General features: G+C 43.7%; 3 protein-coding genes and 1 pseudogene across 18 annotated transcripts; 2 read left to right on the top strand and 2 right to left on the bottom strand.

The window, feature by feature from the left end:
- The first annotated feature begins 4,303 nt into the window (after window positions 1-4,303).
- Window positions 4,304-120,562, top strand: ABL2 (ABL proto-oncogene 2, non-receptor tyrosine kinase). Of its 8 annotated transcripts, none has more exons than XM_058700788.1 (13): window positions 4,305-4,755; window positions 90,195-90,257; window positions 91,477-91,647; window positions 96,237-96,532; window positions 99,438-99,710; window positions 100,805-100,889; window positions 103,005-103,182; window positions 103,802-103,986; window positions 105,289-105,441; window positions 107,219-107,308; window positions 110,093-110,266; window positions 110,818-111,051; window positions 111,361-120,562. In XM_058700788.1, the coding sequence occupies exons 1-13, from the start codon at window positions 4,599-4,601 to the stop codon at window positions 112,539-112,541; spliced, it is 3,240 nt and encodes a 1,079-aa protein (XP_058556771.1). In that variant the 5' UTR covers window positions 4,305-4,598; the 3' UTR covers window positions 112,542-120,562. The 8 variants fall into 8 exon arrangements, with proteins under 8 accessions (XP_058556767.1, XP_058556769.1, XP_058556771.1 ...); XM_058700789.1 differs by lacking the exon at window positions 4,305-4,755 and adding an exon at window positions 85,037-85,221; XM_058700784.1 differs by having other exon boundaries at window positions 4,304-4,755; window positions 110,818-120,562.
- Window positions 47,194-53,037, top strand: LOC131495710 (small ribosomal subunit protein uS5-like; annotated as a pseudogene).
- Window positions 120,563-122,588: 2,026 nt separating the features above from the next.
- Window positions 122,589-137,789, bottom strand: TOR3A (torsin family 3 member A). Of its 2 annotated transcripts, XM_058700792.1 has the most exons (7): window positions 137,592-137,789; window positions 135,193-136,327; window positions 134,109-134,222; window positions 132,756-133,021; window positions 131,051-131,229; window positions 123,823-123,947; window positions 122,589-123,387 (listed from the first exon to the last, which is right to left on the bottom strand). In XM_058700792.1, exons 2-7 carry the CDS (start codon window positions 135,890-135,892, stop codon window positions 123,137-123,139), a joined length of 1,635 nt encoding a protein of 544 aa, XP_058556775.1. In that variant the 5' UTR covers window positions 135,893-136,327; window positions 137,592-137,789; the 3' UTR covers window positions 122,589-123,136. The 2 variants fall into 2 exon arrangements, with proteins under 2 accessions (XP_058556775.1, XP_058556777.1); XM_058700794.1 differs by lacking the exon at window positions 137,592-137,789 and having other exon boundaries at window positions 135,193-137,010.
- Window positions 137,790-138,660: 871 nt separating this feature from the next.
- FAM20B (FAM20B glycosaminoglycan xylosylkinase) lies at window positions 138,661-182,153 on the bottom strand. 8 transcript variants are annotated; one of them, XM_058700797.1, is made up of 9 exons: window positions 181,990-182,153; window positions 178,288-178,412; window positions 168,554-169,055; window positions 162,661-162,747; window positions 158,448-158,557; window positions 145,144-145,315; window positions 144,730-144,921; window positions 143,843-143,902; window positions 138,661-142,535 (listed from the first exon to the last, which is right to left on the bottom strand). In XM_058700797.1, exons 3-9 carry the CDS (start codon window positions 168,928-168,930, stop codon window positions 142,304-142,306), a joined length of 1,230 nt encoding a protein of 409 aa, XP_058556780.1. In that variant the 5' UTR covers window positions 168,931-169,055; window positions 178,288-178,412; window positions 181,990-182,153; the 3' UTR covers window positions 138,661-142,303. The 8 variants fall into 8 exon arrangements, with proteins under 8 accessions (XP_058556780.1, XP_058556781.1, XP_058556778.1 ...); XM_058700798.1 differs by lacking the exon at window positions 181,990-182,153 and adding an exon at window positions 181,376-181,392; XM_058700795.1 differs by lacking the exon at window positions 178,288-178,412.
- Between the last annotated feature and the right edge of the window lie 64,884 nt (window positions 182,154-247,037).

Genomic DNA, 247,037 nt, shown 5'->3' with positions numbered 1-247,037 from the left:
AGTCTAGAATGGTGGTTAGCAGGGGTGGGGGTGGGGAAAATGGGGAGATGTTTGACCAAGGGTACATATCTAGTTTGGGGATAAGCTCTGGGGATCTAATACATAGCATGGTGATTATACCTAATAATACTGTACTATATACTTCAAAGTTGCTGAAAGAGTAGATCTTAAATGTTCTAACACAAAAAAGAAATGGTTATCATGTGACTTGATGGAAGTGTTAACTAAATCTATGTTGGTAATCATTCTGCAATATATGTGTCTCAAATCAACATCTTGTACAACTTAAAGTATGTTGTATGTCAATTACATCTCAATAAAGCTGGGGAAAAAAGGAAAAAATGCTACATATAAAATGACATTTTTTTTCTTCCACTTTATCTACATAAACATTTTCTGCCCAGGTAGATAAAACCAATAGAGATAAACATAACTATACAAGCATATACATGTATACAAGTGGTAAAAGAAAAATTGGGGGAAACGTGACAGCCCTCAAATATTTGAAGGGCGGTTATGTAGAAGAAGAAAGATTTATTTTGTTCAGCTACTGCGTAGAATTAGGACCAGGATGAAGCAGGTAGAAGTTCAAGGATGCATGTGTCAGTTAACTTTTGGATGAAATTTTCAACAATTAGAACTCAAAATAAATGAGTTCCCTCACTGGAGTTATTGTAGAGGGAATTCCAGATTAGCCTAGGTGACTTCTAAGGGTCTTTCCCAAACCCTGTGATGCTGAGCCACATGTCAAAAGTAAACACATTTATCAGCCTGGAAATGCACACTGGTAAACACAGGGATCAGTGGAGCATTGCAACACCCACCCCCACCCCGTCACCCCCACCCTCTCCCCTACCCCCTTCTGATTACCTTAGAGGAAGGCAATTGAATGTTATAGGCAAAGAATTGTTACCAGCTGTGGTTGTTTTAGGTAGGGACTGCGAAGGGTCCAGGGAAACTGCTAAGTCTGTGGATGAGTGAGATTCTCTTATGAAGGAGGCAGGATCTGAGTAGTCCTGAGTACTGTAAGAGGCGTCACTTGGGAGCCATATTGGGGAGAATATGATTATTGGCAAAGTCATAGCTAAGAAAGAATACACCGTGAATTAGGCTAATTGGATAAAACATACATGCCTACAATAGGAGGAACAAGAGATGATGCCCATTAAGCAATTATAATCCAGGGTGTCCTGGAAAAATAATTTTGAAACATTAGGTGAAAAATGTTAACATTGTACACAATGAAGGGGAGCGGGAAGCACAGTCAGCAAAGTGATGAGAGGAAGAAACGTTTTTGTTTTAGTGAGTTGCTTGGTGCTGAAGGTCAGGAAGCTAGGCAAGAAAGGCTAATAGGAGAATCCAGCAGACATGACCTGAGTCGAAAGGAACACCGCGTTCATACAGATGTAGAGAAAGAAGTAGATATGAAAGACAATGTGAGAATGTGGCAATGGCCTGGAAATGCAGACTGGTAAAGACCGGGATCAGTGAAGCGTTGCTCCTGAGTCCCTTGCTTCTGGAAATAGTGGTATTGCTCCTATTACAGGGAAGGTAAAGATAATAAGCATCTGTCTTTGGTGTGCCTTGGTGATATGTCTGTCTGATCTTTCGTGCCAGCCCCTGGCTATTGGCTGGTTGAGGCTGGCCCTGTGCTACTATGTACCAGCCCTGCTGCTTTTTTTCACCTGGTTATTGCCCCCACCTGGAGCTCCCAGCTGCCCTCAGTTCGGTTTGAGACGGTACTACAGTACTACTTGGGATTGTTTTTAATGTTTAAAAAAATGTTTTTTAGTGTTTATTTATTTTTGAGAGAGACAGAGAGTGAGCGGGAGAGGCGTAGAGACAGAGGGACAGCCAGACTCCAAAGCAGGCTCCAGGCTCTGAGCGGTCAGCACAGAGCCCGACGCAGGGCTCAAACCCACAAACAGTGAGATCATGACCCGAGCGGAGGTCATGGCTCAATCGACTGAGCTACCCAGGCAGTCCACAAATGTTTTAAATGTTTAAATGTAATTGTCAGTCAAGTCACTTGGCTTTTGTTATATTGAGATGAAATAATTTCCCACACCTGATGAACTAGGGTTCTCCCTAGTCTTATCACCATCCCGCATTCTTAAAATTCCCATTTCACTTTGAAAATTAAAGAAAGGCAAATATCCACAAAATAAATGCACATATCCTAAGTCTCCACTTACAGGATACTTTAGTTTAGATAGGATCTTAAGAATCAATGGTAGAGGAATCTTCATATGCAAAACAAAGGTATTACATAACAGTGCCCATGTGCAAAACCACGTAGGAATGACTAATACAGTGATATATGATTCTACATGCTTTTTGGGGAGGGGTTTGTGTGTGTTTTTGTGGCTGGTGGCAAGTGGGGGTGTGGGGGGGCTCATCTGAACAAATACTGTAGAATTTGTTTCATAACCTAAGTTATACAACTTGAAAAAATTAGGTTTGGGAAAATCTTACAGACTTTGAAAACATTCATTTTTTTTTGTACAAATAGTAAACGCTTATATGACACTTAATAAATGTCAAATACTGTTTTAAGTGTTTTATGTCGACCAATTTAATTCTAACCACATCCCTGTAAGATAGGTATTATTGTTATCATCACTTCACCGATGAGGAACTGGTGCACAAAAGGTGAAGTATTTGCCCAAGATTAAATAATTAATAAGTATCAGAGTCCAGTTTTGAACTCAGTCTGGCTTCAGAGTTCCTGCCCTTAACCACTGTACTATACTGTACTCATCTATTATGGAACATGCATGAATTAGCGGAGAGGCCATACCATTATCCTCAAATTAAAATTCTCTCAGATAGCAAAATCCAAACAAACCAAATTCTACTCTATGATAACCTTTATCCTGTGTCAATGATTTTCCCCCCTGTAGTTCAAACACTTTGGGAATTAAAAGAAAAAAAAAGTATTTTAAACACAGGAAAACTTTGATACAAATGGAAAATTCACATTCTATCCAGTGCTAAAGCATAGTGCTTCTGTTCCCATTTGGGGGAGCAATTTCAGTCATTTCTGGTTACACCCTGGATGGCAATGGGATAATTCCATAGTGTTCTTATAGTGGTATCAGTGTCAGGGGATGGTTCATCTAAGGTCATCCTGGTTCTCCAGAAGATGCAATAAGGAAAGCTGCATCCACCTTTCCCTCCAAACCTATCTTCCCAGTGGTTGTTCTGTTGCTTCTTTGCAATGCTTCCCATCCTGTTTTAATTTTAAGCAAAATTTCAGGGTGGTACCTGCAATAACTGATACTTTTTATCAAGGAAATACGGAAGTGAAGGGAATGGTAAGAGGGTAGTTATCAAGTTCTTTGAGAATTTAAAAAAACTGGATCAATATTAAGATGCAAGAATGTGCAGAGGCAGAATGATTAGTGGATATTTATACATACGTTATGTGTGTGCATGGATAAAAAACACTGCTGTTTTGCGTCACCCTCTTTAGACAATATAAGCTAATGATGAGTAAGTTCTGACTCAGAAACAGGGTCAAAGAGAAACATTTTTTTCCCCCTTTGTCATCAAAAGGAGACCTGACCACGTGCACGGTATATAAAGCATACCGGTGGGAAGATTAGCTTTACTGTCAAGCATTGTAAGGGTAACAGGAACACACATGTGGTTAGACGGTAAAGGAGCTCAAAAGGAATTCATGGTAATATGAGGAGTGGGGCCACAACCGCTTCTCCAGTGAGACTTCAAAGTGCAGACAACCGAGGCGAGTGCAACTTAACATCATGAAATAATTTCAAAACACTACCATAAAATAATAATGTACCTTTTTTAGTATCTTCACGTAAATTTTGTATAATCTTAGACTCTAGGCCTGCTGCTGACAATGGTGTTGAAAGGGAATCTCCTGGGCGTTTTAGGGAGCCTCACCTGGATGGCAAGCAGCAAAAGCCTCGTGCGTTTCTGTCCCGACTGTGCCTGCTAAAGAGCCATGCACCTGGGGCGCTCACCGCAACTGATTGATTTGACAGGTGGAGGTGGGACAGGGATGGCTTTAGACCGTCCATCCCCCAAGGGAGGTAGCATGTAGAGCCGAACTTGGGAGGGATCGCTAAGGCGGATTCAGACCTGGGAGGCCCAGGTGGCGCGGAGGCCCACCAAAAGACCCGAAGGAGCTGTGGACGTGCCAACGAGGTGGGCTCTGGGGGGACCCACCCCGCGAGGAGGCGGGGGCGGGGCAGGCGGGACGGGCGGGGCGGGGCCGCCGGGAAGCCCTCCCTCCGAGTAGCGGAGGTGACTGGTCGGGCTGGGGGCGGGAGACGCTCTGTCCCACGCTCGCCCAGTGCTCGGTGGTTTAAAGATGGCGGCGGCGGCGACGGCGGCGTTGGGGGCGCGGAGCCGCGGGAGGAGGAGGGAGGAGAATCTGTGAGTCGCCCAGAGGCAGCGCAGCGGCTGCTGTGAGGAGTCCGCGTGCGGAGCCGCCGGCGGCCCGACCGCTCGGGGCCGGGGCCTGGTCTGGGAAGGAGAGGCCGGAGCAGCGCCGGGAGCCTGAGGCCGGAGCCGAGGAGGAATGTGACCTGGGGTTGGCGGGGGCGCGGGAGTACGCGAGCGCAGGGATGGGGCAGCAGGTGGGCCGCGTCGGGGAGGCTCCGGGGCTTCAGCAGCCGCAGCCTCGCGGGATCCGGGGCAGCAGTGCAGCCAGGCCCTCCGGCCGCAGGCGGGACCTGGCGGGGCGCACCACAGAGGCCGGCTTCAATATCTTCACCCAGCATGGTGAGTGTCCGGGAGCCGGCGTGAGGGCGTGGGGGAGGCTGGGGGTGGGGTTGGGGCGGGGTGGGAGGCAGACAGGCAGCTCTAGGGGGTCGAGGGGTGGCGGGGTGCCTGAGACTGGGGGCGGTATCCGCTGCCATCTGGGCCAGTCACGGGAGGCGAGTCACACCCCTCCCCCCTCCCGTCTCCAGCCTGGCTGGCAGCTCCTGGGGGCGGAGAAGGAAAGAGAAGTGGTCTTAGGGACCGTGGATGGACTGTGCTGTATCTTGGGACACTGTGTGGCTCGGTGAAGACGGTGGATAGTATCCCCAGGGGAGGGAAGGATGCTGGGAGGTGTGGGCTCGATCCAGTAGGTGTTAGTGTAAATCGGTCGTTAGCGAAGGGAACGGGTTGTGCCTCAAGGGATTTGGAAATAGGAACTGAATCTCAGGAGATAGTGGCGTATAAAGTGTATATGTACGTATAAGTCAGACTAAGAGCAGTGTCAGAATAGTGAGCTGTGACCTGAAATACTATTCCGTGGCAAAGATAAGGGTAGTGTCTCAGTACTTTTGACGTCCCCACCCTCCCCACCCCCGCCCCAAACTGCACATGAAGGGCTTTGCTAGACCATCCTATGTTCTGCTTTTTTTTTGAGTAGGATACACTTCTGAGAAGCTGGTAGGGGTTAGAGGTTGGTGGTCATGGTTAGGACTTTGGATGTGAAGAAGAGTTTTCTTCCTTGTTCATATGCCCATGTGTAACATGTATCCTGCGCTAGTCTGGAACCTATTGCTTTGGCTTCATTATCCAGGTATTTTTAGAATGGTTGTCTCCCAACTCTTTTGATCATACCCTCTTATCAGTAAAAGAGCATATACTCCAGGAACTTATGTATCTGTTAATTATATATGTACTTGTTCTGCTGTACCGATATGTTATGTAACTTGTAAATGCACACAGAAATAGAATTTAAGAAAGGATGAGATGAAAAAACAAGTATAATGAGAATTCTGATATTTTTCTACCCTGCAGCCCACTGGATCCATTTGCACTTCCTCTGAGCTGCACCCACACCACTTTTGAGACCACTTTTCTAGAGGAAGGAAGAGTGGCGAAGGGGGAAAAACAATTGAGCTTCATGGGTTATCATGAGATATCACAAGACCTTAGGCTGAAGAGATAGATGTCACATGGATAGATGTGACAAGGACTGCATAGTTGAGGTTGGATGAGAGGTTGGAATTTCATTAAGGAGGCATATAGAAAATAATAAAGGATAAAAGATACAGGGTGTCTAAATTGAACAATATAGGGAGGAGAAGGAAGGAAAGGAAGTGTGACTGTTAGAAATGGAGTTTTGGAGGAAATAATGATTGTATGCATAGCATTATGCAAAGAAAAGAGATGAACCTGGGGAGCTGTGGCTGCTAGCTGAGTTGTATCACAGAGCTCTGGGTTTGGACTTTGTGAGCATGCTGAGTTGTTTCTCAGTGGAGGAGATACAAATTATTTTGGGCCATTCAAGTGTTACATGTCTACTATTAAAGATGTGAGTCAGCTTCTCTTCCAGGTATATGAACATTTTTATGAAAGTGCTATATATGAGTTAGCTTTTATTGAAATCACTTTCTAAAACACAGGAGGAAAGAATGGATGAATAGTTTTCAAGGAAGATCATTCAAGTAGCCTCACTTTGTGGGAAGTGTTAGTAGGCATTAAACTTGGCCCAGTAGGGCAGCAGTGATTCTCTTCCTTTAGCATCTTACTGAGGACAGAAACTTTTCAGAGAAGGAGGAATGTCATGAAGAATGGAATGGGAAGAGATTTTGAAGGATGGCTAGGACTTGGATCTATGGATCAAGAAAAAGAGGACAGGCTGGGCAGGAGAAAAGACTTGAGCATGAACAATGGGAATTAACATAATTTGCTGATGGGATAGTGAGGAGACACCTGTTTGGAGTGAAGCAAGTCCTCCAGGAGTAAATCTTAGAGCAAAAATGGCAAGAATCAAATTCTGGCCCTGGCTCCACCTGGCTGTGTGATTTAGTCACTTATCATCTTTGGGGTTCTCTATCTGCAAGATGTTGGATTGGATGAATGCTGAGGTACCTTCTGACTCTAAGATTTTATGATTCTAATTGAAGCAGTGGGAAGAAAGCTTTGAATATATTTGATTGGGCCTGGGTAATGGAAAATGTGGCAGAGGAGTTGATATCAGTTTACCTGATTGGCTAATTCATAGAATATATCATCAAGCCCAAGTGTGAAATGCTGAACAGTTGGCCTTAAGTGGACGCAATGGAAATGGGTGGGCGTGGGGGGGTGAGGGTGGGTAAGTTTGAGGGATATTTCATTCATTGAATAAACAAAAATTTTTTTGAGTACCTATTATGTAACTGGGCTCTGGGGATCTTGCTGTGAGCATAACAAGAGTCTCTGCCCTTGTAAAACTTAGAGGACTTCATGATTCAATATGGAGGATGAACAAGAGATCACTTTGGAATATTTATAGAGGGCATTAACTCTGGGGCCATTCTGCCTGGATTTGAAACCTGGCTCAGATGCTTATTATATGTGTGACCCCTGGGCAAGTTATTTAACGTTTTTGTGCCTTGGATTCTCCTTTTGTAAAATGAGGATAAGAGCACCTAATAATAATAGTATGTAGATTAAATTAGTTAATATACGTAGTGCATGATAAGAGCTAAATTTGTGTCAGCTGCTGCCATTACTACTATTATAAAAATAGGGGTGAGTCGAAGACTGTAAGGTTTTGAAATTGGCTGAGATGATGATTATTGACAAGTTTGGAAGTGAGAAGCTAATTGAAAGGATGGGAATAGGGTAAGTTTGTTGCCAAAGTCTAGTATGAAAAGAATGTCATTAGCAAATAATACAGGAAACAAAGGTGAAGTGAGTACTGTTTCTAGACAGATCAGTGTTTATAAACGTTTCTGTAGATCAGAGTTTCTCAGCCTTGGCAGTGTCGACATTTTGGGGTGGATGGTTCTTTGTTGTAGGGGGTTGTCATGTGCTTTGTAAGACATTTGGCAGCACACTGGCCTCTACTCACTAGATGCCAGTAGCAACCCTGGCCTCCAGTTGGGACAACCAGAAAGGTTTACAGACATTACTAAATGGCCCCTGGGGCAGGGGGTAAAATTGCTCCTAGTTAAGAACTGCTTAGAAATACATGACACGTTCTGAATTGAATGAATGAATGAATCAGATTCAAAAGCTCCTCAATCTATCATTTGACATTTACACAAAAAATTTGGATCCTGGAACGAGTATACAAATAGTGAGTTTCACGAGATATTAGCACATCATTTCATATATGGAGTTGAAGTCTGGCAGGCTATTGAGTTTACATGTAGGTTTAAAGGTAGATCAAATGTTGTTTTGTAGTTAATCAGTAAAAATGTACAGACGTTATAGAAATGGCTTAATCGGAGTCCATGATTTTTCTTCTGTAGGAAGAAATATTTTCTCATTTAAAATGAGAATGGTATTTTTATTGTTTTTTCTTTTTTTATTGTTAATGTATGGGTAAGTTGTTATAACTTGTCAAAAGTGATTTTTATGAAAATAATTTAGAAGGAATAAAAATAATAGGGCTGTTTTTGGTGTGAAAGGGGTGAGTGATATATGACTTTCCTGAACTCTGCTATTGGACCTTTTTGGTGAGCTGATGTTTTGTGACTAGCGATATGGGGTTGGATACTTACTTGTCTTTTTTTTTTTTTTTTTTTTTGGTATATTCTCCATTTATTTTTTAAATTTACATCCAAGTTAGCATATAGTGCAACGATCATTTCAGGAGTAGATTCCTTAATGCCCCTTACCCATTTAGCCCACAACCCCTCCAGTAATCCTCTGTTTGTTCTCCATTTTTTTTTTTTTTTTTTAATTTTTTTTTTCAACGTTTTTTATTTATTTTTGGGACAGAGAGAGACAGAGCATGAACGGGGGAGGGGCAGAGAGAGAGGGAGGCACAGAAGCGGAAACAGGCTCCAGGCTCTGAGCCATCAGCCCAGAGCCTGACGCGGGGCTCGAACTCACGGACCGCGAGATCGTGACCTGGCTGAAGTCGGACGCTTAACCGACTGCGCCACCCAGGCGCCCCATTTTTTTTTTTTTTTAAATTTATTTTTGGGACAGAGAGAGACAGAGCATGAACGGGGGAGGGGCAGAGAGAGAGGGAGACACAGAATCGGAAACAGGCTCCAGGCTCTGAGCCATCAGCCCAGAGCCTGACGCGGGGCTTGAACTCACGGACCGCGAGATCGTGACCTGGCTGAAGTCGGACGCTTAACCGACTGCGCCACCCAGGCGCCCCTGTTCTCCATATTTAAGAGTCTCTTATGTTTTGTCCCCCTCCCTGTTTTTATATTATTTTTGTTTCCCTTCCCTTATGCATCTGTTTTGTCTCCTAAAGTCCTCATATGAGTGAAGTCATATTTGTCTTTCTTTGACTAATTTCGCTTAGCATAATTCCACCCATGTAGTTGAAAATGGCAAGATCTCATTGTTTTTGATTGCCGAGTAATACTCCATTGTATATATACATATATACCACATCTTCTTTATCCATTCATCTGTCGATGGACATTTGGGCTCTTTCCACACTTCGGTTATTGTTGATAGTGCTGCTATAAACATTGGGTGCATGTGTCCCCTCGAAACAGCATCCCTGTACCCTTGGATAAATACCTAGTAGTGCAATTGCTGGGTTGTAGGGTAGTTCTGTTTTTAATTTTTTGAGGAACCTCCATACTGTTTTCCAGAGTGGCTGCACCAGCTTGCATTCCCACCAACAGTGCAAAAGAGATCCTCTTTTTCTGCATCCTCACCAACATCTGTTGTTGCCTGAGTTGTTAGTGTTAGCCATTCTGACAGGAGTGAGGTGGTAGCTCACTGTGGTTTTGATTTGTATTTCCCTGATGATGAGTGATGTGGAGCATTTTTTCATATGTCGGTTGGCCATCTGGATGTCTTCTTTGAAGAAGTGTCTATTCATGTCTTTTGCCCATTTCTTCGCTGGATTATTTGTTTTTTGGATGTTGAGTTTGAAAAGTTCTTTATAGATTTTGGATACTAACCCTTTATCTGATAGGTCGTTTGCAAATATCTTCTCCCATTCTGTCGGTTGCCTTGTAGTGTTGCTGATTGTTTCCTTTGCTGTGCAGAAGCTTTTTATTTTGATGAGGTCCCAATAGTTCATTTTTGCTTTGGTTTCCCTTGCCTCCGGACACATGTTGAGTAAGAAGTTGCCGTGGCCAAGGTCAAAGGTTTTTGCCTGCTTTTCTCCTTGAGGATTTTGATGGCTTCCTATCTTATTACATTTAGGTCTTTCATCTATTTGAGTTTATTTTTGTGTATGGTGTAAGAAAGTGGTCCAGGTTCATTTTTCTGCATGTCGCTGTCCAGTTTTCCCAGCACCACTTGCTGAAGAGACTGTCTTTTCTCCATTGGATATTCTTTCTTTCCTGCTTTGTCAAAGATTAGTTGGCCGTATGTTTGTGGGTCCGTTTCTGGGTTCTCTATTCTGTTCCATTGATCTGAGTGTTTTTGTGCCACTTATTGTCTTTTTAATATCTGACAGACCTTGGAATAGTTGAGGATTTCACTTCAGCTTTACTTTTCTCATTTGCTGAAAATACTATTAAAAATTAACCTTAAATTGTGACATTTTGAATAATAAAAATTTTCCCTTAAACTCATCAGTTTAAGTGAGCTGATTTGCTTATTTATTTTGGATCTGTACTTCATGTTTTAATGTTTGCAGAATGAAAGATTAGGCACCCCAGGTTGAAAATGATACTGTAGAAAGAATAGGAAGGCTGTTAAAAGGGAATTTTAATTATAGTGGCCTAGTCACTGATTGCTTGTGTGTGTGTGGGGGGGGGGTCACTGATTTTTTTTTTAAGTAATCTCTACTCTTCCTGGGGCTCAAAGTCATGACCCTCAGATAAAGAGTTGCATGCTCCAGGTGCCTGGGTGGCTCAGTTGGTTAAGCAAGCATCTGACTCTTGATTTTGGCTCTGGTCATGATCTCATAGTTCCTGAGGTTGAGCCTAGCCTTGGGCTCTGTACTTTGGGATTCTTTTTCTGCCTCACCCTGACTTGCCCTCTCTCTCTCAAAATAAATAAACATTTTGAAAAAAGAGTTGCATGCTCTTCTGACTGAGCCAGCCATGTGCTCACTGTTGTGGCCACTGATTCTTAAGGGAACTAAACTTTTCAAAAGAAATAAACTGTTACATTTTTGTTAATCTCCAAATCTGCAGAAGTTACAGATGCATAACTGTGACTCTGCTTATAGCAAAATGACAAAATAAGTTGTGGTACAGATTCTCTTCTCACAGCCCAATTGACAGTAAGGTCCCAGGTAAATTGTGAAGTCTGAAGTTCCTTATTTTATTTATTTAGTTTTTAAGTTTATTTTTGAAAGAAAAAGGATACAAGCAGGGCTGGTAGAGAGAGAGAGAGAGAGAGAGAGAGAGAGAGAGAGAGAGACAGAACCTGAAGCAGGCTCCAGGCTCTGAGTTGTCAGTACAGAGCCCGACCTGGGGCTCAAACTCACAAACTGCGGGATCATGACCTGAGCTGAAGTCAGACGCTTAACCGAGTGAGCCACCAGGCTCCCCAGTCTGAGGTTCCTTCTTAAACGTCTTCAGCATGCTTAAAAAGAAGGCAAAAGCCAAACAACAGAAAAACCAGCGTCTTGCCCCCTCTAACCTCCTTTCAGTGTTTTTTTTTTTTTTTTCTTCATGTTCATTCTTTAATCGGGAATGATGATAATTATATTTGCATAGTTTTAGAGTTTATGAAGACATTTTATGTCCTTTATCTCATTTGAACTTTACAGCTACTCTGAAATAGGTGGGAGCAGGTATTGATCTTCCCATTTTACAGATGATGAAGAGTTAAAAGAAATGACTTCCTAAGGTCAAGTAGCAGTGAAGTTATGGGATTGAAACTCAAGCTTTTGCCTCCAAATCTTTGTTCTAGTGTAGAGATTTAGAGAACATGTGTTTTAGAATTAGAATTGGATTAGTTTTATGTTTGACATTAGTAAAGTGTTTACAGCTCCCAATCTATAAAATTATATACTAAGTACTCAATAAGTAGCAGTGGGGTTATTTACCTCGAGATGGTTGTAGAGATTATATGAGTTGTGTGTGAAAATGTTTGTTTTGTAACCCATGTAAAACACTGCTCTTGTCTTTTTTTTTTTTTTTTTTTTGCTCTTGTCATCTTGAGGGTATGCTAAAATATAGAATTGTCTTACCATTTATATTTTAAGTCTCTGTGTTCTCTCTGTAAGTTCCTTCCCCCCCCCCCCCCCCAATGTTTTTTGATTATTAAAGAACTTTGAGAAAACATCAAAAAGGTAGGGAAATTTTGGGGACCTGAAGTCACATTAGGCCTTCCTTTTTCTGAAAGTAAATGTTGTCCTCTTCCCCTCCACACCGCCCCCCCCCCCCCCATTTGAATGTAGTTCACACACAACTATGAATTAGTTTCAGGTGTACAACATACTGATTCAACAATTTTAAACATTATGCTCTGTTCACCACAAGTGTAGCTACCATCTGTCACCATGCAGTACTATTGTGATACCAGTGAATATATTCCCTGTGCTGTGTTTTTTATTCCTGTGACTTATTCACTGCAAACTGGAAGTCTGGCTCTCCCACTGTCCTTCACTCATTTTGCTCATCCCTCCTCCTACTTCCCTCTGTTCTGGCAATATCAGTTCTCTGTTTATAGGTGTGATTCTACTTTTTGTTCATTTTTTTGTTTTTTAGATTCCACATATAAGTGAAATCATATGGTATGTGACTTCTTTCACTTAGCATAATAGTGGCTAGGTCTGTCCTTGTTGCAAATGACAAGATCTTCTCTTTTTTTTTATGGCCAAATAATATTCTGTTGTTTGTGTATGTGTGTGTAATGTATATATGTGTACATCTGTATACACACCCCCACATATTTATCCATTAATTTATTGATGGACACTTATATTGCTTCTATTTCTTGGCTATTGTAAATAATGCTGCAGTAAACATAGGGGTGCATATATATTTTTGAATTAGTGTTTTATTTTTTAAAAAATTTTTTTTTTTCAACGTTTATTTTATTTTTTTTTGGGACAGAGAGAGACAGAGCATGAACGGGGGAGGGACAGAGAGAGAGGGAGACACAGAATTGGAAACAGGCTCCAGGCTCTGAGCCATCAGCCCAGAGCCTGACGCGGGGCTCGAACTCACGGACCGTGAGATCGTGACCTGGCTGAAGTCGGACGCTTAACCGACTGCGCCACCCAGGCGCCCCTGAATTAGTGTTTTAAATGTTACCCTCTTAGAATGATTTGTCTTAGAGGCTGGTTCTCAGAGGACCCACAGTCCATGGTTCTTTTTCACTCACTCTTTTCATAGGGTTGACGTTTTTTCTTCAGAGAAATTGAACCAGAAACACAGGCCAATGCAAATGTAACGTTTAGGTAGACATCTCCTAAGCTGGCACAGTTGTTTGCTGGTTAATATTTAATGACTTATCATAATGCAGCCTCCTTCATCTGATATCCTTTGAGACTTTTTTGTGCCTCTCTGTATTATTTTTACCTCTGGTTATAAAGTTTCTTATTAAAAGCATGTGTTAGTAGGACTTTTATATTGATTTTGTGAGTCATATGGGCTTTTTGTCATATACGTGAAATTTCAAAATACTTAAGAATGTTAACCTCATTAATATTAATAGGTTTCTTCTGGAATAGGTAAATTTGGAGTTTCACTGTAGATTCTTCACCAAATTATATAGAACAGATGTTCACAAACTTTAGTTTGCAGAGTTTGTTAAAACACAGGTTGCTGGGTCCCATCCCCACTGGTTCTGATTCAGGTCTGAGGTGGGGTTTAAGAATTTGCATTTCTGACAAATTTCCAGTTGTTGCTGACGCTGCTGGTTGAGGGGCACACTTTAAGAACTGTGAGAACACTTTGGGTAATGTGAGATTAAGAAGAGTAATGGATCAGCGTTATTCAAAGATTGTCAGTTGAGTCAGAAAACAATGTATTGACTCTGTTTTACTTAAAACTGGTTCAAAAGACCATTTGTTCCAAGTCGAGTGTCCACATGCAGGTGTCCACTGTCTTTTACCATCTTTTGGTGGCAGGAAGAGAGGTCTTTTTGCTTTGGCCTTAACTTTTTTTAATCTCTGAGAGTTCATAGTTTAGAGGTCTGTTAAGAGATGCACTTTTGAAAGAACCTAGTGTGTGAGGGAAAAGAGAGGTAGGGCTAGGGTTTTGCTGACAGATTTAGGGCAGGCCTCAGTTACTGGAAGAAGTGGTGAAGAAATAGTTGCCATCTATTGAGTGAGGTGTGCCAGGCATGTTCTAGGCACTTAATATCTGTTTTTTCATTTAAACCCATAAAACCCTACTTGCCCAATTGAAAAATATTAGAGACCAAAGAAATTGTGTGTGTGTGTGTGTGTGTGTGTGCGCGCGCGCGCGCGCATACAGAGATTTTTAGGCTTTTAAATCTCTTGAGACCAGTGATGCGGTTTTCAGAATGGTAGGCAAGAGTTGATCTGTATACTCTGTGGCTGTGGATTGAGACTTGGATATTGTCTAACAAAGGGAGCAGTAGGCACTCATGCTATTTGGAATCTCATGGCAATGTTGAACTACTGTCCTAACTTCTAGACTTAGTGTTATTAATATTTCATCCTTAAAATTTACATTTTATATAATTTAACATATAAGTATATTAATAAATACATGTCTTATATATTTGTATAATTTTATACTTTCACCCTCTGATAGATTACAGCTCTCTTCTCTTGGCTTTTTAGACATGAAGAAGATTTAACAGGTATCAGTGATTGCCTATTAAAGGATGAATGCATTAAGCCCTGTTTCTCTATGAATGTGGAAGAGTATAAAATATTAGTCACATATACTCTCTGATATTTATAGTGGATTTAATTAAACCATACTGGTAGAAGTTCTTTAAAAAAACTACCAACTGACAATATTGTATACCAATTGCATAAATATTTGTGTAGATGACTTTTAGGTTCTAAGATACTAGGTTGTAAGAATTAATTCTTCTGCCACATAGTAGATGTCCTTGAGTAATTGTGGAATAATTTTTCTTATTCTACATTCTTTTATATATTTTTATAACAGTCATTGTCAATGAAAAACATTTTAAATGACAGTATGTCTAATTAGTAATAATTTTACTGATAAAACTATGTAGGTAACTATTTTTTTCTCTGTATCCAGATATACCCCTAGATATATAGAATATCCATATGTAAGAGCTAATACGCTAGGGTGTTTGAGTGTAAACAAATAATTTTAGGGGTGTATTATCTTACAAAATGTTAATGTTAAAAATGAAGTACTCCAGTGTTGTGGTATTGGAATATATATAGCCACTTAAAGTCATATATTTAAAATTTTTTTTTAATGTTTATTATTTGTTTTTGAGAGAGATACAGAGTGTGAGCAGGGAATGGGCAGAGAGAGAGAGGGACACACAGAATCCGAAGCAACTCCAGGCTCCGAGTTTGTTAGCGCAGAGCCCAATGCAGGGCTTGAAGTCACGTACTGTGAGATCATGACCTGAGCCAAAGTCGGATGCTCAACAGACTGAGCCACCTAGGTGCCCCTAAAGTCATATATTTCATTTATAGTTGGAATATGCAATTTATAAGGAGACTTTTTTTTTTCCTTTGTAGGTAATATGGCAGAATTAAGAAAAAAATTTAATCCTCCAGAGTACTTTCTGTTTCTTTACTCAGTTATTCTATGGTAATTACCTATGTTAATGACTCAATTGTTAGGTATTATTTAGAACTGCTGCCCAAAAGAATGATGTTGCTTAAATAGATGTTGATGAACATCCTAATGAAAAAAAACTATAAAACTAGTTTTGTGTGTCCGCATGTATGGAAGTGTGATAGTTTGCACAATAACTCTTGGCTACTAATCGCTGCCTTTTGGGATTGGGTGCATGATTTCAGTATATAAATTTATGGTTATAACACTAATTAGAACAGTTTCTCTGTATTGTTTGTGCTTGAACTTCCACTCAAATTCATAGGTTGATACACATTAAATATAATACTATGCCAACTTTAATATTGGTTGCTAAAAACCTAGGAACCTATATTAAGCTCTCCCCCGCCCCTTTGCTTCATGTTGTGAATGTGCTGAGTCTCTGGTGGTGGGACTGCTGGCTTCTCCACAGTGAACTCTGCCAGTATTGGTTTTTGATCCAGCAGAACACAAAGCTCAGCAGGCCCAGGCGATTTATATTTCCTGGTTTGCTTTCCAAGGAGAGGGAGGGTTTAGAAACCTTTCACTTGATGTGGTCAAGGTCAAAGAAAATGATCTGTGGCTTAATATATTATGCAGTATGTACACATACAATTTGTTAACATGTTCCTCTCTCTACGCTAATTCCAGCAAATTAAAATAACAATATTGAGCCAGGACTAAAGCTACTTAGCATTTTGTGGTTCTAGATAATTACTAAGACAACGTTTTCCTAAAACTAGCAGTACTAACAGGCACAGTTAGTATCACCCATCTGTTTCTTATAGGAAAGAAAGGATACATGAAGGCTTTTGTATGTGTATAACAAAACACACAAGCTTTCTTTTATTTTGAAATTTTTATTTTTTAATTGTATAAAAATGTATGAAGAGATATCTCAATGTAAAAAAAAAAAAAAAAAGTCCCCTTTGATATTCCTGCCCATGATCCTATATTCCCTTGTTGGAGGTAACTAATGTTTATGGTTTGATGTGTATTTTCCCAGAACTTTCTATATATTTACATATATATGAGTATATGTATTAATAGTTCTCTTGTTATTATAAATAGCATTGTACTATGTGAATTTTTTTTCTCCCAAATTTGTTTTTTGTACTTAGTGTATCTGGAAGACCCTTCTATACCAAATGTATAGATTTCTCATTCTTTTCTGTTTTTTTTAAATGCTTTTTAAAATTTTTTTAAGTTTGTTTGTTTGTTTATTTATTTATTTATTTATTTTGAGACAGAGAGAGAGAGAGAGAGAGAGAGAGAGAGAGTGAGCAGAGGGGGGGCAGACAGAGAAGAGGGATAGAGAGTCCCACGCAGACTCTGTGTTTGCTGTCGGTGCAGAACCCAGTGGTGAGGCTCGAACTCCCGAACTGTGAGATTGTGGCCTGAGCTGAAATCAAGAGTCGGGCACTTAATCGACTGAACCACCCAGGCACCCCTTTCTCATTCTTTTCAACAGCTCTATTGTGTTTCATGCTTCAGATATATCTATTAAGCATTTCATTTGGATATTAACCATTTTTTTTATTGAGGAATATTTGTTTACAAGATTATCAAAGATTTCCTTTTTTCTTTTGGTATTTTTTCCCTTTCTATTACCAAATTGAACCTATGTGAAATATTCATTCATTCATTCACTGATGGTTGGAACCAATTTAATTTTCCATTGTGGAGCCCAAGGTGAGGCTTGTTCTCACGACCCTGGGATTATGACCTGAGCCAAAATCAAGAGTCAGACGCTCAACTGACTTAGCCACTCAGGCGCCCCAGTAATTTTTCTTTTAATTCTCTTCTAGGTAGGCAGTTATAATTTTTACATTAGTATCTTTCTACCAACATTTTTATTTTCTTAAAAAATTTTAAGTTTATTTAAACATTTTTTTAAGTTTATTTTGAGAGAGAGACAGCGTGAGCAGGGGAAGGGTAGAGGTGGGGGGGGAGGGAGACAGGGAGAGAGAGAGAGAGAGAGAGAGAGAGAGAGCGAGCGCGCGAGAGAGGGAAAGAAAGAGAAAGAATCCCAAGCAGCCTCTGCACCGTCAGCACAGAGCCAGAAGCAGGGCTCAATCTCCCAAAATTGTGAAATCATGACCTCAGCCGAAACCGAGGGTCGGACACTTAACCAACTGAGCCACCCAGGCGCCCCGTAAAGTTTTTTTAAATTTTGATGGGGGGGCACAGAGAGAGGGAGAGACAGAATCCCAAGCAGGCTTTGTGTTGTCAGAGCAGAGCCCAACGTGGGGCTCAAACTCCCTAACCACGAGATCATGACCCAAGCTGAAATCAGGAGTTGGATGCTTAACCATCCCAGCCACACACGTGCTCCCTGCCCATTTTTTAATAGAATTTTTTGTACTATTGGTTTGTATAAAATTCTTCTTCTTAAAGCTAAAGAACTTGATAGGTCTTTAAGAAGTCTGTCTTAAAGGATTATTTCTGAATTTTTTCATAATGTACCACTTATATCCTTGGATTTTGGTTTTCTTGCTAGTTTAGGAAGTTTTGACTATTTTTCTGGCTTTCACATTGTTTGTCTTCTCTATTTCCTCTGATGTCCTTATATTTACATATTAGCATTCATTGATCTTTTTTCTATACCTCACCATTTTTATTATAAAATTTCACTGAATTTCTGATTTATTTACTAATTTATTTCAGATTTAATAGTGTTGAACTATTACATTACTGTAGTTGAATCTTTTACATTAGCAGTTTTCTGTGAGTGATATGTATGAGTAGGACTCTTGGTTAAAAGTAATTAGAGACTCCAGATTATGTAATCTATAGAAAATATTTATGGGGATAGTGGAGGCTCAAGGACAGGAATGCAGCTAGGCTGGCCTAGACAAAAGACAGGGAAGGTTGCTAGAAACTCAGGAAATATTTAATTTTTGTCTTTTGTTTTGGCTGTTTGCTCACGTGATTCTTCTCTCTTAGACATTCAATTCATATCATACTTCCCATTTTTAAATGTCTTTTCTGATCAAGAGAATGGTTTATAGTAAACTTTCATTTCTTAGTTCCAAATTCTCAGGACAGTCATTGTGATTGATGCTCAGATCACCTATAACAGGGTTTCTCAGGCTCCATAATATTGCCATTTTAGGCTGGATGTTTTTTTGTTGTGGGGCTGGTATGTGCCTTGTAGGATGTTTAGGGGCATTTCTTGCTCCTACTAACTAAATGGTGACAACCAAAAAACTAACTAGTTGTGACAACCAAAAAATGTCTGTAGATAGTGCCAGTTTCTTCTTGGGGGTAGAATTACCCTTGGTTGAGAACCAGTGACCTAGAATGTGTTTGGCTGTTTGGGGCATACCATTGTGTGAGAAGGACTTTTTAGGAGAGGCATTGTGAGCTAAATAGGTACTCAAGACTCCTGATAAATATTTTTATGGTTTTTTTGGTAGTAATTTTAAATTAAGTGCTGTTTTCCATTATTGTTAGGCATTCCTTTTAAAAATATTTTTAAAGTATTTGGCATGAACATGTTTCTTGTTAAAATCTTCAATTGGGGGACACCTGGGTGGCTCAGTTGGTTAAGTGTCTCTGTGATTCCTGGCTTCGGCTCAGGTCATGATCCTGTGAGTTTGTGAGTTCGAGCCTTGAGGCAGTCTCTGTGCTGACAATGCAGAGCCTGTTTGGGATTCTCTCTCTCCCCCTCTCTTTCTGCCCTACCCCGCTCATGATCTCTCTCTCGCTCTCTTTCCCTCTCTCTCTCTCGCAAAATAATAAAAAAGTCAATCTTCAACTGGAGTTGTAGAACTTGCCATTTTTGGCCATTTCTCTGAATCTCAATTTCTCAATCTCCTGCTGATATGTTTTTCTTTTCTGTGAGAGTGTGTGTATATGTATGAGGGTGTTGGTTGTTACAAGATAAAATTTATGATTTTGGTAGCCAGACAGACATAGGTATGAAAATTTAGAACTGGGAAAGACCTGGGCGCCTGGGTGGCTCAGTAGGTTGAGCATCTGGCTTCGGCTCAGGTCATGATGTCATGGTCTGTGAGTTCGGGCCCTGCGTCAGGCTCTGTGCTGACAGCTCAGAGCCTGGAGCCTGCTTCGGATTCTGTGTCTCCCTCTCTCTCTGCCCCTCCCCCACTCAAGCTCTGTCTGTCTCTCTCTCTCTCTCTCTCTCTCTGTCAAAAAATAAATAAACTTAAAAAAAAAATTAGAACTGGGAGAGACCTTAGAAATCCTGTATTCTAATACACTTGGTTTACAGGTGGGTAAACTATGCTTTGAGAGATGAAACAAGTTAATTGTGGACACATAGCTTAGCAGTAGAGCACAGAAAGATTCAGGTCTAACTTATTTTTCTAGGTTTAATTTCTAGTTCTCTTTTGTTGGCACTTAGTTTTTGCTTTTGGTATTATTATTTATATAATATTTAGCATTTGTATGCCAAACTCTGCTGTAAGAATCTCATTTAATCTTAATCCAGTAAATGATGAAAACGGGTCTCAAAATAAGGCATGTCTAACCCGAAAAGTTATGCTCTTAACCATTTTGCCTTAATACTAGCATAGCAGCATTGGGAGAGAATCAGGTGCTTGTGTGCCAGACACTGTATTCTGCTGTCTCACTTAATCCTCAAACAACCCTGAGAAAAAAATAAATAATCCAATTAAAAATGGGCAGAAGACACGAACAGATATTTCTCCAGAGACATCCAGATGGCCAACAGACACGTGAAAAGATGCTCAACATCACTCATCAGGGAGATACAAATCAAGACCACAATTAGATATCACCTCACACTGTCAGAGTGGCTAAAATCAAAAACACAAGAAACAAGTGTTGGTGAAGATGTGGAGGAAAAAAAAAATTCTCATGCACTAATTGTGGGAATACAAACTGGTGCAGCTACTGTGGAAAACTGCACGGAAGTTCCTCAAAAAGGTAAAACTAGAACTACCCAATGATTCAGTAATTGCATTACCAGGTATTTACCCAAAGAATACAAAAGCACTAATTCAAAGGCATATACACACCCCTGTGCTTATTGAAGCATTATTTACAATAGCCAAATTATGGAAGCAGCCCAAGTGTCCATCAATAGATGAATGGATAAAAAAGGTGTGGGTTGTGTTTGCACACACACACAGAATGGAATATTATTCAGCCATAAAAAAGAAATGAAGTCTTGCCATTTGCAACCACAGAGATGGAGCTAGAGAGTATTATGCTAAGTGAAATAAGTCAGACAAAGACAAATAGCATATGATGTCACACATAAGTGGACTTTAAGATTAACAAATGAACAGAGGGGGAAAAAAAAAGACAAATCAAGAAACAGACTCTTAACTATAGAGAACAAACTGATGGTTACCAGAGGGGCATTGGTAGGGGGGATGGTGAATTGAGTGATGGGGATTAATGAGTACACTTATCATGATGGGCCCTGAGTAATGTGTAGAGTTGTGGAATCACTATATTGTACATCTGAAAGTAATATAACTAACACTGTATGTTAGCTGGAATTATGTATACTGGAATTGAAAAACAATAAAAAATAAGTATGCAATGCATGGAAAAAAAACCCTGAGAGCTATACATGCTTAATAGTTTTAGCTATGATGAAGATGATATTTAGTTGAGTTAGAGAGGTTAAGTCTCCTTTAAGACCACAGAGCTAGTAGGAAGCAGAGCTTGGGTTAAAGGTTTATGGTTTTCCCGATTCTCTGTTGCACCTAGCAGGAGATATCCTGTACTCATGCTCTACTGTCTTCCTAAAGCCCTCATGATAATGTAATAAAAAGAAAAAATATAGTAAGTATAATTCACTTTAATAAATATTAATAAATATTACTATTTTGCTCATTTTGTGACTAACCTTTATCTACTGTTTTTATTTCTCAGGTATTTTTTGGAATTGATTTTGAAAGAAATAATAACGAAAGAAAGCTAGATAATTACTATTAGCAGGAAAATATTTCTTTAAAAAGTTTATATTTAAGAAGGGTACCTGGCTGGCTCAGTTGGAAGAGCATGTGACTCTTGGTCTCAGAGTTATGAGTTTGAGCCCCACATTGAGTGTAAAGATTACTTAAAATAAATATGTTAAAGTTATATGAGATATTGATCTACCAAGAATGAGATTGTGTTTGCTCTCTCATCTTGACGTAAACAGTTTTTTTATACTTGGAATTCTTGAAGCATTTGGGTTTTCTAGTTGAGTGTTTTCAATTTTAAACATCTGTCAGAGCTGCAACCATTTATAAGTATGCAGTTAATAGCATAGGATTCTGGTGTTAAACTATGTGGGTTTAGAGCCTAGATTAAATTTGTGATTTTAGTATCTTGACATAGGTATGAAAAATTTAGAACTGTAAGAGACCTTAGAAATTAAGTATTTCTGGGCAAGTTACTTCTTTTCTGTGTGTTTCTTCATCTGTGAGATAGTCATGCTAACGGTACATACCTTAAAGAGTTGTGAAAATTAATTATTACACGTAAAATTCCCAGAGAGTGTATAGTGGATGATAAAAGTGTTCAAAAAGTGATTGATAAGTAACAGAGCGATAGAAAAAAGTGATAGAAAAAAAGCAACTTAAAAAAAAGAGAACATTTTTATTGGTTAATATATTTAAGTTTCAAAAGTTCTAAATATATTTAGTATTCAAATATATTGTATTTACGCTTGTTCTGTGCCTAGCTTCAATTACCAGATTTCATTGCTTCTGGATATATAGATAAGCATAATGTGTAGTTTCATTCTGTTTTGATACAATTATTACTTACATTCTGACTGGGCTTTTTTTCTTCTGATTGGATATTTCTAGCACTTAGGTAAATCATAATCTTTCCTCTTTCACAAAGGCACTTGGAAATCAAACTAAAGTACTTTCCTGTTGATCTACTATGTAGATAGAAAAGCTAGCCGAAGGTGCTGTAAGAAAAAAAGAAATGGCGAACCGATGGAGCTAACTCCATAAGGTGGTGGAAAGGAGCGTTGTATGTGTGTATGCTGGTGATCATGACACTCCATAGATAGGAATCATCGTACAGCTGGGCCTTAGGGAAACTGGAGCTGGTAAGCAATTAGAAATCAAGACTGCATGCTCCGTCTTTCTCTTTCAGAGGCTGCAAGGTTTTGGCATCTTTTTTTGCTGTGTACATCTGTTCGGTTTTCCTTTCTTCCAGCTGGCTTTCTCAGTTTTAGCTTGTATATGGAACATAATGGCTGTTCAGCTTCTCTTTATCATGAAAAGTCAGTATATTCTTTTGGTATATATCCCTGTTGCTAAATGGCTCAGTCTTTCTCTCTTAAAATTTAAATCATTTGTCTATTTATTGAATGGTCAGTAACTTTACATAGTTTAAAATTCATATGGTACAGAAGTGTTTCTGCCACTTCCTTTCCCCTGGCCACTCAGATTTTGGCAATCCATTCACCAGTTTCTTGTGTCTACTTAAGAGATACATGGAGAGTGTGTGTGCGCGCATGCGCTATATATCTCCCCAGTCCTGTTTTTTTTTTTTTTTTTTTTTTTTTTTAAGACCCATCGAAGCATATTATATGCACTGTTTTTTCACCTTGCCCTTTTCACTTAATTTAGCTTGGAAATTCCTCATGTTAGTAAATAAAGAACTTGCCTTTTTAAAAATTTTATTTATTTATTTTTTATTTTATTTATTTTATTTTTTTTGAGACAGAGAGGGACAGAGCATGAGCAGGGCAGAAGCAGAGAGAGAGAGAGGGAGATACAGAATCCGAAGCAGGCTCCAGGCTCTGATCTGTCAGCACAGAGCCCGACGCAGGGCTTAAACTCTCAGACCCTGAGATCATGACCTGAGCGGAAGTCAGATGCTTAACTGACTGAGTGACCCAGGCGCCCCATTTTTTTTTTTTTTTTAAATGCATAGCATTTCTTTTTAAAAAAAAAAATTTTTTTTTAAAATTTTTTTTAACGTTTATTTATTTTTGGGACAGAGAGAGACAGAGCATGAACGGGGGAGGGGCAGAGAGAGAGGGAGACACAGAATCGGAAGCAGGCTCCAGGCTCTGAGCCGTCAGCCCAGAGGCCGACGCGGGGCTTGAACGTTCCACCCAACGCGAGATCGTGACCTGAGCTGAAGTCGGACGCTCAACCGACTGAGCCACCCAGGCGCCCCCAAAAAAAATTTTTTTTAACGTTTATTTTTGAGACAGAGAGAGACAGAGCATGAACGGGGGAGGGTCAGAGAGAGGGAGACACAGAATCTGAAACAGGCTCCAGGCTCTGAGCTGTCAGCACAGAGCCCGCTTTTTTTTTTTTTTTTTTAATTTTTTTTTTAACGTTTATTTATTTTTGAGACAGAGCATAAAGTGCATAGCATTTCATTGTAGGGATGAATTCTATAATTAGGTTGTTTTCAAACAGTGAAAAACCTTATGTTTCATTTCAAACGTTTCATTCGTATTCAAACATATATGTAGTATAGGATAAATGCCCTAAATTGGACTTGATGACAAGAAAGGATATAGGGATTTCAAATAACTATTTGTTGAATAAATCTCTTTTATTCACCTTTTTGTATACTAAAATCTTGTGTATTTTTAATTCTATTTGAGTTTTTTGTTCTGCTGATTTGCCTAAGTATGCGCTGGTATCATGCTGTTTTAATTTTGGTACTTTTTATAATGTGCAGGATAGCATGGTGGTTAAGAATATGGACTTGTGCTAAACTGCCTTGCTTTGAAATCTTTTCTGTACCACTTTCTCAGCCGTATGACCTTTGCCAAGTTGCTTAAAATGTCTGTAATTTAGTGACCTCATTTGTAAATTGGAGATGATGATAACACCTATCAAATAAAGTTGTTAGGAAGATTAAGTGAGTTTATTTATATAAAGTGTTTAGAACAGTGTTTAATGTTTAATGTTATAGTTGTTGTATTAGTTTATTGTTGCTGCTACCCAGTAGGGCTAGTTCTTCATTATTCTTTATTTTCAGAATATTCCTGGCTATTCTTGCTTGCCTATTTTTTTACATTAACTTTACGGTCAGTTGGTCTGTCTGGTTAGGGTAGAGTAGGTTATGGGTTGGTAACAATAGCCCCCTCCCCATCTCAGTGGAATAACACATTAAAGGTTTGTCACTCACACTACATGTTCAGAGTGGATCATTTGTGTGTATGTTGGAGGGGCTTGGGAGGAGGTGCGAGAGGGGCTGTGTCCATCTTTTGTCATCAGGAACCCAAAACTGATAGTCTTCGACTATATAATGTTGGCAGATACCATTGCAGGGGGAAAGGGAGTGAGAAATCAAGTACTAGTGGAAACTTTAAAAGTTGGAAGAGACATACATCACTTCTGCTTATTTTTTATTGGCCAAAGCAAGTTGTATGGCCTCAAATCATGACAAGGGGATGGGAAAGGTGCAGTTTTGCCATGTGCCTAGAAAGGCAGCTAGAAATATTTGATGGAGAGCAGTAATGACTACCATGGTTGGCTCTACTGTTTTGCTATATATTAATTCTGTGTTCTGTGTAACACACTAATCCCCCCCCCCCCATCCCCTGTGCCCACCCTTAGCCCAAATTTCTTTCTAGTAACTGTGTTGAGTTCAAATTCTAGAATCTCTGAGTGATGTTCAGAGTCTGTTCAATTCAGAGGAGATTCATCTTGGTCCAGACAGCTGTGAGTGAAACAGGTCAATTAGCTGGCCTATTAAAAGCATCCTATTAATATTTTCTCAGGCTCCTTGGTGGATGGTATGAGTGAAAATGTAAAGGGAACTTGTGCTTTTAACACTACACACTGTCTATATTATTTGAATTTCTTTTTTACAGTGAGCATGTATTTTGTAGAGAGATGTTAACACAACCTACCGTAAAAGGATCCTCTTATTTCAAATTGATAATAATTAAATCATATATAATAAGTGGTATGGCCCGACCTGGAATGTAACTTAAGACTAACCCACTATGCTTTCTAGTATACCAAGATGCTTCTTTTAATGCATGGGCTTCTGTGTATAGCTTTCTAAAAACAGTGTAAGTGTAGTTTTTTGTTATTTGCAATGAACATTAAAAAAAACCAAACTTTACTTTGAAGAGGATGATCTTTGGGAAAATAACAGAAATAAAGAATGATCTAAAAGTTACCTTAAGGACCTCAGTGAGAAGCTGCGTGATCTCTACTAATAGGATAATAGTGTGACAAAACTGGTTTCTCACTTGAAGATCTTTCCTGGAATATTTAGCTTTATTAATTTTCGACTGACTTTTAAGGGACAGCTTACAAAGCCACAGGAGACTGACCAAGTGTAATATGTTTGTATTTTATATTATTATTTGTCCAAGTATAGCATGTTTATTAAAAACAAATCCCTTCCTTCATCTTTTAAACTAGAAAAAAGGAAAAAAAGCTGCATATTTAGTACTCCTTCCTTTATTTCTTCAAAGGGAAAGGAAAAATAATTTTTTGTTATTACAAAGCATATATTTCATTACAGGTAAAAAAAAAACATTAAAAAAATAAAAAAAAACAAACCCCAAAAGCCACCTTCCTCTTTGGAGAATCATTAAAGTTTTGGTGTATATCCTTTTAAACCCTCTTTTATGCATATAGTTTATATTCTTAACCAAAACGTATACAAAGCTTACATGCAATTTTTTGTTACTTTCTTCACTTTACGTTTGACCCTTGAACAATGTGGGGGTTAGGGTTACCAATCGCCCTACAGTTGAAAAATCCATGTATAACTTTTGACTTCCCCAAAACTTAACTTCTAATAGCCTACTGTTGACTGGCCTTACTGATTTGAGATAACACTGGTAGACCTAGAGGGTGTTGTGCTAAGTGAAATAAGTCAGACTGAGAAAGATAAATATCATATTATTTGACTCACTGTGGAGTCTAAAAACCAAAAGAAATGAACAGACAAGAAGCAGAATCAGACCTATAAATACAGAGAACAATCTCATGGTTGCCAGAGCGGAGGGGAGATGGGAGGATTGTCAGAATGGGTGAGGGGGAGTGGGAGGTACTGCTCTCAGCTATGGAATGAATAATTGCTGGAATAGAAGGCACAGCATAGAGAATATAGTCAGTGATATTGTAATAGCATTACATGGTGACAAGTGGTAGCTGCACTTGTGAGCGCAGCATAATGTGTAGACTTGTAAAATCAGTGTGTTGTGCACCTGAGACTAACATTGTGCTCCAACTATACTCAAAAAATTAAGGAAAATATATTTATAGTACTGTTCTGTATTCATTGGAAAGAATCCACATATAAGTGCATCTATGCAGTTCAATCCCATGTGGTTCAAGGGTCAACTGTATATATTTTGAACCTTATAAATCTTAAAGGAGAAAGGGTTTTTTGGGCCCTCTTTTTAGGACTTTTGTATTTACTTCTCTAACATCCACACTTTTGTCGTACAATTTTTATTGTTTTTTTCCTGTTTCCTCAGTTAAGTTCCTTGGAGGCTTCTGTATTCTTCATTCTGCTGAGCACATATTTTTATTTAAGGACAGGACGTACATTAATAGAAGAGATTGTAGGGAAACAAGTAGAAGACATTTCAGCAATTATTGCAGGGTAAAGATCAATCACTAATTCACTTAGAGTCCAGCATTGTTCCATTTGCTGACATAACCAAATAAGTACAAATTTGTCTACATATATTTAAAATCCTTTCCTTTTTTTTTTTTAAGCCGGAGTAGAATATTCCTGTGATCACAGTTTTTTACATGACCCTTTGAACAGAACATACTTAGTCTGAAGCATTAACTCTTTTGAAAATGAAATGTGGAGGAGGACAGCAAGGTTATATTCTGTTCCTTTTAAATGTCATGAGTTGTTTAATTTCTTTTAAGAAGAAGGAAGAGTGGGTTTACTGCTAGTTTCTAGGTGGTGATTTAAAAAAGACTATCGTTCCCACAGTGTTAACAGCTAATTTGTAAATGTGCGTATTAACTGGTAATACGTAGAAATCTTAGGGGACTGAGGCCTACTTAAAACTTTTTTAAAAGATGTTAACAGTTATTGATTCTGTTACAGTATAGATGATCAATAATATGTATTAAATTGCATCAAATGATGTATATGCCATTGTGCTAAGATTATTTTTTGTTGTCTTTAAATCTTAAAAGGATTTTTCCCCCCACAGGTATTCTCCCAAAGGATAGAATTTAAGCATACCATAGCGTGTGGCTTTTCAAACTTGGGCATAAGTAGCTGATAAGTTAGAAAAATCTCAGAAAAGGAAATCTTGATTAAAATGATGAGAAATGGGGACCCATTTTGTATAGCAAATACAGATTGCTTAAAACAAAATGTTATTTCTAAAGGGAGCATCTCAGTTGTGCAGAAAAGAGTTACCTAGTGGGCTTGAGACTGTTACCTTAGAATGGCCTGCTTAATGGGGTTGGCTCTTGGCTGATATTTGGGAACTTGGGTTTTAGGAGGGTTCCTACCATTCCCACAACAGTGGCTCACTGTGCCTAAACTGTTTGTACAATGTGGTTTATGTGAAACACCTGCTTTCTATCTAGCAATCTGGAATTTTGGTACATGGTAGGCAGAGGGTACCTGCCTAACCAGCTCCAGAGAAAAACCTTGCCAAATCTCTAATGAGCTTACTTGTACACAACATTTTACGCATGTTGTTTTAATTCGTTGCTAGAGGAATTAAGTGTGTCCTGTGTGACTACCCTGGGAAAAGACTTTTTGGAAGGGTATGTCTGATTTCCTCTAGACTTTGCCCCATCTGCCTTTTCTTTTTGCTGCTTTTGCTTTGTATCCTTTTGCTTTAATAATGAGTATGACAATGCAGAGAGTCCTCCGAATCTGCCTACTGAATCATCGAAGCTGGGGGTGGAATGGGACCACCCCTCCTCAACACAACAGTGGATTGGATAAATTTATAACTGGAGTCACCATGCTCATATAAAGCCAGTAGACGCAGAAGTACCCAATAGGTAGATGACATTTTTTAGTTTAAGTTGTGTGTAAATTGGATAGTAGATTGAACAAGTGAAACTAAAAGTGAGTTTGGGGTCTGTAGGAAAGGGAAAAAAACTCTGAATTTGTGACTGAGAAACTTCTCTCTAAGGTTCTGTTTTTGTGAAACTGGATCTTGGTGTCGGGCAGTGTGCTAAGGTTCTGTACTATATGGAACTACGTTATGCTGAGTGGAGAACTGAAATGGTACAGATGGGACTCCAGAATGCACTGTGATGGAGAAGGACACGGTTTTGGAACTTAGGCAGATTTGGGTTAGAATTCCGGTTTCGGGGCACCTGGGTGGCTTAGTCGGTTAAGTGTCCAACTTCGGCTCAGGTCATGATCTCACAGTATGTGAATTCAAGCCCTGAGTCAGGCTCTGTGCTTACAGCTCAGAGCCTGGAGCCTGCTTCAGATTCTGTGTCTCCCTCTCTCTCTCTGCTCCTCCCCCACTTGCACTCTTGTCTCTCTCTCTGTCTCTCTCAAAAATAAATAATAAACATTAAGAAAAAAAGAATTCCGGTTTAACTGTGATTGAGCTTATTTTATTTCCTCATTATAAAATGAGGGTAATACCTGCTGTATAGGGTAATTTGAGAATTAGATAATATATATAAAGTTTCTGCCATTATGTCTTACGCTTGATGACTAAAAAATTATTAGTATTTCTTTTTCTGCTCTTCAAGATATAAAGAGATTGGAGAAGTTTAAAGGGGAAAAAGAGAAGGTGAAGTTTGTGTTTCTCTTTTTATTGGTTTGATGTGAGATTGTGTAGGAAGGTTAGGAAAGAAGAGGAAGTTTTAGACGTTTAGAAGTTTAAAGGTTAGAGCATTAAGTTTTGGAAAATGGAATTTTAAATTTATCCCTAAAATTGCCCAGTGGAACTTTTCCTGATTTATTTTAAGAGCTATGAATATTTTAACTAAGAATACTGGGTGATGAGCACCAGGTAATGTATTAAACTATGAAGTTGCCGTATTATACACATGAAACTAATATAATACTGTATGTTAACTAAGTGAAATTAAAATAAAAACTTTTAAAAAAGCCCTAAAAATATTGAAAGAACAAAATCAAGAAGGAGGTGCAGGGCATAGAACCTTTATGAATGTTTTCCATACCTTCTGGTGAGGTTGTCATGAATTAGCTGACAGTTTTGTGTTTTAGTAACTGACCACATCTAACATCTATTCTTTTATCATGAATACTTCCAGGTAATGGACAACTTGAATTAATTTATGGGCATTTTATCTAATTAGAATTTTTAGAATCAGTGTTTAGAAAGATAGTGGGTTTTATTTTTATTTTTAATGTTTACTTATTTTGAGAGAGCGTGTCTCTCTCTGTCACACACGCACGCACACACACACACATGTAAGAGCAGAGGAGGGACAGAGAGAAAGAGGGAAAGAGAGATTCCTAAGCAGGCTCTGTACTGTCAGTGCAGAACCCAACACAGGGCTCGATCCCATGAACTTTGAGATCATGATCTGAGTCGAAATCAGGAGTTGGGCACCTGACTGAGCCACCCACGCATCCCCAGTATAATGGCATTTTAAAACAGAATTGTGTAATGCTGGTGTGTGTGTGTGTTTAAAAATAATTTTTAGAGGTGCCTTGCTGGCTCGGTAGAGCATGTGACTCTTGATATCAGGGTTGTGAGCTCAAGCCCCATGTTAGTGGGTGTAGAGTTTACTTTAAAAATAATTTAAAAGTGGCACCTGCGTGGCTCAGTCGGTTAAGCGTCTGACTCTTGGTTTTGGCTCAGGTCTTTCTCATGATTTCGTGAGTTCTAACCCTGCATCGGGCTCTGTGCTGACAGGACAGAGCCAGCTTGGGATTCTCTCTCTCTCCCTCTCTGCCCCTCCCCTACTCACACTGTCTCTGTCTCTCTCAAAATAAACTCTAAAAAAAATAATTAAAAATAAAATATCTTTTATTTTGAAAGTTTCAAGATTATAGAACAGTTGCAAGAAAAACATTAAGAATCTCATTTGCTCTTTGCCCAGATTCCCCCATTGTTAATATTTTGCCTCATTTGTTTTATCATATTTCCTTCCTCTCCTTCTCTCCCTCCACCTCTCCTTCTCTCCTTAACCAGTGTGCATCAAAATCATCTCTAGAACATTTAAAAAAAAAAATGTTGCTACTGAACCAAATAGGTATATTCTGAAGAAAAAAACACCCTCCCTTGGGATTTGGATATGCACATCAGGTGAAGAATTACAGATGGTCTCTGACTTATGATGGTTTGACTTAAAATTTTTCAACTTCACCATGGTGCAAAAGCGATACCATTCAATGGAAACCATACTGTGAATTTTGAATTCGGTATGCAATATGATACTCTTGTGATGCTGGGCAGTGGCAGTGAGCCACAGGGTTCTATCAGCGATATGGCACAAGGGTAAGCAGTTGATACACACACAGCCATCTGTACCCATACAACCAGTCTGTTTTTCACTTTCAGTATGTTATTCAATGAATTACATGAGTTATTCAGTACTTTATTATAAAATAGGCTTTGTGTTTGATGATTTTTTCTAACTGTAGCTAAAGTAGTGCTCTGAGCACCTTTAAGGTAGGCTAGGCTAAGCTACGATGTTCAGTAGGTTAAGTGTACTAAGTGCATTTTCATTTTACAATATTTCTACTTAACAGTGGGTTTATTGGGACGTAACCCCATTGCAGTTGAGAAGAGGTGTAGTTCATTATAACATGATGAGAGTTTATTCTCTTTTCGTGAGCGCATGGGGCCCTTAGAGTCATAGTAGGCTAAATTGCACAGCTGTGAGGTCTATCCGATTTAGTGTTCAGCCTTTTCAGTACATTATTTTATTATCCTCTGGGTTTCATTATTGCTATTGAGAAGTTAGTTGTCAGTGTAATTATCCTTCTTGGACACGGTCTGTCATTTCTATGTACCGGTTTTACCAATCTTTTTGTCTTTAGTACTCTGCATTTTCACTACAAAGTATCTAGGTGTAGATTTCTTCCTGTTTATCCAGTAGTGATTATTTGTGCTTCCTGAAACTTCAGTTCTGGAAAAGTCTCAACAATTACATCTTCAAATATTGCCTCTTTCCCATTTTCTCTGCTCTTTTCTTGAACATTGTTTAGACATATGTTGGACCTTTTGTTCTGTCCTCATGTTGCTTAACTGCTGTTCCGTGTTTTCATTTGCTGTATGACTGTGCTACATTTTGTGTGTTTCTTTAGTGTGGTCTTTAGCTGGTCTAATCTGTTGAATCTATCAATTTAACTTCTAATTTCAGTTGCTATATTTTTCATTTCTGCATGTTCCATTTGATTCTCTTTAATATGTCTGGTCTTTTTAAAAAAAATTGTGAAATACACAGAAAATAAAATTTACCATTTTAACCATTTAAAAATATACGGTTGAGGGGTGCCTGGGTGACTCAGTTAAGTGTCCGACTTTGGCTCAGGTCATGATCTCTTGGTTTGTGAGTTCGAGCCCTGCATCAGGCTCTGTGATGACAGCTTGGAGAATGGAGCCTGCTTTGGATTCTGTGTGTTTCTCTTTCTCTCTACCCCTACCCTGCTTCTATGCTTTCTCTCTCTCTCTCTCTCTCTCTCTCTCTCTCTCTCTCTCTTTCTCTCTCTCTCTCTCAAAAATAAACATTAAAAATAAATAAAAATATATACTTGAGTGGCATTAGTGTATTCACATTGTATATCCATCACCACCATCCATCCCCACCATCCATCCCAGAACTCTTTTCGTCTTGTAAAACTGAAACCCTGTACCTATTAAACAAACTAGTTCCCCATTTCCCCTTCCCCTGGCAACCATCATTCTACTTTCTGTCTCTATGGACGACACTAAGTACCTCATATAAGTGGAATTCTAGAGTATTTGTCTATTTATGATTGGCTTATTCCATTTAACATGATGACCTCAAGGTTCATCTATGTTGTAGCTTATGACAGAATTTCCTTCCTTTTTAAGGCTGAATGATATTTCATTATATGTGTGTACCACATTTTATTTACTCATCTGTCAATGGACCATTTGGGTTACTTCCACATTTTGACTATTGTGAATAATGTTGCTATGAACTTACGTTACACAGATATCTCTTTGAGCCCTGCTTTAATTTCTTTGGGGTATATATCCAGAAGTGGAATTATTGGGTCAAATGGCAATTCTCTTTTAATCTTTTGAGGAACTGCCATACTTTTTTCTATAGTGGCTGCACCATTTTACATTCCTACCATTAGTGCACAAGGATTCCAATTTTACCACATCCTCATTAACACTTATTTTTTGTTTTTTTGATGGTAGCTTGGTGGGTGGGAGGTGGTATCTGATTGTGGGATTGATTTCCATTTCCCTGATGACTAGCAATGTTGAGCATCTCTGCATGTGCTTGTTGGACATTGGTACATCCAGTTTGGAGAAATGTCTATTCAAATCCCTTGCCCATTTTTGAATTGGATTTATTTCGTTGTTGTTGGTCTTTTTTAGTAGTATCTGTTTCATTTACTATCATTATTCCCTTTTTTTCTTTTTTTTAGAGTTTATTTTGAGAGAGAGAATGAGCATGAGGGGGAGGGGCAGAGAGAGGGAATCCCAGACAGGGTGTGTACTGTGAGAGGGGCTCCATGCCACAGACTGTAAGACCACGACCTGAGCCAAAATCAAGAGTCAGGTGCTAACCCACTGAGCCACCCAGGTGCCCCTCTCTTTTTTCTTTAAACATATTAAATACAATATATTTATTGGTGAGTTACTAGTTACCCTGAAGTTTAACAGCTTAAAATAACCGGTATTCATAATCTCACATGATTTCTCAGTGTAAGAAATCTGGAAGTTTCAGGGTGCCTGGGTGGGTCAGTCACTTAAGCCTTTGACTGATTTCAGCTAGGTCATGATCTCATGGTCCATGAGTTTGAGCTCCATCTTGGGCTCTGCACTGGCAGTACGGAGTCTGCTTGAGATTCTCTCCCTCTTTCTCTCTCTGCCCTTCCTCCATGTGTGTGCGCGCGCATGCGCGCTCTCTCTCTCTCTCTCAAAAATAAATAAACATGAAAAAGAAATCCGGAAGTTTCTTATCTCAGTGATTGTGGCTCAGGGTGTCTTGGGAGGTTCCACTGAACCTGCCAACTGGAGCTGCAGTCATCTGAAGGCTTGTCTGGGGATGGAAGATCTGTTTTCAGGATGGTTGCCAGTGGGAGGTCTCAGTTCCTTGTCCCATGGATCCCTCTGATAGCACTGTTTGAGTACCCTCACAATATGGCAGCTGGCTTCCCCCAGAGCAAATAATTCTAGAGAGAGAGTGAACAGAATGCCACAGTACCTTTTAGGACCTAATCCCTAAGTCACACAAGTTTTCTTCCGCCTTATTCTTTTTGTGAGAAGCAAGTCGCTAATTCTACTCACAGGGTAGGGAATTAAGCTCTACCGCTTGAAGGGAGGGATATCAAAGAATTTGACAATAAAGTAGAACTACTCTAGTACTGTGTTAATGCTGATAAGGGGTTTTTAACAACGAAACAAAACTGGAGAATAATCTTAGATGGCAGAAGTACTATCTCGGACCAGTTTAATGGGGCCACTAATAGCATTTACATGGTGGCTGGTATTATTAAAAGGTGGTTTATACAGGTATCACTTATTTGTCACAACAACCCGGTAAGATCATAGAACTCTGTAAATAACCCGGTGATAAAATGAGCAGATGTTTCTTTTTTTTTAATTTTTTTTTCAACGTTTTTTTTTTTTATTTGAGCAGACATTTCTTAAATAAATCAGTAAAAATTGAGGTACATAATGCCATTAGAAGCAGAATAGTAGAATTGTACCTAGTTGGGGAAGTTAGTGTTGATTTAGTTGAGATTTGAAGGATGGGTAGGAATTAAATGGGTCAATGGATAGGAGTGCGAAGAGTGTTTGAGATAGGGGGAACAGAAGGTGTTCTGTTCAGATGGTGTGGATGGAAGAAACAGGGTAGCATTATTTTCAATGTGTTCAAGTATGATTGAGAAGATTTTGTATACTTTGTATTCTTCAGTAGATTTTGCTTGATTGCAAAACATGAAATAGTCATTATTTTGTTTTCATTTGTGTATAGGGTGTTGATGCCTTAAAAATGGTTTTTTAGTCATTCTTCATATTCCACATGTTGTCAGAAATTATATGGTATGTTGGGGCATCTGGGTGGCTCAGTTAAGTGTTCAACTCCTGGTTTCGGCTCAGGTCATGATCGCACAGTTCGTGGGTTCGGGCTGCGCTGACATTGTGGGACCTGCTTGGGATTCTCCCTCCCTCTCTGTCTGCCTCTCTTCTGCTTGTGTGTGCATGTGCTCTCTTTCAAAATAAATAAAAAAAAGAAAAGAAAAGAAATTACATGATATGTAAAAGAATCATTTTCAGGCCCTTTTCATAGTTTCTCAAATTCATTTTTGGCAGCTCCTGGCTCTTTAGGAAGCACTCTCCTTAATATTAATAATTTCATTGTTGACATTTAGATCAGTGAGGTAGTTTGAGTAATTTCCGTAATGACTTCCCTTATTTTAAATTATATCATCAGGATATTATTAAAGAAGATTGGAAAATACATACTTTTTGGGTTAGTATTGTTAGTGAATCTGTTAAGATCTGAGACTTAACAAAGTTGAACTTAATAAGCACAAAAACCTGTTCCTTACCAGTCCACTAGGGGATACTCCAGTGCTTACAAAATCCACTTGCCACTATATGTAGTTTTAAAATTATCTCCCACTTAAATAAAATTATTACTCCCACTTGCTTACATGAAAAAAAGACTTTTAGGTCTGGTTTGATCTATTAATTTGTCAATAATAGTCACGTGTGGAAGAACTTGCAGCATTTTTTTCAGCTTTTTAAAGGTATAGTTGACAAATTGGAATTGTATACAGTTGATTAGAACATCAGGTTGTATGTTTATATGTTGATGTATGCTGACAGATACCTGATGTTTTGGTATACATATGCAACATAATGTTTTGATATATGTATATGTTGTGAAGTGAATACAATCAAGCTAATCAACATTTTCTTTTTTTGGTATGGGAAAAACTCTTAAGATCTACTCTCAGCAGATTTCAGGTACACAACACTATTATTAACTGTAGTCATCATGCTGTTCATTAGGTCTCCAGAATTCATCTTGCCTGAGTGAAACTTTGTACTGTTTGACCAGCATCTCTTCATTTCCTCTCCCTCCCCAGCACAACCATCATTCTACACTCTCTCTGAGTTTGACTATTTTAGACTCCACAAATAAAGGAGGTCATGGGATTTGCTGCATTTTTAAAGTGTGGAAATTCACAGTGTGATTTTTTTTGGCCAGTTTTTCTGACGGTAATGCCTTAAGCTTATTTATGTGAGCCTGTTAGAAAAACTGGTTATTTTTGTTTCTTAGTATGGGAAAGTAAGGATTCCCATTTATTTTCTCAGTTGTGTTTTTCCTTGGAAAGTCAGAGAGGCTGATATATGGTTTGAGTTTGTGAAAATTTTCTCCATTGTATCATGTGTGTTCTTTTAGACCTTTAACTTAGAAATATGAACTATGATCTTAGGTACACATAACAAGATCATTCATGCTGCTTCTAAAGGTAGTCAAGAGTTTAATATTATCTTGATTTCTTCCTGGTAATTTAAGTAGACAAACTGCCATTAAATAATGCTTTAAAGAAAAATATATTAAAAAATTGACTTCTGTTTTTTAATTTTTTTTTAATGTTTATTTATTTTTGAGAGAGAGACACACTGCGAGCAGGGGAGGGGCAGAGAGGAAGACACAGAATGTGAAGTAGCTCCAGGCTCTGAGCTGTCAGCACAGAGCCCAACGCGGGGCTCGAACTCACCGTGAGATCAAGACCTGAACCAAAGTCGGACATTCAACCAACTGAGCCACCCAGGCACCCCGAGTTCTCTTTTTAAAATAGCCAAGTTTCGGGGCGCCTGGGTGGCGCAGTCGGTTAAGCGTCCGACTTCAGCCAGGTCACGATCTCGCGGTCCGTGAGTTCGAGCCCCGCGTCAGGCTCTGGGCTGATGGCTCGGAGCCTGGAGCCTGTTTCCGATTCTGTGTCTCCCTCTCTCTCTGTCCCTCCCCCGTTCATGCTCTGTCTCTCTCTGTCCCAAAAATAAATAAATAAACGTTGAAAAAAAAATTAAAAAAAAAAAATAGCCAAGTTTCAAGAAATTTAGTCTTAGGAAAAAATTTAGTCTTTTGTATTAGGAAAAGGTTATCAGACTTAATGTTTCAGAAAATACTTCGGTTGACCAAAAATTTATTCTTTATTCTAGATAAATTCCTCATTAAAAAGTTTTTGTCTACTATATGAATGTACGAATTTTCTGCATAGCATATATTTAATATCTCTCTGGCACATTACTTACAGATTGGTTTATCAGATTTAACTCCTCAATTCACCTGATTTCTGCTGTTTATACATACAACAAATGGCTGAAATCTTGTGCCATTGCGACAACATAATTTAGAAAATGGAGAGTCAGGCAGTCTGGGATAAGAATAAGTATTTTATTGTTCATTGAAAATAAAGGTGGCATAAGAGTTACTCAGAATTTGTTTTAATTAGCGTTTAGGTGATAACTTTACAGGATATTATAGAGATAACCGTGTTGGGTGGAAAGATTCCATTTGACATTCTAATAATACATTTTTTTATCTCTGTCTCCCTAGCGAAATGGGGAAAGAGTAGAGAGTGTGTTGTGGTAATTAGCTTTTTGGTTGTGCATTTGGATTGGTGGACTGGCATGACTAGGATGCTAGCTGTACATACCTGTGGTGTAGTGAGAGCCAGAATAGTCCTCTCTGCCATTTTTCATAACTAGTTCTATGACTACTGAGTCTGGTTAAGTTCCCTTCTGTATGCAATACAATGACTAAGTCAATAAATGAACGATGACTGGTTTGTGTTTTGTTATATTTTGACTGTAGAGGAAAGGCAGAATTTCTGGTCCATAGAGTTATCACAGTTGCTGTTTTGTTTTTATACCTTTTTTGTTTGTGATAAATTATTTTTTTCTTTTAAAGAAAAGAAACAAAACAGAAGACCATTTATGGTGCTTTTGTGTAGGTCCAAACTGAATTTTATTTACTTACTTAAAGTATAGTTGAGCTCGGGGCGCCTGGGTGGCGCAGTCGGTTAAGCGTCCGACTTCAGCCAGGTCACGATCTCGCGGTCCGTGAGTTCGAGCCCCGCGTCAGGCTCTGGGCTGATGGCTCGGAGCCTGGAGCCTGTTTCCGATTCTGTGTCTCCCTCTCTCTCTGCCCCTCCCCCGTTCATGCTCTGTCTCTCTCTGTCCCAAAAATAAATAAAAAATGTTGAAAAAAAAAAAAAAAAAAAAAAAAGTATAGTTGAGCTTAATTTTTATATGATGGATTCCAATTGACTGTCAGTTTTTTTTCTAATTTCAGTTTAAGGAGTAATTAATTGTAATTTCAGGGGAGAAGTCGTGTGTGTGTGTGTGTGTGTGTGTTCGTGTGTGTTCGTTCGTGTGTTTGTTCGTGTGTGTTCGTTCGTGTGTGTTCGTTCGTGTGTGCGTGTTCGTGTGTGCGTGTTCGTGTGTGCGTGTTCGTGTGTGCGTGTTCGTGTGTGCGTGTTCGTGTGTGTGTGTTCGTGTGTTCGTTCAGTAGGCTCCACGCCCAGTGTGGGGCTCGAACTCATGACCCTGAGATCAAGAGTTGCATGCTCTACTGACTGAGCCAGCCGGGCACCCCTGTGTTTTGTTTTGTTTTTTTTTTTTATCTTCATACTAGCAGAGATGATTTAAATGATGGGGGAATATGTGTATATGGTTAAAATGATTTCATACAGAAGATTCAGCTTGTCTCATTTTTAATATATAGGAGTTGGAAAAGTATGCAGCATTATCTGAACTTGAAAATTAAGAAGTACAGTAGTCTCTTACCTTACAGCTGGCAGAAATCAGTGCTTAGTTTTTCAAGTTGGTTTTATAATTCTCATCCTTTGTGATACAAGTATAAAATAGGAAGGGGTTTAATTTTTTTTTTTTTTTTCACTGCAGTAAGATTATAATTTATTATGTGCTTTCACAAACCATAGTTGATTTAAGCCTTACGTCAACCTTATGGAAATGGTAGGGGAGATATCATCTCTGGCCTTTGAAAAATTGAAAACTCAAAGAAGATAAGTGAATTTTCCCAGGTAACAAACTTTGAAAACTAAAACCCAAAGCTAGAGCCCAGCTCTTCTTTTCCTAGGTAGAAGTAGTAATTCTTGGGCTAAAAGGCATTTAATCATTGATGCTGAGTACAGCTTTTGTTAATTGGGTGTATTTTGTCAGGAAGGGCTTTAAGTCTAGTATTGGTTCATGAAGGAGTTCATTACTATCATGCTGGCTCCCCCCTCCCTGCTTTTTTTAAGTAAGCTCTATGTCCAACGTAGGGCATGAACTCATGACCCTGACATCTATAGGAGTCACATGCTATATGGACTGAGCCAGCCAGGCGCCCCTGGGTTTCCACTTTTGAAAGTGACCTTCTTCATGTGTCCTTCATGCCCTGTTGAGAGGAGCACTGTTTTCCAGAGAACTGGGAGTGACTTCCTGGCTAAATAGGGGATTGGCTATGATGATAAGGGATAATGGAAAGTGACTGAAAAGCTACTTCCACTTTTCCTTTTCCAGTGCTCTTCCCACCCATTCCCATTACCAGAGCTGGGACCTTAAGTTCTGGATGTACTAGAGCCTCTCCTGGAATATTTGTTAGTAACAAAGTTTCTGATAACCTTGTGCTTGGCACACAACTCTGTAATTAGTTAAAGGCATTATCATTCTTACTGTTTGGCTCTTTTATCTTATGTGAATGAACTAGTGAATGTAGTTAACAACTTCCTAGTGACAAGGTGATTGCTATTTAATAGAAGACTATGGGAACATTAAAGAAGGAACATATAACTTCTTCTGCCCTGAGAAATTCCTGAAGAATCTTATTAAAACATCCCAGAACAACATAAAGAAAATCATATTTTTGCTACTAGTGTTCTATATCTTGAAAATGCAGGATTGGACTGGAACATTTTTGTAAATCCAGCAGTGATATTACTATTAAATTTTAAAATTTTATTAAAATTAAGAAAAAGCACATTAGTACAGTTCAGGATTTAAGTTAGCACGTTAATACAGTTAATGAAGTTATTAGCACATTAATATAGTGTTAACGCATTAATATAGCTCAAGATTTAAGAGGTATCTATTAAATTGCCCTACACCTCTCTCCCTTCAGCCACCCACTTCTCTTCCTTAGAGTCAAACGATATTCCCGGTTTAAATGACACTTTTAACATATATTATTTAAAGGATTTCTTTAGTAGTTATGAATAATTAAAGTTGACAGCATGGCTTCTAGAGTCCTACATTTCGAATTTTCATTTACTTAGCAGTTAATGAGCACCAACCAGACACTTTGTTGGCACTGGGAATATGTTAGTGAACAAATGAAACTCCCTGCCTTCGTGGAGATTACATTGTAGTGGTGGAGACAGGCACTCAGTGTTTATTTACTACATCATGTGGAGAGGACTTATTTTTTTAATTAATAAGTTTATTTTTAAATTTACATCCAAGTTAGCATATAGCGCAACAACGATTTCAGGAGTAGATTCCAGTGATTGATCCCCTATATACCCAATCCTCATCCCAACAACTGTCTTCTTTAATGCCCCTCACCCATTTAGCCCATCCCCCCTCCTACAACCCCTCCAACAACTCTCTGCTCTCTGTGTTTAAGAGTCTCTTATGTTTTGTCTCCCACCCTGGTTTTATGTTATTTTTGCTTCCCTTCCCTTATGTTCATCTGCTTTGTATCTTAAATTCCTCATATGAGTGAAGTCATATGGTATTTGTTTTTCTCCGACTAATTTCACTTAGCATAATATCCTCTAGTTCCATCCATGTAGTTGTAAATGGTGATGACTTCTAGGACAGACCAATAGGGGAGGTGCTGTTTTAGATAGAATGGTCAGAGAAATCCTCTGGTAGGGTAACATTTCAGCAGAGAATTGAATGATCTGAAGAAATGAGACTTAAGGCTTTCAGAACAGCATTCTAGGAACAGGATCATCAAGGACAAAGTTTTGGAGAATATTTTCAAGGCAGAAGTATTCTTCTGGAGTGGCAGAGGTTAGACTGGCTAGAGAGGACTGACCTGGTGGGAGAATGTTGGGAGATAATATATAGAAGGTAAAAGAAGGTAAAAGTTGCAGGGGGGATGAGGGAGACTGCTGAGGGCCAGTTTATGGAAGGTTTGCATACCATCATAAGGAATTAGGACTTTATTCTGAGCAGGATGGGAATCTTGGACTGTGGGGGTTATATTTAAAAGGTTCAGTCTGACTTCTTTGTGGAGAATAAACTCTTGGGGACAAAGATGAAAGCAGAGAGACAAGTTATGAGTCTAAAATAGCCATAGACTATGTAGCACTGTACTAGATACAGTGAGTTTTTATCAAATCTAGTTAGGAATCATTTCTCTCTGGGATTTGACTTCTACCACTGAAGAAAGGAGTAAAAAAGTGAATTGATAGTATTTATATTTACAATTTTTTAAGATTTTATTTTTTTAATCTCTGTACCCAACCTGGGGCTCAAACTCATGACCCCGATATTGAGTCACATGTTCTTCCTACTTCGCCAATCACTTCAAGTATTTATATTTTTAAATGATAACTTTAGGGGGACACTTGGGTGGCTCATTTGGTTAATTGTCCCACTCTTGCGTTCAGGTCATGATCTCATGGTTTGTGGGTTCAAGCCCTGCATCAGGCTCTGTGCTGGCAGCACAGAAGCCTGCTTGAGATTAATATTTATTTTCTCTCTCTCCCTCCCTCCCTCTCTCCCCCTCTCTCCCTCCTCCCCTCCCTCCCCCATCTGCCCCTCCCTGAGTGCACCCTCGCTCTCTCAAAATAAATAAACTAAAAAAAAGAAAAGAAAAAAATGGTAACTTGAGGACTTAGAGTTAAATTCTGTAATCATTTAAATTTGTTTGTATAGATCCCCTAAGTATCACTTGCATCTTAAAGAAATGTGGTAAGATCCCAAAAGAAACTTCAATACCTTTAATAGTTATAGTATGCAATGAATTTTTTTCTTAGGCCTACCAAAAAAGACTGAGTGGCAGAGTTTTGACAAATTAAATATTGGGTGCTATTTTTGCCTCTCCACTTTTACTAGGTGACATTTTGAATTTGAAACTGGTTTGGTTTCTCCAGCATGTATCAGTATTCTAAAAAGTATTTAAAAGTCAAAATTCTTAGACTTTAAGCAAGCAGGTTGCTAGTGGTGAAAACACATGGAATATAAAAAATGTCAACATGTAAAATTTAAGTTTTGAATGACTGAATAATATGTGTGAATTTGCTAGCAAACGTCCTGTGTCTCTATAGTGTGGAAATGAGTTGCATCATAGGAAATAAATCTGAAATTTGAGGATCTCAGAACTCTTAATATCTAATTAGGCGAATAGAGGCACTTTTTTTTTTTTTTTTTTTTTTTTTGGATTAGAGGCACTTCGAATCAAAAATGAAATCATGGATGGGGAAGACATAAAAACCAGATGTAGTAAAGGTGTAGGAAATAGGCAAAATGATCACTGTGAAAGCATACTAAAATATAAATAGTGTTGGAAGGAGAAGAGGAATAGAAAAAGATAAAAGGAAAGCCTAGCACACTGAGAGTTTAGGAAAACTTTTAAATAAGGAATTGCTGGATCCAGTCAAGTTTAGGGAGTGCATTAAAATGACTAACGTACCCCGAATAGCCAAAGTAATTTTGAAGAAGAAGACCAAAGCAGGAGGCATCACAATCCCAGACTTTAGCCTCTACTACAAAGCTGTCATCATCAAGACAGCATGGTATTGGCATAAAAACAGACACATAGACCAATGGAATCGAATAGAAACCCCAGAACTAGACCCACAAACGTATGGCCAACTCATCTTTGACAAAGCAGGAAAGAACATCCAATGGAAAAAAGACAGTCTCTTTAACAAATGGTGCTGGGAGAACTGGACAGCAACATGCAGAAGAGTGAAACTAGACCACTTTCTCACACCATTCACAAAAATAAACTCAAAATGGATAAAGGACCTGAATGTGAGACAGGAAACCATCAAAACCTTAGAGGAGAAAGCAGGAAAAGACCTCTCTGACCTCAGCCGTAGCAATCTCTTACTCGGCACATCCCCAAAGGCAAGGGAATTAAAAGCAAAAGTGAATTACTGGGACCTTATGAAGATAAAAAGCTTCTGCACAGCAAAGGAAACAACCAACAAAACTAAAAGGCAACCAACGGAATGGGAAAAGATATTTGCAAATGACACATCGGACAAAGGGCTAGTATCCAAAATCTATAAAGAGCTCATCAAACTCCACACCCGAAAAACAAATAACCCAGTGAAGAAATGGGCAGAAAACATGAATAGACACTTCTCTAAAGAAGACATCCGGATGGCCAACAGGCACATGAAAAGATGTTCAACGTCGCTCCTCATCAGGGAAATACAAATCAAAACCACACTCAGATACCACCTCACGCCAGTCAGAGTGGCCAAAATGAAGAAATCAGGAGACTATAGATGCTGGAGAGGATGTGGAGAGACGGGAACCCTCTTGCACTGTTGGTGGGAATGCAAATTGGTGCAGCCACTCTGGAAAGCAGTGTGGAGGTTCCTCAGAAAATTAAAAATAGACCTACCCTATGACCCAGCAATAGCACTGCTAGGAATTTATCCAAGGGATACAGGAGTACTGATGCATAGGGGCACTTGTACCCCAATGTTTATAGCAGCACTCTCAACAATAGCCAAATTATGGAAAGAGCCTAAATGTCCATCAACTGATGAATGGATAAAGAAATTGTGGTTTATATACACAATGGAATACTACGTGGCAATGAGAAAAAATGAAATATGGCCTTTTGTAGCAACGAGGATGGAACTGGAGAGTGTGATGCTAAGTGAAATAAGCCATACAGAGAAAGACAGATACCATATGGTTTCACTCTTATGTGGATCCTGAGAAACGTAACAGAAACCCATGGGGGAGGGGAAGGGGAAAAAAAAAAAAAAAAAGAGGTTAGAGTGGGAGAGAGCCAAAGCATAAGAGACTGTTAAAAACTGAGAACAAACTGAGGGTTGATGGGGGGTGGGAGGGAGGGCAGGGTGGGTGATGGGTATTGAGGAGGGCACCTTTTGGGATGAGCACTGGGTGTTGTATGGAAACCAATTTGACAGTAAATTTCATATATTAAAAAATAAAAAAAATAAAATAAAATAAAATGACTAACGTACTCGAAAAGAACTCTGAAAATTAGTTCTAAAGCAATTTTACACATTGTGTAGTTGTATACTAGAAGGGCATCAATAATTTACTCTTAATTTCTGTTAATTTGATCTGCTTGTCTAGAGTTCCTAAAATATGAAAACAAAATATGATATGCCTCAGTTATGATTCATGGAATCATAAGACTTTTGAGCTGAAAATAACTTTAGAGTGATCTCTTCCTCGGCCCCTTAATTTTACAGGTTGGAGAAATGGGAGCACAGTAGTAAATTCTCCTATCCAGTTATGATGGAGGAAAGATTAGAACTTAGGTCTTCTGACTTCAGTACTCTTCCACAGTGTTTTTGCCTTAGGTTTGTTTTTTGTTGTAGTTTTTTGATTATTTAAGTTATATATTAACAAAGACAGCAGCTTTTTGTTGTTGAATTCCTGTTTTGTGATTAATCAACTTGAGTGAGTACTTTACACATTCATATAAAGATGCTCTTCTCCTTATATTGAGAAGGTAACAGCCTTGTGATTATCTGCTTCTAAGTGAAAGTCGACCTGTTATCTAAACTTTTTTTTTTCTTTAAGGTAAAATAATATGTTTATTCGTTCCTGTTGATTATTTTAGTTCAAATTCAGGTCCACAGAGTTTGTGTGTGTGTGTGTGTGTGTGTGTGTGTGTGTGTGTGTGTGTTTTGTTTTTTTGTTTTTTTTTTAGAAATTTATTGTCAAATTGGTTTCCATACAGTACCCAGTGCTCATCCCAACAGGTGCCCTCCTCAATACCCATCACCCACCCACCCCTCCCTCCTACCCCCCATAAACCCTCAGTTTGTTCTCAGTTTTTAGGAGTCTCTTATGTTTTGGCTCCCTCCCTCTCTAACCATTTTTTTTTCTTCCCCTCCCCCATGGTCTTCTGTTAAGTTTCTCAGGATCCACATAGGAGTGAAAACATATGGAATCTGTCCTTCTCTGTATGGCTTATTTCACTTAGCATCACACTCTCCAGTTCCACCCATGTTGCTACAAAGGGCCATATTTCATTTTTTCTCATTGCCACGTAGTACTCCATTGTGTATTTAAACCACAATTTCTTGGGGCGCCTGGGTGGCTCAGTCGGTTGGGCATCCGACTTCGGCTCAGGTCACGATCTCGCGGTCTGTGAGTTCGAGCCCCGCGTCGGGCTCTGGGCTGATGGCTCAGAGCCTGGAGCCTGCTTCCGATTCTGTGTCTCCCTCTCTCTCTGCCCCTCCCCTGTTCATGCTCTGTCTCTCTCTGTCTCAAAAATAAATAAAAAACGTTAAAAAAAAAATTTAAACCACAATTTCTTTATCCATTCATCAGTTGATGGACATTTAGGCTCTTTCCATACTTTGGCTGTTGTTGAGAGTGCTGCTATAAACATTGGGGTACAAGTGCCCCTATGCATCAGTACTCCTGTATCCCTTGGATAAATTCCTAGCAGTGCTACTGCTGGGTCATAGGGTAGGTCTATTTTTAATTTTTTGAGGAACCTCCACACTGTTTTCCAGAGTGGCCGCACCAGTTTGCATTCCCACCAACAGTGCAAGAGGGTTCCCGTTTCTCCACCTCCTCTCCAGCATCTATAGTCTCCTGTTTTGTTCATTTTAGCCACTCTGATTGGCTTGAGGTAATAGCTGAGTGTGGTTTTGATTTGTATTTCCCTGTTATCTAAACTTTTCAAACTTAATTGCCAGCCTTATGGTTGTGTTTATTGCTTCCTTATTTATTTTGTTTTGAATTCATATTTTGCATAAATTTATTTAGAAGTGAAGTATGCAAAGTGTAAGTGGAAATTTATCTGTTAAAAGCTTATAGAACCCGGGCGCCTGGGTGGCACAGTTAAGCTTCCAGGCTCTTGATTTCACCTTAGGTCATGATCTCAAGGTAGGTAAGACCGATATTGGGCTGTACGCTGACAGCAAGGAGTTTGCTTGGGATTCTCTCCCTTTCTCTCTGCCCCAACCCTGCATGCATGTGTTTTCTCTCTCTCTCTCTTTCTCTCTCTCTCAAAATAAGTAAAAACAAACATTAAAAAAATAATAAAGCTTATTTTTGTAAGAAGTTCCAGTTTGGTTATATAGGCTATCTGATATATAGGCTATCTGGAATATTTTACGACTTCCATTGATATTTTTTTGAGGTACAAATAACTGGAAGTAGATGATCATGGTTTTGCTGATAAAAATCTTTGGGACACTTGGTTTTAACATATAGCTAAGGATGTTTTTAGTACCATTTTAATTTGCTTAAGAGTTTAAATTAAATAGAGAAAATGGCTTTATAACTAACTTTTAAATTTTATATAACTTTATCCCTAAAATCTTGTTGACATTATTATTTAGCAAGTGAAATTTTTACAGATGTGTAGACACAAATTTTATTAATTCATAACAAGCTACTTAGTTTCCAAAGCTTTGAGGTTATGAGGCTGTTAAAAATGGCTAAATTTTGATGCAGTAAATTTTCTTGTAAAAGCATACTTAAGAAAAAGATGACTGTAGTGGCCCCTGGGTGGCTCAGCTGGTTGAGCGCGGGACTCTTGATTTCAGCCAGGTCATGATCTGAGGGTCGTGAAATCGAGCCCCAAGTGGGGCTCCATGCTGCTCATAGAGCCTGCTTAAGATTCTCTCTGCCCTTTTCCCCCCGCTGGTGTGTGTGCGCTCTCTCTCAAAAACAAACCCCCAAAAACTATAAATGTAATATATATCCTGTGTATCTTTTTGTAAGTTTTACCTCAATTCTGAACTTAGTGTAGTTGTTTAAAAATACATTTTGGGGGGCACCTGACAGGCTCAATTGGTTAAGTGTCCCACTCTTGATTTTGACTCCGGTCATGATCTCACAGTTTGTGAGATCGAGCTCTGAGTTGGGCTCTGTGCTGACAATGAGGAGCCTGCTTGGGATACTCTCCCTCTGCTGCCCCCTCTCTCAAAAGAAAGAAAAAAACATTTTTTGTGTGTGTGGATGTGTTTTAAATCACTGAATCTATCAGTTTCCCCTTTTGTAAACTGGGAATAATACTAACACTTAAGTCACAGCATTGTAAAGATTAAACAAGATACCATGTGTAAAGTGCTTGGCACATGGTAGATACTGGTTAAGAATGTAGATTTTCGGGGCGCCTGGGTGGCTCAGTCGGTTGAGCGCCGACTTCGGCTCAGGTCACGATCTCGCGGTCCATGAGTTCGAGCCCCGCATCGGGCCCCTGTGCTGACAGCTCAGAGCCCGGAGCCTGTTTCAGATTCTGTGTCTCCCTCTCTCTCACCCTCCCCCATTCATGCTCTGTCTCTCTCTGTCTCAAAAATGAATAAAAACGTTAAAAAAAAAAATTAAAAAAAAAAAAGAATGTAGATTTTCTCTTCAAGAAAACACCAAATGGTGGATGACACTCGTGCTGCAGGAGGGCCCTAAGGCCCAGGTCTCTGCATTGGGAGGTCGGGACAGGGTATCTGGGGTAGAGGCGGGCACGTGGGGCTCCTGCAGTCAAGGCCAATGACAAGGAGTCAAGGACATGAAGATAAAGTCCCTGGAGGAGATCTCTTCTCCCTGCCCATCAGGGAATCTGAGATCATTGACTTTTTCCTGGGGACATCCTCAGGATGAGGTTTTGAAGATTATGCCTGTGCAAAAGCAGATCCCTGCTGGCCAGTGGGCCAGCTTCAAGGCATTTGTTGTTATCGGAGATTACGATGAATGTGTTGGCCCAGATGTTAACGTGCTCCAAGGGGGTAGCCACTGCCATCCATGGGGCCCTGATCCTGGCTAAGCATTCCATCATACCAGTGCAGCGAGGCTCCCAGGAGAGCAAGATCGGCAAGGCCCACACTGTCCCATGTGGGGTGACGAGCTGCGGTAGCTCTGTGCTTGTGTACCTCGTTCCTGCCCCTAGAGGCAAGGGCGTTGTCTTAGCCTCTTTGCCCAAGAAGCTGCTGCTGATGGCCGGTGTGGATGACTGCTGCACCTCGGACAGGGGTTGCACTGCCACCCTAGGCAACTTTGCCAAGGCCCGCTTTTTTCTTTTTTTTCTTTTCTTTTTTGGCCAAGGCCACTTGTGATGCCATTTCCAAGACCTGCAGCTATCTCACCCCAGACCTCTGGAAAGAAACTGTGTTCACCAAGTCTCCCTATCAGGGATTTATTGTCTTGTAAAGACCCATACCAGCATCTCCGTGCAGATGACCCAGGCTCCAGCTGTGGCCACCACATAGTTTTATATAGGAAAAATCAGTGAATTAAAGCCTGGAAAGAAACGAAACAAAACAAGAATGTAGACTTTCTGAGTTAATATCCCAATTTTGCCACTTACTTAATTGTATGACCTTGTAAAAGTTATGTAGCCCTTCTTAGCTTCCTTTGTGCCATCTTCTTGAGTCTTCCATACAGGAAGCTTATGTTTGCAGCAGAATCATTTTTTTTTTTTTTTTAAGCCCATTTCCTGTTCAGAGATGTGGGGATGCAAAGGGCAGTTTTCATTTTGCATTGTATCTGTCTTTTTAGTTCAACCTGGCAGTATTTCTGCTAGTACAGTTTTTGTGATAGGAGTTCTAGTATTTTCATATGTATTTCATATGCTCAGGAAGTGATGTAGTAGAGACGGGGAGAAGGGAAGGAAAGGAAAGAAGCTGATGATACAGTAGAGAAGAGGAGAATTTCTGGAGCTCATATCATTGAGTTGGTGGTAGGGATTGGAGCTCGTGCACAAGGGAAGGGATTGGATGGTGAAAAGAACAGATAGTTCATTTATTATAACAGGAAGGAAGGCAGAGCACATAGGTGCAGATAGATTCTGATACTGTTGGTGGATGTGATAATTCCTGGAAATCCTCTTCTGATGGCTTTAATTTTCTAGCAAGTCGTCAGCTGAGAGTGAGAAGGGGCATGGAAGAAGGCGTTAGAAGTTTGAGAAGAGAGGAGAGAACGTGTCATTGTTAAGAGAAGTGGGAGAGTGAATGGGCTTGGGAAATAGAATACCAGGCCGAATTCGGGACTCATTTGAGGTTAAAGGTCATGAGTTAAAAGTGGGGGCAGTCAGCTTGGTTGTGTGCCCTCTCCTTTAGTAGTAGGGGAATGGACAGAGAATTGAATTTAAGCAGGATTGTGGTTTTGCAAAGTGAGTATCTACGAGTGAGAGAGGAGCGAGTGATCATAATGATGGATCATGGAAATTAAACTGGGTAAGGAGAGAAGAGAGGACTTCCAGGGGTGAGGGAGAGTGAAAAGATTGTTAGGTTAGTAGATTTAAGGTTCTGGTGGGATCAATGGTGATGGCAGAAGTTCATGTATGAAAAGGAAGGAGCTGCTAGTAGGATAGAACATATATTCAAAAGTGGTTGCATAAAATTGAGATTATTGAGAAAGGGGCATTGTAGTGTGTGGCTGGGGTAGGGTTACATTTATTTCTTTGATCTTCACAAAGTTCATTTAGTTCTTTGATCATACAGCAACTGTGTGATGTAAATAGTGTAAGCATCATTATTCATGTTTTATGGATGAAAAAAACTGAAACTCAGAGAGGTTGGACAGTTGCCCCAAGATCACAAAGCTAGGACTCAGACTCTATTACTCTAATTCTCAATATTCACTCCTATACCATACTCTAAAAATTTTCTGAAAGTTAGTGACCTGTTACCCTCTCTTTAAAACTAAAGAGCAACCTCAAATCAAGACTTTTAAGAAATGTACAAGAACAAAACTGTTTGCTCTTCAGAAATCTTTGGAGACTTTGGGATAGGGGTGATGTTGAGGAGTTCATTGCTTCTGTTATTATCTAACTGACCTTATTAAACACACATACAAACACACACACTAGAGGCTTAAATATGACAGTTTTGTTTAAAATCCCGTATATAAGGAGACTGAAGGTGGGTGGGGGACAGGACAAATAGGAATGTACTATTCTTTCAGCAGCATGCCTGGACAGACAGCTGTACTGTCAAATGTGTCTGCTCAAATCCATGTACATTCTTTATGGTGGCAATTTGCACCATTGCAAGTCTCTAGGAAAACATAGTTGGCTATTGGATAATGTCTATTTGGGATAGGATTGTCTCCTCTCCCCCAGCAAGATAGTAATTACGCTTTTTCTTTGTGTCCTTATACATTTGGCTTTATGTTTGTGGTAGACTTTGAAGAGTTCTTCAAATGTGAAGGAAGAATGAAGGAATTATAATTAAATATAATATGAACTTATATTTACCATTTTGAATGTTTGCCAGAGTACAAAAATAGGATGTCTAAATTTCAGATTATTTATTTATTTATTTTTTAATTTACATCCAAGTTAGCATATAGTGCAACAATGATTTCAGGAGTAGATTCCAGTGATTCATCCCCTATGTATAACGCCCAGTGCTCATCCCAAGTGTCTTCCTTAATACCCCTTCCCCATTTAGCCCATCCCCCCACCCACAACCCTTCCATCAACTCTGTTCTCTATATTTAAGAGTCTCTTATGTTTTCTCCTCCTCCCTGTTTTTATATTATTTTTGCTTCGCTTCCATTATGTTATCTGTTTTGTGTCTTAAATTTCTCATATGAATAAAGTCATATGATACTTGTCTTTTTCTGACTAATTTCACTTAGCATAATACCCTCTAGTTCCATCCATGTAGTTGCAAATGGCAAGATATCTTTTTTTTTTTTTTAATTGCCGAGTAACATTCCATTGTATATATATATACCACATCATTGGGGCGCATGTGCCCCTTCAAAACAGCACACCTGTATCCCTTGGGTAAATACCTAGTAGTGCAATTGCTGGGTTGTAGGGTAGTTCTATTTTTAATTTTTGAGGAACCTCCATACTGTTTTCCAGAGTGGCTACACCAGTTTGCATTCCCAGATTAATGTTGTTTTCATGCTTTCTGTTCTTAATTTTTCTTTCTTTTTTTTTTTTTTTAAAGTTGTTTTCAATTGTGGCAAAATATACACAACATCAAACTCCTCGTCTTCTCAGATAATGCTTTAATATACTCAGGTATATTTTGTTCATATAATATTCTGTTTAAAGTAGGACTAGTTTTTTGCAACTACGTGGATGGAACTGGAGGGTATTATGCTAACTGAAATTAGAGACAAAAATCCTATGACTTCACTCATATGAGGACTTTAAGAGACAAAACAGATGAACATAAGGGAAGGGAAACAAAAATAATATAAAAACGGAGGGGGACAAAACAAAAGAGACTCATAAATATGGAGAACAAACTGAGGGTTGCTGGAGGGGTTGTGGAAGGGGGGGATAGGCTAAGTGGGTAAGGGGGAATAAGGAATCTACTCCTGAAATCATTGCTTCACCGTATACTAATTAATTTGGATGTAAATTTAAAAAAAAGTTAAATTATAAAAAAAAAAAAATAAAGAAACCTGATTTAGTAACTCAAAAAAAAAATTAAAATAAATTAAAAAAATAAAGTAGGAGTAGTTTCCTGCGGATGACCCTTATACCCTTCGGCCAGCAGAACTTCCCTTTCCTATCTGTTACCAATCTTCTATCTCCTACATGCTACTCTACTGAAACCTTTTACCCCAGTAGAATGGAGTCTCATGACAGAACAGGAGGTGGAGAAGTGGTAGACCTTCGCAGCTGATGCTCCCTCCTACAGTATCTGTGAAATGTGGGTCGTATCTGTTCCTTTCTTCCTTTCGCTCTAGAGCGTTCATGCCAGCTCCTCAGGGAGAATGTGTAGGAAAGCCTTTGGCTTGAGTGATACAGCTCTGATCTTGTGACTTCCTTAAGAGATTTCATTCATTTCTTACCATCTTCAGGGTGAGGTCTAAAGTCATTAGCAGAGCATCATTCAAGGCTTTCATGGTCTGGTGCCTGCCTAATCTCATACATGTTCTCTAGGTTCCAGACATACTAAATAAAACACATGCAGTTCCCTAAATACGGTTTGTGCCTGGCACATAGTAGATAGTCCAGAAATATTTCTGGAGAGAGAGAGCGTGCATGAGTGAGCGCGCGTGTGTGTGTGTGTGTGTGTGTGTGTCGGTGTATATAAGTTGTACTCTTTTACATGCTAACTTTTATTCCACAGCTACCTCTTTAAGACTCAGGCCAAGAATCCTCTATCAGTAGGCCTCTGCTTTTGCCTATACTAGTAAGCACTCTTGCTCTGTGATGTCAAAACATTCAGGCCACATCACTGTATATGTTAGCTGATTGACTTCTTGGTTTCTCTCATTAGCATGTGAGATGCTTAAGGGCCAGGGACCATGTGTTATTTACCTTAGTACCCTGTAACTCTTCTATTCTTCATAGAGTTTCATATTCATATTCTTCATTTTTTGTTACTAAAAGCCTTTAAGTTAGCTGTTGCTCTTGTTTTCTGATGTTTACATTATATAATGTTATGTATTCAATATTCCTGACCTTTTAATTTCATTTCTTAGCCTTCCCCAGTGAAAATTACATGGACGCTTAACTTGTGAAATAATCAGTATTTTATTTATTTTTTTAATCAGTGTTTTAACAAGCGTATATCATACATCATAATTGCCATAATGCTTATTATAGGATTGGGATGTTGGGTAGGAAAATTAGAATTGCACACTTCATTTCCTGCAGAGGAATTATCTGAGCGCTTTAAATAGTTAAGATTATATAAGCCTTATCCTTCTAGATCAGTACATTTGAGTTTGCATGTTTTAAATTGGTGACTTATTAAATTGTTGTTACTTAAGATGTAACTATTGTTAGTGCATTTGTGTTTCCTAATTTCCACTCTTTTATCAGTGTTGCTTTTCTTTCTCAATCTTAATGTCAACAGTTGTGTCATTCCTTAGAATTAATGACTTAGTGGGTGACACATTATTTGTTTATAGGAGAAGGCTTTATTTTAGATGTTCTTCCTTTTTAGAGTCCAGAATCTTAATCATTTTACCAGAAGGTTTACTCTCTCTCATTTGGGTGAAACAGTAGATAAAGAGACTGTAAGCATACTAAATAAACATGGGTTGAATTTTTTTGGGGCATGAACCTAAGTACAATAAAGATTTATCATATAGGGGCAACTGGGTGGCTCAGTCAGTTAAGCATCCAAGTCTTGATTTTGGTTCAGGTCATGTTCTCTCACAGTTTGTGAGATCGAGTCCCATGTTGGGTTCTGTGCTGACAGCATGGAGCCTGCTTGGGATTCTCTTTCTCTCTCTGTCTCTCTCTCTCTCTGTCTCTCTGTCTCTCTCTCTCTCTCTCACAAATTAATAAATAAACTTAAAAAATATTATATAAACACTGTGAAACCCCAAATTAATTAATTAAAAAAAATTTTTTTTTTTAAGTAGGCCCCACACCCAGTGTGGAGCCCAGCGTGGGGCTTGAACTCACAACCCTGAAATCAAGACCTGAGCTGAGATCAAGAGTTGGACACTTAACCAACTGAGTCACCCATTTTATTTAGTTGTATTAAATTAAAACCAACTGAGTCACCCATTTTATTTGGTTGTATTAAATTAAAAAAAAATTTTTTAACATTTATTTGAGAGAGAGAACGAGCGAGCAGGGGAGGGGCAGAGAGAGATGGAGACACAGAATCCAAAGCAGGCTCCAGGCTCTGAGCTGTCAGTACAGAGCCCGACATGGGGCTTGAACTTACAAACTGTGAGATCATGACCTGAGCTGAAGTGAGACGCTTAACCAGCTTAGCCACCCAGGTACCCTAAGGCCTTTCTAACAATAATTTTTTTTCCTGTTGTAGGCCGACTTTTCCATGGCAGACCTACCTGCCTGCAGCAGATAAGTTTTTATGGGATCACTCTTTTAAAACATTTTTGTATTGTTGGAACATTTATGTAACATAAAATCTGTCATTTTAATCATTTTTAAGTGTACAATTCAGTGGCATCAAGTACATTTACAGTGTAATGCAGCTATCACCACTATCTACTTGCGAACCTTTTTAAACAACTCAAACAGAAAATGTGTCCCCATTCCTCTCTCCTCAGTCTCTGGTTACCTCTAATCTACTTTCCTTCTGTAAGAATTTGCCTATTCTAGATATTTCACATAAGTGTATTTAGTTTATTCCACTAGCACAGTGTTTTCAAGGTTCACTGTGTTATAGCATGTATCAGACCTTTGTTCCTTTTTTTTTTTTTAATTTAAAGTTTTATTTAAGTAATCTCTGCACTCAACAAGGGGTTTGAACTCACGACCCCAAGATGAAGTCAGCATGCTCTTCTGACTGAGCCAGCCAGGCGCCCCAGAACTTCATTCTCCCTGAGGTTAACTGTAGTTGGAAGGGGATGGTATGTCATGACTATTCTTGGAACTTGATTTGGCTGTTAACTGTGCTTCTCTGGCAGAAGCCAGAAGGGTTGGGTTGGATCTCAGGGCATCTTTGGAATAATCAAGATGCTTAGGGTGGCAGCTCGGCTTGCAACCAGAGTTCATTCCTCTTAGTGTTTTTGTTTGTTTGTTTGTATGATTGATTGATTGATTTTTAATCTCTTACAGTGTTTTTAATCCTTTTCTTCTTGTCAGGAACAGAAATCTCCTTACTAGTCTCTCTCTTCCCCTGGCCTAGGCTATGGTGTGAAATTAAAGCTTATTTTTTCTATTGGCATGCTGACTCCTAAGCTTGGCTTATCAAAATCAGAGTTTTACTTCTAAAAAATGCTCACCTGCTTGTATTTTTCTTAGGACAGGAACATGTAACAACAGTAAAAATTAAAATTGGCTGCTGTTAATAACAGCCTTATTACTTCTGTTTTTTTGAATAGCGCTTCACTCTACCACATACTTGCCCTCATCTCCCAAGTGGAATACTCTCAGGATTTTAAAAAACTCTTATGCATATAATTAAAAAGGAGTGATTATTGATCTTGATTAATTTGTTATAACTTCTTTTGATTGTAGAGACTGTGGTAGGGGTTTGTGTAGCCTGGGATCTCCTTTATTAATTTACTTCATCATTCCCTTTCGTCAGCGTGTATTTGTTACTGCCTGGGGCATGAGCTCACATTCCCACTTACTGGACTTACAAGACCGTGGCATGCCAGACAGTAGTAAAACTTCCTAGCATATCTGTCTGCTAGGAGACTAAAATTAAGAGCTAGTTGTTTATTCCTTTAGGACATCCATTTAAGGAGAATGGTTCCTGCCATTCTAGCCCACTCCTCAAATAGCTAATTCATTTCTTTTAGGTAGCTTCACACTTGTCTGTGTTAATATTCTAAATGCGCCACCAAATATTTATTAAGTTTCTGCTATTGTGAAACAGTCTTAGCAGTGGAAGTCTGGTTTCTACCAGCTTCAAGTGACTGCTGATGGCTTTTCTTCTTCTGAGTTGGACAGGGCACAGGAGGCCAATTCAGCGGGGTCCAGGGAATAGGGTCAAGAAGCTAGGTGAACACCTTGCAGCCTGGACTCACATCCTGTCCCTCTTTATTTTCTCTCTCTGGCTTTGACATCCTTCATTTTCTTGCTGCTGTGGCCACGTAGGCTTTCAACTTTGCCAGTCTGTGCCCAAAACAAACCAATACAAATCCATCTCCTATCTTTTTTCATCTTCCTGAGATAAAAAATGCTCTAGAAATTTCACAGGGAGTAACAAAAGTTTCAGGCACTAACATGACAGGGATAATCTAAGAAGGTTCTAAGCCTCCTTTCTCCTTTTTGCTTAGAACTGGTAGACAAGTTGAAGGGTATGAAGTTAGAGAAGGTTTTAAGACTGCACTGTGGACTGAATGAAATGATATTCATGTATGAAAGTATTTCAGACCAGTTTTCAAGTGTACATACGGATGTGGAAATTTCCGGGGACAATATAAAAGAGGAACTATAGTATTGGAAAGGCTTTGCATCTCCTCTGTCTGTAAGTATAGTGATAGGGTAAACTTTTTCCTGATCCAAGGTGAGGAGGTAGGAGAAGGGGAGGGAATCCTATGTTGCCAGGGCATGCAGGGAGGGAGAGGGAAAGTCAGAGGGAAACAAAGGAAGAGAAACCGTTAGGGGTGAAGGGAGGCTCTGCGACTGTTTTTACGGCATATACATAGGTCAGTCTGTACAGAATGTGAATTTTTTTTTCCTTCACATAAAATTTGAGATGCACATACATACACACAATAAGGGGAAACTGTAATAAAAATGCTTGTTTGCCAGTACGTTTTCTCACAGGTAACAGTATGCTTCAGGGTTTTTTTTGAGAGCGTCATTGTAGTTTATACTTTAAAAAAAAAACATTTATTTGTTTGGCTTTTATGTAGTCACATTCACTTAGTGTTCAAATGTCATTCTTTGTCAGTTAATTTGGATTGATATCCAGGTAAGACCTATTTGTTACAATGATATATTTAATAATCGATATAATTATTTAATGATAAACTGTCTAATAGAACTAATACGTATCTCATATCTCTGATCTATAGGTTCTTTACCTTCATTCTTTGTTTTGCACAAAGGAAAGGGTTATTATTTCTAAAAAGTCATTAAAGCCTTTTGTAGCTTTAAAATTTGTTACTCTAATTATATCAGCTGTTTCCTAGAACATGCTTTCAAAGTATTTCCTAATGGTTTTGGAAGGATGCACATGGAAATTTTTCTTAAACTTTTCTTTATAATTTATGATTTTTAATAGTTTCTAAATGTCCAAATGGGGCTTGCTATATGCATATTTTACACTACAAATTTCCTCATAATATTCTGGGTAGACATTTGTCTACCCTGTTAATTTAGTATCTTCAATGGAGATTTGTTTGCTATATGGCTAGAGTTAAAACAGAGTTAGCAGGGCACCTGGGTGGCTCAATCGGTTAAGCGTCCGACTTCAACCCAGGTCATGATCTCAGTTGTTTGTGAGTTTGAGCCCTCTTTCAGACTCTGTCCTGATAGCTCAGAACTGGGAGCCTCCTTCGAATTTTGTGTCTCCCTCTCTCTCTCTGCCACTCCCCCACTTGTGCTCTCTCTCTTTCTCAAAAATAAAGAAACATAAAAAGAAAATAAAACAGCTAGCCTGTATGTCTGTCTAATCGGAAAAGAATATGCTTTATGACATGATTGGAAGAAAACCAGCAGTGTTTTTCTGCCTCCTTGTTAACGCTTAAAATTCTTTGGGGAAATTTCTTTTATTTTTAACTGTGTAACCTGTTAAAACATAAATATTACTATGTAACTTTTGGGCAGGGTGGGATTCAGTGCCATTATTCTTTGTAAATGTTATTTATCAGGTTATCTTTAAATTTCATAGATTATCTTTAAATTCTAAGGCTCTAGAGCACAGTTGTTTGGCAGACCTTGCTTAGAGGAGTAAACACCTTTAGCTCTTTATTAAAATAAGTGGAATCTAGTCTCTTCCTCCTATTACTACCTTCCAATCAGAGATAAAATAACTTCAGCTCTTTAAATAGAAAAAGACTGATTTGGGACAGTCTGTATGTGCATTCATGTATATGTGCACACAGAGTAGTTACGTCGTGAGGAGTTAAAGTCCTTGGCAGCTGGGAAGACAGGTCGGGAAAGGAGGGTACCTGCCTGTCAAGGCCTGCTTCACCATCTTCTCTAGGATAAGACCTGGTTAAGGAGTTAACCGGGTCTTGAAGTGTAGCATATACCAGCTTTTAATTCTCATCTATTTGAAAATGCAGATTACCTATTATTATTTTTAAGTTGAATTTGTTTTTCACTTTGCCATGAAATCTTTTGAGTTTTAACTCTGTGATCAGTTTTAGTGAGGAGAAAAGTGTTTGTGGTCTCTGTTGGGATTTTTTTCTTGGGGAAATAACAGCAATCAATAAGGGGCATTTGTGACCAGTGGTACTTAGGCTGATGATTTTATTGTTCCTTTTTTAGAAATGAGAGAATAAATTATGCAGGACTTGTCTGGGCACATGAAAACATGAACATGAAAACTCATTCTTTGAAGTTTCACAGAGTTCCTTCCTGAATTTTATTTCTCTTTCATTGTAGGTAAGGTGTAGCATAATTAAGTACGTGTTGTACTTCCTAACTGTGAAATGAACTTAGTCTGTATCATCCTCTATGAGTGTTGTGGAGAAACTTAAGTCTTGATTGCAGTAAACTATGAGTCAAGGAGTTTATTAACCAGCTCAAGATTGATCGACTTGAATATATTATTTGGCCCACAGAGTAGATTTTACTATTGTTTATTGGATATTTTGGGCATTATTAGTATTACTAAATGAACTTGAATTTGGCTAAAAATCTGAAGCCTCCATAACTGGGGTAGCAAGTCATGCTAGTTAGTGTCATAGTGGTTTTCTTCAAACTTTGGTGTTCACATATTTCCTCAAAGGCTTATGAAAGATCTAGGTGAGAAGAGGATGTGGCCATGAAGGGATAGCATGAGGGGGATGATTGTTCTGTATCTTGTGTGTGTGTTCTGTATCTTATAGAAACAGGTGTTGATTACATGAATTTGTACATGTATTAAGATTCATAGAACTATACACCAAGAGAAAGAAAGTAGCTGCTCTCTTGCACGTGTTTTGGGTCATATCAGAAACCAGTTTCATCATAAGTTGAAATAATTGCAAATTATATAATTTTTTGTATTTTATAAATAGCGACATTTTAAAATAAAACATCATTATTTATTACTTATTACTTATGTTTCAGAGAGAGAGAGAGAGAGAGAGAGAGAGAGAGAGAGAGCATGTGAGTGAGCACGTGCATGGGAGAGGGGTAAAGGGAGGGAGTGAGAGAATCCCAAACAGGCTCCATGCTCAATGCTGAGTCTGATGGGGGGCTCGATCCCACAACCCTGGGATCACGATCTGAGCCAAAATCAAGAGTCAGATTATCAACCAACTGAGCCACCTAGGTGCCCCTAAAGCAAAACATCATTTTAAAAAATGTATCTAGGAATCTAAATACTGTAGTGATTCATCATTACCATTATCCATTATTAGCATTATTTTATGAAGTATATAAACAGGCTCTTTTTTAACAGCTGAAAGTTGGAAATTATTCCTGTTTTTCTTTGAATTTGTGTTTCTATTCCACTTTCCTCATGGAAGTTTATCCTAATGTATTTTGACCACCTAAATACCATGTCCTAGTTCTCTTCACCTACGACAGATACATAAATTGAAATTATTTTCTTTTTAGTTTCTCTGTTTAAAACTTTTTATGATTGATTTAGGATTTTAACCTACTGGCACATAACCACAAAACAATGTAAGTATATATTTTGATAATTAAAAGTAAAATTTGGTTGGAAATATTATATCAGTCATTGCTGCAAAAATGCTATGTAATAAATAATCTGGATCTCAGTATCTTAAAAACGGCATTTCCTTTTTTTCCTTCTCATCAGTGTCTGGGTCAGCTGGGATTTTGTTGATCCCAGCTGAGCTTGCCTAGGTTCAGTGAGATTTGGCTCTGTGCCCACAGGTCTGCTCTGCATGTCCCACAGTCATCTAGTGCAGACAGCAGGAACACAAGAAGGGTGAGAAACAAACACACATGAAGGCTATTAAAGTCCCAGCTCCAAATTGGCATACTGCCCACACTGTTGGGCAGAGAAGGTTACATGACCAAGCCCAGCATCAGTGGGGAAGGGAGATCTACTTTGCCTATTCCAGTGGTAGGTAACCGCAAAGTCTTTAGCCAAGGATATGCATTATAATTCTATAATAGTGAGGAACTGAAAAATTTGGAACAATAATCAACTTCTTTTGTGCATTTTTTAATGAGATGTTTTTCTTGTGTCTGTGGATGTTATTTACTGGAACGAGACACTGGATTGAGATCTGAAGCAGTTGGAGTTAGCCAGGCAAAGTGGGAGTGGGGACAACGGGCAGAAAATATTTGGGGTCAAGGGAATAGTATTTGCCAAAATAAGAGACAATCTGTGAAACTAGAGTTGAGCATGTCCAAAGCATAGTGTGAGAGGCCAGGTGTTTATCAAAAAAGAGAATGGGCAGGAGAGGTAAGGCCTCAGTCACTGTGAAAGAGCCTTTTATGCCATGTGAGGGAAATTAGGCTTTAACTTGAATGCAATGGAGAAATCATTGGAATCTTTTAAACAGAGTATGTTGTGATCAGATTTTCTTGTGCTCAAGAAAAAAAAATCATCTTGGTTGTTTATGCATATTATAATGATGTTAGAGAAGTCCAGAGGTGGAGAGACCAGTGAGGAAACCATTGCAAGGACCTACGTGAAAAATGAAGATGGCCTAAACAAAAGGAGTGGAGTTAGGGCTGGAAAGAGATGGTAAGCCATAGAAGAACTAATTTGAAGTATTTTCAGCCAGTGAGTACATTGGTCACATTCTCTCATCTATATATAATTTTGATGTTAGAACAAGGGCAATGTTTCAGTTAACATATGTCATCATTTTTTAGTTTATGAAACAGTGAATGTTAGCAATTTTTGTTTAAAATAATGTGTAGGGGCACCTGGTGGCTCAGTCAGTTAAGCGTCCGATTCGTGATTTCTGCTCAGGTAATGATCTCATCACGGTTGTGAGATCGAGTCCCATATTGGTCTTCCTGTTGGACACAGGGTTCCACGTTGGGTGTTGGGCTTAGCCTGGGCATGGAGCCTGCTTAAGATTCTCTCTCTCTTTTTTCCTCTGCCCCTCCCATGCTCTCTCAAAAAAATAATAAAATTTAAAATGATTTGTAAATAGTAAAGTTACAAATCCCAATTATTAATATTATGCAGGATGTTCTTTGAATAAGAACAGTATTTTGGGTTTTTTAAAGGGGGGGGGAAGGGTAGAGGGATAGAGAAAGAGAATATCCCAAGCAGGCTCTGCATGGACAGCGTGGAGTGCCACATGGGGCTTGAACCCACGAACCATGAGATCATGACCTGAGCCGAAACCAAGAGTTGGACCCTTAACTGACTTGAGCCCTTAGGTGCTCTGATAATATTGTTTTATTGAGGCTAGAGAAGCACTATTTATTATCTCTGACCTAGTGTGTGTAGTGTTTTTTTTAATTTCTTTGGTTTAACTATTTTCCCCCTCCCCCATAATCTGGAAAACTCAAAACACCTATTTGTCTGAAAGAAAAACTCTGGAAATTGTTACTCTTCAATGGTTTCTAATTGCCAGCAAGATAAATCTGAATTTTTTGTCATGGCATTCAAACTTCTCTAAGATCTGGTCCTTGCTTACCGCTCCTACTTTAATTTTCTTAGCACTTCATTTTATGCACATGTCCCCTCCATTCAAAAAAAACAAACCTTGGGCCATAATCCTTTTTTTTCAGTTTGTAGAATGTACTATGCATCTTATTACCATTAATCACACTTTACTTGGAATGTCTTCATCTCATTCACTTCACCTGCTTCAGATGGTTGATATAAAAATGACTTGTCTTTAAACTGGAGGTGATCGTGAGCACCACATTTCTGAGGTGTATAAATCTGAGCCAGATTTCATCTTTCCACTTTACTGATCTATTCCTGGTGCTTGTTACTAGTACTTGGTACAAAGTGGATGTTCAGTAAAGATTTCAATAGTAATTCATCAATGTATTAGTTACTCGGAGTTAGGCATTTCAGAATTTCTTGTGGATTGCGTTATTTTGTTCCTTTATGGGTACACAGACACATTCATAAACATTCCGTGCACAGAAAAGTGTGTGTGTGTTTGTGTGCATGCGTGCGTGAGCAGTTGTTGCATACTTCTAGTCTCGAACAGCTGACTGCTTGGATTACAGAGGATTGTATTGTAGATCTTTAGGAATGATGTAGGTTTATTTGTGAGTCCCTTCCTAGGAATGTCAGCTCTGAGCTTGCACTGAAGTCACTGTACCAGGTGCCAGCTACATGGACTTTGAGAATTCCACGAGGGAAAGAGGATTGGCACATTCCTTTCATCCCTGAGATATTTCATTATCTTTTGCCTTAACAACATAGGCAATGATGTGTTTCTGCTAAGATGCAAAGATCTTGGAATTCTAAATTCCACAAATCTTATGTGTTTAGGAAGGCCCTTTCCTCTCAACTTGTGTCACGATTATGAACAAAAGGATATTTTTATCTAAAAATAAGTGGAAATTTTAAGTTCTTAAGCTGCAAATTCTTATCTGTAGGTATTGCTAAATTTTAGTGTTCTGTACATGTGGGAATGAATATATGGCATGGTTATGATTGTTTTCATTTAACTGGTGTGAAATGTGTATCAACCTATGTTTTGCCTTTTTTCTCTTTATTTTTAAAATTACCATACAGTAAAATTGGTTTTTTTTGTTTGTACAGTTGTATGCATTTTAACTTCTGTAGTTTTGTGTAAGCTCACAATCAGCAGAGCAATTACATTATCCCAACAAACTTTATTGTGCGTTCCCTCTGTATTCTCATCTTCTCCCCACCTTTTTAAAAATTATTTTGAGGGGCGCCTGGGTGGCGCAGTCGGTTAAGCGTCCGACTTCAGCCAGGTCACGATCTCACGGTCCGTGAGTTCGAGCCCCGCGTCAGGCTCTGGGCTGATGGCTCAGAGCCTGGAGCCTGTTTCAGATTCTGTGTCTCCCTCTCTCTCTGTCCCTCCCCCGTTCATGCTCTGTCTCTCTCTGTCCCAAAAATAAATAAACGTTGAAAAAAATAAAAAATTAAAAAAAAATTAAAAAAAAAAATTAAAAAAAAAATTATTTTGAGAGAGAGAAAGCGTGTGCATGCACACATGCGTGTGCAAGCAGGAGAGGGGCAGAGAGAGGAAGAGAGAGAATCCCAGGCAGGCTCCACTCTCAGCACAGAGCCCGACACGGGGCTCGATCCCATGACCCTGGGATCATGACCTGAGCTGAAATCGGCTCATTCAACCAACTGAACCACCCAGGTGCCCCTGCAGCATGTAACTTCTTGAGACTGGCTTCTCTTGGAAACTAAGAATATAATATCTTTGAGACTTATGCAAGTTGTTGTGTATATTAATAGTTCATTCTTTTTTTATTGCTACTTGTATTCCATTGTGTGGATGTACCATAGTTTGTTTATCCGCTCGTCTATTGAAGGACATTTAGGTTGTTTGCAGTTTGGGACAGTTAGAAATAGACCTGCCGTAAACATTTCTGTACAGGTCTTTGTGACTATAAGTTTTCATTTCTCCAGGGTAGATACCCACTAGTGGGATTGCTGGGTCATATGGTAATTGTGTGTTTTATTTTATAAGAAACTGCCGAACTGTTGACCAGAGTGACTGTATCACTTTGTGTTCTGCCTAGCAAAGTATGGGAGTTCCAGTTGGTCAACATCCGTGTCAGTGTTTTTTTATATTAGCCATTCTCATAAGCATGTAGTGGTATCTCGTGGTTGTAATTTGTATTTCCTTAATGTTTGTTGTCGTTGAGCATCTTTTCACGTACCTGTTTGCCATTCATATAACCTCTTTGGTGAAGTATTCAAGTTTTACCTTTTTTTTCCTTTTTTTTTTTTGTTTTAAGTGTGTTGTTTTCTTCGCGTCTCCTCCCATTTTTGTTGGGCCTTTTTATAACCTCATAAGTAATGTTTCTTGTTTTCCCGTCATTTTTCTTATTTTCTCATTAAAAGACTGTGTCACAGGACTTTGGAGACAGACCAGCACCTGGGTTTTAAATGTGGGTTACTCTGCAGGTCTCCTTGTGATCTTGGACACATTATTTACCTGACAGGATTATTATGAAAATTAGAAAATTCAGTTGATGTGCATGAAGTGCTCAACATGTAGCTATATCCATGCCTTTCTTTCCCCCCTCAATTCACATCTCTGCGTGCATTCCCTGGAATACTAGTCTTTGAGATGCTCAGCGAAAAATCTGAGATCTGCTATGTGATGTCGCTGCTTTTTGGAGGGCTACTATGAACATGAGTATATTACTTGCTCTAATAAGTTAGACATTTCTTGTAGAACTAGTTTTATTTAGTATTTTCCAATCTTATTTAACTATAGAAATACTTGTCCTATGACATCTACGTAACCTACTCTGATGGAGCATGGTTCAGGAAATACTGACTTAGCATGTTATCCCAGAGTGTGGCACATATTAAATATTCATTATTTATCAACTACACACACACATACACACACACACACACACACACACACACACACACACATACCTACACATGATTCATTTAGTTTTAAGTCTTGAAATAAGTATTTAAAAATATATTAATCTTAGGTTGGGTTATGTAGATTATCATATCCTCTTTTAAAAATATTCTGTTTATGACTCCTTATACCCATTTCTTTTTTTTAATTCCAGCATAATTAATACACAGTGTTAAATTAGTTTCAGGTGTACAACAGTGATTCAACAATTCTGTACATTCAGTGCTCACCATGAAGGTGTACTCTTAATTGCCTTCACCAGTTTCACCTATCTCCTTATCCCCGTTTGTTTGTTTTTTTTTTTAATGTTTTTATTTATTTTAGAGAGAGAGAGAGAGCACAAGCAGGGGAGGGGCAGACAGAGAGAGAGAGAGACATACACACACAAAATCTGAAGTAGGCTTCAGGCTCTGAGCTGTCAGCACGGAGCCCAATGTGGGCTCAAACCTGTGAATTGCGAGATCATGACCTGAGCTGAAGTTGGACGCTCAACTGACTGAGCCATCCGGGTGCCTCTCCTTATCCCGGTTCTGAGAAAGTTCTGGGAAATGGTTTGAAAGTTTGATTCATAGACCATTAGTATCAATATTACTTCTGGGTGATATCAGAAATGCATATTCTCAGGTACCCACCCTTGGCCAGCTGAATCAGAAACTCAAGAGTTATGCCCTATAATCTGTGTTTTCCAGCTTGTCCTTCAGGTGATTTTCGTGTATGCTTACGTTGTAGAACCCACTCTAGGGAATCATTCAGTTTGGGTTTTTGTTGCAGAGCAACAAAATCTGAGAAAAGATTCAGATAGATCATCTAGATGGGACTTGGATTAACTAGAGCACCTTATTGTACTATCTCTTAATGTTGAAAAACTTTATAAAACACAGTAGAACACTAATACAACAGATTGGCTCATTTTATTGCCTTGGATAGTAGTTTTCCGATTGTAGGTTGTGAAATCAATTCACTGGGAAGCCACCAGCAGTTGAGAAGGTGGACAGGGAAGGGAGACCAAACATAAAAATGCATCACCTGTAGTAAAAATGTTTTATGACTCTGTCACTTGTACATGTTTGTATGCAGGGTCACACTATCACATATTTTCTTTACTGTTGGTTATGGGTGGGTGGATTTTCTTTACTGTGGAAGGGGAAGCAGATGTGGTATAGAGAAGGGTACATTGGCTTCAGAGTCTGAAAACTTGGGTTTGTATACGACTCAGTTACTACTTTTGTCAAAGGTTTGTGTATCATACAAAGTTTTGTGTAAAGGTAAAATCAGTGGTTCTCAACTTGCCCTCCATGAGACTTTTGATAACCTTTGGAAACATTTTTGGTTGTCACAACTGAGGATAGAGTAGAACTGATATTCAGTGAGTAGAGGCCAGGGATGCTGCTAAACATTCTACAATGCACAGGACAGCTTTCCAAAACAAAGAATTAGCTGACCCAGATGTCAGTAGTGTCATGGTTGAGAAACGCTGGATTAAGTGATTACATTTAAAAAATTGTGAATTGTCATATAAGGTACCTAGTACTTTTTTTTTTTTTTTAATTTTATTGTTTGTTTATTTTTGAGAGAGACAGAGACAGAATGCGAGTGGGGTGGGGTGGGGCAGAGAGAGAGGGAGACACAGAATCTGAAGCAGGCTCCAGGGTCTGAGCTGTCAGCACAGAGCCTGATGCAGGGCTCGAACTCAGGAGCTGTGAGATCATGACCTGAGCCGAAGTTGGATGCTCAACCTACTGAGCCACCCAGGCGCCCCCCTAGTACTTTTTATTAAGAATACATTTAAGTATTTTAAAAAAAAAAATTTTTTTTTAATGTTTTATTTATTTTTGAGACAGAGACAGACAGAACATGAACGGGGGAGGGTCAGAGAGAGGGAGACACAGAATCTGAAGCAGGCTCTAGGCTCTGAGCTGTCAGCACAGAGCCCGACGCGGGGCTTGAACTCACGGACCGCGAGATCATGACCTAAGCCGAAGTCGGCCACTCAACCGACTGAGCCACCCAGGCACCCCAAGAATACATTTAAGTATTTTTAAAGACCTGTATCTCAGTATTATCTTTCAAAGATGAATTTTTATAATGAAATATAGCATGTAGGGAAGATGGAGGAAATTGGAGCAAATCTGTGTAATCTTGGCTCTTTACCTGATAAGATTATTATGAGAATTTGACAATTAGATATATATCAATTAGATACACATTAATATGATAATTAGATATATACTGGTACATGTTTCAAAGCCTCGTAATTGATTTTTAAATTTAATTAAATTTAATTTATTTTCATATTTGATTTAAGTAATGTTTATATAGGAGTGGTGCAGAAGGTAGAGTACTTGTATAAGAAGTGATTTTTGTATCAATACAAGCAACTTCAGAGAAGCCTGCATTTAAACATATTACATCAATTCAATTTAGATAATTTGAGAGATTAATATAATTCTGTGTTACTCTATGTTAGCCAAGTATTAAAAAGTGTAACTACCTGTGGCTTTTAATCAGATTTCCAGGAAGGCCGCAAGGTAATGATACAGAAACAACCAATAACAGCAAATTTTGAAGGGATAGACATAGTTCCTGCTGTATTTTCTAGCACTTTCTAAAACAAATTAGTCTCTTGGGGTGCCTGGGTGGCTCAGTTGGTTAAGCGTCTGACTTCAGCTCAGATCATGATCTCGCGGTCCGTGAGTTCGAGCCCCTCGTCGGGCTCTGGGCTGATGGCTCAGAGCCTGGAGCCTGCTTCTGATTCTGTGTCTCCCTCTCTCTCTGCCCCTCCCCTGTTCATGCTCTGTCGCTCTCTGTCTCAAAAATAAATAAACATTAAAAAAAATTTTTAAAACAGATTAGTCTCTTAAATTCATGGTCAGAAAATCAAGATAATCACCTGAACCAGAAATTCTATTATAAACAGTTGTTGCTAATAATTTATGAAACATCTGTCAGTATATTTGAGCCACTGTCTTTCTAGGACTACTTAGCACTCCTTCACCAGCAAGATGTGATAATCTTCATGTGCTCTGTGACTATTTTACCATTCAGGAAAGGATTAGTATAGACCCTCTCTGTGAATTGAAAAATCAATTGATCTTGGACATCAGGTTGTTAAGAGTGTGCATATTATCTGCATTAAATTGGAACAAGGTTTCATCCAAGCATCCCACGCAATATGGAAGTTAGAAAAGGCAGAAACTTCATTGTTAAGGTTTGAAAGTAGGGCTTGGTGTACATTCCTTCTGTTCAGCCTTTTTGTCTTCATCAGCTAAATAACCAATATTTTATATAGCTCTTTATATCAGGCACTGTTTTAAGGTCTTTACATACAATCAACATTCAATTCTTACATCATTTCTAGAGGTAAGAATCTAGGTACTATTCTACTCTTTTTGGATTAAGAAATTAAAGTGCAGATAGGTTAAGTTGATCAAGGTCACACAGTTAGTAAGTGGTAGAACTAGGATTCAAACCCAGGGAATCTGGCTCCAGAGTCTGTGCTGTTAACTACTGTGTCCTTCCAGTTTATACTCCTGTAACAGCTACCTGGCAGGGTGGTTATAACTAAATCAGATTTCATGTACTGAACACTTCACATGTGTTAGGTACTCAATAATTAAGAGATGATATTAATATATTCTTCTGTTAAACACAACTAGGAAGAGTATTGCAAAGCATCACTTTTAAACATCTCTTTTAAAAAATTACATATCTAAACCAGAAATGCATGCTTAAAAATTTTTTTCCACATAATGAGTTATATTGAGAGGATCATAGCTTTTTTCCCCTTCATTTTATTAACTTGGTATATTACATTGATTTTCGTGTGTTGAACCAACCTTGCATTCCTGGGATATATCATACATGGTATGGTGAATAGTCTTTTTATTTATTTTTTTTTATTTTTGAGAGAGAGAGAGAGCGAGCGAGTGTCAGTTGGGGAGGAGTAGAGAGAGAAGGAGACACAGAAACCGAGAAGCAAGCTCCAGGCTCCAAGCAGTTCAGCACAGAGTCCGACACAGGGCTCAAACTCACAAACCTTGAGATCATGACCTGAGCTGAAGTCAGGGGCTTAATAACCCAACTGAGCCACCCAGGTGCCCTGAAGAGTCCTTTGAATATACTCCTGGATTTGGTTTGCTAATAATTTATTGGGGATTTTTGCATCAATGTTTATAAGAGATACTGGTCTGTATTTTTCTTTTCTTGTGATATCTTTGTCTGGCTTTATTTCTTAAAGTCATTCTCCACCCTCTGTGCCCTCATCATAGAAGAGGCCTTACTTTACTCACCCGTTTCTAGCCTTAGGTCAGAGGTCAATTTCACGACATAAGTGCAGAAAGCCAAATAATCAGGCAGTTATGGGGGCCCTTAAAACCTTGTGGCTGTGATGGTTTAAGGCAAGTGATCCCTAGCATAGGAGGGTATTTAATAAGGTACATATGCTTTTGCAAGACTATTACGGTTCCGTTGTCCCTTGCTGGTAATAGGATGCCTTTGTTTTTAGGGTTATTAATTACCCACAATTTCAAGGCTTAAAGGTACCAGAGACAGAATTTCAAATCTTACTCCAAAATTGTTTGTCTGCATTATATAGCACATGCCTATTCATGTGAGAAATGGGGTAATAGTTATTTACATTTGAGAGAGAGACAGAGACAGCATGAGTGGGGAAAGGGCAGAGAGAGGGGGAGACACAAAATCTGAAGCAGCCTCCAGGCTCTGAGCTGTCAGCACAGAGCCCAACGTGGGGCTTGAATCCATGAACCAGGAGATCATGACCTGAGCGAAAGTTGGACGCTTAACTGACTGAGCCACCCAACACCCCAAAAATAGTTTCTTTCTATCAGTGTTAAGATGAGAATTAGTGATAATTTATGTAAATTCCCTGGCATATAGAGAAGCAAGTATTCAACAATTGTTAGATGTTAATTTTCTATCTCTGACTTCTATTCTCTACTAGATGGTATGGTGCTCAATCAAAAATCCAGACTTTAGTCTTGCTCCTATGGGGTTAGTATAACATTCCCCACCTGCCTCTTATTGATTCATTTCTGTCCTTTACTCCTTTACCTCACAATCTCGTTCACCATTCATGAAGAGTTTTGATGTCTGATTTATGTTCTTTCTTAGTCTGTCCTCTAAATGTTGTTACTGGACACATTTTGCCCTTCTGCCATAACGATAGAATAAGTGAAAATCTAGCAAAACTGAAAACAAAATTGAAATTAGTCGTACTTTTGGGATAGTTTAAATACACAAAGCCACTCGTTTCTTGACCTGGGCCCAGCTATCTTGATAAAGAAACTTTGCTGGCTCCTGTTCTTAAGGATTTTGTATTTTGGGAGGCACCTGGGTGGCTCAGTCAGTTAAGCATCCAGCTCTTGATTTTGGCTCAGGTCATGATCTCACGGTTTGTGAGGTTGATCCCCACCCCACATCTGTCAGCGCAGAGCCTGCTTGGGATTCTCTCTTCCTCTCTCTGCCCCTCCCCAACTCATGATCGATCTCTCTCTCTCTCTCTCTCAAAATAAATAAACTTAAAAAGGATTCTGTATTTTTATGTTTAGATACCTCTGAAGTATTCATTTTCTTTCTTTTTAAAAATCCTCTATAGCTCTCACCTGATACTTGGACTAGTGGTCTAGAAAAACATTATTGGTAGTTGTGGTCATGTTAATGGTTTTTATCCCACATCATAAATTAAGCCAGTGATAATAGTGAACTTTACTATGAATCATAGTACACAGTCATGTAAATATATAATATACATAATAATGTGAATAGCATGTGTTCATATAGTACTAGGGATTCACAGTTTGATACTGACAGATGTCCAAAAAAAAAAAAACACATTAAAGTGTTTTTAATGTGTTTTAAAGTGTTAAGAGAGCTTTATCAACAAAGATATTTGGTTAAATTTTTTCAGTACTTTTGTAATTTTGGTGATAGTCTTGCTTTAAGCTGGGGATATAGAGTTTTGCAATGAAATCACAGAAGTTAAATCCTTAGCATGTATTTTATAGATTATTTGAACAAAAAATATATATTAATATGAGCACTAAGCCAAAATAATTTTGTAATTTGAACTATGACTTTATCTTTTTACCTCTTAACACTCATCCCGTAGGGAGGATTCTATTGCTTTGGACAGCTAATAGCTGCCAAAATAAGAATAATGAGTAAAGTTTTATTTCCCTCATTTAAGGCAATTAGAAATGCCTGAGTTCAGGAGGAAATAGCTTACAGCCAGGACCCAAGAATAGGGAGTGTATGTGGTGTCTGCACATAGAAATGCCTCCTCATAGATATTAGAAAACTAACTCCATGGATGTGAAACAGGAAAAACAGCTCTTTTGATTTTTTTTTTTTTTTTTAATCATTACATGAAAGGATTGTCACTGAATTATCTACAGCGCAGTGACAGGTGTTCTAAATGGTCAGGTTAGAGAACTTTAAGATCTGTAAGAATCATTTCCTAATGAATACCCATATGTACATTACTTTTTGTGTGTGATGTTTGTGAGATGAGCCATATATTAAGGGAAGACTTTTTGTTCAGCTCTTCCTTTCTTTGAGGACCTATCAAAAGAAAAGACACCATCCATTCCATTTTGGTCTAAATAAAATTGTTCAAAGAAGAGATGAAAATTGCCCAGTCAGAGCAGAGGTTGTATTTTTGCATGCCTTCTAGATTCTGGCATGATCTATACAAATATTTAGAACTCCTCCCTGAGTTATTGTGCATTAATTCTGGAAAAATCTGTGATTATTCTGCTGGGAATAAATGGCAGAAATTTCGAGTTTTCTGTGATGGAATGGACTAGGTTGGTAAGCACATGTATATTGCATTCTAATTAGTCTCTCAGGTTTGACCCTTAAATGTCATTTTATATATGGACAGAAGAATCAAAGTCATTTCACTTGGGGCATCTGTTTTGAAATTCTCTTCCAGAAGGTTAGAAGGACCAGTTTTTGTATCACTTTCTATGGAATGAGTGAGGCATCCTGAAATTGTGAAAGGAGCATGGGCTTTGAAGTTAGATGAGAGCTAGAGGTTTGTATAACTGGCTTCACCAGCTCTGGAACTTGGGTAAGTTACCTGACATTTCTGAGCATTTGTTGGTGACGGTAATGCCTGTCTTCCAGAGCTGTAGGAAATCATATTACAAATTATAATACATCAAAGTCTGTAAAGTGCCTAGTACATATGTGCTCCATAAATGGTAACTTCATTATAGTCCTGTAGAGAGGGCTAGAATTGTTTTTGAGTCTTATTTATTTATTTATTTACAAAAAATTTTTTTTAATGTTTTATTTATTTTTGAGAGAGAGAGAGAAAGAGAGAGCAAGCAGGGGAGGGGCAGAGAGAGAGGGAGACACAGAATCCAAAGCAGGCTCCAGGCTCCGAGCTGTCAGCACAGAGTCTGATGCGGGGCTTGAACTCACTAGCCGTGAGATCATGACCTAAGCTGAAATCAGACCCTTAACTGACTGAGCCACCCAGGCACCCCAACTTTGAGTCATTTTTAGTTTGCCTGGAAACTGCATGTTGGTAGAGATTTGTGCACATTAATTTAAAAATAATTGAGTGCCTACTATGTACAAGATACAGGGATTAATACAGACAAAATTAGTGATCATATTGTTGAATGCAAACAGCTATCTGTTTAAAGAGTCTGATCTGACAATGGCCAGGTGACTCTTTCCCAAATGCATGTATCTTAATGTTCTCTCAAGACAGCTATACATTCAGGGATGCCTGGGTGGCTTTGTCAGTTAAGCGTCGGACTCCTGGTTTCATCTTGGGTCATGATCTCACAGTATATAGGATTGAGCCCCACACTGGGCTCTGTACTGACAGCGTGGAGCCTTCTTGGGATTCTCTCTCTACCCCTCCCTAGCTTGTGCTCTCTTTTTTTCTCTCTCAAAGTAAATAAATAAATTTTAAAGAAAGGACAACTTATACCTTCAAAAAGAGGGTTATTATTATTATCATGTAATAAATAATGAGAAGTGGGTGCTTAAAAAAAATTTTTTTTTTAATGTTTTTATTTATTTTTGAGACAGCATGAGACAGAGGGGCAGAGAGGGAGACACAGAATCTGAAGCAGGCTCCAGCTGTCAGCACAGAGCCCGATGCGGGGCTCGAACTCACAGACTGTGAGATCATGACCTGAGCTGAAGTCGGACGCCCAACCGACTGAGCCACCCAGGCGCCCTGAGAAGAGGGTGCTTTTAGAGAGATGATATTAATGAGGTGCTCTTAGAACACAAGAATTCCTGAGTCCCCCCGTTCATCTCACTCCCTTCATACAAGATCCTCTTTCAAGAATGACACCTGCACATGGAACTAAGCAAGGCAGGATAACACTTTCTGTTAGCAAGAGTTTGGGCTTCAGACCCCATTGAAGAAATACAATTATCTAGGACCAAATTATAGATCTTACCTCTAGCTGCGTGAAAAGACCATACCTTCTAATAAGAAACAGGAGGAAAATGCAAAAGACATGGGAAAAATGTGTCTCACTCATGTCTCTGAATATAATAAATTATAACATGCCTTCCATTTCCTTGAGGGTGGAGTTGAAAGCCAAACTTCTGATTGAACTTTGTGAGGAAATGAAGCTCTGAGAGGGAGTGGGGAGATTTCAATTTCTGTTTTATAAAGACCAGCACATGATTTAGCATGCCATTTAAAAATAAAATTATAAGCTCATTAGAATAAATTTCTGAAACACTTAGAAAACTCTGCAATTTAATTTTGGCAACCTGTGGGGACAGTTTATATTTTTGGGCACTTGGGTATTTTGGCCATAAAATGGGTAAAATACTTGAGGAATGGATCACAATGTGTGTTTTAAATTTTGTTCATCCTTGAAAATTAAAATTGTTTTATAAATGTATAAAAACTAATTACCTAGGGATGAAGTTTGCTTTGAAATTTCTTAAAAACGTATCACTTCTGCTGATCTTGGATCTTAGAGATCTGAGTATCTAGAACAGAAATCTAAATGAAATAAATCAAATTTGCACATTTCCCAAACAAATCCAAGGACTAAATTCCTTCTGTTGCCAAATTCCAAATCTTAAATTATAGGAATTGGTAGGTTATATTTTAATATTGGCCTCAAGGCTAAAAATTGCTGTAAAAGTATGTATGAGAGAATATCTTTTTTTTTTTTTTTTTTTTTTTTTAGATTTTTAAAAAAAGTTAATTTTATTTATTTTGAGGGAGATAGAGCACATGTGAAGGAGGAGCAGATCAGGGGCAGTGAGCAGGGTGTGTTGCTGGTAGAATCCCATGCTGTCAGTGAGGAGCCTGATGTGGGGCTCCAACTCACAAATTGTGAGATCATGACCTGAGCCAAAATCAAGAGCCAGATGCTTAACCAACTGAGCCACTCAGGCACTCCAGTATTAGAGAACATCTTTAAGAACAAGATGAAAAGACTGGATAAAAATGTTTGAAAAATAGGTCAGTAATTATTTCTGGATGATGGGATCATAACTGCTTTTAATTGTCTTCAGTACTGTGTCTTTTAGTCTAGAAAATGAGCAAGTATTGTTTCTATAATTAAGAAAAAATAATGTGTGGGGCGCCTGGGTGGCGCAGTCGGTTGAGTGTCCGACTTCAGCCAGGTCACGATCTCGCGGTCTGTGAGTTCGAGCCCCGCATCAGGCTCTGGGCTGATGGCTCGGAGCCTGGAGCCTGTTTCCGATTCTGTGTCTCCCTCTCTCTCTGCCCCTCCCCCGTTCATGCTCTGTCTGTCTCTGTCCCAAAAATAAATAAAAAACGTTGAAAAAAAAAATTAAAAAAAAAAAAGATGTGTCAACAAATATTTATTGAATACATGTTCTAGGCAAATAGATATGAATAAGACATAATCCCTGCCCTTAAGTGGGGTGAGGCTGGAGTCACACATTATAAATAATAGTACTTTGTATGTTTCTGTATTATGCAGTATTTCTCCCTCACAAATAACTACTAATAACAAAAATCTGTGTGATTATGACTTAGTGTAGAGTTATAAACTTTATTTTAGGTGAGAGAAAGTACTTTTGAGAACATTGAACAGAAGAAGTATGAATTGTGTTAAATGAGTTCACTAGGTACCTCGAAGGGAAGAATATTGTAGGAGAGAGTTAGCATGTACAAAGATTGAACAAAGTGAAATGTTCAGAGAACTACTGGGAGAGGTATAGATGAAGCATAAGATACAGGGAAGATGGGAGAAGAGAGGCTAGAGAGGCTGACAAATGCCATACCATGGCAGATCTTTCTCATACCATGCTGAGGAATTTGGAATTTAACTGTGCAGCAGAGAGCCCAGACCCTTAGAAGTTTTAAGTAGGAACATAACTTGAGGTGGTCTTGCCCCTTCAAAATACCAATTTAGAGGCAGTGTGGGAATTAGACTGGAGCAGAGAGAAACTCAAGTCGGGAAGATCAGATAGATGAATATTGTAGCAGCTTAGGAAAGGAGATAAAGAGGGTGTAAAGTAAGACAGTGATAATGGAGTGGAATACATGGATTTGAGGGAGATTTGGGAGGTGGAATCTGTAGAATAATAGTGATAGAGGGAATCAGGGAAGGAAGAGGTTTCTAGAGTGCTGATGAGGTTTCTGGGTTGGATGCCTGGGTGAATGGGTATGCCATAAACAGCTATAAGAGTACACATATGCATGCATGTGAACACTAAACTGAAAAATAAATGAAAGCAGAAGTAGAAACAGCGGGTTTTCAGTGCTCTCAGGGTGTCGAAGTGTATATACGATAGGCTATAGGCTGTCTCATGTATTTATCATAGGCTATAGGCTATATATCAACTGATCAGGAGAGTGGTTAGGGGTTGGTGGGATTTGGGAGCTTGTGGTAGGCTGAAAAGTGCCCCTTCAAAAGATACGGATGCCCTAATCCCTGGAAAGTGTAAATGTTTCATGGCAGAAAAGCAGGCAAGGGAGATATCTTTATAGATGGATGGGGAGATTATTTTGGAGTATCTCAGTGAGCCCTAAGTAGAATCACATGTTTCCTTATAAAAGGGAAATGGGGAGGTTTCACACACACAGGAGAAGATGATGTGAAGAGAGAGCTGAAAATGCTGGTCTCGAAGACTGCAGTGATGTGTCCACAAGCCCAGAGCGCTGGTAGCAACCAGAGACTAGAAGAGGCGAGGGATGGGTCCTCCCTTAGAGCTCTGAAGGGAGCCGAGGCCTTGTCACCACCTTGATTTTGTCCCGGTGATACCAATTTCTGACTTCTGGCCTCCAGAGTGCATATCTGGTGTTTTAAGTCATCCAATTTGTCACAGTTTGTTAATAGCAACCACAGGAAACTAATACAGGCGCCAGTAGCCTAGAGTTTATAATTAAAAGTGGTAGATGTGAATGATTTCACCTAGGGAGGATGCATGGAAGAAGGAAAGAGGAATGAGGATAGAAGTTTCTGTTATCTGGTACCATCCAGAAAGAAGTGATTTTGGATTAGAGAGTATTTAGGAAACTGAATACAAAACCCTGTAATTATTGCTACTTTTTTCAGTTGATAAAAAAATGTCTTGATGGAGTACTCAGAACTTTGTTCTTTGTATAAAAGATTGAACCAGTTTGATAACTCCTAAAGTAATGTCTTTAGTGAGTATACCTCATTGATATTCCAGTCTTATAACTCTGTCTTTGAAATCTGGATGTTACTACTTTATATTCATTTTACCCCAAACTAAAGAGAGACTTACTAGTTTCCTTTCCTATTATCTACTTGGTTCCTAGATAATTATCAACTTTTTTCTTTAAAAGATTTCTTGGGGTGCCTGGGTGGCTCAGTCGGTTAAGTGTCTGACTCTTGATTTTGGCTCAGGTCATCATCTCATGGTTTGTGAGCTCAAACCCTGTGTTGGGCTGTGCTGAATGTGCAGAGCCTGCTTGGGATTCTCTCTTTCTCCCTATCTCTGCCCCTCCCCTGTGCTCACTCGCTCGCTCTCTGTCTCTCTCTCTCTCTCTCTCTCTCTCAAAATAAACATTAAAAAAAATTAAAAAAGATTTCTTGGGCAACCTGGCTGGCTCCAGTTGGTAGAGCATGCAACTTATGATCTCAGGGGTTATGAGTTCAAGCCCCATGTCGGGTGTACAGGTTACTTAAAAATAAAATCTTTAAAAAAAGGATCTCTTGAATCGTCATTGTCCATTCCATGACCATGCCCTTATCATCCCTGCTTATCAGACTTTTAGTTATTCTCTTTAACTGCAGGGAGGTCCATCAGGAGCATTGGAGACCAGTCTTCTTTAAATACCACAATCAATGTGTTACTACTTCTCACAAATGTAGAATGATTACCTATTGTATCCCAATACAGTCTGAATTCTTTTGTCTGGATGTCCAGGTTGTCTGTCGTTGGGCCCACAAATATCTCATGTTACCCGACTAAGACACACATACATTTCCAGGCTTCTATTCTCTTGTAATCAGGCCAAGTTTCTCATGCAGCAAAATCACTGAACTGGATTAAGGAATGGGCCAGCCAGGCTCCTCTCCAGTGTCACTTTCTAAAGGTTCACTGGAAATGTAACAGGGTGAAGAAATTGTTTTCTAAAAAGCCTCTTATAAAGAGTATTATCTGTGGTGTTGGGGAATATTTTTATAAGATGTCTGGGCTAGAGCCTGAGACCACCAAAGGGCATGGGAAAGTGCCTGCTGGGGTGGGTAATTCTGATTCGCTGCAGGGCCTTTTGCGGAGTCAGGACTTGAATTATTCAGGACCACTTCTTCCTTTCTGCTTTCCCTTCTCCCTCAGGGCTAACTTCAGGCCTCTTGCTGAATAAATGTTGAACACATATTTAAGGAGTGTTTTTTTGAAGATGTATTAGTTATTAGCCTACCCAGGTTGCCCCATGTCTTAATTGGTCTTGTAAAACACAGTATTCAATCCTTTTTCTTCTCTTTGTTTAGAGTGTGTGTGTGTGTGTCCCGCTGCTTAGAAAATGTGCTCTTCCTTTCTCTGTAGTAGAAAATTTTGAATCCAAGTCTGTTGACATCTATGATTTTGTAATTAGAACAAGCCCCTACTCTAACAGGAACAAATGAATCTTCTTGGGACCTTCCAAGTGTTTGGAAGATTTGTCTAGGTGTAGAGCATGCGTTCTCAGCAGGGGTGATAATAACTTAGGTATTTACATTGGTTTGTAATCCTCCAAAGCTCAATGCTACCCTACAAAATCTTATCCTTTCAGTTTTTAATTTCTCTTGTTAGGGAGAAATTGAATTAAATTAAATTAAACTAGTTAATTTAAGTTAAATTTAATTTTAATCCTTGGAGTGGTGATAATGAAAAAAAATTTGAGGAACACTGGTGTAGAGAAAGGGAAAAGATGCTGTTATAATAGGTTTTATTTTTGTGACAAGTCTCACACTGAGTTTTGAGTTATTAAGCCTTGTTATTAGTCACCCTGTTACTAACCCTTTCCCCTCAGCCTCCCAACATAGCAGCTGACTAGAAATCTAAGACAGCAGAACTCCACTTCCACGTTGTACTACTCGACTCTTGGTATTCACCCCTTTACCTTTCCTTTTGTGAACGCAAGGCTTTAGCGTTAATCCTTTTTACCAATCCTTATTTATTTGCTGGGTTTCATTGGAGAGAGAAACATAATGGTTCTGTACCTGTGAAAACTTAATCTTATTGGAGGAAAAAAGACACACAAAAAAGGAATGAATAAATTATAGTAACTACACTATAGAAGATGTCCCATTATAGTATGACAGTTGCTGTTTTAGGCAAAGGAAGAGATTACTTAATTAGAAATGGTCAGAGGTTGGGTCCAGGGAGAATCTAGGAACTTGAACTACATTTTGAAAGACAATACAGGATTTGAATAGACAAAGGAAGAGCTTGAGCATAGTCCTGATTAAAACACCATTTTGATTTTTGTGACTTTTTGTGATGTATTCAAATGTGAGCTATATGGGAGCCAAGAAGATAATCTATACCTACTATTACTAACTGACCTAAAGAGAGTTACTCTTGGAAAAGTTTAGAGACCCTTCAGTTGCTTACTTTTATTTCTGTACCTTTTACATCTTGTTAGCCCTACAGATCTTTTAACTCGAGCCCAACAAATTTTTCTTACCTTTTAATAGATTTATTTTCCAAGCAGGAAGGTGCCCCTTTTAGACTACAGAAAGAACTAGTGTTCAGTTATGGTGTCAGATTCTCCCCCAAGCACTCTACGTGAATTTAATCTCGTGTAAGAACTCCATAAAAGTACTTACCATTTTCCCCCTGTTGTACAAATGGAAACTGTGCTCTCAAATATTTAAATAACCAGTGACACCTCACTTTTTGAATGGCAGAGCCCAGCGCTACTTAATATAGAGCCTGAGCTCTTGGATTAAAAAAAACACTAAAAAACCCTCAATATTAGGGATTGATTTTTGTAATGAGAGGCCACCTTTTTGTTTCTAAAGCCTTGAGTTCACAAAAGGAAAGGTCAAGAGGTGAATGTAGGAGTAAAGTAGCACAGTGTGGGAGTGGTGTTCTCCTGTCTTAGAATTCTAGTCTGCTGCTGTGTTGGGAGGTTGAGGGGCAAGGGTTAATAATAACAGGCAGGGCTGGGGCAGCTGCCATCCTAGAGATCATCTGGTTCTGACACTAGCTTTGTTTCTTCAGCTCAATAATAATGGAATTGAACATGTTTAAAGGTCTACCGTTAGATCCCGAAATAGTCGTTGAAAGACCCCTTTCAAATACTTCTGTGTGTAGGACTCTGTGATGCTGTTTCATGCTGATAGGAAAAAGGGATAGTGGTCTGTTTGGGGATAGGTATGGCTCTCCACTCCGAGAAATACATGCCGTTATAAAAACGACAGCTCCGGGAGTGCGTCAGTGGCTCAGTTGGTGAAGTTCCCAGCCCTTGATTTCAGCTCAGGTCATGATCTCATGGTTGTGAGATTGAGCCCTGCATCTCGTCAGGCTCTGCACTGGGCGTGGTGTCTGCTTGAGACGCTTCCTCTCCCTTTGCAGTAGTTCATTCCTTTTTTATTTGCTGAGTAGTATTCCCTTGTATGGATGTGCTGGAGTTTGTTTACCCACCCATCCACTGAAGGATGTTTAGATTAATTTCCAGTTTGGGGAAGTTAGGAATAGAGCTGCCATAAACATTCACATAACAGGTGTTGATATGAATATAAGTTTTCGTTTCTCCAGGACAAATCCTTAGGAGTGGTATTGCTGGATCATATGATAAGTGATGTTTTACAAGATTTTGCCAAATTGCTTTCTAGAATGGCTGTACCATTTTGCATTCTACTCAGCAATTTATGAGAGTTCCAGCTGGTTTGCATCCATAGTTAGTATTTGATATTCTTAGTATTTTTAGGTTACTCACTCCTAGTACATGTTTAGTGGTATCTTATTGGGGTTTTAATTTGCATTTCTTTAATGGTTGCTGATGTTGAACATCTTATTTGTTATTCCTGTATTATCTTTGGTGAAGAGAATTTTTATCCATTTTTTTAATTGAGTGATTTGTTTTCGTACTTGTAAGTTTGAAAGTTCTTGATGTATTCTGGCTGTGTATCCTTTGTTAGAAATACAATTTGCAGGGGCACCTCGGTGGCTCAGTCGGTTAAGTGTCTGACTCTTGATTGTGGTTCAGGTCATGATCTCAGTTTGTGAGTTCAACCCCCACATTAGGCTCTGCCCCAACAGCGTGGTGCCTGCTTGGGGTTCTCTTTCTCCCTCTCTCTCTCCACCTCTCCCCTACTTGTACACATGTAGGTGCATGCGTGTACTTTCTCTCAAAATAAATAAACTTAAAAAAAATGTAATTTGTAGATGTTTTCTCCTGTTTATGACTTATCTTTTGATTCTCTTAACAGTATCTTTCAGACAAAAGTCTGATTTTGCTTTTTGTTTATTAACCTTTGTGCTTTAAGAAAAACAGCTTTATTGAGCTTTTGAGTTTTAAAAGATGTACAATTCAGTGATTTTTAAAAATGTACATCGTTGTGTAGCATTCACCACAATCCAGTTTTAGAGCATTTTCATCACCCAAAAGGTTCCTTGTACTGTTTTATAGTCAGTCAGCATTCCTACGCGAGTCCCAGGTAACCACTAAATTGCTTTCTGTCTCTGTGTATGTGCTCTTTTGGGTATTTCATATGAATGGAATCATGCAATATGTAGACTTTAAATCTGGCCTTTTTCACATAGCGTAATGTTTTTAATGCTTTTATAGAGATATAAATCCACATATAAAATTCACCCATTTGAAGTATATGATTCAGTGGTTTGAGTATATTCAGAGTTTTTCAATCATCAGTACAACCTAATCTTAGAATATTTTCATCACCTCAAAAAGAAACCCCATAGCCAGTAGCAGTCATTCCATATTCCTCCCCACATCCTGACCCTAGGCTACCACTAATCTGCTTTCTTTCTCTATGGATTTACCAATTCTAGATGTTTCATCTAAATGGAATCACACAACATGTATTCATTTTGACTGACTTCCTTCTCTTGGCATGTTTTTAAGGTTCATTTGTGTATTAGTGCTTCTTTCTTATTGCTGAACAATTTTTATTTATACATTAATTAATTGATGGACATTTCAGTTAAAGTTTTCACTTTTGGCTATTATGAATATTGCTATAAATGGTCATTTACAGGTTTTTGTGTAAACATATGTTTTCATCCTTTCATTTTTAACCTACTTCTGTGGTTACAGTTGAAGTGGGTTTCTTTTAGATAGCCTGTAGTTGGATCAGACATTATCTATTTTGACAAACTACCTTCTAATTGTATTTAGACCATTTTTATTTAATGCTAATCACTGATTTGTTTGGATTTATTTAGGTCTACCATTTAATTTTTTTCTGTTCTTCTATTTCCCCTTTCCTGCTTTCTCTTGGATTATTAACATGTTTCGCTTATCTGTTGTTTTTGGTTGTATCTCTTTGTATAGGTTTTCCAGTGGTTGCTCTATGGATTTCAATATACATACCAAACTTTTCACATTCTCCTTAGATTCAGTATTTGGCCACCTCACGTGAAATATGAAACCTTACCATCATAAGAGTTTTCTTTTCCCTGTGTTGTAGTTGTCATATATCCACGTGCATTGACAAGTCCCTACAGATTGCATTACACTGTTTGCTTCCAACTGTCAAATATTAAGAATTCAAGAGCAGAAGAGTGTTCTATTTACCATTTTTATTTCTCTTTTTTTATTCCTAATATTCGAAAATTTCCTTTTGGTATTATTTCCATTATGTCTGAATGGAATTTTTTGAGAGCGTATCTACTGACAACAAGTTATTCCCTTTAGCTGAGGATGTCTTTATTTCACTTTCATTTCTGAAGGATGTTTTCTGTGGACAGAGAATTTTGGGTTGACAGTTTTTTCTCTAAGCACTTAAGATCATGTTTTTTCCCTTCTTTGTAGCCTCCATGTTTCAAATGAGAAATCTGCAGTATTGAAGTCATCGTTCCCCCTCTAAGCATGATCCTGTACTTTCACCTAACTCTTGATTCCCTAAGTGATCTCATCCAGATTCATGGTTTTAGACACCATCTATATGCTGATGTCTGACACCCAAGATCTTCTCTGAGCCTCGGATTTGTAGATCAAGGTGCTTAGTTATATCCCTCACATTTACTTGTCTACAGTGGAACTTTTGATTTACAGCCCTCTTGGTTTCGAGTAAATTACATAGCCATCTGCCCACTTATTCAAGCCTGCAACTTGGCAGCTTTTCTTTATTTTCACCCTCATCTTACCTCGTATCTAAGTGATCTGTGAGCCCTGTCAGTTCCATCTGTAAACTGGATCTTTAAATTCTTCCACTTTTGTCTTCATGACACCGTTCTTTTCCAAGCCAGTGTGAGTCCATTCTCGAACTGTTGCATATTTACCTATTTCTGATGTTATTTCTTATCTAATCCATTTTTTTCCCTGCCCGGTAGCCAGAGTGTTTGTCTTTTACAAAATGGAAGTCAGAACATATGACCTCCTGGCATAAAACTATTCAGTGAATTACCATTGTATTTGGAAAAGAATCCTAAACCCTTATGGGCTTGATCTGGTCATCCAGCCAGTCTACCTTACTAACTTCTTTTCATGCTTCTTTTCTGACTTTCTCAGTTACAGGCCACACTTTTCATTTCCTATAGGTTCTTTCCTACTTTTAGGTTTTTGCACTTGCTATATTCTCTCTGCTTAGATTCTTCTTTTGCTTTTGGCATTTACTTAAATGTCACCTTCTTTAAAGTAGTGAAATTCCTCCCCTCCCAGCCTGTTATCTTCATCTCTCATGGACTTTATTTCTTGCTTAGCATCTAATAGATATTTCCTGTCTAGTAAAGTGCTTTGCACTTAGTAGGCACTCAGTAAATATTGGCTGAATGAATGAAACACTATGCAGATTAAAAGAGCCAAATGCAAAGGTATCAATGTTACTTTAATAATTCAACAAATGAGGATGTAGAAGTGGGTGATATGCTGTTGCCTTTCTATTTATATATAGTTCTCAAATCTCCTATAATGAGCATGTATCACTGTTATAAACTGAAAAAGAATTTTTAAAATGAGAACATGTCTTGGGGTGCCTGGGTGACTCAGTTGGTTAAGCATCCGACTTTGGCTCAGGTCATGATCTCACAGTTTGTGAGTTTGAGCCCCATATCGGACTCTGTGCTGATAGCTCAGAGCCAGGAGCCTGCTTCAGATTTTGGGTCCCCCTCTCTCTCTACCCCTCCCCTGCTCATGTGTGTTCTCTCTCTCTCTCTCTCTCTCTCTCTCTCTCTCTCTCTCTCTCTCTCTCTCTCTCTCTCTCTTTCTCTGCCCTTCCCTCCCTCCCTCTCTCCCTCAAAAATAAAAACACATTAAAATTAAAAAAAAAAAAAAAACGTGTCTTACTAATACTTTTGTTGAGTTTAATTTTCTTAGGCTTTCATGTATCATTTTTTGGTGATTAGTTTTGTATGCAGTCTTCATTTTATTCTTTAAAACGTTTAAAAGCTATTACATGGGTTAGATGGAAGCAGCATAGCAGCACAAAAATATTCGTTTTCTTTACATTATGCTTTTGTAGTTTCTTAATTTTTCTAGTTTCCTAAGTTGTAACTATTAATTATTGGTAAATTGAAGAGCAGATTTACTAACTGAATAGTAAATTACGTGGTATGGAATATAGATATGTTTAGAATATGGATTATGGAGCTCCTTTCTCTTATATTTTTTATAATCTAGGGAAGGAGAAATTCAACCTGGTGTTTGAACACTGAGTCATTAATTGAGGTAACCATTAGTCATTTAACTCTTGCTTTTTCTGTGATGTTAACAATACTGGTTTTATAAAGGGTCATTTTATTGAAAGTATAAGCTTTGTTTTTTTAAGCTATTAATAATTACCTATGTCAGAGACATTCTTTCTCTGAGGTGACATTATAATTTGTTTCAACTTCATGGAAGGCTATTTCAGTCCTGGTATCTTACAGTTTTACCCTGTTTCTTTTGTTGACCTGAAACCTAGCACAGTGGCTGGTACATAGTAGGTACTTAGTAAATGTTGATCAATGAGTGTTCTTAACTGTATAGTTACAAAAATTCTTGTGTTATTTTTGTAGATGACACCACTAAATAATTTAGTGTATTATTTGCAGATTTTCCTAGCTTAATTCTCAACAAGTTACTCTTATTTTCAGATTTTTACATTTTACTTAACTTTGTTCCTTATATTAATAAAGACTAGCTTTTTACTTTTACAACTTTTAAAAGTTTGGGGGGGCCTGGGTGGCTCAGTTGGTTGAGCGTCTGACCTCAGCTCAAGTCGTTTGTGAGTTCGAGCCCTGCATCAGGCTCTGTGCTGACAGCTTGGAGCCTGCTTCATATTCTGTGTCTCCCTCTCTCTCTGACCCTCCCCTGCTCACTCTCAAAAGTAAACATTTAAAACAATTAAGGAAAAAAAAAACTTATAAGTGTTAACACTCAGAAGTTTTCAACATTATCGTGTCAGTTTTTTATTTTCTTAATGTTATTTTTATTTTTTTATTTTCAACGTTTTTTATTTTTTGAGAGACAGAGCACTAGTTGGGGAGGGGCAGAGAGAGAGGGACACACAGAATCTGAAGCAGGCTCCAGGCTCTGAGCTGTCAGCACAGAGCCCAGTATGGGGCTCGAACTCACAAACAGTGAGATCATGACCTGAGCCGAAGTCAGACGCTTAAACTGAGCCCCCCAGGTACCCTAAAATGTTATTTTTAAATTGAAGTATACTTAGCACAATGTTGTATTAGTTTCAGGTGTACAGACATAGTGATTTGACTGTGCTCACCATTAAATGTAGTCACCAGCTGACACAGTGCTGTCACAATACCATTGAGTGTTCTCTCCTTATGCTGTGTCTTCCACCCCCATGACTTATTTCTTCCACCACTGGAAGCCTGTGTCTCCTACTCCCCTTCATCCAAATGCCCATCTGCCCACCCCCTTCTCCCTGACAACCATTGGTTCTCTGTATTTATGGGTCTGTTTCTGCTTTTTGTGTACTCATTTGTTTTTTAGATTCCACATATAAATAAAATCATGGTATTTGTCTTTCTCAGTCTATTTTCACTTACCACAATACCCTCTAGGTCCATCCATGTTGCAATCATGCCATATATTTTTTTCATGCTGTATTTTTAACCGTATTAAGCTGTAGAGCCGAAATGTTAGTGAAGGCAGTCATTTCCTGGTTTCTTTGTTCATGAATCAGATTGTAACTATTTCTTTCACTTTGGATTTGTGGTTACTTGAGCTAATTTAAGTGATGCAAAAGATGAGTCTCCTTAGGGCGTTTCCTCTTTTAAAAGTGTATGTGGTGTTTTATTGTAAACAGGTTTCTTCCGAGGAAACTTTTCTCTACAGGCTTACTTCATCATCCATTTAGGAAAGAAATCCCATCCATATATACTAATCCCTACATATTTTTGTATTTGTTACTCATGTGTATGTTGGTTTTTACTTATTTTTCAAAACATTTCCAAAGGTTCTTCTGAAGTAACTTCGATCTGACTCAGTCTTTGCTGATTACTAGACACTTTCCTTTGGGTTACTCTCCGCCCACTTTGGGACTTGTAAATGCTTACCCTTCTATTGGTTTCCTCTGGCCACTGAGTATATGAGTAAATGTCACATGCATGTGGTATTGCTTGTCAGGGAGTGGAATTCTAAGACTTCCTCTACATAGAACAGTTTAACTTCTGTGCTTCTGGGCAGAGGAATGGTCCTTGGAACATTCCTGCTTCCACCCAATAGTTATGGCAGAGATCAGGACACATCGCTTTGCTGCCTGTGCAGTAGTGAGGCCTCAGAAACTGCTCTACCCAACGTGACAGGTATGGTTCAAAGGTGATAGTTTGGGGGAGGGTTGATACTCAAAATAATCAAACATGAATGGAGATTTCAAAAAATTTTCTCTACTCCTGTTACTGTCGTCAGTTTCGACCAGTGAAGTTAATTTAAGTGATGCAAAAGATGAGTCTCCTTAGGGCGTTTCCCTCTTTTAAAAGCGTATGTGGTGGTTTATTGTAAACAGGTTTTCTCCAAGGAAACTTTTCTCTGCAGGTTTATACTTCATCATCCATTTAGGAACGATTTGCTTTTTTTCTGGTATTTCATAGTAGGATCTCAGTAAGTACTTACTGAAGGAAAGAATAAATGAGTGATATGTAGTATTTTGTGGTGTTAAGATACATATGGCTTGAGATGAAGTACTTAAGTTACCTTGAGAACTGTTGAATGATTTTTCCAACCACCTTACATAAACAGTATTAAAAAGTATTAGCTTTGGGGGCACCTGGGTGGCTCAGTTTGTTGATCATCTAACTCTTGATTTCGGCTCAGGATCCCTTAAGATTCTCATTCTCTCTCTCTGTCTGTCTGTCTCTCTCCCTCTCCCGCTCTGTCCCTCTCCCCCACTCACATGCTCTTTCCAAAAAAAAAAAAAAAAAAAAGTAAAAAAAAGTATTAGCTTCTCAGAGAATATGCAGCCAGGTAAAGTAGAATTCTGGCAAGATAAGGGTTTGTAAAATGCTTAGAAATGCCTCAACTGAAAATTTTGTATATTTATTTCTCCAGTTACTATCTGACAAGTTTCTTAAAATTTTTTTTTACCGTTTTATTTATTTTTGAGTGAGAGAGAGAGACAGAGTGTGAGCAGGGGAGGGGCAGAGAGAGAGGGAAACACAGAATCCAAAGCAGGCTCCAAGCTCCCAGCTGTCAGCACAGAGCCAGACATGGGGCTTGAACGCATGAACCGTGAGATCATGACCTGAGCCGAAGTTGGACGCTTAACCAGCTGAGCCACCCAGGTGCCCCACTATCTGACAATTTCTAATTAAACTGATAAAAGTTATTGAACGACTGATTGGTGAAAAGTGTTTTTTAATAAAATTAAACATTAAATTTAGGAATTTTCTCTGAATTTGAGTCTGAGTTTTATTCTAGATTTTAACTAGTTTAATCCTGATAATTTACTTTTTAAAAACTGCCGTTTCTATGTTTTGCCTTATTTTTATTGTCTTCTGCAAGCCTGTCAGTAGAAAAAAGTAATAAAATCAACCTTTACTTAACAACCCTATTTCTGCTCCCTGGGTCCTATATCATTGTCTCATCTTAGCTCCATAATCTACCTCAAAAACCGTGATTAACGAAAAATTAACCCATTATGTAATATAATGCATACCTAATATATAGCAGTGATTTCACATTTTTCAAAACTATTTCCAGCCTTCACACTTGCATTTATATAGGCTCAGTACATCTGAATCATCCAGATGTGTCTTTTTTAAGCTGACGAGGAAAGTGACATAGACTACGACCCGCTGGATACCACTGTTATTTACTTGCTCTTCCTATAGGCTTCCCCCTCCCCCCCCCCCCATTCCTTAGCTTGTCCTCCTGCATTTAGTTCTTTATGATTTAATACGTGTTCATTCTTGGCCTCAGGAAAATGTTAGGATGTTTTCTGTCTTTGGAACATTTTTCCTTTTGTTTGATGCTTAGCGGATAGGATGGCGTTTAAATGGATATCCTGTGCAGACGGATTGTACAGGAAATTGACCCTTATTAGTTCTATGAGAACAAGAGTGAGGGGGAAGAAAGAAGAAAGGAAGGAAATAAGATCTTTGACTTGACCAAAAAAATCATAAAAGTAGAGATGGGAAGAACCGGGGTGGGGAGTGAAAAGGATTGTTTTCCAAGTCATGGTTCTTTTAGTACTTTGGCCTCAAAAATAACTTTTATCCTGTGTTTGTTATTTTGTATATTTGAGAAAGGTACAGTATTGTTTGGCCTCTATACATCTTATTAAGTTTGCATCAAATTGTGCTCTTTGCCATTTTTCAAATAGTGTGGTTTTGAAGAAACTGAACTTCATGCCTTTAACAAACATTTCAAGCTTGATGGAGCTTCTCTTCAGTTCAGATGAATCACATGTCATAGACCTGTCCTTGCACACTGACAGCCTGTGCACTGTGAGTGCACAGTTCCTGTTCACCTAATTTAAGTGCTTTCTCTTCTCTGAAACCTTTTCTGATCCAGAGTTTGGTTTTCTGTTCTGTCCTCTCATAGTGGTACAGTATGTGAGCATAACAGTACCCGTGATTCATTTATTCAACAAATGTTTTTTGAGAGACTCTTACATACATGCACTGTTCTGGGTGCTTGGAATTTATCAGTGGACAAAACATACAAAAATCCTTGTCCTCATAAAATTGATACTCTAGTTGGGGGCAGTTAAATAATATATATGAATGTAATAAGTATATAGTTTGTAGTAAGAGGAGCTCTGGAGAGAAATAGGGAAGGAGACATGGGGAGGGGGGTATGTGGGAGTGCTGTCAGGAATAGCTGCATTTTAAAATAGAATAGTCAGAGAATGCTGTACCAGGAGGGTCACATTTGAGTTAAGTGTCATGTGAATGTCTGGGGAGGAATGTTTTAGACAGAAGAAACAGCCAGGACAAACGTCCGGAGGCAGGAGTGTGCCTGCCTTGTTCGAGTAATAGCAGGGAGGCCAGTATGCAAAACGAGGTAAACTAGGGAGGAGTGTAGGCAGATGAATTGGGCAAGACAAGTTGCAAGGGACCTTGCAGGCTCTTGTAAGGACTTTCACATTTCACTCGAAGGTAGGGAGCTATCACAGAGTTTGGAGCAGAGGAGTCACATAATCTGACTTACGCTTTAAACACTGGCTGGTGTATTGAGAATAGACAGGAGAGAATAAGGATAGAGGCATGGAAATCAGGAGTGTGGGGAAATCTAGCTGAGAGATGATGGTGGTAACAAGGAAATAGTGGAGGGGGTGAGAAGTGGATAGATTCTGGGTATATTTTTGAAGGCAGCGCCAATAGGATTTCCTTATGGTTTGGTTGTAGTATGTGAGAGCAAAAAGGAGTCCATGGGGATTCCAAGGTTCTCTTCCCCCAGCTTTATTGATATAATTGACATTTAACATTGTGTAAGCTTAAGGTGTACAGTGTGTTGATTTGATACACTTACATATGGCATAGTGATTACCGCCATAGCATTAGCTGTACCTGCATCACATGTAATTATCATTTCTTATGTTGTGGTGAGAACATTTACTGTCTGCTGGCTTAGCAACTTTCAAGTATATAATACAGTATTATTAACTATAATCATATGTTAGATGCCCAGAACTTATTCATGTTATAGCTGGAAGTTTGTACTCAAACTTGAAGGCTTTTGGCCTGAGCAGCTGAAAAGAAGGAATTACTGTTGACTGAGACAGGGAATTCTTTGGGAGAGGCAGATTTGGGGGAAAGAACAGAGAGTAGTCTTTTATAGTAAGTCCAAATGGTGTTATTAGTGATTTATAATCTTGATATTCTGAAGCTCAGCATGGTGTATGGTAGATGTTCACTAAAATTATTAATTTTGTAAACCTTAAGTGTTCATATATTGGGTTTTACAAAGTAAGGTATAATTGTATGGTTTTTGCTGGTTTTGGCTCGCTAGGATTTAAGAGTTGGCTTCAATATCTGCTTAATTATTATTTCTAAGTTGGTCATGGAGAGTACACAAGTTCTTGTTAACCTTGATTTTGTTCCTCTACCCTTTATCTCAAGCAAGGGGACTTCTATACAACAAGAAGAAAATGAACTTGAACTGTTTGATAATAATTAAACAGAATAATAGAGTAATAATCACAAAGCATTCTAATCTTGTTACCACCATTACTGGCAAGAAACGTTTGTCAGTGTGGATCATGTGGTACTCGCTATAGAACCTGATAAATATTACAAATATTCTCTATACTTTTCGGCAGTTCTTTTCATTTTAATAAAGGATTGGCATTTTGTAGCCCAATGGAAATTCCGCTAGAGTGGATGATTTCTTATTAGAATAAAGGAAACCCTAGTACATGTGATCAGTTTGAAGGATGTTTCATAGAATATGGTGTTTTATTTGTTTGGTAATCCTAATTGGTTACTTTAGTACAGCTGTTTCCATTCCTTGTAACTGCATGTAAACAAGGAGCAATAATACATCCGATTCACGTTAACTTTTCAGGACATCTGGACATAACTTCAGATTTGTCATAATCTTAATGTGGGACAAAATTTAATTAGCTCTGAAATTTTAAGGATACATTCCTCTTAGGAGGAAGGAATGTGAAGAAGTGAAGTAAACTCTAAAGCTATCAGGAAAATTACAGATCCAACCTACTACAGGAATTTCTGTAGACAGTTATGAAGCCATTTTTAAAACATTGGTTAATGCTATTCTAAGATTAAAATACATCTCACTATTTCCCGTCACTTATAGTTTGTATAATTTGGTCATTCATTCAGTTAAAAGTTATTGAACACATCCTATGTAACTCTTGCTAGAAAAAGAGTTTTAATATCAAGGAATACATTGTAAAGTTTGGGATATAAAAATCAATTGAGGATTTTATAAAGATAAAGGGTACAAATATAGCAAGTGTAATGCTTTTGAGAGTACGGGGAGGGGGAGCACGTGAGGCTTCCTAGGGGAGGTTATACACTGGAACTGAATGTTATAAAATGAGTAGAAGGCAGGCAGTCAAAGGAAGGGTGGGAGGAGATCACAGTCCAGGTAACCAGGACTCTGTGAATAAAGGCACAAAGAAGCAGGACGCATCTGTGTGTGTGTTCATGTTTAGAATTTGAGGTATGGAGTGGGGAGAGGTAAAGCTGGAGAAGTAGGTAGAGACCTAATCATAAAAGACCTCGGAGGCCATTGAGAAGATTTTAGCTTGATGGTGAACTGTTAAAGAATCTTAAGAAGAGTGACATGGTCAAATTTTTGTTTTAAATAGATCACTTTGCCAGCTGTGTGGAGGATGGCTTTGAGGGAGACAAGACTGGAGGCAGTAGTCCAGGTGAGAGATGATGGGGATCTGATCTGAGGCATTGGCAGTAGAGATGGAGAGGAGGGAATGTATTTGAAAAGAAATAAAACCACAGACTCCAGGATTTTTCTTCTTCAAATATAAGAAAGTCAACTTTGCATGAAAAATGAGTAGAAGGAGAGAGAGACATAATAGAAAAGTGTTGTTATGTCACAATAGGTAGTTGGATAGTGGCAGACAGCCACTAAAAATAGTTTCTGTGATCGAGAAAATCACCTTTGAAGGCATAGTGTATTTTTTGTGTAAATGACCTGGGTTGTGAGAAGCAGGTGATCTTTGTAGGGATCACCTGTTTGTGTAGTGTGACTAAATTTAGGAACCATAAAGCCTGAGGAAGAAACCAGGTCTTACAAGGCTTCAACCATTACACGTGGTAGAAACTCAAATGTCCTTTGTTGGTGATATTTTCTAGAGCCTTCAATTAAGTTCTCGATTAAGATACTTACAGAAATGTACCATCTAAGAAAAGCAAATAAGATAAAACCTTTTTCATTAAAACAACGAACAATTGTTTGCTATTATATTATAGACAGTGCATAGTGATACAAAGGTATTTTGGAATGCCAAGAGTATTTTGTATTAAACCAAAATATTTTTCTATTGTTTAACAGATATTGTTAGTATTTTTTCTTTCTGGAAGCACTGTTTCTATAATTTTTCTATATGTAAATGGAGATCTGGGTTTATGCAATATGTACATATTTCTTAAAGTCTGTTATCTTTTCCAGAATTTGTTTTATGTGTAAAGAGCAAGGGAAGAAGAAGGGTAGTTTGGGAAGACTTAGAAAACATAACTGTACTTTCTTAAAACCACCACCACCACCACAAAATATCTGATATGTTTTATGAAATGAATTGCCATTTCTTTTTGAGATTTCCTTTTTTCATTTTGAGAAAACCACTTTTTCTTTCTATTTCTGATTTTGGTGAATATGGATAAATTACAGCTAAATGCTCATTTTGGGATCTTTTGTCTTGTTATATTTTCAACAAATAGACTTTTCTCATACTTAGGAGACCATGCCATTTGCTCATTCTTCATGACTCCATATTATACAGTTCTTTTCCACCTTGGAACTTTCACTATACATATATGCCAGCAGCTAAAATACTATGTATGTACTGAATTCAAATGAATTTTTAATGGTTGAACTTAGTGTCAATTCCTTTCTCTTTTTATGTCTTTCAGAAGCCTTGCACCGCCCCTATGGTTGTGACGTTGAACCCCAGGCACTGAATGAAGCCATCAGGTGGAGCTCCAAGGAGAATTTACTTGGAGCTACTGAGAGTGACCCTAATCTCTTTGTTGCACTTTATGATTTTGTGGCGAGTGGTGATAATACACTCAGCATCACTAAAGGTGAGCTTCTGTGTAACATCTCCTCACTCTTCAGTTTTCATTAGTGCTTAAGAAATAAAGGGGTCTGTTCTAGATTCTGCCTCTGACTAAAATTAGGTGATTTAGGCCCAGATATTTTTGGTTCACTGGCGTGTTTGTTTATTTGTTTAAGCCTGTACATGGGATAATGTCACTTTGTCTACTTTATAGGGTTTATTAAGGAGAAGCGGAGATAAGGTACTTTAGAAAAAGCACCATGTAGGGGCGCCTGGGTGGCTCAGTCGGTTAAGCATCCGACTTCGGCCCAGGTCATGATCTCACGGTTTGTGGGTTCGAGCCCCGCGTCGGGCTCTGTGCTGACGGGTCAGAGCCTGCAGCCTGCTTCAGATTTTGTCTCTGGCTCTCTCTGCCCCTCCTCCACTTGTGCTCTGTCTCTCTGTCTCTAAAATAAATAAACATTAAAAAAGAAAGAAAAAGCACCATGTGATATATACATAAACTTTTCTCATTCTCAGAATTCAGTTCTATATGTAATATGCAGCATTCGTGTTAGGTGGCACTAGGTTTACTATCCATCTCTTCTGTTTGAACTGTGGCTAAGATGAGTCATGTTGCCAGAGCCTGGTGCTACTCAAAGTGTTGTCCGTGGGCTGACTGCTTACCTGAGAATAGTTCATTACCAGTCCACATTGTTAAGATTAAGAACTTGGTCCTGATATGTAAGCCAACTATGTCACTAAGTATACTACATATTACTTAGTTCAGCTGACATTTTCTGGTTTTGGAGCAAGACTTTCCTTCTTTTCCCCTTCCCCTTCCCCTTCCCTCTTCCCCTTTCCTTTCCATGTTTATTTTATTTTTGAAAGAGAGACAGAGTGCAAGCAAGGGAGGGGCATAGAGAGAGGAAGACACAGAATCTGAAGCAGGCTCCAGGCTCCGAGCTGTCAGCACAGAGCCCAACCTGAGATCAAACCCACGAACTGTGAGATCATGACCTGAGCCGAATTCGGACGCTTAACCTACTGAGCCACCTTGGTGCAAAGCAAGACTTTGAACAAGAAGGAAGTAGTCCAGTGATTCGCATTCCAGCACAAAGTGTCATATCTTATTGTGGACCTGCTTTGAGTAGCACTGGCCTAGACAAATCTCTCATTTGTGTTTATATGGGCTAGTGAAAGGAATAGTAGGAAGGATTTCTATTACAGTAATACTCTCAAGAGAATAGTCATTTATTTTAGTAGAAAGTTTATAAAAGGGAGCACTAAGAACATGACTAAGTAAAATCATTCATTATTAGTTTTTTGAATAAGGACAGAAAATATGGACCTTCTATGAGAAAGAGAGGTGCCTGGGACTCAGTGGGTAGAGCATGTGACTTTTAATCCTGGAGTTGTGAGTGAGCCCCACGTTGGGTGTAGAGATTACTTTAAAAAATAAAAAATAATAAAAAAACAAAAAAAATACAAAAAAGTAAAAAAAAGAAAGAAGCATGGGACATTCTTATTGTGTACATGAATTAGATTACTAATCTACCTAAGCTTGTTCTTCTGAATTTATGAAAGCCTCCTACTGCGAAAAATATATTTCAGGATAATTTTTTTGTTAATGTTTATTTATTATTGAGAAAGAGAGAGCATGAGCAAGGGAGGGGCAGAGAGAGAGGGAAACACAGAATCTGAAGCAGGCTCCAGGCTCTGAACTGTCAGCACAGGCTCAAACCCATGAACCACGAGATCATGACCAGAGCCAAAGTCAGACACTTAATTGACTGAGCTACCCAGATGCCCCAAGGATAATTTTTAACTTAAATGAAACTAATTTAAACGATAATTTGCCAGACATACAGTTTTTATTTGTAAGGTTGATAATAAAACTTTAAATGGAAGTGAATAAACCAGATTAAGGCAGACCTCCACTCAGGGAATGTTATCCTTTTATAAAACTTTTACATGCATCAGTTTTTTAAATCCAGCCAGATTAACCAAAAGCAAAAGAAACCCTTAACTCAAACCTGGGGTATAGATGTGTCCCTGAGTGGGTGTAAGGGCACATTTATCTGTGCCAGGAGGCTTTAGAGGCATAGAAAAAGTAAAGCGGGTGATCTAGTGTCAAGTTACTTGAAGACTTTAGGTAGTTTTTGGGGAAGGGATGGTGATAATATTTCTGTGTGTATGAGGTTTATGCATGGGGGGAAACTTTTACATGAACTTTTAGGATAAAACAAAGGATTTCAAAGAATTTTATACTGTGCAGTAGTCTCTTCGGGCTACAACACACTTTTTTTTTTACCTTTATGGATACTTCAGTGGAGAAGTTGGTGAAGCAGTGACTCAGAACATTCTTTCTAGATAGACTTTTCATGTGAGGTTTTTCTAAGATAGTTCAGTCACCAAGGAAACATCGATAAAGAAAGTCTGTTGACTCCTCAGTTACCAGTTATGGCAATCGCTAGAGTGCAGCTCAGGGGGTGGGATTCTTGTTATCTCATGGCAAACAGGGATTTCTCATGAAACCCATGAGAAGCCAGATTTTTCTGTCAGGTTCTTATTAATATAAAATGATGTCATGCTAAAGCTATTTTATATTTTAAAGGAGAAGAAAATATATTTTAAAAATAAAATGACAACTTATTATAGTTCCTCCTTTGAATATTGTTTTTTGCTTGAAATAAAAAAACAGTTCTCCCAGCATTCCTCTGTCAGTAGAGCTCATGTTTACATCCCCACTAGTCCTATCGTCAATTTCCCTGGTGCTCAAAACTTCCAGAGTAGAAAATTCCCCTCCTAACTTCTAAAAGAGAGGAAAATAGACAAAAACAGGGTTTTTGACTGTATCCTGCTAATGATGACCCACCGTTAGCAGTTATTTGTAAGGAAGCAACAGTAATATACTAATTCTTTACGTTTCTAGTTCTTGTGGTACAATAGAGAACAGCTATAGAGGAACAAGTTCTATTTAGCTTTTCTAGGAGCACTGAGGTTTTTTACCTGCAGATATGGTTGGTGAGTATTTATCTGTGCATTCCCACCACCACACCACATGCTCCTATCTACTCATGTGTACATATGTATATTTTATGAGTACACACTCCTGTTTTTGTCATTGAATGTCACTTCCAGGTCAAAGATGAGATCGTAGGAGCTAATAAAGTTATCCTATGGTAGACGTTTCTGTGGGCTGCTGAAAATGTTCAGTGACTGCCAGAATAATGATTTTGAGTGTTTCCTCAGTGGCCTTTGCCCGATAACTAGTGGGCCATGTGCATGATCTCTCTTTCACCTTTCCTGTTTTGTCTGAGCTGTAAGTTTAGGGGCAAAATGTATATTAGGGAGTTTAAAGCTGAGGTTCACAACTTTAGTAGAGAAATTAAGGACATTGACGTTGACAGCAAAGACATTCTGAATAACTTGTCTTGGGTTCTGGCTTCAGTGGCGGCTTCCCTTCCCACACGCTAATTTTAGAGGAATGAGTAGGACTGACTCATCTTCATAAGGAATGGGAGGGAAGTTGGGAAACTGTAACTGGTAAAACTTGAGTCCCAGACAAGATTGTGCTTTGGGAGTCCTAACCGCCCGCCTGCCCCCCAAGCAGTTTTTTTTTTCTGAAAACAGAAAGCTCTGTGGTTTGTGCTTCTATTTTGTTTTGTTGTTTTTTGTTTCTTACGTAGATGGTCTTGCTGCTTTGGTGCCAACTGAAATTTCAGAGTGACTTTGTATTTCACATTTCTCATCCCTAATCCTTGATTGTTGTTAACATTGAACCGTATATAAGATACATTCCTTGACAAACTGTTTTGAGAAAAATGAACTTTTCTTTGAAGGGTGAGACTGTGTCATTTTCCAGAATAACCTGTCTTTTTTTAATTCAAGTATAGTTGACACACGATACTGCATTACTTCCAGGTGTACAACACTGTGATTTGCTCTATTTGTTGTGCTGTGCTCACCACAAGTGTAGCTACCGTCTGTCACCACACAACTCTATTACGATGCCACTGACTGTATTCTCTGTGCTGTACCATCTATCCCTGTGACTTGTTTATTCTCTGTAGGGAAGCCTGTATCTCCCACTCCCCTTCACCCATTTTGCACAATGCCACACCCTCTCCCCTCTGGCAATCAGCGGTGTATTCTCTGTGTTTATGGATTGGGAACCTTTCTGTGTTTGTATGCCACCATACTATACCACACGTGGAGTTTCCTAATGGCATTTTTTTAGTTGGTGTAAAAACCTTTAGTAAATACCAGAAGGTTATTTCTAACTGTGCTGCTTGTCTTTAAGCCACGAGCTAAAGAGATCAATCACGATATGATGAGCAGCCAAGTTTGTTTTCATTATTTTTTTTAAATGTTGGCGTAAAATTTCCTGATTGATTTTTTCAGAGTTCAGAGTTTGATAATAGACTGCTGATATTTGAAGTTAAGTTCTCTTCTCTTCTCTTCTCTTCTCTTCTCTTCTCTTCTCTTCTCTTCTCTTCTCTTCTCCTGTCTTGTCTTGTCTTGTCTTGTCTTGTCTTGTTTTCTCCTCTTCTCTTCTCTTCTCTTCTCTTCTCTTCTCTTCTCTTCTCTTCTCTTCTCTTCTCTTCTCTTCTCTGATGATGTCATGGCCAGGTGAAAAGCTTCGAGTCCTTGGTTACAACCAGAATGGTGAGTGGAGTGAAGTTCGCTCTAAGAATGGCCAAGGTTGGGTGCCAAGCAACTACATCACCCCAGTGAACAGCTTGGAAAAACACTCCTGGTACCATGGGCCCGTGTCGCGCAGCGCTGCGGAGTACCTGCTCAGCAGTCTGATCAACGGCAGCTTCCTGGTGCGGGAGAGTGAGAGCAGCCCTGGGCAGCTGTCCATCTCGCTCAGGTACGAGGGCCGTGTGTATCACTACAGGATCAACACCACCACAGACGGCAAGGTAAGACTGGCCGGTACCACCTTGGGCGTGGATGGGCTGTTCTTTAGAAAAAACACTCAGAATGACTAAAAAATAAGTTTTTATGACTCATATGAAATAAAATAATCACTGATGTGAATTTGGGCTGTTTAGCACATTAGAGCTTACACATAAGAATATGGTAATGGAAATGAAAAACACTATTATATCAATAATTTAATGAGAGATTTGAAGGTGAATGGAAGAAACTGCTATTTAAGTTAGCTGTTCTAATCACCACCAGCGTACGGATATATACATATACATCCAGTGTGTTGTACAGAATTGCTAGATTAAGCCTTCTGTCTTTGAAAATTGTAATAATCTCTGCCACAAAGTTCACAAAGTAAGAATCTGGGCTTCTGAGACGGAGACTGAGTATGAATATGTGTTGATAGAAATAGGTCAGTCATTGAGCAGAGTGCACGTTGGGAAGACCAGTCGTTTCAGGGTGGCTGTCTTAGGAGTGGAACTGTTTTACTTCATAAACTGTGAGGCCTGCCTTTGTGTCAGTTCTGCTGAACAGTAAATTTATATGGAATCATTTGTTTTGCTCTTTCCCTCTGTGTGATATGCAGAGTAGGGGAAAGCCCAGGCTTTGGAGCAGGCAGACCTGGTTTGGTGCATAACTCCAACATGTCTATTTACTAACTTTGTGACCTTACATAAGCCTGTTTCTCATTGCACTTTATTGGGTCATCGTGAGGATTAAATGAAATAATTTCCTTAAAACATAATGGCTGTTACAAAGTAGGAAATAATTATGAATTCTCTCTTTTATATCACCGCACAGACCTACTGTCTCTTGATGAAACCAAATAGAACCAGATGAGTGGTAATGTGGGAGAGACGTAGCAGCTTTGCTTCTGGTTTACAGAAATGAGTGCATGTGTTGTAGACATAGGAGACATAGGAGACATAGAAGACATAGACATGTACAAGAATGTTCACAGTTGCATTATTTATAATAGCCCCAAGCTAGAAACACTTCATTGTCTAACAACAGAATGAATTAGTAAATTGTGGCATATTCATAAAATAGAATTTCATACAACAAAAAATGTACTTCTGTGCACACTCTCAAGAAAATCTGTGGGCCCACCAGTTGCCTATTTTTGTAAATAAAATTGTATTGAAATACAGACACACCCATTTGTTTATATGTTGTCTATGGCTGCTTTCTCCTTGTTATGGCAGCTTTTAATAGTTGTGACAGAGGCATTATGGCCATAAGCCTGAAATATTTACTCTCTGGCCCTCTGCAGAAAAGTTTGTTGACCTGTGTCGTAGGTGAGTGCCACACATGGAAAACTGAGTGAAAGGCATTAGTGACTGTCAGGGATGGGCGTGAGGGGGTGGCAGTGTTATGGAGTCAGATAGTGGTGATGGTTGGACAACTTTGGGAATATATTAAAACCACTGAATTGTATCCTTGAAAACGGTGGATTTTATGGTATGCAAATTATATCACAATAAAGAAAAGTTGAGTGAAAGAAAGCAGACACAATAATACCTGTTGTATGACTCCATTTGTGTAAGTTCAGAAGCAGACAGAGCTAATCTAAGGTGTTCTAGAAGTCAGCAGAATGGTTATCTTCAAAGGGGTGAATAGCTTATTTGGGAGGGTGCTGGTAGTGTTACAATTCTTGGTGTGGGAGAGGTTTACATGGGTGAGATCACCTTGTAAAAATCATCAATTCTGTATATATTGTGTATTATTCTATATACACCAAAAGTTTCATTAAAAAAAACACTATAAACAAGCTCCTTTGGAAGATAGGGCTTGAAGACTACTCATCTTTTATACTTTTATTATTACAAATTAACTACTGTTTTGTTAACCACTCTGAAATAAAATTGTGGCCCTTTTTTTTAACTTATTTTTTTAAATGTTTTTTTTTTTTTTTTTTTTTTTTTTTTGAGGAGAGACAGACAGACAGACACGGAGTGCAAGTGGGGGAGGGGCAGACAGAGAGGGAGACACAGAATCCGAAGCAGGCTCCAGGCTCTGAGCTGTCAGCACAGAGCCCAACACGGGGCTCGAACTCAGGAACTGTGAGATCATGACCTGAGCTGAAGTGGGTCACTTAACCAACCGAGCCACCCAGTTGCCCCTATTGTGGCCCTTTTTTAGTGGCCTGGATACTCAAAAACATATCCTGATTAAGTAAAAATTATAAGATACTTAAATACTCTCTCCCTACCAAAAAAACTGAACTCTGTGGTTCTCAGGTTTGGTGCTGTGCAAGATTCTGATGTGGTATTTCATAACCTTTTACAGGAGGCCAAGTTTCCTCTTGCCTCCTTTAATCAGAGCATCTCTGCTGCTAACATATTTGGGTTTCACAGTCTTGTTGCTTAAAACTACTTGAAGACCAATGATCTTGATGATTCAAAAAGATACGTTGGAAGCTTTTCCCCCAAAACTAGAGCTTATTTAGGAAGCCTAGGAAGAATGGTTTAAGGAGGATTAAATTGAAGTTCTGTTTCTCCTTACCATCATCATTTAATTTACCTCAATAAGATAGCCTCCTGTCTTGGGGCGCCTGGGTGGCGCAGTCGGTTAAGCGTCCGACTTCAGCCAGGTCACGATCTCGCGGTCCGTGAGTTCGAGCCCCGCGTCAGGCTCTGGGCTGATGGCTCGGAGCCTGGAGCCTGTTTCCGATTCTGTGTCTCCCTCTCTCTCTGACCCTCCCCCGTTCATGCTCTGTCTCTCTCTGTCCCAAAAATAAAATAAAAAACGTTGAAAAAAAAAAATTAAAAAAAAAAAAAAAAAAAGATTGCCTCCTGTCTTTATATCTTCAGACCAGTGAAATAATGGGCTTTGAAAACAATTTTTCTGACCCTTTTCAAGTTGATGGAGCTTTTCTCCTGCCTTTCTCCTCAGGTGTATGTAACTGCCGAGAGCCGCTTTAGCACCCTGGCAGAGCTGGTTCATCATCACTCCACAGTGGCGGATGGGCTGGTGACAACATTACATTACCCAGCGCCCAAGTGCAATAAGCCAACAGTCTATGGCGTGTCCCCCATCCATGACAAATGGGAAATGGAACGAACAGATATTACCATGAAGCACAAACTTGGGGGTGGGCAGTATGGAGAAGTTTATGTCGGCGTCTGGAAGAAATATAGCCTTACGGTTGCTGTGAAAACATTGAAGGTGGGTTGCTAAGAATTACAGTTTCCAGGCATTTTTACATTTGTGCTGAATCACTTGGAAATATGAGCATGCCCTTCTTCAGCTTTGGAGCACTTTCCACCCACTGATGCCAAGCACATCAGCAAATTGATGATTAACTTTAGTGTCATTGCTGACAGCGCACGGGCAGATTATTCACTGCAACACAGCGAAACCCACATGTGGGGAAGGTTTGTCTCTGGAGGCTGTTGATGTAAGTCTTAGTGAAAGGTTAGGAGCAAATTATAAGTTATAAAGGCAAGACAAGTTGTTTTGCTTCCTGAGAAGGACCCCTGCTGGATGGAATTGTTGGTGCAGTGTGCAAGAATCATGGGCTGTCTCGTCTGTCCTTCAGCTTTCTGCCTCATGCTCCCCCCATCTCTATGAGATTAAATCCTTTTTTCTTGTTCCTAATAGTCCCAGAAATCTTCCTCATGCTGCTGTCTTCTTTAAGCATCCTAGTAACCAGTTGCACAGTCGTCACTCATTCCGTTCTCTGACAGTTCTCCTGTTTGCTTCCATAGCTCTGGCATATCACTTATAAGGGCTGCTCTGGCTATGAGTAGTAATCCATTCTGGTTAGCAAGCACTTATTAAGCCTACTGTGAGTGTGAGACAATATGCATGGCTTTGCACATGTGCATTGCTCCTTAAGGAATGTGTCAGGAAGACAAATGTGTAAACAGCTAACCCTTCTGTCTCCTGTTTCAAAGGCTGAGATGTGTAAGGAAGTAAACTGAGAACTGAGTTACCATCCAGGTCTGCCATGTTTCCCTTGTGATGGGATATGGGATAGGATATTCCGTTGCTTGCCCTGCTAATTTTCACTTTTGTTTCAAATACTGGATACATTTTAGGGACATTTTTGTTTCTTAATTGGATGTGTCTTAGGTTCTGATAAAATTTCTTTAATATGCTAAAATATTCAAAAATATTTTTGAAAGAAGTTTTTTTAAAGCTGTAGGTTTAGGATTGTGAGTTGACTCAAATGATTAAAATGGGGGTTTGTCCCTCTTCCGTTTTTTTGTTTTGTTTTCTTCTCTCCCCCCCCCCCCCCCCCCCCCCCGCCTTTCCAGGAAGATACCATGGAGGTGGAAGAGTTCCTGAAAGAAGCTGCAGTGATGAAGGAGATCAAGCACCCTAATCTGGTACAGCTATTAGGTGAGGGAGCTTCTGAGCCATGGGTTTCCTTAGTGATGCTTGTCTCCCAACCCCATTGTCTCCACATACTCCTTTTGAATCACCATGGCAGAAGCTCCAAGTACAAAACTACTTCAGTAAATAGTTGTCATTTTGGGGCGCCTGGGTGGCTCAGTCGGTTGAGCGTCCGACTTCGGCTCAGGTCATGATCTCACGGTCTGTGAGTTCGAGCCCCGCGTCGGGCTCTGTGCTGCCAGCTCAGAGCCTGGAGCCTGCTTCCGATTCTGTGTCTCCCTCTCTCTCTGCCCCTCCCCCACTCATGCTCTGTCTCTCTCTGCCTCAGAAATAAGTAAACATTAAAAAAAATTAAAAAAAAAAATAGTTGTCATTTTACTCAACAGACTCTTTAAAAATTGCCCAGCGGGGCGCCTGGGTGGCTCAGTTGGTTAAGCATACAACTTTGGCTTGGGTCATGATCCCGCAAACATGGGTTTGAGCCCCATGTCGGGCTCTGTGCTGACAGCTCAGAGCCTGGAGCAGCCTGCTTTGGATTCAGTATCTCCCTCTCTCACTGACCCTTGCCCACTCACACTCTGTCCTTCTGTCTCTCAAAAATAAACATTAAAAAACAAAAATTTGCCCTGGAACGGGGTGCTGGCCGACTCAGTAGAGCATCTGACTCTTGATCTTGGGGTTGTGAGTTTGAGGTCCATGTTTGGTGTAGAGATTACATACATACATACATACATACATACATACATACATACATTAATTAAAAATTTTTTTTAATTGCCCAGGAGAGAGTGGCCTAGATTGATTACAATATATAAAACTGCCCAGCTTGTGGTAATTGCCCCAGATTCAAGTTCAGAACCACTCAAAATGATGCCAAACCAAACATTGTCACAAAATATTTTTACAAGGTAGAGACATTAAATGAAAAGCTGTTGAAAAGAAGCAAATTAAAAATTGTGACCATACTCATCAGTTTACCTTGCTAAGCAGAATGTGCTATGCTGTGATAGAATGGCTATTCAGGTCACAAAGAAATTGTTGGCTGAACTCTTTGCCCATTTTGAAGGAGGGCCAGTTTCTTTGGGTGTTCACGTTAAGATAAACCGTCCCAAAGGAAATAGCTTCTTGTTGATTCTTTTTTTTTTTCTTATATATATATGGGGGCGCCTGGGTGGCTCAGTCGGTCGGGCGTCCGACTTCAGCTCAGGTCATGATCTCGCGGTCTGTGAGTTCGAGCCCCACGTCGGGCTCTGGGCTGATGGCTCAGAGCCTGGAGCCTGCTTCCGATTCTGTGTCTCCCGCTCTCTCTGCCCCTCCCCCGTTCATGCTCTGTCTCTCTCTGTCTCAAAAATAAATAAACGTTAAAAAAAATTTTTTTTAAATAAAAAAAGTGTATATATGTATTTTATTTATTTTACTTTATATTTATTTATATTATATTTATTAATATATTTTATTGTTTATTTATTTATTTATTTAGAGGGAGAGGGGGGAGAGAGAGAGAATCCCAGGCAGGCTCCGTGCTGTCAGCACAGAGCCTGATGTGACGCTCGAACTCACGAAACTGTGGGATCATGACCTGAGCCAAAACCGACAGTCAGACGCTTAACCAACTGAGCCGTGCAGGTGCCTCAGCTTCTTGTTGATTCTTTGTAAGGAATCTACCCTGGGTCAGTGACATCCTTGACTATGGAAGCAGTCTTTTTACCAAGCTTTATACAGGCTGAACTCACACAGTTTTCAACATATACACAATTGCTGTTACTTTCAGATAAACATTGTTAGTGTGCAGGTGAGGCTCAGAATCTGGGGCACATACAGAACTCCAGAAATTTTGGTCTTCTAGACCCCTTATGGAATTAATGTAAGTAACTCTGCTTTTGCCCAAACAGGCAAATGCTCAAATGCATGTGGATTTCCAGAGAATGATGTAATGGAAGCTGAGACTCCCTTATCAACCAGCAACTTACCTTTGCTGTGTTACTTTCAGAGAATGTGATGGCAAGAAGGGAAAAGATTACTGCTGAACTAGACTTTAAAATTTGTCAACTATTCTTGACGAAGTGGTTTGGAATTTTTGAATCTATACTAATAAAACAAGCTCTATTCTTGAACTACCAGGTGTGTGTACTTTGGAGCCACCATTTTACATCGTGACTGAGTACATGCCCTACGGCAACTTGCTTGATTATCTCCGAGAGTGCAACCGAGACGAAGTGACTGCAGTCGTACTGCTCTATATGGCCACTCAGATCTCTTCTGCAATGGAGTATTTAGAGAAGAAGAATTTCATCCATAGGTGTGTAAAGCCCAATCATTGCTATTTCTAACCGTGAAGCTACCTTGCTTGATGTGCAAATGAAGAGAAGAATGTGAGGACCTTCCTGGAAATTTCCAGATGACCCAAGAAAGCAATTTTCTCTTTCACAGGACCCACCCACTATAATATCATTTCCATCTTGTAAACCTGTATTCTGGCTAAAGTATTAATGAGGAGCCTTTGCCGTTCTTAAAACAGAATGCTCTTTATTTTGCCCAGGATTATATCCAAGAGCCTTTTGCTCCATCTAATGGCTTAATTTTAAAAAAAGCTTTCCGTCTCAGTTAAGAACTTAGAGCCTTGTAGAAAAGCATCTTTGCTCACCTCTGAAACCTAGCCCAGTGTACTTACAAATAGGAACCCATTTTCTGAAGTCTGCTTTCTTCTAGTATCACGTAACTGCCTCTTGATGACTACTCTCCAAGTGGTGGATAATTAGTGGCTTTCTACCATGTTAGCAGCTATCATAAAATACTACCATATCTGTCAGCACAGACTTATCAACTCTGCTTGTAGCACAAAGAACTAAGAATAGAGCATTTGTTCGTGACCATTTTCCTCACTGAGTGGAATCACATTAGGGTTCTCTTTCCCACAGAGATCTTGCAGCCCGTAACTGCCTAGTGGGAGAAAACCATGTGGTAAAAGTGGCTGACTTTGGCTTGAGTAGACTGATGACTGGAGACACCTATACTGCTCATGCGGGAGCCAAATTTCCTATTAAATGGACAGCACCAGAGAGTCTTGCCTACAATACCTTCTCAATTAAATCTGACGTTTGGGGTAAGGTTTGGAAGGGACTTTTTCTGTGTCTTCTTTTTTTTTTTTTTTTTTTTTTTTTAGGTTTATTTTGAGAGAGAGAGAGACAGTGCATGCAGGGGTGGGGCGGAAAGAGAGGGAGAGACAGAATACTAAGCAGACTCCACACTGACAGCACAGAGGCTGACACAGGACTTGAACTCCCAAACCGGGAGATCATGCATGACCTCAGCCGAAATCAAGAGCCGGAAGCTTAAACGACTGAGCCTACCAGGCTCCCCTGTCATTTTATTTTTTTATAAATGTTCTTTAATTCTTCGCAATTTCTCTTTTATGTGACCAGTAAACTCTGCCTTACCCCCATCCTTTATCAGTCATTCAGCAAGCATTTATTAAATCTCTACTGTCTGCCAGGCATTGTGCTAGGTACTTAGCATAGAAAGAAGTGTAGAGAAAGGGGTTAGAGCCCCACATTGGGTGTGGAGCCTACTTAAATTAAATAAATTTTTAAAAAGTGTAAAGAAGAAAGTGAAAAAAAAAGTCCTTTCAGAGAGCTCACAGTCTAGATCTTGGACTGCATTGGATTTTACTGATCCTTTCTCTGTAAAGTTTCCTGTTTTCCTTATTAGATTTTATTGCTTATTTCCAGAGTATCATGACGCAGAGTCACCTTCTCTTTTCAAGGAAGCGTGATGGAATTGCGTCTAGAATTTGCTCTTGTAACTCATCTTGTTTCTGTTGCACTGAAAAGAATTCTGATTTAGTGGATGCTCAGTGGACTGAACAAGTCTAGAAATTTGGGTTGTAGGCCAGCAGAAATAGTTGTCACTTTTTATCTGCAACCGAGACGAAGTGACTTTTTATCAGGAATCTCAAACTCAGAAATAACCTGTGACCAAGTCCAGCAGTTGTTTTTTTTTTTCTAGTGTAATTTCTTTTCTGATTTTAAATGAATCCATTTTTATTTTACTCCCCTAATATTAGCTGATCTAAAAACTGAAACTCATTAAATAGATCATAGATTGTTCTAAGAGTAGTTCAGTTATGTCCTAGGCTTTTTATGATCATAATTTATTCTCCCTCACTGCAGTAAAGGAGATCTAAATAAAAGTCCTGAGGTTATACCTGAAGCATTCTTGTGGCAAATATCTTAGAAGGACAAATTCAGCTGTAAGAATCAGAATGCTAGAAGAATTAGAAGAGTATACTAATGTAACATTGTGAATGTTATGCAGAATTTGAAAGAGAAGTTACCTGATGGTACATAATAAATAACAAATCAGAGAAGAAACATTCAGCTTTTTATTTCTGTTATCCCTTATGCAGCTTTTGGGGTACTGCTGTGGGAAATTGCCACGTATGGAATGTCACCATATCCAGGTATTGACCTGTCTCAGGTCTATGATCTACTGGAAAAAGGATATCGAATGGAACAACCTGAAGGATGCCCCCCTAAGGTTTATGAACTTATGAGAGCATGTGAGTGGTTTTCTTTTTTTTTTTTTTATTTTAATTTTTAAAGGTTAAGGCAGTGATTTTAAAGGTTAAGGCAGTGATTCTTAGTGATACTAAGAAATAGTTTTCCTCTCAGTATTGTTAGAGTGACCAACCTCATGGCATATAAAGAGTTGGTCATTTATCAGCTAGTTGGCATATATGACAAACCATTGAGGTTTTTTTTTTTTTTTTAAGAGAATCTATCTATCTATCTATCTATCTATCTATCTATCTATCTATCTATCTTAGAGAGAGAGAGGGAGGGAGGGAGGGAGTGTGGGAGGAGGGGCAGAGAAGAGAGATAGAATACCAAGCAGGCTCTGTGCTCAGTGCAGAGCCCAATCAATGTGGGGCTCGATATCACAACCCTGAGATTGTGACCTGATCCGAAATCAAGAGTCAGATGCTTAACCAACTCAGCCACCCAGAAGGCCCAACCATTGTGTCTTTTTCTTTTTAATTTTTATTTAATTTATTTTTTAAATTAACATCCAGGTTAGTTAGCATATAGTGCAACAATGATTTCAGGAATAGATTCCTTAATGCCCCTTCCCCATTTAGCCCATCCCCCCTCCCACAACCCCTCCAGTAACCCTGTTTGTTCTCCCTATTTGAGAGTCTCTTACGTTTTTGTCCCCTCCCTGTTTTTACGTTATTTTTGTTTCCTTTCCCTTATGTTCATCTGTTTTGTCTCTTAAAGTCCTCATATGAGTGAAGTCCTATGATTTTTGTCTTTCTCTAATTTCACTTAGCATACTACCCTCCAGTTCCATCCACATAGTTGCAAATGGCAAGATTCCATTCTTTTTGATTGCTGAGTAATACTCCATTGTGTGTGTGTGTATATATATATATGTATATATATATATATACATATATATATATACACACCTTATCCATTCATCCGTCATTGGACTTTTGGGCTCTTTCCATACTTTGGCTATTGTCGATAGTGCTGCTATAAACATTGGGGTGCATGTGCCCCTTCAAAACAGCACACCTGTATCCCTTGGATAAACACCTAGTAGTGCAATTGCTGAGTCGTAGGGTAGTTCTATTTTTAATTTTTTGAGGAGCTCCATACTGTTTTCCCAGAGTGGCTGCACCAGTTTGCATTTCCACCAATCATTGTGTCTGTATTGGAATCCTAAGAATAGTTTTCCATGGCCCACTTGCATATTTAATAGGATAATAAGCACTTGGGTTTGGAGATTAGATAGGGGAAGGCTGCTTTCAACTAGATAAAAACAATTCCTAAAGACTCTGGAGAATACCTGAAAGTAACCTCTGATGAGTAAACAGAAGCCTCTGACTTCTTACAGATGAGAGAGCTGGAAGGTGAGTAATGAATTAAATTGCATTTGTGTTTAAGCATAAGTCTTGTTATTTTCCGTACTGCCCTGTTTTTGTCAAAGTGGACTCTAAGTTCCTCCTGTCTGATGGCCTGTTATATTTCTGAATATGGATAGCTGATTTTAAGGTTAGAATGAGTTTGAAGACAGGTTTTACTTTTTTCATTTTTCCAGTAGAAGAAAACTTTCCATTTTAGAAACCATCTCCCCACCCCTCTTTATCCTTGTAGTAGAAAGGACAGAAGCTAAGGCTACATGGAAGGACCAGCCCTAGGATGTGGGCTCACTACACCTGTGAACATACTATGCCTCTGCTGTTTCCATGATGCACAGCACTCCCTCTCAGGTGTGCCACTGGATGGTTAATTTATAAAGAGCTTTCACTAGTTCCTTCTTTTGTTACATAGGCTGGAAGTGGAGCCCTGCCGACAGGCCGTCTTTTGCTGAAACACATCAGGCTTTTGAAACCATGTTCCATGACTCCAGCATTTCTGAAGGTGAGAATCTGGTGATTCACTGTTGGTGGCCAGTCATGGGTGGTGGTAGGGGTGGTAATAACATTAAAAATTATAGACTCCTGCAGTTTGGGACTCCATTTCAGGATACTGAATTAATTCGTGGCCTCTGTTATTCTTGTTTTGCTTTCTTTAAATGTGTCTTTATGTCTCTAGCTCATTTTTAATATTGAAATTTGGGGGCATCTGGGTGGCTCACTTGGTTAAGTGTCCGAGTCTTGATTTCGTCTCAGGTAGGTTATGGTCTTGTGGCTCGTGAGTTCAAGCCCTACATTCTCTCTCTCTACCTCTCTCTGTCTCTGCTTGTGCTCTCCCTCTCTCTCTGTCTCTCTCAAAATAAATAAACAAACAAAAAAACCTCCCAATATCCAGAAAGTTATTTTCTGGGAGTAGATCTTAAGGAAATAAATAAGAGTATGAATAAAGATTTAGCTACAAGGATGTGTAGTTTATAATATTGAAAAATTAAGAACAATTTAAAAATCCAGTGGGCTGTTAATTACTATATGCTTATAATTGAATGTTTAAAATGACATTTTAAAATATGTTGACATGGAGAATACTTTAAAATGAGGATGTTAAGCTATGAACAGTGAGAGCCCTTTTCTTATCTGAAAAACAAGTGTATGGGTACATACATACATTACAGGCAGTTTCCTGCTTTGGTATTACAGTGCTTCTAAAATTACATGCGAGAGTCAAACAGTAAACACTTGTTATATAGTGAAGCTATTCCTAGAGAGCTAAAAACATAGAATTCTTAGTTATGTGTTGTTACTAGGTTTTTCAGTATAGCTCCAGAATTTCGTATATTTTTCAGATTTTTCCTTTCCTTCATAATTGAACATAGAGCTCACTACTGAAGTTCAGGTTTCAAAATATTAGAAGAGGAAATCAGGCAAGTTGAATTTTGTCTTCTTCCATTAGTGACTTATCATTTCAGATAAAATCAAAGGGAAAAGTAAATACTGAGGTTGAAAGCAAAGTATTTTCATCCTACTCCTTTGTAAGCTGAAGCTTGTGCACATACATCACAGAGCATACATACAGGCAGCCCTTTGGGCCACACTGAGCAGCTCCTTGGCCAGCTCTCTTCTTCCTCTGTGTGCTTTCCTTCGTGTGGAGTTGAAGTGGTAGAAGTCATAGGCTCCATTTCTTTGGTGCTTTTGTGTCACCTTTTAATTTCTGTTGAATCCTTAAATAGTTCTGTTTCCTTTGAAAATGTTATATCCTTATAGAAAATCAACCATCATCAAGTTTTGAAGTTAACTGCCGTTGAGAGTTGCTAAACCAAAAATTTAAGATTCTTTTGATCCACATTTTATTAATCATAGCATCTAATCTGTGGCTAGCATATACTGAAGACACAGAGCTAAGACACAGTTCCTACCTTAAAAGGATGTATTCATTAGTTAGTTGTGAGTGGAGGAAACCTAACTCAAACTTTCTTAAGCAGTGAAGGGAGGATTTATTGGCTCAAACCATGGGAAAGGAGGGATGGTGCTAATTCAGAGTCAGTAGAAGCCACAGAATCAATTAGCTTCAGGACTTCCTCCTTCTCACAGCCTCTCCCACCCAGTATCACTTTACTTTTGCTTCTAGGTTGATCTCATCCTCAGAATCTTCCAATAGGTATGGGACACAGTTGCTAGCCTCCTCGAGGTCATATCTTCACAGCTAACGTCTGTCTCCCAGCTGCTGTAGGCAGCAGCGTAAGAAAACAGTCTCGCTGGCATGACTTGGGTTATAGGCCATGTGCCCCTTCTTGTGGGGGGGTTGATTTTTTAAATAGTTACACCAAAATGTTGTAAAAAAAAAAAAAAAATCACAATATTTCACAGTTTAATCAGTCCTGCTTGCTTCATTTTTGTTAAGGGGTGAATAGTAAAGTATGTCTTTGCCCCAGCAGAAGCCCCAAAACTCATAGCCACGTTGAATAAGCCGAGGCCTACTGATACAGTGAATGTTTTTTCAGGAGCCTCATTTGTTTTATGAGTGAAATGCAGCATGACATGAAATGTGTCCACCCTCCTTCTTGGTGCAATGTAAAAACTAAGTGCAGAAATCTGCTTTATTAAGCCTCTGAACAAGCACTCAGTAAACAAGGATATCCAAAATATGAAAGCATATGAATCCATGCTTACCATCATTACTCATCATCAGGGAAGTCCAGAATAGAACAGTAAGATGCCACTACATACCTACACCAGAATGGCTAAAATCAAAAACAAAAAGCCTGATAATATCAAACTTTGGCAAGCATGCAGAGTAATCAGAACTTTGATACAAGGCTAGTGGGAGTATAGATTGCTACAGCCATTTTGGGAGAGAGTTTGAGAGGACCCAGCAAAGCTGAATTGATGTGCACCCTGTAACCCACCGGTCCTGGTCCTAGGTATACACCCAGCAGACGTACATACAATTCTGAAGCAAAAGACATGTAGCAGGGTGTCGGTAGCAGCATATTCGTTTCCAGCCCCAAACTGGAAACAACCTAGATATCCACCAGAAGAAGGATGGGTTAATTTGGTATGCTCACACTTGGGAGAGGGAGCCTCTGCTACATGCAACAGCATGGAGGAATCGGCCGTCACAATGTTGAGCAAAAGAAGGCAGACGTAAAAGTACATGCTCTGTGATTCCATTTGTATATTTTAGTGCTCTTTTCTCCAGCTTCTTCCTCCGTTGTATACCTTTTCTGAAACAAAAACCTCCTTTTCTGTGTCATGAAATTGTTTTTGATCAGTCCCCTTGTCTTCCTCACAGAGGTAGCTGAGGAGCTTGGGAGGGCTGCCTCCTCCTCGTCTGTTGTTCCATACCTGCCCCGACTGCCTATACTTCCTTCTAAGACCCGAACGCTGAAGAAACAGGTGGAGAACAAGGAGAATATCGAAGGGACACAGGATGCCACAGAAAATTCTGCCTCTAGTTCAGCACCAGGTATGGATCCCTAGGCAGGTAGAATTAAACTGCCTTGTTTCAAGAACCTTGGGGTATGATGCCTTATTTCCATTTTCCTGTCCGTGTTCCCTGAGGAGAGAATGGCTGGCGTCTGCTTTAGCTCCTGCTCTGGTCCGGGGCTCTGCAGTGCCAGCGTTGTTAGTCCTCATCTTTCCGTCTGCCATACAGCTCTGCCTCCCCCTCCGTTTTCTCAGCTCTCAAATCCCGGACCATTACCATCTGTGTAGTTCTGGCAAAAACTGCTTCCCTGAGCCTGATAGTTGAGGCCAGCGTGTGCTATAGCGTTTAGAGAAAAGACGAATGCCGAGGTAGAAAGTAGGTTATTGCTTCCTATTTATTTCCCATGTTGTATTGGGAACACTCAGCAATGTGAAATGGTAACGTATTTATTAGTTTCCTCTGAGTCCTGCTAATACCTGATATCTAATAGATGCCGACAGAACTCTTGCAATTAAATTAAACCTTAGTATTTCAAGTGTAATGGAGTCACTTTTTGTCTTTCACGTTAGTGATTGGCCGTTTCTCTTCAGGGTTCGTTAGAGGTGCACAGACCCCCAGTGGGTCCCCAGCACTGCCTCGAAAACAAAGAGACAAGTCACCCAGCAGCCTCTTGGAAGATGCCAAAGAGACATGCTTCACCAGGGATAGGAAGGGAGGCTTCTTCAGCTCCTTCATGAAAAAGAGAAATGCTCCCACACCCCCTAAACGCAGCAGCTCCTTCCGAGAAATGGAGAATCAACCCCACAAGAAATATGAACTCACGGGTAACTTCTCATCTGTTGCTTCTCTACAGCATGCTGATGGGTTCTCTTTCACTCCTGCCCAGCAAGAGGCGAATCTGGTGCCACCCAAGTGCTATGGGGGGAGCTTTGCACAGAGGAACCTGTGTAATGACGATGGCGGTGGGGGCGGGGGCAGCGGCACTGCTGGGGGTGGGTGGTCTGGCATCACAGGCTTCTTTACACCACGCTTAATCAAAAAGACACTGGGCTTACGAGCGGGTAAACCCACAGCCAGTGATGACACTTCCAAGCCTTTTCCAAGGTCAAACTCTACATCTTCCATGTCCTCAGGGCTTCCAGAGCAGGATAGGATGGCAATGACCCTTCCCAGGAACTGCCAGAGGTCCAAACTCCAGCTGGAAAGGACAGTGTCCACCTCTTCTCAGCCAGAAGAGAATGTGGACAGGGCCAATGACATGCTTCCAAAAAAATCAGAGGAAGGTGCTGCTCCAAGCAGGGAGAGACCAAAAGCCAAACTTTTGCCTAGAGGAGCCACAGCTCTTCCTCTCAGAACCCCCTCTGGGGATCCAGCCATTACAGAGAAGGACTCTCCGGGGGTAGGGGTGGCTGGAGTGGCAGCTGCCCCAAAGAGCAAGGAGAGGAATGGCGGAGCACGACTTGGCATGGCTGGAGTCCCAGAGGATGGCGAGCAGACAGGCTGGTCTTCCCCGGCCAAGGCTGCAGCAGCCCTCCCGACCACTCACAACCACAAAGTGCCAGTCCTCATATCACCCACTCTGAAGCACACTCCAGCTGACGTGCAGCTCATTGGCACAGACTCTCAGGGCAATAAATTCAAACTCTTATCTGAGCATCAGGTCACATCCTCTGGAGACAAGGACCGACCCCGACGGGTAAAACCAAAGTGTGCCCCACCCCCACCACCCGTGATGAGACTACTGCAGCATCCGTCCGTGTGCTCAGACCCCACGGAAGAGCCGACCGCCCCCGCTGCAGGACAGCCCACGTCAGAGACACCGGAAGGAGGGAAGAAGGCAGCTCCAGGGGCAGTGCCCGTCAGTGGGAAAGCTGGGAGGCCAGCGATGCCTCCGCCTCAAGTGCCTCTGCCCACCTCTTCCATCTCGCCGGCCAAAATGGCTAATGGCACAGCAGGTACTAAAGTGGCTCTGAGAAAAACCAAACAGGCGGCTGAGAAAATCTCAGCAGACAAAATCAGCAAGGAGGCCCTGCTGGAATGTGCTGACCTACTGTCCAGTGCAATCACGGAACCCGTGCCCAACAGCCAGCTGGTGGACACCGGACACCAGCTGCTCGACTACTGCTCAGGCTATGTGGACTGCATCCCCCAGACTCGCAACAAATTCGCCTTCCGAGAGGCTGTGAGCAAACTGGAACTCAGCCTGCAGGAGCTGCAGGTGTCTTCAGCAGCTGCTGGTGTGCCCGGGGCAAACCCTGTCCTTAATAACTTACTGTCATGTGTACAGGAGATCAGTGATGTGGTGCAGAGGTAGCCACTGTTAGCCTAGTGGGAAGGTGCTCACATTTCTGAGGGGAGAGGGAGAGGGGCTTGTTTTCCTGTGTTCTTGTTTTCAGAGAATGAAAGACTGATACTTGAGTGTGTTTATGTGAAGTACCTCAGATCTCTGAGTTCTCACGTTTACAGGTTCATCTCAAAAATAACAAAAAGCAGACACATAGGACAGGGAAGTCGGGCGGGGGCGGAGCAGCGGCAGACGGGAGTGGAAGCTGCGCTGGCGCGTCAGGGGCGCGTGCGGGTCCCACCACGAAGAAGCGAGTGACGGGCTGTTCCCGGCAAGGCCGCGGGACCGCGCCAACACAGTGGATTGGCTCTGGCTCTCGCTCTGCACCACACAGAGGGGAATGGACTTGGGGCCCCTGGAGGTACTAATGGTGATTCTGCTCCAGCTCACCTAATGAATCGGGTGGGACAGAAGAGAAAGTTGGGAATGTACCAAGAGAAGTTTCGCCGAGGCTGTTGGAAGCCGCTCTTTCCACAAGGTCACTGCTGGAGTAAGAGCTGCAGACCCGGGTGCTGGAGCCTGCTCCGGTCCTGTTTTCCATGGGTGCGTTAGTCGGGGCAGGAAGTAACAAATGCTAGGAAGTGGTCAGAGTGAGACCTCCTCCTCGTGGCTTCACACCAATGAGAAGTCACTTCTCCCAGTCCGGTATGTCACTCCCTCATGGACCACGAGTGGCTTTCTGCTTGTTGGCGTCTGTCTATCAACAGCAGGCATAGGGGGCTCCTCAGTGGTTCTTCTCTGCTCTCTGCTGGGCGGGCCGTCTTCCTTCATCTCTGGCAGCATTCAGGGCATTAACCAGCGTTGGTTTTGAAAACAGCGGTCACCAGGTTCTCTTGGGAACCCTTTTCTGATACAGTGTCCCTGCACACCGACACCCCCGCCACGGGATTGAGCAGCTCTGTATTCCTTCTCCGGCTAAAATGCCAGGAGAGAGGTCTCTTCTTGGAATTCAACCGCCAGGGCCAGAGGTCTGTGACTGAATGGAGAGGGTGGCTTGGTCCCAGTGGCCGTTTCTCTGTACCTTTCTCCTTCCTTATCACCTTAGAGCCAGGCTAGGTAGAGAGCAGGAAGAAACAGTTTCTCACTCTCTGTGGATTTCTGGTGAATTACCCCAGATCGCTCTCCCGTGCTTTTCTCCTTTCACATGCCCCCTCCCCCTCATTGTTGTGCTTGTTTATAAATATCATATTGGGACTATTCTTTGATATTTATTTTGTCATTTCACCTCTATTTGAAGAATGCATAATTGAAGGGGCAGGTCATTCCCAGGAAACACTGATTAAATCCTAAAAATCTAGTGACTTAACCCTCCAATATGTTTTGCCCTTGAAACATAAGCCTGTTCCTTCCCTATTCAGTTATAATCATGGAAGCTAATAGGATCATATGGTACCGAACCTAATTGATTAGAGGTTAATATTCTTGATATCAGGTCTAATTTTAATTAACATTTCATTCTTGTTTTAGAGCTTTATGACCACCACCCCCCACCTGCCCACGGAGAATAAATTTTTTTCCTCCTAAAGGAGTATTAACCTAGGAAGATAGGAATTGAACACTGATGAACTGTGAGTTCTCTTCCTAGCTCTGCGATCTGTCCACTGTCAGGCCACAGCCCCATCTCTTAATCTGTTAAGTGAAGGTAATGATACATCTTCTCAAGGGTGTTTTGCAAATAAGTATATAGCTATCCCCTGAGAGCCGCGTCAGTGCAGTGTCGTTACGGTGAATGGTCTTTGATTCTCTTTGCTCACTGGCAGATAATGGAAATTTAGAACTGCTGAGAGTATGCTAACTGGGCTAGAATACTGAGGAGGAAAAACTATGTTTTGGACAGAATTTGTCATCTTTGACCGAGGAGGAAGTTTAGTTTTCATTAGGAAGAAAGAAAACTTTGATTTTTACTTTGGCTGCTCCAAAGGAGGCCCAGGTCACGAGAAGGGTAAGGAGGGAGGAGACAGTCCTGGGCCTCCCTGGCTGGCTTGCGTGAGCCCCTTCTGTGTGTTACCTTCAGGTGCAGCGCAGGCAACTGGTGATCTGGCTCATCTTCTTGTAGTGGCTGGATGTGAAGACAGGGTTCCCTGTGGCCTGGATGGAGGCCCACGGTCCCCCCACCTTTTTCGTCGCCACTCCCCTTCATCGGTCATTTCCACAAACTTGAAATTGTTTTAGCAATTAGCCTTTTAAGGGTGGGGCAGGGAAAGCTAAAACTTTAGAATATTATGCTGCTTTTTAAGTTTATCCGTCATTGTGGGATGCAAGTTGAGGGATTAATTATGTAATTGTTTTTTCAGGGGATTTTTATTTTATTTTATTTTTTTAAAGCAGGGGGTCTTTCCTTGAGAGCTCTGAAAATAAGCCTTGGAGGAACACTACTGAGTGTATGTAAGCTCCCCGGTTTCCTCACCGCAGAACAGTCTTGAGGGTGGGGACTGTGTCTTACTCAGGGGCAGCACCTGGCTCTGTCTTGCCTACGGTCGGTGCTCGACAAGTTCATGAAATGGATTGCTTTTCCCCAACACTGTCAGGAGTAGCATTAACTATTGTAGCACACCCCATCCACACGGTGCTTGAACTGTGTGACTTCAGGAGTTGTGGGCTCAGGGCTCAGGTTAAAGAGGCACTGTCAACTTACTATGAAAGTATAATTTAGATTTTGTTCCTCTTTCTAATTGAAAAGGACCAGGTTTTAAAAATAACCTTACATAAATTTAAAAGTTTCAGTTCACAGCAGAGAAAACTGCTTCTAGAAACTAAAAAACGTTATCAAGTTTAAAAGCAAAGCAGGGGAGCGAGAGCCCTTCTTCAAAGTGTTGAAAACTTTCTAAAGTGGTTATATATATGCATACTTTTGGGCTGTCACAGCTTGGATCCTTTCATGTACAGATAATATGATTTCAGCTTAGATTTCTTACATTAAAATGCAGTGTTTTGTGTAGAATACATCTTGATTGTGCTTTACATGAAGTATTTTCTTAAAAGGCTTTGTGTAATATTAAAGTGTGTATATTTTCCTACAGACTTGCATTGTGAATTTCAGAGATCTAGCCTTTAAAAAGATTGGCCCTACGAAATTCATCCAGTGTTTTTCCAGATGACCGCTATACATGGACGTCATTATAGTAGAGACCCTTTCCCAGCTCTAATTATGGGGGTTAAATTAGATTTTTTCTTACAATTCAATTGAAAATTGGCTAGTAAATAGTGCCCAGTTAATAAAACATGCTGACTGCTAAGGCACAGTCTGTGTTTATTTAACTAAAGTCATGGAGCTTTTGAGTTTTAAAGGATACAGTATAGATAGTGATTAAGAGTTGAGACTCTAAGCCAGTCTAGAAGGCAAGTCATTTAACCTTCCTGAGCCTTAGTTTCCACATTGGAAAACAGGGAATAATAATAGTAACTACCTCAGGGTTGTTTGTAAGGATTAAATGAGAAAATGTGTGTAAGATACTTAGCTTGAGTGCCTGGCACATAATGAGCACTCCATAAATGCTAACTGCTACTACTATTAACAAACATTTAGTCCAGTCGAGTCTTAGCCAGGGATGTGTGGCAAAATCCCTGGGATTTAAAAAAGAGTCTGATGCATTGGCTCACCCCAGATCAGAATTCCCAGTGGGGCGAGGTCTCAGCAAATGTGCTTTCCAAGAATCCCTCCGTGTGTCTCAGATACCCAGCATTGCCTGAACACGATCAGTACCCCAACCCTTTTCTTCATAGCTTAAGAAATTGGAAGAGAGGATGGTTAAGTTCTTTGCCCATTTCCTCAATTAATTAGTGACAGAGCCTAGGCTAGGGTTCAGGTCTCTTGACTTTCTGGTTGTGGGGTCTTTCCACACCACGCCTTGTGAGACACTGCAGAAAAAGTGGCTCAGATAGACAATCAGCTTGCACAGTGCTGCACACGTTCTAAAGCACACGCTCCTGGCACTCTCTGACCTTAAGGGGCTTGAATGTTTAGTAATGGCAACACTCGCAAAGCAGGCATTCAGTAGAGCTCAGTAATTTAAAAAATTACATGGGGTCGTTCTTTTGGACAGACCTCAGCAACACAGCAGTAGTCTGCACTTTGTAATAAATACCAACTTAAGTTTCAAAAAACCTAGTCCTACATTCCTTTTTCTTCAAAACAAAACAACTTTATTCCATATCATTTTAATGACTATGAGATAATGTATATGAAAGCACTTTGAGAAAAGTATCATATGTAATTTAACTGTAAGGTTGTATTGTCTGTTTAGAAGATCAAACAGTCGGTTAGATGCTGATTGACTTAATAGGCTTTTACCTGTGGGGGACCTGAAAATGCAAATATATAAATAATCACCCCTATAACTTATCGCATTTGTAAATATGAAACTGCTAAATGAATTATGTGCAGGTATAGTGAGTGTTTTGCTAAAATTGTAGCTCAGTGCCGAATAATTTCAGAAAACTACGGACCAACTTTCTGGTTTAATTATACCCATTAAAAAGTAGTAATGTATACTCCAGAACAAAGCAGCTCTTCCGGGGACCTTGACTCAGGAAGAATTGAGGCCCTCTTATCTTTGAACATTTCTCCACTACATGTTCAGCCATTTAGCATCCTAAGTGTGGTGGGAGCAGACTCGTTACCTGTTGATGTTGACAGTGTCTTTTTTAACCCACGTCCAGTGTGGTTTTGTTGTTTTTGGGGGCTGGGTGGGGGTCGGGTGGGTGGGGGAAGGGTGGGGATCAGACGGCCGTAGAACCAGTGCACTTTGGGAATTAGTTTTCCAGGATTTCCTGCCAGTTAGAAATGAGCTTGATATTCATCTGTGTGTGGTTTTTCTTTTTCTTTTTTTCTTTTTTTTTTTTTTTTTTTTTTTGTCTAAAATGAGTAAACACTACTCTCCTGTTAAATCATAAAATACCCAAGAGGAAATTCCATTGGTGGCCACTTTTGAGTTATAGGCACACTGCATTCTGACCTCTCCTGTTCCCTTCCAATTTTTGCTACTGACATCATTGTTACTATCAGGATAAGCCTCCACGAGAGTTCATATTGGGTTGACAGGGTTGTCTGCATTTTTATTCATAATGATTTTGGGGTTTCATCATCTTGTTTGGCATTAACTTGTTCTACCTGGATTTGGGGTCCATCTCTGTGTCATAAGCATTTGTTTTCTTAAGTAGAGGAGTCTCTGGATGTAAGTTTCTTATGAATTAATAGACCCCAGCTGTCTGTATCTCGGGCTCAGCTTCTGTCAAGCCAGTAGCTCAGTTCTTTTGTAAATGTCTGCTTCGGTTTGGAATGTGTGGGAGCAGGAAAGAAATAGGGCAAGGCAGCTCCAAGGGAGCTGATACACCCTTCTGACAAAGGCAGGCAGGGGTGGCATCCGTACCTTCCGCATGACCACCCAGGAAATTGCTGCCTGCCATAGCCTCACTAGACAGGGGGAGGCCGTGGGCTGGTTCTAAAACCTGTCCCGCTCTTAACAGTCAGGATATTTAAATCTTTTGGCTAGAGTTCCAGTTTTCCAACTACCAGAATTGAAAAAAACACATGCAAGGCTTGCTTTTGGTGAGTGCCTGGAGTAACCATTATTGTTACACCTGCTCTGTTGAAGCCAGAAGGTCACTGCCATTCCCTGCCGAGTAGTACCGGGAGGTGTGGGTGGATTTCAGGGCTGTGGACCCGGCCACTGTGCAGAGCATCTGCCCAGGTGACTGTCTTAGCTCCAGTCTCTCTCGTGTGAAGTTTATGCAATGTACAAAAAGAGGAGTTTCTGCTCTGGGGCTGCTGTTTTTCATGCCATACCTGAGGTGTGTGTTTCATGGTGAGATGACACGTGTAAGATGATACTGCCTTCATTTCTGACTCCGTGTCCTAGATCCAAAGGAGAGGAAGTTAGGGAGGGCTCCACCCTGGGATAACCAGGGTGGGAAGGTTGCATGCTCCTCCCTGGGTGAGGAGGCCCAGGCAGGTCATCTTGACTCTAGGCTGGCTTGGAGTGGGAGAGGTCACTCTGAGGATTGTGCTTTCAGAGATGGGTTTTGTGTGTTTTGCGGAGGAAAGACTCATAAGCTGGGTTGATGTCGCACGATTAGTGAGCTAGAACTGGTAGGTGGGTGGCGGTGGCTGAAAGCCCCACCAGCAGCCAGAGTCCCTGCCTGAGATGTTCTCTCCGTACCGGGCGCTGATGTGGCGGACTGCACTTTCTCTGTTCCGCTTGGTGAGCTGGGGGAAGGTTGCTCTAACTGGACCCTTCCTGCCCCCAAGCGCACTTCTTTGCTCCTGTGTACAATTATAAATTTGAAATTGTTTACCTCTCTTAGAAAAATTACATCCTTAAATTTTCCCATTGCCGAGTAATCTACAGTAGCAAGGCCCTGGTTAACAGCCCAAGGTCACAGATGGCGTGCGAACAGATCTAACCTGCAGACCATCTAAGGGAAAGAGGGTGTCTGCTTTAAGTCACAAGTTCAGGCTCCACTTTGTCCTCAGACCACACCCCATATATCCTTCTGTGTTTGTTTTGTGAAATTCTCTGTTCATCTTGTTACTCATAGGATCAAATTTCTGGGTCCTGCATGTTACTCCAGGCTACTGAGCTGTACACACAGGCCTTGAGGTCTTGGGAGCATTCCAGTTAACTCTTTAGGACATGGTGGAAGTGAACTGTCCAAAGCTAGCAGGTTTTAAGAAAGGAAATGGATGGTGTCGTTGGAGCTTGATTAGATTTGTTTCTGAGTCTTCGGATACAAGTTTTAAACATGAAATTAAGCCATTAAGTTCAACCATGAACTTCAGTTGGAGAATGGGACTTCTGACTAATAAAATTTTCACCTATAAGGATGGTTTTCATCAGCTGTAATAGCAGTAACACAGGTGTGCCAGATAAGTTATTCTCGATTAAGAAGATACTGTAGGATCCTGCAGTGCTTTAGTGCCATCCCTGGTGAATCCCAGATACTGCTCTGCACGGTTCAGAAGTACCATTCCATGCGTCGAGAGTGGCAAGGATGCCAAGAGACTGAGATGTTTCTGGTGGTTGAATGAAGGCCCGGTAAGCCAGCCTTCCTCCACTTTGACAAGCCGTTTTTCACTGTGGCCACTGTTCTTGGGATTCCGTTATGAGAAGTTTTCTGAGATCTGGAGACATCACCTTGATTAGGGTGATTGTCTTTCAGAGAAATTAGGATTCAGACACTAGAAAGGACAATGAGGTACTCATCTCAGAGTTCATTAGGGCCTATGTTTGAAAACCCTCGTATCTCGGATCTATATAGAGGGTATGTGTTACGTCCACATTATGTACAGACCCCATTGCCGTGCTGACAAAGGAGGGGAGTAGGTGAAAGAGGAGTTACTCAGATCTTTCCCTGTGGTGACTAGAAGCAGTGCCCTGGTTTGGTGTGTTTGCCGTGAACAGGCCGACCGAGCTGTTCATGCATACTCAGAACCCCCCCCCCCCCCCCCCGTCTCCTGGGTGGACCCCACACTTCCTTTTTGCAATCTGATTCTGTAATGACTATCAGTGGAGGAACCCAGTGCTATGCTCGCTTGGCAAAGATAAGTTTGAACCTTTCACGGTGGTTGACAGAACTTTATCCTACAAAATATGATTCCAAGTCTTTAAAACTTGTTTAACGTTTATACCAAAGGTCACGCCCTACAGGTGTATGCGTGGTGGGTGCACAGAGAGTGAGGTCCGGAGGGCCTAGCGCTGTGTGCGTTGCTAAGGGGACACAGTGAGACAATATGGGATTTAATCGAAAACACATCAATCATGGGTCACACTACCAGTGTTGTCAGGTATTTGTTCTTGTAATATATTTTCAGGTGTTTTGTTTTTCTAATTTAATTATCTCACCCTGTTGTCTGACTGTGAACTGCTAACAGTGTTAAACTTGATGTAAATAAATGAGGCCCTTGAAAGGGGAATGCTGTCTGCCTGTTGTCTCACAAGGCTTGCCAACTTGTGTTTTATTTTAAATAAAGGTTGCAATATTTTATTGGCAAAGTAGGCTTGTGATTGGAGTGTTTCTCCCACAATTTTACCTGAGCGGATCTGCGCAGAGTTTATCCTTCTCTACAATAAAATAGATGTCTGTAAGGTAAAGAAGCCGATTTTAGTAACCTCCCTCTGGCACATTCTTCAGCATGTCCTCTCTGGGAGTGAATACTCATTCTTTGATGGATTACACTCTTTGGAAATGGCCAGAGGCATCATCTGGAGCCCAGCAGGTTCATAAGGTGGGTAACGTGTGTCCGTGCGTGCGTGTAGCTAACATGAGGTGACCGTAAAGTGAGTTGAGCCTTCGTTCTGTCAAAGTCCATTTTGAGGATAACTCCAAATAAATTCGAAAACGTCTTTCACAGGTCGTGTGGAATGTCACAGGTCTTCAGGTTTATTAAAAACGCGAGTCCTTGTTTGGATCAGGTAGGAGCAGGCTCGGTTCAAGGGGTGCACGTGTGGGGTCCGGGTACCGCGGCTGCTGAGCCTCTGCTTACGTGCCCTCACGCTCTGTCTTCAGTCCTTTTCTCCTGCCCGGTTTTGGTCAAGTTGGGAGATCTTGTTTGAGAATCCCAAGGAGAATCTTCCATTGGGATTCTTCCCTCTTGTGGAAGTTGTCACATTTTGCACAGCCGAAGATGTGGCGTTGGCTGAGGAAAGCCGCTTTAGGGATGAGTCACGAAAGCATAGGAGCTGGAGTGGGACCGCCTGGGCCAAGCCCCTCCGGCGCACCTCTGTGCCCTCTCAGGGCCCGCGGTCCCCGTTTAGTAAACGAGGACAGCGGTCACTTAAGTTGTGGTATTAAAGATTACGAGAGGGAACGGCTCCGGAGTGCTTAGCATAGGGCATCGTGGGCTGTTCTCAGACGTGAGTTTCCTAAGACTAGGACTAGGACCAGGCAAAGGCCCTGCCGTGGCTTTGAGTGTGGTGCCAGCTGATGGTGGTTTATTAGATTTTACTTTATCATTCTTAAACAGCAAGGCACTGTGTCCTGAGCACTTTTATAAAGATTAACTCGTTTTATCCTGACAGCAACCCTGTGAGGTAAGTCCGGTTATGCACGTTTTTACACAAGTAGAAGCCAAAGTCTGACTGCAGTTCTCAGCTTTGTGTGGTCTCACGGTGGTGAATGGCTGAGCCGCCGCACTCCGGCCCGGCCAGTGGCTCCAGAGAAGTGCTCAGAACCACCGCGTTCTGCCACCTGTCGTGGTCCCGGAGGTAGAAGAGGGTCAGAGCCTGTATCTACGACACCACGCGTGGCTAGTGTGATCCGTTCTGTGGCTCCAGAACCTGGAGAGTATGGCTTGTAAAGTGTAGAGCTGGGCTGCCAAGTCATCAGGTCACCTGCATCTTCCTCCTGAGGTTCCAGACTGAGCCAGTGAGCCAGGGCGAAAACTGACCACCACCCCCCCCCCCCCCCATTTTATTGTGCAGTGAGGTCCAGATCACTGCGGGCCCATAGGTGGTGAGAAAAAGTGGTTTTAGTCGTGTATTGGAGTACTGAGATTGTGATGTGGCTCAGGCTGGGTACTCCCGAGCCTTGAGTAAATGAGTGCAGTAAAGTGTTAAAGGGGAGAGAGACAGAAGCCGCCTGTTTTTCCAGGGCTAACGGTAAGACGGTCGCGGAGGGCTTTAAATAAGAGGGGCTACTTGAGGTGATGACAAATGTAAGAGCAAAGACCCGTGTGCAATTCCAGAAAAGCAAAGGAACCAAGAGAAGTGAAGAGACCCATAACTCACAGCCCCTGGGTGTCTAGAGGCACAGTGTATGCGTTTATACGTGGCCATTCAAACCTCAAAAAAGATTTTTTCTTTTTACAGCTGGGAGCCTGGGAGTGACGTTTTCATACACAAGAGCAAGACGCTGTGAAAGCGTCTTCAGTGAGAGGCTGAAGCAACTCGGTTCAGCTGACCAGGCAGTCGCCCTGTCAGCTCCGTGAGCACCAGCACGTCTCTATCAGTAGGACCCGGCTTTGGGAATGTTGCTGGGTGAGCATGATCACTAGGTCTCAGTAAGAAAGCAGGCTGAGGGTTCTAGAAAAATACAGAATTTTAATTTTTATATATATGACAGGCATGTCAAAGCCCCTAACTTAAATTTTTCTTTTAGATTTACAAGAGAATTAGTCATAACCTATGCTGACATGATTTATATATACATATATATATATATGTATATAACTCTATGTACTTTTTCCTTTAGCCTGAGGCTCTTTGCTCATCTGCTCACAGAAGCTACCCAGCTTCCCTTGGGGAACAACTTGAAAACTAAGCCGCCCGTCCCGTAAACCTGAGCAGCTCCATTGTTCCATTCCCTGTCACCAGGAGTCCCACAGCCACAGGCGTCTGCAAGCAAGAGCTGAGATGTATCTTCCATGTGGCTTTCTCCGACCACCTGGCCCACATTTCAGAACGTGGCTTTTTAAGGCACCAAGTGACTGAAAGAACTGGCTCCGCTTCTGATTTGAGGCCCGCCTTCTTCCCACACCTTGTGTGGGTGAGTGACCGCGGGAGGCCAGCCTGCCCCGATGGGCCCTGTTAGAGGAGGGCAGGCGGCTTCAGGAAGTCCTCCTCTTGCAGTCAAGGCAGGAAATAGTTAATTCTCTGGGAAATAGATTTGCAGCCCTGAGAAGAGAAGAGTTGCTCCTCCTTGGGGACGTACACCATCATCTTGGCAATTTGGTCCAGTGCCTCTTCTGTGTACGGGAGCTCCTGGCTCAGGAAGGCGTCACGTGCACACAGCCTCACGTGGCGATACTCCAGTGGCAGGAAGGGGACGAAGAAGTCAATCAGGTTTTCTTTGACAAGACGGCTCTGGCCAAAGCCACTGTCTGAAATCAAGACCAGAGTTACATGGCGTCTACCTGGGGCTGTCCCCAACCCTAAAGCCTGTGTCCAGATCTACACAGCTGCGTCTTCTTTTAGGGAAAGTGTGTCCCGGGTGAAGGGGGTGCTGGGGCTAGGACTGCAGGTTTATAGTTTCATCTGACAGCAGAAAGCAGAAGGTGGCTGGAGGCATGAACCACTGAGCTCACAGACTCTTGCTCAGGGTCCACAGGCTTCTACCACCGCCTGGATTCCCAGGGCTCGGGGGGCAATTACTCTCTCTCACAGCATTTTCAGAAAAGGAGTTGGGCTTTCTTAGGCCCTCTTGTGCCTACTTGGAGTTGACAATGAGATGATTACAGCGTGTCCTCTGTGCCTTGTCAACCTCAGAAGCCCACATTCCCATACATACAGCTTCTGTGAGGCTGGGGGCCCGTTACCTGTGGACTTGGCAATCTCGGCCTCGAGCTGGGGCACCAAGTGGTCCAGCTTAATGTCTTCCCGGGACCATCCGGCCATAAGCAGATTCAGGACAGCCTCATTGATGACACTGCCTCCAAGGTTACTGGAAGAAACAAGGACTTGTTAACAAATACTAGTATTTTTATATTTATCTTCCAAATGGAGAACTTGATCACTGAAGCCTACGGGACTGGTGACTGGAGGTCAAGGAGCGTCTCCCCCTCCAAGGGATCTTGTCACAACCCAAAGTCTAAACACAGGAACGTGTCCTGCTTTTCCAACCACCCTCCCTGTCTTGCTCCCTTTGACACACGCTCCCTGAGGCTGTGCTAGGTGCAGGGAGCAAAGCGATTGTGTGATGTGGTCCTTCCCCTTGACCTCTGTGGGGCAGGAGAGGCGTGTATGATGCCGGGACTGCGGCGCAAGTGCTGAGGGAGGCGCACCTAACACTTAAGAGGGAGCATGAGGCTTCTGAGCCCAAGCAGACCAGACGGGAAGGTGTGTGTCCAGGTGTGGACCAGAGGGCTTGCGGGCTACAGGTTCCAGAGGAGCAGAGGCACGAAGGTAGGTGGAGGCTTGCGTGAGGAGGCGTCTGCCACACACACGGAACTTGGCTCATCGGCCGAGGAGAACCACTAAGGGGTTTGCGCTTGGGAGTGTAGGGTGGTGCGGTGACCTGATTTGCTTTCCTTCCTAATAAGATCATTCTAGGGCCACGGAGGTCGAATTGAAGACACACGGGATGGCCGCAGAAAGGTCAGGGAGCTGTTTGCGGTAGAAGGGTTTAAGAATTAGTTTAGGAGACCCAGCTGTCAAGACCCTGTGACTGACGGATGTGAGGGAAAGGAGGCCATCGAAGAACACGAGCATTTGCCGAGAGCTGCTTGCTATCCGCAACCCCCCCCCCCCCCAGCTGCTGACAAGTGGAGTGAATGTGGGAGAAGGGTGGCGACAAAAGCCTGGTTCTACACCCACGAGTGTTTTATATTCACCCTTGATCTCTCCAGGGGTTGGGATATCACCAAGCAACTGGAATTATGGGTCTGAAGCGGACTGGGTTAGAGAGATGAGGAAGAGGAGAGGATATGAGCACCACTGCCAGGGGAGCTGGGAGCACTTTCTCCGATCCCCCCAGCCCCGTGCCTACTTCCCTCCCCACGCACTCTCCCTTTGCTAGGCCGCAGCTTCCCAGGCCTTGCAACAGCTCCTTAACCCAAGCTCTGCCCCTGCTTATTGCTCAGGCCCAGCAGAGGGAGGGAGTGGCTCTGCCCCTCTCGCTCGCAGCCATATTAACCCCTTTGTTTTGCATTTGAGTGTGGCTCCTGTGCCAGGCTCCATGTGAGGCTCCGCGACAGAGGAGGAGCTGCGTGCTTCTCTCCCTGCCTGCCTCCACCCATGGGTAGGCCAGGACCACCCAGTGACCCAGTGCCTCCTTCCTCAGAGGGCCCAGCAGTCCTGAGTCCCAGGTGGAGGGCCCGGCAGGGACAAGGGTGGTCCCCACCCCTTGCTCAAGGTCAGACACAGCCAGACTTCCCCTGACCCCTTCATGTAGGGAAGCTGCCGCCCTACACCCTCCGGCTGGAGGAAGGCCTGCCAGGCAGGTCGTCTACACACGCAAGTGATCACGATTGCATCAGCCAAGGCAAGAGCTGTTCCCTGCTAAGGGATTGCCCCATCCTGCGCTCCCCATGTGAGGCGAAGGCAGGTTTACACGTGCACGGGCTGGAGGGCAGGTACTGGGGACAGGAGTGGGATTTACTCACGGAGCCCCTGGAGCATGGAAATACCAGGTGCTCAATAAAGGTGTATTAAATACATGGACGTCTGTGCACATTTGTCTACACTGTTCCCATCTACCTTCTGAATTTCTCTTGTTTTGTCCCATAGCCAGTGTTGTCTTCCTCTGTGTAACAGGCTTTTCTGTCACCCACCAAGACATGACATGGGCCCCTTCTCTATGTACCATGTTCTCCCCTAGGCTTCAGCTCCTCAGGACCCACTCTGGCACCAGGATTGCACCGTCAGAGAGATGCTGCCTTCCTGGCTCGCTCCAGTTCTCTTCCACCTCCTCCCAGGCCACTGGTGGGCCCGTCCTCTCAGCTAGCTCAGGGGCAGGACAACAGGCCCTCGTACCAGCTCTAAGGCCCCTCCAGACCATTCCACCAAACCTAATTGCTAATAGGTCTTTCTTAAAGACGAGGGATAGGGGCACCTGGGTGGCTTAGTCAGTTGAGTGGCTGGGTTCAAGCCCTGCATCGGGCTCTGTGCTGACACCTCGGAGCCTGGACCCTGCTTCAGATTTTGTGTCTCCTCTCTCTCTGCCCTTCCCCTACTTGCGCTCTCTCTCAAAAATAAACATTAAAAATTTTTTTATACTAAAAAAAATAGAGATATAAACAATTATCTCTCGGAGCCTTAGTTTCCTCACTTGTGAAATAAGAGAATTGGACCAATTTAAGATTGCCTCCTTAGGTCACCCTAGATTCAACAGTCAACAAATACACATTTCTACAAGCATCTTCTGTGCACTGGGGTACAAGACCCTTGATTCCATGAAAAATTCACATTCTTTTAATTCTTCAAAAAGCCCTTTCTGTTCTTTCCCTGACAACAGCCCAAAGAGAAGAGAACAGACGTTAACTCCCCTTTCACCTCACAGCATCACCGAGAAGAGGCCAAGAGCTCCCATTAGAGCACCATGACCCCACTCGAGGCACGAGCTCCACTTGGTAGAAGCGAGTGAGAGTCATCAGCCCGACTCCAGTCTACCACCCAGGACACCCCGCCACCGCTCCCGCGGCCTCCCTGTTGCCGTCCGATGCCACCACAGGGCAGCCTGCAAAGCCACTGGCACCTTGCTTCAAACAGCAGGCTGAGGAGTTTTTTCAGGATTCGGCTGCTGGCCTCAAACAGTGTAACTTGTCCCCACCAGCAGTTTGAATCAGCTGTGCCTTTCTGCCAAACCCAAGAGCCCTCAGCACACCGGTGAGGCCACTAGAGAAGTCAACTCCAGAGACTCCCATGCTGTCCCGACCCATCCCTGGAACACAGAGGGTCCCGGACTTCCAACTTTTCGACTTTACAATGGTGCAGGTGCAGTAAGCATTCAGAAATCTTACTTTGAGTTTTGATCTTTCCCTGGGCTAGCGACGCGTGGTACGATCCTTAGCTGGGATACTGGGCAGCAGCCACAGCTCCCAGCCAGCCACGTGATCATAAGGGCCAACGACCGATACCCTTACTGCCATTCTGCACCCACACAACCACGCTGTTTCTGTCAGTACGGTATTCATCAATGACACGAGCTGGTCAACGATTCATTGCCACGTGGGCTTCACCTTCGACGGTTTTCCCCACTGTAGGCTAATGCGCGTGTTGTGAGCACATTTGGTGTAGGCTGGGCTAAGCCACCGTGTCCGGCGGGTCAGGTGTGTCAAACGTGTTTTCAATTTACCACGAGCTTATTGGGACATAGTCCCATCACAGGCTGAGGAAGATCTGTGCCCGAAAGCCTTCAGGGTGTAGAAGGGCTGCTTTCTGGACCCCCAGGGGCAGGAGTGGGGACAGCACTGAGCTGCACTGCCAGCCTGGCTGACCTGAGGGCTCCGGGTGGTGAACGCCCAGGCCTGTCAAGGACCACTGACTCTCTCAGTGGGACACAGGCCGGCACCAGAACCGCTAGAGCTGGAGACCACACCCTTGTCCCAGGTGTGCGCCCTCCTCCCCAGAGGGTTCCTTGATGGCCGGCATGGCCTCTCCAACCCCCAGCAAGTGGGGGCCCCCACGGGGCTTTTCCCCCCGGTGGCTCTCTCCCCAGGCCCCACTGCCACCCCAGCATTACGTCCATTCACTGGTGACCGCATGGCCTCGGATGGTGCGTAAAGGCCAGGTCACTAGGGGAAAGGGCAGGGCTAGAGGGGACTGGGGCACGGCTGGTAGGTCAATGACCAAAATACTATGAAGACAAATGTTTGCCTAGAGACTGCAAGGTCACTTGGGTCGTATGAGGAGATTCTAGCACTGGGGAGGGTTGTCCAGGCGGAGAACTGAGTGGGAAAGTCAGTGCCCTGGCACTGTGGCTCAGGTCAGAAAAAAGTCCGCTTTTCTCTCTGCTTTTCTTTTAAAATCACCTTGGGAGCACCCACCCCCGGCTGCGTTTCTTCCCAGGGCACGGTAGTGTCCCATAAGCCTGAATTATAGACCAGGAAGGAAGGACTTGCCATCAACCACTGAAATCCCAACCTGGCGGCCGTCGCAACTGGTTCCATCTTGCCTTGCGGGTCCACAATGAAACAAGAGCTGCCTTGTTTCAGAGCTGCTCCCTGACATGCTCCAAACAGGATGAAAAACCAGACTCCCTATTTCTCCACCTTCACAGGGTGCACCCAAAACTGAAGAAAATCCCCTAGCAAGCATGTACTGGCCTGCTGAGGGTGAGAAGTACCTTGTGCCTTGTATTGGCTGCTTGTGAAGCATTTCAGGTTGGGCCAGCAGGGACCCAAACCTGACTTCTAACAGACCTTGGGCAGGACTTTCCCAGCTGGAGCCACCATAAAAAGATAGGATCGAACAAGCTGATTTCTCAATTCTTCTTACAAAGCCATTTCCAGAGCATAAGGGCAAATCAAACAGGAAGTGCAGTATAATGGTCAAGAGTCCTGCATGGCCATGCTGCAAATCTCAACGAGGTGTGAAAGCGTGAGCTTTTCATTCAACACATCATACCCTGAATTTCAAGCCAGCGACTTCCCCTCGTGATCACAGAAGAACCAGACCTTCCAAAGCTGGAGAAAGAGCTAGCCATACTGGACTTGGTGGGAAACCACCCTCCACCTGGGTCTACCTTGGGAATTTTCAAAGGTACTTTGTACCTAATTTTCAGCAAATGTGCTGATTTGAAAACATAATGCTCTTTTAAGAAGGGACTCGCAGTGTGTGAATTATATTCCAAGCTATATTACAAGGCCATAATCATCAAAACAGCATGGTATTGGCATAAAAACAGACACATAAATCAGTGGAACAAAAGAGCCCAGAAATAAGCCCATACATATATGGTTAATTAATTTATGACAAAGGAGGCAAGAATATACAATGGGGAAAGAACAGTCTCTTCAATAAATGGTATTGGGAAAGCTGAACACCACATACAAAAGAATGAAAACTGGATAACTATCTTGCACCATACCCAAAAATTAACTCAGAATGGATTAGATGCAGCGTGAGACCTGAAACCATCAAACTCTTAGAAAAGCTCTCGAACGTCAGTCTTGGCAATGATTTTTTTGGATAGGACACCAAAAGCAAAAATAAGTGGGACTACATCAAACTAAAAAATTCTGCACAGCGAAGGAAACCAACAAAATGAAACAGCAACCTACTGAATGGGATAAAGCATTGTAAAGTTATATATCTGATAAGGGTTAATATCCAAAAAATACAAAAAGCTCATACAGGAGTACCTGGATGGCTCAGTCGATTAAGTGTCCAACTCTTGATTTTGGCTCAGGTCTTATGGTTCTTAAGATCTCATGGTTCTTAAGATCAAGCCCCGTATCAGGCTCTACACTATCAGCACAGAGCCTTGTTGGGATTCTCTCTCTCTTCCTCTCTCTCAAAAAGTAAACATTAAAGGGGCGCCTGGGTGGCTCAGTCGGTTAAATGTCTGACCTCGGCTCAGGTCATGATCTTGTGGTTTGTGAGTTCAAGCCCCGTGTTGGGCTCTGTGCTGACAGCTCAGAGCATGAAGCCTGCTTCAGATTCTGTGTCTCTCCATCTCTCGGCCCCTCCCCTGCTCATGCTCTCTGTCTCAAAAACAAAAACATTAAAAATTTTTTTTAAAAAAAGCTCATACAACTCAACAGCAAAAATAATCTGATTAAAAATGGGCAAAAGAACTGAAAAGACAGCTTTCAAAAGAAGACATACAGACAGCCAACAGGTACATGAAAAGGTGAATGATCACTCATCATCAGGAGAATGCGAATCAAAACCACAACGAGATGTCACTTCACATCTGTTAGAATGGCTATAACCAAAAAGACAGGCAATAACAAGTGTTACTGAGGATGTGGAGAAAAGGGAAGCCTTGTGTACTGTTGGTGGGAATGTAAATTGATGCAGAAGCTACCAGTAAACATGAGACTCTTCAAAAAGCTAAAGGTAGAATTACCATATGATCCAGCAATTACACTTCTGAGTATTTATCCAAAGATAATTAAAATATTCAAAAAGATATACATGCCCCCACGTTCACTGCAGCATTTTTTTTTACAACAGCCAAAATATGGAAACCTAAGTGTCCATCAATGGATGGATGACGAAAATGTGCTCCGCCCCACACACAATGGAGTATTGTGCATAAAATTCCATAAATTTCCTAATGAAATCTTGCCGTTTGCAACAACATGGATGGACCTTGAGGGCATCATGCTAAATGAAATAAGTCACAGAAAGACAAATACCGTATGATCTCACTCACGTGTGGAATCTTAAAACAACAAGAACAACAACAAACCAAGCTCACAAATGCCAAGAACAGATGGGTGGTTGCCAGAGGTCAGGGGCAATTAGTTAACAATGCTGCACTGCATATCTGATAGGTGTTGACGTTAGATCTTGAAAGTTCTCATCATCAGGAAAAAGTGTAATTGTGCATGGTGACGGGTGTTAACTAACTGCAACCATTTTGCAATACGGATATATACAAACAGCGAATCCCATTGAGCACCTGAAACTAATGCTCTGTGTCAATTATACGTCAAGAAAAACAAATCCCCAAAATGCCCTTCTGAGAGGGGATCCCCTGTGAGTGGTCCCTCCCTGAGGAGGCCATGTACTAACCGGGGGGTCGGAGGGGAGCCTCCCCACCCTAACACGGCCATGGGAGAGGACAGATGAGGGAAGAGTGGCCGGCGCCGGCGGTGGGGGTGAGGGTGGGAGGCAGAATCCCTCCTCAGCGGTAGGATCAGGGCAGGACCCGGGAGACGGAGGGCTCCCCACCCCTGCCCCCGCCCAAGAGGCTGGGCTTCTGTTTTCTCCACTGGGGTGTGTGGTTTCCCTTTGCGGAAAAGGGTCTGCAGCCTCGGAGAGCATGGAAGCCGCTCCCGCCAGCCGCTCGCTCGAGGAGCCTGGCAGGCGCAGCCCGGGGCCGAGCGCTCTCCCTGCCCTTACCCGGCCCTCCTGCCCTTGTTGCTCACACCTCACCTGAGAAAGAGAAAGACGGTTCTCGGGGACTCGACCCTGTGGTTCTCGGGGGCCTGGCCTTCCAGGTGTGACCGGAGGGCCTCCAGCAGTCCTGGATGCAGCTTCTCGGCCTCGTCGAAAATGAACAGGGTCTGGGGGCAGCGCTCCTGTGTCTTCCTGATCTGACTTGTTAGCTGCTCCTGCACGGAATACGGGGAGCTGCTGGGAGCTGGGGAGCCGGGAAAGCACATCCCTACCCTACAGCCGCCAGGGCCCCAGGGAGCCCATCTGCAATGCATCACCATCACTGGCTTCCACCCCAGGACTACCAATCCAAACCTCCGGGGGCGGGGCGAGGGCCTACACCTCTAGGGAGCTTCCCAGGTGATTCTCATGCACCCACGGTTTGTGAAGAGGAACCAGGCCCCAGCCCTAGTCCTGCTCCCTGTGCTCCAGGACGAGGTCCCGTCCCAGCACATCCAGGCACCCTCCCTGGGGGTGGGAGGCAGGCTCTACCATAGAAGAGATGGGCAGAGCAGGCTCAAGTGCCCAGTGTTGGCCACAGCCGCCGGTCTTGAACTCCCAGGAGCAAGTGCTCACTGGTCCTCAGGTGAGGCTGACCTCTCAGAGGAGCCGCCCTGCAGGGCTCACCAGGAGAGCAGGGCCGGCTCCTGCCCGGGGTGGGTGTCAGCAGAGCCCACACTCAGTGTCCACCTTTAACATCCCTGGATTCTGCCTTCGGGCCCCTGTCACTGTGTGTGTGTATGTGATGTGCACGGTGTGAGAGCGAGTGTGCACATGTCAGTTTTCACAGCGGAAAACAGATCCACAGCAGTTCTGCTCTTTCTGGGAAGACCTGGCCGACCAGCCGCCAGTCGCCAGGCCTTGGGACACATCACACCACCTCTGCCCTCCAAGACTGAGCTGAAGCTGCCAGGTGACTCAGGCAATCTCTGTCCGCAGAGGCTTACATCATCTTCCCAGGTTAATACACTGCAAATATAGCAACTAAAAGCCGAAAGAGATGTAGTAATTAGTAATCTCTGTTGTGCTGCAATGCGGTTTGGGTCATCGTCTGGCTTATCTGAAATCCTACGTGTCTGAATGAAGAAACCCAAATCAGCAGAACGGCACGGACAATTTTTGTCCATCTGCTTATTGGTGTGTGATGAGCGATTTGAAGAAGACGTGGAAAATCTTATGTGATGTGCCTCTTTAAAAAAAAAACAAACCAGTATCTGCAACTTCCTGTCCAATATTAATCACAATGACATAAAACAGTACAGAGGAAAGGCTACAAGAAAGTACACCAAAATGCCGTGGTTGCATCTGGGTGTGGAGATTACGACAAAGCTTTTGCTTTTCTCTGCTGCACGTTTCCTACATTGCCACTATTTCTAGAACAATTAACACGTGGGTTTTCTGTTCAAGCTTAGCGTCTGGCTGATGAGACAGCTCGAGACAGGTGGTGTTTGGGACAGAAGCCTTCCTTCCACGTGTCCAGGACCTCACCTGTGTGGGGGGGATGTCTGTGTGGCTTACAGCTTCTGTCACGGCGGCCACCTGCTCCCACACCTGGGCTTCTCCGAGGCCCACTTCCCGGCAGGGGATGGCTGGCTTCAGGGGCCTCCCTCCCCCCCACGGAGGCCGGCCGCTCGGGCTGTCTGAGCCTCTTTCCGGCCTCCGCCCGGCTGGCGAAGCTAGCCCTAGCACTGCCCAGCCTCACCTGGTACAGGTCCACGTACTTCGGGTGAGGAAAGTGGAAGGTGGCGATGAACACCTTGACACAGTCGCTCCTCAGCCCATCCCGGTAGAGGTTCTCCGCCAGCAGCCGCGCCACGAAGTTCTTGCCTGTGCCAGACCAGCCGTGGAACGACAGAGCCAGGGCCTTGTGTGGCTGCGGCGGCTCTAAGTAGCCCCTCACGGCTGTCAGGACCAGCTCCCGGGCCAGATGCTGGCCATGCAGTCGTACACTCAGGTCCGATGCCAGGCCTGGGGGCAGGACAGAGGGAGCCATGGTCAGGTGCACGTGGGCACGGTCCCTGGGAGGCTGAGCCTCTGAACATCTCTAAGCAGGGATCACCCATCCAGACTTCCTGGCCTCAAAATAAGAAACCACCGTGAAGATCTTGCACCCTAAGGGATTCAAGGGCTATTTTCTGTTACAAACACTTTACTAGCTTGATATTTTATGGATGTGTATCTTGGATCCCTTTTTTTGTCTGTTTAATGTTGAGAGAGGTAGGGAGAGAGCATGCGCACGCCAGCAGAGGAGGGGCAGAGACAGAGGGGGGCGGCGGATCCAAGAGAACTCTGCACTGACAAAGGCAAGCCCGAATCGGGGCTTGAACTCACGGTCAGATCATGACCTGAGCCAAAGTCAGACACTCAACGTACTTCGGGTGAGGAAAGTGGAAGGTGAGCCACCCAGGCGTCCCTGTAATTTTAGTTTGTTTTATAGACTATTAGTTGAATTGCATTTAACATTTGTGAGCAGCTGAAATTAACTAAATTTATAAACCCCCCTCCTGCTTCCCCCCACTTGTGCTGAACTCTGGCCAAGAGCACCAATATTAACTGCTGATTTTCTGCAGGAGGAGGGAGAACGAGCTCAAGGGCTATTTTCTGAAGAGCTGGAGAAATCAAGATTGAATTTAGGGAGAGAAGGAATCACCCTTTCTGAAGGCCCTGAAGACACCCCAGAATGGTTGGCAGAGTCCTGTCCGGAGGAGGGAACCCAGCCCCTAGGCCCATGAGGCTGCTTCTACCCAGAAATTTCAGGACCCCCCCCCCCCCGAATACTTTATGGAGACACCCTCAAATGAATAAATTCAATTCAGCAAACACCTGTTGAGGGCAGGGAGTGTGTTCAAAGTCCTCTGCTAGGCCTTAGTTCCTTCCAGCCATGAGGTTACAGGGTATGGGGACAGGGGCTCCCGGGAGTCGGGGTGGAGCCAGGGAGGGTGTGCTGTCCGCCACAGAGAGGATGACGAAAGGTACCCTGTGGCCTAGCCGCTCCCCCCTCAATCGCCTCTCCTCCCCACAGATCCGAGCCCCTTCGGCCCCCGCGAGGTCCGACCTGTGAGGTTGTTGGAGATCCTGCAGTCACCGCTGCCGCAGCAGTCCTGGAAGCTGCAGTACCAGGAGGTCAGGATGTCCAGGTACTGCCGGCCCAGCAGGGGAAGGCTCCAGCCTGGAAAGGGGGGCTGTGAGACGGGCACGGGGCCTACGGCTTGGGGAAGGCGGACACTGCCTCCCTGCAACCAAGCAGAGCAGTCCTTCCGGTCCTCTGTCCCCGCTCCGGAGCTACCCCTCACTCCTCCCTGGGCCTTCCTTGCCCCTTTTCAGGGCATGGGCCGGAGTGGGCACCCCGTCCACCCAGTTACCACCCAGCGGGGATACCGCTCCAGCAAAGGCTGAGTTCACTCAACAGATACGCCTTAAGCACTGGGTGCCAGACCTGCCCACAAGGAGCTGGCAGTCTCGGAGGGAGTCAAGCAGTAGCTGCTGATCATCATTCCTCCTGCTTGCTTCAAGATCCGAAATCATGTGAACCCCAAGGGCCTCTCAATTCCTTTGCCAAATGTCAACTTGAATACACCCAGCACGAGCAAAAACAAACCGAAAGCCACTCACTGGGATTTAGAAATCTTTTGATTTAAATGAAAGCTGTTTAGGGCACCACTGCAGGATTGCCATTACAATCGTTATTACAGGACCCAGAAGGATCTACATAGACTGCAAGGGGCCTCAGAAGCCATCTCGTCCAGGGCAGTGAAGTGACAGCCCTGCCCCACGACTTGTCAGGGCCGGAGCCGAGGGGGAACACAGGTCCAGGACTCCCGGCCCAGCTCCGCCCCCCGTCGGCAGCCGAGGAGAGAAGGTGCTGGGGTTGGGGCCGACCGGGGGTTTTCCGTAAAGCCAAGACGGAGGTGGGAAAGAGCAGCTCCCGGGATGAGCCAGGGCGGGCTGGCAGACTCCAGGAAGTGTGAGCCGTCTGGAGGGGTCAGGGACGGGCGGCGTGGGCAGGGCAGCCAGGCCCTCCCGAGGGCATCAGGGGGCCGCGCCGGGGACAGGGGGACCGGCCGCCTGGTCCCCGGCGGCGCCCAGCTTCCCAGGCCGGCGCTCGTCCGGCCCCGCGGAGCCCCGGCGGCCGCTCTTACCCAGGGGCCCCGCGCGAGCCTCCTCGTCGCCGTCGCAGTCCTCGGGCCACACGTGGCAGCGCAGGAGCGCCCAGTAGCGCCGGGACAGGGCGGCGGCCTCCCTCAGCCGCTCCCGCAGGCCCGGGAGGGGCTCCTGCGCCCCGTCCGGCGGGCCCGCGTGGCTCGCGCCCGGGCGCGGCGGCAGCAGCAGCAGCAGCAGCGGCAGCAGCAGGCGGAGGCGAGGCATGGCCCTCCCGCCGCCGGCCTCGCCCGGCTCTCGTCGGTCCGGGGACTGGCGCCGGCGCGGGAACCGAGGCCCAGGGCCGGGCGCCCGCAGGGCACCCCGAGGCCGCCTGCAGGCGCCGCCCACCGCGGGGCTCGCTTCCGGCCGTGCGCTGTTCCGGGGCGCCCGCGGTCTCAGAGCGCCGCTGGTACCGGCGGCAGCTCTGGGGCCCCTCCGAGGCCTGGCAAGGAAGGGCGCCCGCGTGTGCGCTGCCCCCGGCTGCACGGAGGCCCCGGCAGTCGTCTCACCGGGAGCTGGAGGCGGCCGGGTCCGCTGAGCGGGGACAGGCCCCGGGACGCCGGGGAAGTGAAACGGCGCGAGGAACGGCGGGTTTCCACAGCTGGGAGCACACCCACGCAAGAGGAAGCCAGAGGGCTGCAGTCTGGAGATACTTGGCTTTTGGAAACTCCCGGTCGGGGGAAGAAGAGCAAGTCTCATTACAAGGAAGTTAGGCTGAAGACTGTGGGCTCTCTCTTGGCCACGTTTGCAACTTTCAAGTGCTTGTGACACCGAGCGGCTTCTCGGACACCACGGGCAAGACTTGAGGGCCCCTTTCCTTTGGGACCCCTTTTCCACGACGTGAGAGGGCAACAAGCTTGTTAGATTTCGGAAGAGCTTGATGCGTTTTCCAAAATCACTGGAGTGACTGAAGCCACTGGCCTAATGGGAGACATCTTGTCCTTGGAAGAAAGTGCGGTCTAGAGATCCGGGGCCTTGGCTAATGGCCCAGGCTCACTGGCTTTGAGGGTGGGCTCAGCAGACAGTAAGGGGAGCCCTAGCACCGGGTCTCACAATGCCGCAGTCTCTTAGATCACACTCAGTGCCACTTCTGCTCCTTCCTCGACAGCTGGCCAAATGCGCCCTTTCAAACAGCTGCAGAAACCAGGGAAGGACCTTTGTTAGGACACCACCACGGTTAAGCTGGAAAGTGGTTATGCGTATGCATATTGTATGTCTTAGCCTCATGAGGTCAACACTGAACCCAAACCTCCCACAGAGCGGGGCCAGGACAGTGGCACTGCCCCTCGTGCAGTCAAGCTCAGCCAACCTTTCGTGGAAGGAACACACCTTTACTATTTGGAAATTGAAAACGTGAACTCGTTCAGTAAATGGGCATGAATGGCAACCCAGTATAGGGATTAACTGAATGGCCCCTCCCATTTTCTATGTATGAGCTTGGGTATTAGCTGCCCTGTGCCTCAGTTTCCCCACCTACAGAATGGCATATTAGAAGTCGCTTGACAGGGAAGCTGTGAGTGTTCGTGAGCTCATTCAGCTACATGTTAACTGTTATTACATATGCCCCAGCCTGGATGAAGCTGTGGATGGTTTATAGGGGAGGCTTGAATGATTTTATTTATACTAGTGATGTTTGTAAGTGGATTTATGGTGATAAAATTACTAATATTAACACTAGTTTCTTTTAAAAAACCCAGGTTTTAAAACAAAATAACTCTGTCTCTGCTTGTAACTTTCATGTAGGACTAACTGCTAATTTCTGCAGTGTTTTAAGTTTAGCATTTAGTGGTAAATAAAGCAGGTAGCTGGAAAGTTCCTGGACAAACATCTTAATTTCAAGAAGACATTTTTTTCCTAAAAGGTAAACATTTTCCCCCCGCCTTTGTCAGTTCCACGTAGAAGCAACGGATCCAAACACCGGTTTTTAGACAAGCTTCCAGTTTAAATAAATTGCTGACATTTTTCTCAGGGCTTGGAGGCTGTTTGGGGGCCAGCTTAGGAGCACGGGATCTCATAGTTGCCGGTGACATCTAGAGGCTGTTGTGAAAACTACAGGCAGCCACGACAAGTAGGAAGCAAACTCCTACTTGGCTACTCAAGTGTGGTCCAGGGACCAGCAGCACTGGTGTCGTCCAGGAGCCTGTTAGAAATGCAGACTCAAACCTACTCAACCCAAATCTGCATCTCAACAAAGTCTAAGAGAAAATGGGCACTCAACACCTATACTGAGGTCACTGAAATGGGACCAAGCTTTGCAATAGACATCTTCCCGACCCTGCTGGAGACAGAACACGATGTGTCCCGAGACAATCTTTGAGTAAAATTCAAGCCTTTATCTCCAGTTAAACTTGCATGTAAAAAGCAAACACTGAAACCATAAAATCGTTTCAGAGCTCACCTGTGCACTGATGGCTCCTCCATTTAAAGTCTATACTGAAGAGCACGTGACAACACAGTGGACTCAGAGTGTCCTCTCCAGAGACGGAGTGCACCTGATGAAAACCACAGGAAACCCCGAAACGGATAAAACAGTGCAGGCCCAGGAGGCTGTGCACCTCGGAAGTCGGGGTTGTACACACACGGCTAGCCTGGATCAGTCTCCGCTTCCGCAGTGTAGGTTCTGCCTACCTCTCACCCCCCGCCCCCCGCCCCCGCCCCTCTGGGATTCGTTCCGCTCCCGTTCCTCCTGTAATTCATTTCCATCGTTTCCGACACGCTCGAGGGCTTCGGTTCTCTTCTGTTGGGACTGTGAGTTCTAAGGGGTCACCCACAGCCCAGATGTCTGCCAGAGACCAAATAAAGCCTCCCTACTCCCAGTCGTCTTTTCCAAGCTTTAATACCAGTCTTTCTGACACGCTTGAGAACGAAGCCTGAATCTCACCAGGAAGAGGATCACGTGCGGGGGGGGGGGGGGAGGGGGGGGCAGTCAGTGACCGGGCCTCCCACTGCTATCCAAATGCACATGACAAAAACTGGCGCAAAACTGTGGCAAAGCAAGCAAAAAATCCTTAAAGCGTCTCCTCAGCTAGTTGAGGTTTATGATGCTGGATTTCTATTTCCCAAGTTAAAAACCTGGGTGTCCTAAGAATAATAATCAGGGGCCCTGGCTCTTCTCCGTGCCTCTATGGTACCATACTGACAAGTTCTTCAGAGTTTGTGATTCTTTACTTCCAAAGAAGCTGCAAGAGTGGACTGAACTACTAAGTATACAAATAGCGCCTACGAATTAGCTAATGGGACCTTCTGGTAGAGTCACAACCTGCTATGGGCCTTTTGAAGACTGGTAAGGAAGTGCACAGGTCTCACTCGTTGGATGTCATGCAACAGCCCCTGCGGAAGTTTCCGTGGGTGTAGAAGATGTAATCTTTTTCTGTCCCCTAACAAAACAGGAAATTGGAACAGAAAAACACTGAAAGTATCCTGAAACAAGGGGAAAAAAGGAATCAGAGGAAAAGATGCTACATCAATACTTAATAAAATCTTTATTTATTTCTTTTTCAGAATTGAAACCCATAGAACACATTAGAAATTTAGGTGCATATCTGTCTTGTTTGGTGTCTTCCCAAGCCCCACCTCTGTTTGTGCAACAGCTCTGAGAGGAAATCCTTGGCAGATCAAAACGGAGGGTACTGGTTCCCACACCTCCTCTTTAGCAAATAAATTAGCTTCCCAGTAAGTTATTCCCAGTTCCCCGCCCCCCACCGCAATCATTTTGTACTTGTAATACCTTGGTTCCTTAGAAACCTGTGGCAGTAGAGTCCCCGGCCCCTGCCTTTGCAACCCAGACTTGAGGAATCGAAGGGAGAAAACCTGGCCTTCCCCGGACAATAGGTTTCACGAAGTTCAGGTCTGTGTGGCTCGCTCGTGTGCCTAGCCACGGCTGGCTCAGCGGAGCGGCTCAGCGGGCACCTGCTCAGTGAATGGTCTTTGTCACTTGGGGTCCACTCTCAGAGACTGAGAAGAGAACCTTTCACTAGCTTCAAGTTCTTCAGCAACATAAGTCAGTGCTTCCCTGTGTCAAAATAAATACATTTTTTTCTTGCTACATCTACGATTATATACATACGTACGCCTTTACTCATGTTTCCTGAAGCTCCAGCTCATAAGGTAACTCTTACCAGACAGCTCCCTGACAGATGCTGTTTTCCTGTCACTGGTCAAACAAGAATACAGGGACCACTGAGAACGGAAGCTGAAGGATATGGTGGATGGGAAGGGAAAGCCGGAAGTCTTTTTTTTTTTTTTTTCCTTTCTTTTAAGAAAAAGAAAAGATGAATTTCCTTGGGAGAATTCGTTGTTCAGGTGACACTGGAAAATTGCCACGTACACAGGATTCATCTTTTCTAAAATAATATGCAATGGATGTACCTGAATTCTTCCATTTCCTCCTTAAGTTTCATTTGACACATCAGTCCTCAGTGCAACAGGGAGAAATGCCTTATTAATATATTATTGAACAAAACTCTGAGCAAATCAGATCCTATTAATTTGTTTTGCACAGACAATTATTTACATCCGAACCCACAACATAACCTCATATTAAAGAATAATTTAGAATGTAACTTCCATACCCATATTTCCCCAAACTCTGGAAGAAACATATTTAGGAAGTGGGAGGAGGTAAGGAAATGGCAGGCAGTCCTGATTCTCCTCATCTGACAATATTAAAACGTACCCATGTCTACCTTTACACGTTCCCCCAGGCACGCTCAACCTCGGGCTGTCCGAGAACACTTCCAGCAACTTGTCTGAGAATAATAGCGCTAAATAAACCACAAAGAGGACAGGGTCACAGAACTTGAAAAGATATCTACCTCCATTTTCAAAGAGAATTTAGTTTTTCTGAATTTTAGGGCTATAAGCCTATGCTTGGTTTTTTCCAAGATGTGCCTAAACATGCTTTCCTAGCTTAATCCAATCCTGATTAGAACATAAATCTGTTCTAAGAGTCTTGTCACGACCACCCTATTAGCATATGACTTCAACCACGATAGATCTGAACACCTCTTAAGATCATGAAGTTTAAAACAGTAGAAAAGAGAATGAAATTAAACATTTCTGCAATGTTTTGAAAAAAAAAGGATGTGACATTTTCAAAGCAGCTCTCCCTCCTGCTTTTTTCCTTAACAGTATCTTCTACCCTCAACATTATGAATGAAGTTCCCAGTTCGAGATCAATTCTCGCCCATCCCACTGGGACACACTCCCGGTGCCACGTGTCTGCAGGAGCACCGATCCGTCATTTAGTTCGACTAACATTCACCCACGCGGGCGGCGCCGGCCTCCTCCCACCATCTGCCTCCGGCCAGCTCCCTGATACTCTGGGTAAGCACTACCCAAGGTGTTCTCAGGCTCAACTGTGAATTTCACTTGATACACACTGTAAATGGCCTTAAAAATCGGAATCTAAGGCCTCCTTTTGTTGACCCGACTTCAGTGTTTTGTGCTAATACCTGTCTTCTTAAATTCCTTTTTTAAGGAGCCCAACCCATTCTTGTGTCTGTCTCGAAACGTACATACAAAGCACAAAAGCATCCTGACCTCATGCTATTGTTAAGTGGTGACAGGTTACTTAGCGGCCTTTCAATGCGAGAAAATCAGGGCATACATTCTAGGCTGTTTTCGAAAGGGTGGCTGCCTGACACCGGTCTCCGATGGCTGGCATTAAATCGGCTCGCCCACACGCTTTAAGTACCAGTCCCTGCTTGACAGAAGTGAGAAGCTGGACCGGCACCCGGACAAGAGGCAGGAGAGATGGGTCCCCCGGTGGGCGGGCGCACCAAGCCTGTCCCCCTCGGGCCCTGTGCTTTACCGCAACTGCTTACGGGTCCAAGTCGCTCTGCAGGAACACAGCCCGCACTGAGCCTGGGTCTTGGGCAGTGAGAGGACACGGGAAAACGATCCTACACCACCGGTTTAGAACGCCCGATGAAATGAAATGAGGACGTTAGGGCTTGATATAAATCAAAATCTTAAGGCCCTCCCTGGTGACCTCCTTAATTTTAAGGCTCAGAATGCTTAAAATTTTTGTTCCCGATCTTCTGCAAGGCCCAAGTCACAGGACAGGTCCAGCCGCCAGCAGGACGAGCACCGTCCGCTCCGGGAGCAAGCTGGTCGTTCTCATGAGAAAGGCACAAACAGCATTGCCATTCTCTCGGGAACAGAGGCTTCGGTGACCAAATGCCTTAAAGGCTGAGGTGGAAATTCATTTCCGAAAAGAAATCAGGATGGCAGAGATCACAGGCAACTTCACTCTTCTTCAAGGTATCACCTCAATTCGCTTTGTTCATTTAGAAAAGATGTGCCTGCTTGGGGCAAAAGGGAAAAAGAAAGTCTCCGTGAGAGAATCACGCCTGGACAACTTCCGGGTTAACTGGGACACCACTGTGGGAATGCGGGTCTCGCTGAGGTTCGAGTCACGTCTGCGTTTACGCACCTGCCAGGGGGGCTTCTCCGATTCTGATTCTGCCCCTTCTTCCCTCCTCTAAACTATCCCGAAGAACACTACCACCCAATCACTTAGGAAGGAGCCCGAGCGTCTTTCCTGCCTTTGTCTTTCCCACTAATTCTATCCTAAAAACATACCCCTCCCAGGAGAGCATGCTATTTGGGCTCAACAGAACGCCAGGTCTTACTGGCTGCTACTCCTCAGGAGGCAGGAAAACTCCCAACTGGACTAGTCCTGGTTACAAAAGGACTCAAGAGATTACAAGGTGGTCTCAGAAAATCCACAGGTGTGGAGAAAGGGTTAGAAGATGAACTCAAACTACAGGCTCCAGAACCAACCCCAGCATCAACCCATCCAGGCGCCACACCTCGATCCACCCTTTGGCACGTGAGTTAGGACGGACCAAGCAGGAGGCCCACCGCGGGGGTGCGCAGATGCCGAGGGGGTCGGGTGGTCTGGCGGGAAGGCTCCTGGGGTCTGCAACCTGTCGTCTCTGCTTTAGTTTCTCCTACAGAAATCACCAAAGGAATCCAAGGCCACCCTGTCCCCTGTCACCCAGAGCTTGCCGCTGGCCGTTTCCAATCCATCTCATATCATTTGGAAGTGATTGTGCTGTTTCTCTAGCTTTGTAAAAAGTAGTTTCACTTATTTTGTGTGGCGAATTACAAGTGGGAAAGAGGCATCCTGTCTTCCACCAGCACAGCGTCCGCCCCAAACTGGTCAGTGCACTGCTTCACGGTGGCCAGGACGCTCAGGAGCCGCTGGTCCACGGCGTCCAGGTGAGGCTCAGACAGCACGGGGGAGATGGGGTCATGGGCCATGGCGGATTTTAAGGCAGACTTCAGCACACCATTCTTTAGGTAGTTCAGTCTGTTCCAGGTAGAAACCCGAATGCTGCAAGAAAGTTTTAAGGCAGATTACATAAAACCGCTTACTATCAAAAGGAGTTTAAAGCTGGCTTGGTAGGCAAAAGTCAAGAAATAACTGGGGCGCCTGGGGGGCTCCGTCGGTTGAGAGTCCGACTCTCGGTTTCAGCTCAGGTCATGATCTCGAGGTTTCGTGAGATCGAGCCCCGCGCCGAATTCTGCACTGGCAGCGCGGAGCCTGCTTGGGATTTTGTCTCCCTCTCTCTGCTCCTCCCCGACTCGTGCTGTCTCTGCCCCTGCTCCTCTCAAGGTGAATAGATAAAAATTAAAAAAAAAAAAAAATTATGTAGAGACACCTGGGTGGCTCAGTCAGTTAAGCGTTGGATTCTTGATTTTGGCTCAGGTCATGATCTCATGGTTGGTAGATTGAGCCCTGCATCAGGCTCTGTGCGGACAGCGTGGAGCCTGCTTGGGATTCTCTCTCTCTCTCCCCCTGTCTCTGCGCCTCCCTTGCTTGTGTGCTCTCTTTCAAAATAAATAAATAAACTTAATAAAATAAAATAAAATAAAATAAAATAAAATAAAATAATAAAATAATACCAGCAATAATAATCTGAAATGGAGCTCTGAGAGCCCGGTTCTTTCTCTCATTTTGATTTACCTTTTAATTTCTTTGTTTTCTAATACAGACTTAAAAAAAAAATAAATTACTAAGTGACTATGAAAAAGTTACTTCTGGTTTACACAACTTCAAATCGAGATTTGCAGGGGCGCCTGGGTGGCTCAGCCGGTTAAGCGTCCGACTTCGGCTCAGGTCATGATCTCGCGGTCCGTGAGTTCGAGCCCCGCGTCGGGCTCTGTGCTGACAGCTCGGAGCCTGGAGCCTGCTCCGGATTCTGTGTCTCCCTCTCTCTCTGACCCTCCCCCATTCATGCTCTGTCTCTCTCTGTCTCAAAAATAAACATTAAAAAAAAAAAAAAACAAATCGAGATATGCAAACTTCAGGTGGTCTGTAGTGAGGAAGTGAGAGGACCTCAAACCCCAAGGTAAACAATACAGCAGCCAGGGATGCAGACTGTACTACATTTTTGCTGGACAGAGGACTATTTTCTGATAGTAAAACAAATGTGAATATATATTATTGAACAGACTGAAAATTTCTATCCATACAAAATTTGCAATGACTTTTGAATTCCAGGGGTTCTGGGTTGGAAAAGCATAAAAAGCACTTGGTCAGGTATTAGGAAGTCTTAAGGCCAAGGAAATTACCGTACTGTTCCCTGAGCCTGGAGAGGAAGACAACACTGGCCGATGTATTTGATGTGTGTAACTTACATGCAACACTGATAGAGGGGGGCAAGAATGCTTCTCTCATCCAGAGACGGGTTCCCAAAGCTGAAAATTAAATTAAAACTTAGTGAATTAGTTAGTGGCACCAGTTCCCCGCTTAGCATCAGGGCAAGAGCAAATTCTCTAAGAAAACCCAAATGTGATCCTAGATAATTTCATGCTCCCACGGCTCAAATCACTTAAATTAAAAAAAAACAGGGCATGACCAATTAGACATGGGATCCCTAACAGCCTGTACCGCAGTATCCAACAACAAACGCGCTCAGTTACAAGGCTCCTCTCTTCTAGAAGCCAGCTACGGCAAGGTGCTGAGGCATAACCACATAACACAGGGTGGAGCCCGGGGACCAAAGGGAGGGCCTGAAGACCCCGAAACCTAGAAAGGCTTTAAGGGTGGGAAGAGAAATAAACGCTGGTCACATGGTTCCCACGTGCTCTACCTCAAATCACCAATCAGAGCAGAGCTGGCTCATCTATTCCTACAAGAAAGCAGATGGCCAGATCCAGACAGGAGAAGCTGCTCGGAAGGCTAACGGTGATTCCAAGCAGATGTAAAAATGATCTTAGCAGTAATTCGGAATGAATGAGAAGTGGTTCTGGAAAAACCCCCCTGTTGTCCCGCAGTCCGTGTTGAGAATCATAGTCTCTGCCTCCTACGGAAAAACCCCACTTCTCCACTTTTTAAAGCCCTCAGACCCCTGAGGGTGGAGGGCGTGCAGATGGAAGGATGGGCGCCAAGGGCGAAGACCCTGACCAAAGACGGGAAGGACGCCTTCTGGCGACCGCGTTCCGGACGTTTTCCGGGGCACCCGCGAACGCGCCCCTGTACGCGCAGACTCCCCGAGCTGACGAGGATAGCCGCGTGGCCCTACCTCTTGGCATTATCGAGAAGGATGAGCATGCTAGCGCCTTCGTCGTCTTGAAAACTCTCATAGTGGTGGCGGTCAGCGTTGCCGATCAGGTAATCGAAGACCGCGGTGTCGATGATGTCCAGGAGGCGTGGGCCGGAGTCGTAAGGGGACGTTTTCTTCACGGCGTCGCAGTAGCTCTCGTCGTACTCCCACCTGGAGGCGAGGGGCACCGCCGGGGGTATTTACCGGGCGCCCGCGCTCTACCTGGCACCGTTTCAAACACAGAGAAGAGACGTCCCCGCCTGGCGGGCTGCCCCCAACCCTCACCTCCCAGCCCTGTGTGGTCCTGGACGGAAGCCCCGGCTCCCACACGGCGCGGCGGCTGGCCGGGCACAGGCCAGAACGAGGTGGCGGCCCGGCCACAGGAGCACGCACCTGGCCAGTTTGCCCTCTCGGTAAGTCCTGCCCCACGGGTGTCGGTGTTTCTGCAGAGGCCACACATCCGGAAGCCACAGCGTGACAGACCCCTCCATTGTGTCTCCATCGGCACAAGCTGGCTCTGTTTCTCGGCAGTAGTAACACTTCCCATAGAAACAAGTGTTATTTCCTAAAGCGGAGAAAGGAGGCAAATACACTTAAGGAAGAAAGGAAGACTCCAAGTTCTCCCCGACGATGTCAAAGGGAGCAGCTAAGTGAACAAATACTGTGAGAACAATGATCCTGAATGATATTTAAACATCGATTTATTTTCTATACAGGTAATAAAGGCACACGGTGAGAAAACAATGTCGGAAGGCACAAAAGGACGTCTTTGAAACAGTTCCTTGCCCTCTGTGTCCCTGCTAGCCAGTCCCTCTCCCAGGAGTCAAGTGGTGTCACAAGTATCTTTCCGAACTCACTTTAAGTAAAGAAAAGTCATGCCCTCTTCTCTTCGGTCAGGGCTGACACTGGCCGGAGCGCCCAGGGGAGGGGGAGTGGGCCTGCACGGGGTCAGGCTATGGGCTGGGAGTCTGGGTACATGGGGGTGGGAGTGGGGTGTAGCACAAATAAATACACTGAGGATAATGGGAACCAGGGTTCTCAGATGGAGAAGGGAGATTAACACACAGAAAGGGAGAAAACCAGAATAAATCTTGTGGCGTTGAATCAGAATTGGAACTCCTGGTTTGAGAGCTTTAACACACAGGTATAGAAAAACACACAGATGTTTGTGAGTGTATACATGCATATTTACACAGACGTGTGTGTGTACACAGCTTTCCGACCTCTGCCCCTCAAGAGAAAAAACCTGGAAACGATAAGCAAGCAGTAATGAGCACACTTAGCACTCCCATACTAGTTTCTAAATACCATTTTACTACTATCTTAAAAGGACCAAGGGCTCCTTGGAGAAACAGGTGACTCTAGGGTGGGGGCAGGGAAAGTACGAGACGGATCTGGGTCATGTTGCTATGCCAGGTGTAAGGAAGCACTCAGAGAATGATGGGGACATTCCAAAACCCACTCGTCAAATCTGGGACAGTTGGAGCATCAAAGAAGTAACAACAAATTATAACTCTGAGTAAATTAACAGTCTGAGAGTTCATAGTAATATCAACAAATAACTAAATCAATGTTGGTCACCGGGGGAGAATTCTGCCCTTTAACAGAATGGAGACTATTAAGTCTAGAAAGAATGATAAAATTAGCAAATAACTATTTGACAACTATCACAGTAGTAACTGATTCAGGCAAGAACTATCAATGAATGTCAAACAAAACTGGTGGGTAAAAGTTCGATGAGGATAGAATATTTACAGTTCTAGAGCACCTCACAATAAAGTATTCAATAATTGCTAATAAGTATAAAATACTAACTTTATACTGGAGGAAGCTTACAGATGCCTACCATCAAGTGATAAACGTTAACATCACCGGGGCGCCTGGGTGGTTCAGTCGGTTAAGTGTCCAACTTTGGCTTAGGTCACGATCTCACGGTTCGTGAGTTCAAACCCTACCTCCGGCTCTCTGCTGTCAGCGCAGAGCCCGCTTGGGATCCTCTATCCCCCTCTCTCTGCCCCGCTCACACATGTTCTCTCTCTCTGCTCTCTCAAAAATAAACATTAAAAAAGTTAACCTCACCTGTAATGGGGCACAGCAACAAATCTACATCATGTGCCTCCTGATACGATGTACCGAGAAGAGCACAATAGCACTTCTCTGGTATTCCCACCCAAACTTTTAAATCATGAGGAAATATCAGACAAACTCAAATTAAGAGATACTCTATAGGAACACCTAGGTGGCTCAGTCAGTTAAATGTCTGGCTCTTGATCTTAGCTCAGGTCATGATCTCAGGGTTCGTGAGTTCAAACCCCGCATTGGGCTCTGCGCTGGAGATGCGGAGCCTGCTTAGGATTCTCTCTCTTTCTCTGTCCCTCTCCAGCTCGTGTGCGTGGGTGCTCCCTCTCAAAATAAATAAACAAACATTAAAAAAAGAGAGAGATTCTATAAAGAAACTGGCCTGCACTGTTACCAAATGTTCAAAGTCATGAAAAAACAAGGAGAGTGAAGCTAAAATGACAACTAACACAACACACGATCCTAGACGGAGTCCTGGACTTTACAGGGAAAGTGGTGAAATGTGAACAACGTCTGTGTGTTAGATGCTGATGCCGCATCAACGGCAAATAATCTGATGTTGCCGACTGAATGCAGCTGTGTAGGAGGGTGTTCTGGTGCTTGGGAAATACTGAAGTCCTCATTCACTAGCGTATTCATGTCTGCACCCTATTCTCCAATGGTTGAAAAGTGTTTAAGGAATCTGGGGGACTCTGGACCATCTCTGCAACCTTTGTATAAATCTAAAATTATTTCAAAATAAGAAGATTAGGGGCACCGGGGTGGCTCAGTTGGCTAGGCGTCTGACTCTTGACTTCAGCTCAGGTCATGATCTCATGCTTTGTGAGTTCGAGCCCCACATCAGGCTCTGTGCTGAGCGTGCAGAGCCTGCTGGGGATTGTCTCTCTCTCCCACTCTCTGACCCTGCCCCACTTGCTCTCCTTCTCTCTCTCAAAATAAATAAACTTAAAACAAAATTATTAAAAAGTAAATAAATAAAAAGTTTAGGGGCACTTGGGTGGCTCAGTCAGTTGAGCGTCCGACTTCGGCTCAGGTCATGATCTCGCGGTCCGTGAGTTCGCGCCCCACGTCGGGCTCTGCGCTGACAGCTCAGGGCCTGGAGCCTGCTTGGGATTCTCTGTCTCCCTCTCTCTCTGCCGCTCCCCTGCTGGCACGCGCTCTCTCTCTCCCTCTCTCTTTCAAAAATAAGTAAACATTAAAGAAAATATTTTTTAAAAGTTTAAAACACCAAATCTAAAAGGTAACTGATGTTTTCTTGGCCCTCCATCACTATTAAATATAGCCATCAAATGAGCTAATTTCCTCCATGTAGCCCCTTCACATACTCCTTCAATAACTGTTCATGTTCTCACGCACACGTGTCCCTAAAGAGATGGAAAGCAATCAAACGTTCTGGTAATTCCAGCCCCCAGCACAGCACACACTCCATAGAAATAAAACCACTCCACGCCCACCCACAAAGCTGATTATATCACTCTTGTACCTTAAAAACATCTCTAGGTAAAGAATAGTTGAATTAATTGAACAATATACCACATATATAATGTTTATAATTATAAAAATATAAACTTATAAATTTAACTTGATCCCATCAGAAATACGAGCAGATCAGGGCACCTAGGTGGCTCAGGTGGTTAAGTGTCCGACTCTTGATTTTGGCTCAGGCCATGATCTCACGGTTCATGAGATCAAGTCCCATGTCGGGCTCTGTGCTGGCAGCCCGGAGCCTGCTTGGGGTTCTCTCCCTCCTTCTCCCTGCCCCTCCCCCACTTGCACGCTCATGCTCTCTTGTGTGCTCTTCTCTCTCCAAACAAAACAAAACAAAACAAAACAAAACAAAATAAGGAAATACCAACAGATCTTTTAGAGGGTAACTGGATAAGACGATTTTTAAGGTAATAAGGAAAAAGAAAAAAACTATTAGCAAACTCTTAAAATAAATCTCAAAGAGTGGGACTAACCCTCTCAAAACATACCATGACACCTCAATAATTAAACCATAGATCAACTCATGAACAGACAGGAGCAGAACAGGAAGTCCAGAAACTGAAACACATACAAACAAAAATTTATTTCAGGGGGAAAAAGACCACCGCCGTAGTAAGCTGGGATAACTACTGGGACAAGTGACAGCCACCCAGAAAAATGACACAAACAGCTGGGGCCATACTTCATCCACACACCAGGGTAAATTCTAACTATGTCAAAAAGTTAAATGTGAAAAATAAAACTATAAAAGTACTGAAAATTAAAAAGGCGGAATTCTTCCATAATCTTCGAGCAAGCAAGGCTAACTATGATTCAAAATCAGAAAATCTGTAAGAAAAGATGGATCGATCACATTAAAAACGAACAAAAAATTTCTGTAACGCAAAATGATACCATAAGCAAAGTCAAAAAAAAGAACTGGGAAAAATATTTATATCTCGTATCACGTATCACAAAGGGCTGTCTTCCCTATGTATGAGCTCTGATAATTCGGTAAGAGCAGTGGCAGAGCTGAAAATGAGCAAAGGATACACAAAGACAGCTGAAAGACAATACAAACGGCTCTTAAGCAAATGAAAAGATGACACACAAGCCAAAGCTCGGTAACATGCTGTTGCTGATGCTAATGGAAAAGAGGGGTTCTCACGCATCACTACTGGGAACGTAAACTGGTCAACATCTGTGTAAAAGTACATGTGCCCTTTGACCCGGCGCTTTCGTTTCTGGATATATTTGATCATGTATGAAGCTATACATGTGTACATGTTAATTCTGGGCAACACTGGTTGTAAAAAAATACTGGAACTTGTATGTCCAATAAAGGTCTGCTTAAATGAGTCATGGCAGATCCATACAACAGAGCACTGTACAGCTGGTAGAGCGACAAAAGAATGAAGAAGCTCTTTGTATGATAATAGATTTCTAAGACATATCAGGTAAAAGAAGAGGATGCAAAAGTACGTACAGTATGACATATGGATTATAAAGTGGCAGAGTTAAATAAAAACACACATCCGTATTGATACAAAAAAGGACATAAAGAAATTACTAACAGAGATGACCACTGGGAGGAAGGAGAAGGAATGGAGAGATGAGGGGGAAACTTTTCTTATAATCTTTCTAATATTTTTTAAAAATTCTGAGTTGTGTGAATGTCTTACTGATTTGAAAATTTTTTTAAAAACAAGCAGAACACTGCAGCAAAGCCTGCTTGCCTCTCTGACAAAACCCAAACTCCTGAGTTTGCTAAGACCCCTTGTAACTGAATGGAGTATGGTGTACTGGCTGAGTGCGAAGTCGGGTCAGGTTTCTGGGGTTAAAATATGGACCGCAATTAGACGTGAGACTTAGACGTCATTAGACGTGAGACTTTGGGCACGTAATCTCACCTCTCTGAGCTTCCTCTGGAAAATGGAGAGAGCAGCCCTCTTCCACCGGGTTGTGAAAAGTAAATGGGATAACCCACAGTCATGCTCACCACGGAGCCTGACACAGTGTCAGAGACCAATCAATGTCATCTACTTGTTATTAATAATCTGCCCTCCAATCTACCTTTCCAGACTTCAATATCCCTGTTCACTGCCATGAACCTAGGCTCTGAATCTTTTACTATTTCCTGGATGCATTGAGCTTTTACAACTGGTTTTCGGATCACCTTCGTCTCCATGTTCTCCTTGAATGAACCTGTAATAATCAAATCCATACTTCCGGTCCACACTTCTCTCCTAGGCTGTAGACTTCAGCACCTAAATGACCGGTCAACATTTACCCCTGGATGTTCCTGTCAAGGTAAGACTTTGTATCAAATTCCACTGTGTAGAACTGTAATTCTTGGGACACTGGCTGGGTATTCTACAATTCAACTCAGTTCTGACACTATCTACCCAGAGACAGCACCAGACTCCAAAAGTTAAAGTCTCAGTCCCACAAGAACGCAAACTTGTGCAGCCACTCTGGAAAACGGTATGGAGGTTCCTCAAAAAACTAAAAATAAAACTACCCTACGACCCAGCAATTGCATTTCTAGGCATTTATCCAAGGGATACAACTGTGCTGTTTCAAAGGGACACATGCACCCCCATGTTTATAGCAGCACTATCAACAATAGCCAAAGTATGGAAAGAGCCCAAATGTCCATCGATGGATGAATGGATAAAGAAGATGTGGTGTGTATATACACACAATGGAGTATTACTCGGCAATCAAAAAGAATGAAATCTTAAAAAAAAAAAAAAAGAATGAAATCTTGCCATTTGCAACTACGCGGATGGAACTAGAGAGTATTATGCTAAGTCAAATTAGTCAGAGAAAGACAAATATCATATGACTTCACTCATATGAGGACTTTAAGACACAGACAGATGAACACAAGGGAAGGGAAACAAAAATAATATAAAAACAGGGAGGGGGACAAAACATAAGAGACTCTTAAATATGGAGAACAGAGGGATACTGGAGGGGTTGTGGGAGAGGGGATGGGCTAAATGGGTAAGGGGATTAAGGAATCTACTCCTGAAATCATTGTTGCACTATATGCCAACTAATTTGGATGTAAATTTAAAAAATAAAATTAGAAATAAAAAAATAAATAAGAAAGATTAAGGGAGCCTGGCTGGCTCAGTTTGTACAGCATGTGACATCTTGATCTTGGGGTTGTAAATTCAAGCCCCATATTGGGTATAGAGATTACTTAAAAATTGAATCTCAAAAAAGTAAAATAAATAAAATAAAATTAGAAAGATTAAAAACTTAAGGGGAAAAAAAGTCTTAGTCCCACAAGACTGTGCTCCAATTCACATGCCAGTTGTAAGTCTAGGTGGTCACCTGGGCTTCTCATGGACTGGCTTAAAACTCAAGAGGTTTCTATAAGCCCTTCCTGGGGTCTGACTAATTTGCTAGGGCAGAAGAATATACACTGCGGAAAGGACAGTCTCTTCCATAAATGCTGTTGGGAGAACTAGACAGCCACATGCAGAAGAATGAAACTGGACCACTTCCTTTTACCATACACAAAATTAACTCAAAATGGATTAAAGACTTGAACCTAAGACCTGAAACCATAAAATGCCTAGAAGAACAGGAGGAGAAGAACATATAGGCAGTAAGCTCCCTGACATCGGTCTGGGTGATGATTTTTTTTGGATCTGACACCAAAAGCAAAAGCAACAAAAGCGAAAATGAGCAAATGGGACTACATCAAACTAAAAGCTTCTGCACAGCAAAAGAAACCATCAACAAAATGAAAAGGGGCTGATATCCAAAATAAATAAAGAACTCCTACAATTCAATAGCGAAAAAAACCCCGATTTTAAAAAGTGAGAAGATCTGAATCAACAGCTTTCCAAAGAAGACATACAAGTGGCCAATAGGTACACGAAAGGTATTTCACCAATCAACAAAACTAAAATGCAAAATGGGAGAAGACATTTGCTAACGACATCTCTGATAAAGGGTTAATACCCCAAATTGATAAAGAACTTAACAAACTCAACACCCAAAAAACAATCCAGTGAAGAAATGGGCAAAAGACATGAATAGACACTTTTCCAACGAAGACATCCAGATGGCTAACAGACACATGAAAAGATGCTCCACATCACTCATCATCAAGGAAAATACACATCAAAACCACAATGAGATACCACCTCACACCTGTCAGAATGGCTAAAAAGAACAACTCAGGAAACAACATGCTGGTGAGGATGCGGAGAAAGGGGAACCCTTTTGCACTGCTGGTGGGAATGCACACTGGTGCAGCCCCTCTGGAAAACAGTATGGAGGTTCCTCAAAAAGTTAAGGTGGAACTACCCTACGATCCTGCAACTGCACTACCAGGTATTTACCAAAGGATTCAAAAATACAGATTTGAAGGGGCACATGCACCACCCCATTGTTTCCAGCCGTGCTATCAACAATAGCCAAACTATGGAAAGAGCCCGAGTGCCCATCAACTGAAGAATGGATAAAGAAGATGTGGTACACATACACAACAGAATACTAGTCAGCCATCAAAAAGAATGAAATCTTGCCATTTGCAACGATGCGGATGGAGCTAGAGTGAAGTCAGAGAAAGACAAATACCATGTGACTTCACTCATATGTGGAATTTAAGAAACAAAACACATGAACATATGGGAGGACGAAAAAAAGAGAGAGGAAACAAACCATAAGAGATTCTTAAAGATAGAGAACAAACTGAGGGTTGATGGAGGGAGGTGGGTGGGGAATGGGCTAGGTGAGTGATGCGTACTAAGGAGGGCACCTGTGATGAGCACTGGGTGTTGTATCTAAGTGACGAATCACTAAATTGTACTCCTGAAACCAATAGTGCACTGTATGTTAGTTAACTAACTAAAATCCAAATGAAAATCTGAAAAGGGGAGCCTGGGTGGCTCAGTCAGTTGAGCGTCTGTCTCTTGACTTCAGCTCAAGTCATGATCTCATGGTTGTGAGACTGAGCCTGGTGTTGGGCTCCATGCTGGGTGTCAAGCCTGCTTACAATCCTCTCTCCTCCCTCTGCACCACCCACCCCCGCCACCATTCATGTTCTCTCCCTCTCTCAAAAGAATTTTTTAAAAAGAAAAAAGGTGTTTCACATCATTAATCACGAGAGAAATGCAAATCAAAACCACAATGAGATATCATCTCACACCTGTTAGAATAGGTATAATCAAAAGACAAAGTGTTGGTGAGGATACGGAGCAAAGGGAACCCTTGTGTACTGGGTGGGAATGTGAACTGATGTAGCCACCACGGTAAACACTACGGAGGTTTCTCAAAAACTTAAAAAATGGAACTAACGTATGATCTAACAATTCTGAGTATTTACTGGAAAAAAACCCCCACCAACTTCAGGGGTTGGCACCTCAACGTTCCCTGTGGCATTATTTACAATAGCCAAGATACGGAAACAACCTAAGTGTCCACCGATGAATGACTATTGCTGTATGTGTATGTATATGTGTGTGTGTGTGTGTGTGTGTGTGTGTGTATGTATATATGTGTACATATACGTATATGTATATCTATGTATATATATATACATACATGTATATATGTATATATATACACACGCACACACATACACACACACACACACACACAAAATGAAATATTATTTGGCCATAAAAAAAAAAGAATGAAATCTTGCCATTTGCAACAACATGGATGGACTTTGAGGGCATTATGCTAAATGAAAGAAGCCAGACAGAGAAAGACAAATACCATCTGATCTCACTTACGTGTAGAATCTAAAAACAAAACCAAAAAACAATCCAAAACTAAGTTCTCAGATACAGAGAACAGACTGGTAGTTGCCAGAGGCGGTGGGGTGTACGGTGGGCGAAATGGAATAAAGTGGGTCAAAAGGTACAAACTCCCAGTTATGAAATAGGTTGTTCCTGGGGGTGTAAAGCACAGCATGGCGACTATAGTTAATAATACTATAATGAAACTTGCTAAGCAAATAGATCTTAAAAGTCCTCATCACAAGAAAAAATTCTGTAACTACGTATGGCGATGGATGTTAAGTAGACATTGTGGTGATAAAATGTGAAGCCACTGCGATGTATACCTGAAACTAAGATAAATGTTGTATGCCAATTAGAGCTCAATAAAAAAAAAAAAAAATTCCTGGAGAGGCTCATAGGAAACCAGTTTACTCACTAGACTACTGGTTTATTACAAAGGATACAAAGCAAAAACCTGATGGAGATAAACAGGGCAAGGTTTCCAACAAAGGAGCTTCTGTCCTCATGGGGCCCGGCCAGTGGCATATGGAAGCATTCTGGTTCACTAATCTGGAAACTCCCAAATCCCATACTGCTGGCATTTTCATGGAGGGCTTTCTCAGAGAAGAATGGTCAATTATTAACTCTATTTTCAACACCCCTCTCCTCCCCGGAGAATGGGAGGTGGAGGGTCGGGTGGTGGTGAAAATTCAAGCTTCCAATTGTGGCTTGTCTCTTTGGTGACCAGCTCCCGTCCAGGAGGCATCCGGAAGCCCACGTGGCATCACCTCAAGAGAACAAGAGACACCCCTGTGCTGTTATTGCTTAGGAATTCACCAGGGTTTTAGGAGCTCTGTGCAGGCACTGGGGGCAGAGCCAAATATACCTATTTCTTATCATTTCACACAAGGAAACGAAATGTCCAAAATTTGATTCACTGTCTTCCTCCTCTTCACCTCCCCAGGTCTGCTCCTTTGCATACATTCCTACGACAGCTAACAGCTTTGTTATACCCTGAGTCATCCAATCCAGGAACTTGGGAGTCATTCTTAATTTTTTCTTCTCTCTCAATTGTCCCACTCAGCCCAAATGTTCACAAATCCGTTCCATTTTAATTCTCGAGTGTGTCTTAACTCTTCCTCTCTGCCGTCCTTGCTCCAGCTTTGGCTCGTACCACACACGCGGTTCGTACACAGCCTCTATGTGCTCTCATCGCTCATCTCATCCCCTTCCCAACCTCATCCCCATCCTCCACGAAGCCGCCACAGTTGGGTTTCCAAAATTACATTCTGATCTTCCCGTGCTCCAGCTTTTTTAACGGCCTCCCACTGCCTAGGCAAAACGTCACCACTTCTAACCCTGGTGCGCAAGGACCCTCAGCGACATCGTTCGGATCACCTGCCTTCCCCCTCACCGGCACCACACCCCCCTTCACTTTAGCTAAATTACACAGTCTCCTTAGCTTGCCACAGGCTTCTCTCACTTCTCGTCACCTTGTCCATGCACCGCCCGCCACTTGGAACACGGTTAACTCAGGGAGCCCGTGCACCGGGTGGGAACAAAACTACATTTTTATTTTCATTAGCTTCTATCTGAAACTTAGCATTTCCGTCAGTTATGATGGCAGGGAGCAAACCAGGGTGGTGTTAGCATCACCTGTGGCTTTTTCACAGAAGAAATTAGACTTTTTGTTTCATATTAGCACTGTTGCAGACAGCACAAAGTATCATTCATACACAGTCTGAGATTATGATTATGATCTTGTTATTTCGTGTGTTAAGTAATAACAAAACACATACTAGTATATCACAAACTTGCTTTTTCTAATTTTTGATAACAAAACTATATTTCAATATTATTGGTTTCATTTAGAATTCTATGTATCCTAATTTATGTATTTAAAAACATTGTTTTGAGAAAAGCTCCTCTCTAGCACGCCAAGAGTCTATAGTACAGAAAAGGTTAGAGTCCAGACACCCAGGATGTGCCTTCCCACTCTGCCTTCCTGGAGGATTGCTATTCTCCCTATGAGACTTGAATGAAATACCACCTTCGCTAACGGACTGTCACCTTGACCCTCACATCTGCCCTTCCCTTCCACATGCTCACAGGCCCTCTGTACGTGTCTGGCTTCCCTGTTAGACGAAACTCCTGGAAGACAGGAAGGTGTCATTCATTTTTGTATATTCAGCACCTGGTTCAGAGCCTACCACACAGAAGTGAAACAGAATTTTGTTGAAAGAATGTCATTTTTTAACTGTTTATTTTTGAGAGAAAGAGAGACAGCGGGGAGGGGCAGAGAGAGAGTGGGGGACCCAGAATCCAAAGCAGGCTCCAGGCTCTGAGCTGTCAGCACACAGCCCGATGCGGGGCTCACAGCTTGTGTCACAAGCTGCGAGATCATGACCTGAGCCAAAGTCAGAAGCTTAACCGACTGAGCCACCCAGGCACCCCTGAAAGACTGTAAAAGAATGTAAGCGGATGAAATATTTGAGAGTCTGAAAATCCGGGTCTGAGTCCTGGCTAACAAGTAGTAGCTATGTGACTTTGGGGAAGTCCTCTAATTCCTTCCAGCCTCTTTCTCAGGTGTGAAATATAGGTAAATCTCCCTTACTTACTTCATTCTTTTGTCAACACGATCAAAATAAGGTAACTGTGTGTAAGTGCTCTGTCGAGCTGCAAGGGTCACATAGAACTTAGTTGCTATTATATGAAGTTATCTAATAACATATTTTTAAAAATTGTGCTAAGGTCAGCTCATTATTTAAAATCTACCTCCAGCCAAATCTGTCTACCTGCTGCTACGGATTGAATGTTTCTGTACCCCCAAGTTCATACGTTGAACCCCTAATCCCCAGTGTGCTGGCATTTGAAGGTGGGACTTCCAGGAGGAGCCCTCATGATGGGGTTCACGCCCTCGTAAGAAGAGACAGCAGAGATGATTCCTCTCTCATTCTCTCTGCCGTGTGAGGACACAGCAAGACGGTGGCTGACTATAAACCAGGAAGAGTGTCCTCACCAGAACCCAACTGTGCCGGCACCCTCATCTCGGACTTCCAGCCTCCACGACTGGGAGAAGTAAATCTCCACTGTTTAAGCCACGTGGTCCGTGAGATCTTCCGGCAGCGCCCACTGAGACGCTGCTCTGTGCTGAGGGTGCGTCCAGAAGCTCATTCCCCAAGTGTGCCAACCCCACGCACTGGCCCGTCTCTATGCCCTCGCTCCGTTCTTCCTTTCTGTTACTTCGCCCGATGCCCAGCGAAGACGCTGCCTGGGCGGCTCCTACCGATGCTTCAATACTCAGTCTCAGTGACAATAACCTCCTCTACAAACCTTTTTCTGGCCTCTCCCTCTCCCACCCCTCGCACCGTGTCTGAGAGTTAACCTTCTGTGAGTCTCCAGAGAGCAGAGGCTCTGGCCTATTCTTGACCTCCTCTCATCCAGCAGGAATCTGTGTTTGCCTGAGCATAAAATTGGACAGGCAAAGATGATTAGAAAATATATGAAACAAATCATGACACTGTGTGTTTTTGCTTATTTGTAAGAACAGTGTAGCTTGGCCTTCTATGTTTAAATTCTGAATGATGAATCTGTCATAAGCCCTTTAAATACTCAATTTCACCTCACTGGAAATATAAATCCATTCATTCTAGCCAAGCAAGCTGAAATCCATCTCGCAATGCTGTTTCGGTAGTCATATCATAATGCAGAGCACTGTGTCATTGAAAATGTCACCACGATGAGGCTGAAACAAGAGCCCCCAGCACCTCTGAATCCCTCCCAGAAGTTCTCACTGTGCCCACAAGGAGAACTGGAGTGAGAATTTAGCTCAGATTCCTCACCCTGGAGTGAGAAGACGGAGAACGGAGACCAGAGGGACCACAGCCAGTTCCATGCACAGTGAGTTATAGGCTGACCCTTTCAAAGCAGAAGGCAGCGGTGATCTTTCAGGCCCACACGCAACCCTACAAGGGCATTTCTGACCCTCTTACAGGCTTGCCTTAGGGTTTCCTCAGTTCTAAGGAGATAGTTCCCAAGAAAGGACATGTATAGGAAAAACACCGCCAAGTCAATAATATACATTCAGGCTAAAATTTAAGTTTGAGATTTACTTTGAGATCAAGCAGAAGGAAAAGAAGTTATCACCTGCTTACACTATCAGTAAACTATGTCACTTCCTACTTCACAGACACAACAAAGCACACATCAGGGAAAACTTTCGCCTTCTGGCCACCTGCCGTTAGATCCATTTCCCCCAGTGACCTGAGAACAAGTTACCTGATTTGGTTTTGTGCTCCCTTGAGTTCTTCAGTTCCTGAAAGTCACAAACCAGCTTGTGCCACGATAGTTAATAACTTATTAACTACTCCTCTATTTAAATGTCCTCTATAATCTTCTTACCTACGGTTAGGAAGGTGCTCAACAGCTGCTCCGTGGCAACAGGCTTGATCTCTGTCCGCAGATTAACAAATCTGCCAACCACTAAGGGCGCTCGGCGGAAACCCAGGATCCTGGTTTGGGAGGTTGAAGAACAGAAGAGAAAAATCTGTGGGGGTGTATTTGACAAAGTAGTCTTAAAAAGATATTGTTGTTTCACAGGTAAATATATATATTTTGAAGATTTTATTTGTAAGTAATCTCTACCCCCAACATGGGATCGAACTCATGACCCCAAGATCAAGGGTCGCACGTTCTACTGACTGAGCCAGTCCAGTGCCCCTGCGGGTCAGTCTATTTTAAAGGTACATATATTTATGAGCTTAATATCAAGATGTAGGTCATTTACTTTAATATGTACTTCAGCAAAAGGGATAAGGCAAATCTGGCCAAATGTGAACAATTGCTAAATCGGGGAAATAGATAACACGGGTTCACTATACTGTTCTAATTTGTTAGAAATTTTTCATAATAAAAAATTTTAAATAAATTTTAACAAAGCATTAAAAAAATGGGCTTAAATCCATACATAGGTTCAAAGCTTTGGGTAAAACAGCACACTGGCAGGAAACTATCAGATTAATCTGAAGGATTAACCCATAGGACAACTTAAATACAGATACATGCGAAGGTAACTTCTCTCTAATGGTCTAAAGTATAACCTTATGGTTGAGCAAAATCATTTTTTAAAAAATGAAATTTAGGGGCGCCTGGGTGGCTCAGTCGGTTAAGCGGCCGACTTCAGCTCAGGTCATGATCTCACGGTCCGTGAGTTCGAGCCCCGCGTCGGGCTCTGTGCTGACAGCTCAGAGCCTGGAGCCTGTTTCAGATTCTGTGTCTCCCTCTCTCTGACCCTCCCCCGTTCATGCTCTGTCTCTCTCTGTCTCAAAAATAAATAAACGTTAAAAAAAAAAAAAAATAAAAAATAAAAAATAAAAAATGAAATTTACTGGCAAAAAAATACACACTCACTGAAGAAAGTTGGAGGGGCAGGACTTGGAGCACACAGAATTGTTATGATGAAGAAAATAAAGATCACCCATAATTCCACAGCCCAGAAATAACTATTGGACTTTTGGCATATGAGCATTTTTTCCTTTACACATATATAGAAAAACATATACACTCTTGTGTATATACAAAACGGAGATTATACTATACCCAATTTTGTATCCTGCTTTGCATTCATCATTATATCATGAGCCTTTTCTCATGTCATTATAAAACTTTTAAAAACAGCTGTGTAGGGGAGCCTGGGGTGGCTCAGTCGGTTAAGTGTCCAACTTCAGCTCAGGTCATGATCTCACAGTTTGTGGGTTCGAGCCCCGCATCAGGCTCTGTGCTGACAGCTCGGAGCCTGGAGCCTGTTTCGGATTCTGCATCTCCCTCCCTCTCTGCCCCTCCCCCACTCGCACTCTGTCTCTGTCTCTCTCAAAAATAAATATTGAAAAGAATTTTCTTAAGTAGCTGCGTAAATAAAGAATCCACTGTTCGGGGTTGCTGACTGACTCTGTCTTAATCTTAGAAAAGCCGCAAAAGCAAGTTAATCAACTGAGGTGTCAAAATAACAAACATCGAGAGGACCTCCCAAGGCCAGAGAAGGTGGTCAAATCCTAACGTAGTAGAGAAATAGCAACCCAGAGCAGAGACATGTCGGGAGCCATGTATGGGAAAGAAGAGTTGGAAAGTACTTTTCCTCCCTACTGACCAGTGCCAGGCCAAAGAACAGCAGCCAGTTTAGCGCGGAGGGGCCACATCACAGCGGCAGTTAACAACACGGGTGGGGGTACTGGCTAGAGAATAACTTGCAGGCTTTGAGGTAGGGAAGGACTTTTAAATGCAAGGCCCCCAAAGCACAAGTCATGAATTGGAACATTAGTGTATTTAATTAACACCAAAGGCAGTGATTTCTGCACAAAGACAACTTCACTTGAAGTTAACATACAGGCGGTTGTGCCGTGAAAAGGTAAGGAGACGTTCAATTTTGCTGAGAACTGGGGAAAAACAAAAATAAGTAACAATGATGTACCACTTTATTTGAGTGGATTAACACAAATTAGTGTGTTGGATGCTATGAAGTACTGGTATAGATATGGGAAAATGACCTTCACACAAGGCTGGTGTCCATCAGTAGGCAAACGGGAAGGGGTTTGGGAATGAAGAAAATGGAAACAAATGAGGTCTTGGAAAGACTGATTCCAGAATGTCATTTAGTGAGAAGCAGGATTTACCTAACTCTCTACTGCTAGGTCTTAAAAGAGGCAGTGAAAATTCATGGTGTTGTGAACATTTATTTAACCTTTTCCGTATCACTGGATGTTTGGATTGCTACCAGTTTTTCACTACTGAAAATGCTCCAGCTAAGATCGTGGGTATATGTCTTTGAATTTCATTACTTCTCCACGGTACTTCCTAGAAACACCTTCCTAGAAATATCTTAGATAATTGCGTGAAAAGGTAGTTATGTTACTCATCCAAAGAATAGGAACATTAAGGTTTCTGATACATGACAGAGTTCCTAAAAAGAAAAACTGAACCGATTTAACAATGCCACAAGCTGCATATGAATCTCCATCCATTCCTGCCAATAAAGTACTACCCTCTTAAAAAAATACTGGCCATTTTCAGCAGAAGAAAGTAGTATCCCATGGTTTCAACTGGATTTTTTTTTTAAGTTTATTTATTTATTTTGAGAGAGAAAGAGACAGTACAAGTTGGGGAGGGACAGAGAAAGAGGGAAAGAGAGAGAATCCCAAGCAGGCTCTGCATGGCCAGCGCAGGGCTCAATGCAGGGCTTGAACCCATGAAGCCACGAGATCACGACCTGAGCTGAGACTGAGTCGGACGCTTAACCGACTAAGCCACTCAGTGCCCTTCAACTGGATTCGCTGTTACTGGTGAGGATGACCCCCTGCCATATTTATTAGCAACAGATCATTTCTATTCAGTCAACTGTGTCCTTAGACCATTTTCTATTAGGGTTTTAGCACATATTTGGATTTGTATAAACATTTATAATATTAAGGCTATTAATGCTTGGATTACATTAGGTTCAAGTATTATCTCCTAGTTTGATTTTAAATTTTGTTTGATGTTTCCTGACACGCGAGTTAACTTTATTTAGCTGAGTCTACCGAATAGCTTTTCCTTTGCGATTTTTCGATTATTGCTTTTGTGCCTAGAAAATCCTTCGTAATCCAGAAAAAGACAAAAGTCCATCTTTGTTTTCTTCTGTTTCCTTTACACATTCGTTTAAAAAATACTGTGAATATTTCTTTTAAAGTCTGTCAATATGCCCTGAAGAGGGGCGCCTGGGTAGCTCAGTCAGTTAAGCATCCGGCTCTCAGTTTTGGCTCAAGTCATGATCTCGCAGTTAGTGGGTTTGAGCCCCGTGCCGGGCTCTGTGCTGACAGCTCAGAGTCTGGAGCCTGCTTTGGATTCTGTGTCTCCCTCTCTCTCTGCTCCTCCCCTGCTTGTGCTCTGTCCCTCTCTCTCTCTCTCAAAAGTAAACATTAAAAAAAAATAAAATAAAATAAAAGCCCTGAGGAAAGAGCTGATCAGAAGAACAAGTGAGATACAGGCAGTTCAGTTACAATACTCCTAAACTAGCTACCTGCTGAAAAAATATTAATTTTCCTAGTTAGCTTATACCTTTAGAATTTACATCTATTTTTCTTTCAGAATTATTCTGGTTATTGAAGCCATGCGTTTTTTGTATGAAGGACCATAAAATTCATTATATATGTCATGCTATGTGCTTCTAGCATATGGGGATAAGTCAGTATTACCTACTTTAAACAAAAATAAGACAAAAAACCAGTACTGTCACGTCTAATTAACAATCAATTCAATTTAGGGACTTGAGTTCCAACTCCGGTTTTCATCCTGCCCTCTTATTTACCAAGAACACCTGCGCTCATGACGACAGGAGGCATACCAGAATGAAATGATCTTAACAAGCGTAGAGTGAAGATATTTACCCTGGTATTCCTAGAACCACCCGGATTATGAGGGACTCATACAAATTTAACAGACTCTGTCGGTCAGCTATCTAAAGTAGGTACCAAGTCAAAGCCATTAGCGTTGCTCCCTTTAGAAGGAGGCCACGGGCCCTCTCCAAGATATTTTTAAAGGAAACGAAACAAACGTAGACGTAGCCCTCCGTGATGGCACGTACCTGTCCAAATGAAAGGCTGCGACCTCTGCATTGTGTCTATCATAGCCAGCATACGGCTCCCCTTCTACCACATAGTCTCGGTTATACCTGCAGAGTGAATGGGAAGCACACGTGGAGACGTGAATTACACCAGCACCAGAGGAGACAGCACAACAGAAACTCAGCAGGCCTGATTCTGCTCTGCAGACACGTTCTCAGTCAAAGCTGAGAAGAGCTGTGGATTAGGACAAATCTCCGGTAGGCAGGGTAAAGACAGAGAAGGAAACTGGAATTCTCTCCCTGCCTCAGCAATCGTGCTATGAATAAAACACGGAAGAGGTTATTTCTACCCCTCTGAAATACTTCCAGTGTAGTTTAAGTGACACTACAAGGTCATTTTCTGGAAGGCAAGGACCATCTCTGTATCTCTAGCACAATGTTAAGCCTATAGTTGGTGCTTAATAAACGTTTACTAAAATGTTCACTAGACTGAACTAAAGAAATGAAGGGAAACGTACAACTAAAACGTCTCTTTACCGGAATGACTATGGCAAGGCTTGTAAGAGAAGTTTAAATTTCTTGGGGAAAAAAACGGTCTGGATGTGCCTCAGCTTTTGTTGAGGAGCAGGCAAAGGTGCATATGAAAAGCGTTGTTTGAACAACCATCCTCTTTTTCTTTTTAGGCTTATGATGACGTGTGGAGGGAATACTGGCCTGGCACGAGAGCTACATATATAGTTCTGTCATTACCTTCTGGGTAACCTTCAACAAAACCAGTCTCTTCTCTGGGTCTTAGATTCTTCATCTACAATATGTGAGGGGCCAGACCAGAAGGCGATTTCCAAGATATCATTCATCTCAAATTCCATTCTGATTATTTTACATCACATGCATGACATAAACAAAGGATAATAAAAGCTAGAGTATTTCTTTCGACGAATCATAAAAAAAGATACCATTTAACTGTTAACTAGGAACAAAGGGACACTAAATCCACCTATAACCTCTACTGTTTGCATGCATTTCCTGAGTCAAAAGGCCTATTTATTAGGCTTTACAGGCAATAGTAAGATAGAAATGAATGGAGACTGAAGCAGAGTGGAGCTGTTCCACCGAGGACACTTGCATCGGGGAAGTGGGAAACACTGCGATAAAAAGCAGTGAACTTCAACATAAGTGACCTCGGAATCTAAAGGGAAACCATATCCACAGAACACATTTTCCAGGCAAAGTACGGAACATACACGCCAGAAGACAGCCGTGCGTCACCACCTGGTTGGAGGCCAGTTTCTTCTTGGCCTGGTCAAAATACTCACGTGTAGTTCTTACGTTTCTAGCGTCAAAGCATTATTCAGGCTACTTAGGATTATGCAGCTACCTCCCAAATGAGTCTCCATTTTTATTATTATTTTTTTTTTTTAACGTTTATTTATTTTTGAGACAGAGAGAGACAGAGCATGAACAGGGGAGGGGCAGAGAGAGAGGGAGACACAGAACCGGAAGCAGGCTCCAGGCTCTGAGCCATCAGCCCAGAGCCCGACGCGGGGCTCGAACTCACGGACCGTGAGATCGTGACCTGAGCCGAAGTCGGACGCCCAACCGACTGAGCCACCCAGGCGCCCCATGAGTCTCCATTTTTAAATAGAACTGCAGTAAAAGCTAACACTCCTCAAGCACTTCTCTCCCCGCTCTAGCCGCAGGCCGTCCGTACAGCCGGGGGACAGTCCTGGAATACTTTCTTTGCTGGGGCCCCAGCGGGGCCTCCACACACAGGGAGGTACGTGCAGTCCACTCCTCCCAGTGAAACGTCAGAGAGCTTTCCAATACATGGAAAGGCTGCTCTAAGTGAAATGTAAAACCCTAGAGGAATCCAGAAACATCGGGGGTGGCCTGGAGTGGAAGGGAGGGAAAGAAAAGGGAAAGGAGTAAGAATCACAGAGCTGCCCGCAGAGTCAGGAGGTCTGAATCCCTGGCTCACGTTTTGGCTGTGCGAAACACAGCAAGCCAGAACTCCGCGTCTCACCCGTCAAATGAGCAGTTGGACCGGGCGTTCTCCGAGGTCCCTGCCAGCACTTCCTAGGACCACTCACTCACTTCTACCCACTCCTAGGCTCCTGCCACCTTGTTGCTTCCCCACCAGAACTGCAGCCTTCGCCCGGGGAAAGCCAATCTACTTCCAGAATGGGTAGAGCTACACTGAAAGAAAAAAAAAAAAAATCACATTTCTAACGTAAGGCAAAATGTGCAAAAAAAAGCATCACTGTCTTCCCATAAATTGCATCCACCGCACACATGTCCTATCTCTGACAGGAGGACATGGCCAACCAGGCTCCGGAAGTGCGGAAACCACAAGTGGCTGTTAAAGAAAGGTGCGTGTGTCGCCTCAGCAGCAGGGGCGCAGAGCCTCCTCTCAGCAGAGAGCGATCCATCTTAAGTCACTGACAGAGCAGCAAAATTCATAGAGTAACTGCCAATAAATCACTCCTATCCTTCTGGGGAAGGACATCAGAGTCTGACCAAGGACATTAATTTGCACTTACACCAGGACTAAATAGCCTCTGAGGCCCCCAGGGTCAGAACAGCAATTTGCTAGGTATCTCGAGACCAGAGTCAATTTCCACAGGCACTTGAACGTACACCCACGTTCCGCAGCCTGTGACAGTGCCAGGTGTCACCAGCACAGGTTGGGTGCGTGCAGTGACCGAGAGCGGGATCCCCCAGGGCAGGTGGGGCCCAGGCACCTTGCAGGTGGGGGAGGAGAGTCCCCGGGGGCTGCGAGTGGACAGGGGCAGTTGGGGGGCGGGGACTAGTTTGGCAGGAATAAAGAGCCGGGTGCAGAGAGGAGGGCCGGACGGCCAGGGGTTGACCCTTAGGCTGCGGAGGCTGCGCTTTGCCCGGTGAACAATGGGATGTCCCTGAATGTTTTCAAGCTGGGAACACCGTGCCAATATGGGCGTCTGAAGGAGGAATGACAGCAGCCTTCAGGAAGGTGAAGGGAAGGCTGCAGTGGCGGTAGAGAAAGGGGATGAAGCACAGTGACTAGGTGAGTTGGTGCGGTTATCGGCTGCCACCTCCCCCAGTCACCAGCCGGGCGGCCCCTCCCTCCACTTCTACCTTGACCGAGCACCTCGGGCCTTCCTGCACAACGCCTGGACCAACGCTAACAGTGCCACTACCAGGAATACCTGCCTCCTCCCGCTTCCTGCTGGCGCATCTTACCCCCAATTCCCCAGTGTGGGAACGGAGGGCTGGATACAGAGGGGACATCCTCTTATTTAGACGTGAAATGCTCACAACTCACCTCTGTACACCAATTTCATTTGTTTTTAGTCTGCCTTTTTTCCATTACTCTGCTCACACTGCTGATCACCCAGGCCACAAACCAAGAGGTCGAGGACTACATTTCAAAACTAAACTAGGGATTTCTGCTGACGGGTGCTCAGGAAGGCAGGCAAACAGAAGAGAATCACACGTGCATGGCAGAACACCAGCCACTCTTACTCAGATCCAAACGCCAGTTACTGCGAGGTGACCTTGTCAAGTCAGTTACTCTCTCTCAGCCTCAGTTTCTTATTCTAAAAGTAAGAAGTGTAGGGACATTTGGGTGGCTCAGTCGGTTGGGCATCCACCCCTTGGTTGCAGTTCAGGTTTATGATCTCATGGTTCGTGGGTTCGAGCTCTGCGTTGGGCACTGTACTGACAGCATGGAGCCTGCTTGGGATCCTCTCTGTCTCTTCCTCTCTGCCCCACCCCTGCTGGCACTCTCTCTCTCAAAATAAATAAACTTAAGTGTTACTGCCCACAGTCGTGGTAAAAGCTAAAAGCACTGACAGATACAAAAGTACTTAGTGTAGAGCCTGGAGAATGGTGTGCATTCAATGGAAATTATGTCGCAGGGTCCACGGAACCATACTTTTTCCATATCACCTGCCAATCAGACTTTTCTATTCTCCAAAAGGCATGCCCTATGTTTCCCTTCCTAATTGCCACATCTTCCATACATCACACGTCCCAGTTCCAGGCAAATACAGATTTCTTCCATTTCTGGGATCCCAATGTATTTGTTCTCTGGCTGTATATTATCTATTGATGGTTGGGTCATGAAGACAGCTAGGCTAACTACTCTTATCACAGTTGAATTCTGTACATCTTTACCCCACATTTCTCCCACCGGCAAGAGACCCAAAGGTATCGGTTATAATTCTCTCAAAAGCCCTATTAAGGAATGAGAAAAATGTTTAGTACATAGAAAATTCACTGGTAACTAACTCCTGGCAAAAGAATATGAATCACCGTCATGTTAACCTATTTCAAAATCATATACTCACAGGAAACTTTTAAAAATATTAATTATACTATAGAATTGCCAAACAAATGATCTCTGTAGAGCCTTGGAGAAGTCTCCAAGGGATCATCATCTAACGACATATAATTCAGCCCACTTTTTCAGATTTTGGACTGAAGTAACTAGAATGGCCCAGTTCTCTCCTTAAAACAGGTAAACACACACACACACACACACACACACACACACACACACACACACACACACCCCAAAACAATGAGGCATCACTACACACCTATCAGAACGGCCAAAACCCCCCACACTGACAGCACCAAATGCTGGTGAGGCACCTAATGCCGCTCATTCACTGCTGGTGGAAATATAAATAGCACAGCTACTTAGGAAGGCAGTTTGGCAGTTTCTTGCAAAATTAAACATCCTCTTACCATATGATCCAGCGAGCGTGCTCCTTGGTAGTTACCCAAATGAGCTGAAAACTTACTTCTACACAAAACCTGCACATGAACGTTTGTAGCAGCTTCATCCATAATTGCCAAAATGTGGAAGCAACTAAGATGTCCTCCAGTAGGTAAATGGAGAAACAAACTGTGGTACAACCGGACGATGGAATATTACTCAGTAATAAAAAGAAATGAGCTATCGAACCACAAAAAGACATGGAGGAAACTGAAATGCATTTTGCTAAGTGAGAGAATTCACCCTGAAAGGCTACAAAGGTAGGATTCCAATTATATGGCATTCTGGAAAAGGTAAAACTATGGAGACAGTAAAAAGATCAGTGGTTGCTAGGAGTCTGAGGGAGGAAGGGGAGGATGAACATGTGGAGCACGGGATTTTTAGGATGGGAAAGCCATTCTGTGTGATACCGTAATGGTGGATACTTGTCATTAGAGGTTTATCAAAATCCGCAGAATGTACCACACAGAGCATGAACCTTACTGCGAACAGTGAACTTTAGCTAATAAATTCCTACTGGCTCATCAACTGCAATAAATGTACTACACTAGTGGAAGACGTTAATTATAGGGAAACTGAGGCGGGGGGGCGGGGGGACAAACTCTCTGAACTTACACCCTCGACTTTTCTGTAAACCTAAAACTGCTCCAAAAAATAAAGTTTATTAATTAAAATGAAATCAAAACAAAACGCATGTGAAAGAATCACAGCTTCAGTCCTTAGACTTCAGTCACCTGTCCAAACCCACTCCAGCTGTGGGTAATTCCTACTCCACCACACCCCTGGTGTGTGCTTGGTTATTCGGCCTCTAACTGCACACTTCTGGTGACAAGTTGCTGATTTCCCAACCAATTCATTTTGTATCTCTAACATTTGGCAGACAGAACATATCTGATAAATTTAGAAATCAAGGAGAGCTCTAAGTGTAAAACGCTCAGTCTTATACAGAGCCAAAATATGTTCCTACAAATCTGCCCCAGAGAATCACAGAACACTAAGAGCTGGAAAATACTTCAGAGGTCTTGTAGTCTATTCCGCTCATGTTGTTGGAGAGAAGACTAAGAGAAGGTGATGAACAGTCTTCTATAAACTTCGAGCTACTTGAATCGACCAACTAGCACAATATAACTAACTCCTGAGAAGGAGACTTACCGCTTAGGTTTGAAGACGACTTTCTGTCCTCCTTCAAGTATCAGTAAGGCTTTCAGTTGTGTCCCTTTATAACCCACATCAGCTTTAATGATCTTCTTGGTGGCCATGGCATGCATGATCGCCCCCAGCTCTGGTGTCTCTTCTGGGTACACTTCCCGCGGAACCACCCACTGGGCTGCAATCTCCCAGGGAGACTGCAAGGTGTGGTCCAGCTTGGGCACCAGCTCTACCCGCAAGCCAGCCATCATTCTGTGAAAAGCCCTCTGGTCCTCTCGGTTTGCTGCTGATGTGTCTAAGTTGTCAATCAGGAAAACTTTGGTGAAGATAAAGATGACAAGAAGAATTGCTAACAGCACGACTCGCTGCTTTAGCTTCATGTTGACCTCTTTTCCTTCTCCCCGACCCACTCTCTCTCTCACTTCTCAAGGAGAGCAGGTTAGCAAGGAGATTCCATGATTACGCACACTGGTCCATTTCTTCACAGGAGCGCCTCCCACAATTCCTGTAAGCCCAAGTATAAAGCAAAATTAAGTCAGAAATTCTGTCCTTCCAGCCCTGAATGGTTTGCAAGCCTCAAATATATAACTCACCCTTTTATCCTTGCTATTCCTAAAGCCTGAGAAGACCCAATAATTTTAAATCGACTGGTCTGGGGAAGGACCTCACAAGTAAACACCAGGTACAATGAAAATTTTAAAGCAAATACTCCCGTCTTAAGAGGGTGCAGACCCATCTAGGAGCCATTTGAATGGCTACAAATGCCAAAACACCAAAACAATGGGAAAGAGCACAACAGAAGTAAAACACTAAGATATGTGTAACTCCTTAACTTTCATTTTTACCTTTCAAAATCCATAAAGGATTTCTGAACATCCAAAACCACCAGTATTTGGTAACTTTCCGGTCCTCATCTTCTCTAAATGTAAGTTTTATGACATGTTATAAGTCAGGAACTCCTAAAAATGCCAAAGAGGATACAGAGAAGAGCAGTAACTCCTCCGAATCCAAACCCCCAGCAAGCCTGGATGTGTCATTATCTGTTGCTCACGTAGTTAAACACAACGCCCAGGCACGCATCTCTGCTTCATCAGTCTTGCACTAATTATTTTTCAAAATTAAAATCCCTGTAAAAGAGGGATAATGAAATCTGGACAAATTAAGTAAAGGAAAAACATATCCCTATGCCATCTGGCTATTAGTAGAACATGACCAGAAAACTAATGAAACGTGGTACTATGGCAACATTATGAAGTCTGGACCGGTCGGGCATGTAACAAAGAGATGGGCGCCACAGATATGGACAAGCACTGCTTCCGGCATGGGGCTGACCACGCTCTGGTCGATCCCCAGCGAACAGATCCCACACACAAGATTTCTGCAAGAACATACAGTGCGGTCTCATTTGCATGCGGACAGGTTGCTCTCCACTCCACGGGGCCATTTAAAAACACGCGCAAGCCTGCCAGCTGGACGCCTACTGACAGCACAGCGCTGGCTAAGACAAATGTGACAAGAAGATAGCAGGGTGTGGCTTCACCCTCCAATTCATCTAACAACTCAAACCATCAATCGAAGAAATCACGCCAATACAAAAGGGCGAACGTCGGGCTGAGACCCTCCCGCCGAAACTGGAGACTGCTCTCCTAGGAACAGCTGGAAACCCCTCCAAACACAGTCAACCAGGGCAACGGCGTGTTCTGAGGGCATCACCTTGCGGTGAGCCTGCCGCCAGGCAGTTCATGCTTGGTGATTAACCTCCCGTTTGCGGTTCGTTTTGGTGACGAAGAGGAAATGGAGAGTCAAATTCAAATTCTAATTAACTCCAGCCACCTGTTTTGTTTCAGCATCCTTCTCTCAGGGAGCACGTAACACTGTCAGCTGAGGCAAAGGCAATTCAAGTGCATCCAAAATGTAATTGTGACGGTACGGAGTTTGGTGTGAAACTCAGTAAGATGGTTCTCTGTGATTACGGTGAAGAGCGAGCGCTAGTCTGAGAGCAGATTCCAGAGACCGCTGGTTCCAGCACGACCCACGCACCACACAACTCCTTCACTGATTCTCCGCTCCTCCAGTGATCTGTTCAACGGCACCCGTCTCGGCTGCAGTGACAAAAGGGAACGTGGAAATCTGGCTGTGTCAGCGACCGCTTCCTCAGTACCTCCAGCCGCAACCACCCACGGGCCTGGCACCACTGGCACGAGGGGCAGGCGCAGAGGGGCAAGCAGGGTGGCTGTCCGCCAGGACTGACTCTGGTTAACCCCCAAACTTCCAGGGCCCTGCTCATTTCATTTGGGCTAAGTTCCTCCCTCGTGCTGTATAAACCTATCATATCTAAACATTCGGCATAAAGGCCACGGATACTGAGGTGTGTTTGTTTTTAATCACTAAAGCAACAGGAAGTTCCAGCAGCTCCAAAATTCAGACCAAACGGTCCCATTCCACAGTCTTTGTGCGCTTTTAAAATGGGAAATCTCATTACCTTTTGAATAGGCCTCAGAAGCACCCGTTCAGCAATTCAGGGCTGCAAACAATTCACCCACTCAACCAGGAGAGGGGTTTACGTGAAGTAAACGAAGGAAGAGTTCAACTGCTAAGTTATTTCACCATTTACCTCTGCAGATCGGGAGTGAGCACGGGGTGCAAGAGGCCAAAACAAGTTTCCGTGTTTGTGATCAATCACCAGCCACATCCTGGCAGAGCAGGAAAGACAGGTGCCCTTCGTTCCCACAGCCACCAACGTAACCTAGTGCTCATCCCCTTCTGCTGAATCACGGAAAGAACTGTGTTCCAGGCCTCCAGGTTCTCCAGCGCAGACCAGATGATGCGCCACAGTCGCCCGCCTCATCACACACCGCTTCTGATTTCCCCACGTTCCTTAGCCAGGCATCAGAGCCGCCCTCTGCATGGGCTTCCGCGGCCTGCTCTGCCAGGCGGCACCGTTCCTCAGCTTCAACTCAGACGGACCGTGACCAGGCTCTGCCCTGGTGTGGGGCTGACCTCTGCCCTGTCATTCCTCACATGGGGACTCCCTCAAAAGACCTCTTGCTCTTACCCTTTGTCCCCATTTTCTCCTGTTTAAAGCCTAATCTATCTTTCAAGGGCCATCTCCGAGGCCATTTCCAGCCCCTCTTCACACCCTACAGAAACCTCTGTCCATTAGAGCATGCCTTCACCACACCCTGCCTTGTCCAGTATCTTCTGCTACGTAGTTCTCAACTGCCCTCTCCGAAACTTGGCTCCTTGGTGATCTTAACTGTCTTTGCGATCCCTACGGTACCTCGCATAGTAAGGTGGATGCTTTATTCACCTACACTGAACAAACCACTACAAAGATCTTGGGACTGTGGCGTTAATCTCCTTTGACGTTCAGAATCACGTGAGTGTGCGGCACTTAATGCTGGCTCTCCTTTATCTGCTTATCCTCTTTGGGCAATCTACTTCTCTAACGACACGACACTCTGCTCGGTTTAGCTGGTAGTTTCAGGGTATTGTTTCTTTTTCTGAAGAAACATGGACAGTTCAGAAAGAGGTTTTCTTTAGCTGGAGAGTTGCCGTTCCTTCAGTGCACAGGGTAAGCCAAAGACATTTAAGAAATCAACAATGTAGAGATCACAGTGGAATTTCTACAAAAAAGTCTCTCCTATTCCAGAAAAATCTATGAGATGCAGGATACGGTATCAAACCATCCTCTAGTGACGGCATACTTCTTAGTCTTTAAGATGATCCCCTTTACGCCTGCATGCTTGAGAGGGTAGGAGACCCAAGACAGGGTTTCCGTGCCGTATTATCTTCTTCTCTTGCTGGAAACAACGGCACACTTACCATACTCTCCGCAAACTGGGTTTCTAAGAAGATACCCCATTTCGAAGGAAATTAAACCAAACTCACTGGCTACATTCCAAATTATTCATGAAAACTTCACTTGCATTCCCAGAGGAGTCTGCCTGCTCTATTTTATGCCTTCACCTCCTCTCAGAAATGCTTCCAACAGTGTAACACTGTCCAGTTTATATTATGGTCATTTATTTTAATGGTTCTGTTATGTGGAACAGAGCCTACCTCACAGAACAAACAGACTCAAGGCAATAACATAACTCAAAAAACGTTAAATATAAAAAAGGCAATGTAAATGGTCGTCTTCACACTAAAAGCTGGCCTAAGCTCTTAAATTGGAGTTCTGGAAGGTAGACCTTTATAAGAAATTTTCCTCCTGAACCCTGGTTTCATCTGCAGCTCCATCAGCTAAATGAGGCTTGCTATGGAGGCCCATTTACTTTCATTCTTCTCTCTCTCTCTCTCTCTCTCTCTCTCTCTCTCTCTCTCACACACACACACACACACACACACACACACACACACATATCATCCTACATATGTGACAAGTGTTTTATAAGGACAAACTCAGGACTATTAAGTTGCTTGGGGGAGAAGAGATACAGATTCTGCAGAAAATGCAGAAAAAAAGGGAGGTCTTAGTATGAAGTCTTCCACTCAAGAATCTAGCTGATGTCTGGAGGGACGTATGCAGAAAAACATGGCAGTGGACAGGTCTAACTCATGGTGTGATAACATTCAATTTATGCAGCTGCTGAGGAACCTGTGCACACCCGGCCCCTCACTTACTACTTCAGGAGGAACTCCCACAAGCCACCAGTGAGGTTCCAAGTCTCACTGGCAGCTGTGCACCCTAGAATCTCCCTTGGATCAACTGACATCCTTACACTATTTCTCCTCAAGTCATGGAGAAGAAATCCCAATGTTTGTGCAGAGTAACTAAAAGTGAAAGTTTCAGTAAGAACTTTTTCTTATGTTTTCAATTCAATGGTCAAATAACATTCTTTCCACATAAATGGAATGTAACATGCCTGTGAGTATAAAGTGCTCACAATGTTCAGTATGAACATTTCATGCAGAAGGCTATTAACAAAGGAGATTTCAGGCAAAGTAGGAGGAATTTATTATATACTTTATAATCATATTTACTCACATAACCTCCCACCCTTGATCCTGAGTAGGACTTACAGGGACCGTTTTACGAACTTCTTTAGTAACTGGGTTTCAGCAAAGCTCTGAAGGTCTGGTGGGGATAAGAAGAGGTAAGACCTGAATCTACTTAAGAGTTTTTGGTTGATTATCTACAAAGACAGATACCAACAATTCCTCCCATCACAAAGTAGAATCTATTTTTTCTCCTCCCGGAACCTGGGCTGGCTCTGTAACTTGCTTTGGCCAACAGAATGCAATGGAATGACTGTGTGCCAGGTCTGGGCCCAGCCCTTAAAAGACCTGGCAGCTTCCGATTGGGACCCAGCCACCATGCAAAGAAGCTTGGGCTAGACTACTGAATAAGGAGGGACTGAGATGGAGAGGGGCCTGGCCAGCACCTACCCATTCTGGCCACCTCAGCTCAAGTGCCCGACACAGAAGTGAAGCCACCCCAGTTCTAATAGAGGTCCCAGTCAAATGGGGTCACACGTGTGATCCCAGTCTATAAACCATTTGGGCAGAACAACCAACCAGCTGAGCCCAGCTGACTTACACAATGGTGAGAAAGAACAAATCGCTATTTTAAACCACTAAATTTTGGGGTGATTTGTCAAATACAACATTTTCGCATATAGTCTGCCCTTATCAACTATTTTGGAGACATTAAAAATATTGAGGGAGAAGACACGGAAATAAATCATGTGACTAAAAACAATTCTCTCAGGAAGAGGGAAACATTAAATTAACCATTAAATATAAACACTGGAATAATCAATTGTTAGGTCATATTTGTAAATAATTACTAATGCCTTCCACAGAGCAGTAAACTCACTGTGAAATGAAATGTTACACACCATTTCTGTCTTCATGGTAGACGCTTAGGAAGATAGAGAATTAAGGTCCCTTTAAGGTAGCACAAGAAAAAACGGACTCTGAACTGGACCATTTACTAAAATCCATTTACATACTTTAGAACAATGGAGACTAACCTCACACCCTCACACAACTACATATGCCCAGTTTATAAAACCTGCCATTCATACTTCAGCCAAAGCCTAAATAATAGCAAAAATCACAACCTTTTAGTACAAAAAGTATTAGAAACACACACGCTTTCACCCTGAGCTAAGTCTGATATAATGTCCTTTTGTTTTTTAATGGGTAGTGGCATCAGAGCATTGGGCTACATTATTATTACCCACCCCCTAGAAAGAAACGCAGTTTCTCCTGCTGGTTACTGGCAATTCTGAGGAAAATCAAGAGCATTCAGAAATCATCCCACCTAGCACTGTGTGCTTCCTTCTTTCCAGGAAGTCAAAACCACCAATACCAAAGAGCATCACATGTTTATTACCCGACTAAATCCTGAGTATCCCCCAGGAAACCAGCCCATTCTTGCATTGCCATGCACTGCCTACCACGAGAGCATACTCTTCTTTTTCACCTTCAAATAGCAGTCTTCCACGAAACCAAAAATATCAAACAATATTAATCAGTATCTACATCTAGTTTTCCTTTTCCTGCTAATTCTCTGCTTAAGAAATAGCTTCTTAAAGACAAATACCCTACGATTTCACTTGGATGTGGAATTTAAGAAACAAAACAAAACAAAACAAAACAAATGAATGGGGAGGGGGGACAAAAAACCCAGACTCTTAACTATAAAGAACAAACTGGTGGTTAACAGAGGGGAGGCGGGTGGGGGTGGGTGGGTGACACAGGTGATGGGGATTAGGAGTCCTTATCTTAAGGAGCACTGAGTAATGTATAGAATTGTTGAATCACTATATTGTATACCTGAAACTAATATAACACTGTGTTAACTACACCGGAATTAAAATAAAATAAAATAGGAAATAGCTGCTTATTCTAAATGTAAACTCTTTTGAGGCAGAAAGGTTAAGAGTTTGTGGTCTGGATTCCGACTACCTGCTTTACCACCTACTGTGGCTCTTGGGAAAGCGATTTAATGCCTAACCTCCCTGGGCCTCAGTTTTTTCATATGAAAAGTGAAGTAAGAACACTATTGCCTAACTCACAGAGTTGCTAAAAATGAACATTACCACATTCACTGTGTTAAAGTTAGTGCCTGGGCAACCCATAGTGATCACTTGTTAGTCATTACTATAAGATCAAAAACCCAAAGCTGACCTCCTGAAAGGAGAAAGAATGACAAAGAAAATAATCCTCAATGATTGTATTGTCTTCTGAGCCAAATCCTTTCCTAAGTTTGAAGAGCAGCGAAGACTATAAGTAGGTATCTTCAAAGTGGGTACCATGTGAAGTAGAAGACTGGGAGGCCATGTCACTAACTGGACCCACCTATTTCTCTTCTCTACAAAGTTCACATCTACCCCGTTCAACAATGGGAAGCATTAAGTGATTCTATTCTACAAAAAAGGTGGAAATAAAATGGCTTCACAATCCTTTTTTTAAAAAAAAATTTTTTTTAATGTTTTATTTATTTTTGAGAGAGGGAGAGACAGAGCATGAACAGGGGAGGGTCAGAGAGAGGGACACACAGAATCTGAAACAGGCTCCAGGCTCTGAGCTGTCAGCACAGAGCCCGATGCAGGGCTCGAACTTACGGACCGCAAGATCATGACCTGAGCCGAAGTCGGCCGCTTAACCGACTGAGCCACCCAGACACCCCTTCACAATCCTTTTTAATTTGGAAAATTAGCTCTCTGTTTTAAAGACGATAGCTTTGGGGGCACCGGGTGGCTCAGCCGGTTGAGCATGTGACTCTTAATTTTGGCTCAGGTCGTGAACCCAGGGCCATGGGATTGAGCCCCGTGTCAGGCTCAATGCTGAGCATGGAGCCTGCTTAAGATTCTCTCTTTCTCCTCCTTCTACCCTTCTCCCCCACTCATGCCCTCTCTCTAAAAATTAAGGGGAGCCTAGGTGGCTCAGTTGGTTAAGCATACGACTTGATTTTGGCTCAGGTCATGATCTCACAGTTCATGAGTTCAAGCCCCGTGTTGGGTCCTTTGCTGTGTCAGCATGAAGCCTGCTTGGAATTCTCTCTCCCTCTCTCTCTACCCCTTCCCCACTTACGCGCGCTCTCTCTCTCTCAAAATAAATAAATAAACTTAAAAAAAAAAAAAAAGGATGATAGTTTTACACGTCCTAAAGCTCTTAAGATAGGCCTTAAGAGTAACTTAAAAGCTACAGGTATAGAAAATCCAATTCCCACATAGTCCAAATTACTCTGAGTATTACTTTTCCCCCCACTGTTCTCACTTCAACATTTGTTCAGATCTATAAACTCACAATCCCTTACGTGATTGTGTCCCATGAAGGAAGGTAACTAAAAATGATCACTAGGCGTTAAGGAAATGTTAAGGTAGCCTTTCTTCTGGGCTGTAAGAGCAAAAATGAAATAGGCAATAGAGAGTGTTTGTGCCCTCCGGAAAAAATTCAATTCCTGCAAACCTGTGCCATTTAAACCTTGATCTGGGGCAACTCTTTAACCCTATTCCTTGAAAAAGGAAAAGAAAAAAATCTTCAGCTCATACTGCTAGTGAGCTTTGTTCTAAAAAACGAACTCAGGCAGTGTTCCCTGATCCAGAAACTCTGGAAATGCCTGAGAATTTGCATTCTGTTTCAAGTGGGCCAGGTAAAACGAAACTTCCCAAGTTCTAGGTATTTCACTGCTCAATTGTCACCATTGAAAGCTATATTATAGAACGTAATCCCCAGAATAGTGTGGAAATATGGAATTTCAAAGAATATAATATTATCCTTCAGATTTTCCTGTTTTCCGTCTATATTGCTCCATTCACTACAGTTCTGGAAAGGTATATCAGCTTTATGCAACAATAACACCTCACATTATTAACCTTACGCTCTGGGTGTGTCAAGCTGACGGGCCACAGATCACTCTAGAAACAGCAGAACCCCAAGCAGGTCTGGGCTGAATTGAGGCTGAGTGGCTCCAGGCACAATCCCTTTGTTAAAATATGAATATAAACACACACACACACACACACACACACACACACACACACACACTTTTGGGCATGCCTATCTCCTCTCCTATTCTGTGAGCTCCTCAAGGAAAGGGGATGTATTTTACTCTCTGTACTTCCCCATAAGCTGGCACAGTGCAGGGTGCGGGAGAGCCACTCAATAGATGCCCACCAAATAAAAGGAGTGAAGAACAAGGGAGGGAAACCTGCATGGTTATAAAAATGTCTTCAGCTCCTTGCTCTAAAGATGGCCTCTTTTACAGACACAGAGAAACTAGGTCCTGTGATGAATTCAGATACATAGCACAGTAAAACAATGCAGAAATATCAAAGGTATACGTATACGTATTATGCACCCAATTTTAAATTGTTGCCGCCGTGTGCCCTACTTCCACCTTTCAAGGCCACTGCTACTGCCAAGCCTGTTCCTGCCATTGGCTGGGACTGGGAGCAAAGGCGATCTGCAAATGCTAAGAGGAAGACTGGAGACGGCCCAAGACACTGCCCGAGAATGACACCAGACAGGGCTGGAGCCCGATCTTCAGGTGTCACTGGCGATGCTTTCCGAAATGAGAACCACCGCTGGTACCTTCCTATCGTTTTCTCTTTTCTGCCGAAGAACTACACAAACATAAATGCACCTCAACAGGGTGCACGTCTGTTATCTAAACCAAGGGTAAGAAACGAGGCGTCCACAAAAGGTGTTTGGGCAGCCAACTCATGGTTCCAAAGTCCATCCACTAACGGAGAGGCGCGGCAGACCCTCGCAAAGCCCACCTGGCTGCTTCATGTCCCATCGGGAAGCAGAGTTACCGGGGCTGCTACTCCACAGAAGACCAGAAGCCGCTAATGTAAAAGAGGGCGGCAGGGACACGAACAACAGCAAAAGCACGACTTCCCCCCTGTGAAAGAAGAGGCAGGCTATTATTAAAGGCAGAGTCAGGAATTCAAAAAGCAGAGGACGGCAAACATACATATCTCAATCGCTTCGAAGCCCGGCTCCATCACGGTCAGTAACGGATGCCAGTACCACAACCTCAAGTCAATAAAAGAAACACGAAACTATATTGTTTAAAAAGCAAACAAAGCATAGAACACATAAAAATTTCCCCACAGTAAGTAGAAAACAAGAATCTTCACAGGTAAGACTTATTCCCTAAACAAATAAGATAAGGGAGGCACTGCTATGTACATACGGCAGAAAGCATTGGAGGGAATGGTATGACGGACTCACCCCTGTACTTGGTTCTGTTACACGTTCCTAATTTCATATGCCCTCACCTCCTTTTATCACGTACCCAAATTAGTATCCTCCCCTCCACTGGACTGTCACCTTGCCAGAAAGGACAGACCTCTAGACACACACCAAAGCTATCTCTTTTCTGTATCAGGCTCCACTTCTTATCTCATACTGGGATGACACCTGCAGCCCCAAGACTCATCAAGCCGGGTGCTAGGCCTCTCTTTCCTCTTTTGCTTTTGGGTAGGAAAGACAAAATCACAAGTCAGATCTCTGCATTATATTCTCTCCTAGAGGACTCCAGCAGTCCGGCTGACATCAGAAGCTGGTCAGAAGCTGCCTTCAGTTGCAAAGTAAGGTCTTCCATTCCCCAGGTCTGTGCTAATGAATTCATTAGTCCTTAGGGGTCACAGAGGCAGCTCAAGGAAGGAAAAGAGGGAGAAATAACATAGGTTTGGAATAAGGAGCTGCTGGAGAAGCACTTCCGGGAGGGACAGCTCTCCTTTCCCGTGACCCTCTGTAAGGGATGAGAAGGATGGGACAATCAGGATCAATGATAATGGTGAGGCCATCGCCAAGAGCTCCAGTTCTTCCATTAAAGCAAAAATACTGACTACCAATCCAACTGCTCTGTTAGCCTAGCCAGAGAAGGCTGCAGGAGCAAGTCTGCGAAGGTGCACCTGACCAGGGCACCAACGGCTGCCTGGAGGCTGCAGGTGGCTACAACAGCATACAATCACAGAATCAAATCTCAAGGCCGCTCCAGCAAGTAACACCCTGTACAGATACCCATCTTCACGGCAATTTTCAACAGTAATCTGAAACACACTTTCTTGTCTTTTCCTTAACAAAAACAGGAACTCAACAATTTATACACTAGAGTATTTCCCCTTCCTTCATACTGTTTGCCATTCATTCGTTCAACCACCAAGTATTTCTTGCACATCTACTGCGCGCTGTTAGGTGCAGAGAGAAAAGTATGCCAATTATCATCACTATTACAACAAACTGTAGTGCCTCATTGTAACTATACTTCCTACCTCAATCTACAAAACCACATGGCACTTAGTCCCCGGGTGACCAGACATCAGCTTCAGAAGGCTGTCTCCTTTTTATTGTTTGCAACTGTGGCCACAGAATACAAACAGCGGCCTCTGCTTCTATTATGAGACTGCACCAATCATCAAGAGACAACCACTGTGGCTGCTATTTTTAAAAGTTATCAGTTCAAGAGCTGCAGTATCTGACTTCAGGGTTTACACCATGGAAATGATGGTCACACCAAGTGTGGGAAGTTCCAGTCTGCCCTGCAAACAAACAAACGAACAATTTCATTTAGAAATTCAATATTCAAAAAAGATAAACAGAAGAAGCTTTAAGGGCATGTGAGAGAGCTGGATTCTACAGATGGAAATCAAGAGAATGGACTAAAAGTCAAAGAACTAGGAACTCAACATCAAATAATGAGAAGACATCTAAGATTAGATGATAGAAACAGTGATGTTTGTTCCCTAATTCAGAGTACCCAGAAAGAAAAGCAGGACATGTGTTTTCAAGTTTTCACTCTTTAACCCAATAGTAGCTATTTTCCTACTAGGTTCAAAGAAACAACAGAATAAATCAATGACACGTTTTCACAAGGCACACTGAAAGAGAAGCTGTGAGCTCCGAGATTTCCTGATCATCTTTTGCCATGACCATTCTATCACCGCACTTTATCGTGAGCGAGGTTGAGAATCTGAATTACTTGCTTGTGCTTTTTTATTCTCCTCTGATAAGCACTTTGAAATCTGGAAACCCTTCCTGTTGACTGATTCCATTGTATGGTTCCAGGGATCAAAGTCCAACAACTTCGTAAACTTCAGAAAAGTTATCAATTTAACACAGAACATTAATTTCAAATCTACCTTAGGCTGGCTCTGAGTCTAGGCAAATAATTTAGCATTTTTAACACCTGTACCTCAGTTTCCCAAAGACATGTCTTGCTGATAAATAATATATGTGGAAGTGCTCTAAGGCTTAGCTCAAAGGTTCTGCATAAACTCAAGGATTATAAGCACACTGAGGTCTCTAACTCAATTTTTAAAAGCAACCCCAATGAAATTTATGCATTAATTTATAACACGATAGGAAATATCAATCTTAATCACCCGATTCATGTATAAACGTATAAAGTCCTACAATTTAAAAGCTAAAAGATCCCACGTTCCTCTTCCCCTTTCAAGGTGAGAAATCAAATCTCCACAGGGAAACTGGGTGGAGAGGATACTGATACCTGGCCCTACCTAGCCTCAAAGTCGCAGTATCAAGCATCTCTAATTTTCCTAAATTACATACTCCTCACCCATCCAAGTGATAATATAGCCATTTAAAGGATTAAAATTCCATAACGACCAATCATGCCCTGTCGTCTCCACTTTCCCTCCAACATCCTTCCACCCCTTCTCTTCCTACCGGAAGACTTGCAGACAACAGAAGCCTGCTTAGAACGAAACTCTTTATCAGATCCCACAATCAAGGGCGCAGCTTGACAACTGCTCACATCCATCAAGAAAGGCAACGTTTCGGTTCGCTTTTAATCGCGGGGCCCACACACCCGGAAATGAAATCTCAAGCGCAACCCACTTTGGACTACCGTATCATTTCCTTAAGTTGTGCCCGAGTGCGAGTGCGGGGTGCACGATCCCGAGAGACCGCGGAGCCCCGGCACGGTTACCCTGCCTCCCGCCTCGGGCCTGGTGGTGGTCACTTGCGCTTCTCGGCCACGAGGTGGGCCCGCGGGCGCGCGATCCTCCCCGGGCCGCCGCAACGGGCGCTCGGCGGGACGCGAGGGCGGCACTGGGACCAGTCTCCTCTAGGGACCGCGCCGGGGCGCGAGGGGTGGTCATTAGAAAGACCCCCGGCGGCCCCAGGTAAGGCCGCGCCTCAGGCGGGCCGAGCGGGCGCTCCTCCAGCCGCGCCCGCCCGCAGGAGTCCGCCGGGGGGGCCAGCAAGGCGGGGCGCGCGGCCCGGGTCGGTCTCCAAGGCAGCAGTGGGGCCAGATCCGGGACCCGCCAGCGGCCGCTCGGGGACCGCTCCGGGTACCGGCGCCCGGCCCCTCGAGGAGGCGCCCCGCCCCCAAGCGGCCCCCGCCCGGCGCGCGCCACGCACCGCGCCCCGCCCGCGAGCCAGCCCGCACTTTCCCGCCCGCCGCGCCGGGGGCGGGGGTCGCGCGCCCTCCCCGCCCCCACGCCGCTCACCTGCCGAGCCCTAGGCTCGCTCCATGGCCGCCCGCGCGGTGCGGTGCGGTGCGGCCCGGCCACCCCCGCCGCCTCCCGGGAGGGGCAGCCCCACGCCGCGCTCACCGCCCCCAGCCGCCGCCGCCACTGCGGCTCCCGCCCACCCCCGGCCCGGCCATTCCCTGGCCACTCTCCCCGCGCTAAGCCGGCGGTCCCACACCCACCCCCCCCCCCCCGCCTCCGCAGCCCCCGACTGTTGGTACCGTCCTAGCGTAACGCCTTCCCCGCGACCAATCCAAGGGCTCACTCTGAGAGGCCCCGCCCCCGCCCTCCGGTGGGCGGGCCTACCGGGCTCGCACCGGACGGCCCCCCTTAACCCTTCCCTTCCCGGGTCGGCCCCGCTTAACTCCCTCGGCGCCGCCTCCCCTCTGTCCTCCGCCTCCCTACCGCACGCCCCACTTGCAGAAACTGACCTCGAACTTCTCTCTTGCCTTCTCTTTTTTCTTTCCTGATTTTCACAAGCAGGTAGGAGGCCAGGCAGTGGGACTGGAGAGTTGGGGTCCTTTAGGTCCACTTCTACTTGTGAGAAGCAATTTCCCTACGCCTTTTGCCCATTTGATTTGCCTCGACTGATGCTTCTATCTTAAGTGTATCCCCCTCGCCCAAAAGAGGCCAACCTTCCTACATCGAGCGCCAGTCGCTCTTCCTTGGAACCAGAGCACCCCCCCCCCCGCTACATTTAGTAGCATTTAGCAAAATTGTGCTTAGTTTACTGTGGTATTAGTTGTTTAACGTCTGTCTCCTGCAGTGGACTGTAGGCGCCATGAGGGCAGAACAGTGGCGTCCTGTTTTCCAATACCCGACACCCAGTAGACTCCCTGTAAATGGTTTGCATGAAAGATTCTCCCTCCCCTTAAGTTGCTTCTTTTCCATGGATTGCGTGCAGATCATCTGTTGTATAATGCACCATTTCATTTATTCAGCATAGACTGAGCTTGGACTTAGTGTATGTCCAAGGCACGTTGTGTATATAAAGCACGTTGATTTGCGGGATAAGATGTGTGAGATGGGGAAAGACTGAGCCGATGCTTTGTTCAGGCTGTATAGTTCATTCAAGCAGTAGGATGCAGTGGAAAGAACTCCTTACTGACTGTGTGACATTGGGCGTGCCGATATCTAGGAAATGCCCTTATCTGGAAAATGGGAGTTAATCAAGGTACCTTATTTCACAAGATTGTTGTGAGGACCAAATTAGTAAAAGTGTGGGGAAAGTGCTTTCACGTTATTGTATAATGGTAATGATTATTCGTGTGTGTATTTACTGAGCACTTGCCATCAGGAGAGCCTGAAGAAATAATGATGCCGGACACCAGCCCCAGACAATCTAGTGAGGGAGGCAGAAAACAATCAGTGCAAGAAGGAACACACTGTCAAATACAGAAGGAGTTGTGTCAGCTTTTTACTGGATGTAGTCGAAAGGGTTTGGGGTCGTTTTTCTGACCACAGGATACATCATTCTTAGGAAAATGAGCTGGATAGATACAGGGGTCTACTTAATTTCTCTGACATCCATCTGCCTGCAATTGGGTATTCTTGAACTTTGTTTACTACATCAGGAGACCATTAAACAAAAGGGCAAAGCAACAGTTCCTCTAGGATACTTTACCCCAAAGGACTTTCCTTTCGTGCCTAGAACTCTCACAAAGATAGTGAGGGTAGATTGTCCGTCACTGCTCAGGAGAGCACATCCTGTAGCTTCAGTTTCATGCTGATCCCTTCTGTCATTAAGGACATTCACAAGGTGGGGGGGGGGGGGTTCATGGCCTCTCTAGGCAATCCACTCCAGTGTTTAATTTCACATCCATCAGATCCTTCCATCCACCCCATATGCTGCAGGACAGACACACTTTCTCTAATTCTGTCTTCAGAGATGAGAAGCCAGGGATTCAGGGCCTTCATGCTTTCAGACAACAAAATTGTCCCCCCCCCCACCCACGGCCGCCCCATCTTCCCCTCCCTAGACCACATTATTCAGGCTCTTTGTGACTGTTATGCACAGCACCAGCACAGTCCTGATACAGCACGATGTTAGTATCTGCCCTCTTCTTCCTGCAGTGCGCCTTGCTTCCCAACCAATCAACAGTCAATATATTCTAGGTACTGTGGGGGATGCAGTCATTTAAGAAGGGGATTCTGCCTTCAAAGAGTTTACATGACTAGCACACAGGAAGCAGCTGCAAGAGATATGGGGGACTTAAATTATGCAGCACAGAGTCTGTGATCACTGAAAGAATCAGGGTCCAGGAAGATAGTGTGGGCCGGTATTGCCAGCGAAGGAGGATTAAAGTGAGCAAAATATGGGTGGGAGAAGAGACGGACGATATGAACCAAAGTTAGGTACTGCCGTGTGCACTCAACGACAGACGTCCTCAGCCAATGATACACGGTGGGAGACTTCTGTCTGTCCTTCGGTGAATGTCTACCAAGTGCCACGCGCTGAGCTAGACCCAGCTCATGCAAAGGCCAAAGAAAGCCTGGTTCTCATGCTTGAGAAGCTGATAGTCTAGTATTGAGAAATAGAACGGAAAGTCAGGCAGAACCCCCATAGGAAGGTCTGAGTCCTTTGCCAAAGTCCTAGGCATCCCTGTCTAATCTCCCCCTTTGCCTCTCTCTTCCCTGTCCCCAAACTGCAAGGCCCTTAAAGACACAGACTGACTTTATTTCATCTTTCTTTCCATCTGTGGAGAGCCTCCCGGAGAGTACTTTCTCTGCATTGACGTGTTGAAGTGCATCGAGGTTAAATCAGAGAACAAATTTGGCCGTCCCCTCTAGCCAGGGACAGTGCCCATATGTCCTCAGTGGAGGAGTCTTTAGTAGCCCAGTGCAGCATTCCCCAGTGGCTTGTCCACGGCCTGCAGAATTCAATAGCAACTCCTCTGCTTGGCATTTCCAGGCCCAGTCCACCTTACTGGGCCCATTTTCTGCTAATGTCTTACCTTCTACCCTAAATGATTCACTTGCTCTGAGGACATCCCCTTTTCTGCACCCCTGGTTGTGATCATACAGATTCTTCCTCTGGGACTCCTGCCTCGCCCCATCCCCCTCTCTACTTGTGAAACTGTTGTGTATCTCCCAAATACCATTTGCTCATGAAGCCTTTCCTGACCTCTGCAGCTGTGCATGTACTCCTGGGCCTCAAAGACTCAGAACTTTCTACCTCCTTTGCAGTATGGTTTGCAGTGATATCTTTGGGGATATGTCTGACTCCTTCCCCTGGATTGTAAACCCTTCATGGTCAAGGACAGTGTTCTATTCACATCTGTATCTTCTTTAGTGCTAATACTGTGCCTGGCCCATGGTGAACACTCAACACTTGAAAGAGAAGTTTTAGAACAGGTCCTGTAGGCATGAGAAATCAGAGATCTCTTTCTTGGCCTCCTCATCATTGTGTTTTCCTTTACCTGTTTCAGAATTTCCAGGTGCTTGCCAATTTGCCAAGTCCCAGGACTCAAATAACAGTCCAGCAATGCGAAGGTATAAGGGGAGGATTGTCTTAAGGTGACTATACACCAGCCCCAGCAGAACACACATGCTCGCTCGTTCTCTCTCCTGTTAAGAGAATACACCCACAATGATGGATCGATCCTACTGAAACTAATTAAGTTATTTCTACATGAAGAAACTTGAAGGGAGCTGGAGGAGAGCTCTCGCTGTTCCAAGGTGCTGGGAGCCAGGGACAGGGAGATGGAAGGATTATTGAGTGAAGGAGCATAGGTGTCCCTGCCAGGGGCAGGGGCAGGGGCAGGGGCAGGAGCTCTGCCTCCGCTGCCTCCGTCTCTGGGCAGGATTGTTCATTGCACGGGGCTCTCTGCCGAACTGCCGCTTCTGCACTTCTTTCCCGGCTGGGCAAACTCTTTTCTCTCATTTAGCCACTGGCTCTCCACAGCTGCTCCTAGTAGCTCACACCCCTTGCTCCCAGCACTGGGACTGCCCACTTCACCCCCCTCGTGGCACATGTGGCAATGCCATCTGAACAAAACTTGCAAGTCCCAGGGACACATTATAAACCACACACAGCACCCACTCAGCCTCTCTGCCAAGGAATTGTCCGGGATGCATGTATCTGAAAGTGATGGAAACCTTTCAGTTATTTCTTTCCATTCTCATTTTTTTTTAAAGCAGCTTTATGGAGATATAACTTACATACCATAAAACTCACCTGTTTACTTTGTACAATTCAGTGGTTTTCAGTATATTTACAGAGTTGAACAATTATCACCATAGTCTAATTTTAGAGCATTTCATCACCCCCAAAAGTAATATGGGCCATTTTCTCTCTTATTCTGAAAATATGTTTGTCTATTCGTTTCGTTTTGGGTTTTTTGTTTTTTGTTTTTTTTTTTCATTTACTTATTATAGGCAAAAAGAAAAATACCTCAAGGGGACAGTGAACTCCTAGAATTACTAAGAATGCAAAGGAGTTATAGCTCTCAAAGCTGCATTTCACTTAACTTCCACGGATGGCTGTAGTCGTTTAATTAGCCACTCCAAGATGTACACTTTGTTGTGGTATATCCTCCGGAGTGAATGGCCAGGGCCACGTCTTTGGACATCTTCCAGTTTGTTGTGCCTTTCTCTGATGCCAGTGGGCTCTCCAGCGGTTCTGGCAGAGACAATATTGCAAATTCCAGATTGCTAATTCCCACAAGGCAGTCATTGTGTAATAAGCTCAGGATGGTACCACATGCACATGGGTATTTAATACACATTTTTTTTTCTTTTTGCCGTGATGGAAGCTCTTTAGTTTTTATTAGCTCAATTTAACGCATGAAGTAATTGCATTGATTACTGCATGTGGTAATTGCAACCACCTGGAAGTTCTGGGATCCTCAAATTCGGCGCCCCTCCCCCACAGGTAATGTGCAAGAAGTTAGGCGGAAGGCTCTCTGAGCCTCTCTCACGACTGATCCAGGGGTGTGCGCTGACTGCACAGGGACTTTCAAAATATCCCTACGCCTGCCCCACCTCCTCGAAGACTTGAGTTTAATTGTCTAACGGGGAAGGCCTCGCAAGGATATTTTTTCTTAAATATCCTTGCCGTTAAAATATTTTTTATTTATTTTCGAGAGAGATAGTGCAAGCTGGGGAGGGGCAGAGAGAGAGAGAGAGAGAGAGAGAGAGAGAGTGGGAGTCAGAGAATCTCAAGAAGACTCCACGCTGTCAGCGCAGATCCTGACACGGGGCTGGAACCCACGAACCGTGAGACCGTGACCTGTGCCGTGAGACGATGACCTGAGCCAAAATCAAGAGTTGGGCGCTTAACCAACCGAGCCACCCGGGTGCCCTTAGCAAGGTTTTTTGTTTGTTTTTTTTAACAAAGCTCCCAGCTGATTTTAATTTGCAACCCAGGCTGAGAACCACTCCTCTCCTAGTGACTAAGCCAGGATCGTGTTGAACCATGTGTAATTGCCATCTTAGTAAGGCAAAAAGAGTTGAATATTGGTAATTTCATGTGATTCGATCTAATATTCAGGTAATTCGTTTTTACTTTTATTTTTTTAAGTTTATTTATTTATTTATTATTTATTTATTTATTATTAAGTTTATATATTTTGAGAGAGAGAGAGAGCAAGAGAGCATGCAAGGGACGGGGAGAGAGAGAGAATGAATCCCAAGCAGGCTCTGCACTGTCAAGAAGGAGCCTGATACAGGGCTTGAACCCACAAACTGTGAGATCATGACCTGAGCTGAAGTCAAGAGTCAGGCGCTTAACTGACTGAGCCACCCAGGCGCTCCAACTGGTTTTTATTTTTGAGTGGGAGGAAAGATTGGTCTTTTGGAAGGTATTCCACAGGAAACCAGTCATTTCTCTACAAACCCCTGCTCTGCAGCGCATGAGGGTGAGAAAGGTGTGGCAGGGAAGCCAGTGACCTCTGTGATCAAGGTGCTGCATCTGGGTGGACTAGACCCTCTGCATCTCTTCTTCCAGTGCAGCTGAAGCATTCAGAAGCCCATGGCTGCCATGCAAGGAGGGAAACGAGCAGGGCTGGCCAAGGGTGAGACAAGCAGAAGTGTTGAGGGAACGTGACAAGGAGAGCATCTGGTCCTCCTTCAAAGGCATTTACGGTTAAGAATATATACAGTTTAAATACAGGGCGGGCCAAATGAAACGCTTGGATAAAGAAAATCTGGTGCTCAGGCCTGCAGCTTGTGACCCTGACCTAGAAGACAGATGTTCATGGCACAGAGAGGTGGCTCAGAACAGGGGAGGACAAGACATGTGACACGGTAGAACTAGGAACCCAGGGAGAAAGGAGCCAGCACGTCACAGCCGTCCATGTTGTATATAGATCATTGATTCGTGTTGATGAATAGAATTCCTTTGGGAGACCACGTCATGATTTATTTGTCCATTTCTACTCTCAATGGACGTGTGAGTAGTTTCCAGGTCTGGGCTGTTACAGATAGCGTTGCATTCCTCTGCCATGACGGGTGTTTGGGTTTACCTAGGAGTGGAGGTGCTAGGTCATGGGGGATGCTTGCGTTCAGCATTAGTAGAAAGTGCCGGTTTCCCAAAATGTGGAACCAGTTTACCTATATCAGCAGTGCATGAGTGGCGGCATAGCTCCACATTCTTGCCCCCTGAGTGCTTTCTGGGCCACTGAATTAACCAAACCTGGAACTGTCTACTTCCAACTTAAGTGTTTAAGCGACGACTAGTCAGAGTTTCTGTTACGTGCAGCCCAGAGCTTCCGAAGGCACTCTACAGGGGCAAGTCAGGATGCTCAGCTCTGAAAGGCATCTTGCCTTTAAAGGCCAACCATTTTTTGGCGTGTGGGTCCCCCACCACCACTGGAGCAGAGCCTTTGTCTCTCCATAGGGAGCAGCTCGTTGGTTCCCTCATTGTCGTTACCGGTTCCACCACTTATCTAGGCCTTCCTCGTTTCTGTCCTAAACTCTGCTAGTGGGTGTTCTCCTCTGAGTCTCTCCCACTCCAGTCCATCCTTCCTACACGTGCAGTAGACTTCTGAGGTCTTCTGGATAATCCGGAAACAACTGAAATTATTTTCTTCGATATCCCATTTGGCTGCCCAAGAATATACCGAATGGCTTCTTTGCTAACAGCCAACTTACCACCCAGCCTAGCAACTATTGTTAACTGAGAACTCCTTTTGTTTGCCAAGCCTGGGGCTAAGAGCACCACACATTATCTCATTTTATTCTCACAACGATCTCAAGAAGATCTTTGTGCCAGTTACAATGGATGGCCTCTCAGCTCCAAGCCACCCTTCATTGCCTGCTCTGGGAAACACAGACTGGACCTTTTAAAGATTTTTCTTTTGCTGGTGGCACACTGTCAAGCCTCGTCAGTAGAGAGCGCTGGCGAGGCACCTCAAGGTGGCAGGGCTTTCCTTCCCGGTGCTGGTGTGCCCCATTCAGATGGCCAGACTCCCGTAGAGCAGCGGGGCCAGCCGCTTCACCCAGCGCGGCTCCTGGTGGCCCCTGCATAAATGACAGCATCCTAGAGGGTGGGTTTTGAGCAAGTTAAGAGATTTCTAGCAAGTCCTCCATTGTAGCACTGCCACGACTTCTTTGCTGCTACCTCATGAGCCACAGCAACACCCCAGCAGTAGAGTCTGGATCTCAGCCCTGGGGGAGGAGGGGCTTCCCTGGCGCTCTGGCTCAGCTGGACAGGGTGGTGGCTACTCTTCTTGTACTCTTGTATTCTGTAGAGTTCTGTTCACATTTTCCTAGCCAATCCCTCCTCACTCCAACCCACTGTCACAGTTCATAATTCTTCATGTTAAACTTTCTCTGCTCAAATCCCTGTCTAGTTTCTACCCCTGATTGGACCCTGATGGATATATCCCCTCTCTGATTGCACTTCTGGGTTTTTTTGTTTGTTTTGGAGTTAATGATATATAGTTTTTCATTTTCTTTAGTTTTATCTACTATTATTATTTCAATCCAAATATCTCACCAGTATACTCAATCTCCTCGTTGTAAACACAAACATGTTGGTTATTCTAAATTTCATCTTCTTTAAGAAATCTTTCCTTAGTATTCTCTTCCTCATTCCCACACCACCTTTCGCCCTTTTTATCTGGTCTGCCTGCAACATCATGTTGGGAATCTCCCATCTCCCTGGACTGTGTGTGTGGATCACTCAGCCACATGCTTCCAAATTTTGTCATTTTGTCTGTTTCTTCCTCTCTGTCTTTGCAGGTATACGTCTTTCAAAACACCCACTGAGGCTTTCCTTACAGGCCCATGTTTATGTTTCTTTTGTCTTGCTTTAAAGGAGATTTTCGTTTTACTTGCTATCCTTTGTACAGAGTTTATGTTTATTAATATCACTGCTAAGGTTCTAATAAAGAGCTTATTTTATTCAGGAAAAAATCCTTTCAGTTGTTATTGTAATAGGGTTGGGGGAAACCAAACAAGCACACACGTGTTTATTCTGCCATCTTTCCCCAGACTCTTTGCAGATATTCTTTTGAAGTCTGTTTTTTATTTTGAATTCCACAATGTATCATGAATAGCTTCCCACATTATTACATATTGTTTTACTACAACATTTCCTTAAGTTACTACAATATCTTAAAAGATCTTTGGTATTCCCCACTGAGGATATACTGTAATTTATTTAGCAGGTCCCCCCCCTTGTGAGATATTTAGGCTGTTTGCATTTGTGACCAAGAAATGTTTAAAAGGTTCCTGGAGCCTAACAGAGATTGGAGGTACGCACCCAGGACCCTGACAGACACAACACAGAGGCATCCCTTCACGTAAGCAATGCAGTTACACTCCCTGGGGCTCTCGAGAATCTGTAAACAACGAGCATTTTCTTTGATGGCCATCCAGCTCCCAAGGACAGGACACCCCAGTCCTTGCCTTCTTAGCTAGCTGCCTGCTACTCAGCAGCTTACCTGAGAAAGGGCAAAGTTCATTATTTTCAACTTGTTTTCAGTTTTTCCTTCTCCCCTTTCTCTATTTCTCATTGAACTCCTAACTTTGCCTTCAATATATGAAATAAATGTATTACTGGCTTCCCTTGCATCTAAGGAAACAGTGTGTGAATAATTTAATGTCTTTGAATTAGTCTTTGACACTAACACATACAATGTTCCTAGCTAAATCAGTGCGCACGTCCGGGGTGGTCTTCCATGGATAAATTAGGCCCTTCTAACTTCTGGTGGCCTCTGGGCCGCCATCTTGGCCCATCGGACCTCAGCACATAATGTGGGGGAGAGAACTTTCAGCATCTCCAGTTGGAAAATGCACCAAATAATGGCACGATTGCACAGAAATAAATACAGGATGCTCAGTGAAAAGCGAAGTTATGGAGAAACTTGCAAGGAAAATGAAAATAAGTTTGTTCCTTCAAGTTTTTACCCTGCTCCGTACGCAAACACAGACCAGCAATTCACAAGTAAATGCAAGGTTTTCAACATCCAACAGTTTGGAGTAATGAAGGAAAAAAAAAAGTCAGAAGTAAAACACTTTATACAGTGCCTTTCCTTGTCCTTTTTTAAAACTCAAAAGAGGCTCAAGCAACAACATTCTTCCTCTGGGTTGAAACCAGCAGGGGCTGGGGCTGCTCTGGGACACTGCTCCTTTCATGAACTGGGAGTGAAGACTGGGCTCATTCATAGAACTTGCTGGGCAGTTAGACCACTCACTCCCTTGGGGGCTGCTGTGTGCACCGGTGCCTTAGCTGGGCCTCGATGGTATTGCTGACCTCCAGAGGGCAATATGGGGTCTGCTTCTAGAGTAACCTTCCCGTGGTGCTTGGTGGAAGCTTTAACGTCCGCCCTGATCTGTTGCTCTTGATAGTTAGCCTTTCGGCCCACATTTCCTGAGTTGCTGCCACATGCTGGGCCTGGGAAAGACAGAGGACACCAGTGTGGTGGGGAGAGAGACCTGTACATCCAGAATCACAAGACGGTCTGTGCATGCTGCCCGATCCTGTAACAAACACTGACCCTCGAGCCGTTTGTGCCCAATCTCAACAGAGGAGGGGTTTCGGGGAGCCCGTTTGGTTGGAAGCGGGTAGCCAGGGAACAGGAAGGAAGACTGTCTTTTTAGAGCCCAAGCTACACACTAATAAACTTAGCAAAAATTTCCAAGGATGCTTTCGTGGGCCTGAGATGGAAAAAATGTTTGTTTTCCATATTACATATGTCCCCACCTTTAAAAATGTTTTTCTTATTTTGTTATTCCACGGGGAAATAGAGGCACTGGTGCAAAGTGTAGGAGGCAGTGAAAGCCCGCCGAAGCCACCCCCCGGGCTGCTTCCAGCCAGGCCCTGTGTTAGAAACGAAGAATGGCATCCGACACTGTCCCCACTGCCGCTGCTGAGCGGGTTAACCTGTGGCAGGGAGTCACCATGCAAATAAAAAGATGCAACGCAGGGTAATGAGTGCTGCTCATAAATCCATTTACTGGATCATTCTTTCATTGTTTATGGAGTACTCGCTGTGAGCCAGCTACAGTGCTGAGTCCTGAGGATACGAGAACCTAGGAACTGGGTTGCCTGCTAAAACACAGGTGGCCAATTACATTTGAATTTCAGATGAACAAAGCACATGCTTTTAGTGTAAGTACGTCCCATGCAATAATTTGATTTGCTAAGTCTGGCAGCCCTTCCTGGGAGAGGCCAGAAAGAATGCCAAGTGCTCAGGAGCACGGAGGGGGAAGGACCTCCTTTGGGCCCCCACAGCTGAGGCGTCTCCTGGTGAGGCCTCCACGACCAGCCCGGCACCGTCCCGCCCGGCACCTTCGTGCCTCTGACACCGCAGTGTGCCTGACTGCAGTGCTCATCGGTCTTGCCCAGGAAGCTCCTCCAGGGCGGGGTCCTTGTCCGGCCTGTTCAGTCCTAATGCCCAGTAAGCGGGTGTGCAGCAACTTCTTGTTGAATCCAGGAAATGTTCTCTAGAGATGGAAGGAGGGCATGGTGGTCTGGGGACGCCTCATGGGGGAGACGGTACTGGAGTTGGGCTTTACAGAAGTGCATGCGCGGGGGTGGGTGATAGGCTACAACCTTGTGGGCAAGGGTGGCGCTCTGTATGACCAAGGCAGACTGACCGTGAGGGCTCTGCACTGTGGTTCTCTCCGTGGGGATAAGTGACAGTTTATGCTTGCCCCGCCCCACCAGCTGGGAGGAGGCCTGCATCATGAGCAAGATGGATCCAGCGGCAGATACGTTTTCCTTTCCCCAAAAGGACTCTGTGTCAGCCATGACCTCAGAGAACAAATTCTCCCTTAGGGAGGCATGGAGGCAGCCTAGCAGTTTCTGAGTGGTAGGGTCTAAGCACTAAAGAGCAGACACATAGAGGGGCACCTGGGTGACTTAGTCAGTTAAGCATCTGACTTCGGCTCAGGTCATGATCTCATGGTTCGTGAGTTCGAGCCCCACATGGGGCTCTGTGCTGACAGCTTGGAGTCTGGAGCCTGCCTTCGATTCTCTGTCTCCCTCTCTCTCTACTCCTCCCCAACTGGCACTCTGTCTTTCTCTCTCTCTCTCAAAAATAAACATTAAAAAAAATTTTTTTTAAAGTAGACGCATAAGGATGGACAGTAAGCTAATGGCATTTCAAAGGACAGTGATAATTCTTTTTTTTTTAATTTTTTTTTAACATTTATTTATTTTTTGAGACAGAGAGAGACAGAGCATGAACGGGGGAGGGTCAGAGAGAGAGGGAGACACAGAATCTGAAACAGGCTCCAGGCTCTGAGCAGTCAGCACAGAGCCCGACGCGGGGCTCGAACCCACGGACCGTGAGATCGTGACCTGAGCCGAAGTCGGATGCTTAACCGACTGAGCCACCCAGGCGCCCCTTTTTTTAAATTAAAAAAAATTTTTTTTTTTTAACATTTATTTATTTTTGAGACAGAGAGAGACAGAGCATGAACGGGGGAGGGTCAGAGAGAGAGGGAGACACAGAATCTGAAACAGGACAGTGATAATTCTAAACCACATGAATGGTAGGATAGGAAATTAGCTCATGAATGTCTGCTCTAAGTCAGGCCCTGTGCTAGTCCTTGAAGGCCTCTGCCCATCTTTTTTTCTTTTCTAAGTTTATTTATTTTGAGGGGGGGGGGAGGGGGAGGGGCAGAGAGAGAAGGAGAGAGAGAATCCCAAGCAGGCTCTGCACTGTCAGCTCAGAGCCCAACGTGGGGCTCGATCTCACAAACTGTGAGATCATGACCTGAGATGAAACCAAGAGTTGGACACTTAAACGACAGTCACCCAGGTGCTCCCCCCCTTTTTTTTTTAAAGGGAGAGGGAGTCTCAAGCAGGCTCCACACTGTCACTGTGGAGCCTGATGCAGGGTTCAAACCCACAAACCGTGAGATCAGGATCTGAGCCAAAGTCGGACGCTTACCTGAGCCACCCAGGTGCCCTTATTGTGGGCTTTTCTTGTTTGGTTTTTGTTTTTGCTCCTGTTAACATTTTTTATTTACATGTAATAAAAGTCACCTTTATTTGGTGTACAGTTTATGCTTTTTTGCATACATATAGATTCTCATAACCACTGCTTCAGACTGGACACAGCTCCCTTCCAACACCCTATGTCTCCTATGTTGCCCCTTTTGTATTCGGACCTTTTCCCCTATCCCTCAACTCTGGCTCCTACTGATCTGTTCTCTGCTCCTACATTTTTGTCTTTTCCAGAATGTTCTGTAAATGGAATCATGTAGCATGTAACCTTTGAGACCGGTTTTTCACTCAGCATAACGCACTTGAGATTCACCCATGTTGTCGCATGTGTCCGTAGCCCATCCCTTTGTATTGCGGAGAAGTATTTCATTGTGTGGATGTAACAGTTTGCCCGTTCGTCATTCAGAGGTATTTCGTTGTCTCCAGTTTTTGGGCATTGTGAATAATGCTGCTATCAACATTCACATATAGGGTTTGGTGTGAAATAAATTCTCATTTCTCTAGGATAAACACCTAAAAGTGGATTGTTAGGTCACATGATAGGTGAAGGTTCAACTTCTTGAGAAGTTGCCTGTGTTCCAGAATGGCTGCATTTTGCATTGGAGAGGGCAGCGTTTAGATGATCCTTCCTTCATTCATCCCTTCTTTTCTACTTTCCTTCCTTTGCTTTTTTCTTTCTTTCACATTTTTCCTGAAATGTAACTTACATGCCGTCTTTGGTGTAAAAGTGGATACACAGTTACATTCATGTAACTACCACCCAGATCAAGATATGGAACATTTCCAGCCTTCCTCCCTGTAAACACCCGCCAATCCCACAAAGGAATTGCTATCCTGACTTCTGTCATCACAGATTAGCACGGCTTGTTTTAGAATGGCACTTACGGGGCACCTGGGTGGCTCAGTCGGCTAAGGGTCTGACTCCTGATTTTGGCTCAGATCATGGTTTCATGGTTTGTGAGACTGAGCCCTGTGCAGGTTCTGCGGGGCCAGTGCAGAGCCTTCTTGGGATTCTCTCCCTCTCTCTCTTCCCCTCCCCTGCTCATGCTTGCTCTCTCTTTCAAAATAAATAAATAAACATTTTTTAAAAAGAACTGCATTTACATGGGATCATACAGTATATGATCTGTGACTGCCTTCTCGTCACTGAACATTATCTGAAATTCGCTCAGGTCCACGCGTGGTGCAGCATCTGTCTTTTCTACAATGCTGCGTGATGTTGCATTGTATGAATATGCTTCAAACATTTACTCACTCTCCAATGACAGACATTTATGTGTGATCCAGTTTTTGTCTGGTAGGAAGAAAGCTGCTGTGAATATTCTTGTCTGTACATTTCTATGTTGCTGGTGGACACAAGCGCTCATTTCTGTTGGGTATATACCCAGGAGTATAATGATTGGGTATGTGTAGTATTCGTAGAAACTGCCAAACAGTTGTCCGAAGGGTGGACTTATTGACAGTCCCAGCAGCAGTGTGGAAGAGTGGCTTGTGCCCTGACAATTGGCGTTGTTGGGTCTTCATTTCAGCCATCCTGGGGGAAGGACGGTGGGATCTCATTGTGGGTTTAATTCTCATTACCCTGATGACTAGGGATGCTGAGCATCTTGATCTGTTTATCTGCCATTTGGATTTCCTCTTTTGTGAGATGCCTGTTTAAATCTTTTGTCTATTTTGAAAATTAAGTTATCTATAGGGCGCCTGGGTGGCTCAGTTGGTTAAATGTCCTACTTCGGCTCAGGTCACCATCTCACGGTTCGTGGGTTCGAGCCTCATATCGGGCTCTGGGCTGACAGCTCAAAGCCTGGAGCCTGCTTCGGATTCTGGGTCTCCCTCTCTCTACTCCTCCCCCATTCGTGTTCTGTCTCTGTCTCTGTCTCAAAAATAAACATTAAAAACTTAAGTTATCTGTGTTGACCTTTCTTTGCAGGAGAAGGGAAGCTGTATAAAGTATCTAAACTTAGCTCGTGATTACCTCAGAAAGAAAATTGACATTGGTCCAGGTGCAAATGATGCTTTTTGTGGTGAGTGGAATTACCACCATAGATGAATTTTGCCTGTTTTTGAACTTTATATGCAGATATGTAAGCGGAACCATGCCGTTGTCTTTCTCCTCCGTCTGACCTTTTCACTCAACACTGTATTGACTAAGTCATCCACCTGTTTGCATGTGGTTGCAGATCATTTATTCTTCTTGCGGTAGAGCACTCCTCCGAGTGACTACACCCCCGAGTTGTTATCCTACTGTGGCTGGACATGTGGGCTATTTCCAGTTGGGTTCTTACAGAAAGCGCTGCCGTGAACCTTCCTGCACACGTCTTTTCACACACATATTCACGCACTTCATATGGATCTGTAGATCCTCGGTGCACCGAGGTGTGAGATTGCTGGCTCATGAGGTGTGCGTGTGTTCACCCCCCATGAATACGGCCAAAGGGTCATCAACGTGAATGTCCCAATTTACCCTCCGGTCAGCGGTGGTTCACGAGCGCTTCTTTTGCTCCTCTTGCCATGATTAATTTCCAAACTTTAGCTATTCTGGTGGGAATCGTGGTTTTTAAACATTCCAATTGTGACAACTAGTGGAGGCAGGTCAGAAGACCAACCCAGATCCACCTACAGAGGGTTCTTGAAGATAAAGGTGGGGCTCAGAGGAAGGTAGCTGGAGCTTTTTTAAATGTTTACTTATTTATGGGGCGCCTGGGTGGCTCAGTCGGTTAAGCGTCCGACTTCAGCTCAGGTCACGATCTCACGGTCTGTGAGTTCGAGCCCCGCGTTGGGCTCTGGGCTGATGGCCCGGAGCCTGGAGCCTGCTTCCGATTCTGTGTCTCCCTATCTCTCTGCTCCTCCCCTGTTCATGCTCTGTCTCTCTGTGTCTCAAAAATAAATAAACGTTAAAAAATAAATAAATAAATAAATGTTTACTTATTTTGAGAGACTGAGAGAGAGCAAGGGGCAGAGAGAGGGAGACAAAGAATCCCAAGCAGGCTCTGCACTGTCAGCACACAGCCCGATGCAGGCCTCGAACTCATGAACTGTGAGATCATGACCTGAGCCAAAACCAAGAGCCAAAACCAAGAGTTGGCTTAACCAACTGAGCCCCCAGGCGCCCCATAGTTGGAGCTCTTTCAAAAGCCACTCCCATGGTACTCCTCTCCTTGGTTCTCTTCTCTCTGCAGAAGTTGTGGAATGTTCAGGCTCACTTGTATTAAATATCATCTAGCTATTCCAGCTACCAATGAGCAGTGGCCTTGAAATTGTAATTTATAAACACAGCACAACTATAAGTAATACAGCTAAAAACATTGGATTCAGAGCTTGGCAGGCTGTCTTTAAAGTCAGGTTGGCCTTTCCCAAAGACAACATGTAATTCATATTTAAGAGGGCCCAACACAGCGATTTGAACGTAGGAGATGGTCAGTATTGGTTTCCATGAGCAAAAATAGCATCTTAAATTATTCTAGAAGGGATATGATAGCTGCTGCAAGTAACTGACACTGGCCCTACAGTCACTAAGCAGACTAGTCCCAACAACATGGTCATCAGCCTGTCACCTGAGTGCCTTTCTCTCTTCCCAGCTTTAGGAAGAAGGATTAGCAAAGGTCGCGGAGAAGGAGATGGTGTTGGCCATGAGTTCTGGGTGTAAAGCTCAAGGAACATGTATGCATCTGTGCTTCTGCACACACACACACACACACACACACACACACACCAGTGGTTTAGGATGGAGGGGAAGAAATTGGGCCATCAGTACTCTCCTCTCTCCCCCCTCCCCCCTAGAGCATTTCTTTCACCATTTCAGCACTGCACAGCATCTCTTGATGAGATAAGTTTCCTTTTCTGTGCCTGGGAAGCGGAGCAGAAAAGCAAATACGTGAGTGCTGCCTCCAGGCTGCTCAGGTTCAAATCTCAGATCTGCCAAATGCTAGTCATGGTTATGGTGGTTACTATGGCAGTGGCTCACATGGATCAGGCTTCACCTGCTTAATGTTGCTGGTGAGGGGGGGTGCTGGAGTAAATGCTCTGCTTGTAGGGATGCACCTCTCAGTGCACGCTGCTGCAGAAAGTTTGGGGCATGCTCATTTGTTCAGCAATAATACAGCATCCCCCCCCCACTGGAACGTAAACTGTATGAGGTTGGGGATTTTGTCTATCTTGCTTACTGCTCTACTCCCAGTGCCTAGAACAGTGCTTGATAAATATTTGTTGAATGAGTGAACATCTTTCTAAGGGCACCAGTCTGTCACTGCCCCTAAACGTGAAGTCCATAGACCTGGATGTGGAGTAAAATCACGTGGCTGGGAGTCAGATGAGCGAACAGCAAAGCCCAGAGAGGAATGAGAGCAAATTGGGACCAGAGACCCCAGGAGGCAGCATGAAGAGAGAACGGAGCAGCTGGCCAGGCAGATCCCAAGCCCACATCAGAAAGGCCCCAGACAGGTGTGGTCTCCAAGGTGACGTTTACACCTGATTCCCACTCCTCCTTCTAGCCCCAGGGTCTCCCCTCACCCTGACACAGCCTGACCCAAACAGCAGGAGTCTCTCACTGCCTCCCTAAACCAGAGTCCTAACCAGAGTCCAGAGGGGACTAAAGTTCCTCTTAATGGGAAGACTGGGAGGCTCCGTTTCTTTAAGGTCTGGACCTAGTGGGCAGAAGGAGAAATACAAAATCCCACTGGCAGTGAGGACTCCGCACAGACCACCAGATGTGAGCTGAGGCTGACTTCCCACAGAAAGCCATCAGGCGGAGGTTTCCCTCATTCCCGAAGCTTCAATGTCCCTGAAGTTTGGGGGAACAGGGGAGTTATTGGATGCTATATATACACGGTAACCAGGACAATAATGACAAGGAATACGAGTGAGCTCAATTGATCATTCTAGCTTGGAGGTGGAGCTAAAGTCAATACCATTCCAAGCGCATTCCTGTCAATCACTAATTTTTCAAACATTGACTCAGCACCTACTTTGAGGTAGACATTGTGCTGGGGCTTGTTGTACAGAAATGGATAAGACATTGGGACTGGCCTCAAAAATTGCATGGGCAGCCAACCAGCTTCCAAACACAAGATCTTTTTTTTTTTTTTTTTTTTTTTTAATTTTTAATGTTCATTTGTGAGAGAGAGAGAGAGAGCACGCCAGGGGAGGAGCAGGGAGAGAGGGACAGAGGATCCGAAGCTGTGCTGACAGCAGAGAGCCCGATGTGGGGCTCGAACCCACAAACTGCGAGATCATGACCTGAGCTGAAGTCAGACACTTGTCCAGTGCCTTTCTTATTGTTTACTTCCGAAGTTTTAAACTTGCGTTGAATGCATCCTAATTCCCCTAAGCTCTGTCTCTCCTGACTCTTGGATCCACCCACCTTTTGTGACTCTGTTTGCAGCCCCAGCCTCTGACCCTGCCTCTTAGGGTGATGAGTCGTGGAAGCTGGCTCCTTGTTAGGGAACCAGGTAAACTCCTCTCTAGGTCCCCCACCCCCAGCGTCCAGGTGTGGACTTGCCATGTTTCCTTCAAGCTTGCTCTTCCCACTGTGTTTCTTGTGCTTTTGAATGAATGGCATAATTCACCCCGTTGTTCAAGCCAGAAAACTGAGATAATGCTCCCCTATTGACCCCTGCTGCTAATGGCCGCCATGAGACCTCAGAGTATTAGAGCAGCATTGGGTCTGAGCAGATGACCACAGGAGATGGAATGGAGGAGAATGGCTCATCAGCTGTGCTGACACTCAGCGTCCTACAAAGACAAGTCTTCAACCTCCAGCCCTAACTTACTCCTTTAGTCTGATTGGAATGGGGACCAGAGATCCCACCATCCACCCCCGCCCCCGCCATTTTCTCTTCTTTCTTTTTAGGTTCCCCTGCACAAAACATCACCCCTCCTGCCTCCAACACCCCCCGCGCCTCCACATCTGCCTTTTTCATTCGGCCAAAACACAAGCTTCTGTTAAAAACAACAGGCTCAGGGGCGCCTGGGTGGCAAAGTCGGTTAAGCGTCCGACTTCAGCCAGGTCACGATCTCGCGGTCCGTGAGTTCGAGCCCCGCGTCGGGCTCTGGGCTGATGGCTCGGAGCCTGGAGCCTGTTTCCGTTTCTGTGTCTCCCTCTCTCTCTGCCCCTCCCCCGTTCATGCTCTGTCTCTCTCTGTCCCAAAAATAAATAAAAAATGTTGAAAAAAAAATTTTTTTTAAAATAAAAAATAAAAAAAACAAAAAACAACAGGCTCAAAATGGAGTTGCGTATGCCAAGCCCGACATCACCAAACTGAGACTTAACTACAATTTCACCTCTCCCAGAAATGGAATCTTTTTTTTTTTTTAATGTTTATTCATTTTTGAGACAGAGAGCACGAGCGGGGAGGGGCAGAGAGAGAGGGAGAGAGAGAGAGAGAGAGAGAGAGAGAGAGAGAATCCCAAGCAGGCTCCACACTGCCAGCATGGAGCCTGATGTGGGGCTCGACATGAGGTTCAAACTCACCAACCGTGAGATCATGACCTGCACCAAAGTCGGATGCTTAACCCACTGAGCCACCCAGGCACCCTCAGTTGATTTTTTTTTTTTTTTAACACTTCCATTCATATAAACTCATGTGAGTCGGTTCTTTGGAGAAGAGTGCCACCAACATGCAGACACTCTGACACTGAACTAGTATTTGGGATTGAATAAATGAACCTGTACTGTTCATGTTCCAACAGCTTTGAGATCCATGTTCACACTGAAGAGCTCCAGTGTCCACATTTGCTTTCTTCTTCCCCCTTTAAATGGATTCTCTCGAGTGCTGTTAAGTTGTTCTCAGCCTTCACAGAGGCCTCTCCCGGAGCAGACGGCAGGCTCTACACTAGGCAGAACAATATGTATTGTTTTGTTTCAACATATATTTTTTAACAATTTGCTTCCTTTCTGCCAACTAACACAAACTGGCAGGATTTTCGGTCATTCGACAAAAATATGTTGAGAATTGATGCACAAAAGCGAACAAAACCCAGCCCAATCTCAGCCCTTGAAACAAGTATGCAACTGACAATGCAATGCAGCAGGCCGGTGTGGACTGGGGAACGTGGCCAGGCAGGGGCAGGAGTGGGGAGGCACAGGACAGAGCCCCCTAGCCCAGGCCTTGTTTTTAAAAACTTTTCTTTTTGGGAACTTCCAAAAAAGTACAAGTGCTGAGAGGACGGTACAATGAGCCCTCACGTATCCATCACCCAGCTTCAACAATTATCAATATTCTGTCATTTTATTTATTTATTTGGGGGGGGAGAGGGAGAGAGAGTGGAAGAGGGGCAGAGAGAGAATCCCAAGCAGGTTCCACACTGTCGGTGCCAGAGCCCCATGCAGGGCTGGAACTCACAAACTGTGAGATCGTGACCTGACCTGCAGTTGGACACCCAACTGAGCCACCCAGGTGCCCCAATACTCTGCCATTATTTCATCTCCTGCCCCTACTTTTTTTGAGTATTTTAAAACCAATCCCAGATATCATATCATTTCACTTATTTCAGATTTCTGTTTGTAGCTTGAAAGAGCATGAGGCACGCCTTACCCACTCTCAAAGGGAGGCTGGAAAGCTTCCTGGAGGTGGTGGCATCTAAACTGAGGCCTGGAGAAGGAGGCGGATTAGCAGCCAGGTAAAAGTGATAGTGGGGAGGAAAGGTTTGAGACCCCCACCCCCCCAAAAAAAAAAGTTTATGTAGAGGTTGAAGGTAAGAGCTCAAAGGTAAGGGGAATACGCTGTGCTTAGTACCTTGTCACTCAGCTGTGGCCTATCGACCAGCAGAATTGACGTGACCTGGGAGTTTGTTCGAAATTTAGAAGCCAGAGCCCCACCCCAGGCCTAGTGAATCAGAATCTGTGTTTTATTTTTTTACTAAATGCTTATTTTCTGGGACACCTGGGTGGCTCAGTTGGTTAAGTATCTAACTTGGGCTCAGGTCATGATCTTACAGTTCACAAGTTCGAGCCCCACATCGGGCTCTGTGCTGACAGCTCAGAGCCTGGAGCCTGCTTCGGATTCTGTGTCTCCCTCTCCCTCTCTGCCCCTCCCCTGCTCATGCTCTGTCTCTCTCTCTCTCTCTCTCTCAAAAATAAACAAAACATTAAAAAAAATTTTTTTAGGGGCGCCTGGGTGGCGCAGTCGGTTAAGCGTCCGACTTCAGCCAGGTCACGATCTCGCGGTCCGTGAGTTCGAGCCCCGCGTCAGGCTCTGGGCTGATGGCTCAGAGCCTGGAGCCTGTTTCCGATTCTGTGTCTCCCTCTCTCTCTGCCCCTCCCCCGTTCATGCTCTGTCTCTCTCTGTCCCAAAAATAAATAAATAAAAAAAAAAAAAAAAAAAAGTTGAAAAAAAAAAATTTTTTTTAAATGTTTATTTTGAGAGTGTGCATGTGCTCACACACACACACACACACAATCAGGAGGAAAAGCAGGGGAGAAGGAGAGGGAGAGAGAGAGCATGGAGTTAGATGCATTGGAGATCATGACCTGAGCCGACATCAAGAGTCAGACACTTAACCAACTGAGCTACCCAGGCGCCCCCAGAATCTGCATTTTAATCAAAATCCCCAGGTGATTTGTTTGCACATCCAGATCTGAGAGGTGGTGGGTTACAGGGCTGCCTGAGGGCTCTTGCCGCTGGGAAGAAGGATGGAGTGATGTGGCCAGAGCAGGGGACATGGGAAGAAATGAAGACAAATGCTCAAGCTCTCCCCTGATGCCAAGGAAGCATTGCCAACCATTGGACAGAAGTGATATCATCACATGAGTGATGTGAGAGTTTCACGGCAACTCTGCTGCAATGGAGAGAGTGGATTTTTTTTTTGAAGTTGTGATTTTATTTCCAGTTAGTTAACAGTGTTATAGTAGTTCCTGGTGTCCAGTATAGTGGGTCAACATTTCCGTATGTCGCTGAGGGCTCATCACAAGCGCACGTCTTTATCCCCATCACTTGTTTTACCCATCCCCCCCACCCCCACCCCCCTGGTCACCATCGGTTTGTTCTCTATAGCTAAATGTCTGTTTCTTGCCTTGCCTCCCTCCCCTTCCTTGTTTTGTTTATTAAATTCCACATATAAGTGAAATCATATGGTATATGTCTTTCTCTGACTTATTTCACTTAGCATTATACTCTCTAGCTCCCATCCATGTCATTGCAAATGGCAAGATTTCATTCTTTTTTATGGCTGGAGAGAGTGGATTGAGTGGGGGCGACAGAAGCCGTGGACACCAGTTAGGTTCTTGTTCTCGTAGAAGCTACAGGGTGCAGGGGGGTTGGGCATGGACCCAGGAGCCCAACAGCCTCGCCTGTGTTGTCTTTTTATTGTATTGTGCAAACCCCAGAGTGACTGCTTACAAACGGAGTGGCTTTGACTTTAGGAACAGGTCTTCAACTTTTCTGAGCCTCTCCTTCCTCAGCTGTCCCACGCATGGCACTTTCTTTTTATGGGCCCTTGATGGCGGTGTCAGTGAAGAATGAGTGCCTAGAATTAGAACCTCACTTGGATATATTAGGATGCAAAATGGAATCGGAGAGGCTACAACTGCCGGGTTCTACACTCATCTGCCCGCCTAACCCAGATCGAAGCACCCAGGCCCTTTGCCCCCCGGAGCCCTTCGCAGAGATGCAGTTCACTGGCCAGGCTTCCAAGCACGTTCCCATACCTGCCTGCCTGCCTCAGCTCAGGCCAGTTACCGCACCTAGAATGTGGGTGTGCACGCGTCTGTGGATTCCACATTACTAAGTGAGCACTAATGATGCCTGGGACATTGCTCGGTGCTTGGGGCCTGAGGATGTGAGATACAGGACTCTCTGCTCCCCTCCCTCTGTCAAAATTCTCCCAGTTCTTTGGGCTCATGCCTGCCCCCTCGATGGCACCCCCCAGCCCCATGCTGAGCTCAGGTGGTCCATGAACACAGCCCCAAATAGCACAAAGAGAGTGCCTCATGGGGACATGTCACCAGAGGAGAAGAGTCAGGGGGTCCTGAGAAGGCCAGATCCCTCCTCGAGGGTCCTGTGCTGCGAGTAGAGACAGGGAGGGCATCAAGGGGTCCCTGCTGAGGTCAAAGAGCCACAGGACCACATTGGTGCCAAATCTCCGCATCATTTCTCTTCTGGTGCTGCACCTCCACAAATGGCCACACGGGGTCAGTGTCCTTTCATGCTTGGGTTGGCGCAGCTGGTCTGGGACATCGCTGGACACCATAGCTCTTCTCTCTGCAGTCTTTCTGCAGAGTTCTGGCTAATTGAGAACATTTCCCTGAGGCTGGGAGCAACGTGGCCCATTAGGCTAGAGGGACCCCATGGTCTGGGTGAGGAGGAAGAGCCGCAGATTATTTCCACAGTCACATTGTTTCACTGAGAGGCGACGAGGGGTGGGGTGGGGTGCGGGTGGGGCGCTGCCCAGATTCCGGCCCAAGCTGGCTTGGTGCTCATTTATGAACAGTAAGTGCTCATTTGGACTGATGTGAGGGCAGGAAGATCTGCGAGAACAGGGACGAAGTCTGAATTACTTGAGGTTAGAAAGATAGAGTATCATATGCCCCTCAGGAACACTGGGAGATCTAATCAACTGCAGACCACCTCTGCTGGTCCTGCCCTTAATAACTACAGGACACTCAGGCCAGGCCACAGGGCCCACGATTCTCACCCTGCACCAGGAGGGTGGCTGACCACCGTGCCGGGCAGGGTTGTGCTGGGGGCAAACCCCTAGGGATCGAATCCGGCAAATGCATGTGTACTGGCTCATGTACCTTCCCACTCCCCAAAGGGATTCCTTGGCCTCAGCTTGTTGATGGCTCCCAGGGCCTAAGAGATGAATGGCAGGATGGAGACTTTGAGGGCGGGAGTGGGTCAGGGACCCCAGGGAAGCCTGAGGGCCAGGACTAGCCGGTATAAACCTCTGAGCCCCAAACCTAGACCCAGGCCCAGATCTAGATTTTTTGTGGCCTGAAGCTTATACCACTTGAAGATCTTTTCAAGAAAAATGATATAAAATTACAAATACAGTAAAACCTTGTATTGCTGCGAGTAACTTGTTCTGTGAGTGTTCCGCAAGACAAGCAAACATTTCTAATGAATTTTAACTTGGTGAACGAGCGAGGTCTTGGAATACGAGTAGTACCTGGCACCAAGTGTCACATGATCACAACTGAGCCAATGGTTCGTTTGTTCTCTCTCTCTCTCTCTCTCTCTCTCTCTCTCTCTCTCTCTCTTTCACTGAGGGATTGTAGGATCGTGGGTAATCGTCTCCATGCTTGGATGCTCAGTCTCAGGCTGCGGTGTTTGGCAGAAATCAGTGATTTTTCAGAACGTTGGAAGGTGCCCACAACTGGCTACTAGTGTATTTTTTGTCACTTCAAAGCACCTATGGACAGTCCTTTGCTTTTCCGTACAAGAGTAAGCTTAGGAATTCTTTGCTTCACGGTAGGTCAGTCTGCATGCATTAAGAGACCCTTTCCTCTGCCGCCTTATTGCCGGTTACATTAAATACAGTAGATGACAAGAGGTTATTAATACTGCACTGTAGTCAACATCCATTAGTGATAGCGAAAGTCGTCCTACACAGTAGCCCCCCTCTCTCTGGTCTCCCTCACTCCAGCCACAAAGGTTTTCAAAGGTAAGTGCAGGTCAATTGATTTTTCTTTAGATTTTGTATTTTCTTCGTTATTTTGTATTATATCTTAATATCGTAACCATTAAAATTTTTTTTTTAATGTTTATTTATGTTTGAGAGAGAGAGACAGAGCATAAGCAGGGGAGGGGCAGAGAGAGAGGGGGAGACACAAAATGTGAAACAGGCTCCAGGCTCTGAGCTGTCAGCACAGAGCCCGACACAGGGCTCGGACTCGGGAACGGTGAGATCACGACCTCGGCCGAAGTTGGACGCTTAGTGGACTGAGCCACCCAGGCGCCCCTGTAATCATTTTATATGAATATTTTTGGGTTGTGGAATGAATCATCTCAGTTTCCATTATTTCTTACAGGGAAATTTGCTTGGATATACAAGTGCTTTGGATTACAAGCATGTTTCCAGAACAAATTAGGCTCGCAAGCCAAGGCTTTACTGTATAAAATTTGGAACAAAAGTAACTATTTACTAAGAATGAGAAAATAGGTCACATCAAATAATAAATGTTTAAAAGCTGACAAATAGTACAGATATCACAAAACCCGGAAAAATAACATTTTCATTAACCACCCGACACACCTCTAGAATATTTTTCCGGGTGTGCCGGGCTCCAGGGTCTTTGATGACCATTTGCCAATGATTTGGTGACACCATTTCCTCTAGGAAGAATAGAAAGATAACTCAGCTGTTCTAGTATGGGCATCCAAAATTTCATGTACTGTTGCTACAGGCCTGTGCTTACAGACTCGGGAATTTGCTATATTCTATTTTGTCAATCCCAACAAAGAGAAGAGAATATGCTGTGCTTATAACTGTACACGCTGCGTTATGAAGTCTGCCCCTGACAGGAGAGAACCTCCCGGCAGAAGAAAACCGGGACGTCAATGGGCACGACCCCTGCTTGTACGTTTACGGTGATTGAAAGGAGTTCCCCAAACTAGCTTCTGACTCTGGGCCTGTTAACCCGTTCTTCTCTTACACTTCCCAACTACTTTGGGGGCCAGGTGCCACAGGTCACGTTCGTACTGCCATGTGACCTCTGGTCATGAGTTAGTGCAGGGGATGGTAGGGATGACTTTCTTTTTTTTCTTTTTCTTTTTAAATTTCCATCCAAGTTCGTTCGCATACAGTGCAATAATGATTTCAGGAGGAGATTCCAGGGATTCATCCCCTACCCGTAACTCCCAGGGCTCATCCCAACAAGTGTCTTCCTTCATGCCCCTTACCCATTGAGCCCGTCCCCCCCCACCCATAACCCCTCCAGCAACTCTCTGTTTGTTCTCTATATTTAAGAGTCTCTTATGTTTTGTCCCCCTGTTCTTATATTATTTTTGCTTCCCTTCCCTTATGTTCATCTGTTTTATATCTTAAATTCCACATATGAGTGAAGTCATATGATATTTGTCTTTTTCTGACTGACCTATTTAGCTTAGCATAATACACTCTAGTTCTATTCACGTCGCTGCAAATGGCAAGATTTCATTCTTTTTGATTGCTGAGTTATACTCCATTGTGTGTGTGTGTGTATATATATATATACCACATCTTCTTTTTTTTTTTTTTTTTTTTTTTTTTTTTTTTAATTTTTTTTTTCAACGTTTTTTATTTTTTTTATTTTTGGGACAGAGAGAGACAGAGCTGAACGGGGGAGGGGCAGAGAGAGAGGGAGACACAGAATCGGAAACAGGCTCCAGGCTCCGAGCCATCGGCCCAGAGCCCGACGCGGGGCTCGAACTCACGGACCGCGAGATCGTGACCTGGCTGAAGTCGGACGCTTAACCGACTGCGCCACCCAGGCGCCCCAATATACCACATCTTCTTTATCCACTCATCCATCGATGGACATTTGGGCTCTTTCCACACTTCGGTTATTGTTGATAGTGCTGCTATACACATTGGGGTGCATGTGTCCCTTCGAAACAGCATCCCTGTATCCCTTGGATAAATACCTAGTAGTGCAATTGCTGGGTTGTAGGGTACTTCTATTTTTAATTTTTTGAGGACCCTCCATACTGTTTTCCAGAGTGGCTGCACCAGCTTGCATTCCCACCAACAATGCAAAAGAGATCCTCTTTCTCCGCATCCTCGCCAACATCTGTTGCCTGAATTGTTAACTTTAGCCATTCTGACAGATGTGAGGTGGTGTCTCATTGTGGTTTTGATTTGTATTTTCCCTGATGATGAGTGATGTTGAACATTTTTTTATGTGTCTGTTAGCCATCTGGATGTCTTCTTTGGAAAATAGTCAATTCATGTCTTTTGCTCATTTGTTCGCTGGATTATTTGTTTTTTGGGTGTTGATTTTGATAAGTTCTTTACAGATTTTGGATACTAACCCTTTATCTGATATGTCATTTGCAAATATCTTCTCCCATTCTATCGGTTGCCTTTTAGTTTTGCTGATTGTTTTCCTTTGCTGGGCAGAGCTTTTTATCTTGAGGCAATCCCAATAGTTCATTTTTGTTTTTGTTTCCCTTGCCTCTGGAGTATCTTCTTCTTCTTCTTTTTTTTTAATGCTTATTTATTTTTGAGAGAGAGAGCACACAAGCAGAGGAGGGGCAGGGGGGAGGTACAGAGGATTCGAAGCTGGCTATGCTCTGACAGCAGAGAGCCCAATGAGGGGCTCGAATTCACAAACCTTGAGATGATGACCTGAGCCAAAGTTGGACACTTAACCGACGGAGCCACCCAGGCGCCCTGGTAGGGACATCCTAAAGCCATTCCTACACTGGAGGAAGGGTTGTAGAAAGTATTTAACTGTACTAGGAAGTGACTGAAGATCACGTATATATATGCACTCTTAACTCGGTTTCCCCTCAGCCAGACTATACTCATAATGCCACAGCCACTCCAAACACTACCCAACATGAAAGGAAGTGTGACCAAAGAACGTCAGAGTGGGAAAGCACTATTGTCTAAATTATGGTTTATCTATGCCACACTTTTCCCACTTTTCCCAATTTTCAGCAATCGCTACGGGCCTCTCCCAGGAACTTGGATGAGGTCCTCGCCAGTGAGGGGTCCTAAAGCTTAAGTTTTGTCAGTTTCCTGCTAAGCTCACCCTTGTCTGGAACCCATCACTCTTTCCTCCCTCCCTGCCTCCTTTGCTCTCCCCACCCAACTTGTATCGCTTCTGGTGGAGGAAAGTTTCCCTTCCAGGTGGAAGGCAGGACAGGTCTCAGTCCCTGGCCTTTCTGGAGCCTCTCTGGGGCCTTCCCTTCCTTCGAGTACACACACAGCCCTTCTAAGCTTTCCAGTGACTTGACAGCTAGGGTGAACAGACATGAGGAATAAAGCAGATTCTTCAAGCCTGACTTTACCTTCTCTCCACTGGCTGCCCCAGAGAGACAGAGCCCCACACAGGTGTGCTGGTGCACCTGCAGCCATGGCCAGAGGGCTGAAGTGAGTACTCGGATTTCCAAGGAAAACAGAGTTAGGATCTCCTGGGGGCTTTTATCCCTGGAGGTAGGGCTGAAGCTCTGGATGGACCAATGGGATAGAGGCTGCAGCAACTGATGGCCAAGGCTGGGGTCACTGCCACCTCCCCCGCTTGGCTTCACCAGACCCCATCCCTGAGCTGTCCCCTGGATGACAGCAGGCCTCCCGAGGGCAGAGGCTGTGTCTCCTGCACCTGTCATAGTTCTTGGTACACAGTTGGTGCTCAATGAATGCCGAATTTGAAGAGCAGAGTGGGGCTGGGGGCTCTGACTGCTCCCAGGTGGCCTTGCGGGAATGACAAAGGCTGCATCAGGCATGAGTGGCCAAACTCTCCGTGTTCCCTCCTTCCGTGCATGCTCTCACTTATGACGCCATTTTGTTGAACAAGGCTCTTCCTCTGGAAATCAGGCAAAGACCAACTGCAGCCTGGTGTTTGCATGCAGGGATTTCTTCTGGACATTCCTTGGGAGATCAGCAGATTTTTCCAAATCATGAATCCTGAGGAAAAGCCATCGGGAAAACAGGAAAAATGCTATCGTTCTCCCGTGAGAATCGAAGTTTAACAATCAACATAGAGACTGACTGGTTTGAAGGGTTCCATTGATGTCAAGTGAAACCAGGAGTGGAAAGTGCTGACAACACCAAGCTGAAGTTAAGGCTGACGTTTTGGAGAACAGGAACAGGAAGACAGAGGAGGGGTGTGCTCATCATATAGCCGCTCTTGCTTGTAGTTGTTTTAACAGGTTGTGTGTGTGCACGTGTGTGGCCCTGTTCTGGTGCTGAGCTGTGTTGCCAACAAAATAAATATTAATAGGTCAGTATACCTCTTACAAATCTTATGAGTGGTGTTCCAAGAAAAAACAAGATTTGAAAGCAAAAATAAATCCCTAAATTGGCAATTTCCACACATGATTGTGTGTCACACTATTCACTTCGCTAAAAGATCTGAATGTTACATATCCAAATGTTACCCAACAACACACACCGGCGTTTTCCAGTGTTTGAGTATTCACCGTGGGCTGTGGTGCTCTGTGAACACCACCAAACTTAGCATTTCTTATCTGTTAAACAAAAATTTTAAGATGTACGTAATAACGAGTACAGAATATGAAGAAAGTTGGAAGTGTTTTAAGAATAACTTAGGATTGGGGGAATTTCCAAGAATTCCCAGGGATTCCAATTTCTTATTCCTGAATTCTAAAATGGAACATCTGTTCAAAAATCTGGAAACACGATTCCAGCCTCAGGGAGGATCCAGGGGACTGAGTGGGTCAAGTTTGGGGGACTAGGATACTGGTGGGGGAATTGTTAGGTTTACGTCGATGTCTCTTTGGTCTGTATCACTCCGGGGGGAAAATCTCAACCCTGAGTGCATGATATGTGTTTGGGTTGGTGGATTGCACAGAATTAAAGAATTGAGAATCAGAAGGCATCTGAGTGGTTCTCCAGTGACCTCGCATTGGTAGAGCACCCATGACAGATGACCATTTACCCACTGTCTCCTTTATGTGACCCCCCAGAGTCCCCACTGTGCCTACCCTGCAGAGGGCAGTGCTCATCTTTTCTCTGGGGGAGTTAAAGTTTCTCTTGTCCTGTCCAAGTCAGAGGCTTGCAAGGCAGTATATGAATCTTTAACTTGGCCTCTTGTGTGGAAAGAGCTCTGGGTCTGATTCAAAAACCCAGATTTGAGTCCTGCATCTATCGATGACAAGCCTTATCAAGTTGGCCTCTAACTGGTCTGTTTACATGAGTATTCCACCGGGCTCTGTGGCTGGGGTGGGGCACCAAAACCAGACAACAGTTAAATAAACAGATAGATAAGTAAATGGATGGGGAGTTGAGAAGGCTTTTGGGAAGAGGCTGGCACCGAATAGGCACAATCTCGCGATTGCAAGAGACCAGTGAAAACTTTCAGTTAAACCAGATGGACTCAAAACATTTGTATCTCTCTCTTCCTTCTCCAAACTGCATTTAAGAAGTTTTATTAAGAGGGGCTTTAAGAAGTTTAATTAAGAGGGGCGCCTGGGTGGCGCAGTCGGTTAAGCGTCCGCCTGGGTGGCGCAGTCGGTTAAGCGTCCGACTTCAGCCAGGTCACGATCTCGCGGTCCGTGAGTTCGAGCCCCGCGTCAGGCTCTGGGCTGATGGCTCGGAGCCTGGAGCCTGTTTCCGATTCTGTGTCTCCCTCTCTCTCTGCCCCTCCCCCGTTCATGCTCTGTCTCTCTCTGTCCCAAAAATAAATAAAAAACGTTGAAAAAAATTAAAAAAAAAAAAAAGAAGTTTAATTAAGAGGGGCACCTAGGTGGCTCAGCCGTCTAAGTGGCTGACTCTTGGTTTCAGCTCAGGCCATGACCTCACGGGTTTGTGAGTTCAAGCCCGAGTTGGGCTCTGTGTGGAGTCTTGCTTGGGATTCTCTGTCTCTCTCTCTCTGCCCCTCCCCTGGTCGAGCTCTATCTCTCTCTCAAAATAAATAAACATTTTTTTTTTTTTTTAATTTTTTTTTTTTTTCAACGTTTTTTTATTTTATTTTTGGACAGAGAGAGACAGAGCATGAACGGGGGAGGGGCAGAGAGAGAGGGAGACACAGAATCGGAAACAGGCTCCAGGCTCTGAGCCATCAGCCCAGAGCCTGACGCGGGGCTCGAACTCACGGACCGCGAGATCGTGACCTGGCTGAAGTCGGACGCTTAACCGACTGCGCCACCCAGGCGCCCCAAAATAAATAAACATTTTTTTATTAAAAATTTGTTTTGAATGTTTATTTTTGAAGGAGAAAGAGAGAGAGAGTGAGTGGGGGAGGGTCAGAGAGGGAGACACAGATTCCGAAGCAGGCTCCAGGCTCTGAGTTGTCAGCACAGAGCCCAACATGGGCTCGAACTTATGAGCTGTGAGATCATGACCTGAGCCAAAGTCAGATGCTTCACCGACTGAACCACCCAGGCTCCCCAACAATTTTTTTTTTAAAGAAGCTTTGTTAAAAAATACAAAACATGTACATTCCCAAGGACAAAGATAAGAGTACCCCTGACAGACAACCTTAGAAGACTGAATAATTGGAATTGTCCTGTCAGGGCCTAGGAGGCTATAGTGAACACGAGCTTCCTCAGAACGTCAGGGGAGAGGTGGCACAGAGGACACAGGGACAGTAAGAACCCATCTTCCTTCCCCTCACCCTGCTAGGAGATAGGAAGTTCACTCTCTGCAGAAACAGACCAGACAGACTCAGATTCTAGGTCACCAAGCCCAGCAGATGGGGGACAAAGGCACACAATGAGGTTGAGGCAATGGAGTTGGGAGTCCCAGCCTGTGCCCTGAGACCCCGGGGGCCCTTTTCCACCTGATCTGAGCAAGCCTGGCGGCTACCTCCCAGATGAACAATTGGAAGATTCTTCGCTGGAAAAATGGACCAGCTCAAGAGAAATGACCTACAGTTACTGAAATTTGGGCCCTCCCATCAAAATATGCAAGTCTCAAACTGGTCCCTCTGTAGAGAAGCTCTGCAGTCCCCATCCCCAGAGGTGCCCCAAACAACCACCCACAGACAGCCCAGGGTCATCAGAGTGGGAGAAAATCATTGGTAAGCCAAACACACACAAACTCTGCCTTGTGTTCAACTTTTAGGGAAAATGCTGAGAAAACACTATCTTTAAAAACAACCACCCCTCTACTGCAAAAGAGTACAAGTAGAGAATTATTCTTATCTGCTAGGGGTTTGTGCTGAGTTTGGAAAACTTTGTTTCTTATGAAAAAAGGCTTACATCAACTTTGAGTTGTGAAAATAAAAGGGAACCTCATTTGAAATGAAGTCAGGAGGCCAGAAGGAGGAGCTCTCACACCCAAGTATTTGTCATCAATTGTGAACCCAACTGGAAGAGAGGTGCCTTGTAAATTGATACTACTTAAGCTATTTCTATACTACCCCAGGGGGAGGAAGGTTTTTCTCCTCCCCCGGCAACAGCCCAGCCAATGAGAAGCCACTGTACTTGGAAGCCCCAGTGGCTCCAATGGATTTTTTGTTTACAACAGCCCTCCCAGCTTCCCCCTTTCCTCTATGAAAGACATTTCCTCTTTGTTCTCCAGACTTGCCTCTGGTTTGGCCACAGCTTGCTTGTCCCAAATTGCAATTCTCTGCTATTTCTGAATAGATCCATTTTTCCTGTTAAAATAATGGATGAGGTTTTAGTTTGGTTTGGTTATTTGAAAGACAGATTGCACCCGCTGCGAGTCGGGGAGAGGGCAGAGGGAGAGAGAGTCTTAAGCACGCTCCACACTCAGCTCAGAGTCCAATGCGGGGCTTGAACCCATGACCCTGGGAGCCACGACCTGAACCGAAATCAAAAGTTGGATGCTGAACTGACCAGGCTACCCAGGTGCCCCCAGGACAGTTTTATTTGCAGGATTAACAGCACTTGGTGATCTAAAGTTGGATCCAGAGAAGACTTCCCCTACCCCCAGTAACTTCAAGGCTGGTAAACAAACAGTTGCTTGCACCCCTACGGCCAGTTGAGCTCACTGCTTCTTGTCAACACTGGGGTTTGAAAGTTAAGTTTTCTCCTCGGTTTTAAGCCCTACTTTGTGTTTTGAGCCTCTAGGCTTGATTCAGAACCTGTCTCAGGTCTTGTCCTTCCCGAGAATACTTGTTTGACCTTTGGTCTGATTCCTTTTGAGACCAGGCTATTCCTATTGAAACTGTACTGTTTAGGAATTTTTCCTTTTTATCCTGGAGAAAAATCCCTAAGAAATGGGATACCAGTCATCGAAATGCTTTGAGAGTGTACCCCCCCCCCCACCCCCTCTTCTGAGGTCCAGGCTGGTTTTATGAGTAAAAACTGTGGTCCTTGCTCAAGCACATTTTTTTTCAGACAAAATAACATGTTTTGTTTCAAATAACTAAATAGAAGAAGACTAACGTATTATATTTACCCAGATAGTTACCATTTTGAATGCTCTTTAATTTCTGATATCCAGGTTTCTTTTCCAGTATCACTTTTTTCAGTCTATAGAACTTCTCAGTTTTGTTTTTTGCTACATCTTTTTTTTTTAATTTAATTTTTTAAAATTTACATCTAAGTTAGCATATAGTGCAACAGTGATTTCAGGGGTAGATTCCTTAATGCCCCTTATCCATTTTGCCCATCCCCTCTCCCATAACCCCTCCAGTAACCCTCTGTTTGTTCTCTTTATTTAAGAGTCTTTTATGTTTTGTCCCCTCCATGTTTCTATGTTATTTTTGCTTCCCTTCCCTTGTGTTTATCAGTTCTGTGCCTTAAAGTCCTCATATGAGTGAAGTCATATGATTTTTGTCTTTCTCTGACTAATTTCACTTAGCATGATACCCTCCAGTTCCATCCACGTAGATGCAAATGGCAAGATTTCATTCTTTTTGATTGCCGAGTAATGCTCCATTGTATATACATACCACATCTTCTTTATCCGTTCATCCATCGATGGACATTTGGGCTCTTTCCATACTTTAACTGTTGTTGATAGTGCTGCTATAAACATTGGGTTGCATGTGTCCCTTCGAAACAGCACACCTGTATCCCTTGGATAAATGCCTAGTAGTGCAATTGCTGGGTCGTAGGGTAGTTGTATTTTTAATTTTTTGAGGAACCTCCATACTGTTTTCCAGAGTGGCTGCACCAGCCTGTATTCCAGCTCAAGCACATTTCTAACTAAATGGACCAACTTAACCAAAAGCAGTTCAGAATTTCATAGTTCATGTCCATTATGAGACGTTTTTGATCTCTCCAAGTTTGTTTTACTTAAAAGTAAATTAGAAAGCCGCAGCTCCAAAAAAGCAAAAACAAAAAACTGAATGGGATGCCTATTTTAATTGGTACCTTGAGGCTTCCAAACGTTTTTAGGATTCTAAGTTTGCTTCTTTGCAAAATACTATTTTAAGTTTATTTATCTTGAGAGAGAGAGAGAGAGAGAGAGAGAGAGAGAGAGAGAGAGAATCCCAAGCAGGCTCCGCAATGCCAGCACAGAGTCCAACATGGGACTCGAACCCATGAATGGTGAAATCATGACCTGAGCCCAAAACCAAAAGTGAAATGCTTAGCCCACTAAGCCATCCTGGTGCCCCTCATTGCAAAATACCCTTTCTGACTTATCTGAGGCAAACAAACAATTGAAATAAATAAAAATGGCTTCTGAGACCTCTTTTCCCCTCTCCTGTCCTCTTTGTCTGCTGGTGCACCGCTGCCTTCTATTCAGGCCCCACCTCCAGGCACCATGTTCCTCTTTTCCCTCTTCATCCCTGCCCCCTTTGCACCCCCCCCTCCCGTCTTCTCATTTCTCCTCTTTTCACCGAATTTCCCTTTTCCTCTGAACCTCTCCCCACTCCCTCTTCTCCTGAATCTATTAAAACCTGCCTCTTTATTTTTAATTTTTTTTTTTTTTTGAGAGAGAGAGTGTATAAGCAAGGGAGAGGGGCAGAGGGACTGGGAGAGAGAATCTTTAGTGGCCTCCACGCTGACTCTGGGCTCCATCTCGTGACCCAGGGATCATGACCAGAGCCAAAATCAAGCGTCCGATGCTCAACCAACTGAGCCACCGAGGCACTGCAAAACTTGCCTCTTTAAAGTTAAGTCTACTGAGGACTCAAATAAACCCCAAATTTCTTATGTTCTCTAGATTAAGGATGAATTTTGAGCCACAGTTTCCTAAACGGAGGATCCCCATAGGTTTGCTGAAGAATTTAACTTATTCAAATTTAACGACCTGGTTTCTCAGATTTATATCCATTAGCCCACATGGGATGGTTGATGAGGAGCAGGTCAAACACTGCATGAAAAGATCCTGATGGGAACATCCTGAAAGGGATAGAGAGAAACAGACTCCCTAACTTTTGGCAAGATGCTAGGACACTTGCTGGAAATCTCCACCAAGCAACTGTAGTAGCTTTTTCTTAAGCCTGTTGATTGGACCAAAATTGAGGCTTGTATACAAAAGCCTGATGAACCTATTCGTGACTAATATTACTGACTCCAAATTGTCTTCAAAGAAAATTCTGGTCTTCCTTTAGATATTGAATTCACCTGGGTAGCATTTAACTCTGTTTATTAAATGACTGAACCAGGATCTGTCTCTGTTAAAACAACAACAACAACAGAAACAAAAACACCCCAAGAAAACCCCAGGATGGAATGGGAAGCCATGTCCACTCCAGATGTAGTTAATTTGGCCAGCAAGCTCTCTGGCACCCTAGATGGGTCACCTAAAAGAAAGACTGCTAAAATTCTCAACTTTCAACTCCAGCAAATAAAGCTCCCCAAGCAAAACCAAAAGTTTCTTCTATTACTGCAAAAAGCCAGGGTGGCAAAAAAAAAAAAAAAAAAAAAAAAAAAAAATCATACAAATTCAAGCACTCAGACACCTCCGGCCCTCTGGCCAGCCTTTCCAGTGTCCGAGAGAGATGGGGCTCTGAGGAGCTACAGGGGCTCCTCCCAATCTTCCCTCTTAACCGGCTCAGAGAAACCACTCCCCAGACTGGGAATGAACCCCTTTCCTTTCATTGAAACCAGAGCTACGCTCTTGGTGCTCAGCCCGACTGCCATAAAGTAGCCTCTGCCTTGAACTGCTAAACCAGTTCAAGAGGTGGGAGTCTCTAATAAACCTCAGCAGATTCCTGTCTCTGAACCTTTTCCCAGAATCTACAGGGCATCGTCCATCAGGATTCAAATAGGTCCCTCAAAACCTCTCCCCAGAACTAATCAACACCCTCCAAATAAAGAAGCCCTTCAAGGCATCAAGCCCATAATAGACGATTACAAGGCTCAGGCCCTCGTTACCCACTGCCCTAGTTCCTGTAATACCTCTCTTTTACCCATGAGAAAACCCAATGGCTGAGGATGGAGGTCTGTCCAGGACAAATAAATAATGCTGTTACCCCTCTGTATCCTGTTGTTCCTGTAACCCCCATGTGCTACGGGACACCCATTCTCCCTGGTAGCAAATTTTTCACTGTAATGGCTCTAGGCACTGCTTGTTTAGTGTTCCAGTTGAAAAGGATGGTCGATATCTTCCTGCCTTCACTTGGGAAGAATGGACATACACCTGGACAGTAATGCCCCAGGATTACAGAGTCCTCACTTTTCACAAACCTTAAAGGCTGAAATGGATGGGGACGCCTGGGTGGCTTAGTCGTCAAGCATCTGACTCTGGCTCAGGTCATGATCTCAAAGTTCGTGAGCTCGAGCCCTGCTTCAGGTGAACATGAGCCCTGGGTGAGCCCCTCTTCTCTCTCTCTCTCTTTCTCTGCCCCTTGCTCACTTGCGCCCTCTCTCTCTCTCTCTCAAACAAACAAACAAACAAACAAACAAACAAACAAACAAAAAACAACACTGGAAATGGTTGATATGAAAGAAGTTTTTCGGTAGGTTCTACTTTGTTAGAATATGTAGATGATTTGCTTCTCTGATCCCGTCTCAAACCTCTTCACAGGTGACAGCATTCATCTGTTAACACTTTTGGCCTTAAAGGGACCTAAAGTCTCCAAAGAAAGATTGCAGTTTGCTCATATGGGTGTTCAATACTTAGGATATCTGATCTGAGAACAAGGGCTAGGAGGATGCACAAGAAATCCCTCCTTACTGCTTAATGCTGACAGATCACCATTTGACCACCCTGAGGCAATTCAATTTTTTACCGAAAGCTCCCCTACCCAATGCAGATTTTTTGTGGTTTCCCAATTGTTCTTATTTAAAGGACAAAAGTGGTAAATAAGTGCTGGATGCTACTGCAACTCCTTTTGAAGTCACTGAGATAGCAGTTTACCTCTGGCTACTCCTGCTCAACAGGCTGAGTCAGCATATGCCCTTACTTGAGCTCGTACCTTAGCCAAGGGTAAAACCACAAGCATTTTACTGATAGTCAGTATGCCTTTGGGGTAGCTCATGACTTTGGAAGATTATGGAAACAACGAGATGTCTTTACCTCCAATGGGGATAAATTTTAAAATGGCTCCTATGTTCAAAAGTTAGTAGATGCCATAGTTTTGCTGGCTGCTCTGGCTATTATTAAGGTCTCTGGGCATTCCAGACTTGACTCGCTGGAGGCCAAAGGAAACCACCTTCCTCATATTTCTGCCAAAAAAATAAATAAATAAATAAAATCCTGCTTTCAAGGGACCCAATAGCCAAACCTCTGTCATGTTCCAAAGGGATGTTCTCCCAAAAGGTAATTAGGAAAACTGAACAGAGACACCCAACAATTGGCCCCATTAAAGGAAAAACAATATGGGAAATCTAATCATTGTTGGTTTAATAAAAAGAGAGAACTCTGGTTTAGATCAAATAACAATCTGGCCTTCTCAGAAATTCTAAAATTCCCACCACTTATGACTGTACATGCATTAAACCATTGGTCTGCTGACAAAATGATAGTGTTCATGAACCAGCATCTTTACCTGGGGTTCCCTCTTGCACTTCCTTAGTGATTGGGGAACCTATTTCGCCACTCAGGTGCTTCAGTGAGTCTGTGCTGTTTTGCTGGCTTTACAACATTTTCATCGTGCACACGATCCTCAGGCCTCAGGGTTAGTTGAATGCAGTAACGGCAATGTATTGTGCGACTTAATTGGCAAGATTTGTAGAGACCTGCCAAATACCTTGGCTGAAATCATCACTCTTAGTCCTTCTAAATCTCAGACCCACCCCCTTTGGAACTCCTAGGCTGTCAGGCTTTGAGACAGTCACAGGACATCCAATGCACTGGCCTCTGTCTCCTTTGATCCACAGTTGATAAAAGGAGACATACTTAATATTGTGAAGGCCTAATTGCTTCTATCAGAAATAACCATGCTTTCGTAGAGCAATCTTTTCACACTGCGTCCGTGGGGGACAAAGACCCTATATATCTCACTTTGCAACCTGGAGAGTTTGTCTATTGGAAGAGACACCACCAGAAAGACTCCCTTCAACCTCGCTGGAAAGGCCCTTATCAGGTACTGTTAGCCAACCGTTGTGCCTCCAAATTCCAGGGAATAGACTCTTGGGTTCACATGTCACCTCCAAAGAAAGCATCAAAACTAGACCAGACCTGCACACCATCTGGTGACCTGAAAGGAAAGACTTCCTGGAATTGAAGCAGATGACATATGAGGAGACAGCTTTCCCAAGATGTCCGGACCAGGCCCGTATAACTTTTGGAATTACGGTCTTCATGATACTGTAAACTTTTTGAAGGGTTAGAAGGTTCAGAATTCAAAAAGGTCTTTCCTTCATCTGAACTATTAACTGACTTTGGATTCTTATCCAAAATCATGGTCTCTGAATTTGCAACCTGGTAGGCAGTACTGTTGGTAACATTTGGTTCTAAATGGTTCTTTTGAGGTAACGGTACTGTTTCATTTTATTTTAGAGAGGGAGAGAATGTGTGAACAGGGAAGAGGGGCAGAGGGAGAGATAATTTTTTTTTTAAGTTTCATTTATTTTTGAGAGAGAGAGAGAGCACGTGTGCAAGCTCAAGCCGGGGAGGGACAGGAAGAGAGGGAGACACAGAATCCAAAGCAGGCACCAGGCTCTGAGCTGTCAAGTGCAGAGCCGAATGCAGGGCTTGAACCCACAAACTGCGAGATCATGGCCTGAGTCACAGTCAGTCGCTTGACTGACTAAGGTCCCCAGGCACCCTGAGGGAGAGAATCTCGAGCAGGCTCCACACTCAGTGCAGAGTGACACAGGGCTCCATCCCTGGGATGGACCTGAGGATCATGACCTGAGCTGAAATCAAGAGTTGGATGCTCAACTGACTGAGCCATCCAAGCACCCCAGGAGCAGTGCTGTTTCAAAATACCTTTGAATTTTGCTGTTTGACAAAAAGTTAATCAGGTATCGCTTCATGTTTATACCTGCACTGTATCTTCCCAAATGCACTTGATTAACTCTTTCAGTGTGCTCCTATAGTATTCACTATTCTGCTTTTGTAAGTGGGGACTTCCAGGAGGCGTATGTGACTCTGGGTTTGCCTCCATAAGGACAACTTTTCTCCCCAAAGGTAGAATAAGTGACAGTAAATATTTCAGTTGGCTACTCACAGACCTAGGGTCCTGGTTTAGAACCATCATTCACTTTGGAATTGTCTTGTTATTTCTTCTGTCTCGTATAATCATTTTAAGGTTTGCATTTTATTGCCTGTCAAAACACTTTTGCAAAAATGACGTACCCAGCAAGATGATCTCCAGTGCTTACAATCTTGTATAAGTGGGAAGTGCCTGAGAGTTTTCCCTCTCCTAACCTTCTCTGTTACTCAAGTGTGGCCTTAAGTGATTCCCAACTGCCTTGTACTTGCCCTCCTATGTAGGACATGACAACCAGGAAAGGTCCTTCCTTGCACCGAGAAATAAAACTACTAAATACGGAAAACCTGAGTCTTGATCAGTGATGTTTTCAAAGACAGATCTTGATCAAAAGGGGGAAATATATATTTCCCCTTTTTAAAATAAAGTTGATTTATTTATTTTGAGAGAGAGAGAGCACAGGCAGAGAGGAAGAGAATCCCAAGCAGGCTCTGCACCATCGGCGCAGAGCTTGATGTGGGGGCTTGAACTCACGAACTGTGAGATCATGACCTGAGCAGAAATCAAGAGTTGGATGCTTAACTGACTGAGCCACCCAGGCATACCTATATTTTCCCCCCCTTTTGATCAAGATCTTTGAAGAATGAAAGGAAACCTCACTTAAAATGGAGTCAGGAGGCCAGAAGTGGGAGCTCTCACACCCTACCACTTGTCATCCATTGCAGACCCAACGGGAGGAGAGGTGCCTGGTAAGTTGATATGACTGCACTGCCTTAGCAGGAGGAAAGGAAGGCTTTCCTTCTACCCCAGCAACAGCTCAGCCAATGAGAAGCCACTATACTTCAAGAAGCCACTATCCTTCGAGAAGCCACTATCCTTCGAGAAGCCACTATCCTTCAAACTCCCCGTTTACACCAATGAACTTTTTGTTTACAACAGCCCCTCCCAACTTCCCTCTTTCCTCTATGAAAGCACATCCCTCTTCTTTGTTCTCTGAACTTACCTATGGTTTAGCTGTAGCTTGCTTGTCCCGGATTGCAATTCTTTGCTATTCCTGACTATTGCTATTAAAATAGCTGACAGTTTATTTATTTTTTTTTTTTTTATTTTTCAACGTTTTCAATTTATTTTTGGGACAGAGAGAGACAGAGCATGAACGGGGGAGGGGCAGAGAAAGAGGGAGACACAGAATCGGAAACAGGCTCCAGGTTCCGAGCCATCAGCCCAGAGCCTGACGCGGGGCTTGAACTCACAGACCGCGAGATCGTGACCTGGCTGAAGTCGGACGCTCAACCGACTGCGCCACCCAGGCGCCCCGACAGTTTATTTTTAAGGTCTACAGAATCATTAATATTATTGACATAGCCTGAGATGTATGGTTAATGTAATAATTATCTAAATAAAGTTTCACAAATCTGGTGACTGATTCAAGAGTAGGAAGTGTTTTCTGTGCATTTCTTATATTAAAAACAAGTTTTAATGCAAATTCATTTTCTTATTTTTTATTCTTTGGATGTCAGTTTTTAAGAAGAGGAAATATAGTATATAGCAAAATGCAATCTAATTTGGGATTGTAAATTTTACACTAGTGACTTTACCTAGCAAAGCATTTTGTTGAATAAAAACCTGGTATTTTTTCTTAACGGGGGAGCTTATATGTTCTTTATTATATTTCTAAAGGGAGGCTTTTTTTTTTCTTAAGTAGTTTTCATCCATACCAGACAACCCCCAACATTAAAGACTGAGCCAAAACTAAAAAAAAAGAAAAAATTTAGGAAACCAAGATAATGTATGGAAGAAAAAAACAATTATAATGATTTTCAGAAAGATCCATAAAAAAGGAGGGTGATACATATATAAAAGAATACTCAGAGAGGAAGAAACAGCTCTTGAAAATTTATAATGGTCATTAAAAATTCAGTAGGAAGGATAGAACATAAACTCACGAGTATCTCTCAGAAAATAGAAAAAGAGATGGAAAATAAGAAGGTAAATATACTCATGAAGTTTCAGGGACAGGGGCACCTGGGTGACTCAGTCGGTTAGTGTCCAACTTTGTCTCAGTAGAACTCACGGATCTCATGGTCCATGGGTTCAAGCCCCACATTGGGCTCTGTGCTGACAGGCTCTGTGGCTCAGAGCCCAGAGCCTGCTTCAGATTCTGTGTCTCCTTCAGCACTGAGGATGTAAGTTGCCAGTTTGAAAGGACCCACAGTGTATCAGAAGAATGAAAATAGACCCACACCAAGGTACTTAATCTTGAATTGTCTAAATGTCAAGAATAAGGAGATGATCTTATCAGTGTGTGCAGCAGAGGAGGAAAGCCACAAACAAGGATCAGTAACAAGAGGGGGATGAGGTTTCTCACCAGGAGCACTGGCAACTCGAAGACAAGGAATCGTGCCTCCAAAATAATGGGAGAAATGACTTTCAATCTCAAATTGTCTTTCCAGCCAAACTCTTCATCTTGGGAGGGCAGACTAAAGGCACTTTTAGGCGTGCATGGCTTTAAGACAATTTACCTTTCACACACCCTTTTCTTAGGAAGCTCGTGGAGAGGGAGCGCCACCAAAATGAGGGAGTGAACCAAGGAAGAGAAAGATGGGCATGGAAGGAACCCAGGAGAGAAGAGACAGGAATCTCCAGGCTTAGGTTGAAAGAAGCCGTGGAAGAGTGCTCTGAGCTCTCCCAGGCTCAGATAAGAGCAGGAGGCTGAGCTGGGGGACCGAAGTCTCGGGGAAAAAACAAAAAGGGCCCATTACCTGGATCACACACACACACAGAGGGGTTCCGGAGAAAAATTAATGATAGGTATGTAGAGAATAAAACCAACCAAACAAGGCAGTTGTTAACATGGGGGTGAGACAGAGGCAAGGAAGATGCACAGGGAGAGAAATGTAATCTGGTGCCAGGATACTCAGCTGGGAACAGCATTTACCTACTCATAATACAAATACTGAACATTCTGTTTTATTTATGAAAAAAAAAAAACTTTTTAATTTATTTACTTAGAGCACAAATGGGAGGGGCAGCAAGAGGGAGAGAGAGAATTCCAAGCAAGCTCCACACTGTCAGTGCGGAGCTGGACACAGGGCTCGAGTTCATGAACCCCGGGATCATGACCTGAGCCGAAATCCAGAGTCCGATGCTCAACCGGCTGAGCCACCCGGGCGCCCCTGAGTGTTGTGCTTTAAATGTCACTGTACAACTCCCTGTGAGGTGGGAGAGTGGAAGTATGTGTATGTGTGTGCGAGAGAGACCAATCCTTATCTTGCATGGTGGAAGTCAATAATGCCTACAATGATATTGAAAAATAGTATTGTAAATATGGAGGTAAATTGTTATCAAATAGCTAAAGGAAATAAACGTGGTTGCCCCTGGGGTTGGGGCTCGGAGGACAGGAGCCTTGAAGTCCTATTGAACTTTGAAAAACACATACCCCGTATTATGATGTTAAAAACAAAAATGGCAGTTCCCCAAAACTCTGCCTCTGTAATTTTCCACTGTTCCCACCAGGCCCCCTGCACTCAGAAGCCAGTTCACCAGGCACCCAAGGAAGGGCTGAGCCCCCAGACCCCACCGGGGTCACCTAACTGCAGAAGCCGGCCCTGTGCTTGCTCCTGAGAAACCCAGCCCTCGGCCCGCCGGCGGGCCGACTCTGCCCCTGTCCCCCCACCTTCTTTCCAGGCTGTTGGCCTCCCGCCAGGACTCCGTGCTTCACGAAATCAAAGCTGCAGACCCTAAATCTCCTGCCCCACCCCCACCCCAGATCCCGCCAAACTGACTCTGCGGGAGGATTTATTAAACCGGAGGAACCTACAAAGGAGGAAAACACACCCCTCCTCCCCCAACCACAAGACATCTTCAGCTGCTCCGTCCTCTGGAGAGAGCCGAGGGGGTGGGCTGCCCCGGGAGACCCGCAGGCGGGAAACTCGTTACAGATGTGAGCTTCGGAGCAAGAGGGGCACTGGAGACCTGCACGTTTCAGGGGTTTGGGGGTGCTCATGTGTTGCCTGGAAACCAGAGACCAAATAGGAAACAGGAAGCCCCAGGAGAGAGGCTGAAATATTTCAGCATCATTTCCAGAGGCGAAGGCTCCTTGCCAGGGCCTGGGAGCAGCTCTGGTCCTTTCTCCTCTCGCTCAGATCATCGGAACCCTCCCACCCCACCGCAGCCCACCCCACCTCACTCTCACCGCTTGGGGTAGAGGTGGCTTCTTAAAGGGTGCTGGGGTCCGTGTACACAGGCACACACACAGCCGCGAAGCCAGTTTCTGGCACTGATTTCTGATGAAGCTGACAGTTTAACAGAAATATCGTCTCACACCTCCGAGTTTCCTGCAGCTGCAGTGGCTGCCTGAGCAGGGCATTGACTTCTTGCTTCCTCTGGAGCGACCGCGGGTGAGGCTGGGTCTGAGCCCGTCCTAGAATCTGTAGCTGGAGCTGAGTCTGGCCAGGCCAGGAGAGCTCCTGGGACATGAGTCCAGAGCCCGAAACTCAAGCGGCTCCCAGCTGAACACCCCAACCGTGTCTTTCTCGGCTGCAGACACAGGTCTGGCCACAGGGGTCCCCTTTACCGTGCCCTGCTGGGGCCCTGCATCTCTCTCTGTCACTGAGAACTTTCTCACCGGGAACATGTATGGAACCTGCTCTTACTTGTCCCCTGACGATGCCCTGGGAGGCCCATGTTTCTGTGCTCACCCCTCCTCTACGCCCCATATCTCTCTGACTGCAATTCTCATTTGGCACTAGCATCTGTGAACTTAAAAGTTTCGGGCATGTGTATGCTGTGAATTTCAGAATTAGACAGACCTTGCTTTCCGTCACCAATTAGATTTAGGGCATCCTAGCCTCTCTTAGCCTCGGTTTCTTCATCTATAAGAACATGGATGATCAAGAAAAAAAAGACAAAACAAAACACGGACGATCCTTTCCTCTCAGTGGTGTTGTAAGGATTGGGGGGTAAGAAATATTTGGGCCTCGAATGGTCATTTCTTCAAAAAAGATATATAAATGGCCAACAAACACCTGAAAAGATGCTCAACATCATCAGTCATTCGGGAAATGAAAATCAAAGCCACAGTGAGGGGCGCCTGGGCGGCTCAGTCTGTTGAGCACCCGACTCTTGATTTCGGCTCAGGCCATGATCTCACGGTTTGTGGGACCGAGCCCCACATCAGGCTCGGCGCTGACAGCATGGGGCCGGGTTGGGAGTCTCTCTCTGGCTCTCCCTCTCTCCCTGCCCCTCCCCGCTGTGGGCCTGGGCTTGACGATGGCTGAAGATCTTTGGTTCTCAAAGTTGGCTGTACTGATGCCTGGGTTCCGCACTCAGAGATTATGACCTAACTGGCACGAGCAATGGCCTGAACGTCGAGACTTGTGAAAGTTCCCCCAGGCGATCTCAGCAGCCAGGTTTATCTTGAAGGTGCCTCACTATAACTTGGGTCAGCAGGGTCTGACCTGTACTTGAGCGTGGGAACGTGGAAGAGGGTGAACAGTCAGATATGCGTGTGAATGCATGAGAAAATCTACAATACCCTCGGGAGCTTGGGAGCGTGGGATCCGGCACCCTCTCTGACACTTGTCTCATATGTGTATGACGAAAAGTGAGGGTGGCCAGCCATGCTCTGAAAACCTTTTACCTTCGAGAAGGTGCTCCAGGTATTTCCGACACAAGTCACCTGTGTAGCCAACCCCAACATGTTACATTAAGCCAAGGAGGAGGGGTGTCTAATTCTTATAAAAAGAGCACCGGGGAAATTCTCAGCATGCGTTTCCAAGGTTGCCTTCAAGGGCAGCCGCTCTAGACTTGATTCTGGCCAAGCACCAGAAACTGGGAAGTACAGATGGGGGGGTCTTGGGAGGAGGTGACGATCATCTTAGGGTCCATGATAACCAGATGGCCAGGGAAGCACTGGAGCCGCAAACTCAGTGTCTTCGTTGCCTTGTAATAACAAACTGACTCAGAACTTAGTGGCTTAAAACGAGAACCATACACCACAACGAGGTAACACCTCACACGCGCTGGGATGCCTACTATCAAAACAACCCCCAAATCCCAAAACCTAAGAAACAAAATACTAAGGTGTGGGTGAGGGTGTGGGGAAATTAGAACCCTCGCACACCTTTGGCCCGGATGTAAGATGGGGCAGCCACTGGGGACAAGAGTGTGGCAGTTCCTCAAGACAATTGAAAATAGAACTGCCACACTACCCAGGAGTTCCACTTCTGGCTTTATAACCAAAAGAATTGAAATCAGGACCTTGAACAGATGTTTTTACATCCATGTCCGTAGTAGTATTACTCCCAATAGTCAAGAGGTGGAAGCAATCCAAGGGTCCCCTGACGGGTGAACAGACAAGATGTGGTGTATAAATACAAGATTATTGTTCAGCCTTGGAAAGGAAGAAAATCCCGACGCCTGCTATACCACGGATAAACCCTGAAGACATCACGCTGAGTGAAAAGCCAATCACAAAAAGACAGATGCTGTAGGATTCTACTTATGCGAGGTACCAAGAGGAGTCAAATGCGTAGAGACAGAAAGTAGAGTGGTGATTGCCAGGGGCAGAGGGGAGAGGGAAATGGGAGCTACTGTTTAATGGGTACAGGGGCTCAGTTTAAGAAAATGAATAGAGTTCTGCGGATGGGTGGTGATAGGCACTTAATGCCACTGAACTGTATACTTAATAGTTAAGATGGTAAAGTATATGTATCTTATTATAACTTTTTAAAAAGTTTGTATGAAAAAATCCCCCCACCTCAAACACCGTCTTATTCTCTCTCAAGACCCTGTGGGTTCACTGGGCCTGCCTAAGAGGTACTTCTGCTCTGTGTGGTGTCAGCTGGGGCTACAGACACCTGGGGTACCTGGCTGGAACATCCAAGATGGCTCCATCACATGTGATGGCAACATCACATGGCTGGCACACTGATGGGAATATCCGGAAGGTGGGCTCATCCGAGACCCTGGGACAACTGGGCTTCTCTTTCTCCTTGTAGTCATAGGGCCTCTTCCTCTCCAGGTGGCCTCTCCAAATGGTCACTCCACTTGGTCACTCTAGCAGGGTAGCCAGACTTCTTACATGGGGGTTCAGGGCTCCAAAAGGTACAAAAGACAGGCGCTTCCAGGCTTTCATATGACTCAGGCCCAGCCCTGGCACAGCATCATTTCCGCCACATGCTATTGGCTAAAAAGAGCTCCAGGCCCAGCCTGGATTCAAGAGGAGGGCACTATACAAGGCTGTGGATGCTGGGAGGTGTGGGTCATTGGGGGCAATTTTTGTACACATTTCCAGAACTATGGTTAATCACCCCCCTCCCCATTCTCCTCTACTCATGTCACTGGCTCCCCAATCTGCCTCTCTTTTGGGGTTCCTCATCTTGAGGAGTAGCACAACTATCCAGTCCCCTAACACTGAACCCAGACACTTCCCTGAGATCTTCTTCTTTCCTTACACCTCCCCCCACGCTGTCGCCAAAAAGGCCTGTGTGTCCCACATCCTAAATATGCCCACTCTTCCCCAACCCATTGTCATGGCCCTCCTTTAGGCCACAGCCATCTTACGTGTGGGCTACCGCAAGCACCCCTCCGACCGACTAGGCTCCTGGACTGGCCCTCTCCTGCCCTTCCTCACCCTCCCTCCAGAGAAAGCCACAGAGTGGGGTCCTGTCCTCGACGTCTGAAGTCTTCCCCATCTCCCTGAGTCTTTCCAGGGTACAAGCTCCTGGATGGGACACACCAGTCACTTCCCCTGGCCACCCACTCTAGAGTGGTCCCCAGGTGCTCTCCATGATGGGGCTCAGTTTTGTTCACAGCACTTCTTACTGTCTTCTTCTTCTTCTTTTTTTTAATCTCCTTCACCGGGACTCCTCTTCTTGTTCCTGCTTTTTGTTGTGTATTTCTCACACTGGTAGTTCCTTACGGTCTTCTCTCTCCTTAAGTTCAACTATACGGGATTATTACGGACACTTCGCCTTTTTTTTTTTTTTTTTCCAAGATCTAAAAAAAAAGGCAACTTCATATAATCTCACTCAATAGATATAAGCTACTTGTAAGTGAGTGGCTTTGTGTCTTGATGTCTTCGGCACCTCGTACAGGGCCTTAACTAGTCAGTCACTTGTACTAGATTTCGGAAAAAACTTTAGAAAGTCCAAAGGAAAGGCAGGTGTGACCCTAGAGGTGTGAAAAAGGATTATGCCAGAGGGACGGGAGGTTCTAGACAAGAAAGGCCTCCGAGTATAACCAGGGATGAACTCACTGAAGAAGGGGGACATGTCTAAATAAACAGAATAGAGCGCTCCTTAAAAAGCTCTTGATGTTGGGGGGCCCGGGTGGCTCAGTCAGTTAAGCATGCGACTCTTGATTTCAGCTGAGGTAATGATCTCACAGTTCGTGAGTTCAAGCCCTGCATCGGGCTCTATACTGACAGCGCAGAGCCTGCTTGGGATTCTCTCTCTCCCTAACAGAGTAAACTTTACAAAAATCTTAAAACAAAAACAAAAACAAAAACAAAACTCAGCGTAAAAGAACACGCATCCCTCCTGGACTGAGGGGCAGAGAAACAAGGACAAAGAGAAGGCCAAGAACTCCTGAGTAGTGTCAGGAAAGCTAAAGCTTTGCAAAAACAAGTGTTTTTGTTTAATTTTGTGTTAATGGTGACCGCTGTTGTGTATTTGTTTTCGGCTGCTACTCTAACAAATGACCACAAATAGAGTGGCTTAAAGCACCACAAATCCCTATTTTACAATTCTGGAGGTCAGAAGTCTGACACCGGTCTCAACGGACTTTATAAAATCAAGGTGTCAACGGGTCTGCGTTCCTTCTGGAAGCTCTCGGGGGGAAGCAGTTTCCTTGTCTTCTGTGGCTTCTAGAAGGTCGCCCACGTCCCTTACCTAGTGGTGCCTTCCTCCGCCTCCAAGGTCGAGGATGTTCAGCCATGTCTTTCTCACGCCGCCATTTCTCTGCCTCCCTCATCCAGTTCATCGTGAGGATCCTTGAAGTTCTCTTGCCCGCCCCCGCCACCCCCATAACCTACCTATTTTAAGAGCGGCTGGTTAGCAAACTTAAGTCTACCCACAACCCTCCATCCTTTAACCCACCCACATCCTCCTTGCCATGTAGCGTCACACTCACGGATTCTGAGGCTGACGATGGCAAGGAGGACATCTGTGAGGGGACCATTCTGGTTTTACGGGAAGATGGGAAGTTTGGGATGGGGGAAGATTAATAAGAAAGGAGAGTAAGAAAAGGGCAGAGCCACAGCTTGGGGAATGTGGTAGCTGGGAGGGGACGTGAGAGCCCACTCGGGTGCTGCCCGCTCCACAAAGGGCCAAACAAGCAATATTGAGAGAGAAGTGTAATCTGACCCAGGAGTGAGAGAGCCCAGCAGATGGGAATCTTGGTTCACGCGTTCAAATGCGCAAGAAAGGTCATGTTTCTCTAATTTCTCCAGATTCACTTCAACCTGGCTCCGAGTTCCTATCCTGCCGGTTTGGCAGGAAACCCAATTTAAATTATTACCAAAGCTTCTCCTTTCCCCAGGATTCGGAGGCAGCCCCTCTGAATACTGCTCCCCCTTCTCACCAGCACAGTGTTGTGTGCCTGGCGCTGTTTTAAGTGCTTACAACACACGAGCTCATTTGATCCTCATTACAGTCCGGAGACAAATAATACGAAGGTCCCTATTTTACATACAAAGAAACTGAGACCCAGAGAGTTTTAGGAACTTGCCCGAGGCCACACAGTTTCAGGTGTTTTGGTTGTGGTGGACAGTCTCCTCGTCCTCCAAGGGAAGAGCCCCTTGAAGGTCTTGGCCATTTCAGTGCCACATGTGGGGAAACCACGGCTAAGATGGGGCACCCTGGCACCCGTGCCGTCGCTTCCCCAGGGGCACAACGTGGCCATCCACCCAGGGCCTACACTTCCTCAGCACTGCCCAACCCTGCTCCCTCCTACCCTGATTAAGGATCTTTTTTTTACCTCAGGGAATTCTGTTCCTTACTCTTCTGGTGGCCATTAAAAACGTTTACACATTCTCAGGCACCTAGGTGGTGCAGTAGGTTGAGCGTCCGACTTCGGCTCAGGTCACGATCTCGCAGTTCGTGAGTTTGAGCCCCGTGTCGGGCTCTGTGCTGACGGCTCAGAGCCTGAAGCCTGCTTCGGATTCTGTGTCTCCCTCTCTCTCTGCCCCTCCCCTGCTCATGCTCTCTCTCTCTCTCTCTCTCTCTCTCTCTCTCAAGAATAAATAAGCATTAAAAAAATATTTATCATTTTCTCTTCAACCAATGTCAGAAATAGACAGCCAGGCTAATGCTTCTATTTGGGGCCATTGTACAAAGCTCCCCCATGAGGAGGGAATACATACAGACCCAGCTACCTTCACCAGTCCTGGGGCCAGGACATTTAGAGATGAAAATGTCCCCATTAATACTTCAAGAAATTGTCCTGTCCCGCAAGGAAGGGAGTGCCCAGCACCCTTGAGCTAGTTCATTTACATCCCAGAACATGGACAGAACCTGACAAGAAAATCCACAAAGCCTGCTTGGGCCTCTCTGAGGAGTCTTGGGAAGGCAGAAGGTGCCAGGAGGCTAGCAGCTTTGGAACCAGGTTTTTAAAAATGGAAAAAGAGGTAGATTCCAAAACCGACAGATCCGAACCTTGGCCAGAGCTTCTGAAAAGATCATCAAACACAGAATTTGTAAGCCATTAGCAGAGGAAATGGTCTCGTTTCCTTTAATAATCAGGTCTCCAGACTGGAGGATCACTGGGATATCAAACTCTGGGGTGAAACATGAACTTTAGCGAAGATTCCCATTGAGACATCTCAAGGTCAAGACGAAGGACAGTCATCCAGATGATAACCTGGTTAGATAATGTTACGGGCTGAATGTTTGTGTCTCTCCAAAATTCATAGGTTGAAGCCCTAACCCCCAATGTGATGGCATTTGAGGGTGGAGCCTTTGGGACATGATTGGGTTCAGATGAGGTCATGAGGATGGGGCCTTCATGATGGGATTAGTGCCCTTGGAAGAAAAGGAAGAGACATCAGAGCGCTCTCTCCACCACGTGAGGACACAGCAAGAAGGCAGCAAGCTGGAAGCAGGGTTCTCACCAGAACCCAACTGTGCCGGCACCCTGACCTTGCACTTCCAGCCTCCAGAACTGCAAGAAAATACAATCTCTGTTGATTTAGCCACCCAGTCTGTGCTATTTTGCCATGGCAGACTGAGCAGACTAACCCAGATGGGCTTGTAGTTAGTTCAACAAAAGTTCTTGCAAAGTGCTTATCAATGAAATTCTATGAAGGGGGGTGTCATGGATCAGGGACCTAGATTGACCTGTGCAGGGAGCATCTACCCAGACTTATGCCATTCAACATCTTAATGCTTTGCATGATGACAGATAAAGCAATTGATACGAGCAAAGCTTGCCCTGAGCTGGGGGTGGGCGAAGGACAGCGTTCAGCTCAGATAACCAAATCCCAGCACAGTTCCCGGCTTCTAGAAGGAACTCAATACACAGACCCGTCATCCTCCCTGTGTGTCCTGCTCTTGTGTCTTTTGTCTTTGAACTATTTCTTCTGCCCACAATGGCCCTCTTCCTTCATCTCTTTGAGAAGTACCCACTCATTCTTTGAGATTTCATTTATATGCGATGTTTGTGAAGTCTTCATTGACCTGTGTTCCAGGTGAAGTCAAGCACTCCTGAGTTGGTGCCCTTTCCTTGCTCTGTAGTTTGTGCTTTAACATACATACCTTTCTACACATGGTCTCCCCTGCTATATACGAGGCTCCTGAAGGGCTGTGACCGCCTTGCTTGTTTCTGTATCCCCACCTAGCCTGTGCCTTGCATGTAGTAGGTACTTGATAAACATTTGCGAAGGGAGGGAAGGGAGGAAAGAAGGATCAAGTTGGCTGTTGCCCTTCTCTTGTCATATGAAGGTGTTTCCATGACCTATTGCCGGCCCCCAAACCACTCCCAACTTAGTGTCTTAAAACAATAACTCTTCTATTTGCCAGTGATTCTGTGGGTCAGGAGTTTAGGTCGGACTCTTCTCCTCTATGCAAGTTGGCAGGAGCCGGTCACTTGGGTGTATTTGGCTGGCAGCTTGGCTGGCCTGGAAGGTCAAGACGACTTCATTTATGTGTCTGGCACTTCCACATTTCACCATGCAGCCTCTCTCCCTCCATGAGGCTTGAACTTGCTCACAGAACGGTGGCCACAGAAGAGTTGGATTTCTCACACAATGGCAGATTTTCAAGAGGGGGAGTTCCAAATGGCGAAGGCTCACAGAAACTGTCTATCTCGTCAGGCCCAGCCTCAGAAATTATGCACTCATGTCCCCCATGTTTTACTGGTTAAAACAGGTCACAGGGCCTGCCTAGACTCATAGGGAGTGCTCAGTGGGAAGGGGGAGCAGAAAGAGGAGTGGGGTGGCTCCTAGCAGCCATGTGACACAGTAGGCTTTGGAGCAGGGACCTGGGTTCAAATCTTGCGTCTCTCCTGTGTAGTCTCATGTCACCTAGCCTCTCTGGGCTGGTTCCTCTATCTGTAAAATGGGTATAAGGATAATGAAATCAGCTCTTTCACAGGGTGATTGTGGGTTTCAAATGAGCTCATGCATTTGAAAGCGCTCCACAGAGGCCAGCTTTTATCAGAGGCAGAGCCAGAAGTAGTAACCAGGCCAGAAATTGAGCCCACACCTCTTCCCACCACACAGCTCTTGGGGAGACTCAATGACTACACATTCACTGAGGGCAGGGAACACGGGTCACCCATCTGCTTAGGAAGCCTTTCTCATCCTAAAGACGATGCAGGTCGTAATACTGCCATTGTGTGACTAAGTAATTAGGTCTTGTACCTCTGTTGCTGAGGGTAGGGGGTCAGATTTCCAGGAAGCAGAGAATTTTGGGAGGGGGGGAGGTGGTGCCTAATTTAAATCCATGTGGGAAATAAGAGCAAGAAGATACACTTTCTCTCAAAATGCTTTAAACTAACGATGGTCTCCCCTGACCTGCTCCGCCCTTGTATCCAAGAAGCACAGAAGAAACTCTGAGCCCACTTGCCCAGGACTGTGGGCCTGGTTGGAAGAGACCAGCAGGGCTGACCAAGTGTCAATCTTTTCATGAGGTTAACAAGCAAACCTGTCCCGGACCAGCAGGTCATTTGCATTCTTGTCACAGAGGGTGGCTGGGCTGACTGGTCTCCCTGCTTCCGCATGGTCTACCCTCCACATAGCAGCCCAGTATCCTTTTTCTTTTTCACTTGTCAATTTCTTTCTTTAAAAAAAAATGTTATAAATTCCAGTATAATTCATATACAGTGCTAATTAGTTTAGATTCCATATTGAATTCTATATTGATTCTATATTCTATAGCTGAATGGATTAAGAAGATGTAGTGTGTATATACACCGGATTATCACCCGGCGATCAAGAAGAAGGAGATCATACCATTGGCAACGACACGAATGGATCCAGTGGACCTTGTGCGAAGGGAAAGAAGTCAGAGAAAGACAAATACCGTATGACTTCACTCCTATGTGGAATTTAAGAAACACACAAATGAACAAAGGAAAAAAGGCAGTAAAGAACCACTGTTAACTATCCTGTTAAATTGTTAGTCCAATCTCTCCAGCATTTCCTCGTGCCATTGCCCTCCCCTCGCACACCTCATCCTGGCGCCATGACCTTCTGCCCTTCCTGAAACACACCAGGCTCTGGGCTTTGCACCAACTGTTCCCTCCAGCTAGAACACTCTTCCTCCAGATGTCTGGATGGCTCGCCCCCTCACCTCCTTCAAGTCTTTGTTCAAATTTCACCTTCCTAATAAGGCCTACCCCAACCATCCTATTTAAAATTGTAGGGGCACCTGCTGGCTCAGTTGGTTGAGTGTCTCACTTTGGCTCAGGTCATGATCTCACGGTTCATGGGTTCGAGCCCCGCGTCGGATTCTGTGTTGACCTCTCAGAGCCTGGAGCCTGCTTCAGATTCTGTGTCTCCCTCTCCCTGCCCCTTCCCTGCTTGTGCTGTCTCTCTCCCTCTCTCTCTCAAAAATAAATAAAAACATTAAAAAAAATAAAATAAGAATGAAGCCCTTAGTTTACTATGCTCGTTGTCCTTCTCCCTTCACTAAGCTCTCCGAGGGCAGAGGTTTGGTCCGTTTTGTTTGCTGACAGATGTCAAGCCTCCAGAGGAGTTGCTGGACCACTGGATGCCACCCCGCCGCCCCTTCCGGGTCTGCTCCTTCTGGCCCGCATAGAACTACACCCCTCCCCCCACCCACTCCTCTGGAATGGTCATGTAATTTGTTTGGACTCCTGAAATGTGAGTGAACGTGACACGTGCTACCTCCAGAAGGGATGTTGAAGAGCTGGTACTTGACTGGTTGCAATCCCCTTTCATTCTGGTGTGGTGACCGGCGACCCCTTACTGGGCGGTGGTGGTTCTGTTTGCCCTTGACCCTTGGCCAAGACCAGGTGGAGCAGTAGCACGGGCAAGAAAGACGTTTTGTTGTTGTGAGTCGCTGAGGTATCGGGGAGATTTGTGATTGCAGAGTGGTGGGGTAGGCCCTCCATAATAAGTACTTGTCGAAGAAACGAATGATTTGTCAATGAATCCTTTTGTCCTCTTCCCAAAATCCTGAGTTAAAAAACCCCATCTCAGGGCGCCTGGGTGGCTCAGTCGGTTGAGCCTCCGACTTCAGCTCAGGTCATGATCTCACTGTCTGTGAGTTCGAGCCCCGCGTCCGGCTCTGTGCTGACAGCTCGGAGCCTGGAGCCTGCTTCGGATTCTGTGTCTCCCTCTCTCTCTGCCCCTCCCCCGTTCATGCTCTGTCTCTGTCTCAAAAATAAATAAACATTAAAAAAAAAAATCACTCTGGGTATTGATATACAATCATGTATAATCATCATCGCACGGATTCTTTTTTGAGTGCCAAGCCCTCGGAAGTGTGCGAGGCACAAGTCTCAGCGTTTTACATGTCCTTACCCACCCACTTCTCAATAAGTAAATCGGAGGTAAGTGCTACTATTGTTCCCATTGGTCAGATGAGAAAACGCCGCAGAGAGAGGTCAAGGCTAGAGCCGCCGGTCCCCACCGGACTTTTGGCAACATTCTGGAACTCCCAGCGGATGAACCCAGGCAAACAGTCCCACAGGCTGCAGCCAGTGTGTGCCAGCTGGTGGTGGGGATACTTGCAATCACCATTTCCTCGTGTACACGCAGCCTCTGGGGCAAGGCAGGAATGTGCACTCAGAGACAGGGAGAGGGGCAGACAGCTTGTTTACCTGCTGAGCTGGGTGATGGGTCACCTGGATGGTTCTAGGTCTGGTTAATGTCTCAGGATGTTTTAAGTGGTTTGGCTGCCAGTAAAATTCTCCAATTGTGCTTTGTGGGGGAAAAACACCCAATCATCCAAAAAAAAAAAAAAAAGAAGAAGAAGAAGAAAGAAAGAAAGAAAAAAAAGAAAAGAAAATCCAAACCCTATCCTTGCCCTTTAATTTTTAAATATATATGTATTCTCCGGCAAAATTCAATCCATATGTTTCTCAACCATTTATACGCTGAAATGTTGAAATGTTTCCTAGGGAGTATTTGACTTGCAAAACCTCAGAACCTCCCCCCACCTCCTTTCCCTCTCTTCTGCACTATCCCGACTCTCGCAACGCTTTAGAAACAAGAATTCACATTCCAGCAAAAGGGAACCTTGGGGAAAACGGTGAGGCTCTACCCTGAGAAGGCAGAATGGCTCTGGACTGCTGAGACACCCACGGGGACATCCCCCAGGCCCTGTCACCTCTGAGCCTCACACTGAGTCAGACTGGCTGCCCTCCTCTGCTCCATGTGTGTCCTGATCCCTGAGCACTGCTTTTGAAATAGTGGAGGCAGCTTGAGGGACCTCAGCGTCTCTTTACACACTTGGAGTCAGGACAGCCAGCCAGACAGTACAAAGACGGGTGGGAGACCAGACAGGGATCCGGACTTTTGTTGGGAGCCTGGGCCATGAGAATCTCAAGCTTATCCTACCCCATTCCTGATGGCGGCTCTTCGTGCAGGACCAGTGAGGGACAGGCCAGGGGGAAGGGGGCATGTGCAGTGCGGCAGGGCTGAAGGCCGTACAGGGGCTTCAAGCCAAGCGCCACGGGGTGGAAGCGATAATAATTATTAATGCCTGGCAGTTGTATAACCCTTCATAGTTTCAGAAATGCTGCCGGCAGTTTGATGCAGCCAGTTTTGGGGGGCGGGGGGGAGGGCCAAAGCGCTTGCATTTGATTCTGATTCTTTGATTCTTTGTCCTGGCTGGGCAGCCCTCAGTCAATACATCTAACCTCTCTGAGCCTCAATCTACTTATTCACGGAACGAGAACCGTAACAACTCCTGCGTCACAGGCTGGTTGTGAGTCTTGTGAGAAAATGCCAGTGAACACGCTCGCAAGTCGTGAAGCTCCAACAGCTCGCGGTGGCTGCTGTGGAGCGGACGCCTCACCTCGCCTGGTGCTCGGGTCTTGAAGCTTAAGAGCCTGACCCTGCCCAAGGAGGACAAACGGATTTGCAGTTTTCTGTCCTGTTTCTCCGCGAAGTAGAGTGGATGTTGTCCCTCTCGGGCTTACCTTCCCATCTCAGGTGCTCTCAGGATTCTGGATGCTGGGGAACGTTTCTAGGAGGGACCGAGGAGCCTCCAGGGGGACGACTCGTCCTGAGGGAAGGAAGGGGGAAGAAGGCAGGGCTTGGGGTGGCCATCCGGAGGAGAGGAGTGGCTTCCAGGACCTCTGGGGGGTTCTAGTGAGAAGGTCAATACACATAAGGGAGGGAGTCCCCCAAGCGCTGTCAGAAGCGAGCACCAGGCCCACACGACGTCGTACCACACGGAGACGCCTCAGCAGCCATCGCAGTGGCCCGGGGCCCCTTCCTGGGCTCTGGGGAGCACTGGGCAGTGGATACGTTTCCAGGGGCTGGGCTGGAGGCGCGGCAGGAGACGGGGGTGTGCTGCTGTGCCATCTGGTGCACTGAGGACCCCCGGGGGGCTCCCAGAACTATGGCCCCTTGAAGGAGGGGTCCCGTGATGGCAAGTGGAGGCAGAAAGGGCAGCACTGTCTGTCTCGTGACTGTGACGCTTTACTCCACCGAGGCTCACGTGCGTGAGAAGCGGGGCCGCCAGGAAACGGCCAGAGTGCCTCGGTGTGGCACAGGGGGCCTGCCCGGGTCCCTGCCCGTCCGTCACCCCTGCCCCAGGTACAGCCCCGTGCCTCCGTGGGCCTGCTCCTCGGCCTGCATGGCCTTTCCCTGCCCCGTGCCTCTCCGCCAGATGATCACTTACATCTGTTCATCTGTGTCCTCGGGGCCCAGCAGAACGTCTGACACATGTTGAAAAAGTGGAGAGACTGAGGGGCCCACATAGGACCCCCAGTATTTAAGTCCCAAACCCGTCTCCAGCATCAGCGGCGGTGGACCCTCCCGCCCTCGTCTGTCCTGGGCGTCTGCAGGTGCTGCCCGGGGGGCGGGGGCCACAGACACACAGCCCCGTGCAGCTCGGTGTCCAGCCGGCACACTCACCTCGCCGGGAGCGGGGAGGGCACAGGCACCCAGCAGGAATCCCTGCAGCCAGGCCGCCTGCCCAACCCGGGCCTCAGCTTCGCAAGCTGCGCTGGGCATTGCTGGGCTCAGCTTCGCAAGCTGCGCTGGGCATTGCTGGCCTCTGGGCCCTCTGGGCTCTCTCTTGAGGTGTCCCTTTCTGAGCAGGAACGGAAGTCTGACAAAGCCTGGCAATCAGCCAGTGCAACGCAAGCCTGCTGTGGAGACGCCTCCTGGTGAGATGTGTTCTTGCTGCGTATTAGGATCACCTGTGGGGCTTTGAAGACGCCACTGTCCAGGCTTCCTGCTGTAGCAACTATGCCAGAATCGCTGGCGTGGGACCCGGGCATCAGTGGTCTTTAAAATGCCCCAGGTGACTCCGAGCTAGAGCCAAGTTTGAGAAAAGGTGATCCCTGTGCCCCAGCCTCATCAATGAAATGAGGTTCTCTGGGGGCCCGGGCCTCCTTTGGTTTGTTTGGTTTTGATAGGTCTCCAGGGGATCCTAATTTGCACCGGGCGTGAGGTCTGATCAAGCTCCAAGGTACTTGCCTGAGGACTTGTAACACACGGTGGGATCAGGATGTGAATCCAGGGGCCTGAACCCCAGTCCAGTGCTCCTCCTGTCACACGGGGTGAAGGGCACACAGGGGGACTCCCTCCAGCCAGGCACTTCACAGCTTCAGGGTTCCGGTTGGCAGATTTGGCCAAGAGAGGTCGCAAGATCATCCTCAAGTTTGATCACAGAACTTGCACGGGGGCAACCACTCCCCTGCCCTACACTCTCCCGGAAGCCGCCTGGGCCTTCTGTGCCTCCTGCCCTCCCACCCCTTCTGTCCCTCCCATCATGCGGTTCGGTGGGAGCATCACGGGTTTGGAGACTGAGTGCCCCGCTTCCCCTCCAGCCCTGCCAATAATAAGTGTTGGCAACTAATACCTGTCGAGTGCTTGTCATGAGCAGGCAGGGACTGTACCTTCTCGTCCTTGGCCTCTCTTAATGCTCAGATGGGGATCACGAATGCCCATTTCACAGATGAGAAAAGTAAGCCCCAGGGAGGTTAACAGCTTGTTCCAGATCAGCTGGATCACTTACTACCGTAAGTGATGGTGCTGGGATCTAAACTCAGCCTGCAAAGTCCGTGCTTTCTCTCCCGGAGCTTCATGCCTCCCAGAGCGGCCCTCACCCTGTTTGCTGCAGTCAGCTGGGAGCACCTGCAGCACCTGGCGAGGTCCTCCTGGTCTTTTGAGACCTCAGTGACTTGCTTCCTGGTGACCCACACCATAGCCTGGATTGGACCTCGTGTGTCTCCTCCGTGGTCCCATCTCTACTTTGCTCTCGACTCCTGGGGACCCGGGCCTTGGGAGGAGCCCAGAGGCGCGCGGTGACGTCTATGGCCACCAGGCCCTCACCTCCGGGAGCCTCCTTTTCAGCTCAAGAGGTCCCCGGTCCCAAGAGCTTTCTTTCAGCTCCAAATACATCTACCGGCCGTGACCCGGCCTAACACCCGTAGTCTTCTGGGACGTATTTTGGGCCATGGTCAGATTGTTCCCCAATAGTTGAAAATTGAGGTTCGTCTTACAAATAACTGCGTGACCAACGTCTCTGTCCACACATTTCCCTAGGAGGGGCACAGAGGCCAGGGCTGCTGTGTGTGGCGGTGGGATTAGATGCGGCGGCTGGGAGGGAGGGAGGGCGCAGGAAGGTCTCCTGCGGCCCCCGCGTTGTCTGCACCAGCCAAGCTCCCCGGGCAGCCTCCCCAGCCACCGCCCCATGGGCAGCTGAGTCCCATGCATCACTGGCAGCTTCTGCAGTGTCTCTGGCTCTGTGAAACTTGGCCCCCGTCCCTGCTTACATTTGCAAAACTTGACCATGAAGAAGAGGCTTACCTCGGAACGCTCTTTATGTACCACTGATAGATACAGAACGCTGTGTATATCCCTGTGATGGTGGGGGCGGGGACGGGATGTGCTAGACGCAGTCGTGCAGCTGGGGCCGACTCACAAGTACCTGTGCGGGACGCTGAACGCTTCACGCAAAAGGTCTTACCGCATCCTCTCACGGCAGGGTGTTTGACACGTGAGGCCCTGAGGCCCCAGAAGGACACACGCCCCCTCCAGGCGCTGGCAGGTGGGGATCACAAGGCTCTAATCCACGTGCGTTAGGTTAAAGTCACTCCCCAACCCCAGTGAGTAAGGAAGTCTTAACACAGCAGAAGCTGTCATTTCCCAACAACCCCAGGAAGCAGCTGGAACTTTGTGGCCAGCTCTAGCCCATACCCCAACCCAGGCAGAAAGAGGGACGGCGGGGGGGGGGGGGGGGTCGGGGGGTGGCCGGTGGTGATGAGGTGACAATGAGGTGACAGGCAAACCTCCTGGGTGAACTGCAGAAGGCCAAGGTCTAAGTCTACTTGGGGTTTTCCTTTAAACACCCATGAGGAATTTCCTATTGCTCTCAATTGTGGTTGTCATTAAAAAAACTTTTTAAAAAATGTTTATTCTTGACTGAGGGAGAGAGAGAGAGAGCATGAGCGGGTGAGGGGCAGAATGAGAGAGGGACACAGAATGTGAGGCAGGCTCCAGGCTCTGAGCTTGTCAGCAAAGAGCCTGATGTGGGGCTCGAACTTACAAACTGTGAGATCATGACCTGATTCGAAGTCGGACGCTTAACCCACTGAGCCACCCAGGCGCCCCTACAGTTGTCATTCTTAACGTATGCATTGTGCCTCCATCTGTACAAGAAGCCGTTGCAATGCAAGTTCTAGGTTACACTCTGGGCTTGAGGATGGCTGAGTCCCCACCCCTGCGGTCCAGGAGCAATGGAGGCTGAGTTCAGCTTGGAAGGATGGGAGTGATCTCAGCTGGTATAGACAAATGGGAAGGGCAACCCAGGCTGGGAGTTGGGAAGGGGCAGGGAGCGTGTGGGCTGAGAAGGGAGCAGCGCGGAGACGGAGGTCACTCGTTTGGGTCTGTGTTGGGGAAAGATGAGCCATCGGGATGGAAACAGGGCCCCTGGACTAGCCGGTAGTCTGGAGAGAGAGCTCCTTCTCCACGTCTGACTTTCTCTGGCTCAGAGTGGGGAACAGTGATGAGGGTGAGGGGGTTGATTACATTTGGCACCTTCTTGTAATCAGTAAAGGGGAAAAACATAACCCAACACTAGATTAGGTAAACAACCGAGATCCAGGTTGCCAAACCCAGACCCTGAGTGAAAACAGGCCGCCCGATGCCTGTCTGAATTCAAACAACACTCTCAGATGAGCACAGTCCTGCAGAAGGTCCCGGGAAAGAGCAGCAGTTTCCCTGAAGGTGGGGCCTAGCCACTGCCTTGGCCAAGGCGGAGTCCTGGGGGCAGGTGACGCTCAGGCCAGACTCGGTGCACAGCACCCCCCGGATGGCTGCTTGGGAGGTGGCAGAGGGTCTTTTCTCTGCAACCCCCTGTATTCCTCACCTGCGTGGTTCCTCCAGAGGCTCCAGAGCCTACCAGGAAAACCTGGAGAGAGGCGGAGACCATCTTCTGGAATGGCCAGGGCTTGCTCCAAAAGCCTCTGTCACCTTGGCTCCGGGTCTCCACCACCCTCCCCTTGTTCTCTAGGGTTGGCAATGGGGAGAGGCGGTCAGCCCCTTCTCTGGGTCCCAGCCTCTTGGGCTGTTGGCTAATTTTGGTTGGAACTCCGGTATTAAGTAAAAACATCAGGGATTCCTGGCAAGGACTCAGACGAAATGAGAATTAGAAAAACAGAAGAGTCTCCAAGTCTTCGCGAGCAGTGTAAGCAAACAACAGCCCAAGCTGTTGACGGCCCCTGGAGAACACCCCTTGGCAACAGCCCCGCACCACCTGCCTTTCACTGGGGAGGCTTTCTCTGCCTGTGGTTCACGTTAGAAATTCTGACCCATGTGTCCAACCGACTGTTGGATGTTTCCATCTGAATGGAAACACCTCGAACTCTATAGGTCAAAGCCAAACTCTCCCCTGACCCCTGACAGACCTCTACGTCCACTTTGTTCTCTCTGTCTCTCGCTCATGCAGCGGCTGGGACCGCCATCCTCCCAGAGACTAGAACAGGCACGTGGGATGCACCCTTGTCTATCCTATCCAGACACGAGGTCATTTCCAGCTCCCCATCTTCCTCCCCATTTCTGCCGCTCCCTTGGTTTGAGGGTCTCATTCTGAGCTGTCACAACGGACTCCTCGACAATCACCTTACCTCTGTCCTGTCCGTTCTCAAAACCCTCCTTGACCCTTGACCCTTGATTCCAGGGGAATCCATCCGAAATACGAAGTTGTTGGAGCACCCTGCCCCCACTCCCTTGGAGTGTACCGTGGAGAAAACAGTTGAAAACCAATCGTTGCAGGGTAGTGTCCTTCTAAGGGGGAGGTGGTGATCCAGTGTCTGTGAGTGGGGAGATTGATCTCTGTTGGCTTCCTTCCCCTGCAGGGAGGAGTGGGGAGAATAGGTGGGAACGGCTGAATTTGTGACTTACTGTTTAGGTCAGCACAGAGAAAGCCTGAGTGGTCACTGAAGGTTCATGGTGTAAAAAACATAAAGGAAGCTACAAGGCACATCTATTAAGTTGGAGTAGAGTGCTATGAACACCTTATCTTTAAAAGAAATATTTTTCAGGGGCACCTGGGTGGCTTAGTCGGGCGAGCATCCAACTGCAGCTCAGGTCATAACCTCCCTCACTCATGGGTTTGAGCCCTGCGACGGGTTCTGTGCTGGCAGCTCAGAGCCTGGAGGCTGCTTCAGATTCTGTGTCTCCCTCTCTCTCCCCCTCCCCCACTCACGCTCTATCTCTGTCTCTCAAAAACGAGTAAACATTAAAAAAAAGAAATATTCTCCAGTTTCTGTTACCAACAAGGCAGCGCCCTTGCCCCCGTCCCTCACCCCCATGCTCACGTGCACCCCAGCCTCCCAGACTGTGGTCTCTAATATCATTCTCCACTACCAGGAATGAGGATTCCATAGAGACAGCTGATTCCTTGTCTTTAAGAGGCAGGAAAAAAATCAGGATGGGGTCTGGAACATCTTGTTGTTGCCAGAAAGCAAGAATGCTTTCAAGAATGTCAAGGGCAGCGCTGCAAGGACAAAAGAGTCAAAGGGGTTCCTGAATCAAGCCCTGACCATTTGGGCATTAATTAGAAGAGGTTGAGCCAGAGAAGGAATGTGGGTTTGCTACAATACTCAAAAAACAAAACAAACAAAAAAACCTTAAAAGTATACAGACAAGTGGCTGGAGGTGAAAAAAAAAAGGGTGAATAGAACGGGCTATGTTAATTTCTATTGACTTTAGTAAGTGGGGCATTTCATGTAAACAGGTCTTTTGTTTCTTCTACTAATTATAAATCTGTTTATAAAAGAGAGATGTGCTTGTTTCTCTCTGTGAAAGCAAGAAAGAATAAATATAGGGAACTCTGAGTCAGCTAAATTTTTTTTTTTTTTTTTTTTTTTTTTTTTTTTTTTTTTGAGAAAGCAGGCACTGTCCCAGGACAGAGCTTCTCAATCCTGAGGTCACTAGGGATGACTCATTAGGGAGGGTCCCCCTGTGTTTGCAGTGGGCCTGGGAGGAGCAGTATCTGCAGAGAGTTGGTGTCTTCTTCCTCAGGGGATGGAAGTTCGAGATGGCCCTATAGGTGATAATACACCGCCAGCAAGGAGCTGCACGTTTTTAATAACGCTAACAGACCAGGGCAATATATCATGAGGCAACCCTGGCCAAGCAAGATGCCAATTCATCTCATTTCTGGGGGGAAAATACAATGCTGCAACACTGAAAACCTTCCCTAAAGGTGTGGGCTTGAAAAGTCTTACTGAAGTAACAAAGTTTAATTATAAAAAGGAGACTGTCCATATTTGGATTCTTCTCATCAGACTTTGCAACCCAGGCTTACATCCTGACCCAGAATCAATTCTTCAACCACCCAGACTTTCACAAACTCCAGCGGTTTGAGGCGGTTCTTTCCCTTTTTCTTTTGGTCTGGTAAGGTTGTTAAAATCCCTAGGAAGGTAAAAATAGTATTTGGTAAAATCACTGAAATCCTAGGAAGGTGTCAAAATTGGCACCCCGGGAAGGTGTGGAGTTTAGGATGAGACAGAAAGTGAAATCCACATCATTAGCACTTTTTTAACAGGTTTTGATATAAAGGTATGAAGCGGTTTTGGAATTGCGATGTTTTGTATAGTTAATGCACTTAGAGCTTTTAGAAGGATCTGCTGCATTGAATTTGTGAATTTAATTAAATGTTTGGAGGTGTTTCTTTAAGTTGGCGATCAATGTTAAATGTGAAAATCCAATGTGCTAAATTCATGAAGTCTTAAAAAAAAAAAGACTTTATTTCTTACAACAGCTTTTGGTTTACAGTGAAACTGAGCGGACAGTAGACAGTCCCCGTATGCTCCCCTCCCCGTGATGACACACGGTCTCCGAACGCTCTCTCAGCTTCCCCGCCCCGCAGAGCGGTACTTTTGTTAGTGGACCCATACTGACACATCGTTATCAACCAAAGTTCAGGGTCGACATTATGGTTCACTCTGGGTGGTCTTGGCAGTCTTTGGGTCTTGACAAATGTATAATAACATGTATGCACCATTGTAATGTCCTACAGAATAGTTTCACTGCCCTAACCATCCTCTGGGCTTGGTCTATTCATCCTTCTCTCCCCACTAGTCCCTGGCAACCACTGATCTTTTGTTGTGTTTTGTTTTGTTTTAATTTTATTTATTTATTGTGAGAGAGAGAGAGTGCGGGAGGGGCAGAAAAAAGACAGAGAGGGAGAGAGAGAATCCCAATCAGACTCTGCACTGACAGCGGGGCTTGAACTCATGAATTGTGAGATCATGACCTGAGCTGAAATCGAGTCGGACGCTCAACTGACTGAGCCACCCAGGCGCCCCAACCACTCATCTGCCTACTGTCCCCGTAGTTTTGCCTTTTCCCGACTGTCAGCTACTTAGAATTGTACAGTAAGTAGCCTTTATAGTTTGGCTTCTTTCATTTAGTAACATGTGTTAAAGTTTCCTCCACGTCTTCATGGCTCGATAGCTCTTCCGTCTCCACCCCCTTTCAGGCTGAATAATATTTCATGGTCTAGATGGGCCACAGTTGGTTCATTCATTCACCTACAAAAGGATATTTTGTTTGCTTCCAGGTTTTGAAAACTATGAATAAAGCTGCTATAAATATCTGTGTATAAGTTTTTGTGCGGATGGAAGTTTTCAACTCCTTTGGGTAATTACCAAGGAGTACCTTGCTGGATCATAACAGAGTATGTTCAATTTTGTAACAAACTGCCAACTGTCCTCCAAAGTGTGGATTCCATTTTGCATCCCCCCTGCCCCCCACAGCGATGAATGAGAGCTCCTGTTATCCTCAACCTCACCAGCATTCGTTGCTGCCATTGTTTGGGGTTTGGGCCATTCTAATAGGTGTGTAGAGGGAACTCGTTGTTTACAGTGAATTTGATTCGGAAATGAAAACCAAGAACACATGCCAGTTAGAATGGCTAGCATAAAAAACACAAGAAGCAACAAGTCTTGGTGAGGATGTGGAGAAAATGGAAACTGTACGCTGTTGGTGGGAATGTAAATTGGTGCAGCCACTCTGAAAAATGGTATGGAGGGTCCTCAAAAAACCCAAAACAGGAGCACCATACAATCCGGTAATTGTACTTTTGGGTATTTACCCAAAGAAAACAAAAACACTAATTGGAAAGATATATGCACCCCTATGTTCACTGCCCCATTATTTACAATAGCCAAGATATGGAAGCGGCCCCAGGGTCCATCGATAGATGAATGGATCCAGAAGATGTGGAATATTACTCAGCCATAAAAAAGAACCAAATCTTGCCATTCACAACAACATGGATGGACCTGGAGTGTATTATGTTAAGTGAAATAAGCCAGACAAAGACAAATAACGTGTGATTTCACTTATATGTGGAATTTAAAAATATGGCAAACACACAGCAACAACAAAAAAGAGAGAGAAACAGACTCATAAATATAGAAAACAAACTGGTGTTTGCCAAGAGGGAAGGGGGTGGGGGAGGGGGGAAATGGGTGATGGGGGGATGAAGGGGTACAAATTTCCAGTTGTAAAATAAGTCATGGGGATAAGACGTGCAGCCTAGGGAATATAGTCAATGATACCTTCATACACCAATCGTGGTGAACATTCCATAACATATAAAATTGTTGAATCACTACGTTGTATACCTGAAATGAATTTAATATTATATGTTAACAATACTTCAACTAAGTTTTTTTAATGGGCATTAAAGCATGTGTCAATAGTAGTCAGCATCCCTCTCCGTGCCCAGAGGTCCTTCGGACTTGAACTAACCCTCAGTGGTCTGAATACTACTCACCAGGCAGTGTGGGCCTGAGTGGGGGTGGGGGGGGGTGAAGAGGGGCCAAGTTACTCCTGGTTGCAGATAGGATGACTTAGGGAGGAGGGTTAAGGGCAGAGAGAGTAGGCCAAGGTTGGAGAGAGGGGGACAAAGAAATACGGTGGGAGAATAAAACTCAGGATGGTGGCCAAGAAAAATTTAAGAATGGGCAGCTTAGTATTTTGTTTGACGGGACGAGCAATGCTGTGATGTGCCCCGTTTCCACGAGGCTGCACTGTGTGGGTGTGGGGGTGTTTTGCGTGGAACTCCAGGAGAGGTGACTGAGCTCCACACCTGTGTCCCAGAGGCATGGAGAAGGACCAGCTGTGAGCAGGGAGAGGGAGGAGACCAATAGCCTGTGGCAGCAGCCTGTGGTCAAGTAACTAGTGGGGGCCCCTCTCCCCAGGGACATAAGGAAGGCCAAGAGGGTTTCTATGTGGAACTGGCCCTCATCAGCCAACAAGCCGATTGTTTCATTTTCAAGATTTTCTGTGAGTTGGTTATTAAATTACTGGCAGGGAGAAATCTGCCCTGAGGCATTTGCACCACGCAAGTTGGTGTGCCAACGTCACGGTCAGCAACCTCCCCAACTCTGCTCACG

The sequence above is a fragment of the Neofelis nebulosa genome, chromosome 15 (genome assembly GCF_028018385.1).
Source record: "Neofelis nebulosa isolate mNeoNeb1 chromosome 15, mNeoNeb1.pri, whole genome shotgun sequence".
Classification (NCBI taxonomy): Eukaryota; Metazoa; Chordata; class Mammalia; order Carnivora; family Felidae; genus Neofelis; species Neofelis nebulosa.
This window is presented reverse-complemented; position numbering and strand designations above follow the sequence as displayed.

Excerpts from the sequence above, each read along its gene's own strand:
- ABL2 (XM_058700784.1), top strand. The coding sequence starts at position 4,599 with ATGGGGCAGCAGGTGGGCCGCGTCGGGGAGGCTCCGGGGCTTCAGCAG. Across the intron at positions 99,711-100,804 it reads TTGCTGTGAAAACATTGAAG|GAAGATACCATGGAGGTGGA; the intron begins GTGGGTTGCTAA and ends CCGCCTTTCCAG. Across the intron at positions 110,267-110,817 it reads TGCCTCTAGTTCAGCACCAG|GGTTCGTTAGAGGTGCACAG; the intron begins GTATGGATCCCT and ends GTTTCTCTTCAG.
- TOR3A (XM_058700792.1), bottom strand. The coding sequence starts at position 135,892 with ATGAGACTTGCTCTTCTTCCCCCGACCGGGAGTTTCCAAAAGCCAAGT. Across the intron at positions 133,022-134,108 it reads GATCTCCAACAACCTCACAG|GCCTGGCATCGGACCTGAGT; the intron begins GTCGGACCTCGC and ends TCCTGCCCCCAG. Across the intron at positions 123,388-123,822 it reads CGAGATTGCCAAGTCCACAG|ACAGTGGCTTTGGCCAGAGC; the intron begins GTAACGGGCCCC and ends TCTTGATTTCAG.
- FAM20B (XM_058700797.1), bottom strand. The coding sequence starts at position 168,930 with ATGAAGCTAAAGCAGCGAGTCGTGCTGTTAGCAATTCTTCTTGTCATC. Across the intron at positions 162,748-168,553 it reads GTCGTCTTCAAACCTAAGCG|GTATAACCGAGACTATGTGG; the intron begins GTAAGTCTCCTT and ends TTCACTCTGCAG. Across the intron at positions 144,922-145,143 it reads CGAGAGGGCAAACTGGCCAG|GTGGGAGTACGACGAGAGCT; the intron begins GTGCGTGCTCCT and ends CCTCGCCTCCAG.